This window comes from Notolepis coatsorum (assembly GCF_963971535.1).
Source record: "Notolepis coatsorum genome assembly, contig: SUPER_1_unloc_1, whole genome shotgun sequence".
In the NCBI taxonomy this organism is placed as follows: Eukaryota; Metazoa; Chordata; class Actinopteri; order Aulopiformes; family Paralepididae; genus Notolepis; species Notolepis coatsorum.
Window position 1 is genome coordinate 739323 of NW_028174886.1, and position 288358 is coordinate 1027680.

Genomic DNA, 288358 nt, shown 5'->3' on the forward strand with positions numbered 1-288358 from the left:
ATCAAGATTTCATGAGAATCACATTAGCCTACCACAGCACAGCAATGATGCGTATGTGATGACGTTTTACGTATTCCAGTCATTTGATATGCAGGCACTGTTTAATGGGTTGTCGTTGCTGCCCAGGACCTGAGAATAAACGGTAACCCATAAAGTAGTTGCCCGATTCTATCATTCCTTCAACACTAAGAGTGACAATACACAGAATATTACATGGTGCCAGAAGCCGGATAATTTCGAACTCATGCCAAGGAAGAGAAAAAGAAAGAAAGATAATATGGAGGCTGCAGCAGTACCAATGCCGACGATGGACTGGGAATCCTCAAACCTACCCGACGCATGGAAAAGGTTTCGCCAACACGTCGAGCTAATGTTTAGTGGACCGTTCAACGGCAAGACAGAGGAAATCAAATGCAGCTATCTCCTACTATGGATCGGGGAAAAGGGAAGAGACATTTTTAACACATGGCAGCTTTCTGACGCCGACAGGAAAAAGCTAAAAAGCTACTACGACAAATATGAAGAGTATGTTATGCCAAAGGCGAACCCCATCTTTGCAAGGTACAAATTCCAGGAGAAATTCCAAGGACCTAGCGAAAGTGTTGACCAGTTTGTTACAGAGCTAAAGTTGCTTGTGAAAGACTGTAATTACCCCAATAGTGAGGAGATGGTCAGGGATAAAATTGTGTTCGCTACTAATTCTGTACGGGGCCCAAGCGAATGTAATGCCAACAGCAACCTTCCGCCAGATGTACGGAAAAGTGGCACTAGGCCCACCATCCAGCCGACTCTCAGGATATGGTGGCCATGCACTCAAGGTAGAGGAGTCATGCAAACTCACATGTAAGCATAAAGAAAAAATACAAATGTTGGATTTTGATGTTGTAACCACTGATTCCCCCCCTGTATTGAGTTTAAGAGCATGCCTAGATCTGAACTTGATGAAATGATACACGTTGTGGATGCACAGTTAGAGAACCATAAACAGGCAGTATCAGCATAGATCCAGCGGCAACGGCAGTTGTATACCCCCCCAGACAGGGGAGGAAACTAACTTTTTGGCTTACCAGCCAACTGGCGAGTATATGATTTTTTTTACCAGCCAAACAGATTTTTTACCAGCCATAAATACATCTCTAATTGTGATAATTACTTCTTTGTATGTCTTCGTCTAAATTGATTTTCAATCATAGTAATAATCACACCGTGTCTCTACTCTTTAAAATATTTATTGCCATAAAACATTAATAAGTGTCACCCTCTACTCTTCACAATATTAGCATAAACATATATTAATCACACCGTCTCTACTCTTCAAAATATTAGGATATCACATATTAACATGAAAGAGGGAACTATTCTGGACTGGGTTGGGCTGAACTGGGCAGTGAAATATGCTGGGCTGGACTGGGTTGGGCAGGGGAAGTTGGGCTGGTCTAGGTTGGACTGGGTTGGGCTGGACTGGGCTGGGCAGTGAAAGAACCAAGCATTTCACTGTAATGTAATAGCTAAATAAAACAAAACTTGAACTTGACTTGTTACATTTGCACTGGATACTGGTTGGATGCCAAATGTATTCTGGTTGTACTGTACTTGTGCTGTATGATGACAATACATTGGAATCGAATCTCATATCAACGCTAGGGGTTCAGCAGGTGTATTCTGAATGACAAGTATGACAACATCACCGTTGTGAAGGGCATATGGGCGAGTGGTGATATGGGGGGAAACCCGGTAATAATTCGGTAATAATAAAATGTCACTCGGCTGCATTTAAGCAAAGCCGCTCAGTATAGTCGTCCACTATGTTGAATGCGCGTTACGGTAGCTTGTTACATGCTAGGTAGCTAGCCGGCTAATGCTGGTTGACTTGTCATTCTCATCCGACTCGAAGGAGACGCGTCGCGTGCTGTTGTTCGCCCCCATGTCAGACCGCACTGATATCCGAAAGAGACGACTCTACATGCAATTATTTTCATCCACTGATGTGTTTTTGTCTAAGTTTGTCTACGTTGTCAAGCCGGTGACAGGAGTCTGTAGGGCCGCACGCAGTGGTCCATCCACTTCCCCTAGATGGGTGGCATCTTCTAGAAAACGAGTGTTCATTATGGGAGCTTAGAGCCCAACGATGATGTTCATTGGTTATGGATTATTATGAGGCGGAAATGGGAGGAATCATAAGGGGGGAGTCAGAGTTTGGCTTGTGCCAGTGAGCAAATCAGCAGATTGCAGAATGATTTTTTTGTTTTGTTTACTACTCGCCAGTGTGGCGAGTGCTCTTCATGAATCACTCGCCAAACATAAAGAATACTCGCATTTGGCGAGTAAAATGGCCTAATTTCCTCCCCTGCCCCCAGACGCATTCCATTCGCTCTCCGTGGTCGTCTCAAAGAGGAACTGGACAGCATGGAGAAGTCAAGTGTCATTAAGAAAGTGACAGAACCCACAGACTGGGTCAACGGCCTCGTGGTTGTGGAAAAACGCGACCGTAGGTTACGAGTGTGTCTGGACCCCCGAGACCTCAACAGGGCGATCCAGATGCCACACTACCCGCTCCCAACATTGGATGACATAACACCAAAGCTTGCCGGAGCAAAGTACTTCAGTGTACTCTACGCCAGATCGGGTTACTGGGCGATCAAGCTGACTGAACAATCATCAAAGTTAACTACCTTTAACACAGTGCATGGAAGATACAGGTTCATACGGCTCCCATTTGGGATCATCTCAGCGCAGGATGAGTTCCAGAGACGGATCGACGACTAGGGTGACCAGATGCAAAAAGTCCAAAAGTGGGACAACAGTAAGATTTTGGTGGGACAAAGTGGGACAACAGTACGATTTTGGTGGGACAAAGTGGGACAGATAGATAATGTAAATTTTTTTATTAGAATAACTGCCATGGTCTTCACTGAATAGATTTAAATCAAAGGTTAAAGGTTAAATCAAAATAAATACAAATTAAATACCACCTAACATCTGTTTTAAATATTCAAACGTCATCACTTGACAGGAATGTCTTGTGTTTGATATTCCCTGTTAACACAGAACTAGGGAAAACAGTGTAGTATAATACAAAAATAATAATACAAATAAATTGTGTTTCTATATTAGAATAACTGCCATGGTCTTCACCGAATAGATTTAAATCAAAGGTTAAAGGTTACCACAGTCGGCTGACCTGTATGAATGGGAGTGTTGTACTGTGTGATAGACACTTGTTATCTCAGCTGCAGTGACCTTGTCCGTCTGGCTATCATTGTTTGGTTTAAAAAGAAACGTATCCATAGATCTGGATGTTTCTTTTTGGTGAGCCACTTTCAAGTGAGACTCACGTCCACTGTGGCGCTTCAAGTTGTATTCTCCTCCATGCGCAATTGAAAACGAACTATGACACAAAACACAGAAAGCCTGCTGCGGATTGCCTGCCATCTGCCTCACCCAGTCATGTGTCGTTTGCCAGTCTTGGTTGTAACTGCAGGTCCGTTTCTTTTTACTGCTTTCCATCTTGAACTAGTTCGCTTGTAATGTTGTTGTGTTTTTTTTTACCAATCAGATTTGCGATATGAGGTAGCGTCACGACTCAGTCTCAGTCACGTCACAAGCAGGCAAGCAGCACGCTAAAGTACTATAACCAATCAGAGCAATGTGTGTGGACAAGAGGCTGGTTGCTACGTTTACTGTCTGTAGGGAGGGGCTTTTAGACGCATGTTTTTTTGGCTTCGAAAAGAGGGACATCCTCTCAATATGAGGGACGCGGGACATTTGGTCAAATGGTGGGACAGTACAACCAAAAGGGGGACACCTGGTCACCCTATCGACGACACATATGAGGGACTGTCTGGTGTTTCCGCCATCGTGGACGACGTGCTGGTCTACGGCCACACCAGAGCTGAGCATGATGCCAACCTGCGCGCCATGCTACAGAGGACAAGGGAAAGAGGAGTGAAACTGAACCCAGACAAGAGCGTCATCTGTGTGACCGAGGTAAGCTACTTTGGTCACAGACTGACACAGGAAGGCATTCGACCAGACCCAGACAAGGTCAAAGCGATCAGAGAAATGGAGCCGCCGAAGAACACGGCTGAGCTGGAAACGATCCTAGGAATGGTCACATACCTCTCCAAGTTTGCTCCAGGACTGTCTGACGTGAACGTGCCACTGCACCAACTCGTGAAGGAAAGCAGTGAATTCCAGTGGGACTCTGTGCATGACCAAGCGTTCCAACAGATGAAAGAGCTCATAACCAGCCATATGTATATTTCTCTCCCACCCACCCACCCCCTCCTAATGTACAGTCTCCTCCCCATCATATGTATATACTCTGTCAGGATCTATGGGTAACAGTACTGTATATTTGCATATCATATATGTCACAAATGTAACAGTACTATATACCTGTATGTCATGTATGTCCCTATGCCATAAATGTCATGATGTCATGTATGTTGTGTAATGTCATAAATGTCATGATGAATTGAAAATGGGGGACCCTGATGTAAACAAGACAAACGTCTTTCTCTGGTTTGCATCCCCTTAACAATTGTGTGTATTGAGCCGTACTGTATTGTACCCATTCTGCAATCTGTTAAATACAGTTTTCATTCATTCATTCACCTTTTGGCATACATTCCATCTGTATTCTTACTTACAAATACAAACTTAGTTAATATCTAATCCTGTAGTCAGAACAATCACATTCAATGTACAAAAAACAAATAGTACATATAGAATATGATTATTCATAACCTTAGCTTGAGTTGAGCTCATCTTAGCAACAGAGGTGTAACACTATGAACACAGCTAGCTAGCAGTTAGCCATTATTCACCTCGACCAATAAAAAGTTAAAACGACTCGTCCAAACGTGCAAACGTGTTCATGTACACACTCAAAACCTTACATAGCATGTCACTGGCAGTTCACATTCGTTTTTAAACATCTTTAAGAATGTTTTAGATAAGTATTGTATTACCTGTGAATGACGGAGAGATGGATGCTCTGACTGCACGGTGCTCTGGAGCCAGACTGGTCCGTGTACGTTTTGATAGTTCGTTTTTCGTTTCAAACGGAAATATACGAAAAAAGGAAAAAAAAACTGAAATACGAGGTGTTTTACTATTTCCGTTTGAAACCAAAATCGAAAAAACTGGGGAAAACTGAAATACGAAGCTGTTTTTCGTATTTTGGTGTCAGAATCAAATGAAAAAAGAGTAAATAATGGGCCGATTTTGGTCCGTGCACGTTTTGATAGTTCGTTTTTCGTTTTTGATGTGAAGAATGGAGAACGGAACCAGGTGACAAGTACGTTTTTCAATGTAAAAGCCATGCACGATCTAACGTTAACAAATATGTATAACGTTATGAATAAATACATAAATACATGCATACAGATCTATACCAGGGTAACGTTGTGATACATATATTTTTTGTTTTGTGCATTTCATTTAGACATGATCTTTTATGTGAAGTAATAGCCTAATATGGTCTGTCCCAAATAGTGTTGTCTAAACGCACGTTACCCAACAGATATCCTAGTTCAGTGGTCGGCAATAGGCGGCTCGCAGGCCGAAATAGGTCCGCCAGCAATAATATCTGCCCGTCAGATTATTTTGAGAATATGATTTTTGTGATGAAGATTCGCTTTATTGTATCGCAATCGGGAGACTTAGGTAAAGTTAGAAAGATATTCACAGATTTGAATTTCCGCGGTCAATAATTCTTAAGCGAAATGTTTTTAAAACACAAAGGACACCTCTTTCCTATCGTAGTAAGGTAGACAATGAGCTACAACCTTATTTGCACCTAAGCGAGCCGACCTCGGGACCGGCGTTAGCAACCGGGAGCGTCGCGGAGCATTCAGCCTGCTGGCTACCTAGATCCACTTCAACCAGCCGAGCGTCGGGAGCTCCAGCAGCTTGTCGATGTGCTAATAGCCTGGAGCCAGCTACCGTTAGCTTACAGAGGCTCCAGCACACCGACAAGCTGTGTAGCCAGCTACCGTTAGCTTGCAGAGGCTATTAGCACACCGACAAGCTGTGTAGCCAGCAGGCTGAATGCTCCGCGACGCTCCCGGTTGCTAACGCCGGTCCCCGGCTGGTGCCAACTAGCTAGCGATCGCTCCCGAGAGCTAACGCCGGTCTGTCTGTCGAAGACCGAGGGAACCGCACCAGGCTTCAGCTGATTAGTGGTCTTCTGGACAAACCTTCCACCCCCAACAACATAATCCGAGGCAATGAATTGTTCGCTGCAGATCCTCCTTCCCTGTCCAACAGGCTGGTCGCGCCGCCTGAGTGCAGCCAGCCTGAGCCAACATGCCAACAACACTGTTTTTTTCACTGGTAGTTTGTGGAAATTAACCAACTTTCCTCTCTCTCACATGGTAAAATTAGTTTGAACAGCCAGGAGCAATACAAACAGAACCACCGCGGTCCCGTTGTTTTGTAGGCAACATTCTATTTACCGACTGACCCATTCACTATAGGCAACTAACCAGCAGTGTATACACCAAACAAGCTTCATGACGTCAGCCATGACGTCAGCAACAAAATGGCGGCGCCCATGTTGAAAACAGGGATATTATATTTGATTTTTCAGACAAATAAGATAGATTTCACATTTGATTATAGAACCCTGTCTTACACAAGGTACACAACAAACAAACTAGGATCACATTGCTCACTGCTTCATTTCCACTTTAAGCATTCTATGACCAGTCGAAATCCTCGACATTCTTTGGTGTCTGAAGTGGGACGCTGACCGTTTTCTGTCCGGTGCCGACAGTCTCTTACCGGGGTCGCACCCCCTCGCATCGCTCTACTACAGCCACGCCAGGACAGAGAGAGAGTCTGAGGGTATTCGTCTGTCTGCACCGGCGGGACGGGCCAGCGTCCTCCCGGCATTTCATGCAAACGTCACTACACTCTGGGATAAGCAGGAGAGGAGCCGTCTGAATATGTCATTCTGTGTGTGTTTCTGTGTGTGTGTGTGTGTGTTTGTGTGTGTGTGTTTGTGTGTGTGTGTGTGTGTGTGTGTGTCTGTGTGTGTGTGTGTGTGTGTGTGTGTGTGTGTGTGTGTGTGTGTGTGTGTGTGTGTGTGTGCGCGCGTGTGTGTGTGACATCACATAGGGAAAGCCCCTATAGTCTTTCAGCTAGTTACTAACTTATTGTCTGTAAATATTGTCTTATTTATACAGAAAGAACAACCAGATGTGCCTTTATTCCCTCTGGATGACTGTGTCTATGGTGAGGGTTAGAGTTGTGTCTATGGTTATGGTTATAGTTAGGGTTAGTTATGTCCATGCAGAGCCACCCGTATCGAGTACCGATCTGATCCACCGCTATTACTGAACAGTTTAGACTTAGACAGTTTGGGGTCATTGGACAAAAGTGTTTGAGATATATGATACATTTATCTCCATTAGAGATAAATAATATGGTATCAGGTTTCAGATTTTAGCATTGGGGAAATTATCTGATAGATAGCCTGATAATAGACCCATATCTGATGCTGTATTTTAGCCTGATAATAGACCCATACAATTCAGGTCTTGCTCGAAAAAGAGATTGTTGATCTCAAGTGACTACCTGGTAAAATAAAGGTTAAATACATCATTTGAACTATTTATCTTCTGGAAATGTATTATAACGTGTTCCTTTTATCACAACTATAATAGTCATATTTGTTTTGAATGCTTAACTAAATAGTTTTGCCTCCTAGCAATTTGTGTTCATATTATTCTAGTTGATATTATTATTATTATTATTATTATCTAGAGATTCTACCGCTCCTTGTTGGGCTATGTGTTAAACTTGACTTTGTGTTGAAAATGGGTCTGTGTATTTAGCCTTCAGTTACTGTTATGTCCAGGAGTCCAGTGCATGTGTGAGTCATGATTCTTGGTTCTACGACTCAGCCATTTACACCTTAAAGGAAAAGGACGCTTTGTATAAAGCACAGTAATAATACTAATGTCACATGACGGATGTCTTAAATCACTTTAGACATGTTTATGAATGGGCAGTCTTAGTTGAGACTCCATTATGCATTATACATGTATTGATTTTCTATGGAGTCTCTTCTGCTGTTAACATCTTCCTGCTAGTGGGCCGCTGCTGTATGTTTGTTTACCTTGATGTTCTTTGGCATTGTGTGCTAAAGATTCTTATTAAGTGGTTTTGCTAATTTAACTATTACTTTGTGTATATGTACAATGTTCTATTAATGAACTGAGGGAGAATAGTGGTGCTGGACTTGAGGGGCTGGAAGCCAAGTTTGTTAAGCTGTCCTCCATATCCTGATGTATGATATATGACTGATTTACACTGAATGTTTCATATTTGTATGTGTATATCTGTGAGGACCCGAAGAATAGTCAACACGTTGATAATGACTAATGGGGATCCTTGTAAACAAAGGTGTCTGAAAATACTGTGGTTCTCTAGAAGAACGCTGCAACAAGCAGCAATACTGTGGTTCTCTAGAAGAACGCTGCAACAAGCAGCAATACTGTGGTTCTCTAGAACAGTGGTTCTCAACTGGTCTAGCCTCGGGACCCAACATTTTCCTTAGTCATTAAGTTGCAACCCAAATTTTTTAACGACTATGAATAAAAAAAATTAAAATAATTTGCAGTAATACACAATCTTTCATGCACTGTTAACAACATGAAATAAACACAAAAAAGTGCAACTAGGGCTAAAAACCCAATGAAATAAAATAATAATAAATAATATATGAGTCATTCCACCAATCCAGTCCAATTTGGAATTTGGGTTTTTTTTTTTTACCAAGAGGTATTACTTTTCTGAACACCCCTCAATATGAATGACATATTTAACTTCCAGAAAAATATATTTTCCCATCTCAGGCATGAAATCTCTATTATTTTTGGTCATTATTGTATGATATGGACACCATTATTCTTCAACCCCATTACGGACACTCTGGAAGCTCTCTGAATAAGATTAAAACATGTATTTGTAGAGCGGTTAGGTGGCGTAGCGGAGATTGCGTTCGTCACCAACCCCGGAGCTGTGAGCTGGATTCGCCTGTAGCTCACAGCTCCGGGGTTGTCACCAGCTTGGCTGGCCGTTCACACTAATACAATTGGCTGTATTAGAGGGTGGGAGAAGCTGGCGGGGTGGGTCCGGGTCGTTGTAAACAGCGACTCCTACAGTTCGGTCGGGGCGCCTGCTAAGCGCGGATAGGACCTGAGTGGGATAGTGTGATCCTCCCACACGCTACGCCCTCTCAATGAGAATCCGCGCTGCCAGGTGAAAAGAAGCGGTGATTGGCTGGACGTGTGTCGGAGGAAGCACGTGGTAGCCTCCACTCTCCCAGATGATCTGACTGTGGGGGGTAAGTGTGCAGCGACCAGGAAGGGATTGGGAATTGGCATACGACTAACATTGGGATGGGAGAAAAATCGGAGGAAAAATGGAGGGGGAAAAAATATCAATAATAAAAAAATAAAAAAAACATGTATTTGTGCTAAAGTCAACATTTCTATAATAATTGGATGTCCTTCACACATTTCTATAATTGCTCGTCTAAACATTACATAAATCCTACACTTTTGCTATTTTGAACCCTGACATTTGCCTTTTTTTGACAGCGGCCGCAAGCTTTTTCATCAGAAATGTGATTTGACCTCAGATTTTGAACTAAAATCGATATTCTTATGTTTGCTCTAAACGTTTCAGACAAAATTATTCAAAAGTTGAATTTGTTTTTCATAAACTTAAAGAAATAATTAATAAACATGTAGCTGTAACAGGGTTGAGTCTAGGGTAATGTGTGAGCACACACACACAGCAACATGCACATTACAATTAATATGTATGTGGCATAAGCATGTTGAAAAAGCTCAATAATTAATTTAACTATTATTGTATAACTTCAAAATCAGTGTTAAAATCACAACCCTGTTACAATCTCACAACCCTGTTACATTCAAACGTTACATTCAAACATAACGAGGTTGTGATTTTTTGCACAAAATGGTTGCTACTCCACATGTGGTGAATACCAGGAGAGCACATGGCATGCATGATATTAAGAAAGCATCTAAAAGAAAATGTATAACAAAGATCATATTCACAAGTAATAGTTTGCTATATTTTTTTCAAGTAACGGTGTTGAGTAATTATGCTTGACTACCATAATATTACATGATAAATGACTGAAAACATAGTACAATGAGGTAGCTACTTGCCTGTTTCTGGTGTTGTGTTCTCCAAAAGACTTCAAAGTTGTCACTTCCTGTTTCACATGCTTCTATGGATTGAACCATTATTTTTGTGGGGGGGAGAATGCTCAGTGTAACGGGGTTGAGGGTTACTGAGGGACAGACTGAATAATGTTATTTTAATGAATAATTATTCATTTATTTTGAAATAAATCATTACCAGCATTAACAGCACAGATGGATGTGTATGTTCATGGAAAAAAGTATGGACTTTTTACAAATTTTCTTGGTCATATCCCAAATACATTTTCATGAAATGCCACGAGGGACATGTCAAAATACATGGTGTCAACTGAAATAACAACATAATGCATAATAAAAGAAATTACATTCATGCAATGTTTTTACACTTTATTAAAGAGGACATTGCAACTGAAATAAATAGCATTTCAAAGCACATTTTGGTAACTGATTAGATAAAAGACACTTAAAAACATCAGAGGACTCAAATCGGACCGGATTGGTGGAATGACTCATATGCTTCTTAGCAGATTTCTTAGCTTAACATAACAGACCTAAGTTTGGGGGAACTAATGGGATAACTGGGGTTGCAACAAAAGTGCAACTAGGGCTAAAAACCCAATGAAATAAAATAAAATAATAATAATAATAATAATAATAATAATAATAATAATAATAATAATAATAATAATAATAATAATAATAATAATAATAATAATAATAATAATAATAATAATAATAATAATAATAATAATAATAATAATAATAATAATAATAATAAATAATTATGCTTCTTAGCAGACTTCTTAGCTTAACATAACAGACCTACAGTAAGTTTGGGGGAACTAATGGGATAACTGGGGTTGCAACAAATGTACAACTAGGGCTAAAAACACAATGAAATAAAATAATTATAATAATAAATAATATATCCTTCTTAGCAGACTTCTTAGCTTAAACATCCCAGGGAACTAATGGGATAACTGGGAATGTTGTTTGCTCCTGACAAGAGTCTCAAAGTCTGGGGTGATGGTAGACAAAGCAACTCTGAGGTCATGCTCAATGTCCAATCTGTTCCTCTGCTTTGTCTTCAGCTGGACCAGAGCTGAGAAGCCACTTTCACAAAGATGGCTAGTGCAAAAAGAAAAAATTATATAATTTTTTAATTTTTTTTACACACACATCCGCGACCCACTCAAAATGGCACCGCGACCCACCAGTTGAGAAACACTGCTCTAGAAGAATGCTGCAACAAGCAGCAATACTGTGGTTCTCTAGAAGAACGCTGCAACAACCCGAGAGTCGACTCTGCTACCAACACACCGGCGAACCAACCACCTCCCTATGTGTAGTTTAACAGGAGGCGGTTGTTCCCTTAACCCACCAAAAAAAAACAAAGTGTTTCAGTTTTCAAAAAAAAAACATCACCCACCCAGAGAGGCCATCAGCCCTCACACGGCCGATCGCCTCCCAAGTAAAGTGTCCAGCTGCAGAGCCGGAGGCAATGCCGGCGGGGATTCCTCAGCGACGCGAGCCCCTAATGCGAAGCGCCGATGGAGGTCAGAATGATCATCATCTTCTCTAGACACTCCGATGGCGAAGACATTATCGCTGTATTTCCTCGAAAAATTGTGAGAGAGAAAACAAAGATATAATGTCAACGCAGCTCCTTTTCTCCAATAACGTGACTCCTTTCGAATAACTATTTCGGCACTAAACTAAAGTGGTGTATACAGAAAAATTATTCATTGTTAGATTGGATAAAGGGATAGTTCCACTAGAGAGCAGAACGTAAGCTATATGATAATATAACTGGCATAGTGTTAAATGTTTAACTATTAATTTAACTAGTGTTAATTGGAGCTATATTGTGAGGGCTGGCCCAATACCGCACGCTTCCAGGTACCAATTACCTTCACGCACCTGAAGGGAGTTTCAAATCAGCTCGAAGGGAGCCCTTATATACTCAGGGTTTCTGAATGTTCAGTGTCGGGTCGTTTTGCTTACCACTACCTGCTGCTTGTTTCCTCCCGTGTTGTTTCTCCGTCGTTTCTCCAGTACGCCTTTGGAAGTCGCCGCTGTTGCCCCTCTCTGCCATCCGTGGACCTGTGCCTCGTATCTCACTTTGCGCCTTGGTGAGTTTTGGAAGTATACTTTTTTGATGCTCTGTTTTTCCTCGTTTTTTCCTGGACTCAAGACCTGCTCGCTGTTTTTGTGTGTTTCGTAAACACTGAAGAAGTGTCGCTTTTGTGTTAGTACTGGACGCTGCTTTATTACTGGACTGCCTCGTATCCCTACGTTCGTTTATTGACATTCCTTTTTTCTCTGTTTCTCCCCGAGTGGATATATAATAAGCTGCAGAGCCGCAGAGCCAGGGCCGCAGCACCACAGAGCCAACTCTGCTCTGGGCCGAGCTGCAGAGCCGCAGAGCCTACTCTGCTCAAGGGCATTCCCCCTGAATGCTTTATTATGTTTTTTGCTCTTTTCTGTCTGTAAATAAATACGCCCATAGTTTTTGGCTAACTCTGAAATACCTGTCTGTGTCATGCTGTTGGGGTTGTTTACAAACCATAACATATAATATATAAACCCTGAAAAAGAGTTCAGGGAGCTAATTCAACACTGGTCTTTTTGCTGTGGGCCGGTCCTTCAATGTGTCACTGCTGCAGTCATTCTAGTCTGTAGTGGCCAGCGTCCTCTTCTATGCTGGGGGGGCTACATCAACTCAAGGGACACCAACAAACTGAACAAGCTGAGCTCTGTGGTGGGAGTCAAGCTGGTCAGGTGATGGCAGCAGGGGCGGACCTTCCTACAGGCGATATAGGCGGTTGCCTAGAGCGCCACCCAGAGGAGGGCGGAAAAAAAGAAAAAGATTATTATTATTATTTTTTTTTAAATTATTTTTTTGTCTGTGCAGTTTTGGCGCCCCCCTCTATATCTGCAACCATTATTTTTACATAAAACATAATTAAAACATTCTAACATAAGGGAAAAATGAGCCAACAATCTAAAACGGTCGGTCTGAGCCTCAGCTTTAGGTGTTCACAGTCAGAACATGCTAGAGCGCTGTGCATTGATGGGTATCGGTCAAGTGTTTATAGAATTGAGCGTTGAGGAAAGAAAGACTAACGTTAGAGAACTATGAAGAGGCAAAAGCCATCCGGCTATCCAGTTTAAAAATAGAAGAAAAGAAGAAGACGAGAAACGTGCCAAGGTGGAAGGTATGCAATTTTGTACAACTTCCAAGACCTGCCACACCAAGAGCTGATGAAGCAAGCAGAGGCACTTGTACACACCTTAAACCATGGAGGGCAATCTGATTTGGATGGGAAGGAGCTGGCTCAGGAGTTGGACAATTTGATGTGATTGATGACTTTGCAGCGAGGAAGGCCAGAACGATTGCACTGTAAATGGAAACCAGTAGGAGCTACAGGCTAACCTTGAAGTGTGATGATAGGGAGTGGAATGTAAATAGTTCTTTAGACAAAGTGAATTTGTAATTTTTATTTATTTGTTTGTTTATTTAGCATATTATATTTTGATTATATATGTGTAACATATTTGACAATACATAATTTTCTTTTAAAGCAAATTTGCACATTATTTTATTGTTTGTTATTATTATTATTATTATTGTGTGTTAGCTAAGTTGTTTATTTGTTTTAATTCTTTAGTGTGCATTTTACATTTATTCTTAGCTCTTGTTCTTGCTTGTAAAAATTATAGGTGCAGTACTTTACTGTATAACTGTTAACCCTTTCACTGCCACACGACGGAGGGTTAACCCTTTACTATCACACAACCGACGGTCGTGAAAGGGTTAACCTTCGGTGTATTGTCGCAGTGAAAAGGGTTAACCGGTTGGTAGCGCTGCGATGTTTTGATTTTTTGGGGGGGAGGGGGCTCAGACCGACCGACTGTTTTAGATTTTTGGCTCATTTTCCCTTATGTTAGAATTTTCTTTATGTAAGAATAATGGTTGCAGATATATAGGGGTGCGCCAAAACTGCGCAGAGCAAAAAAAAAAAAAAAAAAAATGGTGAATCTCGCCTAGGGCACCAAATGTGCTAGGACCGCCCCTGGATGGCAGAGAGGGGGATGAGAAGGAAGCTGGCTGCTATCATGGAAAATCCCTCCCCCACCCCCTCTACGAGCTAGTCAAGAGGATAACCAGTAGGATAACATTGATGTGTGCAGTGAGTTTGGTGACACTACACTCTATAAGAGTGAAGATATTTAATGTTTTTTCCTATACAAAATCCCCAGAATTATGAAAAAGCATTTTTTCCAAATCTAAGTGTTGTAGTATAACACTATAATATAATAGGATACCACTGATGATGTGTGCAGTGATTTTGGTGACACTGTACACTGTATGACAGTGAAGTTATTGAATCTTTTTGTAGTGTCTCTTTTCGGTGTTGCACTTTTAGACGGTCCCTGGCTGCACACTTGCCTCAAGGCCGACTGCACATATAGATCAATATTATTATTATTATTAATTGTACAGCTCCGAGGCCGGCTTGCCTCGTTTAGGTGAAAATAAGGTTGTAGCTCATTGTCTACCTTACTACGATAGGAAAGAGGTGTCCTTTGTGTTTTAAAAACATTTTGCTTAAGAATTATTGACCGCGGAAATTCGAATGTGTGAATATCTTTCTAACTTTACCTAAGTCTCCCGATTCCGATACAATAAAGTGAGTCTTCATCACAAATCATATTATCAAAATAATCTGACGGGCAGATATTATTGCTGGCGGACCTATTTCGGCCTGCGAGCCGCCTATTGCCGACCACTGAACTAGGATATCTGTTGGGTAACGTGCGTTTAGACAACACTATTTGGGACAGACCATATTAGGCTATTACTTCACATAAAAGATCATGTCTAAATGAAATGCACAAAACAAAAAATATATGTATCATAACGTTACCCTGGTATAGATCTGTATGCATGTATTTATGTATTTATTCATAACTTATTTGTTAACGAACGGGTTAACGAACTATCAAAACGTACACGGACCCAGACTGTACTGGTTTCTTCCTCTATCACTCTCAGGAGCGCAGGAGCGCCATCTACTGGCCTGGAAGTCTAATAGAATAGCATCTCATTCAACAGTAAATGACTGTTAGAGTAGTTGTGAATAATCTTAAAAAATTGGGGGGGGGGGGGGGGGTGTTTTTGTGTAAAACTTCACACAGAGGCTTTTTCCAATTCCTCCAGTTTTATTCACCCTATTTGTCCAGTGTTTAAATGTAATAGAGAAAAACACACAGTCATGAACAAATCACGCTACTTGAACATTTAATTTACAATGTATTCACATTAATAGACATACAGTTAAGTTACAACAGACCCACACACAGATCTTTTAAAATGACCCTGTTCTCATATAGGATATAATTAATTATTTGAAGAATAGCATATGCAGGGAAGGACTTCATTTGACAGAATGGAAGAATTTGTGCGCCACCTAAAGAAAAAAAGAAAATAAATCAGTTCAGGGTTCCTACACATTTTGGTTGATCCAATTCCAGAACTGTTCCGTGACTGTTCCATATGACAAATAGCCAATGTCTATGTTCAGTTCATACATTTAACATTGAATAGTTGATTTGAATGTCCCAATATTTATTTTGGACAGCTCCAACAATCACTCACGAAATATGTTATCTGGGTTGTTATTCCTTCAAAAAGGCAATTAGCCTAAATATGTCTTTTCCAGCTTTTCCATGACCATGAGATTTCCTTTTGCATCTCAATATATAAAATAAATTGCACCGTTTAACCCTTCCACTGCCACACTACAGAAGGTTAACCCTTTACTATCACACTACCGACGGTCTCTGTATTGTCGCAGTGAAAGGGTTAACCGTTTGGTAGTGTGACAGTGAAAGGGTTAATCAAATGTGGAGTTAAACTAGTGATGGTGTCATGTACAGAGGTCTAACGACCGCACAGAATAGTAGCTGGAGCAGGCTGTACATGAACAGAAACAGCCCCTCTCAGTAAATGCTTTTCAAACAGTCCCGGGTAGGCAGATAATAAACGAAGACGTTTCAAATGGTAAATAATATTTATTGTATGTGGGGCTTTAAACCCACTGCTTTTCCCAAAGGGAAAAGGGATGTTATTTCAGAGGGGATTTAAACCCAGACCACACAAAGGGAAAAAGGTAAGGGGAGAACATACAGACAAACAAACAATTAACAAAATAACTACGTGTCCGTTTATAGGACACCACCACAATCTAGGATCGATCCACACCAAGTGGTCACTAACACAAAGCCACAATGTATATCGCTTCCACCGCGACAGCTAGCAGAGAAGGCAACCTCCTCACTCCACTCTGAGACGTGGGAGTGATTCAAATGAGGCGCCCGGACGTGTGTCATTTCCCACTCTGTTATTCACTCATCTCCACTGCCTGCCTGAAGATGCACCAATCAGGTGCAACCAATCCAATCAGGGAGATGAGTGGCATCTGCGGAACAGAACAGAAGATTAGGAGATGACACAACATCACACATACAAAACAGCACATTTACATATACTAACCTGATGTTCAGATGGTGTCATAAATACAGTAATAATGGTAATGACCAACCCACGTACCCATATACGTCACACATGCAATAAAAACGGAACTCAACGCATACATTTGATCAGTAGAAATCCGTTTGTTTCCCCCCCATACCAAGATGGCGGCGGTCTCGTGACGTCAGAGTGTCAACATTGAACAGAAGAGCTGTGTTCAGCCATATAGTTATGATGAGGAAGGATAGTAGTGGGACCTTTCAGCTCGCTATATGGGCTATTGTTCTTGTTGTACAGGCTGTATACATGTACGCTACGCTTTGCTTGATATTATGATCGTTGGCTTCCTGCTCGCTGACGTTAAGTGGTAACGTCACTGACTACAGCGCGTCTCTAAAATTCGTAGCTCCAGTTCTGCAGACCCCTCTCTGATTGGTTGAGCTCCATTTCTGCAGCCCCCTCTTTGATTGGTTGAGCGAAGCCCCTCTCTGATTGGTTTAGCTCGTCATGCGGTAAAAGGCGGATGTAATGTTATCATCTCAAGAAGATAAAAAGAAATGTACTACCAGATTCGCGTTTATAACGTTATTTCGATTGACTTCGCGGTTTATTCATAACGTTATGCACATTTCACAACACAGCCAGCTGTCAGAAACTGTACATTGTAACGTTATAGGGTTATTCACACAACGTTATTTCACGTGACGCGTTCAACTTGTTTACACTCCCCACTTACTGAAACTGTACCATGACGCACTCCCCACTTAACCCAGTTAATGCCTTAACTAGACAGTTACAATGTAACATTTAGATTAACACAGTTAATGCCTAACTAGACAGTTACAATATAACATTTAGATTAACACAGTTAATGCCTAACTAGACAGTTAACAATATAACATTTAGATTAATTAACCCAGTTAATGCCTTAAGAGAGAGAGGCTGGTGGTCAAGTCAAGTCAAGAGTTTTATTTGTCACAAGTTGTTTATTTGCATACAAGTTTACAATGAAATGCGGGTGGTCTTGCCCGCAACGATGTGCATAATACAATAGTAATAACATATAATAGAATTCAATAGAATGACATTGTGCAATAAAACAAGTAAACAGAGTAGGGCATATCGGTATATGTACATATTATTTACAGAGCATGGTAGGACATGCTAGGTCCTGTGGTAGTGCAATACACTGTTAGCTCCGGATGAGGCACTGGGTCTTTATGTACATGCTATATTTACATTTACATTTAGTCATTTAGCTGACGCTTTTATCCAAAGCGACTTACAAGTTCTGTACGACAAGCCATCAGGAAGGGCGCAACTCTATCAGCTGAGTAACAATGTCAAAGTGTTGAGTGCTACAGTGTAGGTTAGTTTATTAGGACAAGTGCATGACAGTATGGTTAGTTAGGGTTAGATCATTTTTTTTTCTTTTTTATAAATTCAGATAATGGTTGAAGAAGTGCGTCTTTAGTCGACGGCGAAAGATTGGACGTGTTTCGGCTGTCCTAACTGGGGTGGGTAGTTCATTCCACCATTGTGGGGCAAGGATTGAGAATAGGCGACTTCTCTTTGATGACCCTCCGGGAGCTTGGATAGGAGTAGGTCTGAGGCGGCCAGAAGATGCATATTGGTGGTCAATGTCACTTCGGATTGCTACGACACATCTCTACTCTACATCCAGACTTTACTCCTGTTGGGAAACTATAGCGATGGTCTGTGCTCACCACACTTTTCTTCGGCCTCCCCGCAGCGAGCCGGCGTCGACCCTCGAGCTTCATTTTACGACGGGCAACAGAGGTGGGTTGAGCCGCTATGCTTGGCCCAGCGCAGTTAGCGACTCGCCTGAGCGCGTGTGCACGTTTTGATGCATGGCTGATACCAGAGCGGCCGAAGGTGTGTAGAGCTGACAGCAGCTTGGAGGGATTCCCCTTCAGCTGATTGAAGGTCTTTATCATGGCTGACGCTCCCCCTTGAAGTTCCTCATTGGTCAGCAGCATTTCGTGGAACTCCTCTTTGAACTCCTCCAATTGGGACCGATACCTCTCTCTGGCTAAAACAGCTGAAAAAAGATGGAGCAATAGATGATATTGTATTTGAACTGTAGTGTAAACATTTATATAAATTAAAAAATGGTCAGCAGAGGAGATCAAGCCTTTGAGGTGTCAGCACCTAGAGGTACGCCTTGCCAATGGACATCCCACGTGTTGAGCAACCTAATTGTTGTATTTATAAATGCATGTATAAATACATTGACTATTGGCCATGACAATGAACACAATTTTGAAAAAACAAGTCTCCACCTTCAATGCCGTCAGCTCCCATAAATGTGGTCTGGTCGCTCAGCTCTGGAGTGACCTGTGACCCACTGGATACACCCATCACATGAGGGTTCAGAGGCTCCAGGACCTGTGACCCACTGGATACACCCATCACATGAGGGTTCAGAGGCTCCAGGACCTGTGACCCACTGGATACACCCATCACATGAGGGGTCAGAGGCTCCAGGACCTGTGACCCACTGGATACACCCATCACATGCTGAGGGTTCAGAGGCTCCAGGACCTGTGACCCACTGGATACACCCATCACATGAGGGTTCAGAGGCTCCAGGACCTGTGACCCACTGGATACACCCATCACATGAGGGTTCAGAGGCTCCAGGACCTGTGACCCACTGGATACACCCATCACATGCTGAGGGTTCAGAGGCTCCAGGACCTGTGACCCACTGGATACACCCATCACATGAGGGTTCAGAGGCTCCAGGACCTGTGACCCACTGGATACACCCATCACATGAGGGTTCAGAGGCTCCAGGACCTGTGACCCACTGGATACACCCATCACATGAGGGTTCAGAGGCTCCAGGACCTGTGACCCACTGGATACACCCGTCACATGAGGGTTCAGAGGCTCCAGGACCTGTGACCCACTGGATACACCCATCAGATGAGGGTTCAGAGGCTCCAGGACCTGTGACCCACTGGATACACCCATCACATGAGGGTTCAGAGGCTCCAGGACCTGTGACCCACTGGATACACCCATCCCATGAGGGTTCAGAGGCTCCAGGACCTGTGACCCACTGGATACACCCATCACATGAGGGGTCAGAGGCTCCAGGAACTGTGACCCACTGGATACACCCATCACATGAGGGTTCAGAGGCTCCAGGACCTGTGACCCACTGGATACACCCATCACATGAGGGTTCAGAGGCTCCAGTACCTGTGACCCACTGGATACACCCATCACATGAGGGTTCAGAGGCTCCAGGACCTGTGACCCACTGGATACACCCATCACATGAGGGTTCAGAGGCTCCAGGACCTGTGACCCACTGGATACACCCATCACATGAGGGTTCAGAGGCTCCAGGACCTGTGACCCACTGGATACACCCGTCACATGAGGGTTCAGAGGCTCCAGGACCTGTGACCCACTGGATACACCCATCACATGAGGGTTCAGAGGCTCCAGGACCTGTGACCCACTGGATACACCCGTCACATGAGGGTTCAGAGGCTCCAGGACCTGTGACCCACTGGATACACCCATCACATGAGGGTTCAGAGGCTCCAGGACCTGTGACCCACTGGATACACCCATCACATGAGGGTTCAGAGGCTCCAGGAAACTGTCATGGATGTAGTCATCTAGGATAGAATATCCAGCTAAAGTCAGCATGTACAGTAATAATTCATTGATAATATTTAGGGTTTGTTTCGTAGCCATGGATTAGACCAAGTCCGGGATCAGATAGTTAATTGAATGGACCAACTCTAGATAGTACTGTCATGTCTTAGACCGTGTCTGTAACCGGCCCATGTGTTAATATCCGTATACGTACATACACAGTATACCAGTACACTCTACAGACTAGAGTAATTGTATTCCTTCTCTTACTTACTTCCTGTGGCAATATACAACAGTCTTGCCTTCATGCTGGGGGTAACTGGCAGAAAAGTGCAGCTGTTCCCAGGGAACACCTTCATAACACCAGCTTGATGTTTACAAGGTGCCCCTGAGCCGCCCACAGGACATGAGCACGTCTCAAGGTTTGTGTCGACCAGGTAGACCGCCCCAGGTGTGGAGGCACTCTCCACCGTGAACGTTGACCCATCAATCTACACATAATGACAGATATAAAAGGGAAGTCATAAGAGATACGCCACAAGTAAGGTAAGTCATAAGGAACGTTTTTTTTATAAATTTATTTCCTATTTTCTAATCTGAGCAAACCTTGAATTTTAGGTGTTCTATTGTGCTACTATCGTATTAGACAATTACTTTTTACTTATTTTGTTGCAAGAAATGTCAAATCAACATAGGTCAAAAACACAACAGACTCAGTCATTGCATGCTGTATAAATTAGGTGTGTGTGCCTTTTTGTGCCAGTTTGATTGTTATTTACCTGAGAAATGTTCTCTGGCTTGACGTCACTGGTCTTTACCAGGGACCTTGACTTATGGAACCTGTCCCACTGGCCGAGAGCTGCATCTGTGATGCGTGCCTCGTAATACCCATTGAGGCGAGTGGTGAGAAAATCAAATAGTTGTGGCGCGTTGTAAGCCTTTGTCCGGTGCAGGATCTTATCCTTCACGATCCTATTTGCGGCTTCTGCGTAGTTGTTCGTGTTGTTTCCACGGACCGGCAACGCTGCTCTGAAGCACAGGGCCCAAGACTCCTTCCGGCCATACAACGTCTCCAGGTATGCCCTGAAGTTGGGGTACCTGGCATTTTACAAAAAAACAAAATGTACAGGACAAGGAGGACAACAGACGACAGTCATGTAAACCTACACATCTCAGATCCTTCCCCTTGAGCTAATATAGTGCATTTGTATTGCTTTTCCCTGGATTGATGCTTAAGCATTGATTTATGCACTTGAATGCTTGTTTATAAAGGGAAATGTACTTGTGATCTCCGAGTGTACAGAGTCTCCCATTTGTCTGGGATATGTACCTGTTCACAAGATCAATCTGCAAGGCTTGTTGGAAGAAGCCATCTGCCTCACTCTCCTCCCTGGCATACATGATGTTCTTCACTACTGTGAACAGAGCCTGCCTGTCAGCCATGTGGATGTTGTGGTCTTTGTTCAGCAGCCATCTCCACACAGCCTGCAGCACATGGAAACTACACAGGAGGAGCGTGACTTCCTGAAGGCCCTGTGGATGGCTGCTCTCTCTGCTGTGCTGTCGTCTGTCAGGAATATCTGTGGACCTGCCATTCCTCTGCCTGAGAAGGCATCTCAGAGAGGAGGGACTTCAGCATCTCCAGTCCCTGGAAGTAGGGATGTAGCAATAACCGGTTACTGTGATTACCTTGGTTAACTAGTATTAGCACTTACTGTACCTTTTCAATATCAGGATAACCGTCAGCTAAGTAATAGTATAGTATAGTATTATGCTATTGTAATGGGGGGCTACCTGGTAGATGACCTCACTCGCTTCTGACTGGGTGATGAGGATCCCCAGGGGTAGACCGCCTGCACAGCTGTGCGTCAGGATCAGGAAGACACGGCAGTGTTGTCTGTCCATGTTACCGGATGCATCCATAAAGGCCATCTCTCCACTCTGCTTAAGACCAGCATGAACCCTCTTCATCAGAGGAGAGCAGATCACGGCAAGGAACTGCCTACCATCCCCTGTCTGGCTCACTTTGGCACAGTCACTCCCACACTGAGCATTGTACATTTCAACCTGCCTCTCCAGAGCCTCTCGCATCCCCTTCCCCTCTGAGCTTCCATACTCTGCCATGAATATCTGGTGGTACAGTCTGTTAAAATAGAACATGACACACACTGAAAATCTAACAATATGACATCAGTTCATGTTGATTTGTGCCAATTTGAGCAATTTGTAATGTGCCGTGTCAAAAATACAAGGCATGAAACATACAACACATATCACGGTAAAACAGGTACAGGATGTTGTCTCATGTGAAAGTGTATACATCACCACAAACAATATATGGGCTGACTTTGTAATGTCAGTACTATCCAGTCATCATACATACGCATAGCAGAACCGCAGGTCAGGACAGATGGAGCGGTCTGCTGAGGCGTAGATGTACTCATCCCCATGTTCGACCTGCAGATCATACTTGAACACGTCCAGTGCAGAGGACGGCGAGTGTCCAGACTCCAACAGCTTGGTGAGCTTCTCTACGGCTTCGCTGCCCACATCCTTGTGACGCACAGCATCAGCCACATGGATGTTGTGATTGTGGATATTGCTGATATACACGCTCATGGGATAGGCGGGAATGTGGGGATCAGTGCTCCTGGTGTGGTAAAACATATTGTTAAACAGAGAAATAAAAAACAAAAAATATAAAATTTGAATTCCATTTGGAATGTAAATGGGTTTGTGTGTTACACATACGTGCTCGGTCGTCCACTGGAGTCCACAGTGCGCACAAGGGTGATCTTCATTCCAGCCGGGCAACCTGTGTTTTTAGACACCTTGCCAGGTGTTGGTGTGGTTGGTGTGCACCTGGTGTTGTGCTGGCACCTGTAGTCTCTCTGTATAAAAATTATAAGATATTTATTTTACCAGAAAGATCCTCCCAAGATGTTGCTTTGTCATGAACCCATGAACCCAAGTAATGACATCCACTGTAGTTATGCAAATGTAGTTGAAATGGTAAATAAGAGTCAAATGATCCAGAGCCATCATATATTTGGAGACAAATATTATAGTATCAGCCATAAATTACCTTTCAGCTGAACGTACTGAAAGTGGAAAATCACTTCTCAGGGAATGTTGACCATACCAACTCTAAAAGAACAACATACTCTGAACATGATCTTCTTGGGTCTTGTATGGGCCACTCTACAGGTGACCTGCATCGACCTTGCCCACACCAGGATCTCCTCCTCAGACTGGTGAGTCATTCGCACAGTGGCCTCAAAAGAGGTATGGTCAACGCAGGATGGGTTCACCGCACGTCTGTACGTGCAGACATGATATGTGTAACCCTTCGGTAAAAAGTCCTTCAACACACAAGCAACAAGATGTTATTTTTTTGAAAGCCAGTAAATACTGACAAAAAAAAGCATAGACACTTAGAAGAAGCAATGTACAGTCCCCCCCACCCACCCAACCTCCTCCAATGTACAGTTTCTACGTCAAATGTATAGCCTCTCTTTTTTAGACTCTTTTTGTATCACAAACAGTACTGTATTTGTAAATCTGGTATGTCATAAATGTCTAGATGTAGCAGTACTGTATATCTGTCTACCTGTATGTCATATATGTTATCATGAATTGAAAATGGGGGACCCTGATGTAAACAAGACGATGAATTGAAAATGGGGGACCCTGATGTAAACAAGACGAAAGTCGAGGCCTACCACAAGTTCAGGGTACGCATCCACATTAGATTCACATGGCGGAGTACAGGTAAAACGCTCATCATTGCTGACGTGTCTTGTGAGATTTGCTGCCATATTAATGTATTATACATTCAATATATACTTCAATATATCGAACATAACATAACATTATATTTGCAGTGTTACATCCCAATGTATATATTCCCCAGTGTGTGTCTCCATGTGTGTGTGTTCTCCATTTTGTTTCCTCCCTCCAGCCATTGTTCCCTTCCCCATTGGTCCCTGCCAGGCCAATCCTTCCATTATTGCAACACAGCAGTGATTGGTGGATGGCTTTCCAGACTCCAACACTCAATCCACACCACCCAATCATGGATGACCCCACACCTGTTAAAACATGGCTTCTCACTTCAGTCTCTCTCTCTCTCTGGCATGAGGCTAGGCATGTTGTGTTTTTGGTAAACCTGTAACTTTGACAGTATTGCTTTTCGTTTATTGGCCTTTGGTGCTTAGTAGTAATTTCCTTGTGTGTGTATGGCCTCAGAGAGAGCATTGTTAGTTATAGTTTGTTTTTGTATATATTCTGCTTTTGTTTCTGTATAATTAATGTGTTTTTCTCTCTTTCTCAGGAAGCACAGATGGGGTGAGCTGCCATTTCCTTTGGACATTGTTTTCTCCTGTTTTGGTTAGGTAAGAGTAGTTTAGGTAATGTAATCTCTTTTACCATAGATTAGATTGTGTTTATTTGGAGTATAGTGGTGTTTGTTTGTTGTTTTGGCCTGGGCTCACCCCTGAGCTACATGTGCTTCCTTTGCATCTACCAATAAATATCATTGTTGTTTACAAACGTGGTCCATCTTTTCTGTCAACCAACTGTTATGTTACAGCCCTTTACCCTTAGACTCACAGGGGTCGTAACATGCAGCATTACATTTGCGACATCTTTTTCTTTTCTTGGCAAGAGCACCTCGATAAGCACCTTGATAACCTTACGCGCACCTCCCTCGCGTACCTTAGAGAGGGGCTTCGCTCAACCAATCAGAGAGGGGCTTCGCTCAACCAATCAGAGAGGGGTCTGCAGAACTGGAGCTACGAATTGTAGAGACGCGGCGAGCGTGTCACTGCTTGTAAACAGGACATAAAAGCCAAGCCCACATCGCCATCTACTGGACACACAGTATACAACACTCAACAAAATAAATAAGATAAGATAAGATATTCCTTTATTGATCCCCTTGGGGAAATTCAGGCATCATAGCAGCATGGGGGGGAGGGGGGGGGGGGGGTACAGGTAGTAAAACAACACAGTATACAGGTAGTAAAAAAACAACACAGGCAGTGTAAACAATTTGATTAATATGGTCAATGTGTGAGGTTTTGCCCGCTGCTCACTACCTTTTCTCTGTCTTCTTTAAGCCTACTGTTAGGAATTCCCTATTCTCTGTCTTCTTTAAGCCTACTGTTAGGAATTCCCTACTCACTCTCTCTAGCCCCCACCCTCTCGTTCTTTACCCTTAGTGGCCACACCTGTTTGATATTCTATTATCTCTCGCACCTGTGGTGGCAGGCTAATTAGTCCCCCTGTGGGCTTTAAATACGAGGGCGCTTCCCCTCGTTTTGGCGTGGGGTCGTGTTGTATACTTGCCGAGTCATATTCTCTAAACATCTAGACTCTTTCGGGAGATCCTCTGTCTGCCTATGCTGTTCCATTCTCCGGCGTCGAGATGTTTGCTCCAGCCTTCGCCAGCTGTCGCCGTTGCCTGTGGGGGAGACTGGTCTGCGCTCCCTGTACTTCCACGGGAGGCACCCCAGCGTTCCACTGCAGACCCCCGCGCAGCTGTTCGTCCTGACGCACATCCAGACCAGCGCAGACGCTCTCCAGTCCTCAGCGCGCAACGCGCATCTTCCAGACCTCCGAGCTTGGCACGCTCCTCCGTACCAGCGCGCACTCCCAGCCTGACGCGCATCTTCTAGACCTCCGAGCTTGGCACGCTCCTCCGTACCAGCGCGCACTCCCAGCCTGACGCGCATCTTCTAGACCTCCGAGCTTGGCACGCTCCTCCGTACCAGCGCGCACTCCCAGCCTGACGCGCATCTTCTAGACCTCCGAGCTTGGCACGCTCCTCCGTACCAGCGCGCACTCCCAGCCTGACGCGCATCTTCTAGACCTCCGAGCTTGGCACGCTCCTCCGTACCAGCGCGCACTCCCAGCCTGACGCGCATCTTCTAGACCTCCGAGCTTGGCACGCTCCTCCGTACCAGCGCGCACTCCCAGCCTGATGCGCATCTTCCAGACCTCCGAGCTTGGCACGCTCTCCAGTCTCCAGCGCGCAACGCGCATCTTCCAAGGATCCTCGTGCTTGGCACACTCCTCCTGGCAGACGCACCCCGATGCGTCTCTCTGTTCCGACGCGCACACCAAGGTGTGGCGCGCCACTCTGTCCTCGGCTCCGACAGTCGGCTACCCGGTGACGACACCTTCGCCACCGCCGCCTGTTCCAGCACCACTCTGTCCTCGGCTCGGACTGCCGGCTCCCCGGTGGCGATACCCTCGCCACCGCCGCCTGTTCCAGCACCACTCTGTCCTCGGCTCGGACAGCCGGCGCCCCGGTGGCGACGCTCTCGCCCCGCTGCCTGTTCCTGTACCATTACGCATACGCTGGGTGAGTTTAGATTGTGATGTCACTCTCCCAGCGTATTGCCTCTGTTTTTGGTTCTCACTTAGAATAGTATTTTTGGACTTTACATCTCCCCCTGTGTGTTTGTCACACGAAGATATTATTACTTTGTTCACTTTGATTATTTGGACTGTTCTGCACCTGCTCTGTTTTTTCCCCTTTGTGCATTAACTATCTCCTCTGTCCTGCAGAGCGGCCCAGATGATTTCCACCAGTCCTCCCAGTTCCTCCCTGTTCCCCAGCCCGCCTCCGCGGGCCTCAGTCCCCTAGTCCCTAGTCCTCTTTCCCTAGTTCTCCTAGTCCCTAGTCCTCTATCCTCAGTCCCCTAGTCCCTAGTCCTCTTTCCCTAGTTCTCCTAGTCCCTAGTCCTCTATCCCTAGCTCTCCTAGTCCCAAGTCCTCTTTCCCTAGTTCTCCTAGTCCCTAGTCCTCTATCCCTAGCTCACCTAGTCCCTAGTCCTCTTTCCCTAGTTCTCCTAGTCCCTTGTCCTCTATCCCTAGCTCTCCTAGTCCCTAGTCCTCTCTCCCTAGTTCTCCTAGTCCCTAGTCCTCTATCCCTAGCTCTCCTAGTCCCTAGTCCTCTCTCCCTAGTTCTCCTAGTCCCTAGTCCTCTATCCCTAGCTCTCCTAGTCCCTAGTCCTCTCTCCCTAGTTCTCCTTGTCCCTTGTTTACCTAGTCTCTAGTTCCTCTGTCCCAAGGCGTTCCCTTAACCTTCCCTTAGGCGTTTCCCTTACCTTCCCATAGTGTTCCCTTTTCCTGCATTTGTGATTCTCCCTTAAAGGGACAGTGCCCTTTTCCCTGTTTTTCCCTGTGTTTCAATAAATATCTGTTTCTTGGCAAACCACCATACCTGTCTTGTGTTGTGCGATTGGGGTCGGTTACAAACCATAACAGTACGACCCCACCAAGTCTACGACCCCAGCCAGCACAGACTGTGTATGTTGAGTTTGCCTTTTTTTTTCTTGTCCCCTCTAGCTCCCCTGTTAGCCCTGTTAGCTTCCCTGTTAGCCCAGTTTAGCTTCCTTGTTAGTCCTGTTTAGCTCCCTTGTTAGCCTGTTACTCCCCTGTTTAGCTTGTTAGTCTCCCCGGTTAGCTCCCCTGTTTGCTTCCCGTTTTGCCCTGTTTGACCCCCCTGTAGCTAGCCATGCCCTGGCGGCTAACCCAGTTTTCCCTCTGCATGGCCCCGGCCTGCTAGCTTGGCCCCGGCTGTTAGCACAGCCTCTATGTTAATGCAGCCTTGCAGCTGGCATAGGCCCTGTAGCTAGCCAGGCCCAAGCAGCTAACCTGGTCCCTCTGCATGGCCTCCACTTTTTTGTGTAGTTTATCTCACACAGCTAGGACTGTCCTTCCAGCTAGCTTGTTCTCTCATGCTGGTCCAGCCCTGTCTGCCAGCCTAGCTCCGGCAGCTAGCGCAGCCTCTATGTTGATGTAGCAGTACAGCTAGCATAGGCCCTGTAGCTATCAGTGCCCTGGCAGCTACCCTTTCCCTCTGCTAGCCTAGCTCCGGCAGCTTGCGCAGCCTCTATGTTGATGTAGCAGTACAGCTAGCATAGGCCCTGTAGCTGTCAGTGCCCTGGCAGCTAACCTTCCCTCTGCTAGCCCTTTTCCCGGTGCTACCATGGTTACCCCTTTTGCTACCCTGCTTGCCCCTCAGTTCTCTAGGCCCAGTTCCTCTAGACCAGTTCTCTAGACCAGTTCTCTAAACCAGTTCTCTAGACCAGTTCTCTAGCCCGGTTCTCTAGCCCAGTTCTCTAGACCAGTTCTCTAGACCAGTTCTCTAGACCCAGTTCCTCTAGACCAGTTCCCCCAGTTGCCCCTCTGCTACCCTAGTTACCCCTCGGCGACCCTGTTTCTTTTGCTAGCCCCACTCTTGTGGTGGCTTCCCCTGCTGGCTTGGCCAGTACCGTCTTGTTTTGCCCCTGCCACTCTGTCTGTATTTGTTTTGGGTCGCCGGGTGGCTCCCGTTGGAGGGGGGGATACTGTGAGGTTTTGCCCGCTGCTCACTACCTTTTCTCTGTCTTCTTTAAGCCTACTGTTAGGAATTCCCTATTCTCTGTCTTCTTTAAGCCTACTGTTAGGAATTCCCTACTCACTCTCTCTAGCCCCCACCCTCTCGTTCTTTACCCTTAGTGGCCACACCTGTTTGATATTCTATTATCTCTCGCACCTGTGGTGGCAGGCTAATTAGTCCCCCTGTGGGCTTTAAATACGAGGGCGCTTCCCCTCGTTTTGGCGTGGGGTCGTGTTGTATACTTGCCGAGTCATATTCTCTAAACATCTAGACTCTTTCGGGAGATCCTCTGTCTGCCTATGCTGTTCCATTCTCCGGCGTCGAGATGTTTGCTCCAGCCTTCGCCAGCTGTCGCCGTTGCCTGTGGGGGAGACTGGTCTGCGCTCCCTGTACTTCCACGGGAGGCACCCCAGCGTTCCACTGCAGACCCCCGCGCAGCTGTTCGTCCTGACGCACATCCAGACCAGCGCAGACGCTCTCCAGTCCTCAGCGCGCAACGCGCATCTTCCAGACCTCCGAGCTTGGCACGCTCCTCCGTACCAGCGCGCACTCCCAGCCTGACGCGCATCTTCTAGACCTCCGAGCTTGGCACGCTCCTCCGTACCAGCGCGCACTCCCAGCCTGACGCGCATCTTCTAGACCTCCGAGCTTGGCACGCTCCTCCGTACCAGCGCGCACTCCCAGCCTGACGCGCATCTTCTAGACCTCCGAGCTTGGCACGCTCCTCCGTACCAGCGCGCACTCCCAGCCTGACGCGCATCTTCTAGACCTCCGAGCTTGGCACGCTCCTCCGTACCAGCGCGCACTCCCAGCCTGACGCGCATCTTCTAGACCTCCGAGCTTGGCACGCTCCTCCGTACCAGCGCGCACTCCCAGCCTGATGCGCATCTTCCAGACCTCCGAGCTTGGCACGCTCTCCAGTCTCCAGCGCGCAACGCGCATCTTCCAAGGATCCTCGTGCTTGGCACACTCCTCCTGGCAGACGCACCCCGATGCGTCTCTCTGTTCCGACGCGCACACCAAGGTGTGGCGCGCCACTCTGTCCTCGGCTCCGACAGTCGGCTACCCGGTGACGACACCTTCGCCACCGCCGCCTGTTCCAGCACCACTCTGTCCTCGGCTCGGACTGCCGGCTCCCCGGTGGCGATACCCTCGCCACCGCCGCCTGTTCCAGCACCACTCTGTCCTCGGCTCGGACAGCCGGCGCCCCGGTGGCGACGCTCTCGCCCCGCTGCCTGTTCCTGTACCATTACGCATACGCTGGGTGAGTTTAGATTGTGATGTCACTCTCCCAGCGTATTGCCTCTGTTTTTGGTTCTCACTTAGAATAGTATTTTTGGACTTTACATCTCCCCCTGTGTGTTTGTCACACGAAGATATTATTACTTTGTTCACTTTGATTATTTGGACTGTTCTGCACCTGCTCTGTTTTTTCCCCTTTGTGCATTAACTATCTCCTCTGTCCTGCAGAGCGGCCCAGATGATTTCCACCAGTCCTCCCAGTTCCTCCCTGTTCCCCAGCCCGCCTCCGCGGGCCTCAGTCCCCTAGTCCCTAGTCCTCTTTCCCTAGTTCTCCTAGTCCCTAGTCCTCTATCCTCAGTCCCCTAGTCCCTAGTCCTCTTTCCCTAGTTCTCCTAGTCCCTAGTCCTCTATCCCTAGCTCTCCTAGTCCCAAGTCCTCTTTCCCTAGTTCTCCTAGTCCCTAGTCCTCTATCCCTAGCTCACCTAGTCCCTAGTCCTCTTTCCCTAGTTCTCCTAGTCCCTTGTCCTCTATCCCTAGCTCTCCTAGTCCCTAGTCCTCTCTCCCTAGTTCTCCTAGTCCCTAGTCCTCTATCCCTAGCTCTCCTAGTCCCTAGTCCTCTCTCCCTAGTTCTCCTAGTCCCTAGTCCTCTATCCCTAGCTCTCCTAGTCCCTAGTCCTCTCTCCCTAGTTCTCCTTGTCCCTTGTTTACCTAGTCTCTAGTTCCTCTGTCCCAAGGCGTTCCCTTAACCTTCCCTTAGGCGTTTCCCTTACCTTCCCATAGTGTTCCCTTTTCCTGCATTTGTGATTCTCCCTTAAAGGGACAGTGCCCTTTTCCCTGTTTTTCCCTGTGTTTCAATAAATATCTGTTTCTTGGCAAACCACCATACCTGTCTTGTGTTGTGCGATTGGGGTCGGTTACAAACCATAACACAATGTTGTGAAGGACCAGATTAAACCGAATATATATATTTATTATATATATATATTTAATTGTATTTGTATATTCTCTAATATTCCCTGATGTCCCTTGTATATTCCTTGTACAATATGCATTGAATATCCATTCTAGCCTACTGAACATCCCATAATAGTCTCCATTCTACTATTGGTCGAGACCTTGGTGCCAGGCTGCCATACCCCCCAGACCCAGTTCAAACGTACCGTTCAACATGTACGAACAAGTCCTAGTTCCGCGTAGGAATCTGGCTACCGCACCACTAATGGGACTATTTGTTCATAGTGCGTATATATACTGCGCTACTAAAGTAGGACTTCCTTTTCAGTCCAGTGTCTTACCCTCCAATAGAGTGACAGACGTAAAGCCTCCCCGCGACGCCACGTGTGGGAGTAAGGCCAAGTTCGGCCTACCATCGGTATTGAGACATCGTGTATATTAATATTTGAATAGTCATATTTGGCATTATATCGTCGAGTTGGACGTAGTCTATTAAGCTAATAATAGTCTGTTAATATATAGTGCTTCGTGCGGTGAGAATACTACCGTAGTCAGTACCCCATCGTTTCGGGCAGAGAACTGGCTGTTTATCCAGGATGATCGACCCCATGTGAGATTGCACCCGAGGAGCCCCAGAGCCGACGAGCGAGTGGACCTGTATACCGGATTATTCTACCGACGACAGCCCGCCTTCCCAGGCACGGATTATGCTTTGTATACGTTGATTATTCCATGGATAAAGACCCCCGACACTGCCGTGTGTTGGAACCCCCCCCCCTGGAGAGGACGCAAGGTGAGGAGACGCTCTGCAAGACGAGGTCGCTTCACGTCTCTCCTCCGTGGACCGGAGGACGCCGGCCCACAAAGAGTCCATCTGCTTTCATCTGCGGTCCAAGGATCGCCGGCGCATTGAACGGCACTACAGTGGGTTCACCTGGGATACCCTTGGCCGGATGAGGCAGCCGGACTCTACCCCCCCCCCCCCTTCCTACTCCTGTCGGCTTACAAGCGACCGGATTAACCCCCCTTAGTGTATCCAGTATATAATCATTAAAGTATCATTGCTGTTATTCCTTAACTATTCCAGGTCGTATATGTACCACCTGCGCCTTCAGAGATTGGACATTCTCTATTGATATACCAACGAATACTCTTGCCATAAAAGTGCATACTAATTCCCATTCATAAATGTGATTGATTTGATTAAGTGCTTGCTCTACACACCATCGCTGTGTAGAAATAAAGACCTATTTCTAATTCGTACATTTGTGTTGGATCCGTTTCATCTACGTGACAGTGTTCATCATAATATATTTATGCCGAGTACTGGGTGGCCGAATATTAAGTACAAAGGTAGTGGTAGTAAGTATCATATCTAGTAATACAGTCAGGGAATTGTACCCCTCAGTTACAATTGGTCCTTCGAGCCGGATGGTAATCAGTGTAATATTAATATAGTGTTATTAATATTGAAATGGCCTATGATGAACACTCCACGAAACGATCCTCCTAACCAACGCCCGCAGCGCGAACGACGGCTCCCTCAGTACTTAGAGGCTTACGCTGTCAGTCAACAACCTAGTCTTCTACTAACAGTAAACGCGGTAAAACTAGAAAGTAAAAGTATGTCTAACCCCAACGCCCAGACTACCCCGACCATAGAGGCCCCTACGGGTTCTAATGTAACTGACCAAGTTCACGGTGGGGACCAGTGGGAACCAGACATGACTTCACACCCCGCCAGTACTGAAGAAGTAGTCCCCGATGAGTCCCGGGAGGAATACAACGCTACCGAGACAGAACTCGGCACGGAAGAAGACGGGGAGAGCACCGTGGAGATAGAGCTCCAAGGCTCCGCAAGGAGTACCCCGAGGGAAGGCTCCCCTATACAACCGCCTTCTCCCAGCGAGGCAGAGAGGACCCTACAGCAGGCCTTCCTCATCAGCCTGAACGCCGCTGCTGAACGCGACCGACTGCAGATCCAGCAGCGGAGCGAAGAAGAGCATATACGTCTAGAAATAAGACGCATTCAGAGGGAAGAGAATGTGGCCCGAGACCGAGCAGACAGCCAGCGAGCAGCTGCTGGTGCTCTACGGGACGCAGAGCGCGACAGACAGCAAGCGCAACTAATAGAACAGCTGATCAGACGGACAACACCCTCTCCCTCCGCCAGAGGCTCCAGGAACTTGTCTAGACACACCTCCAGGGCGGCATCCCCTAGCCGAGTAAACAACCCTGAACTTGACCAACAGACGAGGTCTATACCCCCCACAGACCACCTCCCCCCACCGGTCCAAGCGAGACCTAGCAACCGGGAAGGAGCAGCATATCCTGTGGAGAGGCTAAACCAGAGACTACAAGCACTGGATGACCTAACTGAAGACGAAGAGGAAGAGGAGGAGAACCACGCCCGACGACAGCACAGTACTCTACCGGACCAGGAGGTCCGGTACAGCCCAGGCTATACTCCCGCGGAGCTGCGCTACAGACCCCCGACTCTATACCCGGGTGAGCACGACGCACGACCCGCACCGAGGAACAGCACCTGGACAAGCGGGCCATGGTACACTGCCGGTACCAGCCCATACCAAGGAGCGGGAGGAGACTCGCCTAGGAGGCCTCTCCCCCAACGCTCGCCGATGTATCCACAGTCAGCGTCATACATTGGCACGCCTATGGTACCCGACTTCACCCAAGAGAACCGGGCCCAGTATACAGAACTCCGCATGTGTCTGGAGACCATGTTGGTGGATGTATTGGATGAACGCCACAAATACGCCATCCTACTGAAGCACTTAAAGGTACCCCGCGCACATAATATAGCGCTCGCCTACGCGACTTCCACCACCCCATACACAGCAGCGCTGGTAGCATTGGACCAGAGGTATGGGCGCATATGGGATTACGTGATCCAGGAGATCCGACACATCGACCGCTTACCCCCAGCAATAGACAATCGAGCACTGGACGACCTGTCCATCAGAGTGCAGTCCCTGGTAGGGATGTTGGGAGCGCAGAGAGAGAAGGGGAGGCATGAACTTTACGCCAACTCAAATGTGGAAAGGATCTTGGAGAAGCTGCCGCCCGCTCGACAGGAGCGTTTTAGGCGGCAGAGAGACCACCGAGACCCGAATGGCCCCGAACCGAACCTCCTCGATCTAGCAGACTTCCTGGCGAGAGAAGTCAGCAGCCTACGGCTAGATACATTCGGACGGAGCACCCCTGGCTCCAGAGAAGGAACCAGACGACTAAATGATGGAAGAAGATCGGTGACTGTGATGCACCAATCGGAGTCAGTACCGAGCAGCAGGAGCCACAGTACCCCCTCCAGAACGGAGAAGTGGAAGATAGTGTGCCCCTACTGTGAGAAAGAACACTGGCTAGCGCAATGTGACTCCTTCCCCAAGCTGAACGCGGAGGAAGCAAGTCAATGGATAAAGTCCAACAAGCGCTGTTTTCGCTGTGCGCGCTCACACATGGCAGCCGAATGCCGCTTAAAGAAAAGGTGCACCAAGTGCGATGGAGCCCATCTGGACATACTTCACGACAGTAACAGACGGCGCCCTTCACCCGCACCATCCAGCAGCAAAGCGAGCGTCATGTACATCGATCCCGCCAGCAGCAGTGGAGCCCGAGTACTCCTAAAAGTAGTGCGTGTGACACTAAGCTACCAGAATAAAGTCCTGGACACTTACGCCGTCCTCGATGACGGGTCAGAGAAGACCCTTCTGCTCGCCTCCGCTGCGGCCCAGCTAGGGCTGCGGGGAAGCGAAACCCAAATGACAATTCGGACAATAAGACGAGATTTGAAGACGATAAAGGGCGAGAATGTCTCATTCTCTATCGCAGCAAGCGGCCAGCCTGAGCGACGGTACCAGATTACAGACGCTTTCACCAGCCAAGAAATAGGACTGTCGCGGTACACATACCCCGTCGCCAAGCTGATGGAGAAATATGTACATCTGCGCAAGTTACCGATCCCGCTCATAGACAATGCTATGCCGACCCTGTTGATAGGCTCCGACCATGCAGACCTCATTGTCCCGATAGACCGGGTTCATACCGGACCCCGAGGCTGTCCTGCAGCAGTCGAGACCCGTTTGGGATGGACTCTCCAAGGCCCGCTCGCCAAATCTCTCAACCGAAGTACAGCCACTAGATGTCTCCACTCCCGAGTCACAGAGGGAGAAACCGCACTCCTGCAACACGTAGAGCGGTTATGGACCTTGGAACAAATGCCCTTTAAGAACGGAAAGAAAGACATTCGCTCTAAAGATGACATTTACGCCATTCACCTCCTCGAGACAGGGACCAAGAGAGTCCCGGTCAACGGCGTGTTGAGATACGCCACGCCACTCCTGCGGCGAGAAGGAATGCCTACTTTCCACGCCAAGACAGACGCCACAGAACGGTACCTGCTGAACACGGAGCGGCGCTTAGCCAAGAACCCCGCCCAAGAGAGTGTATACCGCGCTGAGATTGAGAAGCTCATCACAGCGGGACACGTCACAAAGATGGACATTAAAGAGGCTGACCAGACCACTGAATCGTGGTACGTGCCTCACCACAAGGTCCATCACAACGGTAAAGACCGCATAGTATTTAACTGCAGCTACCAGATCGGATCCCAAAATCTGAATAAAGAGTTACTGCCCGGTCCCACACTCGGCCCCTCCCTACTCGGCGTTCTACTCCGCTTCCGCCAGGAAAAGGTGGCCATCAGCGGGGACATTAAAGGAATGTTCCTGCAGGTGAGATTAGTAGAGGAGGACAAGCCCCTGTTGCGGTTCCTATGGAGAGAGAAGCCAGGAGATGAGCACCCAGCCATCTACCAATGGGAAGTCCTCCCCTTCGGAACGACGTGCAGCCCCTGCTGTGCTACATTTGCACTACAGAAACATGTAGCAGAGGACCCAGCAGCGGACGAAGAGGTCCGACACAGCGTAAAGAACAGCTTCTACGTAGACAACTGTCTACAAAGCCTTTCAACCCAGGAAGAAGCCGAGGCTCTCCTGATTAAACTCCGCGCCTCATTGATCAAAGGCGGCTTTGATCTCAGGCAGTGGGCCAGCAGCGATCCGCAAGTACTGCGCAGCCTCTCCTCCGAGGACAAGGCAGCCAGCAGCGAGACCTGGATGGCTACAATCCCGGGAGAAGCCCAGGAGATGACCCTGGGATTGGTGTGGCGATTCAAAACAGATTCGCTTCACTACAGACACAAGCCCCTGACTACGGAGCAGGGAAGGCCGGCGGCGGCGCCGACCACCAGACGGAGTGTGTACACAACACTCGCCCGACAATATGACCCGCTAGGATGTATTCTACCGTACACCACCAGGGCAAAAATGATTGTACGAGCATTGTGGGACAAGGACCAGGGCTGGGACGACCCCATTCCCGCACACCTTGCATCCACCTGGAGAGAGTGGGAGATGGAGCTCCACTCACTCCCAGGCGTCAATATGCGCCGAAGCTACTTCCCACCCACGGTGAGGCCAGAGACATGTAAAATGGACTTACACGTCTTCAGTGACGCCTCAGAGGTCGCATACGGATCAGTAGCCTACTTGCGGGCCCAAGAAAAGGGGGGAGAGATCTACACAGCATTTGTCCTCGCCCGCTCGAGAATAGCCCCACGCAAGCAACAATCTATCCCACGCCTAGAGCTCTGCGCAGCCCTAGCCGGAGCGCACCTAGCCACGCTCATCCAACGTGAGCTCACCATACCGGTGTCTAGAACAATCCTGTGGTCAGATTCCACGACAGTACTCGCCTGGATCAAATCGGACTCATGCAAGTACAAAGTCTTCGTGGGAGTCAGAGTCACCGAGATTCAAGACTTGACCGAAGAGTTAACCGGAGAAACAGAGTGGCGCTACGTTGATACAAAACAGAACCCAGCTGACGTCATCACCCGGGGAATGCCCCTAGATGACCTCACCCGTCGCAATGTCTACAGTGACGGCCCAGCATTCCTAAAGCTCCCGGAAGGAGAGTGGCCCACGCCTATCCCGAGGGAAGCCAGTCAGGAGGAGGCTGAGAATAAGAAGCCTGTGTTCTGTGGATTGAGCACTGTTATCTCCGCAGACCCCCAACACACTCCTGATGGGGCGGCTAGATCCTGCATTACCCCAGACAATGTACCGGCCTGAAGAAGCGAACGGCCGACGAATGTGGAGGTACAGCCAAGTATTAGCCGACAAGTTTTGGAGCAGTTTCCTACTGCACTACCTACCGTCTCTACAGACCCGCCAGAAGTGGGTAAAGGAGAGAGACAATTTGACAGAAGGAACAGTCGTCATGATTATTGATCAATCACTGCCCAGAGCTATGTGGCCGGCCGGCCGCGTAAGCAAAGTGATCACTGGTGCCGACGGCAAGGTCCGAGCAGCTGAAGTGCTTGTCCAGGGTCGCACTTGCACCCGTCCCGTGGCGAGGCTCATGGAACTGCCCCGACTCCCAGACACAATCGATGATGACCATGACCCTATAACCCTATGACTTTGTGAAGTTGACTGACCCCTACAGCAAACCCTTATGTGTAAATAGACAACGCGATTAATCTGTCTCTGCTTAACTGATTAGGTCTGGGACTAATCAGGGGGTGGCTGTTGTGAAGGGCCAGATTAAACCGAATATATATATTTATTATATATATATATTTAATTGTATTTGTATATTCTCTAATATTCCCTGATGTCCCTTGTATATTCCTTGTACAATATGCATTGAATATCCATTCTAGCCTACTGAACATCCCATAATAGTCTCCATTCTACTATTGGTCGAGACCTTGGTGCCAGGCTGCCATACCCCCCAGACCCAGTTCAAACGTACCGCTCAACATGTACGAACAAGTCCTAGTTCCGCGTAGGAATCTGGCTACCGCACCACTAATGGGACTATTTGTTCATAGTGCGTATATATACTGCGCTACTAAAGTAGGACTTCCTTTTCAGTCCAGTGTCTTACCCTCCAATAGAGTGACAGACGTAAAGCCTCCCCGCGACGCCACGTGTGGGAGTAAGGCCAAGTTCGGCCTACCATCGGTATTGAGACATCGTGTATATTAATATTTGAATAGTCATATTTGGCACTATATCGTCGAGTTGGACGTAGTCTATTAAGCTAATAATAGTCTGTTAATATATAGTGCTTCGTGCGGTGAGAATACTACCGTAGTCAGTACCCCATCGTTTCGGGCAGAGAACTGGCTGTTTATCCAGGATGATCGACCCCATGTGAGATTGCACCCGAGGAGCCCCAGAGCCGACGAGCGAGTGGACCTGTATACCGGATTATTCTACCGACGACAGCCCGCCTTCCCAGGCACGGATTATGCTTTGTATACGTTGATTATTCCATGGATAAAGACCCCCGACACTGCCGTGTGTTGGAACCCCCCCCCTGGAGAGGACGCAAGGTGAGGAGACGCTCTGCAAGACGAGGTCGCTTCACGTCTCTCCTCCGTGGACCGGAGGACGCCGGCCCACAAAGAGTCCATCTGCTTTCATCTGCGGTCCAAGGATCGCCGGCGCATTGAACGGCACTACAGTGGGTTCACCTGGGATACCCTTGGCCGGATGAGGCAGCCGGACTCTACCCCCCCCCCCCCTTCCTACTCCTGTCGGCTTACAAGCGACCGGATTAACCCCCCTTAGTGTATCCAGTATATAATCATTAAAGTATCATTGCTGTTATTCCTTAACTATTCCAGGTCGTATATGTACCACCTGCGCCTTCAGAGATTGGACATTCTCTATTGATATACCAACGAATACTCTTGCCATAAAAGTGCATACTAATTCCCATTCATAAATGTGATTGATTTGATTAAGTGCTTGCTCTACACACCATCGCTGTGTAGAAATAAAGACCTATTTCTAATTCGTACATTTGTGTTGGATCCGTTTCATCTACGTGACAGTGTTCATCATAATATATTTATGCCGAGTACTGGGTGGCCGAATATTAAGTACAAAGGTAGTGGTAGTAAGTATCATATCTAGTAATACAGTCAGGGAATTGTACCCCTCAGTTACAGTCAATATAATTTACTATCTGACTAGCTGAGGAATATTCACATTATTCACACAGTATTCACAGTATTCACAAATACTGTAACCTCATTGGTTTTGTTTGGCTCTAGCTGAGGCCAGAAGACAGACATAGTGGTACAGTCTCACCTAGTGGTCTCTGTTTGACACGGTGTTGCTGTGTGCTTCTTGGACAGCAGTGAGGAGAACAGGCATCTGCTCAGCTGGACAGTAAATGGTGCATTTTATAGTGCTTTTATCCAAAGCGCTTTACAAAATTCCGTTCCTCACATTCACTCACACGGCAGAGAGGCAACCATGCAAGGTGTCAACCTGCTCATCAGGAGCAGTTAGGGGGGTCTTGCTCAAGGACACTTCGACACGCTTCCCGGGAGGAGCGGGAATCGAACCGGCAACCTTCCGATGACCAGACGATCGGTCTACCTCCTGAGACACTGTCGCCCCCCCCAAGTAATATAAGAACAAACTACTACAAACCACACATCAAGAAAAAAACATCTACAGTGAACTCTCAAAGGTAGGCGTTTAATTTCCATCAGTAGGCCAGTTACCCAAGTCCTACAGTAAATTAGTCGTATCCTATAGTGTGTATTTCTGCACCCCTCTAGTCTACAGATAAGGACATGTACGGGTCATTAGACATACATATATACATCCAAAGGAACACCTTTTGTTTTTGGTGACAAACTGGATACAAAGATAAAGTCCAGATTCTTGTCTGGTCTATATTCTCAGCACCATTTACATTTTTATTTGTCCTTTTCTTATATGGAGTTGTCTTCATTCTGTGTAAAGGTTCATCAAAGGAGAAACTTCACTTTGTTCCACATGTTTACCTTTTTAGTACTCTTGTTCCTTTATCTATTTTTAGTGCTGCGTATAGTTTTTTAATATGCTTTATAAATAAAGTTGGATTAGATTGTTCCAGTTATATATATATCTGGAACAAAGTGAAGTTTCTCCTTTGATTATATATATATATATTATATATATGACGTGACACACACATATTATACTGTATATATATACACACACACACAGCATCGGACATGGGATATATACTTATAGAGCATCACATCAAAGGAAAACAAGATAAGATTGAGTTGAAAACAGAATTTATTAAACAAAATTGAACAGAACACAAAAGAGGAGGGGCGGCTAGGTGCGCTCGCCACCAACGCAGATGAGTAAAACTGTGTCAAAATTATATAATAGCTTTGTTCAGGCCAGAACTGACTCCACAAGTTACATTAAGACAAATTGGGAAAATTAATCAAACATTGAAATAACTGAAGACGAATGGGAGAACATGTGCAGAACTCAACGTAGCTCGACTAATTAAAAAACATGGGAGAGAATTCTGCTGGAAAAACTTGACTAGATTCTTCATAACTCCCAAAAATCTAATCCCGACAAGTAGGCATAGAGCAATCATGTTGGAGACGGTGCGGCCAGAGGGAGGCAAACCACTCTCATATCTTTTGGAATTGTCCAGGTATTCAACGTTATTGGCAAGATGTTTCACTCCACCATGCAGGTTATATTGAATTTCAAAATACCGGAGACCTTCTCCTATTTGTACCTGGGTAACTTACCTGAGGAATTGGTAGGAGGAGACAGATATTACATAAAAAAAATTTAGCAGCAAGTAAGAAAGCGATCACGCGTCTCTGGTATCAACAAGAACCTCTGACAAAAGAAAAACGGTTAGCCATTATAGGGTGAAATATACACAATGGAAAGACTTACTTTTAGTCTCCGATTACAGGAAGAGAAAGGTTTGAAGTACTGGGAAAAATGGGACTTTTATATGTTAATTACGACAACCAGTGGATGACGTATAGTTGTAAAGAATATTCACCATACCTAGAGGGGAAAGTAAGAGAATTGAGAACTCGGCATGTGAAAAGTATATTTTTGTAAAGTGACACTAATAATGCAGCCCGGGATTGTGTTTTTGTTATGTCTTGTTGTTGTTTGTGATTGTTTGCTTATTGTGAAAAACAATAAAAAGAAAGTTATAAAAAAATTAAAATAAAACAGCTAATCTTCTGCTTCACCATCCGGCTGTCCAAACGGTAGAGTTCTCTGGCCGCGGTCCGGGTCGTTGAGCCGCAGGATACGGATCATGCTGTTCACGGGCAGGTTGCTGCGGAGAAGCAAAGGGTGACGATGACCGACTGAGTGAAGTCAAATGTATTTATAATTGTGCTCGTCACCAATGCAAGAGGCTGCGGTCTCGACTCCCGGAGAGTCAGCATTGCCTTGGCTCGGGCTGATCGCTATACTAACTCGTTTGGCTGAGTTAGGGGGAGAGGAGCAGTGGGTGGGTCCTGGGCGTTGTGGACAGCGACCCCTACAGTTCGGTCGGGGTGCCTGCTCAGCAAGGGTAGGATCTGGAGAGAGGTAGTGCGACCTTCCACACGTTACACTCTCCCGGTGAGAATCTGAGCTGCCAGGCTGGCTGCCGGCTGGCTGCACATGTATCGGAGGAAAGCATGTGACAGTCTCCGGCCTTCCGGACCAACAGTAGGGAGGAGTGCGCAACAACCAGGAAGGGGGTTGGGAATTGGCATAACGACTAACAGTGGGATGGGAGAAAAATCGGAAAAAGGAGGGGGAAAAAGATAATAGAAAAAAGAAAAAGAAAAAGTATTTATAAGGCAAATTTAGAGTCAGACAAGAAGATGGATACCAATTTCCTATCTGTACGTTCAGTAGAAAGCTATCCGGCTACAAGCTAGCCTAGCTTAGCACAAACTAATGGAAGCAGATATGTAGTGGCTATAGCCTAGCTTAGAACTCCAGAAGAGGTGTTATTGGCCAACGCCTAGGCTAGCGCAGTTACTGTACGTATCCGCTTCCATTGATTTGTGCTAAGCTAGGCTAGCTTGCAACCGGAGAGCTTTCTGCTGAATGTAGAGGAAGAGAGGAGAGGAAATTTAGTATCCATCTTATTGTCCGACTCTGGAGAAGACAGTAAAGTGCATTTCCCATAATGTTGGCGTGTTCCTTTAATACCTGATGACATCACAAGTTTTGGGATGTGGGAGAGGTGTGTTCATGTTCACTAACTGTCTCGGGAATAACATGAATGAATTCTGAAATTGGGTGGTGTTGCCCTTTAACTGCCACACCTACCAAAGGGTTATTAACCCTTTCACAGCGACCATACAGGAGGTTAATCCTTTCACTGCCACATGACAAAGGGTTAACCTTTTCACTACCACACTACAGACGGGTAACCGTCTGTAGTGTGGTAGTGAAAGGTTAACCTTCTGTAGTGTGGTTAGTGAAAGGGTTAATGCTCTGTGATACCATTAGTAATGTGATTTGATACTGTGATATATGGTTAAACTCTTCTGCCATTTGGCCACAGTAAAAATGCTGAAATAGCATCACTTAAAGCATAACGTTGCTATGTTTGGACCTCAGATCCTATTCGGTCCGTCTACCATGGAGCACCCGACCCATGGGGACCATCATCTCCCTGATCGGTCTACAATTTCCATGCAGACTCTGACTGGGCTACACTAGCAGACAATGATGGGTGATCGTAAATCCTTTACAAAAACAACATAAATGTGCTTTTCCACGATGGGAAGCTCAGAGTGTATATTCTTACCGCTCTCAGTTTGCTCTCCTGTGTAATGCATCGCAATCTGAATGTTGAAACGGTTCCATTTGAAACAGAACTATTTCGCCGACCGCACTACGCACTGTGACCTGAGGGGGGCGAGCCGTAAAGCATGTAGAATGTTTGGATGGCGATGCAGGAGAGCAAACTGAGACTGGTGAGAATACACCCCAAGCTTCCCGTCTCTGAAAAGCACATTTTATCGTTGTTTTTGTAAAGGATTTATGAATGTAGCCCAGTGAGAGCATGCAGGGAGCTAGCTCAACACTGGACAGATCAGTGAAATGATGGGTCTCTGTGTGTCAGGCACATGGTAGACAGACCGCAAATAGGGTCCTTTAACTCATTCAGCGCCAGCTATTACCCTCATCCCTGTAGTCAATGCGGCAGCTTTCCATTGCCTATTTTCACCGTGCGTCACGATGTTTGCAGAGCTATATCTATATTCTATATTCTAGCTATGGAGACAATACTATGGCTCATTTGACAGTGTGGTGGAATATATTATCATGTCATTATAGATCTGTGTTGAGATATCATTTTACAGCTTGACTGGTTCACTGTGACCAGCTATGTAATGTGTGTGTGTCTCTTTAAGAGACTCCAAGGTAATCTCCCCAGCCAGCCAAAGCAAGGTTATTATTACTTTCCGTAACTGGGAACCATTTTTATTTACTTTCATCATCATATCTGATGTAGAATGTTACGTCTTGCAAGTGTGTATTAAACTATGTTCTGCCCAAACCTCTTGGTCACTTTATGGCCAGACGCTTATGTGTGAACATGATGTATCTGTCTGTAAACTGTCCTTTCATTGTGGCCACGGTGAAATACACTTTTCTATTATTAATAATGACTCAGAATGATTTATAAAACGGCTCATCGTTTTGTCCTTTAATATTTCCCATTACAACAGTCACTATCTCTCGTCCAACATGTAAAAAAATAGTACATTTTTTTCATGTATACATTCGTGTGTTATCCCGTGGTGCATATTGTATAGTTTCAGAGTGATCCTGGCTAATTCCTGAACGCTGAGTTATGGAGCGCTATGTGAATTTAGCTAAATAAGTTGAGTTGGCACTCAACGGTTGGTGAGCAAACACATATATACGTTAATGGCACAGAAAGTGTTAAGAGCAATAAAATGGCATATTCAGTTATAGTAAAAAGCTACAAATTAATGGGGGACTTTATGTCATGCTTGATGCAATAAAAAATTGTCCGTCTATCCCACAATGCAAAGCGCATGGCATCCTCTTTGGCTCAAACATTAGAGCTGCTATGTCGTCATCTACAAAATGTTACAGGTAACGGCAGGTAGCAATAATCAAAGATGGTCTCGACATGTAGAGGGCACTTTACCTCATGCTCTGTGGGGTGAGGTACATGTTAGGGCTGCAACGTTTAGTCGACATAATCGACGACGTCGATCATAAAAAAAATCATCGACAGGGAATTTTTGCTCCGATGCGTCGTATAAAAAAATCAGAGACGCAAATGTTCATTTGTAACTGCAATGCACTACAGGAAGTGCTGGGGGCAGTATCGTTTCCATTGTCTGACTGCATTCTGTAGTCAGACAACGGCCCGGGTAAGAAGAAGAAAGAATGCACCCCGGAGCTTCGGAACATGGGTACGTTTTAGATAGTTAGCCATAGTATTGTATTTTTTTTACGTTAGCTTACATGTTGCAAAACAGAACGTCTCATGGATATGGATAATGCGTGCTAAGCGAACTCTATTGCTGGGGCTTATAGAGGCTGCGGTATGTTGTATGTTGTATGTAACGTTAAACAGCGTCAACCATTTCAGTTGCTGCACGCCATTTCAGTTATGCCGAGGCTGCGGTATGTTATATGTAACGTAACGTTAGCTAAACAACAGCGCCAAGCTTACAGCGTTGCTGCTTTTATATACACATATACTCAATGTGGCAGTGTGTGTCACAATCTTAAAACAAAAAAACACGACACTCTGTGCTAACGTGAGCTGTCTGTAGCCTAGCCAGCCAAGTTCCAACTAGATTTCCCATGGTTTAACGTTAATGGCATTATGCAGTACATCATCTAAAATAAAGTTTCACACATACACACACACACTCCTCTCACACACAGCAAACAAAAGACCTAGAAGTCTGTCTGATCTGTCATCCTCCTCTCCTCTCCCCCTACAGCTGTTCCAAGTCACCCTCCTGGACCAAGTTACAGCCCCATCAGCCGCGGTGCTGGGGGCAGATGCTGCTACTTATTTTCTTTCTTTGTTTACATTAAACACTTGCACTTTAATTTGTATTATTTTATTTATTTATTTTGTTATGATTGATTGTTGTATTGTATTTAATGTTATTCAAATACATTTTGATTTAAGCAAGTTGCTTAGGATCCAAATTCAAATGTTTCATGAGTCATTATTTTAATTTGCTATGGGATCATCATGTTATGTTAAGTTGACTGTTAAGGCAGAGGGACTGGACATCAGGGTGACAGTCACAGGTTGTGCAGACTTGAGCACGTGAGGTAAAACATGCACCGGAGCCGGAACAGGAGCCGCGCCCACAGGAAGCAGCGATGGAGGGTATGACAAAAATAATCGTTAGATTAGTCGACTAATAGCACTTTACCTCATGCTCTGTGTGGTGAGGAGGTACATGTAGAGCACTTTACCTCATGCTCTGTGTGGTGAGGAGGTACATGTAGAGCACTTTACCTCATGCTCTGTGTGGTGAGGAGGTACATGTAGAGCACTTTACCTCATGCTCTGTGTGGTGAGGAGGAGGTACATGTAGAGCACTTTACCTCATGCTCTGTGTGGTGAGGAGGAGGTACATGTAGAGCACTTTACCTCATGCTCTGTGTGGTGAGGAGGTACATGTAGAGCACTTTACCTCATGCTCTGTGTGGTGAGGAGGTACATGTAGAGCACTTTACCTCATGCTCTGTGTGGTGAGGAGGAGGTACATGTAGAGCACTTTACCTCATGCTCTGTGTGGTGAGGAGGAGGTACATGTAGAGCACTTTACCTCATGCTCTGTGTGGTGAGGAGGTACATGTAGAGCACTTTACCTCATGCTCTGTGTGGTGAGGAGGTACATGTAGAGCACTTTACCTCATGCTCTGTGTGGTGAGGAGGAGGTACATGTAGAGCACTTTACCTCATGCTCTGTGTGGTGAGGAGGTACATGTAGAGCACTTTACCTCATGCTCTGTGTGGTGAGGAGGTACATGTAGAGCACTTTACCTCATGCTCTGTGTGGTGAGGAGGTACATGTAGAGCACTTTACCTCATGCTCTGTGTGGTGAGGAGGAGGTACATGTAGAGCACTTTACCTCATGCTCTGTGTGGTGAGGAGGAGGTACATGTAGAGCACTTTACCTCATGCTCTGTGTGGTGAGGAGGAGGTACATGTAGAGCACTTTACCTCATGCTCTGTGTGGTGAGGAGGAGGTACATGTAGAGCACTTTACCTCATGCTCTGTGTGGTGAGGAGGAGGTACATGTAGAGCACTTTACCTCATGCTCTGTGTGGTGAGGAGGTACATGTAGAGCACTTTACCTCATGCTCTGTGTGGTGAGGAGGTACATGTAGAGCACTTTACCTCATGCTCTGTGTGGTGAGGAGGTACATGTAGAGCACTTTACCTCATGCTCTGTGTGGTGAGGAGGTACATGTAGAGCACTTTACCTCATGCTCTGTGTGGTGAGGAGGTACATGTAGAGCACTTTACCTCATGCTCTGTGTGGTGAGGAGGAGGTACATGTAGAGCACTTTACCTCATGCTCTGTGTGGTGAGGAGGAGGTACATGTAGAGCACTTTACCTCATGCTCTGTGTGGTGAGGAGGTACATGTAGAGCACTTTACCTCATGCTCTGTGTGGTGAGGAGGTACATGTAGAGCACTTTACCTCATGCTCTGTGTGGTGAGGAGGAGGTACATGTAGAGCACTTTACCTCATGCTCTGTGTGGTGAGGAGGTACATGTAGAGCACTTTACCTCATGCTCTGTGTGGTGAGGAGGTACATGTAGAGCACTTTACCTCATGCTCTGTGTGGTGAGGAGGTACATGTAGAGCACTTTACCTCATGCTCTGTGTGGTGAGGAGGAGGTACATGTAGAGCACTTTACCTCATGCTCTGTGTGGTGAGGAGGAGGTACATGTAGAGCACTTTACCTCATGCTCTGTGTGGTGAGGAGGTACATGTAGAGCACTTTACCTCATGCTCTGTGTGGTGAGGAGGTACATGTAGAGCACTTTACCTCATGCTCTGTGTGGTGAGGAGGAGGTACATGTAGAGCACTTTACCTCATGCTCTGTGTGGTGAGGAGGTACATGTAGAGCACTTTACCTCATGCTCTGTGTGGTGAGGAGGTACATGTAGAGCACTTTACCTCATGCTCTGTGTGGTGAGGAGGAGGTACATGTAGAGCACTTTACCTCATGCTCTGTGTGGTGAGGAGGAGGTACATGTAGAGCACTTTACCTCATGCTCTGTGTGGTGAGGAGGAGGTACATGTAGAGCACTTTACCTCATGCTCTGTGTGGTGAGGAGGTACATGTAGAGCACTTTACCTCATGCTCTGTGTGGTGAGGAGGTACATGTAGAGCACTTTACCTCATGCTCTGTGTGGTGAGGAGGTACATGTAGAGCACTTTACCTCATGCTCTGTGTGGTGAGGAGGAGGTACATGTAGAGCACTTTACCTCATGCTCTGTGTGGTGAGGAGGTACATGTAGAGCACTTTACCTCATGCTCTGTGTGGTGAGGAGGTACATGTAGAGCACTTTACCTCATGCTCTGTGTGGTGAGGAGGTACATGTAGAGCACTTTACCTCATGCTCTGTGTGGTGAGGAGGTACATGTAGAGCACTTTACCTCATGCTCTGTGTGGTGAGGAGGAGGTACATGTAGAGCACTTTACCTCATGCTCTGTGTGGTGAGGAGGAGGTACATGTAGAGCACTTTACCTCACGCTCTGTGTGGTGAGGAGGAGGTACATGTAGAGCACTTTACCTCATGCTCTGTGTGGTGAGGAGGTACATGTAGAGCACTTTACCTCATGCTCTGTGTGGTGAGGAGGAGGTACATGTAGAGCACTTTACCTCATGCTCTGTGTGGTGAGGAGGAGGTACATGTAGAGCACTTTACCTCATGCTCTGTGTGGTGAGGAGGTACATGTAGAGCACTTTACCTCATGCTCTGTGTGGTGAGGAGGTACATGTAGAGCACTTTACCTCATGCTCTGTGTGGTGAGGAGGTACATGTAGAGCACTTTACCTCATGCTCTGTGTGGTGAGGAGGAGGTACATGTAGAGCACTTTACCTCATGCTCTGTGTGGTGAGGAGGAGGTACATGTAGAGCACTTTACCTCATGCTCTGTGTGGTGAGGAGGTACATGTAGAGCACTTTACCTCATGCTCTGTGTGGTGAGGAGGAGGTACATGTAGAGCACTTTACCTCATGCTCTGTGTGGTGAGGAGGAGGTACATGTAGAGCACTTTACCTCATGCTCTGTGTGGTGAGGAGGTACATGTAGAGCACTTTACCTCATGCTCTGTGTGGTGAGGAGGAGGTACATGTAGAGCACTTTACCTCATGCTCTGTGTGGTGAGGAGGAGGTACATGTAGAGCACTTTACCTCATGCTCTGTGTGGTGAGGAGGTACATGTAGAGCACTTTACCTCATGCTCTGTGTGGTGAGGAGGTACATGTAGAGCACTTTACCTCATGCTCTGTGTGGTGAGGAGGAGGTACATGTAGAGCACTTTACCTCATGCTCTGTGTGGTGAGGAGGAGGTACATGTAGAGCACTTTACCTCATGCTCTGTGTGGTGAGGAGGAGGTACATGTAGAGCACTTTACCTCATGCTCTGTGTGGTGAGGAGGAGGTACATGTAGAGCACTTTACCTCATGCTCTGTGTGGTGAGGAGGTACATGTAGAGCACTTTACCTCATGCTCTGTGTGGTGAGGAGGTACATGTAGAGCACTTTACCTCATGCTCTGTGTGGTGAGGAGGTACATGTAGAGCACTTTACCTCATGCTCTGTGTGGTGAGGAGGAGGTACATGTAGAGCACTTTACCTCATGCTCTGTGTGGTGAGGAGGAGGTACATGTAGAGCACTTTACCTCATGCTCTGTGTGGTGAGGAGGAGGTACATGTAGAGCACTTTACCTCATGCTCTGTGTGGTGAGGAGGAGGTACATGTAGAGCACTTTACCTCATGCTCTGTGTGGTGAGGAGGTACATGTAGAGCACTTTACCTCATGCTCTGTGTGGTGAGGAGGAGGTACATGTAGAGCACTTTACCTCATGCTCTGTGTGGTGAGGAGGTACATGTAGAGCACTTTACCTCATGCTCTGTGTGGTGAGGAGGTACATGTAGAGCACTTTACCTCATGCTCTGTGTGGTGAGGAGGTACATGTAGAGCACTTTACCTCATGCTCTGTGTGGTGAGGAGGAGGTACATGTAGAGCACTTTACCTCATGCTCTGCGGGGTGAGGAAGATGAATTGTCTGTAGCGCTGGCTAGCAGCCACCTTCAACATCATGTCCATGGAGATCCGCCGGTTCACCATGTCCTGGTGGAGAAACAACCACAACCACAATCAGAAAGTAGTTTAAACACATACAGGGAACTAGATTTTGTCGTTTTTGGCGCGACGTTAACGGACAGACAATTTATTTTTTATCCACTTTTTCTCCCATTTTCTATTTTTCTCCCATCCCAATTTTTCGTATCATCTAATTCAACCCTCCCCTGTCTCGAACGCTGTTTCTTGCCTCCCACAAGCCGGCTGCAATGTGGACTAAGTCATACAGCACGAGTCCCCTCCGATACTCGAGGTAACAGCAGTCGCATCTTTTCACCTGCGCAGCTCGATCTCTCAGCGTCGGGGGTCTGCGCTTTGGAGGGGCGCCGCCCCCATCGCTTCCTGATTCTACTGCGCATGCGCACCAACCGACCTGTAGGAGTCGCTGTCCACAACGCCCGATCCCCACCCATCAGTTTCCCACCCCCTAATACGGCCAATGTGTATCAGTACGGACGACCAGCTAAACTGAAAGCAATGTGGAGCGCTGGGCTCGAACAGGCGAACACATCGTCTCCAGTATTCGTGGTGAGCGCCTTGCCCACTGCACCACGTAGCCGCCCTACGGACAGACAATTACGGTGGAATGAAAAAAAAGGTAGAATAAAATTAAATGAAATTTTTAAGCTCAATTAAAATAGAAGAACAATAGAATTTAATAGATTTGTAAAATAGGCCATGGCTGTACAATTGTGCACGGTGTTGTCAAGTATATAATATACACTAATTAGAACACAAATAACAATACAGTGGGATGGAATATTTAGCAGGGCTGTCCAATTGAGCAGTAATGTGCAAAATGTATTAACAGTGAAGTATGAAGAGTGTGTATATAAATATATAGTCCAATAAGGGTGTGTTCATGTAACACGGGGGGCAGTGTGTGTGTGTGTGTCTGTGGGGGGGGGAGATCAACACCACGCATGAGCCGTTTCACCATAAATAATAACCTGTGACTGAACGGACAGTGATCTCATCAAAGATGTCTTCACCTGGGTCTGATGACATTGACCCTCCTGGTGCTAATGACAACCAATCACACACTAGAGCGAACGTAAGCCAAGAAACATCACAGCTAGGGATGTCCGATATTATCGGCCTACCGATATTGGCATTAAAATGTAATATCGGAAATGATCAGTATTCAAAATCTTTTGAAATTCTTATTTTATTTATTGTGAAAAGTATGCATAATGTTGTGTTAATTCCACGACAAGAGATATGTAATGTTAATTACCTGAAATTATTACGTTTTTTGGGGGGGGAAACTCTGCATATATCGGTATCGGTTGATATCGGTATCGGACATTAAGAGTTGGACAATATCGGTATATCGGTAAAAAAGCCAATATCGAACATCCCTAATTACAGTTAATGCTAACTAATGCTATCAAAGACATTACCAATAGGATTGGCATCGTTGCCTTTTTCATTCATTGGATGATCCGATTCCAGACGATTGATATATTTTACGAGGTAACCACGGCAGCCCCGACTGTAAGGTAACCACGGCAGCAGCCCTCACTGTAAGGTAACCAGCCCTGACTGTAAGGTAACCACGGCAGCCCTGACTGTAAAGTAACCACGGCAGCCCTGACTGTAAGGTAACCACGGCAGCCCTGACTGTAAGGTAACCACGGCAGCCCTGACTGTAAGGTAACCACGGCAGCCCTGACTGTAAGGTAACCAGCCCTGACTGTAAGGTAACCAGCCCTGACTGTAAGGTAACCAGCCCCGACTGTAAGGTAACCAGCCCTGACTGTAAGGTAACCACGGCAGCCCTGACTGTAAGGTAACCAGCCCTGACTGTAAGGTAACCAGCCCTGACTGTAAGGTAACCAGCCCCGACTGTAAGGTAACCAGCCCTGACTGTAAGGTAACCGCGGCAGCCCTGACTGTAAGGTAACCAGCCCTGACTGTAAGGTAACCACGGCAGCCCTGACTGTAAAGTAACCACGGCAGCCCTGACTGTAAGGTAACCACGGCAGCCCTGACTGTAAGGTAACCACGGCAGCCCTGACTGTAAGGTAACCACGGCAGCCCTGACTGTAAGGTAACCAGCCCTGACTGTAAGGTAACCAGCCCTGACTGTAAGGTAACCAGCCCCGACTGTAAGGTAACCAGCCCTGACTGTAAGGTAACCACGGCAGCCCTGACTGTAAGGTAACCAGCCCTGACTGTAAGGTAACCAGCCCTGACTGTAAGGTAACCAGCCCCGACTGTAAGGTAACCAGCCCTGACTGTAAGGTAACCGCGGCAGCCCTGACTGTAAGGTAACCAGCCCTGACTGTAAGGTAACCAGCCCTGACTGTAAGGTAACCACGGCAGCCCTGACTGTAAGGTAACCACGGCAGCCCCGACTGTAAGGTAACCAGCCCTGACTGTAAGGTAACCGCGGCAGCCCTGACTGTAAGGTAACCAGCCCTGACTGTAAGGTAACCAGCCCTGACTGTAAGGTAACCACGGCAGCCCCGACTGTAAGGTAACCAGCCCTGACTGTAAGGTAACCGCGGCAGCCCTGACTGTAAGGTAACCACGGCAGCCCCGACTGTAAGGTAACCACGGCAGCAGCCCTGACTGTAAGGTAACCAGCCCTGACTGTAAGGTAACCACGGCAGCCCCGACTGTAAGGTAACCACGGCAGCAGCCCTGACTGTAAGGTAACCAGCCCCGACTGTAAGGTAACCGCGGCAGCCCTGACTGTAAGGTAACCAGCCCTGACTGTAAGGTAACCACGGCAGCCCCGACTGTAAGGTAACCACGGCAGCAGCCCTGACTGTAAGGTAACCAGCCCTGACTGTAAGGTAACCAGCCCTGACTGTAAGGTAACCACGGCAGCCCCGACTGTAAGGTAACCACGGCAGCCCTGACTGTAAGGTAACCAGCCCTGACTGTAAGGTAACCGCGGCAGCCCTGACTGTAAGGTAACCACGGCAGCCCCGACTGTAAGGTAACCGCGGCAGCCCTGACTGTAAGGTAACCGCGGCAGCCCTGACTGTAAGGTAACCAGCCCTGACTGTAAGGTAACCACGGCAGCCCTGACTGTAAGGTAACCACGGCAGCCCTGACTGTAAGGTAACCAGCCCTGACTGTAAGGTAACCACGGCAGCCCTGACTGTAAGGTAACCACGGCAGCCCTGACTGTAAGGTAACCGCGGCAGCCCTGACTGTAAGGTAACCACGGCAGCCCTGACTGTAAGGTAACCGCGGCAGCCCTGACTGTAAGGTAACCAGCCCCGACTGTAAGGTAACCGCGGCAGCCCTGACTGTAAGGTAACCAGCCCTGACTGTAAGGTAACCACGGCAGCCCTGACTGTAAGGTAACCGCGGCAGCCCCGACTGTAAGGTAACCGCGGCAGCCCCGACTGTAAGGTAACCAGCCCTGACTGTAAGGTAACCAGCCCTGACTGTAAGGTAACCAGCCCCGACTGTAAGGTAACCAGCCCTGACTGTAAGGTAACCAGCCCTGACTGTAAGGTAACCAGCCCTGACTGTAAGGTAACCAGCCCTGACTGTAAGGTAACCAGCCCCGACTGTAAGGTAACCGCGGCAGCCCTGACTGTAAGGTAACCAGCCCCGACTGTAAGGTAACCACGGCAGCCCCGACTGTAAGGTAACCAGCCCCGACTGTAAGGTAACCGCGGCAGCCCTGACTGTAAGGTAACCAGCCCTGACTGTAAGGTAACCGCGGCAGCCCTGACTGTAAGGTAACCGTGGCAGCCCCGACTGTAAGGTAACCACGGCAGCCCTGACTGTAAGGTAACCAGCCCTGACTGTAAGGTAACCACGGCAGCCCTGACTGTAAGGTAACCACGGCAGCCCTGACTGTAAGGTAACCAGCCCCGACTGTAAGGTAACCACGGCAGCCCTGACTGTAAGGTAACCAGCCCTGACTGTAAGGTAACCACGGCAGCCCCGACTGTAAGGTAACCAGCCCTGACTGTAAGGTAACCACGGCAGCCCTGACTGTAAGGTAACCAGCCCTGACTGTAAGGTAACCACGGCAGCCCTGACTGTAAGGTAACCGCGGCAGCCCTGACTGTAAGGTAACCAGCCCTGACTGTAAGGTAACCACGGCAGCCCCGACTGTAAGGTAACCACGGCAGCCCTGACTGTAAGGTAACCAGCCCTGACTGTAAGGTAACCAGCCCTGACTGTAAGGTAACCACGGCAGCCCCGACTGTAAGGTAACCACGGCAGCCCTGACTGTAAGGTAACCGCGGCAGCCCTGACTGTAAGGTAACCGCGGCAGCCCTGACTGTAAGGTAACCAGCCCTGACTGTAAGGTAACCACGGCAGCCCTGACTGTAAGGTAACCACGGCAGCCCTGACTGTAAGGTAACCGCGGCAGCCCCGACTGTAAGGTAACCAGCCCTGACTGTAAGGTAACCAGCCCTGACTGTAAGGTAACCACGGCAGCCCTGACTGTAAGGTAACCACGGCAGCCCTGACTGTAAGGTAACCAGCCCTGACTGTAAGGTAACCGCGGCAGCCCTGACTGTAAGGTAACCAGCCCTGACTGTAAGGTAACCAGCCCTGACTGTAAGGTAACCGCGGCAGCCCTGACTGTAAGGTAACCACGGCAGCCCTGACTGTAAGGTAACCGCGGCAGCCCTGACTGTAAGGTAACCACGGCAGCCCTGACTGTAAGGTAACCAGCCCTGACTGTAAGGTAACCGCGGCAGCCCTGACTGTAAGGTAACCGCGGCAGCCCTGACTGTAAGGTAACCGCGGCAGCCCTGACTGTAAGGTAACCAGCCCTGACTGTAAGGTAACCACGGCAGCCCTGACTGTAAGGTAACCAGCCCTGACTGTAAGGTAACCAGCCCTGACTGTAAGGTAACCGCGGCAGCCCTGACTGTAAGGTAACCAGCCCTGACTGTAAGGTAACCAGCCCTGACTGTAAGGTAACCACGGCAGCCCTGACTGTAAGGTAACCAGCCCTGACTGTAAGGTAACCAGCCCTGACTGTAAGGTAACCACGGCAGCCCCGACTGTAAGGTAACCGCGGCAGCCCCGACTGTAAGGTAACCAGCCCTGACTGTAAGGTAACCAGCCCTGACTGTAAGGTAACCAGCCCTGACTGTAAGGTAACCGCGGCAGCCCTGACTGTAAGGTAACCGCGGCAGCCCCGACTGTAAGGTAACCAGCCCTGACTGTAAGGTAACCACGGCAGCCCCGACTGTAAGGTAACCGCGGCAGCCCTGACTGTAAGGTAACCGCGGCAGCCCCGACTGTAAGGTAACCAGCCCTGACTGTAAGGTAACCACGGCAGCCCCGACTGTAAGGTAACCGCGGCAGCCCTGACTGTAAGGTAACCAGCCCCGACTGTAAGGTAACCAGCCCCGACTGTAAGGTAACCGCGGCAGCCCTGACTGTAAGGCACCAGACATGTTACCATGTAGACGTCGAACTCGTCCAGGCAGCGGAAAGGAGCCTCAGCGATGGCCCAGAGAGAGAGGACGAAGCAGACGGTGGAGAAGGAACGCTCTCCACCTGACAGGTAGCGCATGTCACTCAGGCCAGCCTTGTCCCTTGACCTGGCTGCACCTGGGGGGGGGGGGGGGGGAGGGAGAGGGAGAGAGAGAGAGAGAGAGATGGGGAGAGAGAGAGAGGAGAGAGAGAGAGAGAGAGAGAGAGAGAGAGAGAGAGAGAGAGAGAGAGAGAGAGAGAGAGAGAGAGAGAGAGAGAGAGAGAGAGGGAGAGAGAGAGAGAGAGAGAGAGAGAGAGAGAGAGAGAGAGAGAGAGAGAGAGAGAGAGAGAGAGAGAGAGAGAGAGAGAGAGAGAGAGAGAGAGTGAGTGAGTGAGTGAGTGAGTGAGTGAGTGAGTGAGTGAGTGAGTGAGTGAGTGAGTGAGTGAGTGAGTGAGGGAGGGAGGGAGGGAGGGAGAGGGAGAGGGAGAGGGAGAGGGAGAGGGAGAGGGAGAGGGAGAGATAGAAGAAAGAGGGTGATGGAGTGAGTGAGAGACAGAGTGAGAGGGTGAGAGCAAGAGAAGAAAGATGGTGAGGGAGTGAGTGAGAGACCGAGTGAGAGGGTGAGAGCAAGAGAAGAAAGAGGGTGAGGGAGAGTGAGTGAGAGAGAGAGGACAATGGAGACAGAGAGGTGAGGGAGAGACAGAGGGTGAGAGCAAGAGAAGAAAGAGGGTGAGGGAGGGAGGGAGAGCAAGAAGAGTGGGTGAGAGCAAGAGAAGAGAGAGGGTGAGAGAGAGCAAGAGAAGAGAGGATGAGGGAGAGAGAGGAAGAGAAGACAGGGTGAGGGAGCAAGAGTGAGAAGAGAGAAAGGGTGAGAGAGGACGGGAGAGGCCGAAAGTGGGTGAGGGAGAGAGAGAGGGAGGGTGATAGAGAAGGTAAAGGAGGGTGAGGAAGAGACAGAATGGTGAACTCTTGACAATAATTATTTGTATTTTCCTCTTTTCAGGCTTTTTAACTTGATTAATGATTGGAGGTGGGCTTTAGACCATGATTAATGATTGGAGGCGGGCTTTAACCATGATTAATGATTGGAGGTGGGCTTTAGACCATGATTAATGATTGGAGGTGGGCTTTAGACCATGATTAATGATTGGAGGTGGGCTTTAGACCATGATTAAATGATTGGAGGAGAGATTTAGACCACTTAAAACAGGGACACTGTGTCATAGATGTGAAGCATTCTGGTATAGATTGAAGTTACACGCCCTAGGTGAACGACAGGCTGAGCCCTCTCTTTCTCTCCTCCAAATCACCAAATAGTCATAAATGAACAGGGTTAGCATTATCTTTCCACAAGAAATTGTGAAGTCATTCTTTCCATGAGCTTCACAGTAGAGGATGACATCTTTTTGGGATTCCCACGGGATGGGAGTCAATTTCACTTTGAATCCCGTGATTGGGCAGGACCGGGAGTAAAAGTCAACAGGAGCAGAATGGAGTGGGAACTATGACAACTAAATCAACAGGATCTGGACGGGAGTGATACATCGGTGCATCACTAATGTAAATGTTTGGTGGTTTTATATTTAACTAAGGCAGACATCAGGGCTGTACAGCGTGCTATGAAAAAATTGGTCTGTGCCATGATTGAATTTACTGCACTAGCACCCGTGCGATAGGCATTCGGTTCATATCGATACTCTTATTTTGAAAATCCTGTGGCCGGTCTCATTTCCTCCCAAGCGCAGCTCCGGCAGCCCAACAACAACAGCGTTCTATGTTATGCATTTTGCGACCAGGAAATAAGTCCCTGCCTGTTTTTACCCGCAACGCTTCCAATGATATCTTACATGCTTTGCATCCTCACCAAAACTCCAAAACTAACTAGTTAGCTGCTACCGGTAACTAAACTAAGCTAACCCGGCTCAGAGGCAGATAAAACAGTGAGGAAAGGGAGGGGGCGGGGGAGCCTCAGCCTCTCTCTGTCCCTCTCTCTACCTCAATGATTGTAAGTAGGTGAGGTCAAAGGAGTTTGATAGTATTTACTGAGGATGGCCAGATAATGTTGATATTTAAACATAACAAATATAATACATAATAAATGTATACATGATCATGCAACATAAAAAAAAGGAACGGTTTGGGAGAGGGAGGTAGGGAGGGGTTTTAGGTTGTGTGTTGTGAGTTCCAAAAAATTCAACTGAGTTATTTCAAGCTTAAAGCTCAATATATCAAAACGTGGCACTTTACAGTGAGCAGGAGGTCTATTTGTATTAAAACAATAGATTGTTTTTCATTTAAATGTCTGGAAGAGCTCAATTTATTTCTTTCAAATTATATTTTCATTACCTTTTTTGAGTTGATCTAAATGTTACCGATTGTGTTAAATGGGCTTATGATATCGTCTCATATCGATTGCAGGCACCTGCATCGTATCGTGGCAGACTTTGTGATATCAGCAAATATCGTATCGTTGTCCAAAGAATCGATATCATATCGTATCGTATCGTGATGAAACTGGTGATTCCCACCCCTAGTAGAGACCATACACCAACACCAAATCCCATAATTCCTTACGCGTAACGTGTCTGGCTGTGTGACGTCAACTTTTCAGCATGAAAAATAACACAAATACAATAGGCACATTTGTGACTGTTACAAATATAACACGTTTTATACTTGTGCTACAAGATTTTGGCCTGTGCTACAAAACTATCAACCTCTGTAGCACCAGTGCTATGTGCAAAAAAAGTTTATGTACAGCCCTACAGACATGATGTGACCCATGTACTGCATATTTTATACCGAGGACGAAAAACGGAGCAGGATTGGTAAACGGGAGTGGGATTGGAGTGGGATTCTATAAAAGTTTGGCTCGGGATTGGGACGGGATTTGGATCAGTCCTCTGTGGGAGTGGGATTTTTTTCGAAACTCTCATTTGGGATTGGGATGGGATTATTTCTGTGGGAGTGGGAAGGAGCGGGAGTCAAAATCCACTCACATGTCAGCCTCTACTTCACAGTGAGGACTGACATTGACGTCAACCTAATGCCTGCGGTAGCCACTAGGGGGCAGAGCGGCTAAGTGTGAGTGAACAAATGAGTGACTGAATGAGTTAGTGACATTGCCGGTCCTCGAGGCGCCTGGCAACTTAGCCCTTTAATACACTCCGCTGCTCGGCTGTATTTTATTATATTTTACTGTCTATTCTATTTGCATAACTATTGCATTATTTTATGTGTGTTATATATTATGTGTGACGATCAAGCCTTAAACAAGGAGGCCTATTGGGACATTCTATCATGTCTTACCCTGACTTTGTCTATTTAGCTAATTTTATGCCTCTTTTTTTACTGCTGTGAAGCTGCAGCAATTCTTCTTTTTTTATCCACTTTTTCCTATTTTTTCTCCAATCCCAATTTCGCTGTGCCAATTCTCCTCTCCAGTCTTGAACGTTGCTCGCATATGCCCCCCACTGGCCGGTTGTAGGAAGGATAGAAGCCTTGCATCACGTGTCCCCTCTGGCACACGAGGAGGCAGCCTGTCACATCTTTTCACCTGCCAGCGCGGACTCTCATTGGCGAGGTGTAACGTGTGGAAGGCTCACACTACCCCCGCTATTTCCTGTCTCTGCTGTGCAGGCGTCCCCCAACCGACCTGTAGGAGTCGCTGTCCACAACGTCCAGATTACCACCCATCGACTTCCACCCGCTAACTCAGCCAATCGAGTTAGTATGACGGCCGGCCAAAGCCAGAGGCAATGCCGACACCCGGATTCGAGACCGGAGTCTCTTGCATTGGTGACGAGCGCAATCTCCGCTGCGCCATCCAGCCGCCATAAGCTGCAGCAATTCTTGTATGAAAGGTGCTATACAAATAAAGTTTATTATTAAAAATTATTTATACCGGGCGGCTAGGTGGTCGCCACCAACGCAGGAGATGCTGGGTTCGAGCCCAGCTCTCGGCGTTGCTACCAGCTTGGCTGGTCGTTCATACTAATACAATTGGCAGTATTAGGGGGTGGGAAGCTGGTGGGTGGGGATCGGACGTTGTGGACAGCGACTCCTACAGGTCGGTTGGTGCGCCTGCGCAGTAGAATCAGGAAGCGACGAGGGCGGCGTGTCCCTCCCACGCAGACCCTCGCCGCTGAGAGATCGCGCTGTGCAGGTGAAAAGATGCGACGGCTGCCTCCTCGAGTACCGGAGGGGACACGTGATGCAAGGCTTTGTCCACATTGCAGCAGGCCTGTGGGAGGCATGGTCTAACAACGTTCGAGACAGGGGAGGGTAGAATTGGACAATACGAAATTGGGGACGGGAGAAAAATAGAAAAATGGGGAGAAAAAGTAGATAAAACATTTTTTTAAATAAATGATTTATACCAAAGTCTATTAACACTTTCAGAGCCGGCCGTGTTTTCCTTTTTACCCCCTTGAATGCCCAGCAACCACTTCAATGTTAATGTTAATATCGCCTAATCTATGTTTTAAATTATGGCTATGTGTCTAATCTGCCCGTCGCATTATCAATGACCCATTTCCAGTCAACATTGTCGAAGCGGATTGTTTTTTTATCGGTTCATTTCCGTTTGATAGCATTTTGAAAAGCCTTCGTTTTCAAGAAGAAAAAAAAAGAATCCCTGATAAACGCTGATGTACTGTAATATTCTAGAACGTTGTCATTGTTCGGCCTATTTATGAATAGTTTTCAAATAAACGCTAGATTATCGATAGTATATGTGTACGTATGCACGCAGGTGCCGCAAGCTGTAAATCGATTCTCTTATTTCCTGATCGCTCTTACAGTCAAACAGCCATATCACATTATAGGGGGAAAGCGTATATCTCCGTGAAAAAAGGTCTGATTATCCTAAGACTGCTAAAATAGATTCCTTACCTGAGATCAGATGGTATCCAAATGGATTATTCCAATTCCTGATCGACCATTCCAAAAATCGATCCTTTTATTGATCCCACGCGTATACTGTAAAACAGCGTATACACGCTGTGCTGAGGGTCCAGCATGAAGCTGATCGGCCCCGGTTACATGCGTGAGAAGTAAAATGTGGAGTATGGGTTTTTTTCCCCCATGCATTTTCATTGAGTCCAATCCAAAAGGGTGAATTACCATCTGGGAGACGATAGGGGTGCTTTTTTCACATCTGAGCGCCTGGGGTGGCTGATTTACCAACGGTAGACTCGGTTGATGAAATATGAATTCAGATCGCTAATGTAAAAAAAAAGAACGAGAAACCCGAGAATATTCGTTATGGGCATTCAAAGTGTTAAGCATGATCACGGAATCATCTCCTGATCCCCAGGTTGAGAGCCCCTGTGTTAGATATAAAGTTTAACACATTATTACATACATTATTACTTTATTAGACTCAAGAGGGATCTCTCTAATGCAGACCAATGTAAAGTAATGGACCTCACCAATACATGGTACCTGCTTATATTTACTTAAAGATCTGTACTGAAGACTTGGTATTGGTGCATCCTACTGCAGGGGTCCTACACATATCTCCCGTTAAATTCCCAAAAATGTCCATTACTTTTCCATAACTTCATACCAAATTCCCATTTGGTGGTGTAACGGACGAACTATGACGTCGTAAACATGTTATAAAAGCTTCACTGTGGCTTTGGGAATTGCTAGATGTGGGACTTGCGCATTATATGTTGTATTTTCTGAAGACGATTTAAAATGTCCATAACTTTTCTACACATTTATGGGTATTTCAGATTTTTTTTTTATATCCACTTTTTCTCCTCCTTTTTTCTGTATTTTTCTGCCATCCCAATTTAGTCGTTATGCCAATTCCGCCCCCCCCCCCCCCCCCACCCTTCCTGGTCATTGCGCGCATCTGCCCCCCACTTCCCAGTCTAGGGAGGGTTGAAGCCTTCACCAGGTGTGCTTGTTTTAAATCACGCTGCGGTCCAGTCGGGAGGAGTCCTTACGGTGATGGAGAGCGTTTCCTGCTTGTGGTCGAAGATCATGCTCCCGGAGAAGCCTCTCTGAGCCAACATGTCGTCAAAATAGTACTTGCAACGGACAGACAGAAACCTAGAGAGAGAGAGGGGGGGAGAGAGGGTGAGAGAGAGAGGGGGGAGAGAGAGAGATGGGAGAGAGAGGGAGATGGGGGGAGGGGGAGAGAGTGAGAGGGAGGGAGAGAAAGAGAAAGGGGGGAGAGAGAGGGGGGAGAGGAAGAGAGAGAAAGGGTGAGAGTGAGAGAGGGGAGAGCGAGAGGGGTGAGGGAGAGAGAGAGTGAGGGAGGGAAAAGGGGTAAGGGAGAGAGGGTGAGGGAGAGAGAAAGAACGAGGGAGAGAAAGAGGTGAGGAAGGGATAGAGTGAGAGAAAGAGGGAGAGAGGGGGAGAGAGAGAGGGTGAGGAAGGGAAAGAGAGGGGGAGGGAGAGGTTTGACTAGTGTAGGGAGTAGGGAAGGACAACCATGCAGCTCATTGGATGCTTTAACAGGGTATCTACAGGTTTCAACAAGTTACATTTAACATTTTTAAGACCTTTTTAAGACCACTTAGAGCCAAATATAATACTGAATGGTATAATTGACTATAGAAATATGAGAAAAATAAACGTATCACTGTTTGAGTATAACAGGTGTATTTGTGGTGGGGCCCGTTAGATATTGTGGTTGGCTGCCCGCCACAAATACATCTATGTACGTATGTGTGGGAAACACTGGTGTTCAAGGCACTGACGCGTGGACCACCACTTACCCCATTATGTAAGGGATAATGTATAGCTACGAGGTCATTGTCGCAAAATAATTGACCGACACAGAGTTTAAAATACAGAGGCGCAGCGCCGAGGTGTTTTAAACGTCAGTGAAGGTCAATTATTTTGCGACAATGATCGAGTATAGCTATACATTATCCCACTTATTACATGGCTAACTTACTAACAATATACCTAATTCAGTACACCATCGACAAGACGAGATCAAATGCAGACGCAGTTGTTCTGTGGCTCTGTCAGCCCAAATAAAGTGATTATTATTATCGGCAGTCGGCAGGTCTGTGGTCTGATTTCACTGATGACTGAGTGCAGCTGTGCATATGCTGAGCAGCACTGATACAGTGTGTAGTGGGCTTGATTGCGAACAGCTGCGCACAGCGGTCATTATTGCTTGGCAGAGGTCCGTTATCGTGTGATAACGGACCTCTGACGCGCGCTATTGACCAATCACAAGCAAGCATTTCGGCGATTGTGAAAACGCCATGTAATAATATTTTATAATAATAATAATAATTGTATTATTATTACTGAGGCCCTGTGTCTCTCTCCTCCACTTACTGAGCTCATTATAGGCCCTGTGTCTCTCTCCTCCACTTACTGAACTCATTATAGGCCCTGTGTCTCTCTCTCCTCCACTTACTGAGCTCATTATAGGCCCTGTGTCTCTCTCTCCTCCACTTACTGAGCTCATTATAGGCCCTGTGTCTCTCTCTCCTCCACTTACTGAGCTCATTATAGGCCCTGTGTCTCTCTCTCTCCACTTACTGAGCTCATTATAGGCCCTGTGTCTCTCTCTCCTCCACTTACTGAGCTCATTATAGGCCCTGTGTCTCTCTCTCCTCCACTTACTGAGCTCATTATAGGCCCTGTGTCTCTCTCTCCTCCACTTACTGAGCTCATTATAGGCCCTGTGTCTCTCTCTCTCCACTTACTGAGCTCATTATAGGCCTTGTGTCTCTCTCTCCTCCACTTACTGAGCTCATTATAGGCCCTGTGTCTCTCTCTCTCCACTTACTGAGCTCATTATAGGCCCTGTGTCTCTCTCTCCTCCACTTACTGAGCTCATTATAGGCCCTGTGTCTCTCTCTCCTCCACTTACTGAGCTCATTATAGGCCCTGTGTCTCTCTCTCCTCCACTTACTGAGCTCATTATAGGCCCTGTGTCTCTCTCTCTCCACTTACTGAGCTCATTATAGGCCCTGTGTCTCTCTCTCTCCACTTACTGAGCTCATTATAGGCCCTGTGTCTCTCTCTCTCCACTTACTGAGCTCATTATAGGCCCTGTGTCTCTCTCTCCTCCACTTACTGAGCTCATTATAGGCCCTGTGTCTCTCTCTCCTCCACTTACTGAGCTCATTATAGGCCCTGTGTCTCTCTCTCCTCCACTCACTGAGCTCATTATAGGCCCTGTGTCTCTCTCTCTCCACTTACTGAGCTCATTATAGGCCCTGTGTCTCTCTCTCTCCACTTACTGAGCTCATTATAGGCCCTGTGTCTCTCTCTCCTCCACTTACTGAGCTCATTATAGGCCCTGTGTCTCTCTCTCCACTTACTGAGGTCATTATAGGCCCTGTGTCTCTCTCTCCTCCACTTACTGAGCTCATTATAGGCCCTGTGTCTCTCTCTCTCCACTTACTGAGCTCATTATAGGCCCTGTGTCTCTCTCTCCTCCACTTACTGAGCTCATTATAGGCCCTGTGTCTCTCTCTCCTCCACTTACTGAGCTCATTATAGGCCCTGTGTCTCTCTCTCTCTCCACTTACTGAGCTCATTATAGGCCCTGTGTCTCTCTCTCTCTCCACTTACTGAGCTCATTATAGGCCCTGTGTCTCTCTCTCCTCCACTTACTGAGCTCATTATAGGCCCTGTGTCTCTCTCTCCTCCACTCACTGAGGTCATTATAGGCCCTGTGTCTCTCTCTCTCCACTTACTGAGCTCATTATAGGCCCTGTGTCTCTCTCTCCTCCACTTACTGAGCTCATTATAGGCCCTGTGTCTCTCTCTCCTCCACTTACTGAGCTCATTATAGGCCCTGTGTCTCTCTCTCTCCACTTACTGAGCTCATTATAGGCCCTGTGTCTCTCTCTCCTCCACTTACTGAGCTCATTATAGGCCCTGTGTCTCTCTCTCCTCCACTTACTGAGCTCATTATAGGCCCTGTGTCTCTCTCTCCTCCACTTACTGAGCTCATTATAGGCCCTGTGTCTCTCTCTCCTCCACTTACTGAGCTCATTATAGGCCCTGTGTCTCTCTCTCCTCCACTTACTGAGCTCATTATAGGCCCTGTGTCTCTCTCTCCTCCACTTACTGAGCTCATTATAGGCCCTGTGTCTCTCTCTCCTGCACTTACTGAGCTCATTATAGGCCCTGTGTCTCTCTCTCTCCACTTACTGAGCTCATTATAGGCCCTGTGTCTCTCTCTCCTCCACTTACTGAGCTCATTATAGGCCCTGTGTCTCTCTCTCCTCCACTTACTGAGCTCATTATAGGCCCTGTGTCTCTCTCTCCACTTACTGAGCTCATTATAGGCCCTGTGTCTCTCTCCTCCACTTACTGAGCTCATTATAGGCCCTGTGTCTCTCTCTCCACTTACTGAGCTCATTATAGGCCCTGTGTCTCTCTCCTCCACTTACTGAGCTCATTATAGGCCCTGTGTCTCTCTCTCCTCCACTTACTGAGCTCATTATAGGCCCTGTGTCTCTCTCCTCCACTTACTGAGCTCATTATAGGCCCTGTGTCTCTCTCTCCTCCACTTACTGAGCTCATTATAGGCCCTGTGTCTCTCTCTCCTCCACTTACTGAGCTCATTATAGGCCCTGTGTCTCTCTCTCCTCCACTCACTGAGCTCATTATAGGCCCTGTGTCTCTCTCTCTCTCCACTTACTGAGCTCATTATAGGCCCTGTGTCTCTCTCTCCTCCACTTACTGAGCTCATTATAGGCCCTGTGTCTCTCTCTCTCCACTTACTGAGCTCATTATAGGCCCTGTGTCTCTCTCTCCTCCACTTACTGAGCTCATTATAGGCCCTGTGTCTCTCTCTCCTCCACTTACTGAGCTCATTATAGGCCCTGTGTCTCTCTCTCCTCCACTTACTGAGCTCATTATAGGCCCTGTGTCTCTCTCTCTCCACTTACTGAGCTCATTATAGGCCCTGTGTCTCTCTCTCCTCCACTTACTGAGCTCATTATAGGCCCCGTGTCTCTCTCTCCTCCACTTACTGAGCTCATTATAGGCCCTGTGTCTCTCTCTCCTCCACTTACTGAGCTCATTATAGGCCCTGTGTCTCTCTCTCCTCCACTTACTGAGCTCATTATAGGCCCTGTGTCTCTCTCTCCACTTACTGAGCTCATTATAGGCCCTGTGTCTCTCTCTCCTCCACTTACTGAGCTCATTATAGGCCCTGTGTCTCTCTCTCCTCCACTTACTGAGCTCATTATAGGCCCTGTGTCTCTGTCTCCTCCACTTACTGAGCTCATTATAGGCCCTGTGTCTCTCTCTCCTCCACTTACTGAGCTCATTATAGGCCCTGTGTCTCTCTCTCCTCCACTTACTGAGCTCATTATAGGCCCTGTGTCTCTCTCTCCTCCACTTACTGAGCTCATTATAGGCCCTGTGTCTCTGTCTCCTCCACTTACTGAGCTCATTATAGGCCCTGTGTCTCTCTCTCCTCCACTTACTGAGCTCATTATAGGCCCTGTGTCTCTCTCCTCCACTTACTGAGCTCATTATAGGCCCTGTGTCTCTCTCTCTCCACTTACTGAGCTCATTATAGGCCCTGTGTCTCTCTCTCCTCCACTTACTGAGCTCATTATAGGCCCTGTGTCTCTCTCTCCTCCACTTACTGAGCTCATTATAGGCCCTGTGTCTCTCTCTCTCCACTTACTGAGCTCATTATAGGCCCTGTGTCTCTCTCTCTCCACTTACTGAGCTCATTATAGGCCCTGTGTCTCTCTCTCTCCACTTACTGAGCTCATTATAGGCCCTGTGTCTCTCTCTCTCCACTTACTGAGCTCATTATAGGCCCTGTGTCTCTCTCTCCTCCACTTACTGAGCTCATTATAGGCCCTGTGTCTCTCTCTCCTCCACTTACTGAGCTCATTATAGGCCCTGTGTCTCTCTCTCTCCACTTACTGAGCTCATTATAGGCCCTGTGTCTCTCTCCTCCACTTACTGAGCTCATTATAGGCCCTGTGTCTCTCTCTCCTCCACTTACTGAGCTCATTATAGGCCCTGTGTCTCTCTCTCTCCACTTACTGAGCTCATTATAGGCCCTGTGTCTCTCTCTCCTCCACTTACTGAGCTCATTATAGGCCCTGTGTCTCTCTCTCTCCACTTACTGAGCTCATTATAGGCCCTGTGTCTCTCTCTCTCCACTTACTGAGCTCATTATAGGCCCTGTGTCTCTCTCTCTCCACTTACTGAGCTCATTATAGGCCCTGTGTCTCTCTCTCCTCCACTTACTGAGCTCATTATAGGCCCTGTGTCTCTCTCTCTCCACTTACTGAGCTCATTATAGGCCCTGTGTCTCTCTCTCTCCACTTACTGAACTCATTATAGGCCCTGTGTCTCTCTCTCCTCCACTTACTGAGCTCATTATAGGCCCTGTGTCTCTCTCCTCCACTTACTGAGCTCATTATAGGCCCTGTGTCTCTCTCTCCTCCACTTACTGAGCTCATTATAGGCCCTGTGTCTCTCTCTCCACTTACTGAGCTCATTATAGGCCCTGTGTCTCTCTCTCCTCCACTTACTGAGCTCATTATAGGCCCTGTGTCTCTCTCTCCTCCACTTACTGAGCTCATTATAGGCCCTGTGTCTCTCTCTCTCCACTTACTGAGCTCATTATAGGCCCTGTGTCTCTCTCTCCTCCACTTACTGAGCTCATTATAGGCCCTGTGTCTCTCTCTCCTCCACTTACTGAGCTCATTATAGGCCCTGTGTCTCTCTCCTCCACTTACTGAGCTCATTATAGGCCCTGTGTCTCTCTCTCCTCCACTTACTGAGCTCATTATAGGCCCTGTGTCTCTCTCTCTCTCCACTTACTGAGCTCATTATAGGCCCTGTGTCTCTCTCCTCCACTTACTGAGCTCATTATAGGCCCTGTGTCTCTCTCCTCCACTTACTGAGCTCATTATAGGCCCTGTGTCTCTCTCTCCTCCACTTACTGAGCTCATTATAGGCCCTGTGTCTCTCTCTCCTCCACTTACTGAGCTCATTATAGGCCCTGTGTCTCTCTCTCCTCCACTTACTGAGCTCATTATAGGCCCTGTGTCTCTCTCTCCTCCACTTACTGAGGTCATTATAGGCCCTGTGTCTCTCTCTCTCCTCCACTTACTGAGCTCATTATAGGCCCTGTGTCTCTCTCTCTCTCCACTTACTGAGCTCATTATAGGCCCTGTGTCTCTCTCTCCTCCACTTACTGAGCTCATTATAGGCCCTGTGTCTCTCTCTCTCCACTTACTGAGCTCATTATAGGCCCTGTGTCTCTCTCCTCCACTTACTGAGCTCATTATAGGCCCTGTGTCTCTCTCCTCCACTTACTGAGCTCATTATAGGCCCTGTGTCTCTCTCTCCTCCACTCACTGAGCTCATTATAGGCCCTGTGTCTCTCTCTCTCCACTTACTGAGCTCATTATAGGCCCTGTGTCTCTCTCTCCTCCACTTACTGAGCTCATTATAGGCCCTGTGTCTCTCTCTCCTCCACTCACTGAGCTCATTATAGGCCCTGTGTCTCTCTCTCCTCCACTTACTGAGCTCATTATAGGCCCTGTGTCTCTCTCTCTCCTCCACTTACTGAGCTCATTATAGGCCCTGTGTCTCTCTCCTCCACTTACTGAGCTCATTATAGGCCCTGTGTCTCTCTCTCCTCCACTTACTGAGCTCATTATAGGCCCTGTGTCTCTCTCTCTCCACTTACTGAGCTCATTATAGGCCCTGTGTCTCTCTCTCCTCCACTTACTGAGCTCATTATAGGCCCTGTGTCTCTCTCTCCTCCACTTACTGAGCTCATTATAGGCCATGTGTCTCACTCTCTCTCCACTTACTGAGCTCATTATAGGCCCTGTGTCTCTCTCCACTTACTGAGCTCATTATAGGCCCTGTGTCTCTCTCTCCACTTACTGAGCTCATTATAGGCCCTGTGTCTCTCTCTCCACTTACTGAGCTCATTATAGGCCCTGTGTCTCTCTCCTCCACTTACTGAGCTCATTATAGGCCCTGTGTCTCTCTCCTCCACTTACTGAGCTCATTATAGGCCCTGTGTCTCTCTCTCCTCCACTTACTGAGCTCATTATAGGCCCTGTGTCTCTCTCTCTCCACTTACTGAGCTCATTATAGGCCCTGTGTCTCTCTCTCCTCCACTTACTGAGCTCATTATAGGCCCTGTGTCTCTCTCTCCTCCACTTACTGAGCTCATTATAGGCCCTGTGTCTCTCTCTCCTCCACTTACTGAGCTCATTATAGGCCCTGTGTCTCTCTCTCCTCCACTTACTGAGCTCATTATAGGCCCTGTGTCTCTCTCTCCTCCACTTACTGAGCTCATTATAGGCCCTGTGTCTCTCTCTCTCTCCACTTACTGAGCTCATTATAGGCCCTGTGTCTCTCTCTTCTCCACTTACTGAGCTCATTATAGGCCCTGTGTCTCTCTCCTCCACTTACTGAGCTCATTATAGGCCCTGTGTCTCTCTCTCTCCACTTACTGAGCTCATTATAGGCCCTGTGTCTCTCTCTCCTCCACTTACTGAGCTCATTATAGGCCCTGTGTCTCTCTCTCCTCCACTTACTGAGCTCATTATAGGCCCTGTGTCTCTCTCTCCTCCACTTACTGAGCTCATTATAGGCCCTGTGTCTCTCTCTCCTCCACTTACTGAGCTCATTATAGGCCCTGTGTCTCTCTCTCTCCACTTACTGAGCTCATTATAGGCCCTGTGTCTCTCTCTCTCCACTTACTGAGCTCATTATAGGCCCTGTGTCTCTCTCTCCTCCACTTACTGAGCTCATTATAGGCCCTGTGTCTCTCTCTCCTCCACTTACTGAGCTCATTATAGGCCCTGTGTCTCTCTCTCTCTCCACTTACTGAGCTCATTATAGGCCCTGTGTCTCTCTCTCCTCCACTTACTGAGCTCATTATAGGCCCTGTGTCTCTCTCTCTCCACTTACTGAGCTCATTATAGGCCCTGTGTCTCTCTCTCCTCCACTTACTGAGCTCATTATAGGCCCTGTGTCTCTCTCCTCCACTTACTGAGGTCATTATAGGCCCTGTGTCTCTCTCTCCTCCACTTACTGAGCTCATTATAGGCCCTGTGTCTCTCTCCTCCACTTACTGAGCTCATTATAGGCCCTGTGTCTCTCTCTCCTCCACTTACTGAGCTCATTATAGGCCCTGTGTCTCTCTCTCCTCCACTTACTGAGCTCATTATAGGCCCTGTGTCTCTCTCTCTCCACTTACTGAGCTCATTATAGGCCCTGTGTCTCTCTCTCTCCACTTACTGAGCTCATTATAGGCCCTGTGTCTCTCTCTCTCCACTTACTGAGCTCATTATAGGCCCTGTGTCTCTCTCTCCTCCACTTACTGAGCTCATTATAGGCCCTGTGTCTCTCTCTCCTCCACTTACTGAGCTCATTATAGGCCCTGTGTCTCTCTCTCCTCCACTTACTGAGCTCATTATAGGCCCTGTGTCTCTCTCTCCTCCACTTACTGAGCTCATTATAGGCCCTGTGTCTCTCTCTCCTCCACTTACTTCCGGAGGTCATTATAGGCCCTGTGTCTCTCTCTCCTCCACTTACTTCCGGAGCTCATTATAGGCCCTGTGTCTCTCTCTCCTCCACTTACTTCCGGAGGTCATTATAGGCCCTGTGTCTCTCTCTCCTCCACTTACTTCCGGAGCTCATTATAGGCCCTCTGTCTGTGCTCCCAGATGACCTCCAGGCTCGTGATGAACTTCAAGAGACTCCTCCGGTGCTGGAACACTTCCTTATAGCTCTCCATGGCTTCGTGGTACTGCCTGGTCAGTCGGGGAGCAGACGGAGAGAGTAGGCAGGGTAAGATACTGCCTGGTCAGTCGGGGAGCAGAGGGAGAGAGTAGGCAGGGTAAGATACTGCCTGGTCAGTCGGGGAGCAGACGGAGAGAGTAGGCAGGGTAAGATACTGCCTGGTCAGTCGGGGAGCAGACGGAGAGAGTAGGCAGGGTAAGATACTGCCTGGTCCGTCGGGGAGCAGACGGAGAGAGTAGGCAGGGTAAGATACTGCCTGGTCAGTCGGGGAGCAGACGGAGAGAGTAGGCAGGGTAAGATACTGCCTGGTCAGTCGGGGAACAGACGGAGAGAGTAGGCAGGGTAAGATACTGCCTGGTCAGTCGGGGAGCAGAGGGAGAGAGTAGGCAGGGTAAGATACTGCCTGGTCAGTCGGGGAGCAGACGGAGAGAGTAGGCAGGGTAAGATACTGCCTGGTCAGTCGGGGAGCAGACGGAGAGAGTAGACAGGGTAAGATACTGCCTGGTCAGTCAGGGAGCAGACGGAGAGAGTAGGCAGGGTAAGATACTGCCTGGTCAGTCTGGGAGCAGAGGGAGAGAGTAGGCAGGGTAAGATACTGCCTGGTCAGTCGGGGAACAGACGGAGAGAGTAGGCAGGGTAAGATACTGCCTGGTCAGTCGGGGAACAGACGGAGAGAGTAGGCAGGGTAAGATACTGCCTGGTCAGTCGGGGAGCAGACGGAGAGAGTAGGCAGGGTAAGATACTGCCTGGTCCGTCGGGGGAACAGACGGAGAGAGTAGGCAGGGTAAGATACTGCCTGGTCAGTCGGGGAGCAGACGGAGAGAGTAGGCAGGGTAAGATACTGCCTGGTCAGTCAGGGAACAGACGGAGAGAGTAGGCAGGGTAAGATACTGCCTGGTCAGTCGGGGAGCAGAGGGAGAGAGTAGGCAGGGTAAGATACTGCCTGGTCAGTCGGGGAGCAGACGGAGAGAGTAGGCAGGGTAAGATACTGCCTGGTCAGTCGGGGAGCAGACGGAGAGAGTAGGCAGGGTAAGATACTGCCTGGTCAGTCGGGGAGCAGAGGGAGAGAGTAGGCAGGGTAAGATACTGCCTGGTCAGTCGGGGAACAGACAGAGAGAGTAGGCAGGGTAAGATACTGCCTGGTCAGTCGGGGAACAGACGGAGAGAGTAGGCAGGGTAAGATACTGCCTGGTCAGTCGGGGAGCAGACGGAGAGAGTAGGCAGGGTAAGATACTGCCTGGTCAGTCGGGGAGCAGACGGAGAGAGTAGGCAGGGTAAGATACTGCCTGGTCAGTCGGGGAGCAGACGGAGAGAGTAGGCAGGGTAAGATACTGCCTGGTCAGTCGGGGAGCAGACGGAGAGAGTAGGCAGGGTAAGATACTGCCTGGTCAGTCGGGGAACAGAGGGAGAGAATAGGCAGGGTAAGATACTGCCTGGTCAGTCGGGGAGCAGACGGAGAGAGTAGGCAGGGTAAGATACTGCCTGGTCAGTCGGGGAACAGACGGAGAGAGTAGGCAGGGTAAGATACTGCCTGGTCAGTCGGGGAGCAGACGGAGAGAGTAGGCAGGGTAAGATACTGCCTGGTCAGTCGGGGAGCAGAGGGAGAGAGTAGGCAGGGTAAGATACTGCCTGGTCAGTCGGGGAACAGACAGAGAGAGTAGGCAGGGTAAGATACTGCCTGGTCAGTCGGGGAACAGACGGAGAGTAGGCAGGGTAAGATACTGCCTGGTCAGTCGGGGAACAGACGGAGAGAGTAGGCAGGGTAAGATACTGCCTGGTCAGTCGGGGAGCAGAGGGAGAGAGTAGGCAGGGTAAGATACTGCCTGGTCAGTCGGGGAGCAGACGGAGAGAGTAGGCAGGGTAAGATACTGCCTGGTCAGTCGGGGAGCAGACGGAGAGAGTAGGCAGGGTAAGATACTGCCTGGTCAGTCGGGGAGCAGACGGAGAGAGTAGGCAGGGTAAGATACTGCCTGGTCAGTCGGGGAGCAGACGGAGAGAGTAGGCAGGGTAAGATACTGCCTGGTCAGTCGGGAGCAGACGGAGAGAGTAGGCAGGGTAAGATACTGCCTGGTCAGTCGGGGAACAGACGGAGAGAGTAGGCAGGGTAAGATACTGCCTGGTCAGTCGGGGAGCAGACGGAGAGAGTAGGCAGGGTAAGATACTGCCTGGTCAGTCGGGGAGCAGACGGAGAGAGTAGGCAGGGTAAGATACTGCCTGGTCAGTCGGGGAGCAGACGGAGAGAGTAGGCAGGGTAAGATACTGCCTGGTCAGTCGGGGAACAGACGGAGAGAGTAGGCAGGGTAAGATACTGCCTGGTCAGTCGGGGAACAGACGGAGAGAGTAGGCAGGGTAAGATACTGCCTGGTCAGTCGGGGAGCAGACGGAGAGAGTAGGCAGGGTAAGATACTGCCTGGTCCGTCGGCGAGCAGACGGAGAGAGTAGGCAGGGTAAGATACTGCCTGGTCAGTCGGGGAACAGACGGAGAGAGTAGGCAGGGTAAGATACTGCCTGGTCAGTCGGGGAACAGAGGGAGAGAGTAGGCAGGGTAAGATACTGCCTGGTCAGTCGGGGAGCAGAGGGAGAGAGTAGGCAGGGTAAGATACTGCCTGGTCAGTCGGGGAGCAGACGGAGAGAGTAGGCAGGGTAAGATACTGCCTGGTCCGTCGGGGAGCAGACGGAGAGAGTAGGCAGGGTAAGATACTGCCTGGTCAGTCGGGGAGCAGACGGAGAGAGTAGGCAGGGTAAGATACTGCCTGGTCAGTCGGGGAGCAGACGGAGAGAGTAGGCAGGGTAAGATACTGCCTGGTCAGTCGGGGAGCAGACGGAGAGAGTAGGCAGGGTAAGATACTGCCTGGTCCGTCGGGGAGCAGACGGAGAGAGTAGGCAGGGTAAGATACTGCCTGGTCAGTCGGGGAGCAGACGGAGAGAGTAGGCAGGGTAAGATACTGCCTGGTCAGTCGGGGAGCAGACGGAGAGAGTAGGCAGGGTAAGATACTGCCTGGTCAGTCGGGGAACAGACGGAGAGAGTAGGCAGGGTAAGATACTGCCTGGTCAGTCGGGGAACAGACGGAGAGAGTAGGCAGGGTAAGATACTGCCTGGTCAGTCGGGGAGCAGACGGAGAGAGTAGGCAGGGTAAGATACTGCCTGGTCAGTCGGGGAACAGACGGAGAGAGTAGGCAGGGTAAGATACTGCCTGGTCAGTCGGGGAACAGACGGAGAGAGTAGGCAGGGTAAGATACTGCCTGGTCAGTCGGGGAGCAGACGGAGAGAGTAGGCAGGGTAAGATACTGCCTGGTCCGTCGGGGAGCAGACGGAGAGAGTAGGCAGGGTAAGATACTGCCTGGTCAGTCGGGGAACAGACGGAGAGAGTAGGCAGGGTAAGATACTGCCTGGTCAGTCGGGGAACAGAGGGAGAGAGTAGGCAGGGTAAGATACTGCCTGGTCAGTCGGGGAGCAGACGGAGAGAGTAGGCAGGGTAAGATACTGCCTGGTCAGTCGGGGAGCAGACGGAGAGAGTAGGCAGGGTAAGATACTGCCTGGTCCGTCGGGGAGCAGACGGAGAGAGTAGGCAGGGTAAGATACTGCCTGGTCAGTCGGGGAGCAGACGGAGAGAGTAGGCAGGGTAAGATACTGCCTGGTCAGTCGGGGAGCAGACGGAGAGAGTAGGCAGGGTAAGATACTGCCTGGTCAGTCGGGGAGCAGACGGAGAGAGTAGGCAGGGTAAGATACTGCCTGGTCCGTCGGGGAGCAGACGGAGAGAGTAGGCAGGGTAAGATACTGCCTGGTCAGTCGGGGAGCAGACGGAGAGAGTAGGCAGGGTAAGATACTGCCTGGTCAGTCGGGGAGCAGACGGAGAGAGTAGGCAGGGTAAGATACTGCCTGGTCAGTCGGGGAACAGACGGAGAGAGTAGGCAGGGTAAGATACTGCCTGGTCAGTCGGGGAGCAGACGGAGAGAGTAGGCAGGGTAAGATACTGCCTGGTCAGTCGGGGAGCAGACGGAGAGAGTAGGCAGGGTAAGATACTGCCTGGTCAGTCGGGGAACAGACGGAGAGAGTAGGCAGGGTAAGATACTGCCTGGTCAGTCGGGGAACAGACGGAGAGAGTAGGCAGGGTAAGATACTGCCTGGTCAGTCGGGGAGCAGACGGAGAGAGTAGGCAGGGTAAGATACTGCCTGGTCCGTCGGGGAGCAGACGGAGAGAGTAGGCAGGGTAAGATACTGCCTGGTCAGTCGGGGAACAGACGGAGAGAGTAGGCAGGGTAAGATACTGCCTGGTCAGTCGGGGAACAGAGGGAGAGAGTAGGCAGGGTAAGATACTGCCTGGTCAGTCGGGGAGCAGAGGGAGAGAGTAGGCAGGGTAAGATACTGCCTGGTCAGTCGGGGAGCAGACGGAGAGAGTAGGCAGGGTAAGATACTGCCTGGTCCGTCGGGGAGCAGACGGAGAGAGTAGGCAGGGTAAGATACTGCCTGGTCAGTCGGGGAGCAGACGGAGAGAGTAGGCAGGGTAAGATACTGCCTGGTCAGTCGGGGAGCAGACGGAGAGAGTAGGCAGGGTAAGATACTGCCTGGTCAGTCGGGGAACAGACGGAGAGAGTAGGCAGGGTAAGATACTGCCTGGTCAGTCGGGGAACAGACGGAGAGAGTAGGCAGGGTAAGATACTGCCTGGTCAGTCGGGGAACAGAGGGAGAGAGTAGGCAGGGTAAGATACTGCCTGGTCAGTCGGGGAACAGAGGGAGAGAGTAGGCAGGGTAAGATACTGCCTGGTCAGTCGGGGAGCAGACGGAGAGAGTAGGCAGGGTAAGATACTGCCTGGTCAGTCGGGGAGCAGACGGAGAGAGTAGGCAGGGTAAGATACTGCCTGGTCAGTCGGGGAACAGACGGAGAGAGTAGGCAGGGTAAGATACTGCCTGGTCAGTCGGGGAGCAGACAGAGAGAGTAGGCAGGGTAAGATACTGCCTGGTCAGTCGGGGAACAGACGGAGAGAGTAGGCAGGGTAAGATACTGCCTGGTCAGTCGGGGAACAGACGGAGAGAGTAGGCAGGGTAAGATACTGCCTGGTCAGTCGGGGAGCAGACAGAGAGAGTAGGCAGGGTAAGATACTGCCTGGTCAGTCGGGGAACAGACGGAGAGAGTAGGCAGGGTAAGATACTGCCTGGTCAGTCGGGGAGCAGACGGAGAGAGTAGGCAGGGTAAGATACTGCCTGGTCAGTCGGGGAACAGACGGAGAGAGTAGGCAGGGTAAGATACTGCCTGGTCAGTCGGGGAGCAGACGGAGAGAGTAGGCAGGGTAAGATACTGCCTGGTCAGTCGGGGAGCAGACGGAGAGAGTAGGCAGGGTAAGATACTGCCTGGTCAGTCGGGGAGCAGACGGAGAGAGTAGGCAGGGTAAGATACTGCCTGGTCAGTCGGGGAGCAGACGGAGAGAATAGGCAGGGTAAGATACTGCCTGGTCAGTCGGGGAGCAGACGGAGAGAGTAGGCAGGGTAAGATACTGCCTGGTCAGTCGGGGAGCAGAGGGAGAGAGTAGGCAGGGTAAGATACTGCATGGTCAGTCGGGGAGCAGACGGAGAGAGTAGGCAGGGTAAGATACTGCCTGGTCAGTCGGGGAGCAGAGGGAGAGAGTAGGCAGGGTAAGATACTGCCTGGTCAGTCGGGGAACAGACGGAGAGAGTAGGCAGGGTAAGATACTGCCTGGTCAGTCGGGGAGCAGATGGAGAGAGTAGGCAGGGTAAGATACTGCCTGGTCCGTCGGGGAACAGACGGAGAGAGTAGGCAGGGTAAGATACTGCCTGGTCCGTCGGGGAGCAGACGGAGAGAGTAGGCAGGGTAAGATACTGCCTGGTCAGTCGGGGAACAGACGGAGAGAGTAGGCAGGGTAAGATACTGCCTGGTCAGTCGGGGAGCAGACGGAGAGAGTAGGCAGGGTAAGATACTGCCTGGTCAGTCGGGGAACAGACAGAGAGAGTAGGCAGGGTAAGATACTGCCTGGTCAGTCGGGGAGCAGACGGAGAGAGTAGGCAGGGTAAGATACTGCCTGGTCAGTCGGGGAGCAGACGGAGAGAGTAGGCAGGGTAAGATACTGCCTGGTCAGTCGGGGAGCAGACGGAGAGAGTAGGCAGGGTAAGATACTGCCTGGTCAGTCGGGGAACAGACGGAGAGAGTAGGCAGGGTAAGATACTGCCTGGTCAGTCGGGGAGCAGAGGGAGAGAGTAGGCAGGGTAAGATACTGCCTGGTCAGTCGGGGAGCAGACGGAGAGAGTAGGCAGGGTAAGATACTGCCTGGTCAGTCGGGGAGCAGAGGGAGAGAGTAGGCAGGGTAAGATACTGCCTGGTCAGTCGGGGAACAGACGGAGAGAGTAGGCAGGGTAAGATACTGCCTGGTCAGTCGGGGAACAGGCGGAGAGAGTAGGCAGGGTAAGATACTGCCTGGTCAGTCGGGGAGCAGGCGGAGAGAGTAGGCAGGGTAAGATACTGCCTGGTCAGTCGGGGAACAGAGGGAGAGAGTAGGCAGGGTAAGATACTGCCTGGTCAGTCGGGGAGCAGAGGGAGAGAGTAGGCAGGGTAAGATACTGCCTGGTCAGTCGGGGAGCAGACGGAGAGAGTAGGCAGGGTAAGATACTGCCTGGTCAGTCGGGGAACAGAGGGAGAGAGTAGGCAGGGTAAGATACTGCCTGGTCAGTCGGGGAGCAGACGGAGAGAGTAGGCAGGGTAAGATACTGCCTGGTCAGTCGGGGAGCAGACGGAGAGAGTAGGCAGGGTAAGATACTGCCTGGTCAGTCGGGGAACAGACGGAGAGAGTAGGCAGGGTAAGATACTGCCTGGTCAGTCGGGGAGCAGACGGAGAGAGTAGGCAGGGTAAGATACTGCCTGGTCAGTCGGGGAGCAGACGGAGAGAGTAGGCAGGGTAAGATACTGCCTGGTCAGTCGGGGAGCAGACGGAGAGAGTAGGCAGGGTAAGATACTGCCTGGTCAGTCGGGGAACAGACGGAGAGAGTAGGCAGGGTAAGATACTGCCTGGTCAGTCGGGGAACAGACGGAGAGAGTAGGCAGGGTAAGATACTGCCTGGTCAGTCGGGGAGCAGACGGAGAGAGTAGGCAGGGTAAGATACTGCCTGGTCAGTCGGGGAGCAGACGGAGAGAGTAGGCAGGGTAAGATACTGCCTGGTCAGTCGGGGAGCAGAGGGAGAGAGTAGGCAGGGTAAGATACTGCCTGGTCAGTCGGGGAACAGACGGAGAGAGTAGGCAGGGTAAGATACTGCCTGGTCAGTCGGGGAGCAGACGGAGAGAGTAGGCAGGGTAAGATACTGCCTGGTCAGTCGGGGAGCAGACGGAGAGAGTAGGCAGGGTAAGATACTGCCTGGTCAGTCGGGGAACAGAGGGAGAGAGTAGGCAGGGTAAGATACTGCCTGGTCAGTCGGGGAACAGACGGAGAGAGTAGGCAGGGTAAGATACTGCCTGGTCAGTCGGGGAGCAGACGGAGAGAGTAGGCAGGGTAAGATACTGCCTGGTCAGTCGGGGAACAGACGGAGAGAGTAGGCAGGGTAAGATACTGCCTGGTCAGTCGGGGAGCAGACGGAGAGAGTAGGCAGGGTAAGATACTGCCTGGTCAGTCGGGGAGCAGACGGAGAGAGTAGGCAGGGTAAGATACTGCCTGGTCAGTCGGGGAGCAGACGGAGAGAGTAGGCAGGGTAAGATACTGCCTGGTCAGTCGGGGAGCAGACGGAGAGAGTAGGCAGGGTAAGATACTGCCTGGTCAGTCGGGGAGCAGACGGAGAGAGTAGGCAGGGTAAGATACTGCCTGGTCAGTCGGGGAGCAGACGGAGAGAGTAGGCAGGGTAAGATACTGCCTGGTCAGTCGGGGAACAGACGGAGAGAGTAGGCAGGGTAAGATACTGCCTGGTCAGTCAGGGAACAGACGGAGAGAGTAGGCAGGGTAAGATATGGGAGACAACAGCGTTCTACACGGAGGCGACAGTGGCTCGCCCCCTCAGGAGGTTCCCGCGCGCCTCCCAGCGTGTCGAAGTGTCCTTGTTGAGCGAGACACTTGACCCCTAATTCGGCGGTTCTCAAACTACGGGTTGCGACCCAAAGTGGGTCGTGGGTAGGTGACAGTGGGGGTCATTGGCAACAACAAAAAGTATTAAAGAGTATTAAATCACCTTTTTGAATTCAGAGAAGAAGCGCAGATTTTTGATGTTTTTTTTTTTTATTCTTTTTTACACTCATTTGAACATTTAAAGTTTGGCCTAATGGTAGCGACAGAAATGTTTTCTCTTCTCCCTGCTCCTTTTCGCTCACGGAAGAAAGGTCAGCTTTCCTTTGATTAGTAGGAAGAGAGTTGTCAAAGCAGTTTTCTCATCAGTCCTGGGCCCTCATTTATCAATGGTGCGTACGCACAGATATGTGCATAAACCGTGCGTACGATCATTTCTAAGCAAAGTGTGAACGTGTGCTTGAGATTGGGCGTATATCTACGCACAGCTCAGACCGTGCGTGCATTGCGCCCAGCGGTAGAATATGAAGACTGCAGACGGACGGAATATGCTTTCATCAGTTTCATGCATTATAGTGAAACTTTCAACACTGACGTGTTCTGTATGACCCGTAATTCATTATAGTTAATTGTAAAATAGCGACATTAGTGTAATTATTGCCAAACCCTATAAATAGCATTTGGAATAGGTATTTCCGAATTAATTCAGCCTGGTTCATAGCGTTATTATAGGAATACTTCTCGCGGTGTGCGCTCAGATGTTTTCAGAGATATAGGGCATGTCTATTTGCAGAGAGAGAACATAATAATATTAAGTAGAGTCCGCTACCCGAGACACATTCTCCTTGATTTGTACCGCATTTGGGACTCAAATTGGAGCGTGCAGGAGCAAAACGCAGTGTTGGATGTCGTAATTTCCCCAATCCCCAACTACATACAAAATCCATATATCAATAACAGGAGGCCAAGAGAGGATTTTACGCCAGGTTACCCAACATCATCGGAGCAATAGACTGTACCCATGTAGCTTTCAAAGCTCCACCAATAAACAAATCCAGTTATGTGAACGGGATTCCACTCGGTCAATGTACAGATAATCTGCGATGCGCATCTTGGTTGATTATGTCGTTGCCGGTGGCCGGGAGGAACACGACTCATTCAGGCCTAATTGTATTTAATTCAATTGTAATGTTATTACTGGGGTATCTGTAATTAAAACATCACTTAAATGCAGATCAGGGTTATCCAAGCCATAATGACTCTGACCAAAACCACAGGCTCACGACGAGCGCACAATAGACATAGAGCGCAGAGTTGGCCTGCTGAAATTGATTTAATTTCAGTCATTACAGTGCTTAATGTCGGGTCAGCTTGTCATTTATTTCTGTCAATGTGCTGGTTCTGTAGCAGGACTGGGTCAGTCAACATCCTTGGCACAGAAGATAGTCTACACGCTCCCTCCTCCTCCTCAGCGGAGTTGTCGGTGAACTTGACAACTTCATTGGATTTATTTATTCTCAAAAAATATCTATAATCATACGATTAAATATTGTTTCAAATAAAATGCTAAATACTATTATTCTGTGTGTCATGTTTCCAAATAAGATTGTTCACAATGGGAAATGCTGTGTATACGTTCAATTTGTTGGTTAGACCTCCGTGATCAATCGCGCTCTCAGTGAAGTTTCTCATAGTTCGCTCGGCTTAGTCCATTATTTCACATCCCATGGGGGTGTTTCATTACCATATATGGATAATCATGCACGAGCATAGACGGTAAGAACAATGGTATTTATCAACACAGAGTGTGCGTAGGACCCGTGTACGCACGGTTGATAAATCCCGATTTTTCTGTGCGTAGAGACATTCTAAATTCCGTGCGTAAGAACAAAAATAGAACACTTTCTACGCATTATTGATAAATGAGGGCCCTGGACTATGGTGATTTATAGGCATGCTGCGGCCTCAACCCTTAAATCCTTGAACTATGTCCATCACTCTGCCCTCAGATTCATCGCTAATGACAGATACAACACTCACTGTGTCCTTTATGAGAAGGTTGGTTGGTCCTCGCTGTTGGAGGCGCAACAAACACTGGTATTTGTTCATTTCTAAAAGGCCCTTATTGGTAAACAACCTCCTTATAACTGCATCATTATTGGAATGGAATTTTGGAACCCGTTCTAGTGCCCGGCTGGTCCTTAAGGTCCACAGAGTTTGCTCTGAACAGGGTAAATCTGCATTTTGCTATTTTATGCCCCTCTAGCTCATGGAATGAACTCCAACAGTCCTTAAAGCTTGAGATTCTCCCATCCGTTGCAGAGTTTAAAACCAACATTTGTCAATCAAGTTGTACATGTTTTAATTGATTTGTTATCCATACTTGTCTTATTGTTATGATTTTATATTATAAAAAATGTATATTATATATATATATATATATAAGGCAATGATGTTCACGAGGTACAGGGATGAGGAAGGGACTTGATATTTACGGGTGTTTACAATTTTATTTTATTTCTTTCATGTTTTACATAAATAGTTTTTTTTGCATATATATATATATATTTTTATCTTTTTTTCTTTTTTATATTTTAAAATAGTACACTCATTTGAGTAGTGGAAAAGGGGTAGGATTAAATAAGTGTATACTTCTTCCTACTCCTTTTCAAACATGTAGATTGAGTTGTGTTTTGCTTTTGTTATTGTTTGTTTGTATTCATTGCATGTTCGAAATAAAGATTTCAAATCAAATATTCGGTGTGATTTGACATGCTAACTCTGTGTGTAGTGTACACTCAACGACATGCTAACTCTGTATGTAGTGTACACTCAACGACATGCTAACTCTGTATGTAGTGTACACTCAACGACATGCTAACTCTGTATGTAGTGTACACTCAACGACATGCTAACTCTGTATGTAGTGCACACTCAACGACATGCTAACTCTGTATGTAGTGTACACTCAACGACATGCTAACTCTGTATGTAGTGTACACTCAACGACATGCTAACTCTGTATGTAGTGTACACTCAACGACATGCTAACTCTGTATGTAGTGTACACTCAACGACATGCTAACTCTGTATGTAGTGTACACTCAACGACATGCTAACTCTGTATGTAGTGTACACTCAACATGACATGCTAACTCTGTATGTAGTGTACACTCAACGACATGCTAACTCTGTATGTACAGTACACTCAACGACATGCTAACTCTGTATGTAGTGTACACTCAACGACATGCTAACTCTGTATGTAGTGTACACTCAACATGACATGCTAACTCTGTATGTAGTGTACACTCAACGACATGCTAACTCTGTATGTAGTGTACACTCAACGACATGCTAACTCTGTATGTACAGTACACTCAACGACATGCTAACTCTGTATGTAGTGTACACTCAACGACATGCTAACTCTGTATGTAGTGTACACTCAACGACATGCTAACTCTGTATGTAGTGTACACTCAACGACATGCTAACTCTGTATGTACAGTACACTCAACGACATGCTAACTCTGTATGTAGTGTACACTCAACGACATGCTAACTCTGTATGTAGTGTACACTCAACGACATGCTAACTCTGTATGTAGTGTACACTCAACGACATGCTAACTCTGTATGTAGTGTACACTCAACGACATGCTAACTCTGTATGTAGTGTACACTCAACGACATGCTAACTCTGTATGTAGTGTACACTCAACGACATGCTAACTCTGTATGTAGTGTACACTCAACGACATGCTAACTCTGTATGTAGTGTACACTCAACGACATGCTAACTCTGTATGTAGTGTACACTCAACGACATGCTAACTCTGTATGTAGTGTACACTCAACGACATGCTAACTCTGTATGTAGTGTACACTCAACGACATGCTAACTCTGTATGTAGTGTACACTCAACGACATGCTAACTCTGTATGTACAGTACACTCAACGACATGCTAACTCTGTATGTACAGTACACTCAACGACATGCTAACTCTGTATGTAGTGTACACTCAACGACATGCTAACTCTGTATGTAGAGTACACTCAACGACATGCTAACTCTGTATGTAGTGTACACTCAACGACATGCTAACTCTGTATGTAGTGTACACTCAACGACATGCTAACTCTGTATGTAGTGTACACTCAACGACATGCTAACTCTGTATGTAGTGTACACTCAACGACATGCTAACTCTGTATGTAGTGTACAGTACACTCAACGACATGCTAACTCTGTATGTAGTGTACAGTACACTCAACGACATGCTAACTCTGTATGTAGTGTACACTCAACATGCTAACTCTGTATGTAGTGTACACTCAACGACATGCTAACTCTGTGTGTAGTGTACACTCAACGACATGCTAACTCTGTATGTAGTGTACACTCAACGACATGCTAACTCTGTATGTAGTGTACACTCAACGACATGCTAACTCTGTATGTAGTGTACACTCAACGACATGCTAACTCTGTATGTAGTGTACACTCAACGACATGCTAACTCTGTATGTAGTGTACACTCAACGACATGCTAACTCTGTGTGTAGTGTACACTCAACGACATGCTAACTCTGTATGTAGTGTACACTCAACATGCTAACTCTGTATGTAGTGTACACTCAACGACATGCTAACTCTGTATGTAGTGTACACTCAACGACATGCTAACTCTGTATGTAGTGTACACTCAACGACATGCTAACTCTGTATGTAGTGTACACTCAACGACATGCTAACTCTGTATGTAGTGTACACTCAACGACATGCTAACTCTGTATGTAGTGTACACTCAACGACATGCTAACTCTGTATGTAGTGTACACTCAACCACGGGACTGTAAATGATGGAAACCTCAGTTGCCTTTCAAGTTTAACTACGGTTTGAAATGGGGTCACCAAAAATAAACAGGGTTCTTCCTCTAAAACCACCGTTCAATAGTGATGTTAAGATTGACCGATTCGCATCGGTGCACCGGCATAAACGTTCACGATGCGAGTGCACCGGTGGAATAAGTGCGCATCGGCTAGAATTCAAGTTGAACTTGCGATGCGTCTTGTTGTAGCGTCTTTGCATCGGTCAAAACCGATTCGTTCATATAATTTCCTCTCATCCACTTCTGTCAGCAGTGAGTGCACTGCACACAGCAGATACTATCTTCGCTTCGCTACTACAGAAGGCAAGAGCCGCGTCACAGTTATCAACAAACAACTCTCTCTCTCTCTCTCTCTCTCTCTCTCTCTCTCTCTCTCTCTCTAATATAAATACTACGGTAACTGGATAGTAGATGATAAACATTACATTTCTGCTATAAGCTATATTGTCTCACAGTAGTGTGTATATATACATTGTGTGTGTGTGTGTTTTTAGCTAAAGTGGATAGAAAACAAAGTACTGTGCAAAAGTCTTAGGCATCCAATAGTTTTTATATAAATTGTCTTACAGTAGATTTAGATTTTTAATAATAATATAAGCTGTATAAGGAATACAACCAAGTCCTCTGTCATACCATAAAATTGTATCATTATTTTGCATCGTGTTGAATCGCATCGTATCGCCCCGAATCGGATTATGTTGAATCAAATCGTATCGTATCGAACACAGGGGTGAATCGTAGCGCATCGCATCGCCCGGTGCTTCAAATGTATCGTATCGTTGGCACCGTATCGAGATGCGCATCGCATCGGCCTCAGTGATGGAGATGCACATCCCTACCTTCCAAATGATCACACCCTGTCCAGACCCACCGGGCATCAGACCGTGGGTGTGAGACATATGCGTTTTCCTATTCTCCAGAATATTCTATATCTTGTTTAAACTACTATCTTGACTAGACCTGAAAGTGATTCAATTGGATCCTCAGTCCTCCGGGACACAGAGGCCTTGGGCCCAGAGTTACGAGCATTTGGTCATAATCCATAGCACCCCAGACATTGACGGGTCAAAGGTCACATACCTGGTGATCTCCTCGGGGTCCCCTTGCTGCTCGTGCTGGCTAGAGATCTTGGCCTTCAGACGGCTGATCTCGCTGTCCAGACTCTTGGCCGTCCGAGACACCTCCACCCTCTCTGGACAGACCTCCGTGGCCTTGGCGATGGTCATCTGACGTCACCCAGAGAGAGACATTTCAGACAGACCGACGTCTTCAACAGTCCAAGAACAATTCTTTTCCCCACACATTCTTGTAATTTTTTCCGCCTATCAATTTGCACATTCCGTGAGTGAAAAGGAGCAGGGAGAAGATATTATTTAGCCCCCGACTCAAAACAATTAACTATAGGATTAGATTGTCCGTCAATTACACATATTTTAACAAACAAAATTTACAAAAAATAAATAAAATAAAGGAATAGGGAAATCTGTTACCCCTCAACTTTATAAAGTCCAATTGTTCTTTCTTTATAGATTTTCTTGAACTGAAAGATATTTGTACAACTCTTTAAATCATTCTGTGGAGAATTCCACAGTCTTACACCACATACTGAAAGACACATCTGCTTTAAAGTCGTCCTACATACTGATGCTTATTAAATTACATTTCCTTCTATGGTTATCGTCCTCGGAGCTAAAAACAAACCACTTCTGCAAGCTTTCTGTCAATACTGAACACAACTACCGGTAATAATATCTGTACATAACTAATAACATCTGTACATAACTAATAACATCTGTACATCTGTACATAACGAATAACATCTGTACATAACGAATAACATCTGTACATTGTTAAATATCTGTGATTGTTAAATATCTGTACATAACTAATATCTATACATAACTAATAAATAATATCTACATAACTAATAACATCTGTACATAACGAATAACATCTGTACATAACTAATAATATCTGTACATAACTAATAATATCTGTACATAACTAATCATATATGTACATGACTAATACGATCTGTACATAACGAATAACATCTGTACATAACAAATAACATCTGTGACTCGACTATATCTTTAAGTTTCATAAGTCCAGTGACAACAGGAACAATAAACATCCCCGTACTCTGCAGCCGTGTAACGTGACGTGACAGGACGTGACAGGACGTGACAGGACGTGACAGGACGTGACAGGACGTGACAGGACGTGACAGGACGTGACAGGACGTGACAGGACGTGACAGGACGTGACAGGACATGACAGGACGTGACAGGACGTGACAGGACGTGACAGGACGTGACAGGACGTGACAGGACATGACAGGACGTGACAGGACGTGACAGGACGTGACAGGATGTGACAGGACGTGACAGGACATGACAGGACGTGACAGGACGTGACAGGACGTGACAGGACGTGACAGGACGTGACAGGACATGACAGGACGTGACAGGACGTGACAGGACGTGACAGGACGTGACAGGACGTGACAGGACGTGACAGGACGTGACAGGACGTGACAGGACGTGACAGGACGTGACAGGACGTGACAGGACGTGACAGGACGTGACAGGACGTGACAGGACGTGACAGGACGTGACAGGACGTGACAGGACGTGACAGGACGTGACAGGACGTGACAGGACGTGACAGGACATGACAGGACGTGACAGGACGTGACAGGACGTGACAGGACGTGACAGGACGTGACAGGACATGACAGGACGTGACAGGACGTGACAGGACGTGACAGGACGTGACAGGACGTGACAGGACGTGACAGGACGTGACAGGACGTGACAGGACGTGACAGGACGTGACAGGACGTGACAGGACGTGACAGGACGTGACAGGACGTGACAGGACGTGACAGGACATGATAGGACGTGACAGGACATGACAGGACGTGGCTGGCGAGCGTTATTTTTAAACCTAGCCGCATTTTGCGGAGACGCTCTCTGATTGGCCACTGACATGTTTGCCCAATCGCGTGACGAGCTGTGTCTTTGCCCATTTCCGGGTCTAACAGCAGCAAACTACCTAACGCCTAGTTTATCACTGGTTAAGTTTAGGCGACTCTTTCGAAGTTGGTTAAGGTTAGAGTTTGGAATCAGGGCTGGTGGTCTATCGCCATGCTCTAAGACAAACTCTAACCTTAACCAACTTCGAAAGAGTGCCTAAGCTCTTAACCAGTGTAGAAACCGGCGTCGGCCAATCAGAGAGCGTCTCCGCAAAATGCTAGGGTAGGTTTAAAAATAAGGCGGCTGGCGAGCATACCGTGAGCTCTTCCTGTTTGCTGTGCAGGCTGGTGATGAGCGTCTGGATGCTGCTGAGGTGGGCCTTCCGCTTGTCCTCGTAGTACTTCTTGTGGTGCTTACATTTGGCCACCTCCTGGTCGCTCGTACACAGCCCGTCCTGCAGAGACACCAGGGGTTTAGTTAAGGGGGCGCTCTTCTCTCTTTATTTTTTAAATTTTTTATAACTTTTTTATTATTATTTGTTATTATTATTTTATTATAATTTTGTATAACTTTTTCTCCTTTTTTTTCTATTTTTCTCTTATCCCAATTTTGCCGTGCCAATTCTCCCCTCCCCTGTCTTGAACGTTGCTCGCATGTGCCACCCACTGGCCGGTTGTAGGGAGGATAGAAGCCTTGCATCACATGTCCCCTCCGATACATGTGGAGGCAGCCTGTCACACCTTTTCACCTGCCAGCGCGGACTCTCATTTGGCGAGGTGTAACGTGTGGGAGGCTCACACTACCCCCGCCATTTTCCTGTCTCGGCTGTGCAGGCGCCCCAACCGACCTGTAGGAGTCGCTGTCCACAACGTCCAGATTACCACCCATCGACTTCCACCCGCTAACTCTGCCAATTGAGTTAGTATGACGGCCGACCCAAGCCGGAGGCAACGCCGACAGCCGGATTCGATCCCGGTGTCTCGTGCATTGGTGACGATGAGCGCAATGTCCGCTGCGCCACCCAGCCGCCTTGCGCTCTTCTCTTTTTAAGGGGTCGGGGTTAATCTATTTTTAAGGGGTCGGGGTTACTATACAACGACACACTTTTACTGCCATAGAGAAGACGCAAACTCATCTTGTGATTCCCGGTTCGATTCCCGCTCCTCCCGGGCAGCATGTCAAAGTGTCCTTGAGCAAGGACCACGGTAACAAGACACAGCTGCATCACCACGGTAACAAGACACCGCATCACCACGGTAACAAGACACCGCCGCATCACCACGGTAACAAGACACCACCGCATCACCACGGTAACAAGACACCGCATCACCACGGTAACAAGACACCGCCGCATCACCACGGTAACAAGACACCGCCGCATCACCACGGTAATAAGACACCGCATCACCACGGTAACAAGACACCGCCGCATCACCACGGTAATAAGACACCGCATCACCACGGTAACAAGACACCGCATCACCACGGTAACAAGACACCGCCGCAACACCACGGTAACAAGACACCACCGCAACACCACGGTAACAAGACACCGCCGCAACACCACGGTAACAAGACACCGCCGCATCACCACGGTAACAAGACACCGCCGCAACACCACGGTAACAAGACACCGCCGCATCACCACGGTAATAAGACACCGCATCACCACGGTAATAAGACACCGCATCACCACGGTAACAAGACACCGCTGCATCACCACGGTAACAAGACACCACCGCATCACCACGGTAACAAGACACCACCGCATCACCACGGTAACAAGACACCACCGCATCACGGGGCGGAGCTGAGCGATCATGGAGTAGACGTGTTTCACATGAGCTCCCTTCTACCGTGCTGAATATACGTTTCTCCCCATTAGTCTTTATTTTATTTTTATTTGTTTTTTATCTGTTTGCTAGGTCGTCGTGTTTAGTATACATTCATCAACTTTTTACGACTTTCTACGATGGCGGGGGTGGAAACCAGAGCCATGAAAGAATTAGGCACGACACCGGCACCGCCGGGCCTGGCCGCACCGTCTCCCGCTGTCGGGGAGTTAAGCGAAGCTGTGCTCTTGGTCATGACCAAGCTACACGCAGACTCTGAGACACGCATCGCTGAAGCACAGAAGAAAGTGTTGGCGGATTTCTGTATCAGCCTCCGTCGTGAGATATCAGAAGAAATTCGGCTGGCGGTAGTACCGCTGACAGACAAGATGGAGGCGATACACGCTGCCTCTTCGGCTAATGCTAACGAACTAGCCATGCTAACAACGGAGGTATCATCACAGTGTGAGAAGATGGCGGGTCTTGAATCCGCCCTGCTGGCTAGGCAGGCTGAAGTCAACAAACTACAGTCGGCAATGGAGGAGATGCAGTCCCGGGATAGACGCCACAACGTCAGGATTGTTGGAGTACCGGAGACCAGCGGTGAAGGCCGTCTCTCTGAGACCGTGCCCGAACTGCTGCAGAAGATACTAGGGACGGACGTCCTCCCTATGCCTCCTATCTGTGAATCGGCCTACAGAGCGGGCAGGTTTTCTCCCGGCGTGAACAAAGAGCCGAGGCCCATCATAGTCAAGCTGAACAGACTCCAGCAGAGAGAAATCATCATGCGGTCGGCTCGTACCAGGAGGGGTAATCTGAGGCTTGGCGATCACAAAGTGGCCATTTTCGAGGACTTTACACCGGAGGTTCAAGCACAGAGAGCCGAGTACAAGGTGGTCCTGACTAAGCTATGGAAACTAGGCCTGAGGCCCACGTTATTCGCTCCCGCGAAATTATCTGTGTTGGAGAAGGTCGGTGGTCAGCGTTTGTTTTGGTCGTTGGCTAAAGCGAAGGAATATCTCGCGGAGACACCCGAGTCTGTTGCTTGATATCAATGGAGGGTGAGTGACTTGGCGGTTTGGGCCTATATACATTGATTAGGTAGACTATTCACAAACACTTGCTGTCATGCCCAGACATGCTAACTGTCCTCTGCCCATCCAACTAGCGGGGCTTCCCAATGACTTCTGTTACTTGCTAAAGCTGACCTCATGGTCATACTTGTGTATCGCCTCTTTGGAAGCTAACGAGCTAGCTGAACAATGTACATAATAAGCTAACGTGCTATCCGGATTCATCACTAGCTTACGCGCTAGCCTCGGGCTGGCCAGCGGGCTTCGCCTATAGTCTGCGCTGAGACATTCGAGACCCGTTAATGGTTACGTATTTTGGTTGCTGTTGCTGTTCAAAGGGACATTGGTTTGCACAGTTCAAGAGTGACCGAGTCCCTAACTAACTTCTGGTATGCTTTTATTTTTATATCCAGGTTTTTTTTTAGCGTTGGGATCCAAGTAGATGCCAAGGTCGGTTGAATATGCATATACAATATATGATAACAGGTTGGGTCGGGTATGGCTTGCACTTCATGGCTATATGGTTATATGGCCTGCACTTTAGCCATGCCCCTCTTTTCCTTTCTTTTTTCTTTCCTATTGTCGCTGTTTTTATGTCATCTGTATGCGCGATTTAAATGTGATCCGATTCTACCTTGGACTAACTGCTGATTCGCCTTAATTTTGTTTTGAATTTTCCGTGAGCCACTTATGCTATAACGTTGCGACATTAATATGCAGACTCCAAGGTAGATGGTTACAGGGCTGATGCTGAGTAATTATATAATAATTATTGTCGCTGTTTTAATGGCATTTGAATGAGCAATTTAACTGTGATTCGATCCTACCTTGGACTAACTGCTCCGACCGATATCTTTATTGAAACAATGTATGATAACAGGTGGTGTCAGGTGTTGCCTATTACCATCCCCGGATTAATTAATGAATGTGTTTAATTCTATTCTTACATAGGTTATGTCATTTCAGCCGTTGTGCCTGATCAGAGGGACAGCTAAAGGGGTGCATTTTGACAATAACCCTTTTTTCCCTTCTTTTTTTTTGTCATGGTTTAATTGACACTGTTCACACAATTTTGCACAAGTAACCTGTGACCCGAACCTGCCTTAGACTATCGGCTGGGATGCTTTAATTTAATTTTGTTTTGAATTTTCCTATACCCTTTTGGGCTATAACAATGTGATGTTGAAGCGCAGATTCGGAAATAGAGGGCTGCAGGTTGATGTGGAGTTATTATTTAATAATGGCTATTTTTACCATTATGGTTGTCTCATGTTGGGGCCAGGGCTCAGGTGGGTTTCGACCGATATCTTTATTGAATTTTATTTTATTATTATTTGTGTTTATTGGACTAGTGGGGGTTCACTCAGGGGTTTATCTAGAAGGGGGTTGGAGTGGGGAGCGTCTTATTAATCCATGTCTCTAGTGGGAAGTGATAGGAGGATGACCATCCTCAGGGGATGGGGCATAGGGTGGGGATTGGAGAGTGGGTATAGGGGACCTTATATTAGGACGGGTGGGTTAGGGTTTAGAGTAGAAGGGGGAGGGGTTGTAGCTGGGGTGGTATTTTTATGTGTTTTATGTACTGTTTTATGTACTGTTTTATGTGTGTGTAATTGTTCCTCCTCTGAACTCCTGGGATTGACCGTCCGGGCCCGCCGGGATCGGCACCTCTGTACTCAGCCTGGCTGCACTGGTATGTTCTCTACGCATTTATACAAGCTCGACCATGGCTAAATTGAATATTTTAATTTGGAACGCAGGAGGGCTTAACGCCCCACACAAGCGTGCCAGTGTCCTTTGGCTATTGAAGAGGAGAAATATTGACCTTGCTCTCCTTAGTGAAACGCATTTATTGGTAGGTGACGTGTCAAGACTGGCAAATCGGCAATATCACGTTATCTCCTCATCCTCAGCCGATGATAAGACGAAAGGAGTAGTCATAGTTACAAGACGTAACCTTGATATCAAAATCTTGGATGTATGGTCGGACACGGAGGGAAGGATTACTATAGCAAAAGTTGAATTCTTGCATAGGAAGATGGCTATAATAGCATTGTATGCTCCTAACACATTTGATTCAGCGTTCTATAATACAATCACGAAGAATATGTTGGAACTTAATGGATACGCTCTCATGGTGGGTGGCGATTTTAATGCGTGCTGGGATGCTGAGATGGATAGGTCCGGGCCCTCTGAAACGAGCGACCAAAAACGGGCCTCTAAGGCCCTTAGGATGTGGGCTAAAGACACAGGGCTCACAGACCTTTGGCGTTTATGCAACCCCACCCTCAAAGATTACTCTCACCTGTCAGCCAGACACAAAAGCTTCTCTCGAATTGACTATGCATTCGCGTCCCCTAATATGTTTGATAGTTTCGATGTCTCATTGGTTCCCTTGGCTCTCTCAGACCACAAGGGGATTTTCCTTACGGCAACCTTTGGCAGGCTCTCCGCAAGAGCTCCCAGATGGCGTTTTAATTCGACCCTGCTAAAGAACGATGACTTCTGTTCTGAGTTCAGGAGTAAACTAGCTGAATTTTTGCAGATCAACGTTGGCACAGTAGAAGACCCTAGGGTCCTGTGGAACGCATTGAAAGGGTTCATCAGGGGTCATGTCACACTATTTGCCTCCAATTTGCGAAAATCCCGGTCAAAAAAGCTAGAAGGACTGGAATCATTATATGCGGACCTATACGCATCCTTGCAAACTGACTATAATGAACGACTAAACACACAACGTAAGATAGTCAAAAAAGAAATAAACTCCATACTTAAACAACAGTCTGAGTTCTTGATACATAGGACAAGACAAAATTACTATTTTCACGGCTCCAGACCTAGCCATCTATTGGCAATGAAAATACGCTCAAATGATCATTTCTCGGATATCCCCTCGATTAGGACGAGCCAGGGTGCAGTCACTACTGATTCGAAAAAGATCAATGACACTTTTAAAGAGTTTTACTCACAGTTATATAGCTCAGAGGGTAATCTGGATGACTCTAAATTTGAATCGTTCATTGGCGGGCTTGAGATACCCCACATTTCTGAGGAAGAGGCCAAGGAACTGGGGGGACCGATTACTCTCGTAGAATTGAGGGAGACTATTGTTGAAATGCAGAGGGGTAAGGCACCAGGCTGGGATGGTATTCCACCCGAAGTGTATTTAGCTTTCTGGGACCAACTGGGTCCATTGATGCTCGATATGATCAATTACGCTATCGAACAAGGGGAGTTCTCAAGAGATGTCAATATGGCGTTGATTTCTTTACTTCTCAAGAAGGACAAAGATCCCAATGATTGTGGTAGCTATAGACCCTTGAGTCTTCTCGGGGCCGATTTAAAGGTGTTTGCCAAGGTGCTGGCCCGTCGCCTGCAGAGATTTATGTCTGTATTGGTACACTGCGATCAAACTGGTTTTATCCCGGGGCGTCTGGCTGCAGATAATATTAGGAGGCTGTTGCATGTAATCGATAACAGTAAAGACAATACAACTCCATCCACAGTTCTGTCTTTGGATGCCATGAAGGCGTTTGACAGACTTGAGTGGTCATACCTGTGGAAGGTACTTGAGGTCATGGGTCTTGGAAAGAGTTTTATTCATATGATTAAAGTCCTGTATGCCTCGCCGTCTGCGATGATACTGACAGGCAAAAACTGTTCCACACTCTTTCCAGTCTCCAGATCTTCTAGACAGGGTTGCCCTCTGAGCCCGGGACTGTTCGCGCTTTCCCTCGAACCTTTGGCCCAATTTATTAGGCAATCGGAGGACATCGTCCCCATAATGGTCAACAATACTCCACACAAAATTGCTCTCTATGCGGATGACCTGCTGATTTTCATGGACGACCCCTCCCGGTCGGCCACAAAATTATTGAGGATAATCGACGACTTTGGTAAATTGTCAGGTTTTAAGATTAACTGGAACAAATCAGCCTGCCTACCTCTTAATGAACTGGCCAAGGCGGTACGACTACCAGCTGATATCCCCATAGTAGAACATTTTAAATACTTGGGCATAGAGATATTCCCCACGCTGAACCAAACTACTAGGTACAACTTCACGGGTACTTATGATAAAATACGCCAGGATCTGGACAGGTGGTCGTCCCTTCCTAACTCCTTACAAGCCCGGGCGTCCATAATCAAAATGAACATCCTGCCTAGGATAAATTTTATTAGCTCAATGCTCCCCCTGCCCCCTCCAATAGACCACTGGCGCAAGGTACAATCGATGGTATCTAAGTTTGTCTGGAATAACAAACGCCCGAGAATCAAAAGGGCTACTACTCAACGTAGAAAACAAGATGGGGGCCTCGCAATCCCTGATTTTAAACTTTATTTCTGGTCCTTTTCACTGAGACCTCTGATGTGCTGGCTGGACCCTGTAGAGGCTGTATCGTGGCGCTCCTTAGAAGCGGCGGCGGTATCTCCGCTAAGATTGCAGGATGTAGTGTACTCCACTGTCTCTATTTCGAAATGCCGGCTGAGGTATGGACCGATCATAACTCACGTGATCCAAACGTGGCGTAATGTACAGAGGTCGTGTGGGGTTAAATGCCCTTGGCACCTGGACTCTCCAATTTTTAATAACCAGCAATTACTTGTTGGACACAAGCCGGTTAATATTCCTCAATGGCAAAGGAGGGGAGTGCATACTCTGGAGGATATTTATGATAAGAACGGCCTCCGTGCGTTTCAGGACTTAAGAGAATTTTATGATCTTCCCGGCGAGTCCTTCTTTCTTTACCTTCAACTAAGGTCAGCACTGAGGGCGCATGGCGTACCGTGGGCTCAAGCCTTGCACCCACACCCCTTCCTCAGGCTCATAGTGGACAGGACGACATCCAGAGGGTTTGTCTCCGACTTTTATACGCTCTTAATTCAATCCACATATAAAAATTTATCATTGGATACAATCTGGCGTGTGGATATCCCGGAGTTGGACCCCGAGTTTGACTGGGATGATGTTTGGGCAAATGTGGCATTATCTTCCCGCAACCCCAATCACCAGCAAATAAATTTTAATTATATTCATAGGACCTATCTTACACCTAGGAAGCTATATGCTATGGGACTGATAACCGACTCTCGGTGCACTTTGTGCTCTCAAAAGGCCACTGGCACTTATATGCATATGTATTGGGATTGCCCACCAGTGGCCCGCTTCTGGAGGTCAATAACGGACAAACTTTCAGATCTGTGTGGCTTAACTATCCCATTCACAGCTGTTACGCTACTCCTGAACGATATAACGACACTACCCGCGTCCGTACAACTGAAAAGGGTTGTCCTAGCGGGCGTCACAGCAGCGAAGAAGCTAATAGCAATGAGATGGAAGGAGCCTGAGAAGCTTACAATGATTAACTGGTCTCTATTGGATGTGATTTATCTTGAGATATCCACAGCCCGGGTGATTGGGGTGGGGCAGGCTGGAATTGACCTGTGGTTCGCAGCAGCTGAGAAGGTAAAGACCGCAGTGTGCGGCTGAGCGGGGTTGGGGTGCGTGTTCGGGTGAGTCCGGCGGTCTCTTGGGAGGGGGGGGAGGAAATGTTTTTGTCTGTCTTGTCCCTTGTCTTGTCATCTTGAGTTTAGCTGGGGATATTATGGGGGGGCAGCTATTTAACTATTTCTTCACTGTTTGGCCACTTTTACACGGTCTCTGTGAGTCTATGGAACACCTCTACAGGTTTTAGTTTTTTCATGAAGGTTCATTGCTCTGTTTTCAGGTCGTGTTCCCAAAAAATTGTCCTTGTGGTGGATTGGAGATGTACGTTTTATTAATATAGGGTCACACGGCCGGGAATCGGGGCTGAACACTGGGAAAGACCATTTATTATATAGTACCCCTTGGAATTAATTTAGAAGGTTGAACTCTGTTTTCTTTTCTCTTGTCTGTATAATTGTTAGTCTGTATTATTATTATTATTGTTTTTGTTATTTTCTTGTGAAGTTCTATGTATTGTGATTGTGGTTAATGTGTTGTCTTGTTTCGTGTGAATAACAATAAAAAAATTTGATAAAAAAAAAAAGACACCACCGCATCACCACGGTAACAAGACACCGCATCACCACGGTAACAAGACACCGCCGCATCACCACGGTAACAAGACACCGCATCACCACGGTAACAAGACACCGCATCACCACGGTAACAAGACACCGCATCACAGGACGTGACAGGACGTGACAGGACGTGACAGGACGTGACAGGACGTGACAGGACGTGACAGGACGTGACAGGACGTGACAGGACATGACAGGACGTGGCTGGCGAGCGTTATTTTTAAACCTAGCCGCATTTTGCGGAGACGCTCTCTGATTGGCCACTGACATGTTTGCCCAATCGCGTGACGAGCTGTGTCTTTGCCCATTTCCGGGTCTAACAGCAGCAAACTACCTAACGCCTAGTTTATCACTGGTTAAGTTTAGGCGACTCTTTCGAAGTTGGTTAAGGTTAGAGTTTGTAATCAGGGCTGGTGGTCTATCGCCATGCTCTAAGACAAACTCTAACCTTAACCAACTTCGAAAGAGTGCCTAAGCTCTTAACCAGTGTAGAAACCGGCGTCGGCCAATCAGAGAGCGTCTCCGCAAAATGCTAGGGTAGGTTTAAAAATAAGGCGGCTGGCGAGCATACCGTGAGCTCTTCCTGTTTGCTGTGCAGGCTGGTGATGAGCGTCTGGATGCTGCTGAGGTGGGCCTTCCGCTTGTCCTCGTAGTACTTCTTGTGGTGCTTACATCTGTTCACCTCCTGGTCGCTCGTACACAGCCCGTCCTGCAGAGACACCAGGGGTTTAGTTAAGGGGGCGCTCTTCTCTCTTTATTTTTTAAATTTTTTATAACTTTTTTATTATTATTTGTTATTATTATTTTATTATAATTTTGTATAACTTTTTCTCCTTTTTTTTCTATTTTTCTCTTATCCCAATTTTGCCGTGCCAATTCTCCCCTCCCCTGTCTTGAACGTTGCTCGCATGTGCCACCCACTGGCCGGTTGTAGGGAGGATAGAAGCCTTGCATCACATGTCCCCTCCGATACATGTGGAGGCAGCCTGTCACACCTTTTCACCTGCCAGCGCGGACTCTCATTTGGCGAGGTGTAACGTGTGGGAGGCTCACACTACCCCCGCCATTTTCCTGTCTCGGCTGTGCAGGCGCCCCAACCGACCTGTAGGAGTCGCTGTCCACAACGTCCAGATTACCACCCATCGACTTCCACCCTCTAACTCTGCCAATTGAGTTAGTATGACGGCCGACCCAAGCCGGAGGCAACGCCGACAGCCGGATTCGATCCCGGTGTCTCGTGCATTGGTGACGATGAGCGCAATGTCCGCTGCGCCACCCAGCCGCCTTGCGCTCTTCTCTTTTTAAGGGGTCGGGGTTAATCTATTTTTAAGGGGTCGGGGTTACTATACAACGACACACTTTTACTGCCATAGAGAAGACGCAAACTCATCTTGTGATTCCCGGTTCGATTCCCGCTCCTCCCGGGCAGCATGTCAAAGTGTCCTTGAGCAAGGACCACGGTAACAAGACACCGCTGCATCACCACGGTAACAAGACACCGCTGCATCACCACGGTAACAAGACACCGCATCACCGCCGCATCACCACGGTAACAAGACACCGCCGCATCACCACGGTAACAAGACACCGCATCACCACGGTAACAAGACACCACCGCATCACCACGGTAACAAGACACCGCCGCATCACCACGGTAACAAGACACCGCCGCATCACCACGGTAACAAGACACCGCATCACCACGGTAACAAGACACCACCGCATCACCACGGTAACAAGACACCGCATCACCACGGTAACAAGACACCGCATCACCACGGTAACAAGACACCGCTGCATCACCACGGTAACAAGACACCGCATCACCACGGTAACAAGACACCGCATCACCACGGTAACAAGACACCGCATCACCACGGTAACAAGACACCACCGCATCACCACGGTAACAAGACACCGCATCACCACGGTAACAAGACACCGCATCACCACGGTAACAAGACACCGCATCACCACGGTAACAAGACACCGCATCACCACGGTAACAAGACACCCCATCACCACGGTAACAAGACACCGCATCACCACGGTAACAAGACACCGCTGCATCACCACGGTAACAAGACACCGCATCACCACGGTAACAAGACACCGCCGCATCACCACGGTAACAAGACACCGCATCACCACGGTAACAAGACACCGCATCACCACGGTAACAAGACACCGCATCACCACGGTGAGTCAAATTTACTTAATTGACGACTACTTTGGATAGAAAGCTATTTGTGTTCTAGATGTGCCACGTTCAGACCCGATGGAGAGCGAGCTCTAGATGTGTTCAGACCCGATGGAGAGCGAGCTCTAGATGTGCCTCGTTCAGACCCGATGGAGAGCGAGCTCTAGATGTGCCAGGTTCAGACCCGATGGAGAGCGAGCTCTAGATGTGTTCAGACCCGATGGAGAGCGAGCTCTAGATGTGCCAGGTTCAGACCCGATGGAGAGCGAGCTCTAGATGTGCCTCGTTCAGACACGATGGAGAGCGAGCTCTAGATGTGCCACGTTCAGACCCGATGGAGAGCGAGCTCTAGATGTGTTCAGACCCGATGGAGAGCGAGCTCTAGATGTGCCTCGTTCAGACCCGATGGAGAGCGAGCTCTAGATGTGCCTCGTTCAGACCCGATGGAGAGCGAGCTCTAGATGTGCCACGTTCAGACCCGATGGAGAGCGAGCTCTAGATGTGCCTCGTTCAGACCCGATGGAGAGCGAGCTCTAGATGTGCCTCGTTCAGACCCGATGGAGAGCGAGCTCTAGATGTGCCTCGTTCAGACCCGATGAAGAGCGAGCTCTAGATGTGCCACGTTCAGACCCGATGGAGAGCGAGCTCTAGATGTGTTCAGACCCGATGGAGAGCGAGCTCTAGATGTGTTCAGACCCGATGGAGAGCGAGCTCTAGATGTGTTCAGACCCGATGGAGAGCGAGCTCTAGATGAGCCACGTTCAGACCCGATGGAGAGCGAGCTCTAGATGTGCCCCGTTCAGACCCGATGGAGAGCGAGCTCTAGATGTGTTCAGACCCGATGGAGAGCGAGCTCTAGATGTGCCACGTTCAGACCCGATGGAGAGCGAGCTCTAGATGTGCCTCGTTCAGACCCGATGGAGAGCGAGCTCTAGATGTGCCTCGTTCAGACCCGATGGAGAGCGAGCTCTAGATGTGCCTCGTTCAGACCCGATGGAGAGCGAGCTCTAGATGTGCCACGTTCAGACCCGATGGAGAGCGAGCTCTAGATGTGTTCAGACCCGATGGAGAGCGAGCTCTAGATGTGTTCAGACCCAATGGAGAGCGAGCTCTAGATGTGTTCAGACCCGATGGAGAGCGAGCTCTAGATGTGTTCAGACCCGATGGAGAGCGAGCTCTAGATGTGCCACGTTCAGACCCGATGGAGAGCGAGCTCTAGATGAGCCACGTTCAGACCCGATGGAGAGCGAGCTCTAGATGTGCCTCGTTCAGACCCGATGGAGAGCGAGCTCTAGATGTGCCACGTTCAGACCCGATGGAGAGCGAGCTCTAGATGAGCCACGTTCAGACCCGATGGAGAGCGAGCTCTAGATGTGCCACGTTCAGGCCCGATGGAGAGCGAGCTCTAGATGTGCCTCGTTCAGACCCGATGGAGAGCGAGCTCTAGATGAGCCACGTTCAGACCCGATGGAGAGCGAGCTCTAGATGTGCCTCGTTCAGACCCGATGGAGAGCGAGCTCTAGATGTGCCACGTTCAGACCCGATGGAGAGCGAGCTCTAGATGTGCCTCGTTCAGACCCGATGGAGAGCGAGCTCTAGATGTGCCTCGTTCAGACCCGATGGAGAGCGAGCTCTAGATGTGCCACGTTCAGACCCGATGGAGAGCGAGCTCTAGATGTGTTCAGACCCGATGGAGAGCGAGCTCTAGATGTGTTCAGACCCAATGGAGAGCGAGCTCTAGATGTGTTCAGACCCGATGGAGAGCGAGCTCTAGATGTGTTCAGACCCGATGGAGAGCGAGCTCTAGATGTGCCACGTTCAGACCCGATGGAGAGCGAGCTCTAGATGAGCCACGTTCAGACCCGATGGAGAGCGAGCTCTAGATGTGCCTCGTTCAGACCCGATGGAGAGCGAGCTCTAGATGTGCCACGTTCAGACCCGATGGAGAGCGAGCTCTAGATGAGCCACGTTCAGACCCGATGGAGAGCGAGCTCTAGATGTGCCACGTTCAGGCCCGATGGAGAGCGAGCTCTAGATGTGCCTCGTTCAGACCCGATGGAGAGCGAGCTCTAGATGAGCCACGTTCAGACCCGATGGAGAGCGAGCTCTAGATGTGCCTCGTTCAGACCCGATGGAGAGCGAGCTCTAGATGTGCCACGTTCAGACCCGATGGAGAGCGAGCTCTAGATGTGCCTCGTTCAGGCCCGATGGAGAGCGAGCGCCTAGTCCATGGATATGACATGTCGGGCTGTTAGTTACTAGACTTTGTCAGTTTACACAAGGCAGTCGAAAGCTGTCTTTCTGTGCATCCCTCCTGGTTGCACACACACTTCCAGGATATCTGCAGGTTTCAACAAGTTACATTTAAGACTTTTTAATACCACTTGGAGCTAAATTGTATACCAATTACACACAGCGACACTGAACTGTCACTCCTTCAGTCAGCCCTGTTTTGCAGTCAGAGCCACTCAGTTCTGGAACATCCTACCAACTGAAATAAGACACTGTGCCACCTACCACACCTTTACAAAAAAACGGCAATTTTTTATTCTTGCACGTTCCATACAAGCCCTCGCCAGATGCACCAAGCAAAAAACAATGACTTGAATACAAAAACATTTAATAAATAAATAAAGTCCACATATTATTTTTACGCACAGTTATTGGCATGTTTGAAGGCTCACGGTGTTCCATTAAGGATACCAATTGTACACCACAGATACCACACATTTTTCTATGAAAGAGAGACATCGAGAGGTTTTGTATCAGATCTTTATCATCAATTACTAACGGCCTCGTATGAAACCCTCCATCTAGACTCAGTCTGGAGGAGGGATATACCAGACCTGGAGACAGACTTTGACTGGCAAGAAGCCTGGGCAAATGTACGACTTGCATCAAGGAACCAAGACCATCAACAAATCAATCTTAACTATATTCACAGGACATACTTAACTCCTATAAGACTGAACAAAATGGGTCTTAAACAAGACTCCAAATGCTCCCTATGTACAAATGGGGACGAAGGGACATTTATGCACATGTACTGGGACATCACGATGGTTTCAACCGGAAAAAATGTGCCGGAAGGTCTGGACTCATACATATCTCGATGTGATTTATCAAGAAATATCTACAGCAAGAATTTTGGGTCTCAATGAATCCAAAATGACATTGTGGTTAGAAGTGGTGGAGAGAATAAAAGCTAGCATATAATGGTAGTGTCTGGTTAGGAACAAGTTATAATCGTTGGATTATCCAATGGGGGGTCCGGGAGGGGGGGGTTTGAGCTGGAGCATGTGTGTGTACGTTTTTAGATAACAGGTATTAGGGGTATATCCTGTATAAGACATTTGACTAAATGGTAATTTAATTGGATATGCACTGTTAATTAATGCTTGTATATCTTATCGTGTGTTGTCATGTTTGTTTATATGTCTGTTTAAAAAATAATAATAAAAAAAAATACAAAAAAAAAAAAAAAACATTTAATAAATGTAATATAATTTCATCTCCCAGCATTACTCCCTGGCTCCTCCAGAGAGGAGGTCACCTTGATGGGGTTGGCCTCCTCTGCCACGCTGCTGATCTGGTCCTTGTGCTGCCTGTACTGCCGCTCCGCCTCCTTGCAGGAGGCCTGGGCCTGGGCCATCTGAGCCCGCGCCTCCTCAAACTCCACACGCTGGGAGGAGATCTTGGTGATGACCTCCTGGAGCTCCTCCTCCTGTTGGGAGAGGGTGGGGGGAGACGGGAGGAGGTGAAGAGGAGACGGGAGGAGGTGATGAGGAGCTAGTGTCTCTGTGGGGCGAATTCACAAAGAATGGATTGCGCGGCGCTAATAGCACCCTTAACTGCGCGCGATTAGCACCCGCTATGTGCTCCGTGTTTGCGGGCCACTCCCTAGAGTTTGCGCGGACGAGACGCAATGCTGATGGCAATGCAATTATCACCGTATTTCACCCGTTACGCTTGCTTTGTGAATAGCAAACTGTGTTTCAGAGCTATTTGCCGGCATAGAGTCAGAAAAAGCCGTGCAATCCCTTTGTGAATTCGCCCCTGTGTGTACCAGGGATGCCACGATAACTATAAGCCGCAGGTGTTTTAATGTTTAATTACCATATGTAATTAGCATTGGGACACAATACTGTCGGACAAATAACAAGAATTAACTCATTTACAAGTTGTATTAAGTTTAGCAAATAAGGGAACAGATAAATAACATTTCAATGCAGTCAAAAAAGCAATATTTAGATTTTTGGGTTTGGTCACGTCGAGTCACATATAAGCCGCACCGTTATATAAGCCGCAGGGTCGAAAAATGGGGGGAAAAGGCGCGGCTTATAGTCCGAAAATTAAGGTACTTGGTCTGAATAAAGGTAGCTGTGTTGAGGGTCTGGGTGGTCTGGTAGCTGTGTTGAGGGTCTGGGTGGTCTGGTAGCTGTGTTGAGGGTCTGGGTGGTCTGGTAGCTGTGAGGGTCTGGGTGGTCTGGTAGCTGTGAGGGTCTGGGTGGTCTGGTAGCTGTGAGGGTCTGGGTGGTCTGGTAGCTGTGTTGAGGGTCTGGGTGGTCTGGTAGCTGTGAGGGTCTGGGTGGTCTGGTAGCTGTGAGGGTCTGGGTGGTCTGGTAGCTGTGAGGGTCTGGGTGGTCTGGTAGCTGTGAGGGTCTGGGTGGTCTGGTAGCTGTGTTGAGGGTCTGGGTGGTCTGGTAGCTGTGTTGAGGGTCTGGGTGGTCTGGTAGCTGTGTTGAGGGTCTGGGTGGTCTGGTAGCTGTGTTGGGGGTCTGGGTGGTCTGGTAGCTGTGTTGAGGGTCTGGGTGGTCTGGTAGCTGTGAGGGTCTGGGTGGTCTGGTAGCTGTGTTGAGGGTCTGGGTGGTCTGGTAGCTGTGTTGAGGGTCTGGGTGGTCTGGTAGCTGTGAGGGTCTGGGTGGTCTGGTAGCTGTGTTGAGGGTCTGGGTGGTCTGGTAGCTGTGTTGGGGGTCTGGGTGGTCTGGTAGCTGTGTTGAGGGTCTGGGTGGTCTGGTAGCTGTGTTGAGGGTCTGGGTGGTCTGGTAGCTGTGAGGGTCTGGGTGGTCTGGTAGCTGTGTTGAGGGTCTGGGTGGTCTGGTAGCTGTGAGGGTCTGGGTGGTCTGGTAGCTGTGTTGGGGGTCTGGGTGGTCTGGTAGCTGTGAGGGTCTGGGTGGTCTGGTAGCTGTGAGGGTCTGGGTGGTCTGGTAGCTGTGTTGAGGGTCTGGGTGGTCTGGTAGCTGTGAGCTGGGTTGAGGGTCTGGGTGGTCTGGTAGCTGTGTTGGGGGTCTGGGTGGTCTGGTAGCTGTGTTGAGGGTCTGGGTGGTCTGGTAGCTGTGAGGGTCTGGGTGGTCTGGTAGCTGTGAGCTGTGTTGAGGGTCTGGGTGGTCTGGTAGCTGTGTTGAGGGTCTGGGTGGTCTGGTAGCTGTGTTGAGGGTCTGGGTGGTCTGGTAGCTGTGTTGGGGGTCTGGGTGGTCTGGTAGCTGTGAGGGTCTGGGTGGTCTGGTAGCTGTGTTGGGGGTCTGGGTGGTCTGGTAGCTGTGTTGAGGGTCTGGGTGGTCTGGTAGCTGTGAGGGTCTGGGTGGTCTGGTAGCTGTGAGGGTCTGGGTGGTCTGGTAGCTGTGAGGGTCTGGGTGGTCTGGTAGCTGTGTTGGGGGTCTGGGTGGTCTGGTAGCTGGGTTGAGGGTCTGGGTGGTCTGGTAGCTGTGAGGGTCTGGGTGGTCTGGTAGCTGTGTTGAGGGTCTGGGTGGTCTGGTAGCTGTGTTGGGGGTCTGGGTGGTCTGGTAGCTGTGTTGAGGGTCTGGGTGGTCTGGTAGCTGTGTTGAGGGTCTGGGTGGTCTGGTAGCTGTGTTGGGGGTCTGGGTGGTCTGGTAGCTGTGTTGAGGGTCTGGGTGGTCTGGTAGCTGTGAGGGTCTGGGTGGTCTGGTAGCTGTGAGGGTCTGGGTGGTCTGGTAGCTGTGTTGGGGGTCTGGGTGGTCTGGTAGCTGTGTTGAGGGTCTGGGTGGTCTGGTAGCTGTGAGGGTCTGGGTGGTCTGGTAGCTGTGTTGAGGGTCTGGGTGGTCTGGTAGCTGTGAGGGTCTGGGTGGTCTGGTAGCTGTGTTGAGGGTCTGGGTGGTCTGGTAGCTGTGAGGGTCTGGGTGGTCTGGTAGCTGTGAGGGTCTGGGTGGTCTGGTAGCTGTGAGGGTCTGGGTGGTCTGGTAGCTGTGTTGAGGGTCTGGGTGGTCTGGTAGCTGTGAGGGTCTGGGTGGTCTGGTAGCTGTGTTGAGGGTCTGGGTGGTCTGGTAGCTGTGAGGGTCTGGGTGGTCTGGTAGCTGTGTTGGGGGTCTGGGTGGTCTGGTAGCTGTGAGGGTCTGGGTGGTCTGGTAGCTGTGAGGGTCTGGGTGGTCTGGTAGCTGTGTTGAGGGTCTGGGTGGTCTGGTAGCTGTGAGCTGGGTTGAGGGTCTGGGTGGTCTGGTAGCTGTGTTGGGGGTCTGGGTGGTCTGGTAGCTGTGTTGGGGGTCTGGGTGGTCTGGTAGCTGTGTTGAGGGTCTGGGTGGTCTGGTAGCTGTGAGGGTCTGGGTGGTCTGGTAGCTGTGAGGGTCTGGGTGGTCTGGTAGCTGTGTTGAGGGTCTGGGTGGTCTGGTAGCTGTGTTGAGGGTCTGGGTGGTCTGGTAGCTGTGTTGGGGGTCTGGGTGGTCTGGTAGCTGTGAGGGTCTGGGTGGTCTGGTAGCTGTGTTGGGGGTCTGGGTGGTCTGGTAGCTGTGTTGAGGGTCTGGGTGGTCTGGTAGCTGTGAGGGTCTGGGTGGTCTGGTAGCTGTGTTGGGGGTCTGGGTGGTCTGGTAGCTGTGTTGAGGGTCTGGGTGGTCTGGTAGCTGTGAGGGTCTGGGTGGTCTGGTAGCTGTGAGGGTCTGGGTGGTCTGGTAGCTGTGAGGGTCTGGGTGGTCTGGTAGCTGTGTTGAGGGTCTGGGTGGTCTGGTAGCTGTGTTGAGGGTCTGGGTGGTCTGGTAGCTGTGTTGGGGGTCTGGGTGGTCTGGTAGCTGTGTTGAGGGTCTGGGTGGTCTGGTAGCTGTGTTGAGGGTCTGGGTGGTCTGGTAGCTGTGTTGAGGGTCTGGGTGGTCTGGTAGCTGTGTTGAGGGTCTGGGTGGTCTGGTAGCTGTGAGGGTCTGGGTGGTCTGGTAGCTGTGTTGAGGGTCTGGGTGGTCTGGTAGCTGTGAGGGTCTGGGTGGTCTGGTAGCTGTGAGGGTCTGGGTGGTCTGGTAGCTGTGAGGGTCTGGGTGGTCTGGTAGCTGTGTTGAGGGTCTGGGTGGTCTGGTAGCTGTGAGCTGGGTTGAGGGTCTGGGTGGTCTGGTAGCTGTGTTGGGGGTCTGGGTGGTCTGGTAGCTGTGTTGAGGGTCTGGGTGGTCTGGTAGCTGTGAGGGTCTGGGTGGTCTGGTAGCTGTGAGCTGTGTTGAGGGTCTGGGTGGTCTGGTAGCTGTGTTGAGGGTCTGGGTGGTCTGGTAGCTGTGTTGAGGGTCTGGGTGGTCTGGTAGCTGTGAGGGTCTGGGTGGTCTGGTAGCTGGGTTGAGGGTCTGGGTGGTCTGGTAGCTGTGTTGGGGGTCTGGGTGGTCTGGTAGCTGTGAGGGTCTGGGTGGTCTGGTAGCTGTGTTGGGGGTCTGGGTGGTCTGGTAGCTGTGTTGAGGGTCTGGGTGGTCTGGTAGCTGTGAGGGTCTGGGTGGTCTGGTAGCTGTGAGGGTCTGGGTGGTCTGGTAGCTGTGTTGGGGGTCTGGGTGGTCTGGTAGCTGTGAGGGTCTGGGTGGTCTGGTAGCTGTGAGGGTCTGGGTGGTCTGGTAGCTGTGTTGAGGGTCTGGGTGGTCTGGTAGCTGTGAGGGTCTGGGTGGTCTGGTAGCTGTGTTGGGGGTCTGGGTGGTCTGGTAGCTGTGAGGGTCTGGGTGGTCTGGTAGCTGTGTTGAGGGTCTGGGTGGTCTGGTAGCTGTGAGGGTCTGGGTGGTCTGGTAGCTGTGTTGAGGGTCTGGGTGGTCTGGTAGCTGTGTTGAGGGTCTGGGTGGTCTGGTAGCTGTGAGGGTCTGGGTGGTCTGGTAGCTGTGAGCTGTGTTGAGGGTCTGGGTGGTCTGGTAGCTGTGTTGAGGGTCTGGGTGGTCTGGTAGCTGTGTTGAGGGTCTGGGTGGTCTGGTAGCTGTGAGGGTCTGGGTGGTCTGGTAGCTGGGTTGAGGGTCTGGGTGGTCTGGTAGCTGTGTTGGGGGTCTGGGTGGTCTGGTAGCTGTGAGGGTCTGGGTGGTCTGGTAGCTGTGTTGGGGGTCTGGGTGGTCTGGTAGCTGTGTTGAGGGTCTGGGTGGTCTGGTAGCTGTGAGGGTCTGGGTGGTCTGGTAGCTGTGAGGGTCTGGGTGGTCTGGTAGCTGTGTTGGGGGTCTGGGTGGTCTGGTAGCTGTGAGGGTCTGGGTGGTCTGGTAGCTGTGAGGGTCTGGGTGGTCTGGTAGCTGTGTTGAGGGTCTGGGTGGTCTGGTAGCTGTGAGGGTCTGGGTGGTCTGGTAGCTGTGTTGAGGGTCTGGGTGGTCTGGTAGCTGTGTTGAGGGTCTGGGTGGTCTGGTAGCTGTGAGGGTCTGGGTGGTCTGGTAGCTGTGAGGGTCTGGGTGGTCTGGTAGCTGTGAGGGTCTGGGTGGTCTGGTAGCTGTGTTGAGGGTCTGGGTGGTCTGGTAGCTGTGTTGAGGGTCTGGGTGGTCTGGTAGCTGTGTTGAGGGTCTGGGTGGTCTGGTAGCTGTGTTGGGGGTCTGGGTGGTCTGGTAGCTGTGTTGGGGGTCTGGGTGGTCTGGTAGCTGTGTTGAGGGTCTGGGTGGTCTGGTAGCTGTGTTGAGGGTCTGGGTGGTCTGGTAGCTGTGAGGGTCTGGGTGGTCTGGTAGCTGTGTTGGGGGTCTGGGTGGTCTGGTAGCTGTGTTGAGGGTCTGGGTGGTCTGGTAGCTGTGAGCTGGGTTGAGGGTCTGGGTGGTCTGGTAGCTGTGTTGGGGGTCTGGGTGGTCTGGTAGCTGTGTTGAGGGTCTGGGTGGTCTGGTAGCTGTGAGGGTCTGGGTGGTCTGGTAGCTGTGTTGGGGGTCTGGGTGGTCTGGTAGCTGTGAGGGTCTGGGTGGTCTGGTAGCTGTGAGGGTCTGGGTGGTCTGGTAGCTGTGTTGAGGGTCTGGGTGGTCTGGTAGCTGTGTTGAGGGTCTGGGTGGTCTGGTAGCTGTGTTGAGGGTCTGGGTGGTCTGGTAGCTGTGAGGGTCTGGGTGGTCTGGTAGCTGTGTTGGGGGTCTGGGTGGTCTGGTAGCTGTGAGGGTCTGGGTGGTCTGGTAGCTGTGAGGGTCTGGGTGGTCTGGTAGCTGTGTTGAGGGTCTGGGTGGTCTGGTAGCTGTGAGCTGGGTTGAGGGTCTGGGTGGTCTGGTAGCTGTGTTGGGGGTCTGGGTGGTCTGGTAGCTGTGTTGAGGGTCTGGGTGGTCTGGTAGCTGTGAGGGTCTGGGTGGTCTGGTAGCTGTGAGCTGTGTTGAGGGTCTGGGTGGTCTGGTAGCTGTGAGGGTCTGGGTGGTCTGGTAGCTGTGTTGAGGGTCTGGGTGGTCTGGTAGCTGTGTTGGGGGTCTGGGTGGTCTGGTAGCTGTGAGGGTCTGGGTGGTCTGGTAGCTGTGTTGGGGGTCTGGGTGGTCTGGTAGCTGTGTTGAGGGTCTGGGTGGTCTGGTAGCTGTGAGGGTCTGGGTGGTCTGGTAGCTGTGTTGGGGGTCTGGGTGGTCTGGTAGCTGTGTTGAGGGTCTGGGTGGTCTGGTAGCTGTGAGGGTCTGGGTGGTCTGGTAGCTGTGAGGGTCTGGGTGGTCTGGTAGCTGTGTTGAGGGTCTGGGTGGTCTGGTAGCTGTGAGGGTCTGGGTGGTCTGGTAGCTGTGAGGGTCTGGGTGGTCTGGTAGCTGTGTTGAGGGTCTGGGTGGTCTGGTAGCTGTGAGCTGGGTTGAGGGTCTGGGTGGTCTGGTAGCTGTGTTGGGGGTCTGGGTGGTCTGGTAGCTGTGTTGAGGGTCTGGGTGGTCTGGTAGCTGTGAGGGTCTGGGTGGTCTGGTAGCTGTGAGCTGTGTTGAGGGTCTGGGTGGTCTGGTAGCTGTGAGGGTCTGGGTGGTCTGGTAGCTGTGTTGAGGGTCTGGGTGGTCTGGTAGCTGTGTTGGGGGTCTGGGTGGTCTGGTAGCTGTGAGGGTCTGGGTGGTCTGGTAGCTGTGTTGGGGGTCTGGGTGGTCTGGTAGCTGTGTTGAGGGTCTGGGTGGTCTGGTAGCTGTGAGGGTCTGGGTGGTCTGGTAGCTGTGTTGGGGGTCTGGGTGGTCTGGTAGCTGTGTTGAGGGTCTGGGTGGTCTGGTAGCTGTGAGGGTCTGGGTGGTCTGGTAGCTGTGTTGAGGGTCTGGGTGGTCTGGTAGCTGTGTTGAGGGTCTGGGTGGTCTGGTAGCTGTGAGGGTCTGGGTGGTCTGGTAGCTGTGAGGGTCTGGGTGGTCTGGTAGCTGTGAGGGTCTGGGTGGTCTGGTAGCTGTGTTGAGGGTCTGGGTGGTCTGGTAGCTGTGTTGAGGGTCTGGGTGGTCTGGTAGCTGTGTTGAGGGTCTGGGTGGTCTGGTAGCTGTGTTGGGGGTCTGGGTGGTCTGGTAGCTGTGAGGGTCTGGGTGGTCTGGTAGCTGTGAGGGTCTGGGTGGTCTGGTAGCTGTGTTGAGGGTCTGGGTGGTCTGGTAGCTGTGTTGGGGGTCTGGGTGGTCTGGTAGCTGTGTTGAGGGTCTGGGTGGTCTGGTAGCTGTGTTGGGGGTCTGGGTGGTCTGGTAGCTGTGTTGGGGGTCTGGGTGGTCTGGTAGCTGTGTTGAGGGTCTGGGTGGTCTGGTAGCTGTGTTGAGGGTCTGGGTGGTCTGGTAGCTGTGAGGGTCTGGGTGGTCTGGTAGCTGTGTTGGGGGTCTGGGTGGTCTGGTAGCTGTGTTGAGGGTCTGGGTGGTCTGGTAGCTGTGAGCTGGGTTGAGGGTCTGGGTGGTCTGGTAGCTGTGTTGGGGGTCTGGGTGGTCTGGTAGCTGTGTTGAGGGTCTGGGTGGTCTGGTAGCTGTGAGGGTCTGGGTGGTCTGGTAGCTGTGTTGAGGGTCTGGGTGGTCTGGTAGCTGTGTTGGGGGTCTGGGTGGTCTGGTAGCTGTGAGGGTCTGGGTGGTCTGGTAGCTGTGAGGGTCTGGGTGGTCTGGTAGCTGTGTTGAGGGTCTGGGTGGTCTGGTAGCTGTGTTGAGGGTCTGGGTGGTCTGGTAGCTGTGTTGAGGGTCTGGGTGGTCTGGTAGCTGTGTTGAGGGTCTGGGTGGTCTGGTAGCTGTGTTGAGGGTCTGGGTGGTCTGGTAGCTGTGTTGGGGGTCTGGGTGGTCTGGTAGCTGTGTTGGGGGTCTGGGTGGTCTGGTAGCTGTGAGGGTCTGGGTGGTCTGGTAGCTGTGTTGAGGGTCTGGGTGGTCTGGTAGCTGTGAGGGTCTGGGTGGTCTGGTAGCTGTGAGGGTCTGGGTGGTCTGGTAGCTGTGTTGAGGGTCTGGGTGGTCTGGTAGCTGTGAGGGTCTGGGTGGTCTGGTAGCTGTGTTGAGGGTCTGGGTGGTCTGGTAGCTGTGTTGAGGGTCTGGGTGGTCTGGTAGCTGTGTTGGGGGTCTGGGTGGTCTGGTAGCTGTGAGGGTCTGGGTGGTCTGGTAGCTGTGAGCTGGGTTGGGGGTCTGGGTGGTCTGGTAGCTGGGTTGAGGGTCTGGGTGGTCTGGTAGCTGTGAGGGTCTGGGTGGTCTGGTAGCTGTGAGGGTCTGGGTGGTCTGGTAGCTGTGAGGGTCTGGGTGGTCTGGTAGCTGGGTTGAGGGTCTGGGTGGTCTGGTAGCTGTGAGGGTCTGGGTGGTCTGGTAGCTGTGAGGGTCTGGGTGGTCTGGTAGCTGTGAGGGTCTGGGTGGTCTGGTAGCTGTGAGGGTCTGGGTGGTCTGGTAGCTGTGTTGAGGGTCTGGGTGGTCTGGTAGCTGTGAGGGTCTGGGTGGTCTGGTAGCTGTGTTGGGGGTCTGGGTGGTCTGGTAGCTGTGTTGGGGGTCTGGGTGGTCTGGTAGCTGTGAGGGTCTGGGTGGTCTGGTAGCTGTGTTGAGGGTCTGGGTGGTCTGGTAGCTGTGTTGAGGGTCTGGGTGGTCTGGTAGCTGTGTTGAGGGTCTGGGTGGTCTGGTAGCTGTGTTGGGGGTCTGGGTGGTCTGGTAGCTGTGTTGAGGGTCTGGGTGGTCTGGTAGCTGTGTTGAGGGTCTGGGTGGTCTGGTAGCTGTGAGGGTCTGGGTGGTCTGGTAGCTGTGTTGGGGGTCTGGGTGGTCTGGTAGCTGTGTTGAGGGTCTGGGTGGTCTGGTAGCTGTGAGCTGGGTTGGGGGTCTGGGTGGTCTGGTAGCTGGGTTGAGGGTCTGGGTGGTCTGGTAGCTGTGAGGGTCTGGGTGGTCTGGTAGCTGTGAGGGTCTGGGTGGTCTGGTAGCTGTGAGCTGGGTTGGGGGTCTGGGTGGTCTGGTAGCTGGGTTGAGGGTCTGGGTGGTCTGGTAGCTGTGAGGGTCTGGGTGGTCTGGTAGCTGTGAGGGTCTGGGTGGTCTGGTAGCTGTGTTGAGGGTCTGGGTGGTCTGGTAGCTGTGTTGAGGGTCTGGGTGGTCTGGTAGCTGTGTTGGGGGTCTGGGTGGTCTGGTAGCTGTGTTGAGGGTCTGGGTGGTCTGGTAGCTGTGAGCTGGGTTGGGGGTCTGGGGGGTCTGGTACCTACCAAGGGCTTGAGGTCCTCTGACTGGGGATCCTCAACGTTCTGTAGGTCGGCAATCTCCATCTGCAGCTTCCTGATCTTGTCCTGGAACACCAGAGGAGACGTGTGGGCTCTTTATTAAAAAAGGTGCAATATGTAATCCAAAGGTAAACAAACAGGTTACCCTACCATTGAAAGCATGGGTTTGGAGATTTTTTTTATTTTTTATTTGCCTGAATGAGCTTTGATACAAGGTTAAACTGCCTGAGCCAACTAAACCTAAATGTTTTCAATCCATTTTGATACTGGTACTACTTTCTAGACATGCACGTCCATCTTGCACATGGAAGCAGACTGCTGCTACAGGTCGACACTGGATGAAAAAACGGTCACCTTGGTCTTCTTCTGCTCCACGTGAGCCCTCTTCAACAAGGTGTCGTTCCGCCTCCCGTCATCCTCCACCTTCCTGATCTGCTGCTGTAAGCGACTGGCCTGGCTCTGCTGGTTCTCCAGCGCCCCCTGCATGTGTCTGGGACCCAGGGGGGGGGGGGGTGGAGACGGAGACAGAGAGAGGGTTTGAGACGCAGAGCGAAAGGTGATGTGGGGACCGGGGGGTGGAGACAGAGACAGGGAGAGGGTTTGAGACGCAGAGAGAAAGGTGATGTAGTTTCAAGTTTCTTTATTAGTTGTCATACAGAAATACAGAATACTTTTGCATGAAATGCTTCTTTCTGTTTTGCTCCTGAGAGTGTGCTAGATAAAATAAAAAGATAGTATAAAAAGTATAATATAAGTATAAAATAGACAGATTTGTGCGCGGGAGCGTTTGGCCATGTGTGCGCACGCACGGGCACAGCTTAGAGGGAACATTGTCCACGACATGAAAAAAAAAATCTTGTTTTCATCACTTGGTGGGAATATTTGGTCCCCACAACGATAGGAAAACAAGAACACACACCTGATTTCCTCCTCTACATCCCCTGTGAGGTATTTGGGTCTGGACTGGTCAGAGGTGTAAGTGCGGTCGGTGTAGATGGTGTCTCCGTCCTTGGAGAAGGCCTTTGTACAGTTCCTGGGGGGGTTTCTGCCCTGCATGACCTGACGAGCCTCCGTACGATTCTACACAACGGCAAACATGATGCCTGATTAGCGTCGATGCAGAGCAGCCACTGAACTAACATAATATATATATCCTTCCTTTCCACATTCTGTATGGGCTGGTTTTCCCAGTTTTCTTAATCTTTACATTTTATTTTTAATCTCTATTATGTAAAGAGATTGAATTTGAATTGAATATAGAATTACGTGAAACGTGTTGTACAAATAAACTTGCCATATATATAGGCATTTCTTTTGTCTAAATAACAAAGTTAATATTAAGTCAAAATTATTTCTGAAATAGTTCAAAAAATAGATTTACAATTTTGGTACTGTACTGTGTATCATACTTCTCGTTACCCTGCAATCCAATACGATGAACATCAATTATCCAACATGTGACTTTCCGCACGTCAGTAGATATTGTGATATAATTGAAAGGAGAATAACTTCTGAATGGACCCCCCCCCCCCCCCCCACATGGCCCAGCCCTACTTGTTACCTTGATGAGCAGAATGCACTCTATCCTGCTCTGATCAATAAGGCAGTTGGCCACGACCGGGTCGTCAATCTCCAAGGCCTGCAGCACAGAGGGATATGTAGGGTGAGCCACGGCCCTGGAAGGTAAAATGTAAACAAATGAGTCAACAAGACAACCATTATTTTTTTTGTTTTGAAGAAATCAAAACATTCCCAGAGAGCAACCATCTATAGTTCCTCAGATCTGAATTTGTCTCTCCTGATTGGATCAAGTGAGAAGGGATACCAAAACATTTATTTTTGTGTTTACTGCAGAGCGGAGGGACTGGGAGACCCATGTTACTGACCAGACACTCTATATCAGTGATGGCTGTTTACTGCAGAGTGGAGGGACTGAGAGACCCATGTTACTGACCAGACACTCTATATCAGTGATGGCTGTTTACTGCAGAGTGGAGGGACTGAGAGACCCATGTTACTGACCAGACACTCTATATCAGTGATGACTGTTTACTGCAGAGTGGAGGGACTGAGAGACCCATGTTACTGACCAGACACTCTATATCAGTGATGACTGTTTACTGCAGAGTGGAGGGACTGAGAGACCCATGTTACTGACCAGACACTCTATATCAGTGATGACTGTTTACTGCAGAGTGGAGGGACTGGGAGACCCATGTTACTGACCAGACACTATATCAGTGATGACTGTTTACTGCAGAGCGGAGGGACTGAGAGACCCATGTTACTGACCAGACACTCTATATCAGTGATGGCTGTTTACTGCAGAGCAGAGGGACTGAGAGACCCATGTTACTGACCAGACACTCTATATCAGTGATGACTGTTTACTGCAGAGTGGAGGGACTGGGAGACCCATGTTACTGACCAGACACTCTGTATCAGTGATGACTGTTTACTGCAGAGCGGAGGGACTGAGAGACCCATGTTACTGACCAGACACTCTATATCAGTGATGGCTGTTTACTGCAGAGTGGAGGGACTGGGAGACCCATGTTACTGACCAGACACTATATCAGTGATGGCTGTTTACTGCAGAGTGGAGGGACTGGGAGACCCATGTTACTGACCAGACACTCTATATCAGTGATGACTGTTTACTGCAGAGTGGAGGGACTGAGAGACCCATGTTACTGACCAGACACTATATATCAGTGATGGCTGTTTACTGCAGAGTGGAGGGACTGGGAGACCCATGTTACTGACCAGACACTATATCAGTGATGACTGTTTACTGCAGAGCAGGAGGGACTGGGAGACCCATGTTACTGACCAGACACTCTATATCAGTGATGGCTGTTTACTGCAGAGCAGAGGGACTGAGAGACCCATGTTACTGACCAGACACTCTATATCAGTGATGGCTGTTTACTGCAGAGTGGAGGGACTGAGAGACCCATGTTACTGACCAGACACTCTATATCAGTGATGGCTGTTTACTGCAGAGTGGAGGGACTGGGAGACCCATGTTACTGACCAGACACTCTATATCAGTGATGACTGTTTACTGCAGAGTGGAGGGACTGAGAGACCCATGTTACTGACCAGACACTCTATATCAGTGATGGCTGTTTACTGCAGAGTGGAGGGACTGGGAGACCCATGTTACTGACCAGACACTCTATATCAGTGATGACTGTTTACTGCAGAGTGGAGGGACTGAGAGACCCATGTTACTGACCAGACACTATATCAGTGATGACTGTTTACTGCAGAGCAGGAGGGACTGGGAGACCCATGTTACTGACCAGACACTCTATATCAGTGATGGCTGTTTACTGCAGAGTGGAGGGACTGGGAGACCCATGTTACTGACCAGACACTCTATATCAGTGATGGCTGTTTACTGCAGAGCAGGAGGGACTGGGAGACCCATGTTACTGACCAGACACTCTATATCAGTGATGGCTGTTTACTGCAGAGTGGAGGGACTGGGAGACCCATGTTACTGACCAGACACTCTATATCAGTGATGGCTGTTTACTGCAGAGTGGAGGGACTGGGATACCCATGTTACTGACCAGACACTCTGTATCAGTGATGGCTGTTTACTGCAGAGCGGAGGGACTGAGAGACCCATGTTACTGACCAGACACTCTATATCAGTGATGGCTGTTTACTGCAGAGTGGAGGGACTGAGAGACCCATGTTACTGACCAGACACTCTATATCAGTGATGGCTGTTTACTGCAGAGTGGAGGGACTGAGAGACCCATGTTACTGACCAGACACTCTATATCAGTGATGGCTGTTTACTGCAGAGTGGAGGGACTGAGAGACCCATGTTACTGACCAGACACTCTATATCAGTGATGGCTGTTTACTGCAGAGTGGAGGGACTGAGAGACCCATGTTACTGACCAGACACTCTATATCAGTGATGGCTGTTTACTGCAGAGTGGAGGGACTGGGAGACCCATGTTACTGACCAGACACTCTATATCAGTGATGACTGTTTACTGCAGAGTGGAGGGACTGAGAGACCCATGTTACTGACCAGACACTCTATATCAGTGATGGCTGTTTACTGCAGAGTGGAGGGACTGGGAGACCCATGTTACTGACCAGACACTCTATATCAGTGATGACTGTTTACTGCAGAGTGGAGGGACTGAGAGACCCATGTTACTGACCAGACACTATATCAGTGATGACTGTTTACTGCAGAGCTGGAGGGACTGGGAGACCCATGTTACTGACCAGACACTCTATATCAGTGATGGCTGTTTACTGCAGAGTGGAGGGACTGGGAGACCCATGTTACTGACCAGACACTCTATATCAGTGATGGCTGTTTACTGCAGAGCAGGAGGGACTGGGAGACCCATGTTACTGACCAGACACTCTATATCAGTGATGGCTGTTTACTGCAGAGTGGAGGGACTGGGAGACCCATGTTACTGACCAGACACTCTATATCAGTGATGGCTGTTTACTGCAGAGTGGAGGGACTGGGATACCCATGTTACTGACCAGACACTCTGTATCAGTGATGGCTGTTTACTGCAGAGCGGAGGGACTGAGAGACCCATGTTACTGACCAGACACTCTATATCAGTGATGGCTGTTTACTGCAGAGTGGAGGGACTGAGAGACCCATGTTACTGACCAGACACTCTATATCAGTGATGGCTGTTTACTGCAGAGTGGAGGGACTGAGAGACCCATGTTACTGACCAGACACTCTATATCAGTGATGGCTGTTTACTGCAGAGTGGAGGGACTGAGAGACCCATGTTACTGACCAGACACTCTATATCAGTGATGGCTGTTTACTGCAGAGTGGAGGGACTGGGATACCCATGTTACTGACCAGACACTCTATATCAGTGATGGCTGTTTACTGCAGAGCGGAGGGACTGGGAGACCCATGTTACTGACCAGACACTCTGTATCAGTGATGGCTGTTTACTGCAGAGTGGAGGGACTGGGAGACCCATGTTACTGACCAGACACTCTGTATCAGTGATGGCTGTTTACTGCAGAGTGGAGGGACTGGGAGACCCATGTTACTGACCAGACACTCTGTATCAGTGATGGCTGTTTACTGCAGAGTGGAGGGACTGGGAGACCCATGTTACTGACCAGACACTCTATATCAGTGATGGCTGTTTACTGCAGAGTGGAGGGACTGGGAGACCTATGTTACTGACCAGACACTCTGTATCAGTGATGGCTGTTTACTGCAGAGTGGAGGGACTGGGAGACCCATGTTACTGACCAGACACTCTATATCAGTGATGGCTGTTTACTGCAGAGTGGAGGGACTGGGAGACCCATGTTACTGACCAGACACTCTGTATCAGTGATGGCTGTTTACTGCAGAGTGGAGGGACTGGGAGACCTATGTTACTGACCAGACACTCTATATCAGTGATGGCTGTTTACTGCAGAGTGGAGGGACTGGGAGACCCATGTTACTGACCAGACACTCTGTATCAGTGATGACTGTTTACTGCAGAGCAGGAGGGACTGGGAGACCTATGTTACTGACCAGACACTCTGTATCAGTGATGACTGTTTACTGCAGAGTGGAGGGACTGGGAGACCCATGTTACTGACCAGACACTCTGTATCAGTGATGGCTGTTTACTGCAGAGTGGAGGGACTGGGAGACCCATGTTACTGACCAGACACTCTATATCAGTGATGGCTGTTTACTGCAGAGTGGAGGGACTGGGAGACCCATGTTACTGACCAGACACTCTACATCAGTGATGGCTGTTTACTGCAGAGCGGAGGGACTGGGAGACCCATGTTACTGACCAGACACTCTATATCAGTGATGGCCGTTGGAATGTGGAGCTATTTAACACTTATTTTAACAAGAAAAATACCACTTACAGCACCATTTACATCCCTCAGGTGACGGTATGTCATGTAAGTTCCTTTTACTTGCCCAGTTGCATTCTATAATATCTACACATCAAATAATATCATATCAATAATATAATATCTACACATGTTCAGCGTTAGACTTGGACTCCCAAGATGCAACACTGACCGTCACAGGAAGTCCTTCGTACCAACAGCCATCAGACTGTGCCTCACTGTGCAACAGTATAAATCCCTGTATCTCTTCCTGTACATTTAACTATAGGTATAGCTTCCTGGACATTTACATTTAAAATGTTACTGTATATTGGACTGTATATTTCAGAATGTATATGCATATTTTAGAATGTATATCTCCCGACTGTGTATTTTTATCACCTCTTATTTTTGACTTTTTACTAACTAAATGTTCATCGTGAGCGATGTGGTGCTGAATTTCCCTCTGGATCAATAAAGTACTTCTATTCTATTCTATAATAACAAGTTTAATCATGTTGGCTTCCAGAAAGCGCATAGACTCTTTTAACCATTTCAAGTGTCAAGTTTTGTTTTATTTGTCACATATAAGGTACATGTACATTACAGTGAAATGCTTGGTTCTCCATGACTCCTGAGATTGTGCTTCATACAGTAAAAAAGCAAAAAAGAATAAAGACCAAACACTATACAAAATATTCAATATGCAAAAGTACAAAATTCAAACAAATGCAAAACATTCGGCAGAGATGTAGTGCAAATCTTTTAGTAATAAATAGATCAAATGTGGTGTAGTGTTAAAAAGTGTGTAAAGTTAATTTAAAGTGAGTGTGTGTGAATGTAGATGGATGGGTTAGTGGTGCATAGAGTCATTGAGCCTCCTGATGGCCTGGGGATAGAAGCTCCTTCCGAGTCTCTCCGTACCGGCCGTGACGCATGAAACCCACCAGGCGCGGGCGCAAGCCCTTGCGGGTTTCGTGCGAGAGTCCGACTTCAGAGCAGGCGAAAGCGCACGGAGGAAGAAGGCACATTTACATTGGAACAGCTGTAAATGCCTATAGTCTATATGCGAAGTCAGTCCCCGTTTGAAGATTTTTTTTTTTTTAAAGATTTCCAGTTCCAGTGTTCTATTGTCCATTTTGCATGTATAACCAAGTCAAGTCAAGTCAAGTCAAGAGTTTTAATTGTCACGGCATACAGGTATACAATGAAATGCGGGTGGTCTTGCCCGCAACGATGTGCAATACAGTGGTACATATAATAGAATCAAAGAAGAAAACAACATTGTGCAGTAACAGGTAACATGGAGTGACATCTCGGTATCTGTACATAGTTATTTACAGAGCATATGGGACATGCTAGTTAGCTTTGGTAGTGCAATACACTGTTCCTGTTATTCTAATTTAAAGTGTCCTTTCCTTTGGCCATAAGTGTGCGTGTGTGCGACATGAGTGTGTGCCCGCTCATGTTAAAGTGTTAAGTGGCTGCTCGTGTGTGAGCGTGCACAGTGTGCGTGTCGTGTGTGTGTTCATGTGTGCTTGTGTGTGGACAGTTCAATGTTCTGAGCACTCAATGTTCATTGTTCATGGCTCTGATGGCCTGGGGGAAGAAGCTGAGCCTAAGCCGCTCTGTCCTAGTAGCTGGGGTTCGCAGGCGTCTGCCTGACCTCAGCAGCTGAAACAGGCTGTTATTGGGGTGGTGAGGGTCTTTCATTATCCTGCAGGCTCTGGATTTGCACCTCTTGTTGTATAGAACCTGCAGGGGGGGTAGTGCAATACCTGTGGTACGCTCGGCTGAGCGCACCACTCTCTGTAGGGCCTTCTTGTCCTGTGCCGTGCTGTTTCCATACCAGGCAGTGATGTTTCCGGTCAGGATGCTCTCTACAGCTCCTGAGTAGAAGGACTGGAGTATCTTTCCCGATACTCTGAACTTCCTTAACTGTCTCAGGTGGTAGAGATGCTGTTTCGCCTTTTTTACTACTGTGTCTATGTGTGTTGACCATGTCAGGTCCTCTGAGATGTGGACCCCCAGGTACTTGAAGCTGCTCACCCTGTCCACGGTAGCCCTGTTAATCATCAGTGGTGTGTGCGTCTCCTGCTGTCCTCTCCTATAATCCACGATCAGCTCCTTGGTTTTACCAATGTTCAGGAGCAGGCTGTTGTCCTGGCACCAGCGTTCCAGTACCTCAACCTCCTCCCGGTAGGCCTTCTCGTCGTTGTCCGAGATCAGCCCCACCACCACTGTGTCATCTGCGAACTTCACTATGGAGTTGGAGCTGAACTTGGCCACACAGTCGTGTGTGTAGAGTGAGTACAGCAGGGGGCTCAGAACACAGCCCTGGGGGGACCCGATGCTCAGGGTGATGGTGTTGGAGGTCTGGCCCCCCACCCTGACCGCCTGGGGTCTTTCGCTCAGAAAGTCCAGTACCCAGGCGCTCAGGGCGGAGCTCAGACCTAGCTCGATCAGCTTGTCCACCAGTCTGGTGGGGACTATGGTGTTGAACGCTGAGCTGTAGTCAATGAACAACAGTCTCACATAGCCCCCCTTCTGACGGTCAAGGTGCGAGAGGGTGCTGTGCAGTACCTGGGAGACCACGTCGTCGGTGGACCTGTTTGTCCTGTATGCAAATTGCATAGGGTCCATATCACTGGGGAGGGAGGCACAAATGTGGTCCTTGACCAGCCTCTCGAAACATTTCATGACCACAGGTGAGTGCCACCGGTCTGTAGTCATTTGGACATGCTGGGGAGGGTTTCTTCGGCACAGGGATGATGGTAGACATCTTGAAGCAGGCAGGGACCACTGACTCCGCCAGTGATTGATTAAATATGGCGGTGAACACAGGGGCCAGCTGGTTGGCACAGGTCTTGAGTATACGTCCTGTTATGCCATCTGGGCCAGCAGCCTTCCTGGTGTTCACCTGCATAAATGCTCTTCTCACACTGTGTTCCGACAACGAGAGAGCGCCCCCCCCCCCCCCCCCCCCCCCCCCGGTTGCCCCCCCCCCTCCACAACAGCCGGCGCGCCAGTGACGTCACTAGCCGGAGAGCCAGCAGCGCCACTGTCTACACCAAACCGAGCGTAGAAGATGTTGAGCTTGTCCGCGAGGGAGGCGTCGTCGCTCCCCATTGAGGGGGCGCTGACTTTATAGTCAGTTATTGTCTTCAGACCCTGCCATAATCCTCTTGTGTCGTTTTGTGCCATTTGTGTCTCCAGTTTATCAGCATATGTCCTCTTAGCAAGTTTGACAGCCTTGCGTAGAGTATAGACTGAAGCCTTATACTCCTCCATGTTTCCTGACTCTCTACCCAGGTTGTAGGCAGTGGTACGAGAGTTCAGAGCTGCTCTAATAGTGCTATCCACCCACGGTTTCTGGTTTGGGAAAATCCGCACCGTTTTCCTGGGGACAATACCATCGGCTATTGTTGTGATGTAACACACCACTGTGTCTGCAAGCTCACTGACGTCACTGGCGCTTCCTTTGAACATATCCCAATTCGTGTCTGCAAGCACGTCCTGGAGCGTGGCCTCTGATTCGTCGGTCCACTTCTTTGTCTCACGTGACACGACGGCGTCACGTGATCTCTGTTGATATGCCGGAAATAGCAAGATGGAGTTGTGATCGCTCGAACCAGTTATTATATAATTAATTACAATGTTAGAATTCATTTTAGAATGATGAAATCAGTGTGACTGTACTCCTGAAAAAGTATAGTAATATGGTTTATTTGTATTGGGAAAGATACAGACACATTAGCTGGTCGAACAACATCTATATGTGTGGTAATAATGCAGATATCGAGTGTATTTCTGTGAAAATGCACGTGGCGCACGCCTCCGAATTCAACCAAAGCGATCAAATTCGCTTTCCGCCCGCGAGTCGCGCGGCCGGTGTGAACTGTTAACATGGGGGCGAATGTGAAGCGCCTCGCGCCCTCATGCCTCACGCCTCGCGCCCTCACGCCTCACGCCTCACGCCCTCACGCCCGCGCCTGGTGGGTTCAGTGCGCAAAACTCCGGTAGCGCTTGCCTGACCGCAGCAGTGCAAAGAGGGAGTTGTTTGGGCAGCTAGTCTTCAACAACCGTGTTGTGTTGTGCTGCGATACGTGGCTAGCGTTGGGGGTGGGAATCACCAGAGGCCTCACAATACGATATTATCACCATACTTAAAAATCACGATATGATAGTATTGGGATTCAAAATATATTGCGATATGCTGAGTATTGCGATATTAATATTGCGATATATTGCGATTTATTACCTTTTTTCAACTGCAAAGTAAAACTTTGTCAACATGTTTTATCTAATAAAATAAAGTGTTGAGTCTGTTCATCTCACTTCAATCATTTTTATTGCAGCAAATGGGATTTTCTCAAGCAGACAGATGTCAACACTGTAATCTGTGTTGCATGTACTTGACAAACTGAACTGTTTGTATTACAGCCATATTCCAACTTAACTGAATGCACATGTGTGTGTGTGTGGACTACTGTACTATTACAGGTATTGAAATGAACAATGCAACTTCCTTATACATTTTTTTCCTTTTTTTTTTTTAAATGAATAAATAATAAAATATCGATATTTGGCGTCCTTGTATCGATACAGTATCGCCGCGCAAAGTATCGTGATACTACTACGTATGGATATTTCCCCTCCACCACTACCGGCACCACCTGCCCTCACCATCTGCTGGTGTCGTGGACGTGCGTCAGGAAGCTGCTGGTGATGATGCTGGGCCTGCGAGCCGCTGGGAACAGCCTGGACATGAGGCCCTGCAGCACCCGCTCGTCCTCATAGTTGTCACAGGCGAAGGCCAACAGCTGGCCCTTCAGACACACCTCCACTGCCAGGGCCAACTCTGGCTCCTTCAGGCTGATGAGGAAGCCTGCGGGGGGAGAGAGGAGCAGAGACTGATGTGAGAAACACAGACGATATTAAGGAAACTTTATGGTGTTCTTGTTTTGTTCTTGATTTATTGTGATGTTTCTTCTTGACTTGTTTAAAGAAGACGTGTCCGGCCCATGGGGACATTAACGTGTGTTGTCGGGCCTCACAAATAAATTTGATTCGACTAATGTGAGAAACCCAGAAGCGCTTGCTGGAAATTGTGTCCAAGAGCTTCATGCACAGGAAGTGGAAGATTTATATTAACACTTTGAGTGCCACAGACGTGTTAAGTGCCTAATTTCATGCCCCCCGTTGAGTGCCGACGACGCAAATTGTCGTTTTTTTTTTTTGTTAGGGATCTGAATTCATATTTCATCAACCGAGTCTCCCGTTGGTACAGCAGCCCCTCTAGGAGCTCCGATGGGAAAATACCGCCCCCCTATCGTCTATCCCTGTGTAACTGCAGGCCATTCGATTACACTAGTGGATCTGTGGGGGGGGGGGAGCCTACTGGCTCCACTATGCTGGCGAGGGATCTGATGAAGAGGGAAGTGATCGCGAGATGGAAAGCAGCCTGGAATATATATTTACAGCAGCCAATAATAGATCAATAAACGCGATTGATATTTGGAATGGCGATCAGGAATTGGAATAATCTTTTTAGAGAACATCTGATCTAAGGTAAGGAGTCTATGTTACCAGTTTTAGGATAATCAGAGCTGTTTTCACTGATATAACAGCGTGTCCCGTATGTGTGTATATGTGTGTGTGTGTGTGTGCTGTTGAGGAAATAAGAAAATCGATTTCTCAGCTCGCTTCTATAGCGTGCATAAGTACACATATACTATCGATAATCTAGTGTTTATTTGAAAACGATTCATAAATAGGCCGACAAATGAACGTGTCTAGTGTATTCGAGAATATTCCAATAAATGCCGTTTATGACGGAATCTTTCTATTTTCCTGACGTTTTCGAGAGAACGATAGCTTTTCGAAATGCTATAAAAAGGATATGAACCGATTTAAAAACAATCCGTTTCGACAATGTTGACTGCAAACAAGTCATTGATAAGCGACGGGCAGATTAGACACATAGCCATAATTTAAAACATAGATTATGCGTTTTTAACGCTATCATTGAAGTGGGTGGCGGCATTCAAGGGGGTAAAAAGGAAAACACGGCCGGCACTGAAAGTGTTAAGGGGGAGGGTCTTAGCCTCAACTTCCTTTAATGTTGCAGTGAATTATCACCGATAGGAATTCATTAGCTCAGTGTTTTAAACAATACTCTACCGTTACTGTAGAAAACTGTGTGTGTGGCATCACAAGTGACACGCATAATAATTCTGACAGAGTGTGTGAAGTAGTTTTTGGGCTAGATATATATATTGTTTAGTTTCTGGGTGGTTGGTTTCCAGTATGTCCCTGTACGCAGAACACAAGACCAGTCAAAACCTGTTGCCGGGTCTTCAAATGTCATTCAAGTGAAACAAGCCTCCTCTGCCCAGATAGTTCACTTTAGAAACTATACTATTGTTGCACTTTACTGCACTTTTTACTTTTGTTTGTTTTAATGCACTGAAAATCTATTCATGAGAATGTGCCGCTTTTATATACTGTACCCTTCTGTGTTCCTTTTATATTATATCATTTTTTATGCTGTGCCTTCTTTTTATAGTTTCTTTGTGTACAGCCCTGTGGATTGCCTCAGTATGAAATGTGCTTCATAAATCAAATTGACTTAGCTAGGTAGCTTTAGGGACATTTAAAAGGAACACGCCAACATTTTGGGAAATTAGCTTACCGTCTTCTCCAGAGAGAGAGAGAGAGACAAGAAGATAGATGCCAGTTTCCTCCTCTGTGCATTCAGTAGAAAGCTATCTAGGCTGCACGTTAGCCTAGCTTAGCACAATGAATGGAAGCGGACAGTGCCGGTTAGCCTTCGGGAGAGGCGTTAGTTGGACAATGCCTATATAGGCTAACACCTCTCCTGAAGGCTAACCGGCACTGTCCGCTTCCATTCATTGTGCTAAGCTATAGGCTAATTTCCCCCAAAATGTTGGCGTGTCCCATTAAAGGCTATAAAGAGTGTGTGGCCCCAGCCACACTGCCTGGGGGGGGGGCTTCCCCAGACCACCGCAGGACGGAGCTGAACAGGATGCAGCAGCAGAGCGAGGGCTCCAGAAGAACACGCCCCCCCGGCGCTCTCACCCAGCGGTCCCCGGGGTCTCTGTTTGAAGACGCGCCTCTCGTGGGCGTCCCGGATGGCGTCGAGCAGCGCGGGCATATGCTCTCCGAAGCGCCGCAGGCGGTTGTTGCGGCTGCTCTCCATGTCGTGCAGCTTCCTCGTGCTGTTGTCCAGATTCACCTGGAGTGCGTCCTGCTTCCGCCTGACCGCCGAGCATAACGATAATAATCATCATCAACTTTATTTCTATAGCACCTTTCATACAGAAACTGCAGCTCAAAGTGCTTCACAACAGAAAAAAGACATAAAGGCATAAAATGAGCACATAAAGTGCAGACATATAAAAGCACAGTTTTTCACATTAGGATCTAACATCCCAACAGGCTTGTTTATGGTTTGATTCGGTTAGAAATAGACAATGATAAAAAGAGTAAGATAGAATAGACCGTAAAATAGTGCAATAGTGCAATAAGTAGTAGAATAGAATAGAATAAGAGGAGATAGACCAATCACAGGAGAGCAACACATTAGGGCTGTTTCCTCCACTAAATATGTATATACCGTACTTTTCGGACTATAAGCCGCGGCTTTTTCCCCAATTTTTCGACCCTGCGGTTTATATAGTGGTGTGGCTTATATGTGACTCGACCTGACCAAACCCGAAAATGTACAAATCTAAATATTGCTTTTTTGACTGCATTGAAATGTTATTTATCTGTTCCCTTATTTGCTAAACTTAATAAAACTTGTAAATGAGTTAATTCTTGTTATTTGTCCGACAGTATTGTGTTCCAATGCTAATTACATTATGGTAATTAAACATTAAAACACCTGCGGCTTATAGTCCAGTGCGGCTTATATATGTACACATCATTCAATTTAGCTGCTGCGGCTTATAGTGCCAAAAGTATATATATATACAACCAAGACTTTGCACATTACTGCTAAATTGCGCAGCCCTGTTAACCCATTCAGTGCCAACCACGAGTATAGTCAGGTTAACTCGCCATCGCTTGAGTGCCAATCACGAGTATAGTCGGGTTTTAATCGTTATTTCTTTTATTAGCGATATCCATAAACTTTTCATCCATCCATCCAGCCTGACGTTATCGTTGGGAATGGGTCTGAGCTCGCAAAGGGCAAATACCGCCGCCTATCATCTCCCGGATGGTATTGCACATCATTGGATTGGATTGGCTGGGAAAAAAATAAGTCCGGTCCAGGTTTTACTTCTCGGGCATGCAGCTGGATACTTGCATTGACTGGGGGGACTGGGAGAATTGTGGATTATGTGTTTTGGACTATAACATTGGATCAATGGACGCGATCGATATTTGGAATGGCGATCAGGAATTGGATTCATCTTTTTGCATGACAGATGCAATGTGAGGTAAGGCCTTTATGTTACGAATCTTGGGGTAATCAGATGTTCCTTTCTCCGCCATCGGAGCGCGCGCGCGCACGTGTGTGTGTGTGTGTGTGTGAGGTTCACGCCGACCAAAGTACGGAGAAGTGATTTTTCAGACCCCCGTTCTCTTCGTATATGAGGACACATATACTATCGATAATCTAGCGTTTATTTGAAAACTATTCATAAATCAGCCGAAAAGTTTTGTGTATTCCACTAAAGGGATATTATCGTGTCTTTCTCTGGAATTACTAGAAATCTCCAAAACTATACTCGTATTCAAAACGGTATAAAACGGAAATGTACCGATGAAAAAACAATCCGTTTCGTACATGTTGACTGCAAGCAAGTCATTGATAAGCGACGGGTGTATTAGACCCATAGCCATAATTTAAGATATAGTTTAAGCGTTCGCAAATATCCCTGTCCTCCCATTGAGTAAAGCGCTGGCCTACAAGCCCTAATTTGGTCATATGGGCGTGGCTCTGAATGAGTTAAATATTCCATCCCACTGAATTGTTATTTTCTTTATTCTAATTAGTGTATATACTTGACCACATCGTGCACAACTGTACAGCCCTGGCCGCATTTTATTTTATAATTATATTCTATTCTACTTCTATTTTAATTTAGTTTATATTCCATTTGACCTTTTATTTAATCGTCTGTCCATTAATGTCGCACCAAATGACCAAATCAAACGTGTAGTAAACTACTTGGAAATAAAGCCTTTGTGATTCTGATTAAAAAGAAAATATTACACAATTCCCCACCTCATCTTGCCGAACTCGTCCTTGGCGCTGTTGGAGGCCTGCTGGTACTGGTCTATCTGCTGGTCCAGCGTGGAGTCCTGGTGCTGCAGGGCGTCCAGCTCCGCCTGCAGCTGCTCCAGCCGCTCCACCCTCACCTGGCTGTCCGCCCCCGTGGTCTGACTGATGCTGGAGGAGGAGAGGAGAGGTGGAGGGAGAAGGTAAAGAGAGTTAAAACACTCTGGGGTTTCAGTCACCAAAATGATGGTATTTTTCCATAATATAGATAGACTATATAACTTTAAATGGTGCATTTATATACTTTTTAAATGTATTACTGTACATTTGACTGTATATTTTTGCCTGTATATTTTAGAATGTATATACATATTTTAGAATGTATATCCCCAACTGTATTCTTATTTGTGATTTTTGACAACCTAAATGTTTATTGTGAGCGACCTATAGTGCTGAATTTCCCTCAGGATCAATAAAGTACTTCTATTCTATATAGCAGCTTTTATCCAAATCGCTTTAAAAAATGTTGTTCCTCACATTCACCCATTCACTCACATATTCACACATCGATGGCGACCATGCAAGGTGCCAACCTGCTCATCGGGAGCAATTAGGGGGTTAAGTGTCTTGCTCAAGGACACTTCGACACGCTGCCCGGGATTCTAACCGGGAACCTCCAGATTACCAGATGACGGCTCTACCTCCCGAGCCACTGTCGCTCCCTTATCAGTCCTGGACTATGGTGATGTAATTGATAGGCATGCTGCGGCCTCAACCCTTAAATCACTCCGTTGGGAGCCGGTTCTTAATTGTCAGATTCCTGGAATCGCATGCCTCCGTGACTATCGATTCCTCTTATCGCTGCCATGTTTTTTCCGACAGTTGCTCATTTTAAAACAATAACGTTAGCGCCACGCATGCAGCCATAGCAGACTATTTGATTCCTTAACTCAATCAGCGCCTAGAGGTCGCTGTTTACCGTGTGGTAAGAAGGCCATCGCTGAAGAATAGGGATACATGGCGGTGTTTGCAGGGCTAAACATTATATTAAATATTATACTATAGCTATGGATCTAATACACACGTCGATTGTCAGTGAGTTTCTTCCGGCCAACATGCAAAAAACAGATAATTTTTTCATACATACATTTCCGTTTTATACCGTGGTGAATATGAGTATAGTTTTAGAGTGATCCAGTCTAATCCCAAGAAACTCCAGCAAACCACGCTTCAATGCATTTCCTTAGAAATCGTGCCATGTCTCGCCTGATTTATGAATCATTTTGAAATAAACGCTAGATTATCGGTATTATGTTTAATCATGCACGCACAAAAGGGTGGTGGGGTTTATATGCTTTGAGCGCCACCAACGGCTTATATTACACAGTACATTACAGACACACGCTGCGATGGTGGCAAAAAAAACATCGGATCAACGCAAGATTGGTAACATATAGTCCTTACCTAGTCTCTGATGTACTGCAATAAGAATAATCCAATTACTGATCGCCATTCCAAATATTGATTGCGGTCGTCTGTCCAACGCTTATCCACCAAAACACATGAATCCACGGTGCTCCAGTGTCCCCAATCCGTGTGTTATAACGTTAGTCATGCCCAAGAAGGAAAACCCGGACCGGACTTCTTAGATCGATGCACAGCCCAAGCCAGAGGGATTCCAATGATGTGCAATACCGGCCGTAAGGCGTTAGGCGGCGGTATTGGCCGTTTTGCGATCTCAGAGTCATTCCCAATGATAACATCAGGCTGGATGGATGAATTATGAATGGATATAGCGAATAAAAGAAATAACGATTAAAACCCGACTTTTCTCGTGATTGGCGCTCAACCACCAGCGAGATAACCCGACTTTTTTCGCCCTTGGCGCCCAATGAGTTAAGGGCTCGAAATTGCCTGGGTTTTGGTCGCATATGCTCCCGAAATGCTCCCGCTGTTTGACTGTTTCTATGTGCAGTGAAAACTACTCCAATGCTTTGCAACCTAGTCATTCATTTAATTCGGGGTAAACTAATGTTAGCCGCGGAGCTAACACTAGCTAACCATGCTCAATTGCTCATACACACACACACACACACACACACACACACACACACACACACACACACACACACACACACACACACACACACACACACACACACACACACACACACACACACACACACACACACACACACACACACACACACACACACACACACACACACACACACACACACACACACACACACACACACAGAGAGAGAGAGAACAGCTGATCTGAGTTAAAAAGGGTGGGGGCGAGCGGGGAGGGAGCCGTCTCTCCGGAGCCCTTTCTGTGTGCGTGCGTGTGTGTGTGTGTGTGTGTGTGTGTGTGCGTGTGTGTGTGTGTGTGTGTGTGTGTGTGTGTGTGTGTGTGTGTGTGTGTGTGTGTGTGTGTGTGTGTGCGTGCGTGCGTGCGTGTGCGTGTGTGTGTGTGTGTGTGTGTGTGCGTGTGTGTGTGCGCACGCGCTGGTCTTCTGAAAGACCAGATGACAGAGTCAGAGGAATAATGACCTGTTGAATGCAACTACAGTTCAATAGATTAAAGATCAGAAATGTCAAGTTGCATGTTGTTATTCTAACCAGCTTAGTTCTGTTGCATTTCCAATTAATTTATTTAAATTATAAATGTATCAGGGATCGATAAAGAATTGGATCGATAAGCAGAATCGATAATGGAATCGTATCGATAAAATCTCATCAATTCCCATCCCTACTAATGATAGATACGACACGCATCACTGTGTCCTTTATGAGAAGGTTGGTTGGTCCTCGCTGATGGAGAGGCAAGCAAACAAAAAAACAAACACTGGTATTTGTTCATTTCTAAAGGCCCTTATTGGTAAACTAACTCCTTATACTACATCATTATTGGAATGGAATTTTGATACCTATGGAACCTGTTCTAGTGACCGGCTGGTCCTTAAGGTCCAGTTGGCTCTGAACAGGTTCAATCTGAATTTGACTATGATGCCCCTCTAGCTCATGGAATGAACTCCAACAGTCCTTAAAGCTTGAGATTCTATTGCAGAGTTTAAAACCTTCATCTCCAACCTTTGTCAATCAAGTTGCACATGTTTTAATTGATAGTTATCCTTACTCGTCTTATTGTTGTGATTTTATATGCCTTTTTTTTGCTCAACTCAGTATGTACACTTTATTTAAACTCAGTTGCCTTTAGAGTTTAAATAAAGGTTTAAAATGAAGATGTTGCTGATGCTTGAGGGAAGAGATATGAAAGAGGTCAATTGAGTAAATAAATACACAGCAGATGGGAGTGTGAAAGAAAAGCAAGACTGAATGCAATGCATTTATTACAACAAATGAATGGGTGAGTAAAATAAGGAATATAGATTCCCCAGAAAGAAAAGCCCAGGAAAAGAGTAATAAGAAAAGCAACCTTAATTTGAGCTCATCTATTCGGGAGGCGAGCTGGGTCTTGTCTTTCTCCAGGTCTCTCAGGTTGGTTTTGCACCTGTGCACGGCAGCCTGAAAGATGCATATGTATTAGGGATGGGATAGAATATTCAAATAGTATATGCCAGTCTCCACTAGGGGTGGGGGAAAAAATCGATACGTAGTAGTATCGAGATACTTTGCGTGGCGATACTGGGCACAGATACTGGGCACAGTATCGATATTTAATTATTCATAAAAGAATATTTTTTTTTTTGTATAAGGAAGTTGCATTGTTCATTTCAATACCTGTAATAGTACAGTAGTCCACACACACACATGTGCATTCAGTTAAGTTGGAATATGGCTGTAATACAAACAGTTCAGTTTGTCAGGTACATGCAACACAGATTACAGTGTTTACATCTGTCTGCTTGAGAAAATACCATGTTCTGCAATAAAAATTATTGAAGTGAGATGAACAGACTGAACTTTATTTTATTAGATAAAACATGTTGACAAAGTTTTACTTTGCAGTTGAAAAAAGGTAATAAATAATAAATAAAAAAAATTGCAATACTCAGCGTATCGCGATATATTTAGTATCGCGATACTATCGTATCGTGAGGTCTCTGGCAATTCCCACCCCCAGTCTCCACATTCGATTTTCATGTCAGAAAATCAAAAGTATATATATGTATTTTGTTTTTATATATACTTTTAACTTTTTTTTATTTAAGCAAACCATTCTTATTTAATTCCTTTTTATATTTAGAGGCAGCCTAGTTTTCATAGCCTAATTGCTGTAAAAGATGCACATGCTACGGTTTGTTTGTTTATTAAAACCGGTTGATAGGCCAGTGCAATGCTGTTATTATAGGCTACGATGGTGAACGGTGTCATTTTGATTTATTGTCGGTCAGCTGAGCCGATAAACGTTCTGAAGGATTATCTGAACTTCAAAGTGCCTATTTATGTGCAATACCCTTTGATTTTAATGATCCATTCTATTAACCCATTCCTCTGCCGGGCTTATATCCATCCTAAATAGGGATGTTCGATATTATCGGCCGATATCGGCAGTAAAATGTGATATCGGAAAATATCGGTATCAGTAAAAAAAATTAAAATAAACAATAACAATATTTGTTATATATATATCCAGTGAAATTATTAGTTACCTGAAATTATTCAGTTTTTTGGGGGAAACCCTGAATATATCGGTATCGGTTGATATCGGTTGATATCGGCATCGGAAATTAAGAGTTGGACAATATCGGAATATCGGTATCGGTAAAAAAGCCAATATCGAGCATCCCTAATCCTAAACCATCCTCTGCCAGCGCTATTTGTCTATGGAGATGTTTACCTTCTTTGCAGGGCTATAACTTTTTTAATTGTATTGCTAAATTGACATTACTATGGCCCATTTAACATCAATTATCTATCGTTCAGGATGTAGGAATGTTTAACTTTTTCATTCACACATTCATACTAAAATACCGTCTTCTAGAGTATAAATATGTTTTTATCGTTTTCTGCAGTATTTCATAGAACGTGAGATATAGGCATACATGCATATATTAGATGATCAAATGCAGTTTGATACCGATCAACGCTATATTAAAAATTTCAACTGTACATGGTCCTAAACGTCAACTGGTCATCTGCGGGTGAACGGAGGGGGGGGGGGGGGGGGGGGGGGGGGGGGGTCGTTTATAATTCAATGTCCGACGTTAAATGATTTATGTAGTATGGGTGATATATTGATCAGAGCAGTTTGTATCGAAAATGATAAAGAAAAACGCTGAAACTCACCCCTGTCTCCTCGTAGCGTTCGGCGATGAGAGTGGAGCAAACAGATCCCAATTATGGGATGTTGATCGATGCGATCCATTTCCGGTTTGTATATTACTAATACACGTCCAAATCATGTTGATTATTGAGTTATGGCAAAGATCCATATCGACGGTGTCTGTATTGAGCCCCGGGACGATCACCGAGTGGCCGGACGAAAATAGGGGACGGAGCGAGCTAAAATGGGCACTTCCGGTTTGGCAACTCGCCGATCGGCCACCAGGTGGCGGTATTGAAGCGTTGCAGAGTTGTGCCGAGTCCCACAGCATCAGACAAGGCTCTGTGTGGGAAATATGAATACCATGACGAAAATATGAAATATTGATCTCAAAAACGCCTTACGGAGTTATTGGAGTTATTCGATCTTAAAGGAAAACGCCAACATTTTGGGAAATTAGCTTATTTGCCATCTACCCTGGAGTTAGACAAGAAGATGCATACCTTTTGTTCTCTGTGCATGCATTAGGAGTAGGAAGACGTTGGGAACTAGGCTAATGGAGGAACCTACTTCCAGTGACTGATGCTAAGCATGCACAGAGAAGAAAAAAGGTATGTATCTTCTTGTCTAACTCCAGGGTAGATAGATGGCAAATAAGCTAATTTCCCAAAATGTTGGAGTTTTCCTTTAAGAACCAGCAATTTTCGAATAGCACATCCCTAATATGTATCATGTCAATCACATCATAGGGAGACCACAATATATATGGTTAACCCTTTCACTACCTCTACCAAAAGGTTAACCCTTTCACAACCACACTACAGAAGGTTAACCCTTTCACTACCACACTATCACAGTGTGATAGTGAAAGGTTATATATCGTATTTGCTTCGCGTCCCGCTCTGAGCCTTATGAGATACCCCTTATCTCCTATGATACCTACTGTATCTCCCACGAACAAATACATGCACCCCACCTGTATGGGGCCCCGCCCCCATGGTGGCACCGCCCATATAACCGTGACTCTGGTCACCAAACACTCTTCCTCTATTTTCGTCCCAGCGTAATGGATGCGTGCACCATACGATAACTAGCAGGATGAAAAGGATCAGAGTCATAATGTTGAAAGCTTACCGGAGGTTGCTGGCCCCTGGCATCTTCGACGCATGTTTTCGGCGACACAACGGGCCTATGTTGATGTTCCTCGTTTGATGACAGCACATCGAGGTTCAGCTGTACAAGACTGGCTGTCGGGCCAGCTTGTACTCAGGTAGGCCCTGTGTCTTCAGGCTTGGGTATTAGTGTTAGTAATGCTGGTTTGTTTTGTTACACAACCATGTTGTGTGTTGGCGCCGGGGGCAGGATGGTTTGGTGAACGTTCACTGCAGGGAACGGTTTCCAAGCTGTCTTGGGCGTGCTACTAAAACATCTAATGCTATGCTACATGCTATCGCTAATGCTGCATGCTATTACTACTGCTAATTGCTACGCTGTTCTAATGTCTCTGCCGTGAGATGTTGTCACTCTCCCTCCTCTTGCCCGGTTCATCAATGAAGGTCAGTCGGTAGCTGTTGTGTTTTTTTTTGCTGAGTCCTATTTACTTTTTTTCGGGTAAATGGGTTGACAACAGGGTAGGCCGTGGCTAGGTTGCCTAGCCAGGTATGTTACCTTGTGTTCCGGCGGGGTTGTTGAACGGTGTTCCCATCTGGGTTGGCGTCGGGTAGTGGGGCCATGGGTCCAGCCGACATGGTAAACATGTTGCGTGTCTGTGCGCAGGCAATTGTTGTTCTGGGTCCCACATCGCCTCGCGCTAGGCTGCAGTAGTATAAGGGCAGGGCCGCCTGGGAGAAATGTGAGGCCCTGTGCGTATTTAGACGCGAGGCCCCCCACCCCCTGAGGCGGCCCTGTGTAGTGGGCTATTGTTTCGTTTTGTCACTCTGCTATGAGAAGGTCTGTCTTGCTACAGTTTTCTCTCCTCTCAACCATTCATACTGACGGTCAATCGGTATACTGGGGGAGTAGTGCGGGGGGGGGGGCTTTGTTTACCTTTTTTGGTAAATGGGCTAAACTAGGGCTGGTGTCCTGTTGTGAATATTTTGAATGAAGGCGGGACTAGTTCGCTCTGGTCCGTCTCCCCTTAACTTTGTGTGTATGGGTTTGCTCATTCTACAGTATTTTGTGGTTTAGCTCTTTTATTCATTTAACCCTTTCATGGTGCACACCACAGTGGAGGTTGCTGTTTGCAATCACCACTGGTGCTCCGTGTTAACATCAGTCCTTTGTTTTTGACATATTGAAACAATGCCCCACCCGGCCGACACCATGGGTGGGTCGGCCTGGCGAGTGGCTGGTGGGCTGTTAAGGCTTGTACCGCCACGGTATGGAATTGGCAACGATTAGAACTGTGTTCGAATTGCTGTTTTTTTCTATTAAAAAAATGGTGTCTGGTGGAGGGGCCTTGAGGGCCAGCCGACGTCGACACATCGCGCGAGGTTGTTGACGTTATTAGCTTTGACCCAGCCGCAAGCTATAACCGCTCAGGGTTCCCCTCTCCGCAGGGGTTTTTGGTCTTCTGCTGGAGCGCGGGCGGTATTGTCCTAGGCCCTACACCGCCTCACACCGCGCAGCCAGAAGAAGAGAGAGCACGGCCTCGTCAGCGGCGATGACGGGGCCCTCGACAGGCGGCCATGTTTTTCCCCCGCCAGAGGTATCCTGGGCGTTGATTCGACAGGTGTCCACAAGGCCGACAGCCTTGGTGGCCGAGGGATCGGCCATGTAGGATGGGTTCGGCTTGAACAAACAAGCCGTCACCGTCCTGCCGCGAGCAGCCCGCTCTCCGATCACTCCCTTCCCCAACACCAGCGGAAGAAGTGGGCTCTGATTGTTTCCTTTGGCTGCGGGCCGCGTGCCTTCGTTGATGCGCGGGCGGCCCCCCTTTTCGCTTCTCATGGGGACAGGGGCTGACACCCAGTTTATGGCTGAGCCTGGGTCTGTCCGTGAGAATGTTGTGCTGTCAAGCGGCTCCCACACCTTGAACTGTGTTGGTTGAGCCTGGTGTTACGTCTGTCAACTTAAGTGTTGTCAGCAGGGGGGCTCGAAACCTTTTGAGGCACACAGTGCGGGCTTCCCCGGCCTCGCCTTCGCCAGGCCAGGTATCATGTTGGTGCCTCCCACTCCTGAAATATTGGCAAGTGGTCGCAGCTCACATGATTTGGGGTGGTAGTAATATCACTGCAGGGCTACGGTGTGTAGGAACCCATGGGGGCCTTACACCTTGCATGTCCGGCTGCAGAACAACTCCTTCAGCATGTTCTGGAGGGGTGTTCAGTGGGGGGGCTTTTTTCATCGGAAGCCCCCCGTATCAGACCGGCCCTTTCTGTCGGGGTTCCCCCTTGGGTACGATTGCCTCGTGGGTGGTGTCAGGGTCAGGTGTTCCGACACGGAACGCGCTCCTCGCACGGTTCCAGGTTTGGCTACGCACAGCGGGGGGACCGGGCCAACTATCTACGGTTCCTGGCGGACCTGCGCCACGTGACGGCGGGTGCGTTGGGAGTGTCGTCACATATGACTATGGCAGTACCATATGTCGAGGTGGATGGAGAGAACGCTGAGGCGGGGACTTGTGTTTACACAACCCCACCCGTTTTCAGGTTTGGTACAGACCCTATTGTCAGGGTCTCCAGCAGTGACAGCTCTGGTCAACGAGATCCAATCTCTGTGGATGAAGCAAGCCATCATCGTCGCGTTCTCCTCCCGGTGTTCTCTGCCCGAGAAGTCGGGAGGGAGGGGTGTAAGACCCAGGCTGGACCTGTCCCATGGGAAGGTTCAGCATTTTTTGGATCGTCTCCTACCTGTTGAACACTGTCAGGTGGGGGTCTGGTTCTCCTCCATAGACCTGTAGGATGCGTATGCGCATCCCCGATCTTCCATCCTAGGGCTTACCTACGCTTCCTTTGCAGGGTTAGCGTATGAGTACCAGAGGCTGCCGTTCGGTTTTCTCTGGCTCCCCGCATCTTCACCAAGTGCGTGGAGGCCGCACTGGGGCCTCTGCGTCGTCCGGGGTTACGGAGTGTTCTGCCCTGATGACGTTCTGGTCCTTCGCGGTCAAGGTGGATCGTCAGGTCTCGTACCAGGCAGGTCTCTACCAGCCTGGGGTTGCTGTAGACTGGATGTAGAGTACTCCTCTTCCCAGTCAACGGTTGGAGGGCTATGGGCATCCATCTCAGAGCGTGTTGTCAACACGCTCGGGAGGTTCCGTCCTAGGACGGTTACGGCGCTGTCTCACGTCGCGTTTTCACCGACGCCTCCCTCGCTGGTGACGCGTCGGGCCAACGCAGTAGGGGGCAGCTGGCAAACCATGCTGCCCGGTCTGCGCTACGTTCAATGTGTTGGTGTTGAAAGCGGTCCTTCTGGTCCACATATGGTGTTGATCAGGACGGACGATACGACGTCAGTGTCGTGTATCGACAGACAGGGAGGAGTACGCTCCCCCTGTCTGCACCAGGCGGCGGGCGGCTGGCTATGGGCGTCCTCCATCTGCGCGGCCGTCGCGGGGCGGTCCTCATCCTGACGGGTGAGGATTACGTCTGGACATGGCCAGGCAGGTCTGGGACCGATGCCGTGCCGCCAGGGATTCTTCCCCATACATCTGTTAGGTCAGTTGTTGGGACGGGTACGTTGAGGGGCGCGGGTTCTTGATCCTGATGGTGTTACCATCTGGAATGCGCATGCTCCCTCCACTGTCGCGCTTACGCGGGCAGATGGCGTATGTTCCAAGTGTGGTGTAAGGCGGGGGGCCGGGACTCAGTCTCCTGCCCCCTGGATGCTGTCCTTAGTTACCTCCAGTCTCTCCTTGATAGACTGTCGGCTTCGACGGTGAGGGTATATGCAGCAGCTATATCCTCCTATCATGAGGGGTTTGAGGGGATGTCTTGTTCAGCCACCCTCTTGTGAAGCGTTTCCTGCTTGGCGCTCGACGCGTTAAGCCGGTGCAACGCTCCTTGGCTCCGACTTGGGATCTTCAATTGGTCCTCGGTCGGTTGTCCTTGGCCCCGTTTGAGCCACTCGAGCAGGCGCCGTTGGGACAGCTGTCCTTCAAGACCGCGTTCCTACTGGCTGTCACTTCCGCTAAACGCGTAGGTGAGCTCTGTGCTCTCTCGGTACGTCCAGAGTGCCTGTCTTTTCGGACCGATTGCGGTGTCACTCTGCGACCTAATCCTGCTTTCGTGCCTAAGAATATCCGGAGTTCCTTCCGCTCCCGGGATATTGTGGTTCAGGCGTTTCGTCCTCCTCCTCACACTAGTGAGTTAGATGCGGGCCTTCACCTGTCATGTCCAGTCCGTGCTTGGGGATTTACCTCAGCCGTACTCAGGACTTCAGGGTTACCGACCAGCTTTGTCTGTCACGGTGGTTCTCATGCTGGTAAGGCACTGTCAGAGCAGCGCCTGTCCCATTGGTTGTGCGAGGGCATTACCCTCTGCTACACGTTGGCTGGGCAGGATCCCCCGGGGGGCGTCAGGGCACACTCCACTCGTGGGGTGGCTGCTTCTGCCGCTCTCCTGGGTGGGGCCTCGGTGGGGGACATCTATGCTGCAGCTTCATGGTCCTCCCCGGGCCCCTTTGTAAGGTTTTAACTCATGGACATGACCGGGGGTTCTGTCTCCCAGGCGGTTCTGGGGTCTGTGGCCTTTCCTGCTTCCCGTCCTTTGGTCCGGTAGCAGGAGTGTATGGGTATGGGCCACAGTGTGTTGGGTCACACGTGGTTCCGCCTGTACGGTGTGTTCAAGGGGTTCTAGTTCCCTCTTGTTCGCATTCAGGTGGAGTTGACTGCGCCCCTCCTTCAGTAGGAAGGATGGGGTGACAGGGCTCCCCGCACCCCTTGATGTGGGCTTACGGGTCCTCAGGGGGTACATTTGTCGGGCCTCGCGTCCGCTCTTCCCCATATCTCATAAGGCTCAGAGCGGGACGCGAAGCAAATACGATATATAACGATAGGTTATGTAGATAACCTAGTTATATTAGTATTGGCTGAGCGTCCCGCTCTGCGCGGCCCTGAGTTCCCTCTTGAGGGATCTTTTCCTGGGACGGGATTTGGCGAGGAAGAGTGTTTGGTGACCAGAGTCACGGTTATATGGGCGGTGCCACCATGGGGGCGGGGCCCATACAGGTGGGGTGCATGTATTTGTTCGTGGGAGATACAGTAGGTATCATAGGAGATAAGGGGTATCTCATAAGGCTCAGAGCGGGACGCTCAGCCAATACTAATATAACTAGGTTATTCTACATAACCTATCGCTAACCTTCTGTAGTGTGGTAGTGAAAGGGTTAATGATACAAACTAAAACGGCACCGTGCAAAACATCACAGTGACAGAAGTACATTTATAGCGTTTGTCGTCATTTACTTGCAAGTTGCTCTGGATAAGAGTGTCTGCTAAATGTCGAAAATGTAAACGTACAAAGCTCTGTGTTGGTTTACACTCCACCATGTCAGGGATGAATCAATCGTGCAGTCTTGGTTGCCCTGGTGACTGAGGAATTAGCTGCTCATTTAAAATCAGGTCAGTTTATCAAGAGTTTTGTTTTAGCCGAACCTGGAACTCCAAGATTAATTCATTTCAAATTCAGCTCAGGCCTGGTGTTGACACTAAACTAAACGGCCAAGCTGCAAAGTAAAAATAAATTGCTATATCTTCTAAAAAAAAACTATGATCACAAAAACATTCGCCCCCCCCCCCCCCCCTCCCTTTTAAGTCAGGGTGGGACACAAAGTCTCCACTGAGGGGTAAAGGATGGGTTTCTCAACAACTTCTTAGGTGAAAATGGATGACTGGTGGTTTCCAGCGGTGCAGCTTGGCCAACGGGTCACAACCCAGGTCTGGGTGACATGTCGGTTGAACTCTGACCTCTGCTGCCTTGAGGGGGTTAGTGAGTCTCTGGGCTTCTGCTTTCAGTGCAGCACCCTGGGGCTGGAGCTCCTGGAGACGGAGAGTGATGCCATCCAGCTGGTCGTGGATCTCCTTGTACTTCCTCTCAGCCTCCGCTATCTTGTCCTGCAACAGGAACAGGGAGTGAGGTCAGAGGGGAAGTGTTACGGTGAAATGAGAGGAGGATGAGCAGCACAGGTGTTGCGCAAATCATTCATAGAAAAAAGGGCAGAGGAGACGGAAGAGGAGGGTGTAACGTTACTTCGACTTAAATAAAGTGTGGTATTTGCATTTGGAATCTGTTGCCGTCAACTCTCAATATGAGGTCCAAAGAGCTGTCGCTATCAGGGAAGCAAGCCACCATTAGGCTGAAAAACCAAAACCCATTCGGTGTGGCGAAATCAACTGTTTGGTACATTCTTAAAAAGAAAGAACTCACTGGTGAGCTCAGCAACACCAAAAGACCCGGAAGACCACAGAAAACATATTTCCCTGGTGAACAACAACTCCTTCACAACAATTGGCCAGATCAACAACACTCTCCAGGAGGTAGGCGTATCTGTGTAAACAGATCAACAATCAAGACTTCACCACCGGAGTGAATACGGAGGGTTCACCACAAGATAATAATACATTTAATTTACAGTATATAGAAAGGTGCTTAAGATGTAAACCATTGGTGAGCCCCAAAACAGGAATACTTAGATTAGAGTTTGCTAAACAATATCTAAAAAAAGCCAGTTCTGGAACAACATCCTATGGACAGATGAGACAAAGATCAACGGCGTTTCACAGTGCAGATGGACAATGACCTGAAGCAGACTGCGAAAGCAACCAAAGAGTTTTTTAAGGCAAAGAAGTGGAATGTTATGCAAGTCAATCTCCTGACCTGAATCCAGGTTTGAAGACAAAACTGAAGGGAAAATGCAATTGTGGCTTCCTAAGGATTTTGACACTCACTGGGCTTAAGAGATGAAATGATACATCATGTTTAAAGCCATATAATTTTAACTGTTTACTATTTTTAAAACGTTTTTTTCCCCATGATTAACATTAATAGCCCAATCTCAAGATATCTGTAACAAATTACAAATATTTCCGAATTTTAACCACTTATATTCGTGTTTGTTTGATACCAAGTCTGTTTTTATTGAAAAAAAATCATATTCATATCCATATTCATCATATTTCTATAAATTTTAGACACCATATTACAGCGTGTGAAAAATTGACAAAATTCCTGTAAATAAGAATCTGCCATTATAAAGGTTGACTATTTCGGTCAGAAATAGCGGCGTGTAACATACACAAACTTTTATATTGGATGAAGGGCACAACACACAACTTAGGCCCGGTGTGGGTCGACATGGAACTCTCTTCCTCTAGATACTCTCTTCGCTCTCTGCTGTGCTCCCAACTCCCTATGTCGGTTACTGAACTCTCTGCAAACCCAATGGTGGTCGACTCCACAAAAATTTGGATTCAAATCAGGAAAAGCCTCGCCCTCCATAGGGCCTCTGACCTCTCCCCCACTTTTAACAATCATTTATTCCTGCCCTCTTGCACCGATTCTTCCTTTCAAGTCTGGTTTGACAAAGGGATAACCACTTTTAATGATCTCTATGACCAAGGGACTTTCATGTCTTTTCCAGACGTCGTAAAGAAATTCGACCTTTCCAAATCCCACCTGTTTCATTTCTTCCAAATTAGGCACTTCACACAGAACCAGAACCCCAAATTCCCTAGTCGGCCCCCTGAAACCCTTATAGATTCACTAATGGTTCTCAACCCGGAAAATAAATCTACATCCTGATTAGCTCCGCTACGGGTCGGATACCCCAGGAACCGGCCCTAAGAACTCGTGGGAGCGGGAGCTGGGAATTGAACTGTCTGATGAGTATTGGAGTTGGGCATTGGACTCTGTCCACTCATCTTCCATCTGTGCGAGACACGGCCTCACACAGTGCAAGGTTATACACAAAGTCCACTACACAAACTCGAGACTCTCTCGAATGTACCCCAACATCTCTGACACATGTAATAGATGCAAACAATCCCCTGCCGATCACACCCACATGTTCTGGTCCTGCCCCAGCCTTGCCACATTCTGGTCTGAAATTTTGAAACTATCGGCACAGCCTACAACCTTACTATCACCCCTGATACTTTGTGGCCTTGTTCGGTGTTCCTCTGCAACCTCTACCCTCCAAAATGTCACATTCTGTTCTTGCCTTCTCCACTTTATTGGCCAGGCGACTTATTCTTTTTAAGTGGAAACATACTCAACCTCCATCTCACAATAGGTGGGTTAAGGAACTACTATTATCTATTAATCTTGAAAAGCTCAGATTCTCCCTCAAAGGCCCTACTGGCTCCCTGAATACCTTTGAGAAGACTTGGAGACTCCTTTTAAAGCACATAGAATCCTTGACATCCCTGCCTGGTTGTGACGACTGAGTCCCCCCCCCCCCTCTGTTTTTTCCCTATTTTTATTTATTTTTTAAAATGTTTGTCTTTTCATCTCAGTTATATTAGTATCATAGGTTTTTTTAATTTTTTACTTTAATTTTTCTGTCACATATTTTTTATAGGGCTGTCAGTTTATCGCGTTAATTAGATTAATTAATTACACAGCAAATACTCACGTTATGAAAATTAACTAAAAATGAATTACAATTTTTTTTTTTTTTTTTTATAATTTTTTTTGTATCATTCATTCCATAAGAATGTAGAATACACATTTAAAGATTTTTTTTTAATATGGTCCATTTGCATGTTCTTGGTATCTGATTCTAGGGACATCTATGAATCTCAGAGAATGTATTTCCAGTGTCAGAAATACTGTGGGCTAGATCCACAAAGAATGGATTGCACGGTGCAAGTTGCACCCTTACTTACAATTCATTATGAATTGAAAATGGGGGACCCTGATGTAAACAAGACGAAAGTCTTTCTCTGGTCTGCATCCCCTTAACAATTGTGTGTATTGAGCCGTACTGTATTGTACCCATTCTGCAATCTGTTAATAACATTTTCATTCAATCAATCAATCTGCGCGGTGATTGATTGAATGAACATTTTATTTTGAGTAAATTGTAATGAACCAAATGAGAATATCAATACATTTTTTTTATCTTTGACTGTGAATAACACCATGCTCAAATTGACCAGACCTGAAAAATCTAAGCAAATTAATAGATGGAAGATGATTAAACAGAAGGTTTTGTAGATACAGTACTGAATTCTGCCATCCGGACACATGCAATTTGAAATATGATTATAGAATATAGAATATCAGGCATAAAATGGTTATGCGATTAAAATGCGATTAATTAGATTAATTAATTACAAATCCTGTAATTAATTAGATACATTTTTTTAATCGCCTGACAGCACTATTTTTTTATTTTGTATTTTCGTGTATTATATGTATGTTTGTTGTCGCTCTTCGTGGGGTGGGGTGGGGTTAGGGGATAGGAAAGGGAAATGGGGGGGGGGGGGAATGGAAGATGTATAATATGTATAACTGTCTGCATAATTTTGAAAACTCTTCCAATAAAGAAAATTATATAAAAAAAAAAAAAATAGCGGTCAGAAATAGCCGTTAGTAAGCGTTAGTAAGCACCGGTTAGTACTAATCTATTACTAAAAGGTATGTATTGTTTTTTTTGCATGCCTGGTGTTGTGAAGGATCAGATTAAACCGAATATGTATATTTATTTATATATATATATTTAATTGTATTTGTATATCGTTTGATATCCCCTGTATATTCCTTGTACAATATGCATTGAATATCCCCGTTTCTACTAAACAGCCCATAATAGTTTCATTCTACCATTGGACGAGAACCTGGCGCCAGGTTGCCATACCCCTAGGTTCAAATTCAATCGTGCCGCCTAACATGTCGAGGCAACCCCCGGTTCCGCGCAGTAATATGCCGGGCGAAATACGTGTGGTACTATTTGTTCATAGCGCATATATATATGACGCTCGTAAAGTAGAACTTTCTTTTAGTCCAGTTCTTTACCCTCCAACAGAGTGACAGACGCAAAAGCCTCCCCACGAAGCACGTGCGGTGTAGTAGGGCCTACTTGGCCCAGAATAGGCATTGAGATATCGTGTAGATTAATAGTTGAATGGTCATAGTTTGGCACCATACCGTCGAGTTGGACGTATTCTATTAAGCTAATAATAGTCTATTATGTATGGTGCATCGTTCGGTTTGAGTTCTACAGTTATCAGTACCCCCATCGTTCCTGACGTTATCTGGACGCTTATCCAGGCTGGTCAGACCCCTAGTGGTGATTGCATCCGAGGAGCTCCGGGTCAAGAGCGACTGGACCTGCATATTGGATTACTCTACCCGACGACGGCGAGCCTTCCACGGCTCTTGGATTATGCTTTATGTGCTTTGATTATTCCATGGATAAAGGCCAACACTGTAGAGTGTTGGAATTACCCCCCGGAGAGGACTACAGGTGAGGCGGCGCTCTACACGTGAGGTCGCACCACGTCTCTCCGTTGTGGACCGGCAGATACCGTTCCACAGAGGGTCCAGCTGTGTTCGTCTACGGCCCGAGGTTCTGTGGGCACTGGGTCTAAGACTTTGGATTCTCCCAAGACACCGTCGGCCAGATGGGATACCGCCAGCGACTTCTCTAACCCCCCCCTCCTACTGTCTTACAACCAGCGGGACCCCCCCCCCCCCCTTAGTGTATCCAGCTATAATTATTTAAGTACTATCGCTATCGTTTCCTAAATATTCCAGGTTGTATACTTACTCCCTGCGCAACCAGAGATTGGACATTCAATGTTGATTTACCTACGAATACTCATTTGCCATAAAAGTGCATACTTAACATTTCAAATCATAAATGTAATTAAGTGAATGTTGTATACACCCTTTGCTGTATTAAATATTCGATTTGGTCCATTTGTGTTGGTTCGTTTCATCAGGTGGGAAAGTGTTCATCATACTTATATCTTGTACTGGGTGGCCAGAAGTTAAAGTACATGAGGTAGTGGTATTAAATATCATATCTAACAATACAGTCAGGGAATTGTACCCCTCAGCTACAATTGGTCCTTCGAGCCGGAGGGTAACTAGTGTAATATTAATATAGTGTTATTAATATCGAAATGGCCTATGATGAACACTCCACGAAACGATCCTCCTAACCTAGAACGCCCGCGGCGCAGACGACAGACACCTCAGTACTTAGAGGCTTACACTGTCAGTCAACTACCTAGCCTTCGACAAACGGTAAACGTGGTAAAAGTAGAAAGTAAAATTATGTCTGACCTTAACGACCAGGTTTCCCCGACCACAGAGGCCCTAGTAGGTCCTAATGTAACTGACCAAGCCCACGGTGGAGACCAGGAGGGAATTGACATGCCTTTACCCCCCGCCACTACTAAAGAAGTAGTCCCCGACACGCCCCGGGAGGAAGACAACCCTACAGAGAGAGAACTCTGCACGGAAGAAGAAGAGGAGAGCGCCGAGGAACTAGAGCTCCAGGACTCCCCAACGAGTACCCCCAGGAGCGGTTCACGCAGGAGCGGCTCACCTCCACTACCACCTTCCCCCAGCGAAGCGAAGAGGATACTACAGGCCTTCCTCGTCAGCCTGACAGCCTCTACCGAACGCGATCGGCTCCAAGCACAGACGCTTAGCGAGCGCGAACGTCTCCAAGCCCAGGCGACCAGCGAGCGCGAACACCTCCAAGCACAGCAACGGAGCGAAGAACAGCGCACAAGTCTGGAGATGAGACGCTTCCAGATGGAAGAGAATATGGCAAGAGACCGCGCCGACGCCCAGCGCACTGCTGCCGGTGCCCAAAGAGACGCAGAGCGCGACAGACTACAAGCACAACTGATAGAGCAGCTGATCAAAAGGACAACTCCCTCTCCCTCCGCCAGGGGCTCAAGGAACTCGTCGAGACAGCAGTCAAGAGCAGCGTCACCGCAACGAGCAAGCGACCCTGAACTTGACCAACAGACCGAGTCTAGACCCCCCGCAGACCCCCTTCCCATACCGGTCCAAGCGAGACCCAGCTACAAGGAAGGAGCGGCCTACACTGCGGAGAAGCTAAATAAACGATTACAAGATCTGGAAGATTTGATAGAAGAAGAAGAGGGAGAAGAGGAGAACCAAGCCCGACGACAGCACAGTACTCCACCGGACCAGGAGGTCCCATACAGTCCAGGCTATACCCCCGCGGCGCTGCGCTACAGACCCCCGACTCTATTTATGGGTGAGCACGACGCACGACCAGCCCCGAGGAACAGTACCTGGACCAGCGGGCCATGGTACCCTGCCAGTACCGGCCCACGGCGAGGCGCAGGAGGGGACTCGCCCAGGAGGTCTCTCCCCCAACGCTCGCCGATGTACTCGCCATCCACGGCGTCATACAACGCCACGCCGTCAATCCCAGACTTCGTCTATGAGAGTCGAGCACAGTACACGGAGCTCCGGATGTGCTTAGAGACAATGCTGGTGGATGTCATTGATGAACGCCACAAGTATGCAATATTATTGAAGCACCTGAAAGTACCGCGAGCACACAATATAGCGCTAGCCTATGCTACCTCCTCGACCCCATACACAGCGGCCCTTGCAGCGCTGGATCAAAGATATGGACGTATATGGGATTACGTAATCCAGGAGATAAGGCATATTGACCGCCTACCCCCAGCCACAGACAATCGCTCACTAGATGACCTGTCAATCAAAGTGCAGTCCCTGGTGGGGATGCTGGGAGCTCAACGGGAGAAGGGCAGGCATGAGCTGTACGCCAACTCTAACGTTGAGAGGATTTTGGAGAAGCTGCCACCCGCAAGACAGGAGCGCTTTCGGCGGCAGAGGGACTACCGAGATCCCGACGGCCCCGAGCCATCCCTCCTTGATCTGGCCGACTTCCTGGCGAGAGAGGTCAGCAGCTTACGACTGGACACCTTCGGGCGGAGCACGCCAAGCTCCAGAGAGGGACCCAGGAGAATAAATGATGGAAGAAGATCGGTGACTGTCATGCACCAATCAGAGTCAGTACCGAGCAGTAAGAGTCACAGCACCCCCTCGAGGAAGGAGAAGTGGAAGATAGCGTGTCCCTACTGTGAGAAAGAACACTGGCTGTCACAATGTGACACATTCACAAAGATGAATGCAGAAGAAGTGAGCCAATGGATAAAGTCCAACCGGCGCTGTTATCGATGTGCGCGGCCCCACATGGCAGCCGAATGCCGCCTAAAGAAAAGGTGCAGCCGGTGCGATGGAGCCCATCTAGATATACTACACGATAGTAACGGAAGACGGCCTACACCTGCACCACGGAGCGGCACCAAGGCAAGTGTCATGTACATTGACCCCGCCAGCAGCAACGGAGCTCAAGTGCTCTTAAAGGTAGTCCGTGTGACATTGAGCTACCAGGATAAAGTCATGGACACTTACGCCGTCCTTGATGACGGGTCAGAGAAGACCCTTCTGCTCGCCTCCGCTGCGACTCAACTGGGACTGCGGGGGAGCAAGAACGAAATGACGATTCGGACAATAAGAAGAGATTTAAAGACGATAAAGGGCGAGAGTGTCTCCTTCACTATCGCAGCCAACGGGCAGCCAGAGCGACGGTACAAGATCACAAATGCTTTTACCAGCCAAGAAATAGGACTCTCGCAGTACACCTACCCTGTCACCAAGTTGATGGATAAATATGTGCACCTGCGCCAATTACCTATCCCGCTCATAAACGGCGCTACCCCGACCCTGTTGATAGGCTCTGACCATGCAGAACTCATAGTCCCGATTGACCGGGTCCATACCGGTCCCCGAGGCTGTCCTGCAGCCGTCGAGACCCGCCTAGGATGGACATTACAAGGCCCCCTCGCTAAATCTCTCAACCGAACCGCAGCCACTAGCTGCTTCCACTCCCGAACGACAGAAGAAGACACCACTCTCCTGCAGCATGTCGAGAGGCTATGGACCCTAGAGACAATGCCCTTTAAGAACGAAAAGAAAGACATTCGCTCTAAAGAAGACATTTACGCCATCCACCTACTCGAGCAGGGGACAAAGAGAGTCACAGTCGGCGGAGTGATGAGATACGCAACTCCACTCCTGAGGAGAGAGGGAATGCCCCCCTTTCACGCAAAGAAAGACGCCACGGAGCGCTATCTACTGAACACAGAGCGGCGCCTAGCCAAAGACCCCGCTCAACAGAGTGTGTACCGAGCTGAGATTGAGAAGCTAATCACAGCGGGACACGTAACAAAGATTGACATTAAAGAGGCCGATCAGACGACCGAATCATGGTACGTGCCGCATCACAAGGTCCATCACAATGGCAAGGATCGCATTGTGTTTAACTGCAGCTACCAGATCGGATCCCAAAATCTGAATAAAGAGCTCTTGCCCGGCCCCACACTCGGCCCCTCCCTACTAGGCGTGCTACTGCGCTTCCGCCAGGACAAGGTGGCTATAAGCGGGGATATCAAAGGGATGTTCTTGCAAGTGAGACTAGTAGAGGAGGACAAGCCTCTGCTACGGTTCCTATGGAGAGAGAAGATCGGAGATGAGAACCCATCCATCTACCAGTGGGAAGTACTCCCCTTCGGAACCACATGCAGCCCGTGCTGTGCTACATTTGCACTACAGAAACACGTCACAGAGGACCCAGCAGCAGATGAAGAGGTCCAACACAGTGTGAAGAACAGTTTCTACGTAGACAACTGTCTACAAAGCGTCTCGACTCAAGAAGAAGCCGAGGCTCTCCTAATCAAGTTACGCGCCTCCCTAATCAAAGGAGGCTTTGATCTCAGGCAGTGGGCCAGCAGTGACCCGCACGTATTGCGCAGCCTCTCCTCCGCAGACAAGGCTGCCAGCAGCGAGACCTGGATGGCGACAATCCCAGGAGAAGCCCAAGAAATGACACTAGGATTAGTCTGGCGCTTCAAAACAGACTCGCTCCACTATAGACACAAACCCTTGGCTCCAGAGCAAGGAAGGTCGGCGGCGATACCGACCACCAGACGGAGTGTGTACAGAACACTCGCCAGACAATATGACCCGTTGGGATGTATTCTACCTTACACCACCAGGGCAAAGATGATTGTACGAGTACTATGGGACAAGGACCAGGGCTGGGACGACCCAATACCCGCACACCTCGCCTCAACATGGAGAGAGTGGGAGACGGAACTCCGCTCACTCCCAGGTGTCAACATACGCCGCAGCTACTTCCCATCCACAGTGAGGCCAGAGACATGCGAGATTGAGCTACACGTCTTCAGCGATGCCTCCGAAGTAGCCTACGGATCGGTTGCTTATTTGCGTGCCCAAGAGATGGGAGGAGAGATACACACTGCTTTCATACTGGCCCGCTCAAGGATAGCCCCACGTAAGCAACAATCTATCCCACGTCTAGAGCTCTGCGCAGCCCTCGCAGGAGCGCATCTAGCCACGTTAATCCAACGTGAACTCACCATTCCGGTGCATAGAACAATCTTGTGGTCAGATTCCACGACAGTACTCACATGGATTAAGTCTGATTCATGCAGATACAAAGTCTTCGTGGGAGTCAGAGTCACCGAGATTCAGGAACCAACAGAAGAAGCAAGCTGGAGATATGTGGATACCAAACACAACCCAGCTGACGTCATCACCCGGGGAATGTCCCTGGATGACCTAACCCGTCGCAACATCTACAGTGACGGACCAGCATTCCTCCAGCTCCCGGAAGGAGATTGGCCTACGCCCACCCCGAGGGAAGCAAGTAGAGAGGAGGCTGAGAACAAGAAGCCTATGTTCTGTGGACTGAGCACTGTCGCCTCTACAGACCCGAACATAGATGACTGCATTACCCTAGAGAGTGCGCAACAAAGGACATTCCTGCGGCACCACCCAGAGATTCAGTCCACCACTGACATGTCAGCAGCTGACTACGAAGAAGCAGAACTTCTTCTACTACAACGAGCCCAGAGAGACTCGTTCCCCGATGAGCTAGACTGTCTACAGGGAGGAAACCCCGTCCCATCAGACAGCAGACTGATTCACCTGGCACCAGAGTGACGCACATAATCTCATCAGAGTGGGTGGTCGCCTGCGGAGAGCCCCCGATCTACCAGATGACATTAAGCACCCGATCGTCTTGAACAGCCGACACAAGGTCACAGAGCTGATCATAAAGAAATACGACGAGGATGTGCACCACGCCGGAGCAGAGAGAGTCTTCGCGGAGATCAGACGTCGTTATTGGATATTACAAGGGAGAGAAGCAGTACGGCGCTTCCAGCGAACCTGTCTAGACTGCCGTAAGTGGCGCGCGCAGCCCAGCATACCACGGATGGCTGACCTACCCCCCTGTCGCCTCCGAATCGGCGACAAGCCATTCCACTCCACAGGCATGGACTGTTTTGGCCCGTTGTATATAAAAAGAGGAAGAGGCACCGAGAAGCGGTGGGGTATTGTATTCAAATGCATGACCACCAGAGCGATACATATCGAGCTCCTTCCGACCATGAGCACAGACTCATTCCTTATGGCCTTCCGGAGATTCATATCACGGAAAGGACAACCGTCTACATTGTTGTCTGATCACGGGACCAACTTCAAAGGCGGAGAAAGAGAGCTGAGAGAGAGCTTCCAAGCTATGGGCCCAGAACTTAAGACCCACCTCGCTCCAGCCCAGGTTGACTTCCAGTTTAATCCCCCGAACGCACCCCACTTCGGTGGAACCTGGGAACGAGAAGTACGTTCTATAAAGACAGCCCTGTATGCCGTACTCGGAGCCCAGACTGTGGCAGAGGAAGTCCTAATGACAGTCCTCACGGAGATCGAGGGAGTATTGAACTCCAAGCCCCTCGGTTACGTCTCCAGTGATGTAGCAGATGTCGACCCAGTCACCCCCAACACACTCCTAATGGGGCGGCTGGACCCCGCGCTACCCCAGACAATGTACAGGCCCGAAGAAGCGAACGGCCGAAGAATGTGGAGGTACAGCCAAGTACTAGCTGACAAGTTTTGGAGCAGCTTCCTACTCCACTACCTACCGTCTCTACAGACCCGCCAGAAATGGGTGAAAGAGAGAGACAATTTGACAGAAGGAACAGTCGTCATGATAGTTGACCAGTCACTCCCCAGAGCTATGTGGCCGGCTGGCCGCGTAAGCAAAGTGATCACCGGTGCCGATGGCAAGGTCCGAGCAGCTGAAGTACTCGTCCAAGGGCGCACCTACACACGGCCCGTGGCGAGGCTCATAGAACTGCCCCGACTCCCAGATACTATCGATGATGACCATGACCCTATGACTTTGTGAGTTGACTGACCTTACAGCGGACCTTGAGTGGAAGACAGTGCGGTTAATCTGTCTCTGCTTAGCTAATTAGGTGGGACTAATTAGGGGGCGGCTGTTGTGAAGGATCAGATTAAACCGAATATGTATATTTATTTATATATATATATTTAATTGTATTTGTATATCGTTTGATATCCCCTGTATATTCCTTGTACAATATGCATTGAATATCCCCGTTTCTACTAAACAGCCCATAATAGTTTCATTCTACCATTGGACGAGAACCTGGCGCCAGGTTGCCATACCCCTAGGTTCAAGTTCAATCGTGCCGCCTAACATGTCGAGGCAACCCCCGGTTCCGCGCAGTAATATGCCGGGCGAAATACGTGTGGTACTATTTGTTCATAGCGCATATATATATGACGCTCGTAAAGTAGAACTTTCTTTTAGTCCAGTTCTTTACCCTCCAACAGAGTGACAGACGCAAAAGCCTCCCCACGAAGCACGTGCGGTGTAGTAGGGCCTACTTGGCCCAGAATAGGCATTGAGATATCGTGTAGATTAATAGTTGAATGGTCATAGTTTGGCACCATACCGTCGAGTTGGACGTATTCTATTAAGCTAATAATAGTCTATTATGTATGGTGCATCGTTCGGTTTGAGTTCTACAGTTATCAGTACCCCCATCGTTCCTGACGTTATCTGGACGCTTATCCAGGCTGGTCAGACCCCTAGTTGTGATTGCATCCGAGGAGCTCCGGGTCAAGAGCGACTGGACCTGCATATTGGATTACTCTACCCGACGACGGCGAGCCTTCCACGGCTCTTGGATTATGCTTTATGTGCTTTGATTATTCCATGGATAAAGGCCAACACTGTCGAGTGTTGGAATTACCCCCCGGAGAGGACTACAGGTGAGGCGGCGCTCTACACGTGAGGTCGCACCACGTCTCTCCGTTGTGGACCGGCAGATACCGTTCCACAGAGGGTCCAGCTGTGTTCGTCTACGGCCCGAGGTTCTGTGGGCACTGGGTCTAAGACTTTGGATTCTCCCAAGACACCGTCGGCCAGATGGGATACCGCCAGCGACTTCTCTAACCCCCCCCTCCTACTGTCTTACAACCAGCGGGACCCCCCCCCCCCTTAGTGTATCCAGCTATAATTATTTAAGTACTATCGCTATCGTTTCCTAAATATTCCAGGTTGTATACTTACTCCCTGCGCAACCAGAGATTGGACATTCAATGTTGATTTACCTACGAATACTCATTTGCCATAAAAGTGCATACTTAACATTTCAAATCATAAATGTAATTAAGTGAATGTTGTATACACCCTTTGCTGTATTAAATATTCGATTTGGTCCATTTGTGTTGGTTCGTTTCATCAGGTGGGAAAGTGTTCATCATACTTATATCTTGTACTGGGTGGCCAGAAGTTAAAGTACATGAGGTAGTGGTATTAAATATCATATCTAACAATACAGTCAGGGAATTGTACCCCTCAGCTACACCTGGTGTAATTATTCTGTTTATTTATCGATATATGATGTGAAAATTAGAGATTAGAGATTTTTTTTAGACTTGCGGTTTTATGGCGGTTTTATTGCGGTTTTATTAACATGGAAGTGGATGGGATGAAAATGGACGCTAGGAACATGGGAGGTACCCTATATTTTTTTAGAGCGTTTCAAATCATAATATTTTGACATAATGAAAATATATGTAAAATGAAGATATGGCCCCAATTTCATGAAATAATAATAAATACAGACACCGCTGTGCTCACACACAAAGTCAAGAAAGTAGAAAAGTAGTAGAAATCATGACCAGGAAAGCACAAGGGTTAAGAACAAGCAGAAACTTCAAAACCAATTAGAAACTGGCCCGGTAAATGTCCAAACCCCCACCCACCAAACCCCCTCCAATGTACAGTTTCTTCCCCCTCGAATGTATATCTCTTTCTCTCAAACAGTACTGTCTATTTGTATATCTTGTATGTCATAAATGTCTGGATGAAACAGTCTTCAAGCCCGATCTGACTTTAAAGTGCTACTCCTCACCTACACAAATGTAAATGGGCTTGCACCGCTCCATCTATCCGATCTCATCTCTCGATACTCGCCCGCTCGTGCTCTGCGCTCACAAAATGCGGGGCTTCTATCGATTCCTAGGGTTAAAAAGAAATCCGCCGGCCACAGAGCCTTTGTCTACCGCGCTCCCTACCTGTGGAACAAATTACCTGCCGTTGTCAGGGGCGCCTGCTCTGTCGAAGCTGCTTAAGACCCATCTTTTCTCTCTCTCCTTCAACCTACCCTGATCTCACCCTGTCCTATTGCTAGGTTTTAGTAAGTTTTTCCTTACCTTCGCGTGGGGTATGTCTGGGAGTGTTGCATTTATTTATTTTGCATTTATTTAAAAAAAAAAATTGGACCTTATGGTGTTCTTGTTTTGTTCTTGACTTATCGTGATGTTTCTTCTTGACTTGTTTAAAGAAGACCTGTACGGCCCATGGGGACATTAACGTGTGTTGTCGGGCCTTACAAATAAATTTGATTTGATTTGATTTACTGTGTATGGCATAAATGTCATGATGAATTGAAAATGGGGGATGTAAACGAGACGAAAGTCTTTCTCTGGTCTGCATCCCCTTAACAATTGTTTGTATCGAGCCGTACTGTATTGTACCCATTCTGCAATCTGTTAATAAAGTCTTCAATCAATCAATAAATCAACTGAAGACAGTTGCAGTAGAGGCCTGGCAGTGCATCACAAGGGACAACATCTCAGAGTCTGGTGATGTCTATTGGTTCCACACTTGACTGCAAAAGATTTGCAACCAAGTATTTGGGTTTTTTCAAGTTCATTGTGGTGGTTTACAGACACAAAATTGTGAAAATTGTGTCAATGTCCAAATATTTATGGACCCGCTTGTACATACAGGAACTAACTTTTGTCAACCGGGCACAGTGGTGAGGGGATTCAGAAAGTCCAGGTTAGCAACATTACCACAGGTGGGTAGTTAAAATGTACATACAAGCCACATCCAACACACCAGCACTTGGCTGGTGGCTACTAGTATTATTCTATGCATGTACTGTATGTACCATAGAGTTATTATTAGGGATGTTCGATATTGTTATTTTTTTTACCAATATCCGATATACCGATATTGTCCAACTCTTAATTTCCAATACCGATATCAACCGATATATGCTGGGTTTCCCCCCCCAAAAAAACTGAATAATTTCAGGTAATTAACATTATCTCTTGTCGTTGGAATTAACACAACATTATGCATACTTTTGACAATAAATAAAATAAGAATGTGTTCTTACTTGCTTGCCTGGGTAAATAAAGGTTAAATAAATGTAAAAAAAAAGAAAAAAAAATTATTGAAAACTGATACCGATAATTTCCAATATTACATATCGGCCGATAATATCGGTAGGCCGATAATATCGGACATCCCTAGTTATTATACAGTAGGACTGTATGTACCATAGAGTTATTATACAGTAGGACTGTATGTACCATAGAGTTATTATATAGTAGGACTGTATGTACCATAGTTATTATACAGTAGGACTGTATGTACCATAGTTATTATACAGTAGGACCTAACCTTCCATTCGTCCACCTTCTGGCCAAACTTCACTGTGTTGCGCTCGTCCGACTCCAGCTTCTGTCGCACCGGCTCCACCGCTCTCTCCATCTCGCCCACCTGGAGGAGGAGAACAGCGTGCAGTGTGTCAAACCAGACGCCGGGGATCGAGAGACGGACACGAAATTCAACAACTCCCCTGAACAATTGACAAGCGATTCAATTAAAAGTGAATTTTTTTCTCTTTTTTTTTTTTACACATTTGAGTGCAGAATTTTGCATACGTCATATTGAACGATGAAGACTAGAAATCCAGTTCAACGTTGCGAGTCGTGTTCTGTGTGGTTGTGATTGCAGCACCACAGTGTGTCTGTAGTGTTCAGTGTGTCTGTAGTGTTCAGTGTGTCTGTAGTGTTCAGTGAGTCTGTAGTGTTCAGTGAGTCTGTAGTGTTCAGTGTGTCTGTAGGGTTCAGTGAGTCTGTAGGGTTCAGTCAGTCTGTAGTGTTCAGTGAGTCTTTAGTGTACAGTGTGTCTGTAGTGTTCAGTGAGTCTGTAGTGTTCAGTGTGTCTGTAGTGTTCAGTGTGTCTGTAGGGTTCAGTGAGTCTGTAGTGTTCAGTGAGTCTGTAGGGTTCAGTGAGTCTGTAGGGTTCAGTGAGTCTGTAGTGTTCAGTGTGTCTGTAGTGTTCAGTGAGTCTGTAGTGTTCAGTGTGTCTGTAGTGTTCAGTGTGTCTGTAGTGTTCAGTGAGTCTGTAGGGTTCAGTGTGTCTGTAGTGTTCAGTGTGTCTGTAGGGTTCAGTGTGTCTGTAGTGTTCAGTGTGTCTGTAGTGTTCAGTGTGTCTGTAGTGTTCAGTGTGTCTGTAGGGTTCAGTGTGTCTGTAGGGTTCAGTGAGTCTTTAGTGTTCAGTGTGTCTGTAGTGTTCAGTGAGTCTGTAGTGTTCAGTGAGTCTGTAGTGTTCAGTGAGTCTGTAGGGTTCAGTGAGTCTGTAGTGTTCAGTGTGTCTGTAGTGTTCAGTGTGTCTGTAGGGTTCAGTGTGTCTGTAGTGTTCAGTGAGTCTGTAGGGTTCAGTGAGTCTGTAGGGTTCAGTGAGTCTGTAGGGTTCAGTCAGTCTGTAGTGTTCAGTGAGTCTTTAGTGTTCAGTGTGTCTGTAGTGTTCAGTGTGTCTGTAGTGTTCAGTCAGTCTGTAGTGTTCAGTGAGTCTGTAGTGTTCAGTGTGTCTGTAGTGTTCAGTGTGTCTGTAGTGTTCAGTGTGTCTGTAGTGTTCAGTGTGTCTGTAGTGTTCAGTGTGTCTGTAGTGTTCAGTGTGTCTGTAGTGTTCAGTGTGTCTGTAGTGTTCAGTGTGTCTGTAGTGTTCAGTGTGTATGTAGTGTTCAGTGAGTCTGTAGTGTTCAGTGAGTCTAATGAATGAATGAATGATTTTATGAATGATTTTATTTCGGTATTTTTAATTTTTTTACAAAGCATAGTAGTAGAACTTCCAAAACGTGTAGGCTGAATCAGAGGCTTATAATTGCCTACCATTACATTACATTACACTATTTACACAAAAATAAAATACAAAAAATAAACATAATTCAGTATATCATTTAGCAAAGATTACAAACGTTTCATAGTTTTATGTACAAAACGTATATACACATTTATTTATGTATTTTTTAAATACTTTTTATTTTTTTATATATATTGTTACGAAGGATCAGATTAAACCGAATATATATATTTATTGATTGATATATATTCCATAATATTTGTATATCGTTTGATATGTCTTGTATATTCCTTGTACATATACACGGAATATCCCTTTAGCCTAGTACAGACCATAATATTTCATTCTCCTATTGGACAGCGGTCCACAGGCGCCATGGCCATACCTTCAATGTCGGGTTCAAAGTCACCGCCGGGGACATGCCTGGACATGAACGGTACTGCGCAAGGATATGAGACAGGAATAAAGCTGGTACTAGTTTATTCATCTAAGCGTATAAATACGGCGCAGGTGAATACAGAAGCACTTAGTAATTAAAGTTGAAGCCTCACCCACGATACGACGTGCGGTGCAGTATGGCCTGTTTGGCCCCAAATAGAGCATTGAGACCGCGTGCGAATTAATAACTGAAGTGTCAGAGTTTAACGCTGTACCGTCGAGTTCGACCTATTCTATTAAGTCAGTAATAGTCTATTTGTGTATAGTGTATCGTGCGGCTAAAGTTCTACAGTGACCAGCATCACCAACGTTTCCTCGTATCAGCTAGAGTGCTTATCCAGGCTGGGCTGCTTACCATGGCGCTTTCACCCGAGGGGCCCTAGACGAGGACCGTGTGGATTATGTACACTGGATAACCTACCGACGACTGCATAGCCCTTTTCGGCTGGATTATATTTGCTTTTGGTCCTGTAATTAATGGAGCGGAGAATCGCAGACACCCACAAGTGTGTGGGATTTAACCTGTGAGGAGCCACGTCGAGTCTGCCTCTCAGAAGTCTGGGGCCGGCTAGCTTTCTTCCATGTGGAGCTACATGCTACGGAGAACAGCTGTATTCGTCTGCGGATCAAGATCTTATTGCACCGTCTCCTGTACTCGGAGTCTCCTTATCATCGTTGACCCAGACTCTACTACCGACAAATCCTCTACCCTTGCTGGCTTACAACCGGGGGGACCCTACCAGTATCTCCCGCTATATTACTAGTGTACCATAGATATAATTCCCTAAGATTCAGGTTGTATGACTATTGCCTGCGTAATATGAGAATGGACATTCGTTATTGATTTGCCTACGCACAATCCTTTGCCTTATAAGCGCATCCAAAGTGAAGTAAAGTAAAGTATATTATGTACTTTTTGCTGCTAATAAATACTTAAATACAGCTTTGTGTGGAACCGAGTCATTGTGGGGAAGTGTTCATCATTAGATACCTGTGTACTGTATGGCCAGTAGGAATGTACATAAGACGGTAGTGGTTTAATGATACCATACTTATCAATACAGTCAGGGAATTGTACCCCTCAGTTACAATTGGTCCTTCGAGCCGGAGGGTAATTAGCGTAATATTAATATAGTGGTATTAATATTGACATGGCCAATGATGAACACTCCACAAACGGTTCTCCTAAAATAGATCGCCCGCAGCGTAGACGGCAGACACCTCAGTACTTAGAGGATTACGTTGCCGGTATACTACCTAGCTTTCTACAGACGGTAAACGCGGAAAAAGTAGATAGTAAAATTATGTCCGACCCTATCGACCAGGCTACCCCGCCAATAGAGACCCTAGTGGGTTCTAACGTAACTGACCAAGCTCACGGTGGGGACCAGGAGGGACCTGACATGACTTTACCCCCCGCCAAGACCGAAGAAGTAGTCCCCGGAGAGCTCCAGGATAAAGAAAGCCCTCCAGGGATGGAACTCGACCCACTACAAGAAGGGACGAGCACCCCGGAGATGGATCTCCTTGACTCGCCACAGGAGAACGGATCTCCAACGAGTACTACCAGGAGCGGATCACCTCGACCAGCGTCTTCCCCCAGCGAGGCGGACAAGATGCTGGCGCAGGCCTTCCTCGCCAGCCTGGCAGCCTCAACCGAGCGCGATCGACTCCAAGCACAGACGCTTAGTGAGCGCGAACATTCTTCCATGGAAAGAGAACGCCTTCAAGCGCAGCAACGGAGTGACGAAGACCGTATACGTCTAGAGATTAGACGCCTCCAGACGGAAGAGAATATGGGAAGAGACCGGGCCGAAGCCCAGCGCGCCGCTGCCGGTGCCCAAAGAGAAGCAGAGCGCGACCTCGCTCTCACCAAGCGCGAAGCTGAGCGCGACCGATTACAAGCGCAGATAATGGAGCAGCTGATTACCAGGGCAACCCCCCCTCCCTCCGCACGGGGCTCCAGGGCCTCGTCAAGACAAGGGTCAAGGGCACCCTCCCCTACCCGATCAAGCGACCCTGAGCCCGACCACCAGAGAGAGCCTATACCCCTCTCCGAACCCCTTCCCCGACCGGTCCAAGCGAGACCCAGCTACAGGGAAGAACCGGTCTATACCGCGGAGAGGCTAAATAGACGACTACAGGATCTAGATGACCTGCCAGAGGAAGAAGAAGAGGGAGAGGAGGAGAGTCAAGCCCAACAGCAGCACAGTACTCCACAGGACCAGGAGGTCCAGTACAGCCCAGGCTTTACCCCCGCGGCTCTGCGCTACAGACCCCCGACTCAATTCACGGGTGAGCTTGACGCACGACCAGCCCCGAGGAACAGCACCTGGATACGCGGGCCATGGTACCCAGCAGGTACCAGCCCACCAAGACACGTAAGAGGAGACTCGCCTAGGAGGCCGCTCCTCCAACGCTCACCGATGTGCCAGCCATCCATGGCATCGTACATTGGCACACCGACGTTCCCGGACTTCACACACGAGAACAGAGCACAGTACACAGAGCTACGAATGTGCTTAGAGACAATGATGTCCGATGTAGCTGATGAACCGTACAAATATGCTATCCTACTAAAGCACCTCAAGGTGCCCCGAGCGCACAATATAGCGCTGGCATATGCCACCTCTACTACCCCATACACCGCGGCTCTAGCAGCACTCGACCAAAGATATGGACGCATATGGGACTACGTAATACAAGAGATAAGGCATATTGACCGTCTACCCCCAGCCACAGACAATCGCTCACTAGATGACCTGTCTATCAAGGTACAATCCCTGGTAGGGATGCTGGGGGCGCAAAAGGAAAAGGGTATGCACGAACTGTACGCAAACTCTAATGTCGAGAGGATTTTAGAGAAGCTTCCGCCCGCCCGACAAGAGCGCTTCAGGCGGCAAAGAGACCACCGTGATCCTAACGGTCCCGAGCCATCCCTCCTAGACCTAGCCGACTTCCTGGCGAGAGAAGTCAACAGCCTACGGTTGGATACGTTCGTGCGGAGCACACCAAGCTCCAGAGAGGGACCTAGGAGAGCAAACGATGGCCGCAGATTGGTGACCGTCATGCACCAATCAGAATCAGTACCGAGCAACAAGAACCACAGTACCCCCTCGATGAAAGAGAAGTGGAATATGGTGTGCCCGTACTGCGAAAAGGAACACTGGCTGTCACACTGTGACACGTTCAAGAAGATGACCACCGACGAGGTGAGTCAATGGATAAAGTCCAACCGACGCTGTTACCGATGTGCGCGCAGTCACATGGCAGCCGATTGCCGCTTAAAGAAGAGGTGTAGTCGGTGTGACGGAGCCCACTTAGACGTCCTACACGACAGTAACAGAAGAAAGCCTGCACCCTCAAGCAGCACAAAGGCAAGTGTTATGTACATTGACCCCGCCAGCAGCGGGGGCGCCCGGGTGCTCTTAAAGGTGGTCCGCGTAACATTGAGTTACCAAGACAAGGTCATGGACACTTACGCCGTCCTTGATGACGGGTCAGAGAAGACCCTTCTCCTTGCGTCCGCTGCGGCCCAGCTGGGGCTGCGGGGGAGCGAAGACCAGATGACGATTCGGACAATAAGAAGAGATCTAAAGACGATAAAGGGCGAGAATGTCTCCTTCACTATCGCAGCAAGCGGGCAGCCAGAGAGACGGTATAGGATCACTAACGCTTTCACCAGCCAAGACATAGGCCTGTCGCAGTACACCTACCCCATCGCCAAGCTGATGGATAAATATGTGCACCTGCGTCAACTACCTATACCGCTCATAGACGGTGCCACCCCGACCCTGCTGATAGGCTCCGACCATGCAGACCTCATCGTCCCGATTGACCGGGTCCACACAGGGCCCAGAGGCTGTCCTGCAGCAGTCGAGACCCGCCTAGGATGGACACTACAAGGCCCCCTCGCTAGGTCTCTTAACCGAACAGCAGCCACTAGCTGCCTCCACTCCAGAGTGACAGAAGAAGACACCACCCTCCTACAGCATGTCGAGAGGCTATGGACACTAGAGACAATGCCCTTTAAGAACGAAAAGAAAGACATTCGTTCCAAGGAAGACATTTACGCTATAGCCCTCCTCGAGCGGGGGACAAAGAGAGTCAAAGTCAACGGAGTGATGAGATACGCAACTCCACTCCTGAGGCGAGAGGGTATGCCTACCTTCCACGCCCCAAAAGAAGCGACGGAGCGGTATCTACTGAACACAGAGCGGCGCCTAGCCAGAGACCCCGCTCAAGAGACTGTGTACCGCGCTGAGATTGACAAGCTAATCACAGCGGGACACATAAAGAAAATTGACATTAAAGAGGCCGATCAGATGACCGAATCATGGTACGTGCCGCACCACAAAGTCCACCACAACGGCAAGGATCGTATTGTGTTCAACTGCAGCTACCAGATCGGATCACAAAATCTGAATAAAGAGCTCTTGCCCGGCCCAACACTCGGCCCCTCTCTACTAGGCATGTTACTACGTTTCCGCCAAGACAAGGTGGCCATCAGCGGCGACATCAAAGGGATGTTCCTGCAGGTGCGACTAGTGGAGGAGGACAAGCCCCTGCTGCGGTTCCTATGGAGAGAGAGGATCGGGGACGAGCAACCAGCCATCTATCAATGGGAAGTCCTCCCTTTCGGAACCACATGCAGCCCATGCTGTGCTACGTTTGCACTGCAAAAACACGTCGCAGAGGACCCAGCAGCTGATGAAGAGGTCCGACAAAGTGTAGGAAATAGTTTCTACGTGGACAACTGTCTGCAAAGCGTCTCGACGCCAGAAGAAGCCGAGGCCCTCCTACTCAAGCTCCGCGCCTCCCTGATCAAAGGCGGCTTTGATCTCAGGCAGTGGGCCAGCAGCGACCCTCAAGTATTGCGCAGCCTCTCCCCCGAGGACAAGGCAGCAAGCAGCGAGACCTGGATGGCGACCATCCCAGGAGAAGCCCAAGAAATGACATTAGGACTGGTCTGGCGCTTCAAAACAGACTCGCTCCATTAGAAACACACACCCCTGGCGGTTAGGTGGCCGAGCGGAGATTGCGTTCGTCACCAGCCCCGGAGCTGTGAGCTGGATTCGCCTGTTCAAATCCAGCTCACAGCTCCGGGGTTGTCACCAGCTTGGCTGGCCGTCTGCACTAATACAATTGGCTGTATTAGAGGGTGGGAGAAGCTGGCGGGGTGGGTCCGGGTCGTTGTAAACAGCGACTCCTACAGTTCGGTCGGGGCGCCTGCTAAGCGCGGATAGGACTCGAGGGGGATAGTGTGGTCCTCCCACACGCTACGCCCTCTCGATGAGAATCCGCGCTGCCAGGTGAAAAGAAGCGGTGATTGGCTGGACGTGTGTCGGAGGAAGCACGTGGTAGCCTCCACTCTCCCAGATGATCTGACTGTGGGGGGTAAGTGCGCAGCGACCAGGAAGGGACTGGGAATTGGCATACGACTAACATTGGGATGGGAGAAAATCGGAGGAAAATGGAGGGGGAAAAAGACCAATAAAAAAAAAAAAAAAAGAAACACACACCCCTGACCAAGGAGCAGGGAAGGTCGACTGCACTACCGACCACAAGACGGAGTGTATACAGAACACTCGCCAGACAATACGACCCGTTGGGATGTATTCTACCTTACACCACCAGGGCAAAGATGATTGTAAGAGCGTTATGGGACAAGGACCAGGGCTGGGACGACCCCATACCCGAACACCTTGCCTCCACATGGAGAGAGTGGGAGACAGAACTCAGCTCACTCCCAGGTGTCAACATACGCCGCAGCTACTTCCCACCCACAGTGAGGCCGGAGACGTGCCAGATGGACCTGCACGTCTTCAGCGACGCCTCCGAAGTAGCCTACGGTTCGGTGGCTTACTTGCGTGCCCGAGAGGAGGGAGGAGAAATACATACTGCTTTCATCCTGGCTCGCTCAAGAATAGCCCCACGCAAGCAACAATCTATCCCGCGTCTAGAGCTCTGCGCAACCCTAGCAGGAGCGCAACTCGCCACGTAAATCCAACGTGAACTCACCATCCCGGTGCAAAGAACAATCTTGTGGTCAGACTCCACGACAGTACTCACATGGATCCGGTCTGATTCGTGTAGATACAAGGTCTTCGTGGGAGTCAGAGTCACAGAGATCCAAGATTTAACAGAAGCAGCAAGCTGGAGGTATGTGGACACAAAACACAACCCAGCTGACGTCATCACCCGGGGAATGTCCCTGGATGACCTCACCCGTCACAATCTATACAGTGACGGGCCAGAGTTCCTCAAGCTCCCGGAAGAAGAGTGGCCTACACCCACCCCACGGGAAGCGAGTAAAGAGGAGGCAGAGAACAAGAAATCTATGTTCTGTGGATTGACCACACTCGTCTCCACAGACCCCGACATAGACGATTGCCTCACCCTTGAGAGTGCGCAGCTAAAGACATTCCTGTGGCACCACCCAGAGGTTCAGCTCACTACTGACATTACTGCAGCTAACTACGAAGAAGGAGAACTTCTTCTCCTACAGCGAGCCCAGAGAGACTCGTTTCCCGATGAGCTAGACTGTCTACAGGGAGCAAAGCCCGTCCCGTCAGACAGCAGATTGCTCCACCTAGCCCCCGAGAGCGACGCCCATAATCTCATCAGAGTGGGTGGTCGTCTGCGGAGAGCTCCAGACTTACCGGATGACGTCAAGTACCCGATAGTCTTAAACAGCCGACACAAGGTCACAGAGCTGATCATAAAGAAATACGACGAGGATGTGCATCACGCCGGGGCAGAGAGAGTCTTCGCGGAGATCAGACATCGTTATTGGATACTGCAAGGGAGAGAAGCAGTACGACGTTTCCAGCGGACTTGTCTAGACTGTCGTAAATGGCGAGCACAGCCCAGTATACCCCGGATGGCTGACCTACCTCCCTGTCGCCTCCGACTCGGCGACAAGCCTTTTCACTCCACCGGTATGGACTGTTTCGGCCCGCTGTATGTAAAGAAAGGAAGAGGGACCGAGAAGCGGTGGGGTATTGTATTCAAATGCATGACCACCCGAGCGATGCACATAGAACTCCTTCCAACCATGAGCACAGACTCATTCCTTATGGCCTTCCGAAGATTCACATCGCGGAAAGGCAAACCGTCTATATTATTGTCTGATCACGGGACAAACTTCAAAGGCGGAGAAAGAGAGCTGAGAGAGAGCTTCCAAGCTATGGGCCCAGAACTTAAGACCCACCTCGCTCCATACCAGATTGATTTCCAGTTTAATCCCTCGAATGCACCTCACTTCGGTGGAACTTGGGAACGAGAAGTACGTTCAATAAAGACAGCCCTGTACGCCGTGCTTGGGGCCCAGACCGTGGCGGAAGAAGTCCTAATGACAGTCCTCACGGAGATCGAGGGAGTATTGAACTCAAAGCCCCTCGGTTACGTCTCAAGTGATGTAGCAGATGTCGACCCAGTCACCCCCAACACTCTCTTGATGGGGCGGCTGGACCCTGCGCTACCACAGACAGTGTACAGGCCTGAAGAAGCGAACGGCCGAAGAATGTGGAGGTACAGTCAAGTATTGGCTGACAAGTTTTGGAACAGCTTCCTACTCCACTATCTACCGTCTCTACAGACCCGCCAGAAATGGGTGAAAGAGAGAGACAATTTGACAGAAGGAACAGTCGTCATGATTATCGACCAGTCACTACCCCGAGCTATGTGGCCGGCTGGCCGCGTAAGCAAAGTGATCACTGGTGCCGACGGAAAGGTCAGAACGGCCGAAGTGCTCGTCCAAGGGCGGATCTACACCCGACCCGTGGCTTGGCTAATAGAGTTGCCAAGGCTTCCCGATACTATTGATGACGACCATGACCCCATGACTTTGTGAACTGCCCTACCCTCACAACAGACATTGAGTAGTGGACAGTGCGGTTAATCTGTCTCTGCTTAGCTAATTAGGTGGGACTAATTAGGAGGCGGCTGTTACGAAGGATCAGATTAAACCGAATATATATATTTATTGATTGATATATATTGCATAATATTTGTATATCGTTTGATATGTCTTGTATATTCCTTGTACATATACACGGAATATCCCTTTAGCCTAGTACAGACCATAATATTTCATTCTCCTATTGGACAGTGGTCCACAGGCGCCATGGCCATACCTTCAATGTCGGGTTCAAAGTCACCGCCGGGGACATGTCTGGACATGAACGGTACTGCGCAAGGATATGAGACAGGAATAAAGCTGGTACTAGTTTATTCATCTAAGCGTATAAATACGGCGCAGGTGAATACAGAAGCACTTAGTAATTAAAGTTGAAGCCTCACCCACGATACGACGTGCGGTGCAGTATGGCCTGTTTGGCCCCAAATAGAGCATTGAGACCGCGTGCGAATTAATAACTGAAGTGTCAGAGTTTAACGCTGTACCGTCGAGTTCGACCTATTCTATTAAGTCAGTAATAGTCTATTTGTGTATAGTGTATCGTGCGGCTAAAGTTCTACAGTGACCAGCATCACCAACGTTTCCTCGTATCAGCTAGAGTGCTTATCCAGGCTGGGCTGCTTACCATGGCGCTTTCACCCGAGGGGCCCTAGACGAGGACCGTGTGGATTATGTACACTGGATAACCTACCGACGACTGCATAGCCCTTTTCGGCTGGATTATATTTGCTTTTGGTCCTGTAATTAATGGAGCGGAGAATCGCCGACACCCACAAGTGTGTGGGATTTAACCTGTGAGGAGCCACGTCGAGTCTGCCTCTCAGAAGTCTGGGGCCGGCTAGCTTTCTTCCATGTGGAGCTACATGCTACGGAGAACAGCTGTATTCGTCTGCGGATCAAGATCTTATTGCACCGTCTCCTGTACTCGGAGTCTCCTTATCATCGTTGACCCAGACTCTACTACCGACAAATCCTCTACCCTTGCTGGCTTACAACCGGGGGGACCCTACCAGTATCTCCCGCTATATTACTAGTGTACCATAGATATAATTCCCTAAGATTCAGGTTGTATGACTATCGCCTGCGTAATATGAGAATGGACATTCGTTATTGATTTGCCTATGCACATTCCTTTGCCTTATAAGCGCATCCAAAGTGAAGTAAAGTAAAGTATATTATGTACCTTTTGCTGCTAATAAATACTTAAATACAGCTTTGTGTGGAACCGAGTCATTGTGGGGAAGTGTTCATCATTAGATACCTGTGTACTGTATGGCCAGTAGGAATGTACATAAGACGGTAGTGGTTTAATGATACCATACTTATCAATACAGTCAGGGAATTGTACCCCTCAGTTACATATATAATATGTTTTTCTTTTTCTTTTTCCCTTTGTCACTATTTGAACACAGCTATGTTATAGATCAGATATAACTAGGATAATAATGAGGTTTTATATTTATGTATCACCTTATATTTGAGTAATTTCTTAAAAGTATGTCGCGAACTACACATTTTTACTTCTTTGTCAAAGCTATTCCATAATTTTGCCCCTTTAACAGATATACGTTGACTTTTTATATTTGTCCTTGCCTTTGCGATATTGAATACACAAGAATACACAGTGCTCAGTGTGTCTGTAGTCGGGCTGAGCCCAAACGTTCGGACCTTCGTTCTTTACGTTGGCATTCGAATTCTAAAGCAACATTCGAATTCTTTATAAAAAAAAAAAGAAAAGAAAAAAGATTAGGCTACACTAATATTATAGTATTAAAACTGATGAGTTATATTCATTAAAGAAAGTTGATTTAATGGGGGGGGGGGGGGAAATACTAATTTAATCAGATTAATCACTTTATTCAAATTGAGGATTTAGTTTGAGGATATTTATGTATGTATGTATAATATTTTTAAACTTTATTATTTTGTATCATTCCATTTGGGCTGTGGGGGGTGCTTAATGTCTGAAGGAGTCGACTGAAGGCTTCTTGTCCTCTGCAAAAGCATGCAATTGGTCCAATGATGGATACATCTTGATATTTGTCTAGTCTTAGTCTAGTGTGTTCATTAGATGGGTGAAATCCTCTTTCAGTGCCTCTGTGCCTGTTTTCGTAGGCAGTTAGCCTCTGGTATGCGTGCCATTAGCGCTAGCCACGCTTCTAGGCCTCTTTTCTTTTGGAAAAAATGATAAAAAAATAAAAATAAAATAAAATATTAATATTTTTTTTTGTATTTTTATTTTTATATTCGACTAAGAGGTTGGCCAGTCGACTACGGCTCCTTTAGACCGATTAGTCAACTAATCGATTAATAGGGGTCAGCCCTACTGTAGTGTAGCTCAGTGTGTCTGTAGTGTAGCTCAGTGTGGTTGCGGCACCACAGTGCGTCTGTCTCACCTGAGCCCAGGCCATCTGCCCGTTCAGGTCCTCCAGCTCGGCCTGCATGACGTCCAGCGACGCCAGGCTCTTATAGAGGTCCTCTTTCTCCAGATAGTTCTTCTTCATGGCCGCTAAGGTCTGAGAGACGCAGCAAATCATGTAAATTTTTAGCCACGGTGACCATGATGAGGGGAGTGCCGAGAGAAATCTGGCTATGGCACGTCGGGGGGCTCGTGTCCATAATATAGCGCTTTTCACCGGCAGAAAGGCGCTGGGATGAAGCGCTTGCAGTGAGAGAGAGGAAAAAAAGGCTGACAGACTAGCGTTCTTGCTTTTGATTGACGTTATCCATTCGTTATTTTATTGTTTAGAATCGCGATTTTTGCGCCTTTGAAATACGCTATACGGACACAAACCCTTATGCTGCATTCACAAATCAATTCAAATGTATTTGTAAAGCCCGAAATCACAAGGCAATGCAATGCCCCCCACGGCTGTACAAGTGTTCTTTGAACAAGTAAAAAAAAAATTAAATATGCGACACTCTCAGACATTCCCCAATGAAGATAAGGGGAAAACTCACTAAAAACCTAGCAATAAGAAAGAAGCACCACAGGCGACGTGGAGGAGAGAAACCTCACATGGGATGATGTAGACGGCAAACAATATAATGGACCTATCTCAAACCCTGCCCTCTTTTCTTGATCCTCCAATCACAACTGTCGCGTACCTCGGACAAACAAAGGAGGATCAAGAAAAGAGGACAGGGTTTGAGATAGGTCTATTGTAGTGGATGAGAGCAGGATGGTCAAATTAGGGGAGGCCAGCAAAGAACGGCGGCAATGTCACACTAACTCACCCATTCCTATAGAGTCAGTCAGTCATTCATTCATACGCCACACTGCCCCTAGTGGTGGCTCAATGGTATGGGTGTTTAGGGTGGTTAAGTATACACACTCTCTAGTGTGGGTGGGTGGTTAAGTATGTCCTCCATAGTGTGGGAGTTTTAATACCTCCTTGTGTTGTTCCATGAGGTCCTGGGTCACGTTCTTGGTGGACTTGATGTGGATAAAGTCCTCCTTCAACTGCTCCAACTGGGTGGCTTTCATGAAGAGCTGAGGGGGACGAGAGATCACATGTAGTATCTAGTACAGATACTGAGGGGGACCAGAGATCACATGTAGTATCCAGTACAGATACTGAGGGGGACCAGAGATCACATGTAGTATCTAGTACAGATACTGAGGGGGACGAGAGATCACATGTAGTATCTAGTACAGATACTGAGGGGGACCAGAGATCACATGTAGTATCTAGTACAGATACTGAGGGGGACCAGAGATCACATGTAGTATCTAGTACAGATACTGAGGGGGACCAGAGATCACATGTAGTATCTAGTACAGATACTGAGGGGGACCAGAGATCACATGTAGTATCTAGTACAGATACTGAGGGGGACCAGAGATCACATGTAGTATCTAGTACAGATACTGAGGGGGACGAGAGATCACATGTAGTATCTAGTACAGATACTGAGGGGGACCAGAGATCACATGTAGTATCCAGTACAGATACTGAGGGGGACCAGAGATCACATGTAGTATCTAGTACAGATACTGAGGGGGACCAGAGATCACATGTAGTATCCAGTACAGATACTGAGGGGGACGAGAGATCACATGTAGTATCCAGTACAGATACTGAGGGGGACCAGAGATCACATGTAGTATCTAGTACAGATACTGAGGGGGGCGAGAGATCACATGTAGTATCTAGTACAGATACTGAGGGGGACCAGAGATCACATGTAGTATCTAGTACAGATACTGAGGGGGACCAGAGATCACATGTAGTATCCAGTACAGATACTGAGGGGGACCAGAGATCACATGTAGTATCCAGTACAGATACTGAGGGGGACCAGAGATCACATGTAGTATCTAGTACAGATACTGAGGGGGACGAGAGATCACATGTAGTATCTAGTACAGATACTGAGGGGGACGAGAGATCACATGTAGTATCCAGTACAGATACTGTGGGGGACGAGAGATCACATGTAGTATCTAGTACAGATACTGAGGGGGACGAGAGATCACATGTAGTATCTAGTACAGATACTGAGGGGGACGAGAGATCACATGTAGTATCTAGTACAGATACTGAGGGGGACCAGAGATCACATGTAGTATCTAGTACAGATACTGAGGGGGACCAGAGATCACATGTAGTATCTAGTACAGATACTGAGGGGGACCAGAGATCACATGTAGTATCCAGTACAGATACTGAGGGGGACCAGAGATCACATGTAGTATCCAGTACAGATACTGAGGGGGACGAGAGATCACATGTAGTATCCAGTACAGATACTGAGGGGGACCAGAGATCACATGTAGTATCTAGTACAGATACTGAGGGGGACCAGAGATCACATGTAGTATCCAGTACAGATACTGAGGGGGACGAGAGATCACATGTAGTATCTAGTACAGATACTGAGGGGGACGAGAGATCACATGTAGTATCTAGTACAGATACTGAGGGGGACGAGAGATCACATGTAGTATCTAGTACAGATACTGAGGGGGACCAGAGATCACATGTAGTATCCAGTACAGATACTGAGGGGGACGAGAGATCACATGTAGTATCCAGTACAGATACTGAGGGGGACCAGAGATCACATGTAGTATCTAGTACAGATACTGAGGGGGACCAGAGATCACATGTAGTATCTAGTACAGATACTGAGGGGGACGAGAGATCACATGTAGTATCTAGTACAGATACTGAGGGGGACGAGAGATCACATGTAGTATCCAGTACAGATACTGAGGGGGACGAGAGATCACATGTAGTATCTAGTACAGATACTGAGGGTGACCAGAGATCACATGTAGTATCCAGTACAGATACTGAGGGGGACGAGAGATCACATGTAGTATCTAGTACAGATACTGAGGGGGACCAGAGATCACATGTAGTATCTAGTACAGATACTGAGGGGGACGAGAGATCACATGTAGTATCTAGTACAGATACTGAGGGGGACCAGAGATCACATGTAGTATCTAGTACAGATACTGAGGGGGACGAGAGATCACATGTAGTATCCAGTACAGATACTGAGGGGGATGAGAGATCACATGTAGTATCCAGTACAGATACTGAGGGGGACGAGAGATCACATGTAGTATCTAGTACAGATACTGAGGGGGACGAGAGATCACATGTAGTATCTAGTACAGATACTGAGGGGGACCAGAGATCACATGTAGTATCTAGTACAGATACTGAGGGGGACGAGAGATCACATGTAGTATCTAGTACAGATACTGAGGGGGACCAGAGATCACATGTAGTATCCAGTACAGATACTGAGGGGGACGAGAGATCACATGTAGTATCTAGTACAGATACTGAGGGGGACCAGAGATCACATGTAGTATCTAGTACAGATACTGAGGGGGACGAGAGATCACATGTAGTATCTAGTACAGATACTGAGGGGGACCAGAGATCACATGTAGTATCCAGTACAGATACTGAGGGGGACCAGAGATCACATGTAGTATCTAGTACAGATACTGAGGGGGACGAGAGATCACATGTAGTATCTAGTACAGATACTGAGGGGGACCAGAGATCACATGTAGTATCTAGTACAGATACTGAGGGGGACGAGAGATCACATGTAGTATCTAGTACAGATACTGAGGGGGACCAGAGATCACATGTAGTATCTAGTACAGATACTGAGGGGGACCAGAGATCACATGTAGTATCTAGTACAGATACTGAGGGGGACGAGAGATCACATGTAGTATCTAGTACAGATACTGAGGGGGACCAGAGATCACATGTAGTATCTAGTACAGATACTGAGGGGGACCAGAGATCACATGTAGTATCCAGTACAGATACTGAGGGGGACGAGAGATCACATGTAGTATCTAGTACAGATACTGAGGGGGACCAGAGATCACATGTAGTATCTAGTACAGATACTGAGGGGGACCAGAGATCACATGTAGTATCCAGTACAGATACTGAGGGGGACCAGAGATCACATGTAGTATCTAGTACAGATACTGAGGGGGACCAGAGATCACATGTAGTATCTAGTACAGATACTGAGGGGGACCAGAGATCACATGTAGTATCTAGTACAGATACTGAGGGGGACCAGAGATCACATGTAGTATCCAGTACAGATACTGAGGGGGACCAGAGATCACATGTAGTATCCAGTACAGATACTGAGGGGGATGAGAGATCACATGTAGTATCCAGTACAGATACTGAGGGGGACGAGAGATCACATGTAGTATCTAGTACAGATACTGAGGGGGACCAGAGATCACATGTAGTATCTAGTACAGATACTGAGGGGGACCAGAGATCACATGTAGTATCTAGTACAGATACTGAGGGGGACCAGAGATCACATGTAGTATCTAGTACAGATACTGAGGGGGACGAGAGATCACATGTAGTATCCAGTACAGATACTGAGGGGGACCAGAGATCACATGTAGTATCTAGTACAGATACTGAGGGGGACCAGAGATCACATGTAGTATCTAGTACAGATACTGAGGGGGACGAGAGATCACATGTAGTATCTAGTACAGATACTGAGGGGGACGAGAGATCACATGTAGTATCCAGTACAGATACTGAGGGGGACGAGAGATCACATGTAGTATCTAGTACAGATACTGAGGGTGACCAGAGATCACATGTAGTATCCAGTACAGATACTGAGGGGGACGAGAGATCACATGTAGTATCTAGTACAGATACTGAGGGGGACCAGAGATCACATGTAGTATCTAGTACAGATACTGAGGGGGACGAGAGATCACATGTAGTATCTAGTACAGATACTGAGGGGGACCAGAGATCACATGTAGTATCTAGTACAGATACTGAGGGGGACGAGAGATCACATGTAGTATCCAGTACAGATACTGAGGGGGATGAGAGATCACATGTAGTATCCAGTACAGATACTGAGGGGGACGAGAGATCACATGTAGTATCTAGTACAGATACTGAGGGGGACGAGAGATCACATGTAGTATCTAGTACAGATACTGAGGGGGACCAGAGATCACATGTAGTATCTAGTACAGATACTGAGGGGGACGAGAGATCACATGTAGTATCTAGTACAGATACTGAGGGGGACCAGAGATCACATGTAGTATCCAGTACAGATACTGAGGGGGACGAGAGATCACATGTAGTATCTAGTACAGATACTGAGGGGGACCAGAGATCACATGTAGTATCTAGTACAGATACTGAGGGGGACGAGAGATCACATGTAGTATCTAGTACAGATACTGAGGGGGACCAGAGATCACATGTAGTATCCAGTACAGATACTGAGGGGGACCAGAGATCACATGTAGTATCTAGTACAGATACTGAGGGGGACGAGAGATCACATGTAGTATCTAGTACAGATACTGAGGGGGACCAGAGATCACATGTAGTATCTAGTACAGATACTGAGGGGGACGAGAGATCACATGTAGTATCTAGTACAGATACTGAGGGGGACCAGAGATCACATGTAGTATCTAGTACAGATACTGAGGGGGACCAGAGATCACATGTAGTATCTAGTACAGATACTGAGGGGGACGAGAGATCACATGTAGTATCTAGTACAGATACTGAGGGGGACCAGAGATCACATGTAGTATCTAGTACAGATACTGAGGGGGACCAGAGATCACATGTAGTATCCAGTACAGATACTGAGGGGGACGAGAGATCACATGTAGTATCTAGTACAGATACTGAGGGGGACCAGAGATCACATGTAGTATCTAGTACAGATACTGAGGGGGACCAGAGATCACATGTAGTATCCAGTACAGATACTGAGGGGGACCAGAGATCACATGTAGTATCTAGTACAGATACTGAGGGGGACCAGAGATCACATGTAGTATCTAGTACAGATACTGAGGGGGACCAGAGATCACATGTAGTATCTAGTACAGATACTGAGGGGGACCAGAGATCACATGTAGTATCCAGTACAGATACTGAGGGGGACCAGAGATCACATGTAGTATCCAGTACAGATACTGAGGGGGATGAGAGATCACATGTAGTATCCAGTACAGATACTGAGGGGGACGAGAGATCACATGTAGTATCTAGTACAGATACTGAGGGGGACCAGAGATCACATGTAGTATCTAGTACAGATACTGAGGGGGACCAGAGATCACATGTAGTATCTAGTACAGATACTGAGGGGGACCAGAGATCACATGTAGTATCTAGTACAGATACTGAGGGGGACGAGAGATCACATGTAGTATCCAGTACAGATACTGAGGGGGACGAGAGATCACATGTAGTATCTAGTACAGATACTGAGGGGGATGAGAGATCACATGTAGTATCTAGTACAGATACTGAGGGGGACGAGAGATCACATGTAGTATCTAGTACAGATACTGAGGGGGACCAGAGATCACATGTAGTATCTAGTACAGATACTGAGGGGGATGAGAGATCACATGTAGTATCCAGTACAGATACTGAGGGGGACGAGAGATCACATGTAGTATCTAGTACAGATACTGAGGGGGACCAGAGATCACATGTAGTATCCAGTACAGATACTGAGGGGGACCAGAGATCACATGTAGTATCTAGTACAGATACTGAGGGGGACCAGAGATCACATGTAGTATCTAGTACAGATACTGAGGGGGACCAGAGATCACATGTAGTATCTAGTACAGATACTGAGGGGGACCAGAGATCACATGTAGTATCTAGTACAGATACTGAGGGGGACCAGAGATCACATGTAGTATCTAGTACAGATACTGAGGGGGACCAGAGATCACATGTAGTATCTAGTACAGATACTGAGGGGGACCAGAGATCACATGTAGTATCTAGTACAGATACTGAGGGGGACCAGAGATCACATGTAGTATCCAGTACAGATACTGAGGGGGACCAGAGATCACATGTAGTATCCAGTACAGATACTGAGGGGGACCAGAGATCACATGTAGTATCCAGTACAGATACTGAGGGGGACGAGAGATCACATGTAGTATCTAGTACAGATACTGAGGGGGACGAGAGATCACATGTAGTATCTAGTACAGATACTGAGGGGGACGAGAGATCACATGTAGTATCTAGTACAGATACTGAGGGGGACCAGAGATCACATGTAGTATCTAGTACAGATACTGAGGGGGACCAGAGATCACATGTAGTATCTAGTACAGATACTGAGGGGGACCAGAGATCACATGTAGTATCCAGTACAGATACTGAGGGGGACGAGAGATCACATGTAGTATCTAGTACAGATACTGAGGGGGACGAGAGATCACATGTAGTATCTAGTACAGATACTGAGGGGGACCAGAGATCACATGTAGTATCTAGTACAGATACTGAGGGGGACCAGAGATCACATGTAGTATCTAGTACAGATACTGAGGGGGACCAGAGATCACATGTAGTATCTAGTACAGATACTGAGGGGGACCAGAGATCACATGTAGTATCCAGTACAGATACTGAGGGGGACCAGAGATCACATGTAGTATCCAGTACAGATACTGAGGGGGACCAGAGATCACATGTAGTATCCAGTACAGATACTGAGGGGGACCAGAGATCACATGTAGTATCCAGTACAGATACTGAGGGGGACCAGAGATCACATGTAGTATCTAGTACAGATACTGAGGGGGACGAGAGATCACATGTAGTATCTAGTACAGATACTGAGGGGGACCAGAGATCACATGTAGTATCTAGTACAGATACTGAGGGGGACCAGAGATCACATGTAGTATCTAGTACAGATACTGAGGGGGACCAGAGATCACATGTAGTATCTAGTACAGATACTGAGGGGGACGAGAGATCACATGTAGTATCTAGTACAGATACTGAGGGGGACCAGAGATCACATGTAGTATCCAGTACAGATACTGAGGGGGACCAGAGATCACATGTAGTATCTAGTACAGATACTGAGGAGGACGAGAGATCACATGTAGTATCCAGTACAGATACTGAGGGGGACCAGAGATCACATGTAGTATCTAGTACAGATACTGAGGGGGACGAGAGATCACATGTAGTATCTAGTACAGATACTGAGGGGGACCAGAGATCACATGTAGTATCTAGTACAGATACTGAGGGGGACGAGAGATCACATGTAGTATCTAGTACAGATACTGAGGGGGACGAGAGATCACATGTAGTATCTAGTACAGATACTGAGGGGGACCAGAGATCACATGTAGTATCCAGTACAGATACTGAGGGGGACCAGAGATCACATGTAGTATCTAGTACAGATACTGAGGGGGACCAGAGATCACATGTAGTATCTAGTACAGATACTGAGGGGGACCAGAGATCACATGTAGTATCTAGTACAGATACTGAGGGGGACCAGAGATCACATGTAGTATCTAGTACAGATACTGAGGGGGACGAGAGATCACATGTAGTATCCAGTACAGATACTGAGGGGGACGAAAGATCACATGTAGTATCTAGTACAGATACTGAGGGGGACCAGAGATCACATGTAGTATCTAGTACAGATACTGAGGGGGACCAGAGATCACATGTAGTATCCAGTACAGGTACTGAGGGGGACGAGAGATCACATGTAGTATCTAGTACAGATACTGAGGGGGACCAGAGATCACATGTAGTATCTAGTACAGATACTGAGGGGGACCAGAGATCACATGTAGTATCTAGTACAGATACTGAGGGGGACGAGAGATCACATGTAGTATCCAGTACAGATACTGAGGGGGACCAGAGATCACATGTAGTATCTAGTACAGATACTGAGGGGGACGAGAGATCACATGTAGTATCTAGTACAGATACTGAGGGGGGCGAGAGATCACATGTAGTATCTAGTACAGATACTGAGGGGGACCAGAGATCACATGTAGTATCTAGTACAGATACTGAGGGGGACCAGAGATCACATGTAGTATCTAGTACAGATACTGAGGGGGACGAGAGATCACATGTAGTATCCAGTACAGATACTGAGGGGGACCAGAGATCACATGTAGTATCCAGTACAGATACTGAGGGGGACGAGAGATCACATGTAGTATCTAGTACAGATACTGAGGGGGACCAGAGATCACATGTAGTATCCAGTACAGATACTGAGGGGGACGAGAGATCACATGTAGTATCCAGTACAGATACTGAGGGGGACGAGAGATCACATGTAGTATCTAGTACAGATACTGAGGGGGACGAGAGATCACATGTAGTATCTAGTACAGATACAGAGGGGGACGAGAGATCACATGTAGTATCTAGTACAGATACTGAGGGGGACCAGAGATCACATGTAGTATCCAGTACAGATACTGAGGGGGACGAGAGATCACATGTAGTATCTAGTACAGATACTGAGGGGGACGAGAGATCACATGTAGTATCTAGTACAGATACTGAGGAGGACGAGAGATCACATGTAGTATCTAGTACAGATACTGAGGGGGACCAGAGATCACATGTAGTATCCAGTACAGATACTGAGGGGGACGAGAGATCACATGTAGTATCTAGTACAGATACTGAGGGGGACCAGAGATCACATGTAGTATCTAGTACAGATACTGAGGGGGACCAGAGATCACATGTAGTATCCAGTACAGATACTGAGGGGGACGAGAGATCACATGTAGTATCTAGTACAGATACTGAGGGGGACCAGAGATCACATGTAGTATCTAGTACAGATACTGAGGGGGACGAGAGATCACATGTAGTATCTAGTACAGATACTGAGGAGGACGAGAGATCACATGTAGTATCCAGTACAGATACTGAGGGGGACCAGAGATCACATGTAGTATCTAGTACAGATACTGAGGGGGACCAGAGATCACATGTAGTATCCAGTACAGATACTGAGGGGGACCAGAGATCACATGTAGTATCTAGTACAGATACTGAGGGGGACGAGAGATCACATGTAGTATCTAGTACAGATACTGAGGGGGACCAGAGATCACATGTAGTATCTAGTACAGATACTGAGGGGGACCAGAGATCACATGTAGTATCTAGTACAGATACTGAGGGGGACGAGAGATCACATGTAGTATCTAGTACAGATACTGAGGGGGACGAGAGATCACATGTAGTATCCAGTACAGATACTGAGGGGGACGAGAGATCACATGTAGTATCTAGTACAGATACTGAGGGGGACGAGAGATCACATGTAGTATCTAGTACAGATACTGAGGGGGACCAGAGATCACATGTAGTATCCAGTACAGATACTGAGGGGGACCAGAGATCACATGTAGTATCTAGTACAGATACTGAGGGGGACCAGAGATCACATGTAGTATCTAGTACAGATACTGAGGGGGACCAGAGATCACATGTAGTATCCAGTACAGATACTGAGGGGGACCAGAGATCACATGTAGTATCTAGTACAGATACTGAGGGGGACCAGAGATCACATGTAGTATCTAGTACAGATACTGAGGGGGACCAGAGATCACATGTAGTATCTAGTACAGATACTGAGGGGGACCAGAGATCACATGTAGTATCCAGTACAGATACTGAGGGGGACCAGAGATCACATGTAGTATCTAGTACAGATACTGCGGGGGACCAGAGATCACATGTAGTATCCAGTACAGATACTGAGGGGGACGAGAGATCACATGTAGTATCTAGTACAGATACTGAGGGGGACGAGAGATCACATGTAGTATCTAGTACAGATACTGCGGGGGACCAGAGATCACATGTAGTATCCAGTACAGATACTGAGGGGGACCAGAGATCACATGTAGTATCCAGTACAGATACTGAGGGGGACCAGAGATCACATGTAGTATCTAGTACAGATACTGAGGGGAACGAGAGATCACATGTAGTATCTAGTACAGATACTGAGGGGGACCAGAGATCACATGTAGTATCTAGTACAGATACTGAGGGGGACGAGAGATCACATGTAGTATCCAGTACAGATACTGAGGGGGACGAGAGATCACATGTAGTATCTAGTACAGATACTGATGGGGACGAGAGATCACATGTAGTATCCAGTACAGATACTGAGGGGGACCAGAGATCACATGTAGTATCTAGTACAGATACTGAGGGGGACGAGAGATCACATGTAGTATCTAGTACAGATACTGAGGGGGACGAGAGATCACATGTAGTATCTAGTACAGATACTGAGGGGGACCAGAGATCACATGTAGTATCCAGTACAGATACTGAGGGGGACCAGAGATCACATGTAGTATCTAGTACAGATACTGAGGGGGACCAGAGATCACATGTAGTATCTAGTACAGATACTGAGGGGGACCAGAGATCACATGTAGTATCTAGTACAGATACTGAGGGGGACCAGAGATCACATGTAGTATCTAGTACAGATACTGAGGGGGACCAGAGATCACATGTAGTATCCAGTACAGATACTGAGGGGGACCAGAGATCACATGTAGTATCTAGTACAGATACTGAGGGGGACCAGAGATCACATGTAGTATCTAGTACAGATACTGAGGGGGACGAGAGATCACATGTAGTATCTAGTACAGATACTGAGGGGGACCAGAGATCACATGTAGTATCTAGTACAGATACTGAGGGGGACGAGAGATCACATGTAGTATCTAGTACAGATACTGAGGGGGACCAGAGATCACATGTAGTATCTAGTACAGATACTGAGGGGGACGAGAGATCACATGTAGTATCTAGTACAGATACTGAGGGGGACCAGAGATCACATGTAGTATCCAGTACAGATACTGAGGGGGACCAGAGATCACATGTAGTATCTAGTACAGATACTGAGGGGGACGAGAGATCACATGTAGTATCTAGTACAGATACTGAGGGGGACGAGAGATCACATGTAGTATCTAGTACAGATACTGAGGGGGACGAGAGATCACATGTAGTATCTAGTACAGATACTGAGGGGGACCAGAGATCACATGTAGTATCCAGTACAGATACTGAGGGGGACGAGAGATCACATGTAGTATCTAGTACAGATACTGAGGGGGACCAGAGATCACATGTAGTATCTAGTACAGATACTGAGGGGGACCAGAGATCACATGTAGTATCTAGTACAGATACTGAGGGGGACCAGAGATCACATGTAGTATCTAGTACAGATACTGAGGGGGACCAGAGATCACATGTAGTATCTAGTACAGATACTGAGGGGGACGAGAGATCACATGTAGTATCTAGTACAGATACTGAGGGGGACCAGAGATCACATGTAGTATCTAGTACAGATACTGAGGGGGACGAGAGATCACATGTAGTATCTAGTACAGATACTGAGGGGGACCAGAGATCACATGTAGTATCTAGTACAGATACTGAGGGGGACCAGAGATCACATGTAGTATCTAGTACAGATACTGAGGGGGACGAGAGATCACATGTAGTATCCAGTACAGATACTGAGGGGGATGAGAGATCACATGTAGTATCTAGTACAGATACTGAGGGGGACCAGAGATCACATGTAGTATCTAGTACAGATACTGAGGGGGACGAGAGATCACATGTAGTATCTAGTACAGATACTGAGGGGGACCAGAGATCACATGTAGTATCCAGTACAGATACTGAGGGGGACCAGAGATCACATGTAGTATCTAGTACAGATACTGAGGGGGACCAGAGATCACATGTAGTATCTAGTACAGATACTGAGGGGGACCAGAGATCACATGTAGTATCTAGTACAGATACTGAGGGGGACCAGAGATCACATGTAGTATCTAGTACAGATACTGAGGGGGACGAGAGATCACATGTAGTATCCAGTACAGATACTGAGGGGGACCAGAGATCACATGTAGTATCTAGTACAGATACTGAGGGGGACCAGAGATCACATGTAGTATCCAGTACAGATACTGAGGGGGACGAGAGATCACATGTAGTATCTAGTACAGATACTGAGGGGGACCAGAGATCACATGTAGTATCTAGTACAGATACTGAGGGGGACCAGAGATCACATGTAGTATCCAGTACAGATACTGAGGGGGACCAGAGATCACATGTAGTATCTAGTACAGATACTGAGGGGGACGAGAGATCACATGTAGTATAATAATAATAATAATAATAATAATTTAGGACCTGCTCCGAGGTCACCATTTGGCACACATGCGAACCATGCATACAATGCGTATCTGCGATTAACCCATCCCGTCGTCCTTCCCCCCCAAGGGCAGCCGGGAGCAGACAGGCGCCACGTGAGCCGCGCCAGGGGACCAATCCAAGTGCTCCTGTCCGTCTTCGTCAAGGACGCCACAGCGTTAGCGATCTTGTTGTTGTGCATGTTTTTCCATTGGGTTTATCTTATCGGGGGGGGAAACCCTTGCGAGCACGGGGAGAACATGCAAACTCCACACAGAAAGGCCTGGGAGATACCCCACCTGGGTAACTGGCATCATGGAAACCTGGTCCCCAAGCGGGATTCGAACCCTGGACCTTCTTGCTGTGAGGCGACAGTGTTAACCACTACACCACCGTGCTGCTAGTATCCAGTACAGATACTGAGGGGGACGAGAGATCACATGTAGTATCCAGTACAGATACTGAGGGGGACGAGAGATCACATGTAGTATCTAGTACAGATACTGAGGGGGACGAGAGATCACATGTAGTATCTAGTACAGATACTGAGGGGGACCAGAGATCACATGTAGTATCTAGTACAGATACTGAGGGGGACCAGAGATCACATGTAGTATCCAGTACAGATACTGAGGGGGACCAGAGATCACATGTAGTATCTAGTACAGATACTGAGGGGGACCAGAGATCACATGTAGTATCCAGTACAGATACTGAGGGGGACCAGAGATCACATGTAGTATCCAGTACAGATACTGAGGGGGACCAGAGATCACATGTAGTATCTAGTACAGATACTGAGGGGGACCAGAGATCACATGTAGTATCTAGTACAGATACTGAGGGGGATGAGAGATCACATGTAGTATCTAGTACAGATACTGAGGGGGACGAGAGATCACATGTAGTATCCAGTACAGATACTGAGGGGGATGAGAGATCACATGTAGTATCCAGTACAGATACTGAGGGGGATGAGAGATCACATGTAGTATCCAGTACAGATACTGAGGGGGACCAGAGATCACATGTAGTATCTAGTACAGATACTGAGGGGGACCAGAGATCACATGTAGTATCTAGTACAGATACTGAGGGGGACCAGAGATCACATGTAGTATCTAGTACAGATACTGAGGGGGATGAGAGATCACATGTAGTATCTAGTACAGATACTGAGGGGGACCAGAGATCACATGTAGTATCTAGTACAGATACTGAGGGGGATGAGAGATCACATGTAGTATCTAGTACAGATACTGAGGGGGACCAGAGATCACATGTAGTATCTAGTACAGATACTGAGGGGGACCAGAGATCACATGTAGTATCCAGTACAGATACTGAGGGGGACGAGAGATCACATGTAGTATCTAGTACAGATACTGAGGGGGACCAGAGATCACATGTAGTATCTAGTACAGATACTGAGGGGGACCAGAGATCACATGTAGTATCCAGTACAGATACTGAGGGGGACCAGAGATCACATGTAGTATCTAGTACAGATACTGAGGGGGACCAGAGATCACATGTAGTATCTAGTACAGATACTGAGGGGGACGAGAGATCACATGTAGTATCCAGTACAGATACTGAGGGGGACGAGAGATCACATGTAGTATCTAGTACAGATACTGAGGGGGACGAGAGATCACATGTAGTATCTAGTACAGATACTGAGGGGGACCAGAGATCACATGTAGTATCCAGTACAGATACTGAGGGGGACCAGAGATCACATGTAGTATCTAGTACAGATACTGAGGGGGACCAGAGATCACATGTAGTATCCAGTACAGATACTGAGGGGGACCAGAGATCACATGTAGTATCCAGTACAGATACTGAGGGGGACGAGAGATCACATGTAGTATCTAGTACAGATACTGAGGGGGACCAGAGATCACATGTAGTATCCAGTACAGATACTGAGGGGGACCAGAGATCACATGTAGTATCCAGTACAGATACTGAGGGGGACCAGAGATCACATGTAGTATCTAGTACAGATACTGAGGGGGACCAGAGATCACATGTAGTATCTAGTACAGATACTGAGGGGGATGAGAGATCACATGTAGTATCTAGTACAGATACTGAGGGGGACGAGAGATCACATGTAGTATCCAGTACAGATACTGAGGGGGATGAGAGATCACATGTAGTATCCAGTACAGATACTGAGGGGGATGAGAGATCACATGTAGTATCCAGTACAGATACTGAGGGGGACCAGAGATCACATGTAGTATCTAGTACAGATACTGAGGGGGACCAGAGATCACATGTAGTATCTAGTACAGATACTGAGGGGGACCAGAGATCACATGTAGTATCTAGTACAGATACTGAGGGGGATGAGAGATCACATGTAGTATCTAGTACAGATACTGAGGGGGACCAGAGATCACATGTAGTATCTAGTACAGATACTGAGGGGGATGAGAGATCACATGTAGTATCTAGTACAGATACTGAGGGGGACCAGAGATCACATGTAGTATCTAGTACAGATACTGAGGGGGACCAGAGATCACATGTAGTATCCAGTACAGATACTGAGGGGGACGAGAGATCACATGTAGTATCTAGTACAGATACTGAGGGGGACCAGAGATCACATGTAGTATCTAGTACAGATACTGAGGGGGACCAGAGATCACATGTAGTATCCAGTACAGATACTGAGGGGGACCAGAGATCACATGTAGTATCTAGTACAGATACTGAGGGGGACCAGAGATCACATGTAGTATCTAGTACAGATACTGAGGGGGACGAGAGATCACATGTAGTATCCAGTACAGATACTGAGGGGGACGAGAGATCACATGTAGTATCTAGTACAGATACTGAGGGGGACGAGAGATCACATGTAGTATCTAGTACAGATACTGAGGGGGACCAGAGATCACATGTAGTATCCAGTACAGATACTGAGGGGGACCAGAGATCACATGTAGTATCTAGTACAGATACTGAGGGGGACCAGAGATCACATGTAGTATCCAGTACAGATACTGAGGGGGACCAGAGATCACATGTAGTATCCAGTACAGATACTGAGGGGGACGAGAGATCACATGTAGTATCTAGTACAGATACTGAGGGGGACCAGAGATCACATGTAGTATCCAGTACAGATACTGAGGGGGACCAGAGATCACATGTAGTATCTAGTACAGATACTGAGGGGGACCAGAGATCACATGTAGTATCTAGTACAGATACTGAGGGGGACCAGAGATCACATGTAGTATCCAGTACAGATACTGAGGGGGACCAGAGATCACATGTAGTATCTAGTACAGATACTGAGGGGGACGAGAGATCACATGTAGTATCCAGTACAGATACTGAGGGGGACCAGAGATCACATGTAGTATCCGGTACGCGTCTATTCTTTTACCAACGGATCTCCAGTTCCGCGTTCGCGTTCTGAGATCTGATTGGCCACCGACGTTTCTGGTGCGATCCGATTGGCCACTGACGTTTCTGGTCCTGTGACATGTGCGCCCAATCGCGTGTCTTTGCCCATTTCCGCCTCGAACAGCAGCAAACTACCTAACGCCTAGTTTATCACTGGTTAAGTTTAGGCGACTCTGTCGAAGTTGGTTAAGGTTAGAGTTTGGAATCAGGGCTGGTGTTCTATCGCCCTGCTCTAAGACAAACTCTAACCTTAACGAACTTCGAAAGAGTCGCCTAAGCTTAACCGGTGGCAGAACTTGCCGTCACACGATCGGCGCGACCAGAAACGTCAGTGGCCAATCAGAGTGCAGAACGCGAACGCGGAACTGGAAATCCGTTGGTAAAAGTATTCAGGCATCCAGGACAGATACTGAGGGGGATGAGATAGTTCGCTTTAGCAACTATACTATTTTTGCACTTTACTGCACTTTTTTCTTTTGTTTAGTTTGTTTTAATGCACTGAAAATCCATTCATGAGAATGTGCCGCTTTTATACTGTACCCTTCTGTGTTCCTTTTATATTATATCATTTTTTATGCTGTGCCTTCTTTGTATAGTTTTTTTGTGTACAGCCCTGTGGATTGCCTCCGTGGATGAAATGTGCTTTATAAATAAAATGTTACTTGACTTAGCTAGGTAGCTTTAGGGACATTTAAAAAGGAACACGCCAACATTTTGGGAAATTAGCTTACTGTCTTCTCCAGAGAGAGACAGGAAGATAGATACCAGTTTCCTCTCTGTGTGCATTCAGTAGAAAGCTATCTGGCTGCACGTTAGCCTAACACAGCACAATGAATGGAAGCGGACAGTGCCGGTTAGCCTTCGGGAGAGGCGTTAGTTGGACAATGCCTAGGCTAACCGGCACTGTCCGCTTCCATTCATTGTGCTAAGCTAAAGAGACTTTGAGTTGCATGAATTGGGTATTTCTGTATATCTAACGCCACAGTATAAAGGGGCGGTTCATTCAAAATTACAAAATTAAAATTAAACAAAAACAGGAGAGTAATCACAGTCCAAGTCTGTTAATTATCCAGTAATCATCTTTCAGTCCATTTTACCACAATCAAAGGGAGGGCGGATAAACTCACCCTGTACTTGTCTCCCTCTCCTTTAGAATTTAGGAAGTGTTTGCTCATCTCTTGAGTGAGAATTGACACTGGGTTGTTCACCTTTGAAAGAAAATAAATAAATAATATTATATATATATATATATATATATATATTAAACTAGATAGGACTCGTGCACATCTGGTTGGACCCCGACTGGAGGTGCAGGTCAGCGCAAGAGAGATAAATAAACTAAAAGGAGAAAACCTTCAAAGGACCTAGCACCTGAGGAATCGACAGCGAAACGCGTTGTGCAAACAATAAATAAGCAAAAACGAGTCCTGTGGAGTGTGCGGTCCCTTCTTTCCTTTGAAGGTTTTCTCCTTTTAGTTTATATATATATATATATATATATATATATATATATATATATATATATATATATATATATATATATATATATATATATATATATATATATATATATATATATATATATATATATATATATATATATATATATATATATATATATATATATATATATATACATATATATACATATATATACATACACACACACACACACACACACACACACACACACACACACACACACACACACACACACACAGTGTATATATCTATACATATCTCTAAGTTTGTCATCAGAAGATTATTTATAGTCCATGGGTACAAGAATAAACAGTGTCATGCTGTTTTCATGACCTGGAAACAACTAGTAAGAAAGAAGAATCCAGCTACTCTAAAAACTAAAAACAACTTTTACAGTGTTGAAAACTGTTTCAGCAATGTGCTTGATGAAGGTGTGTTGGTTTTCACTGTACAAATAACAGAGAAATATATATATTTTTTTATTTCTTAGAACATCCGTCTCTAAGGCTGCGGTCACACTGCAAGTCCTTAGTTCTCAATTATGATTTATTGCTCAGATCAGATTTTTTTCACATACTTTTTAAACGTGGTCAATATGAGATTCCAGTGTGAACTGGTCTCGCTCCTAAAGAAATATCTTGAGTCACATAATGAGCGAAATAAATCTAATTTGGGCCACTTTCTCTTGCAGTGTGAACGTAGCCCGAGAGCACTTTCTCCCTTGCAGCCCATGAATATAAACTAATTGTAAACAGGTGAAGGCGAGTGTGAATGGGTGAGAAGAACTCTACCTGAATATTGAAATGATCCAGAACAGACAAGAGATCTTCCTTTCTGGACGACACAAAGTGACCTGGAGGACGGGACAGGACCGCGTTAACAAACCCCACGTCTCTTCAGTGCAGCGTGGACCCAAGTGACATTTAAAAAGGGGAAATTCCAGCACAAGCTTTCATACCAACTCAACAGACGGATGCAGACACACATTGACGAAAAATCTGTTCTAGAAAGAGATAGTTGCAGACAATGTTTAATTTAGTTTATCATTGCGTGTACCACAATTAGTGTGAATTCTGAAAGCAGAATGCCTATTAACCGGAAAGTTGACAAGAAATGCAATGTTATAAGTTACATCAGATATTTCTCAGATATTATATCAGGGGTCACTGATACAGAATCTAATCAAACAGGGGTCTGCTGCTTAAAGGGGAACTATCTTATAAATGGCCTTTTCCAGTGGTCTGCAATTGTTTTCTAGCAATGTGGGGTTGTACCAACACTGACTAGATGTGAAATTCTCATTCAGTCCCGTTTCTTCAGTTCAGCTGAGACAAGATCCTCCCCCACTAAACCAAGCCAATCTGAATTTAGCGGATCTGTGACGTGTACGAATTCTGATCTGCCACCGCCCGCCCACAATCAACTGTGATACGTTTTTTATATGAGCAGCGAGTGCAAATAATGCGGAAGCGGAGACCTTCAGCTGTTCACACAGAGAACTAGATAAAACGGGTGGGAGGGAGCGCGCTCTCTCTCTCTCTCTCTCTCTCTCGTATCAGCACTCGCTGTATCACCGTCAACCTGTTGCAAATTATCATCGCACACTCCCATATTCCGATCCGTGCAATAATATTCACGGGGGTATATATTGTCATTTGAAACAAGTTACCAATGCATTGTCCAATGGGATTATGCCCCCCGCGGCGAAATTAATTAGTCCCTCTCTATCTCTCCCTCAAAAGGTATCTGCCAGTGCAGGTGGGTGACTGTCACTCAAAGCGCATTGAGAGTATGGGCGGAGCCCAGGCAAAAACAGCTTGGAATCTGGAAGGGCAGAAAGTGGTCCACCAAAGTACTTGATTAAAAATACATAACAACGAATTGTATTGAAAAAGACCTTACAGATGTGTTCCATACACTCACAGGAATGTGCACCAGTGTGGTTGATGTCCTCGACATGAAGAAGGTTGGGAATCGCTGCTCTATGGAAATCTTTATGACCAAACTAGGTTCTACCAAATGAGCCAAATGTGTTTGGAGTGAAACAAACGGAGACATTTAAAAGACAGCTCTTCGTACCAGATTTGGTCTTCAGTTTGTAGGTTCTTGACCCCTCCCGCGTGATCCTGAGGTCCACAACAATGGACTGACCGTAGACCTCTGGCTTGTACGCGTCCTTCCCTCTGTTACGCAGAGTAACGGAAACGTTGGCCGAGCTGGGAGAGCAGAGGGATATATTACCATGGTCCTGGAAGGAGATGGTGCATGGAGCTCCCATCCACCACACACCAGTGTAGAGCTCCACGCAGCCCGTGTCAGAGGGTGTAGGGCAGGGGTGTCAAACTCATTTTCACAGAGGGCCACATCAGCATTATGGTTGCCCTCAAAGGGCCAAAGACCGTATAAATGTTAATGTAATGTAAAATAAATGTAGCTACTCATTTACATATTGTTAAACATGTTGTTTCTGTATTTATTACTTATTCAAGTTATACATATTGCATATGCATTTGCATAGATGTAAAAATATATGTTAGCTTATGTTATTTTAACAAATAATTTTAGTTGATCAGAACCCCATATTACTCCATTAATCAATGATCAAACCATTCAAGTAAATAACAAAGAAGAAGATCATCAAATACAAGCTATGACATTAAGTTTGTTCAAAACCTTTTTGTCACAGTCAAGAGGGGCAGAACTAACAACTGTGAGCTGCAAAGAACGCGTGGGACAGATGTAGCAGGTGTTACAAAAACAAATGGCTGCACACAACCTTGCAGAGGCCATACATCCAACTAATGGAAGATAGTTTAATTAACTTTAATTAACAGATTGCAGAATGGGTACAGTACAGCTCAATACACACAATTGTTAAGGGTATGCAGACCAGAGAAAGACTTTCGACTTGTTTACATCAGGGTCCACCATTTTCAATTCGTAATGAAATTGCTATTATGTGTCTGCATGAACACACAACTGTAACTGTACTCAAAAATAACAAAATAAGGGTTGTCTCAGTTCACAACTATATTGGTCAAGTTTTGGGTGGGACTTGTTTGCGTCCCTACAGCTTCTTATTCAATTGAGCGAGATGCTCGGTTATGTCACACAGCCAGTTTGCATCTGACAGTTCAGACAATATTTCTTCAACCCTTTGTTACCTATTCCGCCTGGATCTTTTTCGTATTTTGGGCTGTAAAATTGTCAAAGAATGTCTGAGGAGTAAGTGCTTTTGGCTTTTTTCCTTTGTTACTTCATCAATACCTCAGATGTTCAACATACATGTATGTGTAAGAATGTGTAATAACTAAGGCTGTCAAAGTTAAAGCTTTATTAACGCATTAACCCACAATTATTTTAACGCCGCAATTTTTCAACCCAAGATTAATGTAAAAAAAAAAAAAAAAAAAAAAATCCATAGCTCTTGGCGAATGGCCCGCGGGCCATGAGTTTGACACCTATGGTGTAGGGCATACAGTAGTGTGGAGAATTGGGACGCAGCCCGTGTCAGAGGGTGTAGGGCATACAGTAGTGTGGAGGATTGGGACGCAGCCCGTGTCAGAGGGTGTAGGTAGGAAGCATGTTCACCTTTCTCCTTCCTTCACGAAGCCCTTCAGGGAAGAGCCTCGGTTGGTGGCCTGTGCGTTTCCACCCAAGACCACGATGAGAGCCGTCAGAATAGCACTCTTTCCACCTGTTACGCGAGAACACGTTAGGAAAAGGAAAGTGGGAGAAAAATCATCATTAATTTCTCCAATGACCCGATTACAAATATATATGCATCATTCGTTATGCGTTGTAGTCCGTGCAGTTTAGGTCCGACTCCCACCTAAACTGCACGGACTACAACGCATAACGTGTATACCGGTACTTCAGTGTTTCCCCTTCCATTGCCTTGGCGGGACCCCCCGCCCCCCCTGAAAAAATTATATATATATATATTTTCTTTTATATAATTTTTTTTTATTAAAGCTCGCTTTAATCACAGTAACGTTGGCGAGCTAGCTAAATTATACATAAATCGGTTTTCATACAAATCAATCTTCACTAAGACTTTAAAACGGTGGTGCGGCACGGTCTACGGAGACGCAGAAAAAAGCTACCAAATCCATTCCGAGACTGACTAGCGTTGCGCGTAACAAGTCTCAGTCTCTCAGTCTCTCTCTTCCCTCACTGAGGAAAACACAAAGGCCTATCCATCATGTATCACAATGGTGATGTCAGAGATGGGGAGAAGCATGAACCGTTAAAGGACATCTCTTTGAAATAAATTACATTTTACAGTTTTTTTCTTGATTTCTTTTAAACCAAATTATTTTGTATTATTTAACTATTTAATTATTATTTAGTTATTGCACTATTTAGACAGTTGAACTGCATTGAACTGAACTTAATTGAAAAAAAGAAACCTCATAACCTAACTGGCACTGAACATTGAACTACACTGGCACTGTTTGTAGATGTACTATTATTAAAGTTAGTTAAAAACATAATTGTGTATTGTTTTTTTTGGTTAAATCCAAAGGAAAACATATTAAATCACAGAAATCCGAAAACAGGAAAATTCATATCCGAAAACAGGAAAAGATTCAAACGGATTTCATAGGGCCCTAGTTAAGGTGAGTTAATAAATTCACTCTGAAAATCTGCTCCGCTCTGATAAACTGACTCTTTGGTCAGAGGGTCCAGTGTGCACTCAGAATTTCCGAACAATTTGAGTGCGCTCGCTCTGACACTGGTTGTAAATAGTTATGAGTGTTGTATGTGCCTCCCTCAGTGTTTCCCATTAATTACCTAGACTGATACATTGCCAATAGGGATGTATCAGTAGTATTGGCAGTGGTAGTAGTCATAATAGTAATCCAGTATATTTTTATATTTTCTAAAGAATAAAACCAGTTCAACACAGGTAACCGCTTCATTTCTTTGATGGCTCAAATGTATGGTCTAGTCCAGTGGTTCTCAAACCTCTCCTTGTATCACAAACAGTACTGTATTTGTAAATCTGGTAGTGATGCACGATATATCGGCCGGCGATATAATATCGGCCGATATGGCCGTTTTTTTACACATCGGTATCGGTCCGATATCAAGATAGGGCCGATATTAAAAAAATTAAAATAAAAATGTAATTTTTTTTTTTCTTTTTACATGTTTTGGCCTTAACAATATGATCGCCGGGGACGAGTTAAGACGTCATTCCTAGCCATGCTCATTCTGCCGAAGACGCCGTAACTCGTCTTTGATGTCAATATTTCAAAAAAGTCATCGAAATCATATTTCCTTTCCGGAGCCCTGAGATGTACTGGTGAGCTCCACTCAACTGTCTAACGGTTCGAGAGCGCCATCTGGTGGCCGATCGGCAGATCCGCCAAGAGGGAGGGGCGCGCCAAACAGGAAGTGCTCATCCATGTGCTCCGGGCACTCGCGATCGGTAGCCGGACTCCATCTCAACACATGATCAATCGCTCGCCCTAACTCAATAAACAACGTTATTTGGACGTATATAGTATTATACAACCTGGAAATGGTTCATCAGGATCAACAACATAATCGAAAACGGTCTACTCCACGCTGATCGTCCAACGGCGCGAGGAACATACGGTAAGATTCAGCGTTATTTTCTAACGTATTCCATATAAACTGCTATGATGAACATATGACCCACTCTGGATGAATCATCTAACGCTGCCCACGGAATTATAAACGATCCCCCGCCCATCCGGTCATCATCAGATCATACAGTACGTAGATCATTCTAGAAGTACGTCCAGTTGAAATTTTTCATCTCGCGCCGATCGCTACCAAACTGTATTTCATCATCAATATAATGCATTTGGGGCTATAAATCAAGTTCTGGATAAAGCTGCAGAAAACGATAAAAACATACTTATACTTTAGACCATATTTTAGTATGAATATGTGAATGAAAAAGTTTAACGTTGCTACACCCTGAACAATACATATAGGACATTGAATGGGCCATAATAATGGCAATGTAGCAATAGAATTTAAAAAGTTATAGCCCTGCAAAGAAGGGGAACTTCTCCATAGACAAATAGAGCTGGCGAGGGATGGTAAATTATGAATTTAACCCATGGCGATTAAAGTGTTAAATAGTTTCAAAATATCAGTCATTTCTGAAAATAAGTTAAAGTAAAAAAATTACGCGTTTTGGAAAATAGCTCTTTATTTGATTATCATAAAAAAGTGTTTTCTATACAGAGATATCGACATCTGTAAATATCGGTATCGGCCAGAACAGCAATATTAATATCGGTTATCGGTATCGGCCACAATTTTCACATCGGTGCATCACTAAAATCTGGTATGTCATAAATGTATAGATGTACTGTCTACCTGTATGTCATATATGTTATGATTAATTGAAAATGGGGGACCCTGATGTGAACAAGACGAAAGTCTTTCTCTGGTCTGCATCCCCTTAACAATCGTGTGTATTGAGCTGTACTGTACCCATTCTGCAATCTGTTGACACCACATATCCGTGACACGCGCGCCCCGCGACAACACTAGTCGTTTTGGGGGGCCTACCACCCCCCTGAAAAAAATCCTAGGGGAAACACTGTACTTTACTTACTCATAGTATATTATATTCATATTAGGGATGCACCGATCCGATATTGGTATCGGCCGCCAATCAGTAAAATAGCTGGATCGGGTATCGGTAAAAAAAAATCGGATAAAATTTTTTTTATATAATAAATTAAATAATAAATAACCATTCAGTACATTTATATCTATGTGTTAATTTGTTACATTTTGTTTCACTAAGTTAGGAAAGTAATGTTTTAAGTCAAGCCTGATGTTGCCTTGCACAAAAGAATGATCCCAGTCTCTTCCACACAGTGACAGTGAGGCATAGTTTTGAAGTTAATTTTCTGTCTTTGTTTACAACAAATCAAAAATACACTTGTGATCCTTTACAATTCTTAAAAACTAAATATATTTTAATATATTTGCTTTTTTGAAGAAAAATAATTGGACAATGGGTATCGGATCGGTATCGGTATTGGCCGATACCCAAACCCAGGTATCGGTATCGGTATCGGGACTGTAAAAGTCGGATCGGTGCATCCCTAATTCAAATTCGAAGTGTTTTATTGTAACCATATTTATTGTAACATAATATATATAACTGATGGGGCATACAGACCCTCATCTGCACCTTTGACTACACTACTTGCCTACTTGCTCAGATGCGTATATTCAGAGTTAATTATATTGTTTACACTGCCTATTTTTACTTTTCTACTGTATTATAATTTTATTGCCTGAATTTATGTTTTCTACTATTACCCTGCCTGTTACGTTCTGGACACCAACCTCGGTCGGTGACCACCCACATTCCTGGCATATGTCACTGGGCTTGTCACCTGTCATTTCCCTGTCAATTAGTGCTGTCACTTAGGGGTGGTTCCTGATTGGCTGTCACGGGGGTGTGTGTGGAATGTTGGTATTTTGTCTCTATGTAACATACCTCTCTTCTGCTTGTCCATTGTCAGGTCTTCACTAATTGCGTTCGGGGATAACGCGGACGGTTCTACTCTGGACCTCCAATAAGCTCCCATTTACCTTATTTTACACTTGTGCTATTAGCACTTGTTCTCTCTTAGAATTTACTCTGTGTTCTTACTATTAAAGTCGAACCTGTTCAAGAGTAAACACTCTCTGTCTCTGTGATTGCCTTCACCCATTGGAATTCACCTACCTGCATTCTGACAGAAGACCTGACCATCAGAATTCCATGGAGGCCATCATGGAGATGCTCCGGACGCAGGGAGCAGCCCAGACACGGATGGAGGAACATCAGCAGCTGGTCAGCGCCGAGTTAACCCGACTCAATGGGGTCGTCGGATCATCCCAAGCGGTGGCGCAGTCGGCGTTGGCCACAGCCCGACAAGCCCAAGAAGGAGTGGCTGGTGTTCAGTCGGCGGCGGGAGAAGCAGCGCTCCACGCAGAGGAGAGTCGGGGGGTGTTCGGGGTCCAGGAGCGGTCCCGCGAACCACATCTGCAGGCGCCCGCTCGCTATGACGGATCACCGGATGGTTGTCGGGAATTCATCACCCAGTGTCTACTCGTTTTCCGGCTGCAACCACGATCATTTCCATCGGAGACGGCGCAGGTAGCGTATATTATCACACTGCTCACCGGTCAAGCTCTCTCCTGGGCTACGGCGGAATTAGAGGCAGGGGCGATAATCTGCAACAGTCTGGACGCCTTTACCCGGGAATTGAGAAGAGTATTCGATACTTCCCGGGTACTCTCGATCTTCGAGGCTGGTGGTCGTCTTCTCGACTGCCGGCAGGGCCTCCGCACGGTCGCAGCTTATGCTATCAATTTTCGGATCTTGGCTCGGGAGACAGCTTGGGCGGAGAACGTCTGCGTGGTTCTGTTCGTCAGGGGACTCTCAGCGCGGATGCGAGATGCTCTCTCCGCGCGTGAGATCCCCGAGCAGCTGGAAGTGCTGATCAACACCACCATCAAGATGGATAATCGGCACCGGGAGAGGGAGAAGGAGCATGTCAACAACACCCAGCCCCAGGTATGTTTTCCCTCTTCTCCTGGTGTTGATAATTCCATGCATTACACGAGTGGGCCACTGGGTGATGAATCCATGCAGCTTGGAGTGCTGTCGCTCTCGGACGACAAGAGGCAGCGCTTCATCAAAGAGCGACGCTGCTTCCGGTGCGGCCGCACCGGTCACCGCTTCGGCAGCTGTCGGGTCCAGGCTGTATCGGCTCGGCGCCAATCGGGGATGGAAGGTGCGCCGTCGGGCTTCGAAAAGGCGCCAGCAGGTGGGCTCATTCCTGCCAAAACCACGGATTCTCGTACATTTTTTGAGGTGGCGATCAACTGTGGGGGTGACATTAGGGGAACTAAGGCTCTCATTGACTCAGGGGCGGCGGGCAATTTTATTCACGTGGGATTGGTGAAGGAGTGGGGAACCCCAGTGGAGGATTTAGGGGTTCCCTTACCAGTTTATGCCCTGGACGGTCGGCCTCTGGGCAGTGGGAGCGTCACCCAGCGCACAGTTCCCTTACACATCCGGGTGGAGGGTGGGGAGTGGGAATGGGTTACATTTTTTGTCATCTTTTCCCCCTATTCTGTCATGGTGTTGGGTCATCCCTGGTTGTCGTCATGTGTTCGTGTCATTAATTGGAGCACGGGCGAACTCTCAACGGCGGCCGACGTCAAGTCGATCGTCAGCGGGAGTTTGCCCAAACCCTTGTCTCCCCCCCCCTCTTCTCTTTTGTCTCCTCCCTCTTTCTCCAGGATGGTGGGGAGCGTGGCAGATTCTGATCTACCCTCTAATCCCGATTTAATAGGGGTGCCTGAGATCTATTGGGACCTGGCGGACGTTTTTAGCAAGACGCGTGCTAAAGCACTTCCGCCTCATAGATCATACGACTGTCCCATTAATCTTCTACCCGGTACCTCCCTGCCTCGCGGGCGAATGTTCTCTCTCTCACGCCCCAAAACCTTGGCCATGAACACCTACATAGAGGAGGCATTGCTTGCGGGGCACATACGCCCTTCCACTTCCCCTGCCGGCGCTGGCTTCTTCTTTGTTGATAAAAAGGATGGGGATCAGCGCCCATGCATTGATTATAGGGGATTGAATGACGTTTCCATCAAGAACCGATATCCTTTACCCCTCATGGACACGGCCTTTGAGTGCTTACAGGGGGCACAGGTCTTTTCTAAACTTGACTTACGTAATGCATACAACCTGGTCAGGATTAGAGAGGGAGACGAGTGGAAGACTGCATTTAACACACCCAATGGGCACTATGAGTATTTGGTCATGCCCTTTGGTTTGGCTAATGCTCCGGCAGTCTTCCAAGCCCTGGTTAACGACGTGCTGCGAGACTTGATTGGGGTGTCGATGTTTGTCTACTTAGATGATATCCTGATTTTTTCTCGCGATATGGTGCAACACCAAATGCACGTTCGGGAGGTGCTAGACCGTCTCCTCAAGCATCAACTATTCGTTAAGGCTGAGAAGTGTGTGTTTCACACGGACACCGTGTCCTTCCTGGGCTTTGTGTTGACGAAGGGCGATCTGCGCATGGATCCAGCCAAGGTGAGTGCAGTTTTGGACTGGCCACGGCCTTCGTCGCTCAAGGGGTTACAACGGTTTTTGGGCTTTGCACATTTTTACAGGCGCTTTATTCGCAATTTTAGCGCCTTAGCCAATCCCTTAACAGCTCTCACTAAGGCCTCTCTCCCTGGCTTTGAATGGTCGCCTAGGGCTGAGTCGGCCTTCTGCGATCTTAAACGTCGTTTTACATCCGCTCCTGTATTGATCCGCCATGACGCGGAGGTTCCGTTCATTGTGGAGGTGGATGCCTCTGACGTCGCGGTGGGGGGGGGGTGCTCTCTCAGAGATGCTTAAAGGATGGGAAAGTGCACCCGTGTGCTTTTTTTTCTCGCCGTCTGTCACCAGCCGAGCGTAATTACGACGTGGGTAATCGGGAGTTATTGGCACTGGAGGAGTGGAGACATTGGTTGGAGAGGGCGGCACATCCTTTCATTATTTGGACTGATCATAAGAACTTGGCTTACATCCAAGGGGCTAAACGCCTTAACGCTCGCCAGGCCAGGTGGACGTTGTTCTTCACACGATTTCGATATACCATCTCCTATAGACCCGGCTCCAAGAATATCAAACCTGACGCGTTGTCGCGCCAGTTTGATCTTCCTGGGCGGGAGGAGCAGCCCCATCCCATTATTCCACCGGCCTTGATTTTGGCACCCGTGTCTTGGGGCATAGAAAAGGTGGTAAGGTCGGCGCTAACGCGGGAGCCCGATCCTGGTGGGGGTCCTCCGGGACGGTCGTATGTTCCCAAGGTGGCGCGCTCACGCTTGCTACAGTGGGCACATGCGTCATCCCTCACCAGCCACCCAGGGGCAACCAGGACCCTGGAATTTATCCGTAGGAGGTTCTGGTGGCCGACAGTGGAGGGGGATACGCGTTCCTTTGTGGCGGCCTGTCCGGTGTGCGCACGTAGTAAGACCTCTCGACGGGCACCGGCGGGTCTCCTCCGACCACTTCCTATTCCTAAACGACCCTGGTCACACATATCTCTGGACTTTATTTCTGGTCTTCCCCTTTCGGACGGATTCACCACCATCTTGGTGGTGGTGGATCGGCTCTCTAAGGCGGCTCACTTTGTCCCTCTCCCCAAGCTTCCTTCGGCCCGGGAGACTGCTGATTTAATTATACAGCATGTCTTTCGGGTCCAAGGGCTGCCAGTAGATATCGTGTCGGACCGGGGTCCTCAGTTCGCCTCCAGGTTCTGGAAGGCGTTTGCCGCCGGCCTCTGCGCCTCTGTCAGTCTGTCGTCTGGGTTCCATCCACAGTCGAACGGGCAGACGGAGAGGGTCAACCAGGATTTGGAGGGGGTCTTGAGATGTTACGTTGCCGGTAGTCCGGCAACGTGGAGTAGGAGGTTGGCTTGGGCTGAGTACGCGCATAATACCCTTCTCTCCTCTTCTACCGGTATGTCTCCCTTTCAGTGCCAGTATGGTTTTCAACCTCCTCTGTTTCCCGAGCAGGAGCAGGAGGCGGAGGTGCCCTCGGCCCAGGCACATGTGGCTCGCTGTCGCAGGACGTGGAAACAGGTTCGGAAGGCGCTACAGAAGGTTTCGGTTAGTACCCAACGGCAGGCTAACCGTAAGCGTCGTCCGGCTCCAGTTTACCGTCCAGGGCAGCGGGTTTGGCTTTCCACCCGGGATCTCCCTCTCCGGGTGGAATCCAAGAAACTGGCTCCTCGCTTTATAGGACCATTTAAAGTGATTCATCGGGTTAATCCAGTGGCTTACAAGCTACGACTTCCGAGCTCTATGAGGGTTCATCCGACGTTTCATGTGTCCCTGTTGAAGCCATTCCTCTCATCGCCCTTGGCCCCGCCACTGCCTGTGGTTCCTCCGCCCCGGTTTATTGGCGGTCAACCCATTTACACGGTGCGGAGGATACTGGGTTGTAGGCGGAGGGGTAGGGGGTTTCAGTTCTTGGTGGATTGGGAGGGGTACGGGATAGAAGAGCGTTCTTGGGTGCCTCAAAGGGATATTTTAGATCCCAGCCTGATCGTTGATTTCCGGCGGCTGAATCCCGAGGCTCCTAGGTGAACGTCTGGTGCCGTTCGTCAGGGGAGGGTACTGTTACGTTCTGGACACCGACCTCGGTCGGTGACCACCCACATTCCTGGCATATGTCACTGGGCTTGTCACCTGTCATTTCCCTGTCAATTAGTGCTGTCACTTAGGGGTGGTTCCTGATTGGCTGTCACAGGGGTGTGTGTGGAATGTTGGTATTTTGTCTCTATGTAACATACCTCTCTTCTGCTTGTCCATTGTCAGGTCTTCACTAATTGCGTTCGGGATAACGCGGACGGTTCTACTCTGGACCTCCAATAAGCTCCCATTTACCTTATTTTACACTTGTGCTATTAGCACTTGTTCTCTCTTAGAATTTACTCTGTGTTCTTACTATTAAAGTCGAACCTGTTCAAGAGTAAACACTCTCTGTCTCTGTGATTGCCTTCACCCATTGGAATTCACCTACCTGCATTCTGACACCTGCCCATACCTGTACATCCCCTCCCCCTATGCTGCAATGACGCCTGAATTTCCCCAAGGGGATCAATAAAGGAATATCTTATATATTACAAATCAATAACAGAAGTTATTGGAATCACATGCTTTTTGGATATACATACACAGCAGTCAACTGTGTCCCCTTATTGGAAACGTTACAATTAAGGCTGTCAAAGTTAACGTGGTATTAACGCCCGATTCTATTAACGCCACTATTTTTTTTAACTCACGATTAACTTAAGATTATTATTATTTTTTTTTAAACTAGACTTCACTCAGGTGTATTATTGATGCTCTCATTGATACTATGTTTGTTTCTGAAGTGTGTGTGTGTGAGAGAGAGAGAGAGAGAGAGAGAGAGAGAGAGAGAGAGAGAGAGAGAGAGAGAGAGAGAAGAGAGAGGGGGGTGAGAGAGAGAGAGGAGAGAAGAGAGAGAGAGAGAGAGAGAGAGAGAGAGATGAGAGAGGAGAGAGAGAGAGAGAGAGGAGAGAGAGAGAGAGAGAGAGAGAGAGAGAAAGAGAGAGAGAGAGAGAGAGAGAGAGAGAGAGAGAGAGAGAGAGAGAGAGGGGGGTGAGAGAGAGAGATGAGGAAGGGGCAAGAGAGAAAGAGAGTTGGGAGAGTGTGTGTGTGAGAGAGAGAGGGGGAGTGTGAGTACTCAGCCCTTGTGTGGGTGAATGTAACAAGTTCCTACGTTTTCTTTCCCCTATTATTTCATGCACACTTTATTCATTGTTTTAATTATTATTTTCTTTTAAGTTATTTTGTGCATCACTGTTTTGAATTGATGCAAATTTGCAATGCATGAGGGTCATCCTTTTGTGTTAAATGGCTGCATGAAGCAAGCATTTGTTGACTCATGTTGATAAGAGTATTAAAACTTGGACTTGAAAAGATCTGTTTAAGGTAGATAAAAAAATAATTTAAAATGCGATTAATTTGCGATTAATCGTGAGTTAACTAAGGGACAATCATGTGATTAATCAGATTAAATATTTTAATCGATTGACAGCACTAGTTACAATATATATCCCTCATTGTTTTATGCAGATCAAAATGTAACACCTTCCCTTTTAGGCCTTGAATCACCAAAGATATTAGTAGATAAGATATCCAAGACTTTCTACGCTTGGTATCACACGGTCCTAAGCGTCACACGGAGGACCGCGAAACGGCACAGAAAAAGACTCACTTCCGTTGTTGCCAACTACAAAGTTTACGTTGGGACCGAAACTGCAAGGGCCCAGGAGAGAGTGGCACATGAAGTTCTTCAAGGTGATGCTCTCCACATGCCCACCTCGGCAGCAGCCTGCAGACCAGAACACAGGAGTGGAGTAAAACGGTCTCCCCTGAATAGTTTCAAGTTTAGTTTTATTTGTCACACATATATGGTACATGTACATTAGAGTGAAATGCTTGGTTCTGTATGAGCCTCCTGAGAGTGCGCTTCATACAGGTAAAGAGCAATAGCCTCTCTCTCCTACAATAAAAATAAAAACTACAGCAATAGAAAAATAGTAAAGACCAAACACTGTAAAAAAAATATATACAAAACTAAAGTGTACAAAATGCAAAAAATAGGTAAATACCATTTTTTTAAAATTTAGAATACATGTCACACATATGGATTATGTACTTAACTCCCTCGCTACTTTTTACATTTCTTGGCAGAATTTTAGAGGAAACCGACTTGGAGTGTCGTCAGAGAAGGATAGAGAGAAAGAAGCTGAAAACTTTGAACAGTGTGTCTATTGTAACATTTAACTAGCCCACCACCACAACAGCACTTTGTCAATGCTTCAGCAGAAAGCATCCAGTGTACAGATATAGACTGCCTGCTAATGATCTAGTCACAGATATAGACTGCCTGCTAATGATCTAGTCACAGATATAGACTGCCTGCTAATGATCTAGTCACAGATATAGACTGCCTGCTAATGATCTAGTCACAGAATAGACTGCCTGCTAATGATCTAGTCACAGATATAGACTGCCTGCTAATGATCTAGTCACAGATATAGACTGCCTGCTAATGATCTAGTCACAGATATAGACTGCCTGCTAATGATCTAGTCACAGATAGACTGCCTGCTAATGATCTAGTCACAGATATAGACTGCCTGCTAATGATCTAGTCACAGATATAGACTGCCTGCTGATGATGATCTAGTCACAGATATAGACTGCCTGCTAATGATCTAGTCACAGATATAGACTGCCTGCTGATGATGATCTAGTCACAGATATAGACTGCCTGCTGATGATCTAGTCACAGATATAGACTGCCTGCTGATGATCTAGTCACAGATATAGACTGCCTGCTAATGATCTAGTCACAGATATAGACTGCCTGCTGATGATGATCTAGTCACAGATATAGACTGCCTGCTAATGATCTAGTCACAGATATAGACTGCCTGCTGATGATGATCTAGTCACAGATATAGACTGCCTGCTGATGATCTAGTCACAGATATAGACTGCCTGCTGATGATGATCTAGTCACAGATATAGACTGCCTGCTGATGATCTAGTCACAGATATAGACTGCCTGCTAATGATCTAGTCACAGATATAGACTGCCTGCTGATGATGATCTAGTCACAGATATAGACTGCCTGCTGATGATCTAGTCACAGATATAGACTGCATGCTGATGATCTAGTCATAGTCTACACCCCTCTCATACGGCCATGTCTTTTTTTTTGTGATCAAATCTTTTTTATTTTCCATTTTTCAAACATGAAACATCACAACTCACAACACAATAATAACAATAATACGTAAAAGACATCCAAAAACATAAACTAACCCAACAATGATTAGACAATAAATTAGACAGATTATACATTTACATACATATCCAGTTCAAATAAACTGTCACAAAGTATAAGGAAAATAAAACATTTACTATAAAAACGGGCTTCCTGAGCCCCCTCCATCTCCAGGCCCGGCAGCCGCGAACCCCAACCCCGGAGGACCCGGAGTCCGGCGCCCCCGCGGGCCAAAGCATCACGCCTCTTTAATGCCTCGACCCGCAGAGACCCCGAACCACGCCCCCCCCCCCCCAGTCAGAGCCCACGGCCACCAGACCCACAGCCAAAGGGGGCCCAGAAAATATACATAATTAAAATTACAAGAAAAAAACAAAAAGAAAAAAGACAAGTGGACAATGGCACTCGCTCGCTCTGCCCCCCCCCCCCCCCCCCCCCCCCCCCCCCACTCACCCCAGGACCTCAACGTGAGTTAAATACATTATATACAATAGATTATCTAGCAATTGAACGTTATATGCGCTCTTTAAGCTTTAAGCTGCCAACCAAATAGCAACATTTGCTTCGTTAACCCCTAAAACTCGTGCAGTGGATATCTCCAGATTCAAGATAGGTGAGAATCCATACCTTCGGACATAACTTATCTGGTTGTATCCAGCGTGAAGCAATCAACTTTTTGGCAGCCGTAAGGCCGGCCAAAATGAGTCTCTTTACATGTACAGAGGTCGGCAATTGAGAATCATCATTTAACAATAATACAGAAGGCAAGGTCGGTATGGTCAAAGAGAAAATCTCTGATAGCTGAGAGGTAACATTTTCCCAGAAGATCTCAACAGGAGGGCACTCCCAGTACATATGCATATATGTTCCAATGGCACCGTTTTGACACAAGGTACATCGAGAGTCAGGTCTGAGACCCATTAGGTTCAATCGCCTGGGGGTCAGATAAGTCCTATGAACAAAATGTTTATGAATCTGTTGGTGATCTGGGTTGCGTGATGATAGCCTAATATTTTCCCAGACTGCATCCCAATCAAAATCTATATCCAACTCAGGGATATCCTTTCTCCAAATCGTATCTAGGGGTAGGTCCTTATATGAGGACATAAGTAAGTGCCGATAAAAGTCAGATACGAAGCCTCTCGATGTCTCCCTGTCATAAAATAATTTGTGAAACCGGTGTCGCTTTAGTGGAACGTCCCATGGAACGCCATGAGCCTTCAGAGCTGCTCTCATTTGTAAATAAAAGAAAAAGGAGGTTCTGGGGAGATCATATCCATTGGATAGATCCTGGAAAGAGCGGAGACCAGAGTTATCGAAGATATCCCCCAATGTATGGATGCCTTTATTTTCCCATCTAGGGTACCTAATAGGTTGCCGTCCAATAAGAAGTAAATTGTTATTAAATATAGGGGAGTGCGTGTGCCATTTATGGCGGTTAGTACACGCTTTCTGGGTGTCACGCCAAATCTGGATCACATGTGTGATAAGAGGGCCAAATCGTAATTTGCATTGCTTAATTATAATGTTGGTATACACAATATCCTGAAGTCTATAAGGGGTCACCATCTGCTCCTCCAATGGTCGCCAGGACACGGCTGCATGAGCGTCAAACCAAGTGATGAGAGGTCTCAAAGAGTAAGCTTGAAAATAATATTTGAAGTCTGGAAATGCTAAACCCCTGTCGAGTTTACTCCTCTGTGCAGTGTGTTACTCCTCTGTGGGCGTTTGTTGTTCCAGACGAATTTATATGCAGCAGAATGCAGTTTTTGCCAGTAACCAACAGGAGGAGATAACGGTAGCATGGAGCTGATAAAGTTAATGCTGGGTAAAACATTAATCTTAATTATTGAGGCACGGGCCTGTAATGAGTTTTTTTATTTGGACCACCTGTTAAAATCATTCATAATCCTGTCACCCAAGCTGGAGTAGTTATACTTTACTGTCTGGTTATTAGTGGGGAATATTTCAATCCCAAAACACTTAAAGTCTATTACTTGGAGAAGATGAGGTAGAGACGGCGGGGTTCTGCATAAATAGGAGTACACCATCTGCGTATAAGCTGATATGGTGATGTGTGCCCTTAATTGACACAGGGGATATAATCTGGGATTGTCTTATGTACTGAGCTAGAGGTTCGAGTGATAAAGCAAAGAGTCCGGGACTAAGAGGACAACCCTGTCTAGAAGAGCGCCAGACAGAGACGAGTGGTGAGCAGAGTTTCCCTGTTAAGATCATGGCCGAAGGCCCTGTGTAGAGAACTTTGATCATGTGAATGAACCCCTCACCTAACCCCATCCTTCTAAGGACTGCCCACAAATATGACCACTCCAATCTGTCAAAGGCCTTCATCGTGTATAAGGACATGACAGCCGTAGGGGTTGCAACATCCTTGCTGGCATCAATCACGTGCAGTAACCGTCTGATATTATCCGTGACCAGTCGGCCTCTTATAAAGCCAGTCTGATCGGGGTTAACTAGAGATGTCATATGCTTGGTCAGTGATGGCTGTTGGAATGTAGAGCTATTTAACACTACAAAACGCCCATGCAACAAGTAAAATAATCTACCAGTGCGGTAAGCACATTCGGCTTGGCAAGGCTTCTTGAAATAAGTAAAAAATATCTAGGGTTCTCTCCCCTGATTGGATAAAGTGGGAAGGAATACCAGAAAATGAATTTTGTGTTTACTGCAGAGCGGAGGGACTGGGAGACCCATGTTACTGACCAGTATCAGTGATTGCTGTTGGAATGTAGAGCTATTTAACACTACAAAACACCACGTACAGCATCTTTAATGTCTTTATTTATCGTATTAGTAATCCATCTTATACATAAAGTCAAGTCAAGTCAAGAGTTTTAATTGTCACAGCATACAAGTATACAATGAAATGCGGGGGGTCTTGCCTGCAGCGATTGTGCATAATACAGTAATATATATATATAAACATGTTTGATCTACAATAATATCTGATGTTAAGTGCTGCAGCTTTTCAGTATATATTCCACTGCAGGCCTGAATGAATAAATGTCAAGTCAAAGTGAAGAAACGAACCCTCTGGGACAGCTGGGAGACTTGTTGAGTAGGACCGACAACATCCTCCTCCTCCTCCTCCTCCTCCTCCTCCTCCTCCGCTCCCCCGGGTCTGTCCCGTTTGCTGGGGGTGTCGCTGGACGCTTTGTTTTTCCTCTTGGACATCTTGACTGGACAGTGTAAAGTAAAGACAGACAAAAGACCTTAAACAGCAAGTTAACGAGAACGGACCAAGGAATAACACTAACGTTAGTAACTTAGGTAAAGTCGAGATCTGGACTAACCGTATTCATAGTATTCGATCACAGACTGACACCTTGTTTGCAAACAGGTGATTGTAATGTTAATCAAATATGTGCAGTGTTTCCCATTAATTACCTAGATTTGTCCCGCCACAGTTGTATAATTAAACCAATTTTATTTTTATTTTTTAATATAAAGTTTGCCAATAGGGATGTATCAGTAGTATTGGCAGTGGTAGTAGTCATAATAGTAATTCAGTATATATTTTTATTTTATAAAAAATAAACCAGTTCAACTTTTGCTTCATTTCTTTGATGGCTCAAATGTCTGCTCTAGTCCAGTGGTTCTCAAACGTCTCCTCGAGGCGCCCCAGCCGTTCCATGTATTTGTTAAATTCCACCACCAGCACACCTGATTCAACTAATAATAGGGCTTGTTATAAGTTGAATCAGGTGTGCTGCTGGTGGAATTTAACAAATACATGGAACATGGCTGGGGTGCTTCGAGGAGAGGATTGGGAAGTCTAGTCGATTTTGAGCACAAAGTTCATCATAGATCTAGCCTCTTTATTTTGGTCTCAAAGTGCACCAGATTGATGCATTTAACTTTAAAATGTACCAAAAAAATTTACCCACCACATTCTCACTAAATCCTGTGGGAAACACTGGTTCTAAACAGTGTGGAGGCGAGCACCGAGAACGAGACTGCTGCAAAGTCGTACGTTTATATTAAATGTGTGCTTCTCAGTGTTTTAGCCTGTATGAAACTATTATTTAGTAGTCATAATTTGTGAAATAGTTTACTCAATAATGCTTTGGAAATTTTTGAAATATCAAGTCAATAAAGTATCTATCTATCTATCTAAGATGATATGCTGACCAGTTTGCTCCGATGTATGACTGAGGATGAGAAACGCTGTTTGCTCGTCATCCAAAAACATTTACATAAATTAAGTTTATGAGTAATACAAACGTTTTGGATTGATTGTAAACTATTTATATAGTTTGATGATGTAAAATCAATTTTTTTTGCACTGTTGGTCGCTTATTTCACACTGTATTGAATACCATTGATCTTAATACTTGTTGCTCTAGATGTGGTGAAGAGTGATATTTGTGTCACAATATCACTGATGACATGTGTGATGATGTTGATGTGCAGCGCCAGTGCTGCAAACTGTACGCACAGGCCAATATGCTGGCACGGACATTGTATGTGTACAAACAATGTAAAGATAATGATAATGTTCAGAGCCTATTGTAATGTCCCCACCTTCCATGCTCTCGTTCCATGTGTCGTTTATTAGAGTAAAAAAACAAGATAATAGGTGCCATTAGTGATGTAAAACGAAGTGATACAAGGTACTCCTCTGAATAAGGCATCGTTTTCAATGTTGAAAACGATGCCTTTATGTATTATAACCTGTTGTTGCCGGCCTTGTTTCTTTTGTTATTGTATTCTTGTTGTTTTGTATAATGTAATATGGACCTTGAGTCTGAAATAAAGTCTTCATCATCAATACATTTTCACCTACCAATTGAACTAGCTTGCAGCCATTTAACTTGGCTATATCGCTGTGCGCACGGCCGCACGTGGCCGCTGGCTAGAATTGAGCAAAATGATGTATGGACCCGACAGAGCACGACGCTAAACGTACAATAGATTATAATTAATTGCATTTATATAGCGCTTTTCAAGACACTCACAGCGCTTCATTGGTGTATTTTTAAGTAATGTGTACCAACCAATTGAACTCGTTTACAGCAATTTAGCATTAGAGCTAGCTAGCTAACATAGCATTTTGATGAAGTATTGCACTCGACTATCTAAAAATTACTTTAGCCGAACAGATTAAATGACCACAGATAACCGCAAATTATAATTGGTGTGTAATGTAGGCTATAATAATTATTTGGCTATTTACTACTGCAACATGTTAACATGTACTACTACTCACCGTGAAATAAAGACCAACTGATTGTGTCGATATATGAGAAAGAGAGCCTTGGGACCCGGAACATCTATCTGTATCACTGTGAGGAGTGCCGTTCAGGTTATACATGAGACATGCTGCCCTCTAGTGGTAAACCGGTATCACTGTAAGGAGTGACGTTCAGGTTATACATGGGGACATGCTGCCCTCTAGTGGTAAACCTGTATCACTGTAAGGAGTGACGTTCAGGTTATACATGGGGACATGCTGCCCTCTAGTGGTAAATGTGCAGAACACATCTGGAGGATCATTCTCGAAGTCAACTTCCTGTCTTTAAAACTTTCTGTCTAAGTGCATATTCTATGGCTTGGGGGGAAACATGCACTTAGAATCACCAGAAAGGATTTCGAAATAGTGAAATGCCATGTTGACCTCAATATTTTCAAAACAAATTATATGAAAAGGTTATGAAATGAACGAGAATTTGATAAAACATGCAATAAAAACGGAGCTCAACGCATACATTTGATCAGTAGAAATCAGTTTGTTTCCCCCCAATACCAAGATGGCGGCGGTCTCGTGACGTCAGAGTGACAACATTGAACAGCAGAGCTGTGTTCAGCCATATAGTTATGACGAGGAAGGATAGTAGTGGGACCTTTCAGCTCGCTATATGGGCTATTGTTCTTGTTGTACAGGCTGTATACATGTACGCTACGCTTTGCTTGATATTATGATCGTTGGCTTCCTGCTCGCTGACGTTAAGTGGTAACGTTACTGACTACAGCCAACTGTGTCAGCTGGCCAACTGCTTGCTTTGTGCTAAACGGGGCTAGCCAACTGTTAAACATAACACGTACGTCTGAACATGTAACGTTACTATAGAACTATATAAAATAAGTGTACGTACTCGTAGTAATATAGTTAGTTAGCTAAAGAAAGGGTTACTTGCCTGATGGTAAACCACCACTCGTACTAACTCTGCGTGCAATATTCACAACAATTCTTCTTCTTCTTCAATGGGGTTAATGGCGGGTCGCAACCACAGAAAGGCGCATACCGCCACCTACTGTACAACCCAACAACTGGAGCGGATAAGGCAAGAAAACAATAAAGAAAAACCAACAAACCAAGAACGAACCATACAAAATACCCAACCCTAACATCACCACCCTATACAAACCTAATAAAAATAAAACCTAAACACAAACAAAAGAAATTAAATAAAATTCAAATCCTACCCCCCAACTACTGCCCTGTTTCTATTCTTCTCATCTAGAAAGTCATGGAAAAAATAGTATACGAACAGGTCGAAAAGTACCTTGCAGGGAAAAAATTGTATCTTCTAATTCCAATCTGGCTTCAGAATATCCCACTCCACTGACACATGCCTTCTCTATTTGAACGACCACATCAAACAATGAATGAATGAATGAATGAAAACAAGAGGTGGACGCGGGCAAATACTGCGGCATGGTCATGCTGGACCTACAAAAGGCCTTAGACACTGTCAATCACTCCATTCAGATTGACAAGCTAAAAGCAATTGGTTTTGGTCTATCAGTGAGCTGGATGCAATCCTACCTGGAGGGGAGAGAACAGATGGTGGAGGTAAACGGTACCCATTCCCCCCCCTCCCAGTGAGCTGTGGTGTTCCACAAGGAAGCATACTAGGACCGCTTTGATTGATTGATTGTAAACTTTATTAACATATTGCAGAATGGGTACAGTACAGTACAGCTCAATACATACAATTGTTAAGGGGATGCAGAGTTGCAGACCAGAGAAAGACTTTCGTCTTGTTTACATCAGGGTCCCCCATTTTCAATTCATCATAACATATATGACATACACAACATACAGATAGACAGTACTGCTACATCTATACATTTATGACATACCAGATTTGCAAATACAGTACTGTTTGTGATACAAGAAGAGTCCAGAAAAAAGAGTATATACATTTGACGTAGAAACTGTACATTGGAGGAGGTTGGGTAAGTGGGGTGGGGTTGAGTGGGTGGGGGGGGGGACTGTACATTGGAGGTGGTTGGGTGGGTGGGGGGGGGTTGGGTTGGGTAGGAGGGGTGGGTGGGTGGGGGACACTGTACAACTGTACAAGCAAAACTGTACATTGGAATATTGACAAAACCATACTTGGTAATTTACTGTACATTGGAGGGGGTTGGGTTAGGACATTTACAGGGGCCAGTTTCGAATTGCCACCCGCTACTGTTCCTAATTTGTGCAAATGACATGTCGTCAGCTTGTGACTGCAACTTGTTCCTGTTCGCGGACGACTCAGCCCTGCTGGTCTCTGACAAGAACAAGTTACAGGTTGAAAAAACCCTCAGCTCTGAACTCTGCAAACACCCACCTCACCCCTGCCCACTTTGACAACCTGGATGGCTTAGAGTAGACGACAGAGTACAGCAACTTGCAATGGGCCTGGTCTACAAGATACACTACACGACTAAGGTACCCATGTACATGTCAAAATACTTCCCAAAGGTCAGTGAATACCACGACCACAACACCAGAGGGAGCTCCACAAATCATGTAAAACCCAGATTCGGGGACTAAAGGGACTAACAAGGGACTAAACACGTTTAGCAATTATGCCACATCAATGTGGAACGCCCTACCCACAGCTGTAAAGGAATGTGAATCACTACCCACTTTTAAAACCACTCTCAAGGAGCACCTACGGGAGACTGCAATTCGAAACTGGCCCCTGTAAATGTCCTAACCCAACCCCCTCCAATGTACAGTAAATGTCCTAACCCAATAATACACGAGACCCTCTTCTTGGGACCAAATAAGGTTTCGTCGATAATCCAATGTACAGTTACCCCCCCCACCCACCCAACCTCCTCCAATGTACAGTTTCTTCGTCAAATGTATATAGTCTCTTTTTTAGACTCTTTTTGTATCACAAACAGTACTGTATTTGTAAATCTGGTATGTCATAAATGTATAGATGTAGCAGTACTGTCTATCTGTATGTCATGTCATATATGTTATGATGAATTGAAAATGGGGGACCCTGATGTAAACAAGACGAAAGTCTTTCTCTGGTCTGCATCTCCTTAACAATTGTGTGTATTGAGCTGTACTGTACTGTACCCATTCTGCAATCTATTAATACAATTTTCAATCGATCAATCAATCAATCAAACCAATTGAAAACACAAACCCCAAAACCAAATCACAACCCAAGAGCGCTCGATGTAATTACGCTGGTCTTCTTCTTCTTCTTATTGGGGTTTTACGGCGGTCGGCGACCATCTGATTGGGGCATTACCGCCACCTATCGACCCGGGGATCGGGCCAGTCTCCAGGCTCCCCTCTCTAACCCCGGAGCTAACTACCGAACCTACAAAACAACTTCTTACAACCACACTATTCCCTATCCCCGTCAACCTCCATCTACACTATATACTATATACCCCACACTCTATGAATCACGTGTATTTCAACTTTTCTATCTAAATTCAAACTCTGACCCTGTCCCTCACACCCTATCATACACCCCCACACTTCTCAAAACCCCCATCACCACCTTCGCCTTATCTCCCCCTCCCCCACTCAGTATTTCCATCATCCCCAACCCCCTGACCCCCATCTCCCTCAACCTTCCCTCCATCTCCCTCCTCTGCACAGCATAAGCCCGACACTCCATCAGTACATGCCCCACTGATTCCTCCTCCTCCTCACACCCCTCACAGAGCCCACTCTGATGCTTCCCCTCAAGCTTCAGGTTTTTATTAAACCCACAGTGCCCTAGTCTCAACCTCATCCACACTATTTCCTCCCTCCTACCTCTCATACTACCCCCCTCCCGACCCCTAACACTATGCTGGACCTGGAAGAAGTGACGCCCTTTCACCCCCCCCCCCCCACCTCTCCTGCCACGCCTGAACTGCCCTCTCCCAAATCAACCCCTTCGCCTCGGCCTTACTGACCCTGACCTGCATTTCCACCGACCCCTTCCTCAAGGCCCCCTTAGCCAAATCATCCGCAGCCTCATTTCCCCTCACTCCTACAAGCGCCGGGACGCCTATATTCGAATACCAACCGTTTTGTGCGTTTATTGCGAATCTGATTGGCCACTGACGTTTCTGGTCATGTGACATGTGCACCAATCGTGTGACGGCAAGTTCTTTCCCCGGATAAGCTTAGGCACTCTTTCGAAGTTGGTTATGGTTAGAGTTTGTCTTAGACCATGGCGATAGAACGCCAGCCCTGATTCCAAACTCTAACCTTAACCAACTTCGAAAGAGTCGCCTAAGCTTAACCAGTGATAAACTAGGCGTTAGGTAGTTTGCAGGCTGTTCGACGCGGAAATGGGCAAAGACACAGCTCGTCACGCGATTGGGCGCACATGTCACATGACCAGAAACGTCAGTGACCAATCAGATTTGCAAAACGCACAAAACGGTTGGTATTCGAATAGACGCCGCCGGGACCCACAAAAACCTCACCTCTTTCCCTTGGCTCACACACCTAGTCACACTCATCAGGACCTCATATAGCAAAGCCTGCTGGCTACTGGAGCGAAAAGACCTCAGGCTAGCCAACACTGTCGATGAGTCACTACATATCACCACCTGACCCTCCCCACCCGAGCAAGCTCCACCCACCTCAGCGCCACCAGCACAGCCACCATCTCAACCGTGTACACACCCAGACCGTTCGTAGTCCTCCTGCTTACCGCCACACCCCTCCCTGGGACCACCACTCCAAACCCTGTCACCCCAGTCTCCGGGTCCGTCGAACCATCTGTATATACCGCTGTATAGTCCCCATACGACTCACGCATCAATCCCTCACAGGCACTAACCAACTCCACCCTCTCCCCTGACCTAATTACGCTGGTCACTTCTTCTTCTTCTGATTTGTATTGGCGGTTGGCACAAACTTTCTGGTGCATTACCGCCACCTTCTGAAATGGAGTGTGGATCTAGATGGTTTATGAACATACTAATCATGACTAGTGAGTAGTGACTACTCCAGGCCCGGACTGGCCATCGGGACTGGCCCACACACCGGCCCACACCAGTGTGTGGGCCAGTGTGTGAGTCGGTGTGTGGGCCACTAATGTGGGCCGGTGTGTGGGCCAGTGTGTAGGCCAGTGTGTGAGTCGGTGTGTGGGCCACTAATGTGGGCCGGTGTGTGGGCCGGTGTGTGAGTCGGTGTGTGGGCCAGTGTGTGAGTCGGTGTGTGGGCCACTAATGTGGGCCGGTGTGTGGGCTGGTGTGTGGGCCAGTGTGTGAGTCGGTGTGTGGGCCACTAATGTGGGCCGGTGTGTGGGCTGGTGTGTGGGCCAGTGTGTGAGTCGGTGTGTGGGCCACTAATGTGGGCCGGTGTGTGGGCCAGTGTGTGAGTCGGTGTGTGGGCCACTAATCTGGGCCGGTATGTGGCCCAGTATGTGGGCCGGTGTGTGGGCCGGCAGTGGCGCCGGCAGGATTAAATTCCATAGTATGCATGCTTGCTCGCACAGAAACAGTCCATCCAGATGATGTAGCCTACACAGCGCTCTACTACAGATACACTACCCAGAGCGCAACGACACACAGGTGACAATAGTGTGTGTGCGTGCGTGCGCGCGGGCCGGAGTGACTCTGAACGTCTCAGGCTGAATTTGTGAAACACAGAAAAAAGGCATTTATAATGCATGTCCCGTTTAGATCAACTTTCCTGCCCCCTGTCAACTGTCAAATGATGTCAACTGTCAACCTGAATTAACATTCAGTATTCAATATGGTCTGATATTAACATTCAGTATTCAATATTGTCTGATTCAATATTAACATTCAGTATTCAATATGGTCTGATTCAATATTAACATTCAGTATTCAAGTAGAACAGCTAGTTAGCCGTTGTGGACACTCACCTTTCCACAGCAAAACAGTAGGCAAGGCACCTTGGTTGAGAAATGCAGGCTTCAATCTATGTTGTTTAGTCTATCTGTTCAGTACTGTTCAGTACTGTTCAAAGATGCACAATGAGATCTTCTTCTTCTTCTTCTTATTTGAATTTCCGGCAGAGTAGACGCATCGTGGCGTATTACTGCCCTCCGCAATTCTTTTTATGGGCTCTTCTTCTTCTCCTTCTTCTCCTTCTTCACCTTCTTTTTCTTCTTCTACTGGACCCCGTCATCAACTACATTGTCCATTGGAGTGCAGCTATTGCTGCTACTTCCTGCCTGAGCCCCCCTCCGCGGGACCCTCCTTGCCCCCTGCTATCTTATCCTGGGCTGCTTTGTCCCTCGCAGCCTTGTCCCTCGCAGCCCCCTCAGCCAATTCCCTAACCACCTGCTCACAGTTCAGACCTTCCAATCCCAGATGTTGAACCGCTATCCTAACAATCATCTTCACCATCTCTGTTCTACCCTTAGCCTCTGCCATACCAGTAACTACCCCTGCCACGAAGGCCACAATACCTAATTTCTCCTCCCTTCCCCTCTCTCTTTCCACCTGCTCTACCCTCACTGCCAAATGCCCTCCTTCAACCCCCTGCACCCTTTCTTGGCTACCCTGTCCTGCCCTGCTAACCGCCCCAGCATACGTCAACTTACCCTCCCTTCTCTCTCTCCGATCCGCGACCTCCTTCATCATCACCTCGCACCCCCGAAACGCTACACTATGCTCCCCACCACAACTACAGCACTTCGGCTTCACTCCCTCTCCACATTTCCCATATTCATGTTCCCCGCCACACCTAGCGCACCTCATCCCCTTCATACACGTGGTAGCTATATGGCCAAACCCCTGGCACCTATAGCACCTAAGAGGATTATGAACAAATTCCCTAACCCTATACATCCTACGCCCTACAAACACCTCCCTAGGAACAACCCCACCCTCAAACGTAATCACTACCGTCCCCGTCACTGCCCTCTCCGCTCCCCTCTTCATCCTTGCTGCACTCTTAACTATGCCATTACGCCCGTCCTCCTTTATCTCTTCCACCAGCTGCTCTACTGTAACCTCGACCGGTACCCCAGCTACCACCCCCTTACATCCCCCCCCCCTCTTCTCCCCTACTCTCGCCACCTTACTTATACCCACCCCCCCAATGCTCTGCATCTTCCTAGCCACCTCCACCTGCCCCTCACTACCACACCCTACGGCCAGATTCCCATCCCACAAAACGTTCACGTACTTTACCTCTCCTAATCGCTCGGCAATGAGTTTGGGCCACTCGAGCCTACCTACTTTCCTCTCATCCCTCTCCCCCTCAAGCCTGACCACTATATGGATCACTTCCGCTTTTGCCACATCTTTTCCTGCACCCTCGTCTCCCGGCCCACTTGAGCTATCGTCCCCCCCTTTCTTCCTCTTCCCCCCTTCACCCCCCCTCTCCTCCCCCCTACTCTCACTATCCCCATCGCTGTCGTTCCTCTCCGTCCGCTTCTTCCTCTTCTGCCTCTTCTTCCCCGCCGTTTCCCACCCCTCCTCCTCCCTCTCTTCTTTCTCCCTCTCCTCCCCACTGTACTCCGACTGATCGCGCTCCATTTGCCGTTCTTCCTCTTCCTTCTTCTTCTTCTTTACACCATCCGACTCCTTCCCTTTGTCTTCCACCATCTCCGAGTCCTCCTTCTCACTTCCCTCTCCGTAGTCTTCCACCATCTCCGAGACCTCCTTCTCACTTCCCTCTCCACACGTCACACCCCGAGGGGACACTGGGCTCGCACCCGGTGACTCGCGTCCCTCCTGACGCAAGCCCTCATTCCACTCGCTCCCATCTCGATTCACCCAAAACCCTGGACATTCTTGCACCGGCCGGGGCCATTCACGAGGAATCCACTCTCCCCGCTCTCCATAAGATGCATGGCTCGCCTTCCACCACCGCTCACTCCCCCTCAGCTTTACCCAGCGATTCATTCGTGTTAGCTTTCCACAGCAAAACGGTAGGCAAGGCACCTTGGTCTAGAAATGCAGGCTTCAATCTATGTTGTTTAGTCTATCTCTTCTTCTTCTTCTTATTTGAATTTCCGGCAGAGTAGACGCATCGAGGCGTATTACTGCCCTCCGCAATTCTTTTTATGGGCTCTTCTTCTTCTCCTTCTTATCCTTCTTCACCTTCTTTTTCTTCTTCTACTGGACCCCGTCATCAACTACATTGTCCATTGGAGTGCATCTACTGCTGCTACTTCCTGTCTGAGCCCCCCTCCGCGGGACCCTCCTTGCCCCCTGCTATCTTATCCTGGGCCGCTTTGTCCCTCGCAGCCCTGTCCCTCGCAGCCCCCTCAGCCAACTCTTCACACACCTCCCTCCAGTCCAGACCTTCCAATCCCAGATGTTGAACCGCTATCCTAACAATCATCTTCACCATCTCTGTTCTACCCGTAACCTCTGCCATACCAGTAACTACCCCTGCCACGAAGGCCACAATACCTAATTTCTCCTCCCTTCCCCTGTCTCTTTCCACCTGCTCTACCCTCACTGCCAAATGCCCTCCTTCAACCCCCTGCACCCTTTCTTGGCTCCCCTGTCCTGCCCTGCTAACCGCCCCAGCATACGTCAACTTACCCTCCCTTCTCTCTCTCCGATCCGCGACCTGCTTCATCATCACCTCGCACCCCCGAAACGCTACACTGTGCTCCCAACCACAACTACAGCACCTCGGCTTCACTCCCTCTCCACATTTCCCATATTCATGTTCCCCGCCACACCTAGCGCACCTCATCCCCTTCATACACGTGGTAGCTATATGGCCAAACCCCTGGCACCTATAGCACCTAAGAGGATTATGAACAAATTCCCTAACCCTATACATCCTACGCCCTACTAATACCTCGCTAGGAACAACCCCACCCTCAAACGTAATCACTACCATCCCCGTCACTGCCCTCTCCGCTCCCCTCTTCATCCTTGCTGCACTCTTAACTATGCCATTACGCCTGTCCTCCTTTAGCTCTTCCACCAGCTGCTCTACTGTAACCTCGACCGGTACCCCAACTATCACCCCCTTACACCCCCCCCCCTCTTCTCCCCTACTCTCGCCACCTTACTTATACCCACCCCCCCAATGCTCTGCATCTTCCTAGCCACCTCCACCTGCCCCTCACTACCACACCCTACGGCCAGATTCCCATCCCACAAAACGTTCACGTTCATTATTATTAGCCTCATTTCCCCTCACTCCTACATGCGCCGGTACGCCTATATTCGAATACCAACCGTTTTGTGCGTTTATTGCGAATCTGATTGGCCACTGACGTTTCTGGTCATGTGACATGTGCACCAATCGTGTGACGGCAAGTTCTTTCCCCGGATAAGCTTAGGCACTCTTTCGAAGTTGGTTATGGTTAGAGTTTGTCTTAGAGCATGGCGATAGAACGCCAGCCCTGATTCCAAACTCTAACCTTAACCAACTTCGAAAGAGTCGCCTAAGCTTAACCAGTGATAAACTAGGCGTTAGGTAGTTTGCAGGCTGTTCGACGCGGAAATGGGCAAAGACACAGCTCGTCACGCGATTGGGCGCACATGTCACATGACCAGAAACGTCAGTGGCCAATCAGATTTGCAAAACGCACAAAACGGTTGGTATTCGAATAGACGCCGCCGGGACCCACAAAAACCTCACCTCTTTCCCTTGGCTCACACACCTAGTCACACTCATCAGGACCTCATATAGCAAAGCCTGCCGGCTACTGGAGCGAAAAGACCTCAGGCTAGCCAACACTGTCGATGAGTCACTACATATCACCACCTGACCCTCCCCACCCGAGCAAGCTCCACCCACCTCAGCGCCACCAGCACAGCCACCATCTCAACCGTGTACACACCCAGACCGTTCGTAGTCCTCCTGCTTACCGCCACACCCCTCCCTGGGACCACCACTCCAAACCCTGTCAGCCCAGTCTCCGGGTCCTTCGAACCATCTGTATATACCGCTGTATAGTCCCCATATGACTCACGCATCAATCCCTCACAGGCACTAACCAACTCCACCCTCTCCCCTGACCTAATTACGCTGGTCACTTCTTCTTCTTCTGATTTGTATTGGCGGTTGGCACAAACTTTCTGGTGCATTACCGCCACCTTCTGAAATGGAGTGTGGATCTAGATGGTTTATGAACATACTAATCATGACTAGTGAGTAGTGACTACTCCAGGCCCGGACTGGCCATCGGGACTGGCCCACACACCGGCCCACACCAGTGTGTGGGCCAGTGTGTGAGTCGGTGTGTGGGCCACTAATGTGGGCCGGTGTGTGGGCCAGTGTGTAGGCCAGTGTGTGAGTCGGTGTGTGGGCCACTAATGTGGGCCGGTGTGTGGGCCGGTGTGTGAGTCGGTGTGTGGGCCAGTGTGTGAGTCGGTGTGTGGGCCACTAATGTGGGCCGGTGTGTGGGCTGGTGTGTGGGCCAGTGTGTGAGTCGGTGTGTGGGCCACTAATGTGGGCCGGTGTGTGGGCCAGTGTGTGAGTCGGTGTGTGGGCCACTAATGTGGGCCGGTATGTGGCCCAGTATGTGGGCCGGTGTGTGGGCCGGCAGTGGCGCCGGCAGGATTAAATTCCATAGTATGCATGCTTGCTCGCACAGAAACAGTCCATCCAGATGATGTAGCCTACACAGCGCTCTACTACAGATACACTACCCAGAGCGCAACGACACACAGGTGACAATAGTGTGTGTGCGTGCGTGCGCGCGGGCCAGAGTGACTCTGAACGTCTCAGGCTGAATTTGTGAAACACAGAAAAAAGGCATTTATAATGCATGTCCCGTTTAGATCAACTTTCCAGCCCCCTGTCAACTGTCAAATGATGTCAACTGTCAACCTGAATTAACATTCAGTATTCAATATGGTCTGATATTAACATTCAGTATTCAATATTGTCTGATTCAATATTAACATTCAGTATTCAATATGGTCTGATTCAATATTAACATTCAGTATTCAAGTAGAACAGCTAGTTAGCCGTTGTGGACACTCACCTTTCCACAGCAAAACAGTAGGCAAGGCACCTTGGTTGAGAAATGCAGGCTTCAATCTATGTTGTTTAGTCTATCTGTTCAGTACTGTTCAGTACTGTTCAAAGATGCACAATGAGATCTTCTTCTTCTTCTTCTTCTTTTGAATTTCCGGCAGAGTAGACGCATCGTGGCGTATTACTGCCCTCCACACTTCTTTTGATGATCTCTTCTTCTTCTTCTTCTTCTTCTTTCTTGGCGTATTTCTTCCCTCCTCATTTCTTATACTACACTAGTGGTGTTCCATCTTTAGGCCTCTTCAACTCACACTTTCTCCTTCTTCTCTGCTCCTCTTGCCTGTCCAATACTAATACATACCCTAACGCTATATCCTCTGGTACAACTCTGAAGCATGCAGAAATGTCAGCACTGCCTCTGTGATCAACTGGTGGTTCTCATTATCCATGCCAAAGAATGATTTAAGAGAGAAGGAAGACACTCCCAGCTCTTCCAGACTTTTATAAAAGATTTCCCTCTCTTTCCTATACCTTTCACATTTTAGGAAGACATGCCCGACAGTTTCAGTCTCTCCACATTCACACACCCCATCTGGATGTTTGCCCACAATGCACAAGCTACTGTTCAACCCACAGTGCCCCAGCCTCAGTCTACACATCTTCACCCTATCACTCCTTGACCCATATCCCTCCACCTTGATCTTGACCCGAGGCTGCAGAGAGAAATAGTGCCTTCCCTTGGTCCCCCTTTCCCACTCATCCTGCCACTCAGCCTCAACTCCTTTCTTTATCTTATCTCTGAGTTCTACTCTTCCCATTGAAATGCCTATCTCTTCCTCCCTTCCCAGGCTCTGTTTGGCAAGGGAGTCAGCCATCTCATTCCCCGCAATCCCAGCGTGCCCCGGGACCCAACAAAACTCCACTGACCAGCCTGCCTTCGCAATCCTATATAAAACCAACATTATTTCCTGAATGAGATCAGGGCGAGCTTTAGACCCACCTGCACTCAGAGCCATCAGTGCAGCAGCCGAGTCAGAGCATATAATCACCTGGCTTGGTCCCACTTCCTCCACCCACCACAATGCCCAGAGGATGGCAAGCAACTCTGTCACAAATACTGAGCTGCCATCGGATATTCTTTGTCCCTTACCGATCCCTAACCGAGGCACCCACCACCCAAATCCTGCCCTCCCACTTTCAGGATCCACAGAGCCATCAGTGTACACCTCCAGAGCCCCTGATTCCAGAAGGAACCTCTCTATTTCCTCCACAATCTCGCCCTTATCCTCCTCCTTCAAGAACCTAAGTTCAATGACTCGATCAGGCACTAGCCAAAATGGCACTGATAGCCACCGAGTGTGCTCCGCCACTCCCCCCTGATGCAATCTCAACTTCCTGGCCCACTGATCAATACTGGCCAAAAAAGGTTTATACTTATCCCCATCTCCTGAAAGTAAACACCTAGCTGGGAAGGACAGACTTGTCCCACTCAATTTTGCCCAGTACTGTAGCCCTAACTTTACTCTCCTCAGGTTTAGGGGCAACTCCCCCATTTCCACCAATAGTGCTGAGGCAGGGGTGGTCTTAAAAGCTCCACAGCAGATTCTCAGAGCCTTGCACTGAAGCACATCCAGCTTTCGCAAATTAGACTTGGCCGCAGAGCCGTACACATAACAACCATAATCAATTGTTGACCTGATCATCGCCTGGTATATCATGCACGTGGTCTCTCTATCCGCTCCCCACCCACTCCCAGCCAAACTTCTCAGCACATTCACTATTCTTTCACACTTTGCCAGGATTTTCTCTATATGAACAGCCCAGTTCAATCTTTCGTCAAACCAAACTCCCCAAAATTTAAACACCTTTACTCTCTCTAAGGGAGATCCATACATAACCAGCCTTCCCCTAGGCACCCTCTTTCTAAAACCAAAAATCATATAATTAGACTTAGAGGCGGATATTTTAAAACCCCACTTGTCTCCCCATTCCTCTACATCCCCCAGAGCTCTTTGTACCTGCTTTAAACAATACTCAACATTCTTCCCTCTTTTCCATATGGCCCCATCGTCCGCAAATAAAGACAACCCATATCCTTTTCCAATTTGCCCAAAAATGTCATTAATCATCACATCGAAGAGGACCGGACTAATCACGCTTCCTTGCGGGGTGCCATTTTCTATTTTTACAGTTTTTGAGGTTTGCCCCCCCACACGTACTTGGATCGTCCTGTCTAATAGAAAATCCTTTATCCAATTAAACAATCTCCCTCTAACTCCTAGGTCATACAATTTCAAAAGCAGCCCCTCTTTCCACAAAGAGTCATACGCCTTCTCAATATCCAAAAATACACTTATCACTACTTCCTTATTGTCAAAAGCCTGTCTAATGTCCTGGTCTAGAACAGCTACTGATTCCATTGTAGACCTGCCATTTCTAAACCCATTCTGATACCCAACATAAAGATCCTTACTTTCTAAAAAGTAAACTAATCTATTAGTAATCATCCTTTCCATAATTTTACACAATACAGACGTCAAGGCTATGGGTCGGTAAGATCCTGGATCAGCCGCTACTTTACCTGGCTTCAAAATAGGAATGATGACGGCATGCTTCCACTCCTTTGGCAAGCAGCCTTCTAGCCACACATTATTAAACAAACCCAGTATTTCAATCATTACAAATTCGTCCAAATTCTTAAATAATTCATAGGATAATCCATCTCTGCCAGGCATCGTATTTGCACCAGCCTGGATAGCATCCCCTAACTCTTTCATTGTAAAGTACAAATTAATCGGATTATTATTTTCTGAGCTTCTTCTCAACTTCCACTCATTCTGCGATAGCAGTTCAGTCCTCTTTCTCCCTCTCTCCTCCCCCAGACTCCCAGAGTTATGCACTGCCTGAAATGCCTCCACCAGCATGTCTGCCTTCTCTTTATTGGTTACTGCTTCTACCCCCCCCTTCTGAATCACTGGAATCGAGCTTTTTTTATATATTCCAGCCATTCTGTGTACGACTGCCCACATCTGCCTCACAGAAGTCTCAGGGCCTAGTGTTTCACAGAACTTCCTCCAACTACTCTTTTTAGCATCTTTAATAACTCTTCGTGCTACTCCCCTTAACCTCTTATATTCTACTGACTGGCACAACCCTGGAAACCGTCTCACCCTCTTGTATGCTTTATTCCTATTCCTTACAGCTACGTCACATTCTTTATTCCACCAGGGAACCATCCTTCTAGCTCTGGGTTCCTCCTTCATAGGGATTGTGCCCTGCGCTGCCCTATGTATCATCTCACTAAGAGAAGCATTCCACTCGTCTATACTCCCCTCAGAATCAATCTCTCCTATCCACTTTCGGGCCGCCTCCAAGAACTCTTCCCAATTAGCTTTCGAGAGAATTGTTGAATATATATATAGAACAAAATTTCTAGAATGTTTGATTACTGTGACATCACAAATGTTCTAGAATGTTTGATTATGACATCATACTGTGACATCACAAATGTTCTAGAATGTTCTATTATTATTATTATTATTATTATTATTATTATTATTATTATTATTATTATTATTATTATTATTATTATTATTATTATTATTATTATTATTATTATTATTATTATTATTATTATTATTATTATTATTATTAGCCTCATTTCCCCTCACTCCTACATGTGCCGGTACGCCTATATTCGAATACCAACCGTTTTGTGCGTTTATTGCGAATCTGATTGGCCACTGACGTTTCTGGTCATGTGACATGTGCACCAATCGTGTGACGGCAAGTTCTTTCCCCGGATAAGCTTAGGCACTCTTTCGAAGTTGGTTATGGTTAGAGTTTGTCTTAGAGCATGGCGATAGAACGCCAGCCCTGATTCCAAACTCTAACCTTAACCAACTTCGAAAGAGTCGCCTAAGCTTAACCAGTGATAAACTAGGCGTTAGGTAGTTTGCAGGCTGTTCGACGCGGAAATGGGCAAAGACACAGCTCGTCATGCGATTGGGCGCACATGTCACATGACCAGAAACGTCAGTGGCCAATCAGATTTGCAAAACGCACAAAACGGTTGGTATTCGAATAGACGCCGCCGGGACCCACAAAAACCTCACCTCTTTCCCTTGGCTCACACACCTAGTCACACTCATCAGGACCTCATATAGCAAAGCCTGCCGGCTACTGGAGCGAAAAGACCTCAGGCTAGCCAACACTGTCGATGAGTCACTACATATCACCACCTGACCCTCCCCACCCGAGCAAGCTCCACCCACCTCAGTGCCACCAGCACAGCCACCATCTCAACCGTGTACACACCCAGACCGTTCGTAGTCCTCCTGCTCACCGCCACACCCCTCCCTGGGACCACCACTCCAAACCCTGTCACCCCAGTCTCCGGGTCCTTCGAACCATCTGTATATACCGCTGTATAGTCCCCATACGACTCACGCATCAATCCCTCACAGGCACTAACCAACTCCACCCTCTCCCCTGACCTAATTACGCTGGTCACTTCTTCTTCTTCTGATTTGTATTGGCGGTTGGCACAAACTTTCTGGTGCATTACCGCCACCTTCTGAAATGGAGTGTGGATCTAGATGGTTTATGAACATACTAATCATGACTAGTGAGTAGTGACTACTGCAGGCTCGGACTGGCCATCGGGACTGGCCCACACACCGGCCCACACCAGTGTGTGGGCCAGTGTGTGAGTCGGTGTGTGGGCCACTAATGTGGGCCGGTGTGTGGGCCAGTGTGTAGGCCAGTGTGTGAGTCGGTGTGTGGGCCACTAATGTGGGCCGGTGTGTGGGCCGGTGTGTGAGTCGGTGTGTGGGCCAGTGTGTGAGTCGGTGTGTGGGCCACTAATGTGGGCCGGTGTGTGGGCCAGTGTGTGAGTCGATGTGTGGGCCAGTGTGTGAGTCGGTGTGTGGGCCACTAATGTGGGCCGGTGTGTGGGCCAGTGTGTAGGCCAGTGTGTGAGTCGGTGTGTGGGCCACTAATGTGGGCCGGTGTGTGGGCCGGTGTGTGAGTCGGTGTGTGGGCCAGTGTGTGAGTCGGTGTGTGGGCCACTAATGTGGGCCGGTGTGTGGGCTGGTGTGTGGGCTGGTGTGTGGGCTGGTGTGTGGGCCAGTGTGTGAGTCGGTGTGTGGGCCACTAATGTGGGCCGGTGTGTGGGCCAGTGTGTGAGTCGGTGTGTGGGCCACTAATGTGGGCCGGTATGTGGCCCAGTATGTGGGCCGGTGTGTGGGCCGGCAGTGGCGCCGGCAGGATTAAATTCCATAGTATGCATGCTTGCTCGCACAGAAACAGTCCATCCAGATGATGTAGCCTACACAGCGCTCTACTACAGATACACTACCCAGAGCGCAACGACACACAGGTGACAATAGTGTGTGTGCGTGCGTGCGCGCGGGCCGGAGTGACTCTGAACGTCTCAGGCTGAATTTGTGAAACACAGAAAAAAGGCATTTATAATGCATGTCCCGTTTAGATCAACTTTCCAGCCCCCTGTCAACTGTCAAATGATGTCAACTGTCAACCTGAATTAACATTCAGTATTCAATATGGTCTGATATTAACATTCAGTATTCAATATTGTCTGATTCAATATTAACATTCAGTATTCAATATGGTCTGATTCAATATTAACATTCAGTATTCAAGTAGAACAGCTAGTTAGCCGTTGTGGACACTCACCTTTCCACAGCAAAACAGTAGGCAAGGCACCTTGGTTGAGAAATGCAGGCTTCAATCTATGTTGTTTAGTCTATCTGTTCAGTACTGTTCAAAGATGCACAATGAGATCTTCTTCTTCTTCTTCTTCTTCTTCTTATTTGAATTTCCGGCAGAGTAGACGCATCGTGGCGTATTACTGCCCTCCGCAATTCTTTTTATGGGCTCTTCTTCTTCTCCTTCTTCTCCTTCTTCACCTTCTTTTTCTTCTTCTACTGGACCCCGTCATCAACTACATTGTCCATTGGAGTGCAGCTACTGCTGCTACTTCCTGCCTGAGCCCCCCTCCGCGGGACCCTCCTTGCCCCCTGCTATCTTATCCTGGGCTGCTTTGTCCCTCGCAGCCTTGTCCCTCACAGCCCCCTCAGCCAATTCTTTACACACCTCCTTCCAGTCCAGACCTTACAATCCCAGATGTTGAACCGCTATCCTAACAATCATCTTCACCATCTCTGTTCTACCCGTAGCCTCTGCCATACCAGTAACTACCCCTGCCACGAAGGCCACAATACCTAATTTCTCCTCCCTTCCCCTCTATCTTTCCCCCTGCTCTACCCTCACTGCCAAATGCCCTCCTTCAACCCCCTGCACCCTTTCTTGGCTACCCTGTCCTGCCCTGCTAACCGCCCCAGCATACGTCAACTTACCCTCCCTTCTCTCTCTCCGATCCGCGACCTCCTTCATCATCACCTCGCACCCCCGAAACGCTACACTATGCTCCCCACCACAACTACAGCACTTCGGCTTCACTCCCTCTCCACATTTCCCATATTCATGTTCCCCGCCACACCTAGCGCACCTCATCCCCTTCATACACGTGGTAGCTATATGGCCAAACCCCTGGCACCTATAGCACCTAAGAGGATTATGAACAAATTCCCTAACCCTATACATCCTACGCCCTACTAACACCTCCCTAGGAACAACCCCACCCTCAAACGTAATCACTACCGTCCCCGTCACTGCCCTCTCCGCTCCCCTCTTCATCCTTGCTGCACTCTTAACTATGCCATTACGCCCGTCCTCCTTTAGCTCTTCCACCAGCTGCTCTACTGTAACCTCGACCGGTACCCCAACTATCACCCCCTTACCCCCCCTCTTCTCCCCTACTCTCGCCACCTTACTTATACCCACCCCCCCAATGCTCTGCATCTTCCTAGCCACCTCCACCTGCCCCTCACTACCACACCCTACGGCCAGATTCCCATCCCACAAAACGTTCACGTACTTTACCTCTCCTAATCGCTCGGCAATGAGTTTGGGCCACTCGAGCCTACCTACTTTCCTCTCATCCCTCTCCCCCTCAAGCCTGACCACTATATGGATCACTTCCGCTTTTGCCACATCTTTTCCTGCACCCTCGTCTCCCGGCCCACTTGAGCTATCGTCCCCCCCTTTCTTCCTCTTCCCCCCTTCTCCCCCCCTCTCCTCCCCCCTACTCTCACTATCCCCATCGCTGTCGTTCCTCTCCGTCCGCTTCTTCCTCTTCTTCCTCACCGTTTCCCACCCCTCCTCCTCCCTCTCTTCTTTCTCCCTCTCCTCCCCACTGTACTCCGACTGATCGCGAATATCGGTCGTTAGCTCCATTTGCCGTTCTTCCTCTTCCTTCTTCTTCTTCTTTACACCATCCGACTCCTTCCCTTTGTCTTCCACCATCTCCGAGACCTCCTTCTCACTTCCCTCTCCGTAGTCTTCCACCATCTCCGAGACCTCCTTCTCACTTCCCTCTCCACACGTCACACCCCGAGGGGACACTGGGCTCGCACCCGGTGACTCGCGTCCCTCCTGACGCAAGCCCTCATTCCACTCGCTCCCATCTCGATTCACCCAAAACCCTGGACATTCTTGCACCGGCCGGGGCCATTCACGAGGAATCCACTCTCCCCGCTCTCCATAAGCTGCATGGCTCGCCTTCCACCACCGCTCACTCCCCCTCAGCTTTACCCTGCGGTTCATTCGTCTTTCCACAGCTAAACCTCCTCCTTCTTCTTCTTCTTCTTATTTGAATTTCCGGCAGAGTAGACGCATCGAGGCGTATTACTGCCCTCCGCAATTCTTTTTATGGGCTCTTCTTCTTCTCCTTCTTATCCTTCTTCACCTTCTTTTTCTTCTTCTACTGGACCCCGTCATCAACTACATTGTCCATTGGAGTGCATCTACTGCTGCTACTTCCTGTCTGAGCCCCCCTCCGCGGGACCCTCCTTGCCCCCTGCTATCTTATCCTGGGCTGCTTTGTCCCTCGCAGCCTTGTCCCTCGCAGCCCCCTCAGCCAATTCTTTACACACCTCCTTCCAGTCCAGACCTTCCAATCCCAGATGTTGAGAATTGTTGAATATATATATAGAACACAAATGTTCTAGAATGTTTGATTATGACATCATACTGTGACATCACAAATGTTCTAGAATGTTTGATTATGACATCATACTGTGACATCACAAATGTTCTAGAATGTTCTATTATTATTATTATTATTATTATTATTATTATTATTATTATTATTATTATTATTATTATTATTATTATTATTATTATTAGCCTCATTTCCCCTCACTCCTACATGCGCCGGTACGCCTATATTCGAATACCAACCGTTTTGTGTGTTTATTGCGAATCTGATTGGCCACTGACGTTTCTGGTCATGTGACATGTGCACCAATCGTGTGACGGCAAGTTCTTTCCCCGGACAAGCTTAGGCACTCTTTCGAAGTTGGTTATGGTTAGAGTTTGTCTTAGAGCATGGCGATAGAACGCCAGCCCTGATTCCAAACTCTAACCTTAACCAACTTCGAAAGAGGCGCCTAAGCTTAACCAGTGATAAACTAGGCGTTAGGTAGTTTGCAGGCTGTTCGACGCGGAAATGGGCAAAGACACAGCTCGTCACGCGATTGGTCGCACATGTCACATGACCAGAAACGTCAGTGGCCAATCAGATTTGCAAAACGCGCAAAACGGTTGGTATTCGAATAGACGCCGCCGGGACCCACAAAAACCTCACCTCTTTCCCTTGGCTCACACACCTAGTCACACTCATCAGGACCTCATATAGCAAAGCCTGCTGGCTACTGGAGCGAAAAGACCTCAGGCTAGCCAACACTGTCGATGAGTCACTACATATCACCACCTGACCCTCCCCACCCGAGCAAGCTCCACCCACCTCAGCGCCACCAGCACAGCCACCATCTCAACCGTGTACACACCCAGACCGTTCGTAGTCCTCCTGCTTACCGCCACACCCCTCCCTGGGACCACCACTCCAAACCCTGTCACCCCAGTCTCCGGGTCCTTCAAACCATCTGTATATACCGCTGTATAGTCCCCATACGACTCACGCATCAATCCCTCACAGGCACTAACCAACTCCACCCTCTCCCCTGACCTAATTACGCTGGTCACTTCTTCTTCTTCTGATTTGTATTGGCGGTTGGCACAAACTTTCTGGTGCATTACCGCCACCTTCTGAAATGGAGTGTGGATCTAGATGGTTTATGAACATACTAATCATGACTAGTGAGTAGTGACTACTCCAGGCTCGGACTGGCCATCGGGACTGGCCCACACACCGGCCCACACCAGTGTGTGGGCCAGTGTGTGAGTCGGTGTGTGGGCCACTAATGTGGGCCGGTGTGTGGGCCAGTGTGTAGGCCAGTGTGTGAGTCGGTGTGTGGGCCACTAATGTGGGCCGGTGTGTGGGCCGGTGTGTGAGTCGGTGTGTGGGCCAGTGTGTGAGTCGGTGTGTGGGCCACTAATGTGGGCCGGTGTGTGGGCTGGTGTGTGGGCCACTAATGTGGGCCGGTGTGTGAGTCGGTGTGTGGGCCAGTGTGTGAGTCGGTGTGTGGGCCACTAATGTGGGCCGGTGTGTGGGCTGGTGTGTGGGCCAGTGTGTGAGTCGGTGTGTGGGCCACTAATGTGGGCCGGTGTGTGGGCCAGTGTGTGAGTCGGTGTGTGGGCCACTAATGTGGGCCGGTATGTGGCCCAGTATGTGGGCCGGTGTGTGGGCCGGCAGTGGCGCCGGCAGGATTAAATTCCATAGTATGCATGCTTGCTCGCACAGAAACAGTCCATCCAGATGATGTAGCCTACACAGCGCTCTACTACAGATACACTACCCAGAGCGCAACGACACACAGGTGACAATAGTGTGTGTGCGTGCGTGCGCGCGGGCCGGAGTGACTCTGAACGTCTCAGGCTGAATTTGTGAAACACAGAAAAAAGGCATTTATAATGCATGTCCCGTTTAGATCAACTTTCCAGCCCCCTGTCAACTGTCAAATGATGTCAACTGTCAACCTGAATTAACATTCAGTATTCAATATGGTCTGATATTAACATTCAGTATTCAATATTGTCTGATTGAATATTAACATTCAGTATTCAATATGGTCTGATTCAATATTAACATTCAGTATTCAAGTAGAACAGCTAGTTAGCCGTTGTGGACACTCACCTTTCCACAGCAAAACAGTAGGCAAGGCACCTTGGTTGAGAAATGCAGGCTTCAATCTATGTTGTTTAGTCTATCTGTTCAGTACTGTTCAGTACTGTTCAAAGATGCACAATGAGACCTTCTGAGAGAATTGTTGAATATATATATAGAACACAAATGTTCTAGAATGTTTGATTATGACATCATACTGTGTCATCACAAATGTTCTAGAATGTTTGATTATGACATCATACTGTGACATCACAAATGTTCTAGAATGTTCTATTATTATTATTATTATTATCATTATCATTATCATTATCATTATCATTATCATTATCATTATCATTATCATTATTATTATTATTATTATTATTATTATTATTATTATTATCATTATTAGCCTCATTTCCCCTCACTCCTACATGCGCCGGTACGCCTATATTCGAATACCAACCGTTTTGTGCGTTTATTGCGAATCTGATTGGCCACTGACGTTTCTGGTCATGTGACATGTGCACCAATCGTGTGACGGCAAGTTCTTTCCCCGGATAAGCTTAGGCACTCTTTCGAAGTTGGTTATGGTTAGAGTTTGTCTTAGAGCATGGCGATAGAACGCCAGCCCTGATTCCAAACTCTAACCTTAACCAACTTCGAAAGAGTCGCCTAAGCTTAACCAGTGATAAACTAGGCGTTAGGTAGTTTGCAGGCTGTTCGACGCGGAAATGGGCAAAGACACAGCTCGTCACGCGATTGGGCGCACATGTCACATGACCAGAAACGTCAGTGGCCAATCAGATTTGCAAAACGCACAAAACGGTTGGTATTCGAATAGACGCCGCCGGGACCCACAAAAACCTCACCTCTTTCCCTTGGCTCACACACCTAGTCACACTCATCAGGACCTCATATAGCAAAGCCTGCCGGCTACTGGAGCGAAAAGACCTCAGGCTAGCCAACACTGTCGATGAGTCACTACATATCACCACCTGACCCTCCCCACCCGAGCAAGCTCCACCCACCTCAGCGCCACCAGCACAGCCACCATCTCAACCGTGTACACACCCAGACCGTTCGTAGTCCTCCTGCTCACCGCCACACCCCTCCCTGGGACCACCACTCCAAACCCTGTCACCCCAGTCTCCGGGTCCTTCGAACCATCTGTATATACCGCTGTATAGTCCCCATACGACTCACGCATCAATCCCTCACAGGCACTAACCAACTCCACCCTCTCCCCTGACCTAATTACGCTGGTCACTTCTTCTTCTTCTGATTTGTATTGGCGGTTGGCACAAACTTTCTGGTGCATTACCGCCACCTTCTGAAATGGAGTGTGGATCTAGATGGTTTATGAACATACTAATCATGACTAGTGAGTAGTGACTACTCCAGGCCCGGACTGGCCATCGGGACTGGCCCACACACCGGCCCACACCAGTGTGTGGGCCAGTGTGTGAGTCGGTGTGTGGGCCACTAATGTGGGCCGGTGTGTGGGCCAGTGTGTAGGCCAGTGTGTGAGTCGGTGTGTGGGCCACTAATGTGGGCCGGTGTGTGGGCCAGTGTGTAGGCCAGTGTGTGAGTCGGTGTGTGGGCCACTAATGTGGGCCGGTGTGTGGGCCGGTGTGTGGGCCGGTGTGTGAGTCGATGTGTGGGCCAGTGTGTGAGTCGGTGTGTGGGCCACTAATGTGGGCCGGTGTGTGGGCCAGTGTGTAGGCCAGTGTGTGAGTCGGTGTGTGGGCCACTAATGTGGGCCGGTGTGTGGGCCGGTGTGTGAGTCGGTGTGTGGGCCACTAATGTGGGCCGGTATGTGGCCCAGTATGTGGGCCGGTGTGTGGGCCGGCAGTGGCGCCGGCAGGATTAAATTCCATAGTATGCATGCTTGCTCGCACAGAAACAGTCCATCCAGATGATGTAGCCTACACAGCGCTCTACTACAGATACACTACCCAGAGCGCAACGACACACAGGTGACAATAGTGTGTGTGCGTGCGTGCTCGCGGGCCGGAGTGACTCTGAACGTCTCAGGCTGAATTTGTGAAACACAGAAAAAAAGCATTTATAATGCATGTCCCGTTTAGATCAACTTTCCAGCCCCCTGTCAACTGTCAAATGATGTCAACTGTCAACCTGAATTAACATTCAGTATTCAATATGGTCTGATATTAACATTCAGTATTCAATATTGTCTGATTGAATATTAACATTCAGTATTCAATATGGTCTGATTCAATATTAACATTCAGTATTCAAGTAGAACAGCTAGTTAGCCGTTGTGGACACTCACCTTTCCACAGCAAAACAGTAGGCAAGGCACCTTGGTTGAGAAATGCAGGCTTCAATCTATGTTGTTTAGTCTATCTGTTCAGTACTGTTCAGTACTGTTCAAAGATGCACAATGAGAGAGAATTGTTGAATATATATAGAACACAAATGTTCTAGAATGTTTGATTATGACATCATACTGTGACATCACAAATGTTCTAGAATGTTTGATTATGACATCATACTGTGACATCACAAATGTTCTAGAATGTTCTATTATTATTATTATTATTATTATTATTATTATTATTATTATTATTATTATTATTATTATTATTATTATTATTATTATTATTATTATTATTATTATTATTATTATTATTATTATTATTATTATTAGCCTCATTTCCCCTCACTCCTACATGCGGCGGTACACCTATATTCGAATACCAACCGTTTTGTGCGTTTATTGCGAATCTGATTGGCCACTGACGTTTCTGGTCATGTGACATGTGCACCAATCGTGTGACGGCAAGTTCTTTCCCCGGATAAGCTTAGGCACTCTTTCGAAGTTGGTTATGGTTAGAGTTTGTCTTAGAGCATGGCGATAGAACGCCAGCCCTGATTCCAAACTCTAACCTTAACCAACTTCGAAAGAGTCGCCTAAGCTTAACCAGTGATAAACTAGGCGTTAGGTAGTTTGCAGGCTGTTCGACGCGGAAATGGGCAAAGACACAGCTTGTCACGCGATTGGGCGCACATGTCACATGACCAGAAACGTCAGTGGCCAATCAGATTTGCAAAACGCACAAAACGGTTGGTATTCGAATAGACGCCGCCGGGACCCACAAAAACCTCACCTCTTTCCCTTGGCTCACACACCTAGTCACACTCATCAGGACCTCATATAGCAAAGCCTGCCGGCTACTGGAGCGAAAAGACCTCAGGCTAGCCAACACTGTCGATGAGTCACTACATATCACCACCTGACCCTCCCCACCCGAGCAAGCTCCACCCACCTCAGCGCCACCAGCACAGCCACCATCTCAACCGTGTACACACCCAGACCGTTCGTAGTCCTCCTGCTCACCGCCACACCCCTCCCTGGGACCACCACTCCAAACCCTGTCACCCCAGTCTCCGGGTCCTTCGAACCATCTGTATATACCGCTGTATAGTCCCCATACGACTCACGCATCAATCCCTCACAGGCACTAACCAACTCCACCCTCTCCCCTGACCTAATTACGCTGGTCACTTCTTCTTCTTCTGATTTGTATTGGCGGTTGGCACAAACTTTCTGGTGCATTACCGCCACCTTCTGAAATGGAGTGTGGATCTAGATGGTTTATGAACATACTAATCATGACTAGTGAGTAGTGACTACTCCAGGCCCGGACTGGCCATCGGGACTGGCCCACACACCGGCCCACACCAGTGTGTGGGCCAGTGTGTGAGTCGGTGTGTGGGCCACTAATGTGGGCCGGTGTGTGGGCCAGTGTGTAGGCCAGTGTGTGAGTCGGTGTGTGGGCCACTAATGTGGGCCGGTGTGTGGGCCGGTGTGTGAGTCGATGTGTGGGCCACTAATGTGGGCCGGTGTGTGGGCCAGTGTGTAGGCCAGTGTGTGAGTCGGTGTGTGGGCCACTAATGTGGGCCGGTGTGTGGGCCGGTGTGTGAGTCGGTGTGTGGGCCAGTGTGTGAGTCGGTGTGTGGGCCACTAACGTGGGCCGGTGTGTGGGCTGGTGTGTGGGCCAGTGTGTGAGTCGGTGTGTGGGCCACTAATGTGGGCCGGTGTGTGGGCTGGTGTGTGGGCCAGTGTGTGAGTCGGTGTGTGGGCCACTAATGTGGGCCGGTGTGTGGGCCAGTGTGTGAGTCGGTGTGTGGGCCACTAATGTGGGCCGGTATGTGGCCCAGTATGTGGGCCGGCAGTGGCGCCGGCAGGATTAAATTCCATAGTATGCATGCTTGCTCGCACAGAAACAGTCCATCCAGATGATGTAGCCTACACAGCGCTCTACTACAGATACACTACCCAGAGCGCAACGACACACAGGTGACAATAGTGTGTGTGCGTGCGTGCGCGCGGGCCGGAGTGACTCTGCACGTCTCAGGCTGAATTTGTGAAACACAGAAAAAAGGCATTTATAATGCATGTCCCGTTTAGATCAACTTTCCAGCCCCCTGTCAACTGTCAAATGATGTCAACTGTCAACCTGAATTAACATTCAGTATTCAATATGGTCTGATATTAACATTCAGTATTCAATATTGTCTGATTGAATATTAACATTCAGTATTCAATATGGTCTGATTCAATATTAACATTCAGTATTCAAGTAGAACAGCTAGTTAGCCGTTGTGGACACTCACCTTTCCACAGCAAAACAGTAGGCAAGGCACCTTGGTTGAGAAATGCAGGCTTCAATCTATGTTGTTTAGTCTATCTGTTCAGTACTGTTCAGTACTGTTCAAAGATGCACAATGAGACCTTCTTCTTCTTCTTCTTCTTTTGAATTTCCGGCAGAGTAGACGCATCGTGGCGTATTACTGCCCTCCACACTTCTTTTGATGATCTTCTTCTTCTTATTTGAATTTCCGGCAGAGTAGACGCATCGTGGCGTATTACTGCCCTCCGCAATCTTTTTATGGGCTCTTCTTCTTCTCCTTCTTCACCTTCTTTTTCTTCTTCTACTGGACCCCGTCATCAACTACATTGTCCATTGGAGTGCAGCTACTGCTGCTACTTCCTGCCTGAGCCCCCCTACGCGGGACCCTCCTTGCCCCCTGCTATCTTATCCTGGGCTGCTTTGTCCCTCGCAGCCTTGTCCCTCGCAGAGAGAATTGTTGAATATATATATAGAACACAAATGTTCTAGAATGTTTGATTATGACATCATACTGTGTCATCACAAATGTTCTAGAATGTTTGATTATGACATCATACTGTGACATCACAAATGTTCTAGAATGTTCTATTATTATTATTATTATCATTATCATTATCATTATCATTATCATTATCATTATCATTATCATTATTATTATTATTATTATTATTATTATTATTATTAGCCTCATTTCCCCTCACTCCTACATGCGCCGGTACGCCTATATTCGAATACCAACCGCTTTGTGCGTTTATTGCGAATCTGATTGGCCACTGACGTTTCTGGTCATGTGACATGTGCACCAATCGTGTGACGGCAAGTTCTTTCCCCGGATAAGCTTAGGCACTCTTTCGAAGTTGGTTATGGTTAGAGTTTGTCTTAGAGCATGGCGATAGAACGCCAGCCCTGATTCCAAACTCTAACCTTAACCAACTTCGAAAGAGTCGCCTAAGCTTAACCAGTGATAAACTAGGTGTTAGGTAGTTTGCAGGCTGTTCGACGCGGAAATGGGCAAAGACACAGCTCGTCACGCGATTGGGCGCACATGTCACATGACCAGAAACGTCAGTGGCCAATCAGATTTGCAAAACGCACAAAACGGTTGGTATTCGAATAGACGCCGCCGGGACCCACAAAAACCTCACCTCTTTCCCTTGGCTCACACACCTAGTCACACTCATCAGGACCTCATATAGCAAAGCCTGCCGGCTACTGGAGCGAAAAGACCTCAGGCTAGCCAACACTGTCGATGAGTCACTACATATCACCACCTGACCCTCCCCACCCGAGCAAGCTCCACCCACCTCAGCGCCACCAGCACAGCCACCATCTCAACCGTGTACACACCCAGACCGTTCGTAGTCCTCCTGCTCACCGCCACACCCCTCCCTGGGACCACCACTCCAAACCCTGTCACCCCAGTCTCCGGGTCCTTCGAACCATCTGTATATACCGCTGTATAGTCCCCATACGACTCACGCATCAATCCCTCACAGGCACTAACCAACTCCACCCTCTCCCCTGACCTAATTACGCTGGTCACTTCTTCTTCTTCTGATTTGTATTGGCGGTTGGCACAAACTTTCTGGTGCATTACCGCCACCTTCTGAAATGGAGTGTGGATCTAGATGGTTTATGAACATACTAATCATGACTAGTGAGTAGTGACTACTCCAGGCCCGGACTGGCCATCGGGACTGGCCCACACACCGGCCCACACCAGTGTGTGGGCCAGTGTGTGAGTCGGTGTGTGGGCCACTAATGTGGGCCGGTGTGTGGGCCAGTGTGTAGGCCAGTGTGTGAGTCGGTGTGTGGGCCACTAATGTGGGCCGGTGTGTGGGCCGGTGTGTGAGTCGGTGTGTGGGCCAGTGTGTGAGTCGGTGTGTGGGCCACTAATGTGGGCCGGTGTGTGGGCTGGTGTGTGGGCCACTAATGTGGGCCGGTGTGTGGGCCAGTGTGTAGGCCAGTGTGTGAGTCGGTGTGTGGGCCACTAATGTGGGCCGGTGTGTGGGCCGGTGTGTGAGTCGATGTGTGGGCCAGTGTGTGAGTCGGTGTGTGGGCCACTAATGTGGGCCGGTGTGTGGGCCAGTGTGTAGGCCAGTGTGTGAGTCGGTGTGTGGGCCACTAATGTGGGCCGGTGTGTGGGCCGGTGTGTGAGTCGGTGTGTGGGCCACTAATGTGGGCCGGTATGTGGCCCAGTATGTGGGCCGGTGTGTGGGCCGGCAGTGGCGCCGGCAGGATTAAATTCCATAGTATGCATGCTTGCTCGCACAGAAACAGTCCATCCAGATGATGTAGCCTACACAGCGCTCTACTACAGATACACTACCCAGAGCGCAACGACACACAGGTGACAATAGTGTGTGTGCGTGCGTGCGCGCGGGCCGGAGTGACTCTGAACGTCTCAGGCTGAATTTGTGAAACACAGAAAAAAGGCATTTATAATGCATGTCCCGTTTAGATCAACTTTCCAGCCCCCTGTCAACTGTCAAATGATGTCAACTGTCAACCTGAATTAACATTCAGTATTCAATATGGTCTGATATTAACATTCAGTATTCAATATTGTCTGATTGAATATTAACATTCAGTATTCAATATGGTCTGATTCAATATTAACATTCAGTATTCAAGTAGAACAGCTAGTTAGCCGTTGTGGACACTCACCTTTCCACAGCAAAACAGTAGGCAAGGCACCTTGGTTGAGAAATGCAGGCTTCAATCTATGTTGTTTAGTCTATCTGTTCAGTACTGTTCAGTACTGTTCAAAGATGCACAATGAGAGAGAATTGTTGAATATATATAGAACACAAATGTTCTAGAATGTTTGATTATGACATCATACTGTGACATCACAAATGTTCTAGAATGTTTGATTATGACATCATACTGTGACATCACAAATGTTCTAGAATGTTCTATTATTATTATTATTATTATTATTATTATTATTATTATTATTATTATTATTATTATTATTATTATTATTATTATTATTATTATTATTATTAGCCTCATTTCCCCTCACTCCTACATGCGGCGGTACACCTATATTCGAATACCAACCGTTTTGTGCGTTTATTGCGAATCTGATTGGCCACTGACGTTTCTGGTCATGTGACATGTGCACCAATCGTGTGACGGCAAGTTCTTTCCCCGGATAAGCTTAGGCACTCTTTCGAAGTTGGTTATGGTTAGAGTTTGTCTTAGAGCATGGCGATAGAACGCCAGCCCTGATTCCAAACTCTAACCTTAACCAACTTCGAAAGAGTCGCCTAAGCTTAACCAGTGATAAACTAGGCGTTAGGTAGTTTGCAGGCTGTTCGACGCGGAAATGGGCAAAGACACAGCTTGTCACGCGATTGGGCGCACATGTCACATGACCAGAAACGTCAGTGGCCAATCAGATTTGCAAAACGCACAAAACGGTTGGTATTCGAATAGACGCCGCCGGGACCCACAAAAACCTCACCTCTTTCCCTTGGCTCACACACCTAGTCACACTCATCAGGACCTCATATAGCAAAGCCTGCCGGCTACTGGAGCGAAAAGACCTCAGGCTAGCCAACACTGTCGATGAGTCACTACATATCACCACCTGACCCTCCCCACCCGAGCAAGCTCCACCCACCTCAGCGCCACCAGCACAGCCACCATCTCAACCGTGTACACACCCAGACCGTTCGTAGTCCTCCTGCTCACCGCCACACCCCTCCCTGGGACCACCACTCCAAACCCTGTCACCCCAGTCTCCGGGTCCTTCGAACTATCTGTATATACCGCTGTATAGTCCCCATACGACTCACGCATCAATCCCTCACAGGCACTAACCAACTCCACCCTCTCCCCTGACCTAATTACGCTGGTCACTTCTTCTTCTTCTGATTTGTATTGGCGGTTGGCACAAACTTTCTGGTGCATTACCGCCACCTTCTGAAATGGAGTGTGGATCTAGATGGTTTATGAACATACTAATCATGACTAGTGAGTAGTGACTACTCCAGGCCCGGACTGGCCATCGGGACTGGCCCACACACCGGCCCACACCAGTGTGTGGGCCAGTGTGTGAGTCGGTGTGTGGGCCACTAATGTGGGCCGGTGTGTGGGCCAGTGTGTAGGCCAGTGTGTGAGTCGGTGTGTGGGCCACTAATGTGGGCCGGTGTGTGGGCCGGTGTGTGAGTCGGTGTGTGGGCCAGTGTGTGAGTCGGTGTGTGGGCCACTAATGTGGGCCGGTGTGTGGGCTGGTGTGTGGGCCAGTGTGTGAGTCGGTGTGTGGGCCACTAATGTGGGCCGGTGTGTGGGCCAGTGTGTGAGTCGGTGTGTGGGCCACTAATGTGGGCCGGTGTGTGGGCCAGTGTGTAGGCCAGTGTGTGAGTCGGTGTGTGGGCCACTAATGTGGGCCGGTGTGTGGGCCAGTGTGTAGGCCAGTGTGTGAGTCGGTGTGTGGGCCACTAATGTGGGCCGGTGTGTGGGCCGGTGTGTGAGTCGATGTGTGGGCCAGTGTGTGAGTCGGTGTGTGGGCCACTAATGTGGGCCGGTGTGTGGGCCAGTGTGTAGGCCAGTGTGTGAGTCGGTGTGTGGGCCACTAATGTGGGCCGGTGTGTGGGCCGGTGTGTGAGTCGGTGTGTGGGCCACTAATGTGGGCCGGTATGTGGCCCAGTATGTGGGCCGGTGTGTGGGCCGGCAGTGGCGCCGGCAGGATTAAATTCCATAGTATGCATGCTTGCTCGCACAGAAACAGTCCATCCAGATGATGTAGCCTACACAGCGCTCTACTACAGATACACTACCCAGAGCGCAACGACACACAGGTGACAATAGTGTGTGTGCGTGCGTGCGCGCGGGCCGGAGTGACTCTGAACGTCTCAGGCTGAATTTGTGAAACACAGAAAAAAGGCATTTATAATGCATGTCCCGTTTAGATCAACTTTCCAGCCCCCTGTCAACTGTCAAATGATGTCAACTGTCAACCTGAATTAACATTCAGTATTCAATATGGTCTGATATTAACATTCAGTATTCAATATTGTCTGATTGAATATTAACATTCAGTATTCAATATGGTCTGATTCAATATTAACATTCAGTATTCAAGTAGAACAGCTAGTTAGCCGTTGTGGACACTCACCTTTCCACAGCAAAACAGTAGGCAAGGCACCTTGGTTGAGAAATGCAGGCTTCAATCTATGTTGTTTAGTCTATCTGTTCAGTACTGTTCAGTACTGTTCAAAGATGCACAATGAGAGAGAATTGTTGAATATATATAGAACACAAATGTTCTAGAATGTTTGATTATGACATCATACTGTGCACAAATGTTCTAGAATGTTTGATTATGACATCATACTGTGACATCACAAATGTTCTAGAATGTTCTATTATTATTATTATTATTATTATTATTATTATTATTATTATTATTATTATTATTATTATTATTATTATTATTATTATTATTATTATTATTATTATTATTATTATTATTATTATTATTATTATTATTATTATTATTATTAGCCTCATTTCCCCTCACTCCTACATGCGGCGGTACACCTATATTCGAATACCAACCGTTTTGTGCGTTTATTGCGAATCTGATTGGCCACTGACGTTTCTGGTCATGTGACATGTGCACCAATCGTGTGACGGCAAGTTCTTTCCCCGGATAAGCTTAGGCACTCTTTCGAAGTTGGTTATGGTTAGAGTTTGTCTTAGAGCATGGCGATAGAACGCCAGCCCTGATTCCAAACTCTAACCTTAACCAACTTCGAAAGAGTCGCCTAAGCTTAACCAGTGATAAACTAGGCGTTAGGTAGTTTGCAGGCTGTTCGACGCGGAAATGGGCAAAGACACAGCTTGTCACGCGATTGGGCGCACATGTCACATGACCAGAAACGTCAGTGGCCAATCAGATTTGCAAAACGCACAAAACGGTTGGTATTCGAATAGACGCCGCCGGGACCCACAAAAACCTCACCTCTTTCCCTTGGCTCACACACCTAGTCACACTCATCAGGACCTCATATAGCAAAGCCTGCCGGCTACTGGAGCGAAAAGACCTCAGGCTAGCCAACACTGTCGATGAGTCACTACATATCACCACCTGACCCTCCCCACCCGAGCAAGCTCCACCCACCTCAGCGCCACCAGCACAGCCACCATCTCAACCGTGTACACACCCAGACCGTTCGTAGTCCTCCTGCTCACCGCCACACCCCTCCCTGGGACCACCACTCCAAACCCTGTCACCCCAGTCTCCGGGTCCTTCGAACCATCTGTATATACCGCTGTATAGTCCCCATACGACTCACGCATCAATCCCTCACAGGCACTAACCAACTCCACCCTCTCCCCTGACCTAATTACGCTGGTCACTTCTTCTTCTTCTGATTTGTATTGGCGGTTGGCACAAACTTTCTGGTGCATTACCGCCACCTTCTGAAATGGAGTGTGGATCTAGATGGTTTATGAACATACTAATCATGACTAGTGAGTAGTGACTACTCCAGGCCCGGACTGGCCATCGGGACTGGCCCACACACCGGCCCACACCAGTGTGTGGGCCAGTGTGTGAGTCGGTGTGTGGGCCACTAATGTGGGCCGGTGTGTGGGCCAGTGTGTAGGCCAGTGTGTGAGTCGGTGTGTGGGCCACTAATGTGGGCCGGTGTGTGGGCCGGTGTGTGAGTCGATGTGTGGTCCAGTGTGTGAGTCGGTGTGTGGGCCACTAATGTGGGCCGGTGTGAGGAGCAAGTGTGTAGGCCAGTGTGTGAGTCGGTGTGTGGGCCACTAATGTGGGCCGGTGTGTGGGCCGGTGTGTGAGTCGGTGTGTGGGCCAGTGTGTGAGTCGGTGTGTGGGCCACTAATGTGGGCCGGTGTGTGGGCTGGTGTGTGGGCCAGTGTGTGAGTCGGTGTGTGGGCCACTAATGTGGGCCGGTGTGTGGGCCAGTGTGTGAGTCGGTGTGTGGGCCACTAATGTGGGACGGTATGTGGCCCAGTATGTGGGCCGGTGTGTGGGCCGGCAGTGGCGCCGGCAGGATTAAATTCCATAGTATGCATGCTTGCTCGCACAGAAACAGTCCATCCAGATGATGTAGCCTACACAGCGCTCTACTACAGATACACTACCCAGAGCGCAACGACACACAGGTGACAATAGTGTGTGTGCGTGCGTGAGCGCGGGCCGGAGTGACTCTGAACGTCTCAGGCTGAATTTGTGAAACACAGAAAAAAGGCATTTATAATGCATGTCCCGTTTAGATCAACTTTCCAGCCCCCTGTCAACTGTCAAATGATGTCAACTGTCAACCTGAATTACCATTCAGTATTCAATATGGTCTGATATTAACATTCAGTATTCAATATTGTCTGATTCAATATTAACATTCAGTATTCAATATGGTCTGATTCAATATTAACATTCAGTATTCAAGTAGAACAGCTAGTTAGCCGTTGTGGACACTCACCTTTCCACAGCAAAACAGTAGGCAAGGCACCTTGGTTGAGAAATGCAGGCTTCAATCTATGTTGTTTAGTCTATCTGTTCAGTACTGTTCAGTACTGTTCAAAGATGCACAATGAGATCTTCTTCTTCTTCTTCTTATTTGAATTTCCGGCAGAGTAGACGCATCGTGGCGTATTACTGCCCTCCGCAATTCTTTTTATGGGCTCTTCTTCTTCTCCTTCTTCTCCTTCTTCACCTTCTTTTTCTTCTTCTACTGGACCCCGTCATCAACTACATTGTCCATTGGAGTGCAGCTACTGCTGCTACTTCCTGCCTGAGCCCCCCTCCGCGGGACCCTCCTTGCCCCCTGCTATCTTATCCTGGGCTGCTTTGTCCCTCGCAGCCTTGTCCCTCGCAGCCCCCTCAGCCAATTCTTTACACACCTCCTTCCAGTCCAGACCTTCCAATCCCAGATGTTGAACCGCTATCCTAACAATCATCTTCACCATCTCTGTTCTACCCGTAACCTCTGCCATACCAGTAACTACCCCTGCCACGAAGGCCACAATACCTAATTTCTCCTCCCTTCCCCTCTCTCTTTCCACCTGCTCTACCCTCACTGCCAAATGCCCTCCTTCAACCCCCTGCACCCTTTCTTGGCTACCCTGTCCTGCCCTGCTAACCGCCCCAGCATACGTCAACTTACCCTCCCTTCTCTCTCTCCGATCCGCGACCTCCTTCATCATCACCTCGCACCCCCGAAACGCTACACTATGCTCCCCACCACAACTACAGCACTTCGGCTTCACTCCCTCTCCACATTTCCCATATTCATGTTCCCCGCCACACCTAGCGCACCTCATCCCCTTCATACACGTGGTAGCTATATGGCCAAACCCCTGGCACCTATAGCACCTAAGAGGATTATGAACAAATTCCCTAACACTATACATCCTACGCCCTACTAACACCTCCCTAGGAACAACCCCACCCTCAAACGTAATCACTACCGTCCCCGTCACTGCCCTCTCCGCTCCCCTCTTCATCCTTGCTGCACTCTTAACTATGCCATTACGCCCGTCCTCCTTTAGCTCTTCCACCAGCTGCTCTACTGTAACCTCGACCGGTACCCCAACTATCACCCCCTTACATCCCCCCCCCCTCTTCTCCCCTACTCTCGCCACCTTACTTATACCCACCCCCCCAATGCTCTGCATCTTCCTAGCCACCTCCACCTGCCCCTCACTACCACACCCTACGGCCAGATTCCCATCCCACAAAACGTTCACATACTTTACCTCTCCTAATCGCTCGGCAATGAGTTTGGGCCACTCGAGCCTACCTACTTTCCTCTCATCCCTCTCCCCCTCAAGCCTGACCACTATATGGATCACTTCCGCTTTTGCCACATCTTTTCCTGCACCCTCGTCTCCCGGCCCACTTGAGCTATCGTCCCCCCCTTTCTTCCTCTTCCCCCCTTCTCCCCCCCTCTCCTCCCCCCTACTCTCACTATCCCCATCGCTGTCGTTCCTCTCCGTCCGCTTCTTCCTCTTCTTCCTCACCGTATCCCACCCCTCCTCCTCCCTCTCTTCTTTCTCCCTCTCCTCCCCACTGTACTCCGACTGATCGCGAATATCGGTCGTTAGTTCCATTTGCCGTTCTTCCTCTTCCTTCTTCTTCTTCTTTACACCATCCAACTCCTTCCCTTTGTCTTCCACCATCTCCGAGACCTCCTTCTCACTTCCCTCTCCGTAGTCTTCCACCATCTCCGAGACCTCCTTCTCACTTCCCTCTCCACACGTCACACCCCGAGGGGACACTGGGCTCGCACCCGGTGACTCGCGTCCCTCCTGACGCAAGCCCTCATTCCACTCGCTCCCATCTCGATTCACCCAAAACCCTGGACATTCTTGCACCGGCCGGGGCCATTCACGAGGAATCCACTCTCCCCGCTCTCCATAAGCTGCATGGCTCGCCTTCCACCACCGCTCACTCCCCCTCAGCTTCTTAGGCATCTTGTCATCTCTTATGAGATCTTCTTCTTCTTCTTCTTCTTATTTGAATTTCCGGCAGAGTAGACGCATCGAGGCGTATTACTGCCCTCCGCAATTGTTGAATATATATATAGAACACAAATGTTCTAGAATGTTTGATTATGACATCATACTGTGACATCACAAATGTTCTAGAATGTTTGATTATGACATCATACTGTGACATCACAAATGTTCTAGAATGTTCTATTATTATTATTATTATTATTATTATTATTATTATTATTATTATTATTATTATTATTATTATTATTATTATTATTATTATTATTATTATTATTATTATTATTATTATTATTATTATTAGCCTCATTTCCCCTCACTCCTACATGCGCCGGTACGCCTATATTCGAATACCAACCGTTTTGTGCGTTTATTGCGAATCTGATTGGCCACTGACGTTTCTGGTCATGTGACATGTGCACCAATCGTGTGACGGCAAGTTCTTTCCCCGGATAAGCTTAGGCACTCTTTCGAAGTTGGTTATGGTTAGAGTTTGTCTTAGAGCATGGCGATAGAACGCCAGCCCTGATTCCAAACTCTAACCTTAACCAACTTCGAAAGAGGCGCCTAAGCTTAACCAGTGATAAACTAGGCGTTAGATAGTTTGCAGGCTGTTCGACGTGGAAATGGGCAAAGACACAGCTCGTCACGCAATTGGGCGCACATGTCACATGACCAGAAACGTCAGTGGCCAATCAGATTTGCAAAACGCACAAAACGGTTGGTATTCGAATAGACGCCGCCGGGACCCACAAAAACCTCACCTCTTTCCCTTGGCTCACACACCTAGTCACACTCATCAGGACCTCATATAGCAAAGCCTGCCGGCTACTGGAGCGAAAAGACCTCAGGCTAGCCAACACTGTCGATGAGTCACTACATATCACCACCTGACCCTCCCCACCCGAGCAAGCTCCACCCACCTCAGCGCCACCAGCACAGCCACCATCTCAACCGTGTACACACCCAGACCGTTCGTAGTCCTCCTGCTTACCGCCACACCCCTCCCTGGGACCACCACTCCAAACCCTGTCACCCCAGTCTCCGGGTCCTTCGAACCATCTGTATATACCGCTGTATAGTCCCCATACGACTCACGCATCAATCCCTCACAGGCACTAACCAACTCCACCCTCTCCCCTGACCTAATTACGCTGGTCACTTCTTCTTCTTCTGATTTGTATTGGCGGTTGGCACAAACTTTCTGGTGCATTACCGCCACCTTCTGAAATGGAGTGTGGATCTAGATGGTTTATGAACATACTAATCATGACTAGTGAGTAGTGACTACTCCAGGCCCGGACTGGCCATCGGGACTGGCCCACACACCGGCCCACACCAGTGTGTGGGCCAGTGTGTGAGTCGGTGTGTGGGCCACTAATGTGGGCCGGTGTGTGGGCCAGTGTGTAGGCCAGTGTGTGAGTCGGTGTGTGGGCCACTAATGTGGGCCGGTGTGTGGGCCGGTGTGTGAGTCGGTGTGTGGGCCAGTGTGTGAGTCGGTGTGTGGGCCACTAATGTGGGCCGGTGTGTGGGCTGGTGTGTGGGCCAGTGTGTGAGTCGGTGTGTGGGCCACTAATGTGGGCCGGTGTGTGGGCCAGTGTGTGAGTCGGTGTGTGGGCCACTAATGTGGGCCGGTATGTGGCCCAGTATGTGGGCCGGTGTGTGGGCCGGCAGTGGCGCCGGCAGGATTAAATTCCATAGTATGCATGCTTGCTCGCACAGAAACAGTCCATCCAGATGATGTAGCCTACACAGCGCTCTACTACAGATACACTACCCAGAGCGCAACGACACACAGGTGACAATAGTGTGTGTGCGTGCGTGCGCGCGGGCCGGAGTGACTCTGAACGTCTCAGGCTGAATTTGTGAAACACAGAAAAAAGGCATTTATAATGCATGTCCCGTTTAGATCAACTTTCCAGCCCCCTGTCAACTGTCAAATTATGTCAACTGTCAACCTGAATTAACATTCAGTATTCAATATGGTCTGATATTAACATTCAGTATTCAATATTGTCTGATTCAATATTAACATTCAGTATTCAATATGGTCTGATTCAATATTAACATTCAGTATTCAAGTAGAACAGCTAGTTAGCCGTTGTGGACACTCACCTTTCCACAGCAAAACAGTAGGCAAGGCACCTTGGTTGAGAAATGCAGGCTTCAATCTATGTTGTTCAGTCTATCTGTTCAGTACTGTTCAAAGATGCACAATGAGATCTTCTTCTTCTTCTTCTTCTTTTGAATTTCCGGCAGAGTAGACGCATCGTGGCGTATTACTGCCCTCCACACTTCTTTTGATGATCTCTTCTTCTTCTTCTTCTTCTTCTTCTTTCTTGGCGTATTTCTTCCCTCCTCATTTCTTATACTACACTAGTGGTGTTCCATCTTTAGGCCTCTTCAACTCACACTTTCTCCTTCTTCTCTGCTCCTCTTGTCTGTCCAATACTAATACATACCCTAACGCTATATCCTCTGGTACAACTCTGAAGCATGCAGAAATGTCAGCACTGCCTCTGTGATCAACTGGTGGTTCTCATTATCCATGCCAAAGAATGATTTAAGAGAGAAGGAAGAGACTCCCAGCTCTTCCAGACTTTTATAAAAGATTTCCCTCTCTTTCCTATACCTTTCACATTTTAGGAAGACATGCCCGACAGTTTCAGTCTCTCCACATTCACACACCCCATCTGGATGTTTGCCCACAATGCACAAGCTACTGTTCAACCCACAGTGCCCCAGCCTCAGTCTACACATCTTCACCCTATCACTCCTTGACCCATATCCCTCCACCTTGATCTTGACCCGAGGCTGCAGAGAGAAATAGTGCCTTCCCTTGGTCCCCCTTTCCCACTCATCCTGCCACTCAGCCTCAACTCCTTTCTTTATCTTATCTCTGAGTTATACTCTTCCCATTGAAATGCCTATCTCTTCCTCCCTTCCCAGGCTCTGTTTGGCAAGGGAGTCAGCCATCTCATTCCCCGCAATACCAGCGTGCCCCGGGACCCAACAAAACTCCACTGACCAGCCTGCCTTCGCAATCCTATATAAAACCAACATTATTTCCTGAATGAGATCAGGGCGAGCTTTAGACCCACCTGCACTCAGAGCCATCAGTGCAGCAGCCGAGTCAGAGCATATAATCACCTGGCTTGGTCCCACTTCCTCCACCCACCACAATGCCCAGAGGATGGCAAGCAACTCTGTCACAAATACTGAGCTGCCATCGGATATTCTTTGTCCCTTACCGATCCCTAACCGAGGCACCCACCACCCAAATCCTGCCCTCCCACTTTCAGGATCCACAGAGCCATCAGTGTACACCTCCAGAGCCCCTGATTCCAGAAGGAACCTCTCTATTTCCTCCACAATCTCGCCCTTATCCTCCTCCTTCAAGAACCTAAGTTCAATGACTCGATCAGGCACTAGCCAAAATGGCACTGATAGCCACCGAGTGTGCTCCGCCACTCCCCCCTGATGCAATCTCAACTTCCTGGCCCACTGATCAATACTGGCCAAAAAAGGTTTATACTTATCCCCATCTCCTGAAAGTAAACACCTAGCTGGGAAGGACAGGCTTGTCCCACTCAATTTTGCCCAGTACTGTAGCCCTAACTTTACTCTCCTCAGGTTTAGGGGCAACTACCCCATTTCCACCAATAGTGCTGAAGCAGGGGTGGTCTTCTTCTTCTTCTTCTTATTTGAATTTCCGGCAGAGTAGACGCATCGAGGCGTATTACTGCCCTCCGCAATTCTTTTTATGGGCTCTTCTTCTTCTCCTTCTTCTCCTTCTTCACCTTCTTTTTCTTCTTCTACTGGACCCCGTCATCACCTACATTGTCCATTGGAGTGCAGCTACTGCTGCTACTTCCTGTCTGAGCCCCCCTCCGCGGGACCCACCTTGCCCCCTGCTATCTTATCCTGGGCTGCTTTGTCCCTCGCAGCCTTGTCCCTCGCAGCCCCCTCAGCCAATTCGCTATACACCACCTCCCAGTCCAGACCTTCCAATCCCAGATGTTGAACCGCTATCCTAACAATCATCTTCACAATCGCTGTTTTACCCTTAGCCTCTGCCATACCAGTAACTACCCCTGCCACGAAGGCCACAATACCTAATTTCTCCTCCCTTCCCCTCTCTACCTGCTCTACCCTCACTGCCAAATGCCCTCCTTCAACCCCCTGCACCCTTTCTTGGCTACCCTGTCCTGCCCTGCTAACCGCCCCAGCATACGTCAACTTACCCTCCCTTCTCTCTCTCCGATCCGCGACCTCCTTCATCATCACCTCGCACCCCCTAAACGCTACACTATGCTCCTTAAAAAGAATTGTTGAATATATATTGAACACAAATGTTCTAGAATGTTTGATTATGACATCATACTGTGACATCACAAATGTTCTAGAATGTTCTATTATTATTATTATTATTATTATTATTATTATTATTATTATTATTATTATTATTATTATTATTATTATTATTATTATTATTATTATTATTATTATTATTATTATTATTATTATTATTATTATTATTATTATTATTATTATTATTATTTGTTTTATATATATATATATTTTTTTTTTATTATTATTTTTTTGTATCTCTCTTTCTCAGATTTTTCTCTGTTTTCTCCCCGTCCTAATTTAGTCGTTGTGCCAATTCCCCCCCCTCCCCTACCTGGTTGTTGTGCGCATGTTCTCCTACTGTTACGTTCTGGACACCGACTGAGGTCGGTGACCACCCACATTCCTGGCATATGTCACTGGGCTTGTCACCTGTCCTTTCCCTGTCAATTAGTGCTGTCACTTAGGGGTGGTTCCTGATTGGCTGTCACGGGGGTGTGTGTGGAATGTTGGTATTTGGTGTCTATGTAACCTACCTGTCTTCTGCTTGTTCATTGTCAGGTCTTCACTAATTGCGTTCGGGGATAACGCGGACGGTTCAACTCTGGACCTCCAATAAGCTCCTATTTACCTTATTCCTGCCTATGCTATTTAGCATTTGTCTCTCTTAGAATTTACTCTGTGTTCTTACTATTAAAGTCGAACCTGTTCTAGAGTAAACACTCTCCGTCTCTGTGATTGCCTTCACCCATTGGAATTCACAGACCTCCATTCCTGACAGAAGACCTGACCATCAGAGTTCCATGGAGGCCATCATGGAGATGCTCCAGGCGCAGGGAGCGGCCCAGACACGGATGGAAGAACATCAACAGCTGGTCAGCGCCGAGTTAATCCGACTCAACGGGATCGTCGGCTCATCCCAAGCGGTGGCGCAGTCGGCGTTGGCCACAGCCCGACAAGCCCAAGAAGGAGTGGCTGGAGTTCAGTCGGCGACGGGAGAAGCAGCGGTCCACGCAGAGGAGAGTCGGGGGGTGTTCGGGGTCCAGGAACGGTCCCACGAGCCACGACTGCAGGCGCCCGCTCGCTATGATGGATCACCGGATGGTTGCCTCCGCACGGTCGCAGCTTACGCTATCAATTTTCGGATCTTGGCTCGGGAGACAGCTTGGGCGGAGAACGTCTGCGTGGTTCTGTTCGTCAGGGGACTCTCAGCGCGGATGCGAAATGCGCTCTCCGCGCGTGAGATCCCCGAGCAGCTGGAAGTGCTGATCAACACCGCCATCAAGATGGACAATCGGCACCAGGAGAGGGAGAAGGAGCGTGTCAACAACACCCGGGTATGTTTTCCTTCTTCTCCTGGTGTTGATACTTCAATGCATTATACGAGTGGGCCACTGGGTGATGAATCCATGCAGCTTGGAGCGCTGTCGCTCTCGGACGACGAGAGGCAGCGCTTCATCAAAGAGCGACGCTGCTTCCGGTGCGGTCGCACCGGTCACCGCTTTGGCAGCTGTCGGGTCCAGGCTGTATCGGCTTGGCGCCAGTCGGGAATAGAAGGTGCGCCGTCAGGCTTAGAGAAAGCGCCAGCAGGTGGGCTCATTCCTGCCAAACCCACTGATTCACGTACATTTTTTGAGGTGGCGATCAACTGTGGGGGTGACATTAGGGGAACTAAGGCTCTCATTGACTCAGGGGCGGCGGGCAATTTTATTCACGTGGGATTGGTGAAGGATTGGGGAACCCCAGTGGAGGATTTAGGGGTTCCCTTACCGGTTTACGCCCTGGACGGTCGGCCCCTGGGCAGTGGGAGCGTCACCCAGCGCACGGTTCCATTACACATCCGGGTGGCGGGGGGGGAGTGGGAATGGGTTAAATCTTTTGCAGTGGAAGACTGCATTTAACACACCCAATGGGCACTATGAGTATTTGGTCATGCCCTTTGGTTTGGCTAATGCTCCGGCAGTCTTCCAAGCCCTGGTTAAGACGTGCTGCGAGACTTGATTGGGGTGTCGGTGTTTGTCTACTTAGATGATATCCTAATTTTTTCTCGCGATATGGTGCAACACCAAATGCACGTTCGGGAGGTGCTAGACCGTCTCCTCAAGCATCAACTATTCGTTAAGGCTGAGCAGTGTGTGTTTCACACGGACACGTGTCCTTCCTGGGCTTTGTGTTGACGAAGGGCGATCTGCGCATGGATCCAGCCAAGGTGAGTGCAGTTTTGGACTGGCCACGGCCTTCGTCGCTCAAGGGGTTACAACGGTTTTTGGGCTTTGCACATTTTTACAGTCGCTTTATTCGCAAATTTTGGCGCCTTAGCCAATCGATTATCAGCTCTCACTAAGACCTCTCTCCCTGGCTTTGAATGGTCGCCTAGGGCTGAGTCGGCCTTCTGCGATCTTAAACGTCGTTTTACATCCGCTCCTGTATTGATCCGCCATGACGCAGAGGTTCCGTTCATTGTGGAGGTGGATGTCTCTGACATCGTGGTGGGGGGGGTGCTCTCTCAGAGATGCTTAAAGGATGGGAAAGTGCACCCATGTGCTTTTTTTTCTCGCCGTCTGTCACCAGCCGAGCGTAATTACGACGTGGGTAATCGGGAGTTATTGGCGATCAAATTGGCACTGGAGGAGTGGAGACATTGGTTAGAGGGGGCGACACATCCTTTCATTGTTTGGACTGATCATAACAACTTGGCTTACATCCAAGGGGCTAAACGCCTTAACGCTCGCCAGGCCAGGTGGACGTTGTTCTTCACACGATTTCGATTTACCATCTCCTATAGACCCGGCTCCAAGAATATCAAACCTGACGCTTTGTCGCGCCAGTTTGATCTTCCTGGTCGGGAGGAGCAGCCCCATCCCATTATTCCACCGGCCTTGATTTTGGCACCCGTGTCTTGGGGCATAGAGAGGGTGGTAAGGTCTGCGCTAACGCAGGAGCCCGATCCAGGTGGGGGTCCTCCGGGACGGTCGTATGTTCCCAAGGTGGCGCGCTCTCGCTTGCTACAGTGGGCACATGCGTCATCCCTCACCAGCCACCCAGGGGCAACCAGGACCCTGGAATTTATCCGTAGGAGGTTCTGGTGGCCGACAGTGGAGGGGGATACGCGTTCCTTTGTGGCGGCCTGTCCGGTGTGCGCACGTAGTAAGACCTCTCGACGGGCACCGGCGGGTCTCCTCCGACCACTTCCTATTCCTAAATGACCCTGGTCACACATATCTCTGGACTTTATTTCTGGTCTTCCCCTTTCGGACGGGTTCACCACCATTTTGGTGGTGGTGGATCGGTTCTCTAAGGCGGCTCACTTTGTCCCTCTCCCCAAGCTTCCTTCGGCCCGGGAGACTGCTGATTTAGTTCTACAGCATGTCTTTCGGGTCCACGGGCTGCCAGTGGATATCGTGTCGGACCGGGGTCCTCAGTTCGCCTCCAGGTTCTGGAAGGCGTTTGCCGCCGGCCTCTGCGCCTCTGTCAGTCTGTCGTCTGGGCTCCATCCGCAGTCGAATGGGCAGACGGAGCGGGTCAACCAGGATTTGGAGGGGGTCTTGAGATGTTACGTTGCCGGTAGTCCGGCAACGTGGAGTAGGAGGTTGGCTTGGGCTGAGTACGCGCATAATACCCTTCTCTCCTCTTCTACCGGTGTCTCCTGTTACGTATTACTTTCACATGGTGGAGGGATACTTACTGTCTGTGGTGCATATTCACATTGTGGTTAAGTGTGCTGTCACTAATTTGTGGTTTAATTGACACACTGTTTCTTCCTGTTGTTCTTGTGTTTAAAATTGCCGCTTTCTAATTCATCACAGGTGTGGTGATGAGGCACCACGCCCTACAAATGCAGAGTGCAGGCAACAGTCAAGTCTCCCCCACTTCACAGGAGATGTCACAGCTCTCCAGCGTCTCACCTGCTCTCATTATTGTTGTTGTACATTCGGCTTGTTCTTCTTTTTGCTATTAGTTTTGTTATTTAACTTTGGAGGCTGGAACACCCAGCTCCCACTATTTCTGTCCATTTAGTTAGTTGTAAATAAATAGTTATTTTTGATACACTTTTGTCCAGTGTCCTGTGTCCACCACGTCGCATTCAAGGCCTTGACGAGCCATATGTTAGGCTTGAATGTAACATGGGGGCTCTAGCCGGTCTACAAACAGGTAAGTATGCTCTTGATTTATAATTTGATTTGACTACTGGTATGCTTTAAAATATTTAGTTTAGTGGACACCACAGGTAGGTAATTTCATTGTTTTCTGGCTGTTGTTAGCCTCCTGTGTACCACGTACTCCTGGGGCAGTCAAAGAAGTGATTGGTATATGATCTTTGGCTGGTAGCAGGTGTGGTTGAAGAAAGCTAGGTCTACAGTGCATTAGCTTTCAGTATAGGTAGGTTAGGGGGCCGGGAAATGTAATTAGTGTGTTAGGACCTGATGTAAGTGTTTTTTGTTAGATTAGACATGTGGTGGGCCTAGCAGTCCTTCTTTTGACTGCAGTTTAGGTTTTAGAAGCTATTTGTGAGTCAAATCAGATTGTATGGAGCACCTGTTTGTATTAGAATTTGTTTGTTGAATTTGTTTGTTGAGTAATGTGGTAAATTCCCACAGAACTTCTACAATAATTTGAGGTTATTGTAGTACAATACAATGAGATTGATTATCTGGAAGGAGGAGGAAGGGATCATACTTGATAGAATTGTTGATCTCCTCATCTGACTTAAGCAGATGAGGAATAAACGTGTACGCCAGACAAACCATGAACTATAGTCCAAATTCAACATTTATTTGATCAGAGCCAGGAGACCAAGGTGAATAGGACAAAAGATTATCAGAGAACATTAACAGGGCTGTCTGTTGTACAGAAATCACAATCAGGTTTGCATTCTCAAACCTCAATAATGTACATAAACAGTCACTTGGTAACATAATTTGAACATACATAATTTACTGTAGGCCCCCTTTTTATATGAGTAAGCCTGGTTTCTAAGATAAGTATCTTTACATTCTATTTTAACCAACCAAGGGTCCATGATTTACTCACATAAAAAGCAGCAGCACAGTCTCTCTGGTGGAAGGAGCGGTGGAGCCCAACAGACCCCTGGGGTTGTGTCTGGTCTGAGGGCTCCTGAACTACCAATTTGTCTCCTCTTATATACTATAATACAGTTGGTCCGTGGGCGTCTTCTGTGGGGGGTCTCCTGTGGGCGATGGCAGCCCCCACCTCCGGGTTTCTCTGTGTGTTGTCTCACGGGTGGGGGCTGGCCTGATGTCCTCTGGTGGGGGGGTGTGAATACACTTTGACCCTTTGGGCCAAATTACCATACAGTACTAATCTGGTCACATAGTGGGGGTGGAGAATAGCTCTCTGTCACCCCTGTTCCATCCATTTTTAGCACTGAAAACCCACTCTGCTAGTTGGCAGAGTAGCTGTGATGATCTCTAATTATTCACCCATATTATTTATGAAATTCAACTCAATATTTACCACATTTCCCCGTTTTGACGATTCTTATCGTCACATATGATATATTGACTTGATTTTCTATACATACTAACCATACAAAGGATTCATTTTTTCTAAAATTAAAATTCATTTTTTCAAAATTTCTCCATTTTTTCTTTTAAACAAAAACGTTGAATATGCTAACCACAATTAAAAATAATTTTAATCTACACATCACAAATTGAATCTAAAAATCACAAATTTAAAACCCATTTATCTTAATCTACACGAAAGTTTGTTCCCACACTCTTTTAGATGATCTGGTTGAGAGAAAACATACATTAGTATCACAATATTTTCATTTTACCTTCATTCAATAATCCCTTCTTTCTGCTAATTTATTCCTTAAGATAGTACAATCACATCTGCATAATCAATTCAGTTGGTCTTCTCACCTCTCCCCCCTTTTATGAACATACCATGGACATAACACCTACCACCTCAGCGCACAGTCGGACAGGGAGGGTGGAGCATCACTCAAGGAAAAAAAAAATTTTCACCACCTCATATCGGCCACAATCTACACCTAATTTTCTACCTATGTGCATGTGTTTAGTACTCTTGCGTTGTGTCATAATCTATACCAGTTGTTACCGTTCAGTCACCTCCCGTTCAACATACCAATCAATCACACAGAGGCCCTTGTTCAACGCTTTGGTTGCACAGTCTCTGACCGTTTTCGCCCCCCCCCCCCTCCACCCCATGTCGGCCAGCCTCAGCTGAAGCCAATGTTTGTCGGCCTGTGACCTCGTCATATTTTGTCCCATGACTGTATTTCCATGGATCTACAGACGACTCTGTCAGTCTGGAGGTTTGTCCCAAACCTCCGGCCTCTGTATCCGGGGCTATATTGAAGGAGGGGCAGCGTCTACAAGCGACCTCTCTCCACAATCCAACAATCTCCCACAGGAACTGACTGAACGGGTTCACCCCATTGTGTCATAATCTAATGAAATGTATTCCTACACATCTTCCATGATCCCTCCACCTGTGACGGTCCGTCCTCCCCCTCGACTGAACTGCGAGGGAACAAAACACAAATTTTCTTTACACAATATGTCAAATATTCTCAAGAGAAGCCAAATGTTTAACCATTATGCAAACGTGATGGGACCACTTAACTGTCATCGATCTGATCCAATGCATCCCAGCCTCGATCTGTCCCAATGCATCCCAGCCTTCAACAGTCCTCTCACCAGATCATGACAGAGAATTAAGAAACAAAAGGCAAATAATCAAAAAAAACATTCCAACAGATGTGAAAGCAAATCAATGAAATTAACCAGCTCCAACCGCAGACCACCTTAATGGTTATTTAGAAAGAAAAGAAAAGAAATCTAAAACCCTACATCTAAACCTCATCACACCTATCATTGTGATTTTGACACCTTTCAAGCCCGCACAGTCACCCCCTACAGGCTCCATCCACACCCATACCAGACATTCAAAAGAAATCAAACCAAAATGAAAGTAATAAAAACAAACTCCTTCAGTAGAACAAATGATATGAAACAAACGATAAGCGACAATAATTCCCAGGTCTATTTGTGGTATAACCCAAGTGGTTTGATACACTCCTTACTTAATCACATTTTGTTATATTTAAGACTAGTTTCACCTTAAGTGAAAGCTAAGTTGTGTGTGTGTATGTATGTGTGATCAGATTGTGTGAATGTGTGTCTGTGTGTGTCTGTGCGTGTGTGTGTCTGTGTGTGTGTCTGTGTGTGTGTGTCTGTGTGTGTCTGTGTGTGTGTGTGTGTCTGTGTGTGTGTGTGTGTGTGTGTGTGCCTGTGTGTGTGTGTCCGTGTGTGTGTGTGAATGGGTAATTAAGGCTTCCTGGCCCCCACCCCCAGCTCAATCATTCACTGAAATCAAAAGGACATAAACAGACATCTCAATCTCACACATACATACAAAAATTAAATTTAAATAAAAAATATTATCTGTACCAACTCAACCAAAAAATATTACCTAAAGTAAACGCACTCATCCAATTTCACAGTGTCACAGCACATTCAATCCTGAACCTTAGAGTTTTTTCAAAAAAGAAACAAAAGCAAAACCCAATCAAACATCACAATTCAACATCATCCACCCATCATTCATATTATAAACATATACCACACTCGTTAATCACTTCACATCTTTGACAAACAAAGGTTAGTTCTTCTGCTCTCAATTTCTCTGCTCTGATCTCGGGCTACTACAGCCTCTCCTCACAACAGCTCCTCTACTCTCACTTCAAAGACGGACTGGAGTCCATCCTTAATCCAGACCTACCCATGCCCTCCAGTGCACAGACAGATCCAAATATTCCCTTATCAAAACAGTTTAACATTCATAAGTCATAACCCCAAATGAATGCCTACTTTCTTGATTGTCTCACTCACTAACCCAGCTGTTCCCTGACAAACCTTCCCCTGTCTCACCTTCCTGTCACTTCCTGGCCCCCTGGCCCAGTACCCCCACTTCCTGTCCTCTGCTCTAAAAATAACGCCATCTGTTATCTCACTTTGACTGTTCTCTCCTATCTCCACCTGTGGCCTCTTTCCTGTTGCATCTAATCTCACGCCATCCTGTCATAAAAGAACAGCCATTTGTAAGCAGCTGTACATCTCGACCCCCCTTGGGCCGTCTTGACCTGCCTCAAAAGGATTCCTACCCCCCGGGCAATATCACCTTCCCAACTTTTGTCTCTTTCATGATCCATGCATACAGTCTCCCCTGAGCATAAAGGCTTTTGACACAAAGACCCTATCTCCTCACTTCATGAAATAACTCCATCTGTAAATCATCAAATGGTTCTCATCTCCCAGAGGCAAGCCGCCCCCAGGTTTTTGAATCAATCACACATTCCCAGGGAGAAGGCTAACCCCCTCCCCAGCGTATAACATTATTAAGGTTTAATAAAAACAATCATTTCGATCACTGTAAACACAACCATATCAAAATTTGTCATTACAGCAAGCCTCCATCAATAAATTATAATCTCCTACAAGTCGGAGGCTTGTGTCAACATCTTAACAGTGTATTAAAGATTTACCAATCTAAAACAAGCATAAACACATGTCCTAACCATATTAACAGTGTATTAAAGATTTAACAATCTAAAACAAGCATCAGTAAATTATCCTGCTTCACAACTGGGCTTGTATCAAATTCCACTATAAAACATTTAGCTTATGCAAATCAACAGTGTTACAAAGATTTAACCAATTAAAGCAAGCATCAACAGATTCCAACATCACGGTTTTACACAACAACATTCATGCATATTACAAATATAAGCATCACTCATCTAGAAAAACATTATTAGTGGTTAGTTCCAAATGCTCCTTTCTTCATACACGTGTGATAAATTGACTTTACTGCATTCAACATGTAACTCTAGTGTAGAGCATCTTTCCAAATTCAGCCTATAGTTACTCTCAAACTCCCCCTTTGGTCAAGAATATACACCTGTGTCCAATGTGTATATGTATGTTCCTAATATTAATAATACAATCACCCAGAGTAGCTAGTTTGTGAACTCCAGATTTATCATAGGCAATGTATCCATTATTTCATTTCTCCTCAATAGGCTCACTGTATTGTTTGCAGCCTAAGTAAACCCTTATTGACTATCTCCCCTAATCTAACCACCATACATGTTACATCTCTTCCCCTGTTTACACAAAAATACAATGTACAATATACAAATATAACCATATCACACAAGGCTAAATATAAACTCACCCGTTTTCCCCGGCCCCTGAGCGAAAATAAACGAAACAGCGAACCGCACATGCGCAGCAGCAACCGATGCGACCGTTATAACGTTGCCACGACAACCAAAATCTGCCACGACATTCTAAACCTGCCACGACATTCTAAACATGCCACGACATTCATAAAAATGCCACGTTCTCTAACCCTACCCCAACATCATTCTCAAAACTCGAAACGTAACATACGTCGCCCGCAAACGCCACACAACAACGGCACGCCAGCTAACTAGCTTAGCCAGCTCTAATGCGACGTTCAAGGCCCTCACGGAAGCCGTGCCTTTCAAGATCCGTTCATCCACGCAATTCGCTCAGTACCAATCAAAGCATAAACAATTCACACAAGCTTAAAATAACCAACCACTCTAACAGAAAATAATTTTTAAAACATTCACACCAACCAACGCCGCACACATAGCTCAACACGAATCCTTTCTCCTACCTTCTCCGCCTCACTTCATAGCACCGCGAACGTTACACACTCTCCACAACACCACGACGTCATCAAGCAGCGACTTCTTAATATCATACACTATCGCTACCGCATCAATAATAACCCTCAAAACGGCCACAATCTTGCCACCCTACGTCTCGATCCGCTCCTTTACCTGCAATCGCCGCCACAGTGTTTAATCAATTCTTTCATAACGCCATCGTAACGTCCCCAGTTTCACCGCGGACTTTTCCACAGAGCTAAGCTAGCTAGCCCCAACCACCAGTAGGACTCGCCTCCGACCTATGTCCGTTGGTCATTAAAATATCATAACAAAACAACAATAAGCTCCTACGTTCCGCCAATCATTCCTAATCATAGCCATTGTTCCCACATTCAATCATTACTGAATGTTTAAGCTTACCATAGCTTTGTAATCGAATTCCTACTAAGTACTTTATCAGTCCTCTTAACCAAATGTTTTTAAGCACATCGTCCGCCTTCGTCACAGCGCACGCAATTAATCAACACGCCGGTTATGTTCAAGATCAAAAAGGATCTCCGGACCCGCTCGATATTATGCCTAAAGTCGAACATACATCTTCATTTAATTCGGCCGAAAGTTTCCCGCAGACACGTCCTGTCTATCACGCTCAGTCAGCAAACCATTCTATTATTGAGCCTCTCGAACACGCCGGCCCCGTTTATATCAATTATTACGTGATAATCCTGCAACCGCACAAACCACGTTCCCCGATTACGCAGGTCCTATATCATCTTTACCACACCTGATTTGCATGTTCTAAATAGCAATAGAGCCCATCTTATACACGGCTCTCTCTCCCCCTTCAGAACAAGCAAATTATCAATCATTACAGCGCCCTCTCCCGAGAATATATTCTAGGGATCCTTATACACTCAGGACGCGCTCCTGTCGCACGCCACCAGATTACCGCGCTTCCTGGCCAGAAAAGCCTTTCACCTGTCGCCATCCGACGCTATGACCATTTCCCATAACCAGATAGCTTGTGCCCCCAATTTCTCTTCATATTACATGAGGCCTCATCTTGGTGCAACCCCCCTCGTATAGTTCATAAAGTATATTCCATACGAGACTCAACCCCCGTGGCCCGCATAGGCCGAGACCGGCCTCCTGTGTCTGAACAAACATACAAACATAAAAAGCCCACGTTTGCATGTTCACTGCACAACAAGCGCGATCTTCAAACCTCCGGACATCCTAACCTAAGTCACCGCTCCCCCAACCCTGCATGCAGAAGCCATATTCACCGTGGGTCCCAACAAGTGGCGTACACAACCAACCTTCATCCTGTCCCTCTCTCCTTCATTCAGACAACAAGCCCCTCGTCTATAACTCCAAACGCAGCAACACCCCAGCTCTTTGCCCTGTGTCCCCAACACACAGCAAGGTCCAGATCTGATATGACAAGACCCTACCGCACCTTTTCAGGGGGAGACACAAAGGGTGGGAAGAACGGCACCATTTCTGTGGTAAATTCCCACAGACTTTCTACAATAATTTGAGGTTATTGTAGTACAATACAATGAGATTGATTATCTGGAAGGAGGAGGAAGGGATCATACTTGATAGAATTGTTGATCTCCTCATCTGACTTAAGCAGATGAGGAATAAACGTGTACGCCAGACAAACCATGAACTATAGTCCAAATTCAACATTTATTTGATCAGAGCCAGGAGACCAAGGTGAATAGGACAAAAGATTATCAGAGAACATAACAGGGCTGTCTGTTGTACAGAAATCACAATCAGGTTTGCATTCTCAAACCTCAATAATGTACATAAACAGTCACTTGGTAACATAATTTGAACATACATAATTTACTGTAGGCCCCCTTTTTATATGAGTAAGCCTGGTTTCTAAGATAAGTATCTTTACATTCTATTTTAACCAACCAAGGGTCCATGATTTACTCACATAAAAAGCAGCAGCACAGTCTCTCTGGTGGAAGGAGCGGTGGAGCCCAACAGACCCCTGGGGTTGTGTCTGGTCTGAGGGCTCCTGAACTACCAATTTGTCTCCTCTTATATACTATAATACAGTTGGTCCGTGGGCGTCTTCTGTGGGGGGTCTCCTGTGGGCGATGGCAGCCCCCACCTCCGGGTTTCTCTGTGTGTTGTCTCACGGGTGGGGGCTGGCCTGATGTCCTCTGGTGGGGGGTGTGAATACACTTTGACCCTTTGGGCCAAATTACCATACAGTACTAATCTGGTCACATAGTGGGGGTGGAGAATAGCTCTCTGTCACCCCTGTTCCATCCATTTTTAGCACTGAAAACCCACTCTGCTAGTTGGCAGAGTAGCTGTGATGATCTCTAATTATTCACCCATATTATTTATGAAATTCAACTCAATATTTACCACAGTAACACAAGGGGTTTTGCCTCACTTGGTTTGTTACTGAAGAGCGTTTGTTCCAGTATTTTGGGATAAATGCCTACCACAGGGTTAGTCTTGTGGGTGGTTCGTCTCAGCAGAGGCCTGTAGCTAGTGTCCAGTAGCAGTGTCTGCTGTGATTCTCTAGTATAGGATCTGTGTGCATTATTGAGCTTGACCTTTTGATCCAGTATGTGTTATGCCGTGTGTCTTAAATACAGTGTGATTTGTTTTGCGTGCTAACATAAAATGCCGTGTTTTGAACTACTGCTTGTGAGTTTAATTGCGTGCTGTGTTATGCCGTGTATCTTCAATCACTGTCATTTAATTACGTGCTACACCTTTTTGTGGATACAGGGAAATTGGAGTTTGAACCCCAGGTCGTAGGAACGGTGGGTGAGTTGCTTGTGTTTTGGATACTAAACTATATCCCTTGTTGTGGATTAATTGTAGTATTGCCTTGTATTAGTAATTAATTAATTGGTTGATTAATTACTTTATTAGTAATTAATATTGTTGTATTCGTTTGTTGTCGTTTACTGTGAATAATAGACAATGACGTTGGACATTGATGACTTTATTGCAGAGCCAACACTGGCTAAGGTAAAAAAATGTTCAAAGGATGAGTTACTACAGGTGGCAGCAAGGTTTTCGATAGACCTCGATGCAGGCCAGAAAAAGGAGTACTTGGTAGGTCAATTAATTGAGGAGCTGAGTACACTGAAGGTTTTTGGTGTGGCTGCAGGTAGAACTCTGGAGGAGGAGGGAGAAGGCTTTGAGCTACCGCATGGGCGAGATGTGGAGCTTAGAACAGCGCGTGAGCTTGCAGCTGTTAACAAGGCAGACCGTGAGGACCTTGAAGCTAGTGAGATAAGGAGAGCAGCTGCAGTAGCTACAGCAGCTACAGCAGCGGCTACAGCCAGGGAGGCTATTGAAGCTAGTGAGGTGAGAAGAGCAGCTGCTGCCCAGGCCCAGGAGGCTATTGAGGAGGCTGCTGGGGTGAGAAGAGCAGCTGCTGCCCAGGCCCAGGAAGCTATTGAGGTGGCACAGGAGGTACGCGCCCAGGCAGCATATGACCGGGAGATGGCGATGCGTAATGCGGGTGGTGCTGGTGCTATACGTGTGCATCGGGAGCCGGGTTTTGATATGGCTAGGCAGAAAAGCATGGTTCCGTTTTTTTTGGAAAGGGACGTCGATAGTTTTTTTTTATTATTTGAGGACATAGCTGGCAGTTGCGACTGGCCAGCGGATAAATGGACTATCCTCATGCAGAGTGCTTTGCGCGGTAAGGCACAGATCGTGTATGCGTCGATGTATCCTGATAATAAGGATTATGCTTTGGTGAAACAGGCTATCCTTAAAGCCTATGAATTGGTCCCTGAGGCTTACCGCCAGAAGTTTCGCGATTTGAGGAAACAAAACTCTCAGTCTTTTGTGGAGTTTGTGAGGGAAAATCGGTTGCTTTTTGACCGGTGGTGTGCAGCGGAAAAGGTCACCACAGTGGAGGAGATTAGGGACCTAATCTTATTAGAGGAATTCAAGGTGTATGGCGTATCTGAGGATATTGCTATGTACTTAAATGAGAGGAAAGTCAGGACCTGTTCAGCAGCAGCGGTCCTGGCTGATGAGTATGTTTTGACCCACAGGACGTCTTTTGAGAGACAGCATTATCCTGTGCATGATGAGGGGAGGCCAAAATGGACTCCTAATAGGCCTACAGGGTCCAGTGCTGGGGGTAGTGGTAAGTTTAATGGGGCATGGGGAAGCGATGATGCCCGGAAGTGCCAGGATTGTGGGAGTGCAGGACATGTGATGGCAAATTGTTATCGTTTGCACCCAGAAAAGCGCCCGTCTAACCCACCCAGACCAGTGATGTTGATAAGTACACCTGTACGTAACCCTGTTGTTCTGTCTCCACTAGATGGCAAAGGAGTGGATGACCTTTACACACCTTTCAGGAGTAAAGGGTTTGTTTCTCTGACAGAGGGAGGTCCTAAGGTGCCTGTGACTATTCTCCGTGATACTGGCGCATCCCAATCTTTTGTGCAAAGTAGTGTCCTGCCCTTTACGCACCACTCTGAGTTGGGTGCAGGGGTTGTTATTGAGGCTTTTGGAATGCACACAATGAATGTGCCGCTGCATAATGTCTTTCTTGATTGTGCCCTAGTGGCAGGACCAGTGGTGATCGGAGTGGCGGCTGGCAAACTCCCTATGCAGGGGGTAACGTTGCTCTTGGGCAATGACTTGGCTGGAGGTAAGGTACTGGTGAAACCGGAGGTGACATGCGTGCCAGATACTCAAGTGGCGGAGCAGTATCTCGTGGGCTTCCCAGCCTTTACAGTGGCTGAGGCCACAGACGAATTGGAGGAGGAGAATGAGGAGGATGAGAGTGAGAATGATGCTGTGTGGGATGTTGCTAATTCAAGTGGCGCCATTTCTGTTGGTGTTTCTGATGTTTCATGTGGCACCGCTCTGGTTAAAGAGGCTACGAGGCCAGAATTGGGCTGCCAGCCATCCTACAGTATGTACGTTCATGATGTCTCACTTGTCAGGAGTGATGATCCCAGTATGTCAGTTATTGGTTCTGATATTGTTTCACGTGACCACACTGACTCTCTGCCAGGCACTGGGTATGCTAGGTATGCTTGTCAACCTAGTTACCTGTGTCCTGTACAGCAGGAGCAGTCTTCACAACCTTGTCTAATGTGTGGCAACCATTTTGATCGTGACGAAGTTGATATGTGTGCCACCATTTTGTGTCATGACAATGTAACCATGCCACCATTTTGGCTTGTGACAGTAGAAGCAAATCGGGCACCTTTTTGTCTCATGACACTGTTGCTGTCTGTGACACCATTGTTGCTCATGACAGTCCTATTTTTTGTGACACTGTTTTGGCTCATGACGGTGCAGTTTCTTCTGTCATTGTTGCTCATGACGGTGCTAATTTTTGTGCCACCGTTTTGGTTCCTGACCATGCTGTTTTTTGTGGCGCCGTTTTTGGTGGTACTCCAGATATTTTTGTGCCTGAAGTGATGTTGCTCTGTTCCAGGGATGGTGAGGACGTGCCTGAGGCGGTACATCCTGCTCTGGCTGTTCGTGACTCACAGTCTCCTGTACAGCTATCGGGGGTACAGCCCTCAGTACAGTCTCCTGTACTGACAGTGCCAGGTGGGGAGGAGACGGGCGCTGTGATGGTACCAGGGGAGTGTGCTGACTTTAGTTTTCCTGTTGGTTGTCCTGAGCGCGATGAGGTTGTTTTTTCTTAAGTGTGTGATTCCTGTTTGCTGTCTCCTTTTGACAGGTCGGTGTCGGTGGAGCGGCCTGTTGATGTGGAGCCTGTATTTTGTTTAACTGTTTTCTGTCCTGAGCGCAGTGAGCTGCTGTCTCATGCTGACTCCAGTTTGTTGTCTCTGTTTGTCAGGTCTGTATCGGCGGAGGGACCTGTTATGAGTTTTTTGTTTGGTGGTGATGTGTTGGTGGGTGGATTATCTTCTAGGCCTTGCACCTCAGTAGGGGCTGAGTGGGGTTTAGTTGCCCAGATGTTTCCACTAGCTCCGCTCCATCCAGGCCCGGCTGGGTACATTTTGGTGAGGTCTCGCTTGGGCGGGTATCAGGACGGGGTTGCTAAACAACGGTGTCAAGTGTTCCTCAATAGGGAGCATTCGACGGAGTTGAGGGTCGTGTTCGACAGGGGCCGACCCGTTATCACTTTGTGGTAGTGGCTCGCTTTGTGGGTCACAGTTTTTTATGGTGTACAGTTGAGTGTGACTCTTGACCGGGGCTCACACTCAACACAGTACGGGCACTACACATGTTTGAGTGTGTGGTTGCATTTTTTTTTGGGTAAGGTTGGTAAGTATCCCCTTATTTATTTATGTTCGTTCTCTTGGTGGTGGTTTCTTTGGGCTATGGTTGGGAGAAGAACATAAATCTTCGGTGTGGGGGTGTTACGTATTACTTTCACATGGTGGAGGGATACTTACTGTCTGTGGTGCATATTCACATTGTGGTTAAGTGTGCTGTCACTAATTGGTGGTTTAATTGACACACTGTTTCTTCCTGTTGTTCTTGTGTTTAAAATGGCCGCTTTCTAATTCATCACAGGTGTGGTGATGAGGCACCACGCCCTACAAATGCAGAGTGCAGGCAGCAGTCAAGTCTCCCCCACTTCACAGGAGATGTCACAGCTCTCCAGCGTCTCACCTGCTCTCATTATTGTTGTTGTACATTCGGCTTGTTCTTCTTTTTGCTATTAGTTTTGTTATTTAACTTTGGAGTCTGGAACACCCAGCTCCCACTATTTCTGTCCATTTAGTTAGTTGTAAATAAATAGTTATTTTTGATACACTTTTGTCCAGTGTCCTGTGTCCACCACGTCGCATTCAAGGCCTTGACGAGCCATATGTTAGGCTTGAATGTAACACTCCCTTTCAGTGCCAGTATGGTTTTCAACCTCCTCTGTTTCCCGAGCAGGAGCAGGAGGCGGAGGTGCCCTCGGCCCAGGCACATGTGGCTCGCTGTCGCAGGACGTGGAAACAGGTTCGGAAGGCGCTACAGAAGGTTTCGGTTAGTACCCAATGGCAAGCTAACCGTAAGCGTCGTCCGGCTCCAGTTTACCGTCCAGGGCAGCTGGTTTGGCTTTCCACCCGGGATCTCCCTCTCCGGGTGGAATCCAAGAAGCTGGCTCCTCGCTTTATAGGACCATTTAAAGTGATTCATCGGGTTAATCCAGTGGCTTACAAGTTACGACTTCCGAGCTCTATGAGGGTCCATCCGACGTTTCATGTGTCCCTGTTGAAGCCATTCCTCTCATCGCCCTTGGCCCCGCCACTGCCTGTGGTTCCTCCGCCCCGGTTTATTGGCGGTCAACCCATTTACACGGTGCGGAGGATACTGGGTTGTAGACGGAGGGGTAGGGGGTTTCAGTTCTTGGTGGATTGGGAGGGGTACGGGATAGAAGAGCGTTCTTGGGTGCCTCAAAGGGATATTTTAGATCCCAGCCTGATCGTTGATTTCCGGCGGCTGAATCCCGAGGCCCCTAGGTGAACGTCTGGTGCCGTTCGTCGGGGGAGGGTACTGTTACGTTCTGGACACCGACTGAGGTCGGTGACCACCCACATTCCTGGCATATGTCACTGGGCTTGTCACCTGTCCTTTCCCTGTCAATTAGTGCTGTCACTTAGGGGTGGTTCCTGATTGGCTGTCACGGGGGGTGTGTGGAATGTTGGTATTTGGTGTCTATGTAACCTACCTGTCTTCTGCTTGTTCATTGTCAGGTCTTCACTAATTGCGTTCGGGGATAACGCGGACGGTTCAACTCTGGACCTCCAATAAGCTCCTATTTACCTTATTCCTGCCTATGCTATTTAGCATTTGTCTCTCTTAGAATTTACTCTGTGTTCTTACTATTAAAGTCGAACCTGTTCAAGAGTAAACACTCTCCATCTCTGTGATTGCCTTCACCCATTGGAATTCACCTACCTCCATTCCTGACACCTACTGGTCGGTACAAGAGAACCCTGAAGTATCTGCACGCTTCCTCCGACACGTGCAGAGAGAGACACACACACAGACAGAGAGAGAGAGAGACACACAGACAGATAGAGAGAGAGAGACCTGGAAAGCGAACAGGCTCTTGGAATGGGTGTCTGGGAGGAAGTGGGGGGTCTTTCGATGTTGATTAAACGGCAAGCAACTAATGTCATGAGTGCAAAATTAAAGGACAATAAATCTAATCTAACTGAAATTGTGTAGCACAGACCTTTCTATGGATCAAAACCTCAATATTATTATGGTGTAGTTAATACTTCATGTATCCTTAATCCCTAGGCTAATGAGGCACTAAGATGTTAGTAAAAAAAAAAGAATGTATGCCAATGACAGGAAGTAATGGTATGTGTGTGTGTGTGTGTGTGTGTGTGTGTGTGTGTGTGTGTGTGTGTGTGTGTGTGTGTGTGTGTGTGTGTGTGTGTGTGTGTGTGTGTGTGTGTGTGTGTGTGTGTGTGTGTGTGCGTGTGCACTGTGCACGAGTGCACATCTAGGGGCGGGGTGTAGATTTTGGTCTCCCTGATGTTGACTCCTTAGCCACAGCCTTGGGTTGTTTAATACTGGCCCCTGTAAATGTCCTAACCCAACCCCCTCCAATGTACAGTAAATGTCCTAACCCAATAATACACGAGACCCTCTTCTTGGGACCAAGTAGGTTTCGTCGATAATCCAATGTACAGTCATTTCTTCTGCCCCACATTCACACAGTCCATTTCCATGCTTCCCAATGCGAGCCAGTCCCCTTGCTAGTCCAGTGTCCAAACTTCAACCTTGTCATTGTCACCTGTTCCCTTCTGTTGTTCTCCTCGCCTTAAAAATTGCCTGTGCTATTTCAAAAGTAATGTCCTGTCTTGTTTCTGACTGTGTATGTTTTATACTAATTAATGCACTGCTTGAATCTGACCCTATTAACACCTTGTTTGGCCTGATTGTTTCCACCCAATTGATTGCTAGCAAAATAGCCATCAACTCTCCCGTATACACTGACAATTTATTACTCACTCTCTTCTTTACCATGATATTTATTTATGGGCTTATAAATGCAACCCCCACTCTGTTACTGGTTGTTTTTTGAGGCGTCGGTGTATACTTTAAGATGTTCTCCATACTTCCCTTCTATATAACTATTGACTTTGTATTTATCTAACATTTCCTCACCTCTCTTCCTCCTTCTTTCCAGTAAATGTAAATCCACCTCCACCTCCTCAGACAACCATGGTGGAACAACAGACAATGGTACCGTCGGGTTTATCACCATCTCCCCTATCCCTATCTCACTACTTGCATTTCCTATTGTCCACCCGAAGCTCTTGAACTGTTTCTTTTCTTTTTCTTGACATGTGAGTAATACTTTTTGAGTGGGGTGACTCCCCTCATGGCCCTTTAGGTTTTCCCAGTACGTTAACGCTATTTGACTCCTTCTGATCTCCAAAGGTGCTTAATTTACTTCCACTTGCAATGCGGACATTGTTCTGACCGCACCTCAGCACAGACTTAAGGCCTGATATTGAATTGTATCTAGCTTTTTTAACATTGTTTTTGATGCAGATTGATATATGATGCAGCCATAGTCTATAGAAGACCTAATGAATATGAATCCTATATATACAGCCTTCAAAGAAGTCCTACATGCTCCCCACTCCCTACCCCTCAGGCATCTTACAATATTCAGTATTTCTTTTTACATTTGACAACAACTTTCCCAATATGGGTTGCCCATGTAATAATTGTATCAAACCAAATCCCTAGATATTTAAAACACTCTACTCTCTCTAACTTATGCCTTTTACCCCATTTGGGGCATAGGCCGTCAACAAGGGTTATCCAAGCATCCCGATCCTGAGCCAACCTCTCAAGCTGGCCCCAGGTGTGTCCCATCTTCTTGGCATCATCTTCCAAGTCTCGGCGCCAGGTGTTTCGTGGTCGGCCTCTCTTTCTTTTCCCTTGGGGGTTCCACCTGAGAGATTGTCTTGTGATGCTCAGGGATGGTTTACGGAGTGTATGGCCAATCCATCTCCAACGCCGTTGGAGAATCTCTTTCTCTGCTGGCTGTTGTTGTGTTCGTTGCCACAGGTCTTTGTTGCTGATGGTGTTAGGCCAGCGAATCTGGAGGATTCGGCGCAGACAGGTGTTTAGGAAAACGTGTAGTTTATTGGTTGTTATGACAGTGGTCCTCCAGGTCTCAGCGCCATAGAGTAGGACTGACTTCACGTTGGTGTTAAATATCCTGATCTTGGTTGTGATGGAAATGTCTCTTGAGCTCCAGATGTTTTTTAGTTGGAGAAAGGCTCCTCTGGCCTTGCCAATCCTGGCTCTCACATCAGCATCTGTTCCACCTTGCTTGTTAACCATGCTGCCCAGGTAGGTGAAGTTGTCTACCTCTTCCAACGCTTCTCCTTCCAGAATGATGGGTGATGTGTTGTCAGCATTGATTCTCATGACCTTGCTCTTCCCTCTGTGGATGTTAAGCCCAAGCCGAGTAGAGTTGTCAGCGATGGTACTGGTCTTTTCCTGCATCTGCTGCTGGGTGTGAGAGAGAAGGGCCAGGTCATCTGCAAAGTCGAGGTCTTCTAACTGCGTCCATAATGTCCATTGTATGCCATTTTGTTTCTCTGCCGTGGATTGCTTCATGACCCAGTCTATTGCCAGCAGGAACAGAAATGGTGACAACAAACAGCCCTGTCTCACTCCAGTTTGTATCTGGAAGGCGTCGGTGGGTTGACCGCCATGAATTACCCTGCAGGTCATCCCCTCATAGGAGTTCCTGATGATATTTCTGTACTTCTCTGGCACTCCATAGTGTCTGAGTAGCTTCCAGAGGGTCTCTCTATTCACGCTGTCGAAAGCCTTTTCGTAGTCAATGAAATTAATGAATAGGGGTGAATTCCACTCTAATGACTGCTCCAGTATTATCTGCAGTGTTGCAATCTGGTCTGTGCAGGATTTGTTTTTGCGGAAGCCCGCCTGGTGGTCTCGTAGCTGTGGGTCGACGGCGTCCTTCATCCTGTCCAGTATAATCCTGTTGAATACTTTTCCTGGGATGGAAAAACTTTCCCCATATAATTTAAGATTAACTTGATCTGGAACCGTCCTTCTAGTAAAAAACGTCACCTTTGTTTTTGCTACTGAAAATCTAAAACCCCACTCCTGTGTCCATTTTTCTACTTTCTTTACTGCTTCTTGTAGTTTTGTAACTATATAATCTATATTATTTCCCCTTTTCCACATAATCCCATCATCTGCAAATAATGCAACACCAATAGTGCTCACTCCCTGAACGTCAGAAAAACAAAAGAGATGATTGTGGACTTTAGGAGGTCGGGGGGCCAGGGACTACAGCCCCCTCAGCATCGACGGGGCACGGGTCGAGAGAGTGAGCAGTTTTAAGTACCTGGGAGTCCACATATCCGAGTACTTGACATGGACCACACACATTGACAGTGTATTGAAGAAGGCACGGCAACGCCTCTACTTCCTTAGGCACCTACGCCGCCTAGGGAAGTTCAAAATGACTCAGAAGATCCTCACAAACTTCTACTCGTGCACAATAGAGAGCATCCTGACTGGTAACATCACCTCCTGGTTTGGGAATAGCATCGCACAAGACCGCAGTAGACTACAGAGAGTGACCCATTCAGCCGAGCGCACAATTGGAGGTGGGCTTCCCACTCTCCAGGACGTTTATAACAAGCGTTGCAGGGCCAAGGCTAAGAGAATAATTAAAGACTCTTGTCACCCAAACAACTGCCTCTTTGAACTGCTGCAGTCAGGCAAGTGCTACCAGAGCCTCATGGCCAGTACAGAGAGACTCAGAAGGAGCTTTTATCCCATGCAGGCCATCAGGATGCTCAATGACAATGACACTATGTAACAACCCATCATCTACACACACATCCACATGTACACACTCATTTTAAACAAACACTCACCTTACCACTCACTTTATTCATTTTAGACACTTTAACACACTTTATATTTATCTATTATTAAAGAGATTTGCACCACATTCATACCTCATTTGCACCCTAACCCAAGTTTTGTACCTCTGCCTTCTACTTCACTGTTACTCATTTTACACTGTATTGTATACTATATTGTATATGTACATTTGACTTTACCTACTTTTTATTTCTTAATTGTTTGTACTTACTTTCTTTGTACTGTATGTAGCACACACTCAGAGGCTCATACAGAAACAAGCATTTCATTATAAAGTATTCTGTATTTTGTTCTGACAAATAATAAACAAACTTGAAACTTGTACTCTATGTTACTAAACACTTCATTTATCATAATAGAAAATAAAACTAGACTTATTATGCTTCCATCAGTCTGTAGCTTCTTGCTAAACTTGGATCCTTTCCTGGCTTACCGTATGGGAACAATAATTGACTCTTTCCACTGGGTAGGCAAATATCCCTCCTCCCATACCTTATTATAACATTTTAATAATATTGATTTGCTCATATCACTTAAGTTGTCTAACATACAATATGGAGATTACAATAGCTTATTTGATATTTCCCTGGCGTTGTTTCCTCAGCTTTCCTTAATGCCCTATTTAGTTCTGTTATTGTAAACATCACATTTATTACACTTCCATACTCATTCTCATCCTGCATTGCCTCTTTATTTCCCCCAATTGTACTCTCTCTCTGTATCTTTTCCTCATCACTTAAATTTGCATTACTATGTACATTAACACAATTATTTGCTAATAACTCTGCTTTATCCTTACTTTCAACTATTACATTTTCTCCATCTTTCATTATCGGATATCCACATCCCTTCCTATTACCAGACATCTTTTTAATCGTGCCCCACACTTGGTCTAGCGGCGTAGTTTTTTTTTGTATTGGATTCTATTATATGTTGCACATCGTTGCAGGCAAGACCACCCGCATTTCATAGTATACTCGTATGCCGTGACAAATAAAACTCTTGACTTGACTTGACTTGTAGTCCTGCCTATTGACTCACAGAACCTCCTCCAGCATTCTCTTTTCACTTTCTTTACTACATTCCTAACTATTGCCTGCTTTCTTTTATATTCGATTACATTCTGAAATGTATGTGTTTTCCTCAATATTTTATAAGCCTTATTCCTATTTGTAATTGCCTCAGTGCATTATTGCGTCCACCATGGAATCAGGGCCGTGCGGAGACATTTAGAGGGGCAGGTGCTCACATCTGAAAAAGGGCACATGTATCAAATAACTACAGCGTCACATAACCAGCCAAACTATAGCATTAGCAACCAATATTCAGAGAATGTCACACGGAATCTTACAACAAACTGCATCATACTATATGATTACGCCTTAGAATAGTTTGGGATTCATCTAAATGTATTATAATTATTATTATTTGAAGATTCCTCAATTGCAGACTACTCTCAGGCCGCTAGAGGACATGCGTATGTCAGGGTTCCTGCCTGTATGTGCTCCTTGCTCTCTCCGTCTCTCTTTCCCCTTCTCCCGCTCTCATTGTGGTCAAGTAGGTGCAGGTGTGGTGTCAGCGAGGCAGCTGATACATCATGGTATATAACCCCGCCCCAGACTTGGAGAAGCTGTCAGATCGTAAACTCTCGTTACCACCTGCCCGGCGAAGACCTGGAGACACTGGCCTGGTTCACAAGGAAGACCTCGAGACACTGGTCTGGCTGCTCACAGGGAAGACCTGGAGACACGGGTCTGGCTCACAAGGAAGACCTCGAGACACTGGCCTGGCTCACAAGGAAGACCTGGAGACAACTGGCCTGGCTCACAAGGAAGACCTGGAGACACTGGCCTGGCTCACAAGGTAAATGGTAAATGGCTGCTTTTTTATATAGCGCTTTTATCCAAAGCGCTTTACAATTTGTTACTCACATTTTACCGATTCACTCACACATTCACTCACACATTCACACACCGACAGCAGAGGCAACCATGCAAGGTGCCAACCTGCTCATCGGGAGCAATTAGGGGTTAAGTGTCTTGCTCAAGGACACATCGACACGCTGCCTGTGAGGAGCGGGAATCGAACCGGGAACCTCCGGCTTGCCAGACGACTGCTCTACCTCTCGAGCCACTGTCGCCCAGGAAGACCTGGAGACAACTGGCCTGGCTCACAAGGAAGACCTGGAGACACTGGCCTGGCTGCTCACAGGGAAGACCTGGAGACACTGGCCTGGCTGCTCACAGGGAAGACCTGGAGACAACTGGCCTGGCTCACAAGGAAGACCTGGAGACACTGGCCTGGCTGCTCACAGGGAAGACCTGGAGACACTGGCCTGGCTGCTCACAGGGAAGACCTGGAGACACTGGCCTGGCTCACAAGGAAGACCTGGAGACACTGGCCTGGCTCACAATGAAAACCTGGAGACACTGGCCTGGCTCACAAGGAAGACCTGGAGACACTGGCCTGGCTCACAAGGAAGACCTGGAGACACTGGCCTGGCTCCCTCATTTATCAACATTGCGTACGCACAGATATGTGCGTAACCCGTGCGTACGATTGTTTCTAAGCAAAGTGTGGGACTTATCAATTTGAACGTGTGCTTGCGCACAGCTCCGGCCGTGCGTACCTGGCGCCCGGTGGTAGAATATGAAGACTGCACTCTGCAATGTGGAAATAAGCTTCCGTGCATTAGTTTCAACACTGGCGTGTTCAACTTCTGTATGACCCGTAATTCATTATAGTTCATTGTAAGATAGCGACAGTGTAATTATAACGTGCTCACGCGCGAACAAGAGGTTGTCCTGCTTGTTTGGCACGGGGGGGGGGGGCAGACGCAGAACAGCCACCTCCAAACACGATTATATATTGTTTAAAATAAAAAGCGAAATACTATTATTTTGTGTCATGTTTCCAAATAAGATTGGTCACAACGAGGTTAGAAAAGATTACCTCCGTTGAAACTTCACTGAGACTAACTCTATTTGTGAGCTACCGCACAGACGTGATAATAATAACAATAATAATAATAGCTTCATTTTATATAGCGCCTTTCAAGAGACCCACGGTCGCTTTACATAGATAGGGGGGGGGGAAATAACAAAGTAACAAACATAGTGGACAGACACAACATATAAATATGATGATGGAATTCATTCAAGTCCTCTCCACCCTCGGGTCTTTGCCACCGGCACGGCCCATCGTGATATTGGAGATGGATCGAGCAATAGACTGTTACTGTAGCTGTCAAAGCATCATCACAAATGCAGTTATGTGAATAGAAAGGGATTCCACTCAGTCAATGTTGCTATGCGCATTTGCCTGATTCATGTCGTTGCTGCATGCCGGGAGGAAAGGCAATGCTGCATGTTTTCAATTCATTAACCTGTTCCACACCAGGGGCGGGGCTAGGGGGTGGCTACTTGGGCTCAAGCCCCGAATGTTTTCTGAAAAGCCCCGAATCTACTCTACTCTATATATATATTTTAAATAGTTTTTGACAATGAATCATTGTTACATGAAAATATGTTTGCACAAGATTTAGCAGAAGCTAATTTCCATCTGTAGTCTATCCAGCTGCTAACTGTATTTGAGTGAGTTAAGTCTTGGTGTTATGGTAGACTCAGACCTAAGCTTTAAATCACAATCAACAAGTTGACAAAAACACAATTCTTCCAACTTAGAAACATAGTGACGTGTATTTCTAAATGACTCTATCTTCTCAAGTTTTAGGATCGTATAGTGGATCTCTTTATAGTATCTTTGCAGTTGTACTCACACGTTTTTAGTTCAATTGTCTTATAAAATGAGATGGAGTCGGAGCCAGGCGCTAAGGTACAATGACAGTCGGCTGTCGTTTATTGGAAGATCCAAAAACAGCTTAAAGTTCTCGTTAACTTTTCTATTCTATAACAGCATCGGCAGCACGTCTTCAGCGTAGATGATTGAGGGTCGTCTCAAGGTGGTTTTCCCCGTGGCTTGAAGTCGTCTGCTGCTGGTCTCCGTGGGTGTGTCTCTCATGTCTCGAACCTGTGGTAGATATATAGGACTCAAAACCCCTCCCCCAGTGGTCGAATCCTTGCCCTGTGATGTCACAGACCAGAGATTCCGATCCCTATTTTCATTGGCTTGCCATGAAAGAACTGCAGTCTCTAACCAAATAAGGAAATGACATGACTTATTTCAAACGTTTTCTTCCTTTTAATGAAAACGGACTAAACAGTTTATTCTTTGATAACTGAATACTTTGCTAACAGTTTTGCAGAATGAGTATAGCATAGTATAATACACACAACTCTGTCAAAGGTAGTTTAGATCTGCAAGACCTGTGTTGGAAAGTTTACATCAGGGTCCCCACTTTTCAATTCATAGTATTAGCATTTTCTTACTAAATGAACAATAAAATATTCACTCTACTTTACTACAGGCTTTTTACTATTACCTTCCAGAGACTGTGTTAGACTAGATAATATCCTATAACATGATATAGTATAATTCAGAATTAGACAATTGAGGTCACAGTGTTTAGTGGAAACATGTTGTACAATGTTTGTTGCATACACTCCATAGTTAATTAATGTATCAGGAGAAAAGGTAATAGTTGTTTTAATCTTACTTTGTCTTAGTTTAAGTTCTAAACCCTAGTTTGTTTAACTTGGTCTCCCGCTGGTAATGGTCTTAACTATTAGTCCTAAATTAACTAGAATCTTATTTCTTTGACAATGATATGTTTCTCCTATTTTATTAATGTTCTTTAGTGGGTATTTCAGCATTTGATCCAATTTCCCTCTCTTAGTCTCCACCTGGAGAGAAACCTATGTGTTGCTTTTCTTTTAGCAGTGAGTCTGGTTATTCCACTTCTCAGTGGTCAATCCGTCTATTTCTTAGTATCATAGTGCTTGCTTTTTTCTTAATTTGTCTCCTATAGTTATCTGTTGCTTAATAACTTGCTTATTTTAGAGTCTTAACTTTCTGCATTTGTAAGTCATTAACTGTTTTAGACCAGCTGCTAAGTTATTTCCTCCTGGCCTTCTCTTGAGTAGGCAACTGTCTTTTGGTTTTACTGAGTCACCGTTTTTCTGTGGTGTGTGACTGAGTAAACATCTTATCTGTCTTCCTGGCAGAAGACTTAACTGTCACCGGAGGAGAATAACCATGGTTTAGTCTGTTTTTACCCTAAAATTACACCAACCCCTCCTTCTTGGTGTCGGAGGGGTAGGTTTTTATGGCGTTACTGACCTCGCCGAGTGGGGGGTGAGGAAACAGTAATCTACCCCTCAACCAAAGTGCATTCCTTGCTGTTTGCTTTGACTTGAGCGTCCTTCCTCTTTAAAGCTGTGACCATATGTCTCCTTAAAACCCTAACCTTACTGTACCGTACATTTTTTATTCAATTAATTTACGACAATAGCTAAAGTACGGCCATTTATAAATCAAAAGGACGCTGAAAACCAGATCCATGCCTTTATCTCAAGCCGACTTGACTACGGTAATGCACTCCTTACCGGCCTCCCGAAAAAATACGATGATAACTATTTTATTGCAATGCACTATTGCATTATATTCTATTTTACTAACTATTTTATTGCACTGCACTATTTTACTTTGTATCAGTGATAATCAAACCGTAAACAAAGACGCCTATTAACACTTTCAGCGCCAGATGGCGCTGTTTAGGGTTACTGTTGAAAGGTCAGCGCCTTTTAACATGGGGATACGTGGCTGTGTTTGCAGGCCTAAAGCTATATTATATATTATAGCTATGGATCGAATAATATAGTAAATTGTCATTGAGTTTCTTCCGGTCAAGATGCAAAAAACAGAAATTTTTTCCATCCATAGATTTCCGTTTTATACCGTTGTGAATATGAGTATAGTTTCAGGGTGGTCTGGTGTCATTTCCAAAATGCTTCGTAATGGCCGGCAACGTGTATTCTAGTAAACGCGTTATCGTTTCTTCCCTGGACGAGCTACTGTTCTCAAATCAAATTTAGATTATCGGTATTATGTTTCATCATGGATGCTTTGATCGCAACCAACGGAACACGCCACACACACACACGCGCGCCCCGATCAGCATGAAGGAATTTTTGGATCAACGCAATATTGATACCATATAGTCCTTACCTTGACCAGGATCTGTCCCGAAAAGAATATTCCAATTATCTGATCGCCATTCCAAGTACTGATGTCGATCAAGGTGCCAACGTAATCCAGCATTGAACATGAACCCGACCCTCGTCGATGCATGCGTTATAAGCATTTGGCTTGACCGAGTAGTTAAAGGTTGTGGTGTCAGAGTAAAAAAAATGTCCTGCCCGCTCTCGCGGGCACCTATCTGGGCTAAGCCCCGGATCTCCTACAATCCTAAATCCACCCCTGTTCCACACGATGTGAAAATCCGCATAAAATATATAACTAGGTAAATGGAATATTGCTCCACTTCTACAAGGGCTATTTGCATATTCTTGGTATCTAGGTACATCTATGGACCTCAGGGAATGTATTCACAGTGTCAGAAATATTGTGTCTATTACTAGGCTTGCTTAAATTGTAATGAAACAAAGGAGAATATGAATTATGATTTTTCTTTGCATCTTTGACAGTGAATAACACCATGATAATAATGACCAAACTTAAAAAACTGCCACTGATGTTGTTCAGTACCCTCTTGAGATCATGTGTAAAAAAAATCTAAGGAAATTAATAAAGGGAAGATGATAAAACCGAAGGTTCTGTAGATACAGTACTGAATTCTCCCATCCGGACCAATGCAATTTTTTTTTTGTATTTTATTTTTTTATAATTTTTTAAACAAACATATAAACAAACATGACAACACACGATAAGATATACAAGCATTAATTGTCAGGGCACATCCAATGAGTTCACATTTTATTTAGTTGTCTTATATAAGATATACCCCTAATACCTGTTATCTAAAAAAACCTACACACATATGCTCAGCTCAAACCCCCCCCTCCCGGACCCCACCTTGAGATGTACCTCCACTATCCCTCGCACCTAACCAGACACTACCATTATAAGCTAGCTTTTATTCTCTCCACCACTTCTAACCACATTGACATTTTGGATTCATTGAGACCCAGAATTCTTGCTGTAGATATTTCATGGTAAATTACATCGAGATATGTAAGAAACCAAACTTTACGGCACATTTTTTCCGGTTGAAACCAGCGTGATGCGATCAGCTTTTTGGCTACTGTGATACCCGATAAAACCAATCTCTTTAGCTGTGGATTCACTGCAAACTCAAAAACATCATTCAATAGTAATACCGAGGGGTGTACAGGTATATTCCAAGATACGAGTTTTGATATTTGTTGGGTCACATCTTTCCAGAATGCCTTAACTGGTGAGCAGTCCCAATACATGTGCATAAATGTCCCTTCGTCCCCATTTGTACATTGGGTGCATTTGGAATCTTGTTTAAGCCCCATTCGGCACAGTCTTATAGGAGTCAAGTATGTCCTGTGAATATAGTTAAGATTGATTTGTTGATGATCCGGGTTCCTTGATGTAAGTCGGACATTTGCCCAGGCTCCTTGCCAATCAAAGTCATTTTCCAGGTCTGGTATATCCCTCCTCCAGACAGAGTCAAGTTGGAGGGTTTTATACGAGGACGTTAGTAATTGATGATAAAATTCTGAAACAAAACCTCTCGATGTCTCTCTTGCGTAGAAGAATTTGTGGTATCTGTGGTGTTCAATTGGTCTGTCTAATGGAACACCGTGAGACTTCAAACATAGCTCTAACTGTTTGTGAAAAAGCCATGTGGACTTGGTGAGATTACATTTTTTGCGTATTTCTTTATCACTACAAAAACCCTGTTTGTTAAAAACATCCCCTAATGAGTGTATGCCTTGCTCTTCCCATATAGGGAATCTTATAGGTCGTTTTCCAATTAAGAGTGCATTGTTATTGAATAAGGGAGTATGATTGTGCCATTTTTGTGGGTTAGGATTCTTTTTTTTGTGATTCACGCCATATCCGGATCGCATGAGTAATTATGGGGCCAAATTTTCGTTCACAGTGCTTGATTGGTAGTTTAGTGTATGCTATGTCCTTCAGTCTATGTGGGGCTACTATGTTTTCTTCTATTTTTCTCCAGGATGCTAATGCTTGGGAGTCAAACCATGTTGTCAATGGACTTAATGTGTACGCCTTAAAATATAGGAAAAAATCTGGAAATGCCATGCCACCATCTGCTTTATTTCTCTGTGCGGTGGATCTTTTTATACGTGGTGGTTTGTTATTCCAAATAAATTTGTATGTGGAGGAGTGTAATCTTTTCCAGTAACCCTCTGGAGGGGGTAACGGTAGCATTGAACAGAAGAAGTTGATTTTAGGTAGTACATCCATCTTAACTATTGATATCCGTGCTTGTACTGTGTTTTTAAGTTTTGCCCATCTATCAAGGTCGTCTTTGATTTTGTTTTGGATTTTTGTGTAGTTGTGCTTCACCGTTTGTCTTATGGTAGGGAATATTTCCACTCCCAAGCATCTGAAATGTTTTACCATCGGTATCTGTCCTGGGAGGGTTGTATCTTTTTTTGCAGGGGTGTTAAGTGGAAGGAAAGCCGACTTCGGCCAATTTATCTTAAATCCCGATAAATCACCAAAGTCCTCAATCAACTTGAGCAGATGAGGCAATGTGGTGTTGGGGTTTTGCATGAACAATATTACATCGTCCGCATATAAACTAATTTTTTGTTGTGTGCCCTTGATTACGATTGGTTCTATGGATTGGGATTGTCTTATATATTGTGCTAAAGGCTCTAATGATAGATTGAACAGTCCGGGACTAAGAGGACAACCCTGTCTGGCAGAGCGTGATACCGGAAATATTTTGGAGATGATTGTGCCTGTTGTAATCATGGCCGATGGGTCTTTGTATAATACTTTAATCATATCGATGAATCCTTTTCCTAACCCCATCCTTTCTAGCACTGCCCACAGATACGACCATTCCAGCCTGTCAAAGGCCTTCATAGCATCCAGGGACAGCATCGCCTTAGGTATGGTGTCCTCCTTGTCGGCATCAAGTACGTGCAGTATTCGTCTTATGTTCTCAGTGATCAGGCGGCCTCCTATGAAGCCAGTTTGGTCCGGGCGAACTAAAGACGTCATATGCTTTTGTAATCTGATGGCTAATACCTTAGAGTACAGTTTGATATCTGTTCCGAGGAGGCTTAAAGGTCTATAACTACCGCACTCGTTGGGGTCTTTGTCTTTTTTAAGGAGGACTGTTATGAGTGCAATATTGTCATTCTTATGGAAGTTCCCCTCCTTGACTGAGTATAAGATCATATTTAGTAATAAGGGGCCAATTATGTCCCAACAAGAAAGGTACATTTCTGATGGGAAACCGTCTCTTCCAGGAGCCTTACCACTTTTCATTGCGGTTATGGCCTTCTTGAGTTCCTCTAGTGTGATCGGTGTTTCTAACTGTTTAGCGTCATCCTCTGAAAGTTTAGGGAGAATAATTTGATTAAGAAATGTGTCCATTTTGTTTTGATCGAAGGTTGTTTCTGATTTATATAAGTCGGAGTAGAATACTTTGAATGTATCGTTTATTTTTACAGGATCTGTTACAAGTACTTGTTGTGCTCTAATGGTAGTTATATCTGCAAATGTTGCATTAATTCTTAATCGCATGGCAAATAGGTGGCTGGGTTTGGAACCTTGGGAGTACTGCTGTTGTCTTGTGCTGCATATTTGTATTTCCGATTGTTGTCTGTATATGGCATTGATCTCTATTTTTAGTACGTTAACTTGATTTTCTAGTCGAGTTGAGTTGTTGTATTTTAGAGAATTAAATAACGTTGAGTAAAGCGTTTCCAGCTCAGCCAGTTTTGTGCATTGATTCTTGCGCATTTTGGAGGAAAAGCTATCCGTGAAATCTTTGATCATTCCCTTTACCGACATCCATATTATTCTGGGGTCTTGCACCGAGTTTGCATTCTCCCGTTGGAATACTATTAGAGCTTCTTTGAGTTGTGTAATGAATTCCTTGTTATTAAGCAGCAACGAGTTAAATCGCCATCTTGGGGCTCGGGAGGATAGTATACCAAATGTACCTTTAAGGAGTAAATAACAGTGATCTGATTGCGTTGGGTATCATTTCCACTTCATAATTATCAAATAGTCTCTGTGATGCAAAGACATAATCTATTCTGGATAGTGTATTATGTCTCGCAGATCGACAAGAGTACTTTCGGGTCGTGGGATTAAGTAACCGCCATAAGTCATTTACACCTGTAATCTTCGACCAATCCTTTAATGCCTTCGATGAATTCTTTTGTTCGCTGGAAAAGGCGAGGTAAGATTTGTCCATCCTTGGATTCCAGATGGCATTAAAATCCGCTCCTATTATAAATGAGTAATCGGGAATGTCTAACATTGCATTGGTTAGTGTAGTGAAGAAATCTTCTTCGTACAAATTTGGGGCGTATACCGCTATCAACGCTATTTTCCTGTTCTTATGTTCAATCTTAGCTATAGTTATCCGACCTTCTACATCAGACCATACTCCCTTTAGTACAATATTCAACTTACGTTTAACGACTATGGCTACACCCCGAGTTCTCGTACCAATAGAAGAGTGACTGATATTATGGTATATGTTGTCCGCTAATTTATCTATGTCTTTCCCTAGAATGTGCGTTTCGCTTAGCAGAGCAATGTCCACATGTTCTTTTTTCATCAGTGTGAGCACGCTTTTGCGTTTGAGTTGGTTATTTATTCCCCCGGTGTTCCATATCATTATATTCAAACTAGCCATAGTCTATACATGTTGCATTGTAATTTTTGGTAATGCTTCTAGAGTGCGAGGCAATAATAGATATACATCCCACTAGTGAGGTCCCGTTGAGAGCCGAGCTTAAAAACATACATATATACAAATAAAAATCCCCTACCCTTCCCTCCCACCGAGAGTCGTACAGGATTGTGTTCCATGAACACAACCTTTGCGTATGACTCCCTCCCTTGCACCACCGGATATCCCAGAATGATCCAATTATCCTTAACATTCCTATGTATACCATAGGATATAACACTCTAAATTCTACCATAAGTAGAATGTCGACTGTGGCTTGGCCACTTTCCTGTAAAAAATTAATTAATTAAAATTTAAATGAGATAAAACTAAAAATAAAGACCAAAAATAAGCTTCAATTGTCATGCCCTAATCACTTACATTTTATATGAACTTGTGTAATTTATAGTAACCCATGAATAATATGAAGGTATTGGACTGAAGAGAGAGCCTCAATAAATCAGAGAGAGCGGATGAAAAAAAAAAAAACAAGTAAAAGGAAGAGAACATTAACTTAGATCTTAAAAGAGCATTGCTATGCTTAAACATCTAAAGTATAAATTGGAGAGTGGAATTATTTCCCATTAGTAAAAAACTGTTTTTAAATACGTATATGCAGCATTTCCCCTGACCGGGGTGGGCGATGATCGTTGTGTAGAGTGATCTTTCAGCCGGCCGGCTATGATGATTCTGTGGTTCTGCATCTAGATAGCTGTTGATTATTCCCCCGAGGGGCTTCTGGTAGAGTGAATGACCACGTATTGCTGATATTCCAGAATGTTCCATATATCAAAGAATGCTTAGATGTTCTAGATTATTCCAATATGTCATTTTTACATTGTTTGAATGTTCCAGTATGTTCTGGAGTGTTCCAATCTTGAATCCAATATGTCCGCAATAATATAAACCCGTCGGGGAAAGCATTCAAAAACTCTGAGCACGTAGGTCTCTCTGTCCCAAATCCTCGGTTATTAAAGATTGTACTATATGGTGACCTTGCATAACAGAGATTAAAAGGCCATTTACACTATTCTGCGTGTTGTGCAGACAAGAATTTGGCTGCATCTTCAGGCGAGTTGAGGAGAACCCTTGCTCCTTGTTTATCGACAATGCGAAGTATTGCAGGGTATATTAGTAGGGGTCTGTATTTCTCCAGGTATAGTTGAGACATCACCGTCTTGAACTTGGCACGCAGTTCCACTACATCACGACAATAATCTTCAAAGCAGTGTATTGGTACATCCAGGGACGTGCACAGGACTTTAGAAAGGCAGGTGCCCGTAATCATAAAAGGGCATTAATTATTAAATGTAATGCGAGTGCGCGCAGCGCGCGAGCGCGATTTTTGGGGTTAATACAAGTCTATCATGGTACATTCAGTTTCACCGATAGATGTCACCAAAACTACATAGTGTCCCTTTAATAACACAATATGCGCTCCAGACCAACAGCTGCTGGAGGGAGGGAGAGAGAGAGAGAGAGAGAGAGAGAGAGAGAGAGAGAGAGAGAGAGAGAGAGAGAGAGAGAGAGAGAGAGAGAGAGAGAGAGAGAGAGAGAGAGAGAGAGAGAGAGAGAGAGAGAGAGAGTATGCTGTGTGTTTTCCTGCACTAGCAGCAGGGAGGGAGGGGCTGGGGAGGGCTGATCTGGCGACGTGTTTCACGAAAATATACAGTGCACTGCAAACCCGACATTTTATTTTGTTGGGCAAATACCTTACCTGATGTGTACTCTTGCTTTGTTTTAGTTGAAATAGTAACTGTAAAAAAAGAGGTCTCGACTCGAGTGTGAGGGCACTGTGAGCTCAACAACAGCTGGATATCAATTTCCTGTTCAGTGCACTGCTGGCCCTGCGCGGTTTACATGTCTCATTGATCATCACACACCCACGTGCTATGCCTATGCGTAAGGCTGGAAGGACCTATTATTTACGAGAGGGGTGGCATTTCTCTCTCTTTCTTTACCTAATATTTAGATTCTATCGTGACATCTTTCATTTGGAAGGGCAGGGCAGTATATATATATATATATGTGCAACAGTAAAAAAAAAAAAAAAAAAAAAAAAAAAAAAAGAGGGTGGCATAAAAAGGGCACTTTCTAATGAGAAATGAAAAAGGCAGGTGCCCGGGCACCCCTTCACCCCTATGTATGCACGTGCCTGGGTACATCCATGTATTTCAGATTGCCTTTCATCCTGCGAGTTTCACGAATAATAATTTCTTTTATTCTGACTTGGCGCAGGATAACCAATATCACTCTGGGCTTAGCGTTATTGCCAATGGAGCGGGTCCCCAATCTGAAGCACTGTTCCACCTCTGGTATTTTAGGAAGGATCTCTGTTCCCAAGATTTTCTGTAATTCTGTGGCAAACTCTTCAGGGTTTGCACATCTCACTGATTCGTCCAAACCGACAATACGAATATTCAGCTTGCGTTTTTGATATTCCATCTCGAATATTTTGGCTTTCTGTTCTTCATTGATTCGCTTAAGCTCCAACGTTATTTCGCTGAGCTCCGTATTGATTTCTTTGTAGTTTCCCTTCATCTCAGCAGTTAGGTTAACGTTGTTAACCTCTACTTCATTGTAGATGCGAGCGAAATTGTTTTCGTGGGCTTCCATTACTTTTTCCAGAGCCTCGGTGCGTTTAATCTGTGCGTCGGCGTCCGCTCTCAGCGCATCAATTTTGCCTTCAATAGATTCTTTAATAGCATCTACTTTTTGAGTTATTATCTTCTCCATTTCCTCCATTCTCCGGATGATATATTCGGTGTCCGCGGAGGTAATTGAAGGGGTTGAACTTGAAGCGGCCACTGTCAAGTCTATATTTCCTGCTGTATGCCGCACGTATCCTGCTTCCTTAGGCGGATCATCTGCGACTGGTTTTGTTCTCGTTGTGTCTTTCCTTGGGTTTGGCATCTCGATTATTTTGGTCAATATAGTTAGTTAATAATCTAGTTGATATATGCGTCAAGTTTTAAACGCATTAATGGTTTATAAATATGTTTTAAAAAAAACGGAAAAAAAAAATAACGGGTGAGCAGCTGTGTCACATGCGACTTACTCCATTCTAACGCTAAACCGGAATCTTGCAATGCAATTTGAAATATTATTATAGAATATAGAATAGATGCTTATAAATTACCTTATTATAGCCAATTCGCACATTTATATATATATACATATAGTATCTTTCAAATGCCTGAGTTCAATTTGGATTTAGTATCACCAGGCGTGCATAATAACAGATACTGATATTTACTGTAATCGACTGTACTATTTTATTTCCCCCACAGTGTAACCATTTTGAAACTAATTTCAGATCTAATTCTTCCTACATGGTAACAATAGTGTGGAGAAACTAACTGCGTTTCAATATTTGTCGAAAACGTTACCTTTTGTGGCTTATTATCCCGAATAATAACAGTTATTGATATTATTCATTCAGAACGCTGAACTTTGAACCCCCATAGTATTTGCCAGGAAGTGTAGTTCGGCAAAATTTCAACACTGATCCACAGCTATGCATCCCCTCGACAAAATGGCCACAAAAAAACTACAATTCCCATGATTCAAATTTTCCAAAATGGCCGCTGTCTTGGAATAGACTTCAGCAAATCGAAAACTTAAAACAATATAATGACATATGTATGTTTCTCTCCCACCCACCAACCCCCTCCAAATGTACAGTCTCCTCCCCACCATATGTATATTTCTCTCCCACCCACCCACCCCCTCCTAATGTACAGTCCCCTCCCTATCATATGTATATACTCTGTCAGGATCTATGGGTAACAGTGCTGTATATTTGAATACCGTTTATGTCACAAATGTATCAGTACTAAATACCTGTATGTACCTATACCATAAATGTCATGTATGTTGTGTATGTTATAAATGTCGATATGAATTGAAAATGGGGGACCCTGATGTAAACAAGACAAACGTCTTTCTCTGGTCTGCATCCCCTTAACAATTGTGTGTATTGAGCCATACTGTATTGTACCCATTCTGCAATCTGTTAAATAAAGTTTTCATTCATTCATTCATTAATTCATTCATTCATTCATTCATTCATTCATTCATTCATTCATTCATTCATTCATTCATTCAAGGCCTTCCTGTGCCGTTCAGTGCTACATTTAGGGAGTGTTAGCCTAGCACTGAACATGCTCCTCCTGTCAGCCAAGTCTGTGTGTAGTGGGTGGGAGGGGTTGTCCCTGATGGCATGGAGCTTAGCAAAGCTCCTCCTCTCCGCCACCCTCGCTAGAGAGTCCAGCTCCACCCCAACCACGCTACTGGCCTTCCTGACCAGCTTATCCAGCCTGTTTGCGTCCCCTGCTCTCAGTCCGCTGCCCCGGCAGGTCACAGCGTACAAGAAGGCGCCCGCCACCACCGACTCATAGAACATCCTCCACATCCTTGTACAGACATTAAAGGATCTCAGCCTTCTAACCCTAACTAACCATACTGTCATGCACTTGTCCTAATAAACTAACCTACACTGTAGCACTCAACACTTTGATGAACATTGTTACTCAGCTGATAGAGTTGTATCCTTCCTGATGGCTTGTCGTACAGAACTTGTAAGTCGCTTTGGATAAAAGCGTCAGCTAAATGACTAAATGTAAATGTAAATGTAAATGAGGAAGTAGAGTTGGCTCTGGCCCTTCTTGTAGAGTGCCTCTGCGTGTTTTGACCCGTTCAGTTTGTTGTCGATGTGCACACCGAGGTATTTGTACTTCTCAACCATGTCCACATCGACTCCCCTGATGGAAACGGGGGTCACCGGTGCACTCCTCCTCCTCGCCAGCTCCACAACCAGTTCCCTGGTCTTCGCCACATTTAAACATTGTAATGTTATTATCTAAACTAAGTACTATTTTCTAATGTACTGTGTGTATGATCCAGACTTAATAAAACATAGTCAAAGTATAATTATATATTCCTGAAAGAGAGAGAGAGAGAGAGAGAGAGAGAGAGAGAGAGAGAGAGAGAGAGAGAGAGAGAGAGAGAGAGAGAGAGACTTTTGACTTTTGATGTTCTTTATTAAAACATGTCAACTAAAAACAGTCAGTAGAGACACAAAAAACCTCACGGCATCTTCATAAAAACAACACACACACCCACACACTCACCCGCACACACACACACACACACACACACCCACACACTCACACACACACACACACACACACGCACACGCACACGCACACACACACACACACACACACACACGCACACACACCCCAAAAACTCCTTCAGCACATAAAACCCACTTGACCCTCAAATGCATATGTTCAGCCCCTCCTCCCCCACAGTACACATTGCATTCCCCAATCCCCAAGCATTCACGAACGCATCAACATTATGTCTCAGTGAGAAATACATGAACTCTAATCTAAGGCGTGCAGAAATCATACCCCTCAACATAGGCACCGATTCCGTAGGACCAACGCCCTTGATCCTATTCCTACGGGTCAGCCAAATGGCTAACTTAGCCTGCCCGTAAACAAAGTTCAGTAAAACGCTCACAACCTTGTTACTTAATGAATATGTTTGGCGAAGGATGAAACTCTCCACACAGAACATCACCCCCAGCTTCACACACAACCCTTTTAGGAACCCCAACACCCTATTAATCCTTTGACACTCTAGGAAAACATGGGTTACAGTCTCAGATACTCCGCAAAAAGGGCACCCAGCCAGGAACCGATTCGTTGCCAACACCCCATGTGCTATCCTCCACTGTAGGTCCCCTGACCTCTTAGGCAGTGGCAGTTTGTAAAAAACCCTCCACCTAAAGCTAGCAGTGCTGCCATCACCCAGCACCCCCTGCCACTGATGCTGCCTGACGTCCTGCAGGGACCTGATGTTTCTGACCTTCATTCATGCTATGTACAGAGCCTTGCCACATGCCAGGCTAAACTGCCCCAAGCTGGGGGTGGAAAAGGACAGTAACCCTCCCCCCTCCTGCCAGACCCCATTCTCTGCCGATACCTGCAATGCAGGGAACTCCAGCGCCTGCCCTCCCTGTGGCATCACTGTGCGGTCTCTGACATAGTCCGGCAGAACCCCCAGCACTTCTCTGATAAACCCTTCCAGCAGTCTCAGAGATGTTATTCCAGTCTGTAGCGAAAGCTCCTGCGGGGTCTTCCACTCCCCTCTCTCTGGCGACAGTAAATGTGAACGTTTTCTGATGCCCCCTCTCATGAGCCGCTGTCTCAGGGTGACAGAACGCACCGCCTCTAGGGGGAACAAAGTGTTATAGAACAGAGGCTCCTCCCATACCCACGGTCCTTGTGCCTCATCCTCCACCCGAGTCTTTCTCAGCAGCCGCCAAGCCCTCAGCACCGACAGGTAGAAAACCGAGACCCCCACAGTGTTCAACTCCTCCAGTTCCATCAGGAACAACTGCAGGTCCAGCCCTAAACCACCAGCCTTCCGCAGCAGTGCACATGCTGGCCCCCTCCAGCATATTCCTGTACTGTATTGCAGCTTCTGTGCTGCCTGGAGCCTGAAAGCATTCATCCTGCTCTCTAGGTTGATAAGGCCTTGTCCTCCTTCCTGAACCGGCAAATAAAGGACTGCGGCCCTCAGCCAGTGATGAGCTTCCTCTGGATGTCCGCCAGGAAGCCTCTGGGGGGGTTAAGAACAGCCAGCCGATGCCACAGGGATGAAACCACCAGGTTATTCACTATTAGCACCCTCCCTCTATAGGATATCTGCGCTAGCAGCCACTTCCACCTTGACAACCTAGCCACCATTGACTGTGCTACTCCCTCCCAATTTTTACTGACCCACCCCTCTGATCCCAGATAAACCCCTAAAAGCTTGAGCCCATTCACACCCCACTGTAGCCCCCCCGGTAACTGTGGTAATGTCAGGCCCCTCCATGCCCCACACTGCAGCGCCTCACTCTTACCCCAGTTCACCCTCGCTGAAGCTGCACTCGCATACACCTCTAGGCTATTCTCTATGGCTCTTACATCCTCCCCATCCCTGACAAAGATGGTCAAGTCATCCGCGTAGGCAGACAGACATGTTGGCCTGTCGATCCCCAACTCGGGTGAACCCACACCCTTCAACCTCTTCCTCAACAAACACAGAAAAGGCTCAATGGCCAAAGTGTAGAGCTGACCTGACAGTGGGCAGCCCTGGCGGATCCCCCTCCCCACCTGGACTGGCCTGCTCAGGCCCCCACCCACTTTTATCAGACAGGAGGCCCCATTGTATAACATTTTTACAATTGACATAAAACTCTCCCCAAACCCAAACCCAGCAAGAACATTATACAGATACCCATGGTCCACCCTGTCAAACGCCTTCTCTTGATCAATAGAGATGACTCCAAAGTTCATATTATGTTGCCTTGACAGGTCCAACATGTCCCTTATTAAAAACAAATTGTCTGTCATTGAACGCCCAGGCACACCATATGACTGGTCCTGGTGCACCACAGACTCAAGGTGCATGTTAAGCCTGTTGGCCAGGCACTTTGCAACCAACTTGTAATCCGCTGAAAGAATTGCTACAGGTCTCCAGTTCTTGAGCTCACTGAGGTCCCCCTTCTTCAGCAGTAGAGCCAGCACTGCCCGCTGGCAGCTCAACGGCAGCTCCCCCACCTCAATGCATTTGCGCAAGACACGAAAAAGATCCTGTCCAATAGTGTCCCAGAAACCTTTGTAAAAATCCACAGGCAGACCATCTACCCCTGGGGCACGACCAGGAGTCATCTGGGAGACTGCCTTCGACAGCTCCCCAAACGTTAAAGGAGTATCCAGTTCAGTCCTCTGTTCCTGAGAGAGACGAGGGAGATCCCTCAGTAATGTGTCCGTAGACACAGGGTCACATTGTTCAGCACCATACAACACAGAATAAAACCGCACAGCCTCTGCCCGCATCTCCCCGATCACAGACGTGACGTGTCCATTGGGTAGACGCAGACAGTGCATTTGTTTTTCCTCACATTTTTTCCTTTCCAGGCCAAAGAAAAAAGAACTAGGAGCATCCATCTCTCTCAGCATGGTGAACCTAGCCCTCACAAGCGCACCCCTTGCTCTGTCCTGGAGGAAAACCCCCAAGTCCCTGCGTAGTTCTGACAGATTCTCCCGTAGCCCCCCACTGTCACCCCCCACTAGCTCAACCTCCACTTGCCGTATGCTCTGCTCCAGAGCCTCCAGGGCCCTCCTGTACTCAGCTGAGGAGAAAGCAGTGTACTGCTGACAGAAAAGCCTTATGTGTGCTTTGCCGGTATCCCACCATTGCCTCAGAGACTCAAACTCTCCCTCTCTCTGCTTCCACCTCTCCCAAAACTCCTGGAAACTCGAGCAAAAGGTGGCATCTTGTAAAAGCTTTACATTGAATTTCCAATATGCGGAGTGACGATGCCCTGATGATATGGCCAGCTGTGCTATTACAAAATGATGGTCTGAGAAACTGACTGGGCAGATTTCAGCTTTCACCAGCCTATTACTCTGTTTTCTCACAATATAAATGCGGTCAAGCCGAGCTGCACACACCCTGTCCCCCAACACCTTGACCCACGAGAACTGTTTCCCCTGTGGATTCATCAGCCTCCATGTATCCACAAGATCACAAGTCCTAATGACATCTTTTAAAACCGCTGCAGACCCAACATGAGGTTCCCCCCGCTCCTATCCAGGGTAGGATCTAAGGTACAGTTCCAGTCCCCCCCCATCACTAACACTGTGTCAGGATTCATATCCGCCAGCTCCTGTCTTAACAACCCAAAAAGGGATATCCTCTCCCTTCCCGTATTAAACGCATATATATTTATAAATGCAAACTCCCTGTTATTAATGGTAGCCTTGACCACAAGCAGCCTTCCTTTGTAAACCTCCTTCTGTGATGTAATATTGACCCCAAGTCCAGGAGAGAACAGGACAGCCACCCCTGCACTATTATTAGTGCCATGACTCATCACCAAACCCCCCCTCCAACTGAGTCCCCAGTCAACCTCATTACCCACATCACTATGGGTCTCTTGTACAAAAATAACACTAACATTTTTCTGTTTTGCATAATTAAAAAACAGCCCCCTTTTCACACCATCCCTAGCACCATTAATATTAAGGGAGCCTATCCGAAGAACTTCCATGTGAAAAAAGAGGGAGAAAACAGAGAACAAGAACCAGAAAAATACACCCACCAGCAGATGTGTACCATACAGTTTATACATTATACATCTGTATTTGAGAGAGAGAGAGAGAGAGAGAGAGAGAGAGAGAGAGAGAGAGAGAGAGAGAGAGAGAGAGAGAGAGAGAGAGAGAGAGAGAAGGAAATACTGTGTTTTCAAATAAAACAAGAATTGCATATTATGGTATGTCAGTTCAGTTAGTGGTCAGCCTGGGGAGGGGACTGATTTTCCTGAGTCTCGCTCTAACTTTTTATCTGGCCAATGCGAAGAGGAACAAGTTCTGTTATCACAACTGCTGCAGGCCCCTGTAATAGTGCCCTCTGCAAACAGGATCCTGATTACCAGCTGTTCTCACATTCCTTTAAAGGTGACAATCAACTCTTAGCTGGTTGACTGCAAACTACTAGTCAGCCTACTATTATTTATAGAGATTTAATTCAATTGTTACTTCAAACGCTCCCATCCCCTCTACTACGGTTCTGTTAGGAGAACACTCTCCTGTCCTCTACTAGGGTTCTGTTTAGGAGAACGCTCCCCTGTCCTCTACTAGGGTTCTGTTAGGAGAACGCTCCCCTGTCCTCTACTAGGGTTCTGTTAGGAGAACGCTCTCCTGTCCTCTACTAGGGTTCTGTTAGGAGAACGCTCCCCTGTCCTCTACTAGGGTTCTGTTAGGAGAACGCTCCCCTGTCCTCTACTAGGGTTCTGTTAGGAGAACGCTCCCCTGTCCTCTACTAGGGTTCTGTTAGGAGAACGCTCCCCTGTCCTCTACTAGGGTTCTGTTAGGAGAACGCTCTCCTGTCCTCTACTAGGGTTCTGTTAGGAGAACACTCCCCTGTCCTCTACTAGGGTTCTGTTAGGAGAACGCTCTCCTGTCCTCTACTACGGTTCTGTTAGGAGAACACTCTCCTGTCCTCTACTAGGGTTCTGTTAGGAGAACGATCTCCCCTGTCCTCTACTAGGGTTCTGTTAGGAGAACGCTCTCTCCTGTCCTCTACTGGGGTTCTGTTAGGAGAGCGCTCCCCTGTCCTCTACTAGGGTTCTGTTAGGAGAACGCTCCCCTGTCCTCTACTAGGGTTCTGTTAGGAGAACGATCTCCCCTGTCCTCTACTAGGGTTCTGTTAGGAGAACGCTCTCTCCTGTCCTCTACTGGGGTTCTGTTAGGAGAACGCTCCCCTGTCCTCTACTAGGGTTCTGTTAGGAGAACGCTCTCTCCTGTCCTCTACTAGGGTTCTGTTAGGAGAACGCTCCCCTGTCCTCTACTGGGGTTCTGTTAGGAGAACGCTCTCTCCTGTCCTCTACTAGGGTTCTGTTAGGAGAACACTCCCCTGTCTTCTACTGGGGTTCTGTTAGGAGAACGCTCCCCTGTCCTCTACTAGGGTTCTGTTAGGAGAACGCTCTCCAGTCCTCTACTAGGGTTCTGTTAGGAGAACGCTCTCCTGTCCTCTACTGGGGTTCTGTTAGGAGAACGCTCCCCTGTCCTCTACTAGGGTTCTGTTAGGAGAACGCTCCCCTGTCCTCTACTAGGGTTCTGTTAGGAGAACGCTCCCCTGTCCTCTACTAGGGTTCTGTTAGGAGAACGCTCCCCTGTCCTCTACTAGGGTTCTGTTTAGGAGAACGCTCCCCTGTCCTCTACTAGGGTTCTGTTAGGAGAACGCTCCCCTGTCCTCTACTAGGGTTCTGTTAGGAGAACACTCTCCTGTCCTCTACTAGGGTTCTGTTAGGAGAACGCTCCCCTGTCCTCTACTAGGGTTCTGTTAGGAGAACGATCTCCCCTGTCCTCTACTAGGGTTCTGTTAGGAGAACGATCTCCCCTGTCCTCTACTAGGGTTCTGTTAGGAGAACGATCTCTCCTGTCCTCTACTAGGGTTCTGTTAGGAGAACGCTCTGTTCTGTTCTGTCACTGACTGTAACGAATGATCACGAGCTCTGCTTCCTTTATATTCTCCACAGTGAGGTTGGTCTTCTCCAGGCTTGCCTTGAAGATCTCCATCTGTGTCTGTTGTACCTCAGACTGTGTGAGCGAAGCATTCATCTCCTTCCTCATCAGCAGAGTGCTTCTAAGCTTCAGCATCCAACCGGCTGCCTTCTTGAGACCTATCTCAAACCCTGCCCTCTTTTCTTGATCCTCCAATCACAACTGTCGCTTACCTCGGAGTTTGTCCGAGGTAAGCGACAGTTGTGATTGGAGGATCAAGAAAAGAGGGCAGGGTTTGAGATAGGTTAAACTCCGAGGTAAGCGACAGTTGTGATTGGAGGATCAAGAAAAGAGGGCAGGGTTTGAGATAGGTCCATTGGAGTAATATTCCAGGAACTGCTGAACTGTGTTGAACTGCTCTTCAGCTGCAGTAGCGCTGACCACGGCGTTCTTTACCTCTAAGTACCACGTTCACATCTTGCTTTCGCCGGTTGTCCTTCCAGTGCGACGAGGTCGATGGGTTCTGGGTCTGATGACAGAAGGGAGTTTAAGTAGTTTATGTTCAACACCGACCCCACCGTGCTGACAAATCCTGCATCGCTGCACAGCTCATCCAGGTACTCCATGAAAGAGCCATTCTCCTCCTCTTTCTCCTTCCCACTATCCTCTTCTCTGTCCACGTCATCCTCATTTTCAGTCTCCATGGTCTCTGAGCTCTCTATCATCTGTGACCCATGTGTGACCTTCATCCTCTCCCTGAGCTGCTGACCTCTCTGTTCTGGTTGCTCACTCTCTAATTGATGGCATGACGGACATTTTCCTCATAGGCCTTTTGTGTCATTTTAACCTTCCTAGGCTCCGACATTTGTTGTTACCCTTCTTTCAGCGCTCCAGTAGTTCGTGTTGATTCCTTTTTCCTCTTGGAACAGAGTTTTCTTACTAATATGAGGGCAGACGGTCCACTCTACTGGTTAAAGTTGCTTACTCGTGAGTAGTACGTTCATTGATGAAGAAAAATTATGTCCACAGCCTCGCCGGTGTAAAACAAAGATATCCAAATGGTTTATTTCTCTTCCACAGCGAAGTCTTTCTTTACAGAAGTGATCCTAAAGCTATTTTCCTAAACTACGAAATATTCACGTCACTACTACAAGGTAAGAAAACTGTATTTTCCCAGTCTCCAAAATCGCCGCCGACTCGACACATGACAAAATTCCTCCACACCTGAAAGCCGTAAAGCCACATGCCGGCTCTTTCCACAGCAAACCGGTAAGCAAGGCACCCTGGTCTAGAGGCTTCTAATATATGTTGTTTAGTCTATCTGTTCAGTATGATGTCATAATAGAATATTCTAGAACATTTGTGATGTCACAGTATGTCATAATCAAACATTCTAGAACATTATCACATCATGCTGTGACATCACAAATGTTCTTGAATGTTTGATTATGACATCATACTGTGACATTACAAATGTTCTCTAATATTCTATTATGACATCATACTGTGACTTCACAAATGTTCTAGAATGTTCTATTATGACAAATAAGACGGTTCAATGACTTTATCTAAATCCAATCAATATTCCTAATGCCGTTTCAATGTAAGGTTATAAAAATAAACATATAAACATTCATATAATACAATAACCTAAATATATAGCTTTGGCTCCTATACACCTGTCCTCTACTACGGTTCTGTTAGGAGAACGCTCCCCTGTCCTCTACTACGGTTCTGTTAGGAGAACGCTCCCCTGTCTTCTACTAGGGTTCTGTTTAGGAGAACACTCCCCTGTCCTCTACTACGGTTCTGTTAGGAGAACGCTCCCCTGTCTTCTACTAGGGTTCTGTTTAGGAGAACGCTCCCCTGTCCTCTACTAGGGTTCTGTTAGGAGAACGCTCCCCTGTCCTCTACTAGGGTTCTGTTAGGAGAACGCTCCCCTGTCCTCTACTAGGGTTCTGTTAGGAGAACGCTCCCCTGTCCTCTACTACGGTTCTGTTAGGAGAACGCTCCCCTGTCTTCTACTAGGGTTCTGTTTAGGAGAACGCTCCCCTGTCCTCTACTAGGGTTCTGTTAGGAGAACGCTCCCCTGTCTTCTACTAGGGTTCTGTTTAGGAGAACGCTCCCCTGTCCTCTACTAGGGTTCTGTTAGGAGAACGCTCCCCTGTCCTCTACTAGGGTTCTGTTAGGAGAACGCTCCCCTGTCCTCTACTAGGGTTCTGTTTAGGAGAACGCTCCCCTGTCCTCTACTAGGGTTCTGTTAGGAGAACGATCTCCCCTGTCCTCTACTAGGGTTCTGTTAGGAGAACGCTCCCCTGTCCTCTACTAGGGTTCTGTTAGGAGAACGCTCCCCTGTCCTCTACTAGGGTTCTGTTAGGAGAACGCTCTCCTGTCCTCTACTAGGGTTCTGTTAGGAGAACTCTCCCCTGTCCTCTACTAGGGTTCTGTTAGGAGAACGCTCCCCTGTCCTCTACTAGGGTTCTGTTAGGAGAACGCTCCCCTGTCCTCTACTAGGGTTCTGTTAGGAGAACGCTCCCCTGTCCTCTACTAGGGTTCTGTTAGGAGAGCGCGCTCCCCTGTCCTCTACTAGGGTTCTGTTAGGAGAACGCTCTCTCCTGTCCTCTACTAGGGTTCTGTTAGGAGAACGCTCCCCTGTCCTCTACTAGGGTTCTGTTAGGAGAACGCTCCCCTGTCCTCTACTAGGGTTCTGTTTAGGAGAACGCTCCCCTGTCCTCTACTGGGGTTCTGTTAGGAGAACGCTCTCCTGTCCTCTACTACGGTTCTGTTAGGAGAACGCTCCCCTGTCCTCTACTGGGGTTCTGTTAGGAGAACGCTCTCCTGTCCTCTACTAGGGTTCTGTTTAGGAGAACGCTCCCCTGTCCTCTACTAGGGTTCTGTTAGGAGAACAC

At 47.4% G+C, this 288358-nt stretch overlaps 1 protein-coding gene across 1 annotated transcript; it reads right to left on the bottom strand.

Annotated features, from left to right (window-relative positions):
• Window positions 1-41076: 41076 nt before the first annotated feature.
• LOC311246262 (structural maintenance of chromosomes protein 6-like) lies at window positions 41077-200337 on the bottom strand (the record flags this gene model as incomplete). Its single annotated transcript, XM_084338477.1, is given in 29 exon segments — window positions 41077-41182; window positions 49158-49255; window positions 54666-54805; window positions 54808-54817; window positions 60638-60743; window positions 69308-69433; window positions 83395-83540; window positions 85609-85746; window positions 94835-94972; window positions 100017-100187; window positions 109185-109265; window positions 109554-109689; window positions 110119-110279; window positions 110761-110875; window positions 119757-119958; window positions 122172-122350; window positions 124330-124494; window positions 127766-127854; window positions 136461-136607; window positions 151394-151492; window positions 163616-163735; window positions 164611-164712; window positions 181387-181467; window positions 182533-182594; window positions 183821-183957; window positions 185333-185438; window positions 195558-195656; window positions 195659-195674; window positions 200194-200337. Coding segments are annotated over 29 exon segments (3420 nt in total).
• Window positions 200338-288358: the final 88021 nt, after the last annotated feature.